This window comes from Aotus nancymaae, unplaced genomic scaffold, assembly GCF_030222135.1.
Source record: "Aotus nancymaae isolate 86718 unplaced genomic scaffold, 86718_ANA_hifiasm-v0.15.2.pri h1tg000030l, whole genome shotgun sequence".
NCBI lineage: Eukaryota > Metazoa > Chordata > Mammalia > Primates > Aotidae > Aotus > Aotus nancymaae.
Window position 1 is genome coordinate 36,242,352 of NW_026988443.1, and position 245,564 is coordinate 36,487,915.

General features: G+C 45.5%; 2 protein-coding genes across 3 annotated transcripts; one reads left to right on the plus strand and one right to left on the minus strand.

Annotated features, from left to right (window-relative positions):
- The first annotated feature begins 2,763 nt into the window (after window positions 1–2,763).
- PLCG2 (phospholipase C gamma 2) lies at window positions 2,764–174,435 on the plus strand. The gene is made up of 32 exons (XM_021671046.2): window positions 2,764–3,113; window positions 70,210–70,353; window positions 74,630–74,723; window positions 75,476–75,523; window positions 84,527–84,611; window positions 86,164–86,247; window positions 95,044–95,087; window positions 97,392–97,464; window positions 104,693–104,794; window positions 107,056–107,174; window positions 109,965–110,050; window positions 111,949–112,069; window positions 117,074–117,242; window positions 121,729–121,833; window positions 124,042–124,131; window positions 124,756–124,931; window positions 126,840–127,040; window positions 128,555–128,674; window positions 135,341–135,521; window positions 137,060–137,131; window positions 139,418–139,527; window positions 143,457–143,553; window positions 144,924–144,990; window positions 147,811–147,968; window positions 151,387–151,489; window positions 153,239–153,448; window positions 154,834–154,979; window positions 155,894–156,008; window positions 156,986–157,153; window positions 163,152–163,240; window positions 172,843–173,027; window positions 174,093–174,435. The coding sequence occupies exons 1-32, from the start codon at window positions 2,921–2,923 to the stop codon at window positions 174,133–174,135; spliced, it is 3,798 nt and encodes a 1,265-aa protein (XP_021526721.1). The 5' UTR covers window positions 2,764–2,920; the 3' UTR covers window positions 174,136–174,435.
- Window positions 174,436–208,960: 34,525 nt separating this feature from the next.
- Window positions 208,961–222,678, minus strand: SDR42E1 (short chain dehydrogenase/reductase family 42E, member 1). Of its 2 annotated transcripts, XM_021671050.2 has the most exons (4): window positions 222,643–222,670; window positions 221,537–221,673; window positions 212,059–212,152; window positions 208,961–211,491 (listed from the first exon to the last, which is right to left on the minus strand). In XM_021671050.2, the coding sequence occupies exons 3-4, from the start codon at window positions 212,124–212,126 to the stop codon at window positions 210,381–210,383; spliced, it is 1,179 nt and encodes a 392-aa protein (XP_021526725.2). In that variant the 5' UTR covers window positions 212,127–212,152; window positions 221,537–221,673; window positions 222,643–222,670; the 3' UTR covers window positions 208,961–210,380. The 2 variants fall into 2 exon arrangements, with proteins under 2 accessions (XP_021526725.2, XP_021526723.2); XM_021671048.2 differs by lacking the exon at window positions 221,537–221,673 and having other exon boundaries at window positions 222,643–222,678.
- Window positions 222,679–245,564: the final 22,886 nt, after the last annotated feature.

Sequence of the window (245,564 nt, forward strand, 5' to 3'; positions counted from 1 at the left end):
TAAAAAAAAAACCAAAAAAAAAAAAAAGCAGTTGGTGAGAGGCAATGTGGAAGAGCTGGTGTTTATGGCTGAACTGCTCTGTTGGGCTTCCAAATTGGAAGTAACTGGAACCCTGGGGAAGGTTAAGTCCAAGGCCCTCCCAGAGCCAGGGCTGGAAAGAACTGAGGAGCCTGGTGCCTTGTCCTGGTTTCTGTTCAATTGAAGGTATTATAATAGGGCTTGTGTTTCCTGCTGATGCTCCAGTGGACAGTGGCCTAGAGAGTTGGGAGTGGGGAACTCCAGGATGCGTGCCTGGGGACTGTCAACATAGTGAAGAGCTTCATGGTTGGCACCTGGGTCAAATCCAGTTTTAGCTACTTTCTATCTGTATGATCTTGGATAAGACCCTTAACTTCTTTTGAGAGGGGCTTGTACTGCCAACTTAGTTAATATCTGGTCAAATTCTGCCACAGGATTCTGGACTGAGGGCTCAGGACTCAGGTGATGGTTCTGATCTTTTTGCTGCCACTGTTTTACATAACTTTGATCGGGTAATGTGACCTCTGGGGATTTCAGTTTTCCCCTGCAGTATTTTTCGTTGAGATAAATGTGATGAACCAGACATGACAGGTGCTTGGCACCAGGGCCCAGTAAACGGCTGCTTTACAAGGACGAAATGGGCCATGGGGGCACCTTGTTCATCCCTTTGACCTGGGTAATGATCAGGAGGTTATTTTAGGTTTCTCCTGATAGGTAAGGATGGACATTAACTCTCAGCAGAGTTTTTAGCATACTCTGTCTGCCTCCCAGCATTTGCTTAAACCTAAAGCCAGTTCCTCCAGCTTCGTCTTTTTTGAAAGATTCAATTTCAGATGCCTGCTTTTTTCCCCTGAAAGCTTTTCCTGAGCCAGTTAACTGCCTAGGCCCATTCCAGAATAAATCTAGGACCCCTTCTTGCTGCTCTCTGCCTCTCCCCTCAACCCATGCATGCTTCTGCTGCTGCAGTTATAACTACATTAGAATTCTCAGTTAATTGGTCTGTTTCCAAATGGACAGAGGGCAGGTGTAATTATCTCCTGCTGCCGGCATGGGCGAGGAGGTGTCTTTTGTATGGGTGTGCAGCAGAGGGAGGTGGGGGCAAAGGGCAAATCCTGGGCCCTCCCCATGCCCCTCATTTGCATCCCAGTCCTCAGCTCAGTGCGAGGCATAGAGTTGACACTTGATTAATGCCTTCCCCAGTGGCTGATCAGTGTTAACAGAGACCTTGCTAAATGCTGTGGGCTGTGCGTAGTGTAGCTTTTCCTCCCAGCTGCCCCTGGTTGGCATTTAACCTCCGTTTTGCAGGTGAGGGAACCGAGGCACTGATTTAGAGCAGCTTGGCAGGAGGCTGAGCCAGGCTGGCAGCCCAGACAGCCCTGGGTGAACAACAGCCTCTCCTTCCTTTGTGGATCCTGCAAAGGTCTCTCTAGTGCTACTCTGTAAACTTGAAAGCTACAAAGTAACAACTCCAGGCAGGACTGGGAGGGAAAGGAGGAAATAAGAAACTGAACAAACAATGGTAATTGTAACAATAGCTTAATCTAAGGATTGTTGACTTTGTATCATTGTTTTAAGGGCCTGAGATACATTGTCTTGTTTAACCCTTACAAAAACATGTAGAAGGTGGTTACTGTTACTTTCTTTTATGGGACTGGAAATGAGCCCAGAGGATCTATGTGATTTCTTGCAGTGGCTGCAGCCTAGTGACAAGTGGGTCCCTCGTAGTTCAGCTCCAGGGCCTGGGGAGCCCCTTCACTCTAAGTCCTATTTTGGGGGCCGACAATGCGTTTCTGGGGATTTGGGAGGCAGAATAAGGGGATGGTACAGAGTGAAGGCTCAGGGAGCTACTATGGGATTTTGAGCAAAGGAGTGACATGATTTGCTTCATGTTCTAAAAGGATCCTTCTGGCTATGGGTGTGAGAATTGACCCTAGCAGGACAGGGAAGAAGTGGGGAGACTAGGATTAGAATAGTTTAAGTATGAGATCCTAAGAGGAGCCGGTGAAAGGATGAGATGGGTTGGAAGTGGTCATGAGAGAGTCCACGCAATGATTCCGCCAAGACTTTGGGTCCAAACACTCTCTGATACTAACCACCCACGAGCATAAACAGCAATCAAGGACACCTGCCAGGTGCTGGGCATCACCCCAGGTGCTTTGCTGGGGGATTCCTTTTCAGGTTTCCTGAGGGTCTGAACACTCCCATTTTAAAAAGGCTTAAACTAAGGCACAGAGAGGTCAAGTAGTCTGCCCACAGCCATGCAGCCAGTAGGAACCTACTCTAGGGTTTGAACTTGAAGCTGCCAAGACCTGACATTTCCTGCCTTTTATCCTCATTTCTATGCAGAGGAATCATTTGCCAAGGTCTCCATGAATGATTCTGAAGGTTTGCTTTGTTTTTTTGTTTATTTCATTTTATCTTTTTCAGTTCTTAATTTTGTTTAGGAAGTAAAGAGATGGTTAGAAAACTCTAGACAGGAAAGAGAAGGATGTTGGAGGTCGGGAGTGAGAGGTGGGAGCCTGGCCAGGCTGCTTTGGCTATTCAAATATTCTGTAGGGTGAGAGTGGGTGGGGAGAGAGGGGGTCACTGCCAGACCAGGGTGATTTGGTTATTCAAAGCCCAGGTAACAGCTGGGTCCTTGAGGTCAGGGGCCCTTCTCACACTTCAGTTTCCATTTAAACATTTGTGTCCTGCCTGAGCTCTCTGAGTGGCCGGTGATGCCTTGCCACTAGAACGTTCTCCTAAAACTCATCCTGATTGGCCTGAGACAGGATTTTGTTTCCTGAAGTTCACGCCCTGTTAACTAAACCTCCTTTGGTACTAAAACCAGGTCACTCTTTAATTCTGCCCTTTCAGCCTCCTGATTTCTCCCAATTCCCTTCTTCTCCCTGGAGTGGCCACAATGTCCACCATGGCCAGTGTGGACTCCCTTGCGGAATATGAGAAGAGCCAGATCAAGAGAGCCCTGGAGCTGGGGACGGTGATGACTGTGTTCAGCTTCCGCAAGTCTACTCCTGAGCGAAGGACCGTCCAGGTGATCATGGAGACAAGGCAGGTGGCCTGGAGCAAGACCGCCGACAAGATCGAGGGCTTCTGTGAGTACTCACTGGGTGGGGCAATGTGGCCCGTCCTCTGGGGCCCTGGCCTGAGTGCCTGTCCACCTTCCTGTCTTATCGTTACCGTGATTGTTGTTGGTTTGATGGGTTCTTTTATTCTTCTAAAAATGAAAGTGTTGCCACTTTGTGTGGATCTCTGATGAGGTTTACAGCAGGTGGAGAAAGTTCAGCCAGGAAAGCTCTGGTGAAATAACAGAAGCTGTAGTCAGCCCACTGGGAAAGGGCATGTGGGCAGCTTGCCTTGGCTGGTGCATTTGTTCCCTATCTGACAGCATCAGGGATCATCTGGTTCCCACAGCTGGTCCAGTCGTCTGACCTCTTAAGGGCTAACTAGCCTAAGCTTGAGGAAACTCATAGCTTGGTTGCCAAATGTTACCGTGTTTTACTGCACACCACAGCAGTGAGGGGCCTTTGCTTTAGTCTCCAAGCAGGGAGAGTGAGTTGCTGAAAGTTTTGTAGCTTTCAAATGTAGGTCTGGTCCTGGTAGAGCCATCCCTCCTCCCTGATTTCCTTTAGATTGGGCAGTTGGTTCAGATCCTAAAGTTTCTAAAACTGTAACAAATAAAGGCGCTTAAGCAATTTTCATTTGCAAACATTTGCTGTAATTTGTGTTTCTAAATGAACTAGTTTTTAATTGAAATGTATATTCCTGGGGGGTAAGGAGTTTCTCCTTACCAGACGTTTCTCTTCCCCAGCCCCTAACCCATGCTGCAGAGGCAAGCTCATTACCAATTACTTTATCTTCCAGAAATAGTCTATGCTTGCCTCATGTGTAGGTTTAAAAAAACACACAAATGGAAACTCCCCTGTACAATTCTGCACCTTGACTTCTTTTTGTTAATTAATAATGACGTTGGGGCTGGTTTCTTATCAGCACACATCGATCTGCTCATTCTTTCTTGGACACATGACATATGGCACAGGCCTCAGTGTAACAGTTTAACTCCACGGAAGCGCATTTTGTGCTATTTCCAGACTTTTGTTATTAGTCAAAGTGACTATCATTGTACTCTTTTTAAAAAATAATTTTTTTTGAGATAGGGTCTTTTACTGTTACCCTGGCTGGAGTGCAGTGGCATGATCATGGCTCATTGCAGTCTCAGCCCTCTGGGCTCAGGTGATCTTCCTGCCTCAGTCTCCCAAGTAGCTGGGACCATCATGGGAATGCACCACCATGTCTGGATAATTTAGATTTTTTTTTTTTTTTTTTTTTTTTTTTTTTGGAGAAATGGGGGTTTCACTATGTCCAGGCTGGTCTCATACTCCTGTGCTCCAGTGATCCTCCCTCCTTGGCCTCCCAAAGCATTGGGATTACAGGCATGAGCCACCTCACCCAGGCTTGTATTCTCTCTCTCTCTTTTTTAAATAATAGTTTTATTGAGATATAATTCACATACTGTACATAGAATTCACCCATTGTATGCAGCATGGATAGTGTGATGGTTTTAGTATATTTATATATACGTGCAAGCGCCACTGCAATAGAATTGAGAACGTTTTCATCACCTCCAGATGTAATACGATGCCTTTCACCGCCACCCCGTCTCCTCTGCCAGACCTAAGCAACCATTACATTGACTTCTATATCTACACCTCCCTGCTGTGGACATTTCGTAGAAATGGATCATTTTTATGTGGGCATTTGTGACTGGCTTCTTTGACTCGGTGTAATGTTTGCAAGGTTCATCCGCTTGGTCGCATGGATCAGAAATTTCCCTTTTTATGGCGGCATCACCATACATTGCATGGGTATTCCACAATTCATGTATTCGTTCATCTGTTGATGGACACTTGTGATGGTCCCGTCTTTTGGCTACTATAAATAGTGCTGCTAAGAACGTGTCTCTACAAGTTTTTATGTGGATGTCTGTTTTTGTTTCTTTTGGGTACGTACCTAGGAATTGCTGGGTCATATGCTAACTCAGTTTCCTCATTGTAGGAACTGTCAGACCATTTTCCTAAGCGGCTGCACCATTTATATTCCCTCCAGTGTTAGAGGAGGGTGATCCTTGGATTGTTCTTCCATGAGTGTGTATGGGGATATCCGAAGGACAGCTTCCTGGAGGTTTATTTCTGAGCTGAAGGGTATGGCATATTTTAACTTTAAAGGGAAGTTAGGCAGCACCCTGAGAAGAGGTTGCCCCACTGTGTGTTTCAGCCACAAGGTGGGAAAGTACCTGTTGCCAGCACCCTCATCCGTGCTGCGTGGCTGCTGAAAATAGACATGCACAGGTAGGCTCTGGTAGCTTGGTGTCATCCTCAATTTGATGTGTCCTATCATGAGTGTGATCGAACTGCCTTCTGAAAGGCTTCTTCTGGTTTCGAAGCCAAGTGGGTCTCAAGTCTCACAGAACCAGAGCCCTGCTTTGAAAATGCAGTGTGGAGGTGGCCATCTTCCCTCCAGACTGTTTGCATTGGCTGACTGCACCCCCAGGTGGCCCAGAAACCTGTTGCAGCTGGGGTGCCCCCACTTCCCCTGTAGAGGGTGGGAGGGCTGGGACTGACGGTAAATACAGGTGCGCCACATTGACAGTAGACTGCTGTTGTTCCTTTCTTTTCTCAATCTGCCCATCCCAAGCCTAGCTGCCCGTCAGAGACACCCAGGGGGGATTTTGAAAGTACAGGGTATTATCATGGCACATGTATACCCATGTAGCAAACCTGCGTGTTCTGCACATGTATCCTGGAACTTAAAAAAATATATATGTGTACATATACATACACACACAAGTACATATATATTTCATACACACACACATATATATATATGAACGAAAGTACAGGATATTGAAACCTTTTCCTGAAGCTCATTCTGATGGGCATAAGACAGGATTTTGGCTTGAAATCTTCGCCCTGTCATTCTGCCTTTCTGTGAAGTAATAGCATTTCACTCACTTGTGTACTCTCACGAGCTTGTTCTCACGCTTTCTCTCTCTCTCTCTCTCTCAGAGACAGGGTCTTGCTCTGTTTCCCAAGCTAGAGTGGAGTGGCCTGAACATGGTTCACTACAGCCATGAACTCTTGGGCTCAAGTGATCCTCCTGCCCAGCCTCCCAAGTAGCTGAGACTACAGGTGTGCACCATCATGCCCAGCTGATCTTTTAACTTTTGTGTAGATAGGGTCTTGCTGTGTTGCCCAGGCTGGTCTCAAACTCCTGGCCTCAAGCAATCCTCCCACCTTGGTCTCCCGAAGTACTGGTATTATAGGCATGAACTACCATGCCTGGCCTTAATTCATTCTTTTATTCACCTGTTCAGCCTCTTTGTTTCCTTCTTCCTTCTCCCTGGAGTGACTGAGAGCGACAATATTTCACCACTTTCGCTGGAGCATAGTATTATAATAAGTCCCCCAGGTGGTCTGGTAACTAGGCAGGTTTCATATACGTCACTGGAGAGACATTGTCCTTCTTTCCCTTCCCCCTCCTTTCCCTGTCCCTCCTCTTCTCCCTCCCACTTTCCCTTTCTTTCTTCTTCCCTTCTCAGTTTTGCCCCTCTCCTTTGCCTCCCCTCTGCCATTTGAATGCCTACTCTGCCAGGCACTGCTCTGGGCACTAGAGATACAGCAGTTATTCAATTGGATTCAAATCTTCATGGAGCCTATGTTGCTTTATTAGGTATGAGCAGTGTGGGGCTTGACTTCCAGTGCTGTTTGATGAGCTTTGCTGTGTGATCTCCGGCAAGTTACCTCCGCTTTCTGAACTTTAATTCCCTTGTCTGTGAAACGGAAATAACACTCATGTTTACCCCACAGGGTCATAGTTCGGAAGAAGCAATTGAGAAGATGTGTCAGAGAGGCTTGGCTGGATTCATAGCATGTGACAGGCACTAAATTGATGGGAACCACCACTGTCATGATTTTTGCTGTTGTTGCTAACTAGTGAAGTCCAGCCTATGTAGGGACTTAAAGTCTTGCTTAGGGGTTTGGACTTTTTCTGGAGGGGAGAAGGGACCATTCTCAGGTTTTCAGAAGAGGGACGATGTGATTGGATTTGCATCTTTGAGCATGCAGTGGAGGTCCTGTTAGAGATGATGGTGTTGGTAGTGGCAGGAAAAGCCAATTATGTGTGAAGAGCTTAGAAATGATACTTTCCCGCCACACCTTGAGAGAGCAGGCTCAGTCTCCTGCTGAGATGGGTGATGTTTTATCTCAAGAAGAACTCCCAGCTCTGGCAATTCTCTCATGGGGTTCTGGTTAGCAGGAACTTTCTGGTTACTCTGGGGTCTGCAGGGGCAGGTGCACACATGAGGTGAGCAGTGGCACGTGGTTTTGGAATAGTTGGCAAGTGGTGTGTGACTTTGGACAGGTGTTACAATCCCTGTGCAGCCCTGGGTAAGACACCTGGGTCCTACTGTGTAAAGCGATTCTCAACCAGGGTGATTTTTGCTTTCCCCCTTCCTACCCCAGGGTAGGGAGAATTTGGCAATGTTGGAAGACGTGTTTGATTTTCTCACCTGGGATACAGGCTGCTACTGGCATCCAATGTGTAGATGCCAGAGATGCTGCTAAACATTCTACAGTGCACAGGACAGTCCCAACCACAGAGAGTGATCCAGCAAAAATGACAGTGGTGCAGGGGCTGAGAAACTGCTCTAAAGTTGTGTGTTTGCTTTGCTTACAGCAGTAAAATGTCACTGGGTAAAATAGGGTTTTACTCTGAACCCTGTTTTGATGGAACTTTCTCATTTGTTCAGCACATGTTTGCCATCATATTGAGTGCTAAAGTCTGCAGAGAGAGGGAGGAGGAAGAATGGAGTCCCAGCCTGCAAGAGGAGGAGACAGATTCAGAAACCTGCCCTTGCAAGGTTACATGCTTAGTACCATAGCGGGAGTTTTCTCTGGGTATGCTGTGAGGAGGGAAGGCTCTTGTCCATTTGGGTGTGAGGGAGGTGGTGAGGAACAGGGAGGGCTGATAGTGGAGGAGGTCCTTGGGTTGAGTTGAGAGAGATTTGCCAGATGGTTAGCAGGGACGGCTGCTCTGATCCTGTGGGATTAATGGGTGCCATGTAATATAAATGAGTAGATTTGTGGGTCATAGATGTGGGCAGGGCTCAGCTGGGCGATTCTTCTACTCTTTGTAGCCTGGACTGAGGTCATTTGGTGTCACCTGGCCTGGAAGTTTCCAGAATCTTCACTCGCACATCTGGTACCTTAGTGATGATGGCTGGAAGACTGGGCTTAGCTGGGATTATTTTTTGTTTGTTTGTTTTTGAGATGGAGTCTCACTCTGTCATCCAGGCTGGAGTGCAGTGGTGCAGACTTGGCTCAGTGCAGCCTCCGCCTCCTGGGTTCAAGTTATCCTCCCACCTCACCCCCTGAGTTGCTGGGATTACAGGTGCATACCACCACATCCAGCTAATTTTTGTGTTTTTAGTAGAGACGGGGTTTCACCATACTGGCCAGAAACTCCTGACCTCAGGTAATGTGCCCGCCCCAGCTTCTCAAAATGCTGGGATTACAGGCATGAGCCACCGCACCAGCCTCAGCTGGGGCTATTGACCAAAGACCTACCATGTGGTGATCTCAGGCAGAGGAGTCCCAGGCAAAAACTACAAGACTTCTTATGACAGCCTCAGGAATTCTAGGACATAACTTATAGCAACTCAGATCAGTAAGCTCAGCTCGGCTTCAAGGAAAGGAAATTTCTCTCATAGAGAAGGAATGGCATGCACATCCACAGCAGGTAGGAACTGATGGTGGTCACCAGCAGCCTGGCTCCCACATGAGCATGTCAACTCCAAATCCAGATTTGGGATGCAAATTCCTGCTCTGCCATTGTATTAGTCCATTCTTATGCTGCTAATAAAGATACTCCAGGCTGGGTGCAGTGGCTCACACCTGTAATCCCAGCCTGGCCAACATGGCAAAACCCTGTCTCTACTAAAAATATGCAAATTAGCCAGGTTTAGTGGCACACACCTGTAGTCCCAGCTACTTGGGAGGCTGAGGCAGAAGAATCACTTGAACCTGGGAGGTGGAAGTTACGGTGAGCCAAGATTGCACCACTGCACTGTAACTCTGTCTCAAAAAAAAAAAAAAAAAAAAAGACATGCCCAAGACTGGGTGATTTATAAAGGAAAGAAGTTTCATTGACTCACAATTCAGTGTGGCTGGGGAGGCCTCAGGACATTTACAATCATGATGGAAGGAGAAGCCTTCTTCACATGGTGGCAGCAAGGAGGAGAGCCAGGTGAAGGGGGAAGCCCCTTTTAAAATCATCTCATGAGAACTCACTATCATGAGGAGAGCATGGAGATAATTGGCCCCATGATTCAGTTACCTCCAACTGGGCCCCTCCCACTGGGCCCCTCCCATGGCACATGAGGATTATCTGAGCTACAATTTAAGATGAGATTTGGGTAGGGACACAGCTGAACCATATCAGCCGCTTACTAGAAGTGTGACTGGAAGCAAGTTTTTTGTATAGTTCTGTGCCTCAGTTTCCATATCTGTCAAGTGAGATAATAGTAGTTTCCATCTTATTGGGTGAGAATTAAATGGATTTTATTGCATGTACTTTTTAAGATGTTGGAAATAGTGCATAATTGAAACTTAATTCAATAAGAGAAGAAAGGAAAAAGCCCCCTGGTGAGGACCCCCAAGGCCTGGCCTCTGATAGAGAAGACTGAGTCTGGATCACATCACCTCACCTCCTGGCCTCCAATAAGATAGTGCTGGGACACCTTCCATCCTGGCTGTCTGCGTGGAGAGTTAAGGAACCGGTTGTCTCTGAATGTGGGGAGGGAGCTTGTGGCACTGTTGCATACGTTGGTTTTTCTTCCCTTCTGAGGGACACAGTTGAGGAGTCTCCAGGTGGAAAGGGGTCTGCTCTGGGGCCTGAGTGGAGCCTTAGAGTCCTCTTTCATCTTGTCCATTCTAGAGGCTCGGACTGTGTCTCAGGAGCCGACATGGTGCCACCTGTTTGCGGGTCTGGATTTTTAGGGTTTGCTCTGGTGATGGGCCCCTTTGAGGGCCTGGACCATGCCTATCTCAACTGAATAGGCTTTTTCTCCTGACATTTTCGCTTTTGCTCAGGCATTTTTTTCTCTGTCTGCTTATTTTTGGCAAGTTGTGGCTACCCATGAATGAAGGATTCTCAAAGGTAGGAGCTGTCTGCTTCCTTGGTGTTAGGTTCTTGGGGCCCCCACTTGATAATAGTGATACTGTTGATGAGAGCCTCTTCTAATGAGATTTGGGTAGGGACACAGCTGAACCATATCAGCTGCTTACTAGAAGTGTGACTGGAAGCAAGTTTTTTGTATAGTTCTGTGCCTCAGTTTCCATATCTGTCAAGTGAGATAATAGTAGTTTCCATCTTATTGGGTGAGAATTAAATGGATTTTATTGCATATACTTTTTAAGATGTTGGAAATATTGCATAATTGAAACTTAATACAATAAGAGAAGAAAGGAAAAAGCCCCCTGGTGAGGACCCCCAAGGCCTGGCCTCTGATAGAGAAGACTGTGTCTTAGTCTCTGTGAAAGCACATCGAAGATAACAACTCCTTACTCCCCACAGTGGTCCAGTGAAGGGGGAGCTATCCCTGCTTTATTTACAAGGAGATTGAGTCCTGGGGAGATGGCGTGACATGCCCAAGTTGAGGAAAGGGCAGAGCTGCAATTTGAACTTGTTCTTCCTACTGTCAGTTTCTTATCTCCTCCTTGCTCTCTGTTGCTTTCTTCTCCTAGATGATCTCAAAGATGTATCAGTTTGTGTGTCATAAACACCCCGCCTGAGACCAAAGAACCGCAGCTTCATTTAGACTTTCTTTGTGACAGTTGGAGGGAAACATGTGAATTCCTTATGTGTGCAGAGGACTTGCTCTGCCAGGGGCTGGAGGTACCAAGAGAAAGAAGACTTGGTGCTCATCCTAGAGGTGCCAGATTAGCGGGGAGATGGGGCATGCTAGGAAAAGACCACACGCACAGCGTGGAGAAGTGCTGACGGGGCCGAGGGTGGCAAGGTAAGAGTTTACTGTATTTGGGCTCATTCTGAAATCCACTCTTGGACTTCTTTTCATGGAAAAAGTGAATATTTTTGAAAGTCGTTATTTTGTCAAAATGTTTTTGAAAGAAATGTGAAATTACTATTATTAATAATAATAATGAATGAGTAATAATGTTTTCTCATTGGCATCTCCTAAGAAGAAAACGGTTTTCTGAGGGTGGTCCCCAAGCTCCTGCAATCGAGCATCTCATCGGAAATAAGACTCAACCAACCAATGCCTGCAATGTCCACAAACTCACTTGCCTTTCGGTTATTGGTGTGCAGTGATGGTATAAAGAAGGGCTGTCAAATCCTGGCCCTGCCACTTGTTACGGGTGTGACCTTGGGCCTCTCATCTCGCCTCTTTGGGCCTCCGTATCCTCATCTATAAAATGAGAATAATTGAAGAACACATCCCGTAAGACTCTTGTGGAACACAAATGGCGTGATATATGTAAAATGCTCCAACAGTGTCTGGCTCGGAGGATGTGCTTAAGTATTTTGTGCTGTTGTTATTGTTGTTATCATCGTCATCATCGTCCAGCATAAAGGGAGATGGCACTGTAGCGAGGACGGCATAAACACTACATCTTCCATTTACATGAGGATTTTCCTTCTTGCACCCAGTGGGTTGTCCTGCTCCCTCTGGGGTATGTGTCCTCCACACTGGAGCCTGCCAGTGTGAAAAGCAGCGTTGACTTTTTTATTCTTGATGGTGATGTAGCCCTACTTTTATGTTGGATGGTTGAGGAATTGCTTGTCTTGTTATTCAAGAGTTGTTTTCTGCCCTGGATGACAACCTTAGAATCTTCTTAGAATTTGTTCGTTTGTTGATTTAGCAAACACTCAAAGAAGACCTGATGTGTATTGGGCAATATGCTTCTCACTGGGGATAAAGTAGTGATCAGGACCCTGAAGATCCCTAGAGAATCTTACAGTCTTGTAGGAAAAGCGGAAAAAGCCATAGTAACACATTGAATCATGTTGGATCATGATGGACATTAGGAAGAAAAGGAATGGGGTGCTGAATAAAGGGTCACCAGCCGGGAGCACTGGCTTAGCTAGGGAAAGCCTCAGGGTGGCCTCTCTGTTGAGGTGACATCTGAGCTGAGACTTGAAGGATGAGAAGGAGGGAGCCATGGGAAGCTCTGTGGGGAGAGCATTCTGGCATAGGGCATAACAACAAAGCTTTCCTATCAGTCAAGGTAGCTTAACTGCAGTAACAAGTTATTTCTTCCTATAAGTTTATCTCTCACTCACTCAAGTCACGATCCAGTGGGATTGGAGAGCGGGACTCTGTGCTATCATCTCCAAAGGTGTTGGAGGCTACCACAGGATCCTTTGTCCGACCAGTGCATAGAGGAAGAGGAAGAGTAGAGGATGGCTCAGGAGGTTGGAAGTTTCTATGGACCACACCCAAAGTGGATGTACCTCTTTCCTCCCACCTGCTTTTTGTCCCCCCAAGAGGCGGGGTCTTGCCTATTGCCTAGACTGAAGTGCAGTGGTGCGATCACAGCTCACTGCAGCCTTGAACTCCTGGGATCAAGTGATGCTGGGATCATAGGCATGAGCCACTGTGCCCCACCCCCTCCCACCTTCTGTTGATCAGAATTTGAAATGTGACCAAGTGCAAAGGATGCTGGGAAGCTTGTCCTAGCCACGTGCTAAAGAACAGGACCTAAGTTGGGGTCATCCTTCCAGGCTTTTTTGCAACCTCTAATTTTGGCAGATACAGAGGCAGCTGTAAGTGCCCCAGTGAAGGCTGATAAGCAGGATGATTGTAAGGGTTTGGGGGTTTTGTAGGAATCCAGGAAAATGAACAGTCTCACCGCTGGGTTACACGGGAAGGGAAGTATGAGCCATTGGCACTGAGGACTCTCCTGCTGTCTGTAACAAGAGCTGCTGATGGTGATGGCTCTTGACAGCCTCATCTGCCCTCTTGGGTTTCTCTCACTGCTTGGCCCTCCCTTCCCCTGCACAGCGTGTCTCTAAACCTTGGATTTCTGTTGCTGCCCATCAGTGACAGCTTTGGTTTTTCAGCCTCTTAAGGCTGGACTCCTGAGAGAGAAGTCTCCTATGGGCCATGCCTTTTGAAGCCGGCATATGTGAACAGGCTGCTTTGGAGACCAGTGTCCTCTGGTGTGGCCAGCTTTGCCTGGGCATGGGGATGGGTTAGATGTGGTCTCCTGTAAGAGGACATCATCTGGCTCTTTCTGGGCTGTGGGCAGTGGTGGGTTCCTGTTACAGATTGAATTGTCCTTACCAGTTTCATATGTCAAGGTCCTAATCCCTGATCTTATTTGGAAAGGGGAGCTTTGCAGATGTAATTAGTTGAGATGAAGTCATAATGAAATAGAGTGGACCCTAATACAGAATGACATGTCCTTGTGAGAAGAAAGGAGAGAGACACAGGGAGAGAAGGCCGTGTGAAGACAGATGCAGAGAGCTGAGTAATACACCTGCAGGCTGAGGAAGGAGGCCCAGGGTTCTCCTCGAAAGGATCTAGCATCACCAACACTTTGATTCTGGGCTTCTTGTTTCCAGAACTGTGAGAGTTCTGTGGTGCAAGCCACCCAGTTTTTGGTATTTCGTTAGTGGCAGGCCTAACACACAAATGCGCTCTCATGTAACAGGGGCCTGAGGGCAATGGGTGAGCACCGGGATTGACCTACCCATTCAGCCACTGATACTATGGATGAGTTGCGGTTGTCATAGTGGAATTTAAGAGCCTTTGCCTTCTTCCATGCATTATGTTATTTTCTAGCTGTGATGGTTCTGGCCTCGGCCCTCAGAGTGTATGAGGTAATACAGGATAGTGGGTAAATGTGGGAGGCAGCATTTGTCCCTCGAAATAGTGCCAAACTCTGGGAATGCAGGTATATTTGGAATTCCTGACAAGTCAGTGCAGGTCCCATCCCTTATGGATTGTGCTAACTGGGGAGTAGGGGGAGGAGTCTATTCAAAGATGTCCCTTGGTGAATTGTTTTGGGAAAAAAAAATTATCTCCACCACCTGCCCCTCAGTCTGTCTTAGATATAAATGTGGGTTTTTGCATACCAGGTTAACAAAATGATGTGTCTTGATTTGTCTTGGAAGAGACTTAGGTGTTGTGCAGTTTGGGGTTGAAATCAGAAATCCTAGGGGTTGACTTTTCCTGCTTTCATGCAAGGCCTGATCTTGGGGTCAGGCCTTTGGCAGTCCCGACCCACAGACTGTGAGTGCTGGGAGGCCAGAGACCCGGTCTGTTCTGCTCTTCAGGGGACTTCCCAGCACCTGGCTCATATCTGGCCCATGGCTGGTGCTCTTCAGATACCTGGTTAACAAATGAATCAGGAAAAGGACCTGGCTGCTCCTTTCAGCCTCAGACTTCCTGTTTCTCCCTAACCATGGCAGTACCTGGGGTTGAGACAGGGCACTGCTGTGACAACTTCTTCTTTTACCACACACCGTGGTTCTACTCTTGATCCTGGCACTTAGTGACTATGTGACCTTAGGTAATCTACTCAGCTTCTTTGAGTCTCAGTTTTCTTTCTCTTTCTCTCTCTGTCTCTCTCTTTCTCACACTCTCTTTTCCTTCCTTTCTTTCCTTCTTCCTTTCCCCTTCTCTCTTTCTCTCTCTTTCTTTCTCCCTTCCTTTCTTTCTTTTTACTCTTTCTTTTGCTGGAGTCTCACTCCGTCACCCAGGCTGGAGAGCTGTGGCACAAACTCAGCTCACTACAAACTCTGCCTCCTGGATTCAAGTGGTTCTCCTGCCTTAGCCTCCTGAGTAGCTGGGATTACAGGCACCTGCCACCTTGCCTGGCTAATTTTGTATTTTTGATGGAGATGAGGTTCCACCTTGTTGGCCTGGCTGGTCTTGAACTTCTGACCTCAGGTGATCCACCTGCATTGGTCTCCCAAAATGTTGGGATTAAAGGTGTGAGTCACCAAGTCTGGCCTGAGTCTCAGTTTTCTTAGGCCAGGCATGCTGGCTTACGCCTGTAAACCCAGCACTTTGGGTGGCTGAGGCGGATGGATTACCTGAGGTTGGGAGTTTGAGACCAGCCTGACCAACATGGAGAAACCCTGTCTCTACTAAAAATGCAAAATTAGCCAAGTATGGTGGCGCATGCCTGTAACCCCAGCTACTCGGGAGGCTGAGACAGGAGAATCACTTGAAGCTGGAAGGTGGAGGTTGCAGAGAGCCAAGATCACGCCATTGCACTCCAGCCTGGGCGACAAGAGTGAAACGCCATCTCAAAAAACAAACAAACAAAAAGAGAGGTAATAGTGGAACTCACCCCATGAGATCACTGGGAGGATTAAATGTGTAAGTGCTTGTCACATGGCCGATATGTACTTAACACAGGGTGCCTGCCAGCCATGCTGCCGTATGTCTCGTCAGGCAGCAGGTACCTGCGTCTGTGTTTGCATGGGGACATGGGACAGGCTGAGGGATAGCTCACTTGTGTGGGGGGTGTTCTCCTCCTGCTCTTCTGTAGCACACAGTTAGGGGTTCTCTGGGGTTAAGGCCCCTTGGAAATGAACCTGGATGTAAAAGCAGCCCAGCTCCTTCTGGGAGTTTGGGGAAGCCTGGGCTTGGAGAAGGAGCGTCGACAGGGCAATAATGAAGTTCTGGAAATAGAATTAGTGATGATGCCACTTCACAGCGCGGGGGCCTCTCCACTGTCACAGCGCCGTTGGGAAGAAGCTGTAAGGTGCTGCTTTCATCTCCGCAAGTTGTGCTGGGGGCCAAGGGTAGGCGTGAGTTTTGGGGGGTGAAGTATCTGTGTGTCTGAAGAAGGATTCTGTTCTGAGAAAGAAAGAAATGGGAACTTACTAATTTGTAGAATGGAAACTAGCAAAATTAGGCAAAGCATGGTGAGAGCATGTGCAGCAGGAAGAGGAGACCCCGCAGAGCTCAGAAGAGGTGAAGGAGGGGCCGCCCCCGACCGCCCCCCAGCCTCAGGACTCTGGGGATGCCAGTGCGTCTCCGCTGCTCCTGCTTGGACTGGATTTCACTGTCCAGGTGTCTCCCAGCCTCTCCAGGCTGTCCCTGGCCTGCCACCAGCCTCCACTAGTGGGAACAGCCCCCACACCAGCCAGTGGCATGACTGGAGGAGGGCCTGTGTCCCTGGGGAGTCAAGGAGGGCCCAAGCCCAGGGTGGTGAGAGTGAACGTTATGCCAGTTTCCTGTTTAGACAGCTCTGAACTGCTTCCCTCTGGCCTTGCATGTTTCTCCTAATTAAAACAACTGCTTTTCCGCTTCATTATAGAGCTAATACGCATTCATTAGTAGACACATTTTAACCTACTGGGTGAGGAAAACAACCCCTTAGCCCCCCCCACCGCCCCCGCTTAACACACAGAGAGATGTGTGTTAACACCTGGTGATCTGGTGTGTTAACCCCCTTCCAGGTCTTTTTACCCCACAAAACACACTCACAAGACATTTTCACAACGTGTAGCCCTTTCGTAATGTACTTTAGTAATCTACCCTTTTTCATTTTGCGCTACATTGTGACCAGTATTATAATTAACTTTTTGTTAATGGATTAATTTTTTGAGGCAGGGTCTTGCTGTGTCACCCAGGCTGGAGTGCAGTGGTGTGACCATAGGTCACTGTAGCCTTGAATTCCTGGGCTCAAGAGATCTTCCCACCTTGGCCTCCCAAGGTGCTGGGGTTACAGGTGCGAGGCACTGAGCCCAGCCTGTTACTAACTATTTTAAATGTTGATGTTGGTTTAGAAAATAATGTGACAAACCCCACATACTCAAGAGCAAGGGACCTAGGGTCTGACTGCCTGGGTTCAAATCTTGGCTATGCCGCTTACCAGCTTTGTGGGCGTGGACAAGTTATTTAGCTTTTCATTGCACTCATCTGTAAAATAGGATAATAGTGGTACCTATTACACTGGACTCTCATGACGATTAGGGGAGTTAATTATGTGTCATACTTTGGGATAATACACGGCAAATATCCCAAGCATCCAATAAGAACTACTATTGCTATTATTATTATTTGTGAAATTTTCTTTTTTTGTAAGTTCTGGGATACGTGTGCAGAATGTGCAGGATACGTAGGTAAACATGTGCCATGGTGGTTGGCTGCACCTATCAACCTGTCACCTGGGTGTTAAGCCCCACATGCATTAGCTATTTATCGTCATGCTCCTTCTGCTCCCCCTAGCCCCCTACCGGCCCTGGTGTGTGCTGTTCCCCTCCCTGTGTCCATACGTTCTCTTTGTTCAGCTCTCATGTATGAATGAGAATGTGCAGGGTCTGGTTGGTTGTTTCTGTGTTACTTTGCTGAGGATTATGGCTTCCAGCTTCATCTGTGTCCCTGTATGATGTCATTCCTTTTTATGGCTGCATAGTATTCCACCTATCACTGATGGGCATTTGGGATGATTCTGTGTCTGCTATTGTGATACTACTGCTATGATTATTAATATTTCCAACCCTCTATGATAGGCAGAATAAAGGGTCCCTACCGCCAAGATGACATTGTCTTAATCTCTGGAGACTGTGCATACATTACTGTATATGGCAAAATTCTTGCAGACTGAACAGAAGATTTTGAGATGGGAAGATGATCTTGGATTATCTGGGTGGATTTGATGAGATCACAAAGGTCCTTGCAGGAGGAAGGCTGGTGGGTCAGAGTCAGAGTGAGATTGGAAGATGGTACCAGCTGGCTCTGAAGATGGAAGAAGGGATGATGAATCAGGAATGCAGGTGGCTTATGCAAGCTGGAAAAGTCAAAGGAACTCATTCTCCCCTAGAGGGTCCAGAGAGGGTTTGCCCGAACAACTCCTCAATTTTAGCCCCATGAGACTCATGACTTTTTAATTCCTGACCTCCAGAGCAGCAAGATAAGCAATTTGAGTGAAGCCACTATGCGTGTGGGAATTTGAATATAGATATAGTTAAGTTCTCTTAAGTACCCCTCCCTCCCTAGAGAAATCAGTATCATGATTTATTTATTTATTTATTTATTTTTGAGATGGAGTCTCGCTGTGTCACCCAGGCTGGAGTGCGGTGGTGCGATCTTGGCTAACTGCAGCCTCTGCCTCCAGGTTCAAGTGATACTCCTGCCTCAGTCTCCCAAGTAGCTGGGATTACAGGTGTTCCACTACTACACCCAGCTAATTTTTTGTGATTTTAGTAAAGACAGAGTTTTATCATGTTGGCCAGGCTGGTCTTGAACTCCTGACCTTGTGATTCACCCACCTCAGCCTCCCAGAGTGCTGGGATTACAGGCATGGGCCACCGTGCCTGGCCTATGATTTAATAATTATAACTCCCATTTCAAAAATTTGTATCTGTAATTAACATATAATATGTTTTGCAGGTCTACATAAAAGATGCTATGTGGTATGTATCCCTCAAGCAACTTGCATTTTTTTTGCTTGACATTGTGATGATTCTCCATGTTGATATAGCTTTATTTTAACATCCGGGAGCAATTTCACTTAACAGAACACCACAATAGGTTGATCTGTTCCGTCAATGCTGGACATTTAGGTTGCTTCCAATTAAGATAATCCCCATTCTAACAAACATGTCTTCCCTATTGTTTGAAATTACTACCTTATTTTTTTTAATGCCAGTCTCCTGTTTTTTGAATATTATGTAGTTTCTTTCTTTTTTTTTTTTTTTGAGATGAATCTTTCTTTGTCGCCCAGGCTGGAGTGCAGTGGCACGATCTTGGCTCACTGCAACATCTACCTCCCAGGTTCAAGCAATTCTCCTGCCTCAGCTTCCCAAGTAGCTGGAATTACAGGTGTGCGCCATCACACTTGGCTAATTTTTGTATTTTTAGTAGAAATGGAGTTTTAGCATGTTGGTTAGGCTGGTCTCGAACTCCTGACCTCAAGTGATTCACCCGCCTCAGCCTCTCAAAGTTCTGGGATCGCAAGTGTCAGCCATCACGCCCGGCTGACATTTCATTTTGAAATGGCTTTTAAAAATCTATGACTGTGCAGAGTTGCCCACCACTGTTCTGTTTGGAATGAAAAGACTAGAAGCTAGCTCCTTAAGATGGGCACAGTCTTATTCATGTTTGTACTTCCAGCTTCTGCTACCAAGTGTTCCCAGTAGATGCTTACTAGATATGTGATGCTGAATGTATAAATACTACCTTGAGCTACCACCTTCTCTTGATGAGGAACCCATATTTGTTTTCATTTTTTTTTCTTGCCATTTCCTCCATGTTGTTTTCATGGTATCGTTTTTAAAAATAATACTTTATTGAGATATAAACATCCCACGCCGTGTAATGCTCTCCTTAATGTATACTGTTTAGTGGTTTTTAGTATATTCAGAGTTGTACAAACATGATCACAGTCAGTTTTAGAAGGTTTTTATCATTTCCCCCAAATCTTGTATATTAGCATTCACGTCTGCTTCCCCCCATCCCTGGCAATGGCACATCTCCTTTTGGCCTTTACAGATTTGCCTATTCTGGACATTTTATATAAATGAAATCTCGCAATATGTGGCTTTTTACATCTCACTTCCTTTGCCTAACATAAGATTTGTTCACATTGTAGCAGGTATCAACGCTTCGTTCCTTTTTATGGCTGGTAATGTTCCATTGCATGAATAGACCACATTTTGTTTATCCATTCATCACTGGATGGATGTTTAGGTAGTTCTCTCTTTTTGGTTATTTTTTATTTATTTATTTTTTGAGACAGTCTCACTGTGTCACTGAGGCTGAAATGCAGTGGTGCGATTTTGGCTCACTGCATCCTCTGCCTCCTGGGTTCAAGTGATTCTCGTGCCTCAGCCTCGCGAATGGCTGGGATTACAGGCATGTACTGCTACACCTGGCTAAGTTTTGTATTTTTAATAGAGGCAGAGTTTCACCATGTTGACCAAGCTGGTCTTGAACTCCTGACCTCTAGTGATCCACCTGCCTCAGCCTCCCAAAGTGTTGGGATTACAGGCATGAGCCACTGTGCCTGGACTCTTTTTGGTTATTGTGAACAATGCTGCTATGGACATTCATGTTTAAGTTTTTGTGTGAATACATGTTTTCATTTCTCTTGGCTCTATGCCTGGGAATGGAATTTTAGGTTATCTGTAACTGTTTAATCATTTAAGGAATTGGCAGGACTGTTTGCCAAAGCAGTTGCACCGTTTACTTTCCCACCAGCAACGTATGAGGGTTCCAACTTCCCCATGTTCTCGCCAACACATGTATTATCTGCCTTTTGGTTATCACCGTCCTAGTGGAGGTGAAGTGGTGTCTCACTGTGGTTCTGATTTGCGTTTCCCTGATGGCTCGTTGCTCTATCTTAAATAGCATCCATTGTATGATATTTAGTTGAGGAAATGCAGTAATTTCCTTCTAAACATTTGCTTTCTGTGGACAGTGTCCTGTTTTCAGGTTTCCTGGGCCCCAGCATTGCCATGTGGCATGGGCTTGGTGCCGACTATGATGTAAATGAGTGAGGATACTCTGGACATGTTAGCATGAAGCACATGGGCATGGACACTGATTGGCAAGGATATGCTTCTTGGCTTGAGTCAAGAATCATACATTTTAACCATCACTTCTGTTTTTTTCTTTTTCTGGCACAAAAGGACCATTTTGTGAAGTTGGTAACCTGCCTGAGTTTCCTCGGTAGATGTTTGTCTAAATGTTGCAGTGAAGTATAGCACAGACTTTTTATAATTTCAAGGTTTAATGCCTCAGCCAAGGGAGTCTATGTTTGGTGATCTTTTTTACAGAGCCCTGGAAGTGACTCTTCACTTCCTAACTGCCCACTTTGAGCTCCTCTGTGTCCTGTTTGGCCATCAGTTGCCTCCTACGAGGAGCTGGGAAATATTATTGGGAAGTGCTGCTGCCACCAGGATGAGAGAGTGTTCTTGAAAGTCTGGGATCATGTGTATGGATATTCATGTGTAGTGTCTAGTCATTACAATCTGTCTGTGAGTTTTGCCCATTTTACTCCTAAAAATTTACTCCTAAAAGGGACAAAACTCACAGATTGTAATGACTAGACTCTATATGTGAATGGATATACACATGATCACATGGATCATATGAGAGCTTCAGTGACTTGCCCAATGTTACCAAGGTTTTTAGAGGAACTGGAGCCACAGTGAGCTTCATCGACTTGCCTAAGTTTACCAAAGTTTTTAGAGGAACATCAGACACTTTTCCCCAATCACCACGTGTCAAAAAACCTTTAGGTTAAGAGGTTGATGAGACAAGCCACAGATGGGGGAAAAATATTTATGAAACAAGGGCTGATAAAGGACTTGTATCAAAAATAGACAAAGAGCTCTTAAAACTCAACAATAAGAAAACAACCCAATTAAAAAGTGGACAAAAGATAGTAACAGATGCCTTACACCCCTTCCCCCAACCCACTCACAATGCTTTACCATATCCTTCAGTAGCCAAAGCCGTGGTCATAGGATAACCAGTGCTGTGCAATGGAAATACGATGTGAGCCACCAATGCCACATGGTAGTGTGTTTTTTTTTTTTTGTTATTGTTATTGTTATTTTGGTTTTTAAATAGAGATGGTGTTTTGTTCTGTCTCCCAGGCTGGAGTGAAGTGGCTCAAACTCCTGGGCTCAAGTGATCCTCCCAGCTCAGCCTCCTGAGTAGCTGGGATTATAGGTATGAGCCATTGCACACAGTTGTGTGTGTAGTTTAAAATTTTTTATTTGCCACATTCATGAAAGTAAAAAGAAAAAGGCGAAACTAGCTTTATTAACATATTTGATTTAACTCAGTATGTCCAGAGCATTATTATTTCAACACGTACATGATACAACTATTAACAAGATATTTTATTCTTGTTTTTGGTCTGCGTCTTCAAAATCCAGTGTGTATTTTATACCTATAACACATCTCGATTCAGACAAGTTCAGTTCTGAGAGCCTAAAAGCCACATGTGGCTAGCGGCTGCCATATTGGACAGCGCAGATCTCGATTGCAGCTCTTTTCTCCTTTTGCATTACCTGCTTCCATGCTCTCCAGGCAGCAAAGGCATTCTCCACGTGGCAGGTGCTGTGATCATGGTCGTGCTCCCTGTGTGTGAGATCAGATAGCCTTAATTTCCCACAGAGACTGAAAATGCGGAATTGTGTCTGTCTGCCAGCTTTGCCATCTGCCCTAGATTTAGGTGTGACAGCTGATTGCTGGGCCTGAGCATCCAGTGCCAGCTGTACTTTTGCAGATTATTGGGTAATCACAGTAGAACCTTTCCTGGGGGTTGCTTGAGTCCCAGACATCACTGCTCCGCTTGCAGGAAGGGAGCTTCATGCCCACTGAGAGTAGGAGTCTGCACCATTACGTGGTGATAGGATAGCATGCATACAGACATGTGATTTGTGACTGATAAGTTGTAACTGAGTGAATTTTTATATATGGAAAGAAATAGAATTCCGGAAGTGGGGTCATGAGGGTCCGGGGGTGTGGTTGGGTGCATGGAAGGCCTCATTGAGAAGCTGGCATTTGAGCAAAGGCCTGGAAAAGTTGAAGGAGTGGGCTGTGTGGTTGTGTGGGTAAGTGTGTTGAGGGCTTGAGGAACACTTAGGACAAAGCCGTTTAGGGTGGGGCATGTTCTGGGGATAGCCAGGAGGCTGAGCAGGGAGATGAGGGCAGAATTATGGGGAGGAAGCAGGGGTCACATGGCCAAGGGCTGTGGAGGCCTCCATAACGCTTAAGCTTTTCTCCAGGGAGCCGGGAGCCACGGGAGAGTTTGCAGTGGGTGATGGATGACGGACACGGCCCCTCTGGCTGGCTGCTCTGGTTGGCCTTCTCCTGAGTTGTCCATTCTGCTTTCCTGCCACAGCTTCCCAGCTCATGTTTCAAGCCTGTTCAACACATTTCCTTCTCCACATGGTCAGTGGGGACCTTATAGTCAAGATCTATCTTGTTGAACATGGTGATTCATGTGATTTCACAGGAACAGCTGCTCATGTCTTGTTCCAGGCTTGTTCTCCTCCTGCATCAGGAGAGGGAGAGCAGGTCTGGAGACCAAGAAAGGGCAAGATGTCCTGGTAACCCTTCTGCAGGCTTGAGGGATGGGGGTAGTGTGCATCTCTGGGAGGAGGGCACTGAGGAGGATGGGGTGCTCAGAGCCTGAGGTCTGCCTTCTGCATCTGAGGTCCAAGTTGCAAAGGAAGAGCCAATTTTAGGCAGAAGCAGCATTTTCCGCTTCATACAAGGCAGAAAGCCCATCAGGCCCCCACTTCATCATCCTTGGCATCACTGTCATGAACACCACCATCAGAGTTGACATTTATGTAGTGTACGTTTATGTAACCTGGTACAGCTCTAAGAGCTTTCCCTGTGTTATTGCTTACTTGATTCCACAACTCTGTATGTTTGATACCTATTACTTCCATTTTATGAATGAGAACACTGACGCACAGCCCGGGGTCACTGTATTAGTCTGTTCTCACTGCTATAAAGAGCTGCCCGAGACTGGGTAGTTTATAAAGGAAAGAGGTTTAATTGACTCAGTTCAACATGGCTGGGGAGGCTTCAGGAAACTTACAATAATGGTGGACGGTGAAGGAGGCGCTGGCATGTTACACGGTGAAAGCAGGAACAAGAGAGAGGGAGGGAGGAGGTGTCACATACTTTTCAACAGCCAGATCTCTCAAGAACTCACCCAGTCTTGCAAGGACAGCACCAAGGGATGGTGCAAAACTGTTGATGAGAAATTTGCCACCATGATCTAATCACCTTTCACCAGACCCCAGCTCCGACACTGAGGATTACAGTTCAGCATGAGACTGGTGCAGGGACAGACAGACCAGCCATAGCAGGTTGTTTCTACCTTTTGGCTATTGTGAGTAGTGCTGCTCTGAACATTCACGTGCAGGTTTTTGTGTAGATGTGTTTTCCTTTCTCTTGGATGTACACCTAGGAGTGTAATTACTAGGCCATACGGTAACCATTCATTTAAGCGTTTGTGACTGCTTTTAACCTTTTGAGGCACTACCAGCCTGTTTTCCAAAGGGGCTGCACCGTTTTGCATTTGCCAAGGCCTGCTGGCTTTTTTGGAGGTGACCCCTTCCCTTAACTTCCAAAGAAGTGAATCCCCAGTGTCCCGAGGTCAGAATGCTTAGGTGACCCTTTTAGGGAGAGAGGGAGGAGGGTCCTGGGAGACTGTGCTGGAGTGGCTGTGTGGCCCCAGGCCCGACACAGAGTTTGAATCTCAGCTGTGTCACCTACCACTGTGCAACGTTGAGCAAACTCTGTAGCCTCTGTGGGCCTGGCATCTGTTTCCCCCTCTGCAAAATGGGGCTCATCACAGCATGCTGGGGAGGCTTCCATCAGGCCTGGGGGGACATGAGCTTGGTGTCGTTCATGGCCTATTGGACCTGCCTGATGAAGGTTGTGCCTGTGAGGTGAGTGATGTCTACCAGGCATTTTCCTCTAAAATATAATCCTCCTATTCTAGGGGTGAGGAAGGAGTGTGGGGTGTGCGAAGCAGCTCACAGGGGAGGAAACCTGTGCTGAGCCAGGTGACTGGGACTGGTTGATTTTGTGGTAGGAACTGAAACTTGCAGACACTCTTGGTGCCTGACCTTATCCCCTCAGCACACACCTCTGCACACCACAATCCATTTGCTGGAAACACCTGTGACTATGCCTGAGGACTTCCGTGAGCCTGTGGCGCAGGATATGCTGGAAGTGCTGGAGCGTTAGTGCCTCCAGGGGTGGCATGGCTGCACAGGGAATTGGCAGATCAATACCCCGGCTCCCTCGCCCTCAGGACATTCCTGGCTAGTTCTGCGCTGGTTCCTAGGCTTCCCCAATGGCTCTATTCACTCACAGGAATAATGGAATAATCAGCTTGATGACACACCCTTTATTTGCTGTGCCTCCTTCCCTGTCTACTACCCCATTCCCCTTCCAGTGATTCCTGGGATGCCTCCCAAATAAAAGACTTGGATGTCCATCCTTGCCTCAGAGTCTGTTTCTGGGAGAACTCAGATGAAGACAGAGACCCACTTAGACCATGTGGCAGGAAACACATGGACCAGACTTGGGCCGCCCTGGGACTTGCTGTTTTCTCTGTTTCCTGTGGTGTGTGAGCCGGTGTGTGTGCCGACGCATGTGTCTTTCTCCTCTTGCCCCCGATTGGCCACCTTGTCACTTCCATCCTGATTCTACAGAGAGTGTCTGATAGCCCAGTTATCATTGTCCTCAGCAGAGTCAGGAGTTTTTAGCTGGTGGGGTCAGAAACCAGCTCAAGCAAAAAAAGAGAATTTATTAGAACATGTGGCTGAGACGGATACTGTGCAGCTCATAGCATCCAAGGAGCAACTCCTTTCCCATGCTCTGTTCATTGTTCTGCCAATCGTTGCCCTTCACCATGGTTCTCTGCGTTTTTTTTTTTTTTGAGATGGAATCTTGCTCTGTCACCAGGCTGGAGTGTGGTGGTGCGATCTCGGCTCACTGAAATCTCCGCCTGCCAGGTTCAAGTGATTCGCCTGCCTCAGCCTCCCCAGTACCTGGGTCTACAACTGTGCGTCATCATGCCAAGCTAATTTTTGTATTTTAAGTAGAAATGGGGTTTCACCATATTGGCCAGGATGATCTTAATCTCCTGACCTCGTGATCCACCCGCCTCAGCCTCCCAAAGTGCTGAGATTACAGGCATGAGCCACCATATCCAGTGCATGGTGTTCTCTTATCCCAGATGACTCTAGTTTACCAAACAGGCAATGTGGCCATGAGCAGCCTCATAAGACATTGTTTTGCTCTCAGCGTCTATGCTTGGCGCTAATTATTTGCAGCATCAGTATTTGTGAATTTGCCTTTCTGCTCTAACTTATTTGCAACCCCCAAACCAGTACTTCTGGCCCTTCTGTGGTCATTCATGGTGATACAGACTGGTGAAAAATTTGAGTCACCCATTCCCACATGCCCTGCTGAGGTCAAACAAGATGACACTCTGTCTTCCTGTTTTAGCTTTCTTACTGTAAACAGGTGCTTTTTTGCAGCCCTCTTAGTGCCTTATTTTCTGCATTTGTGTGTGTGTGTGTATGTTTGTGTGTGTGTATGTTTGTGTGTGCGTATGTTTGCTGGTGATGTTGCTCTTTAAAACGGCCCTGAGCAAAGTGCATTGATTTCTCATTCATTCATTTTTCCCAGTATTTTTATTCAATAATCATTTATTGATCATTTGCTAAGGGCAAAGCACTATATTGAGATCAGACTGAAAGAGACATCGTCTTGAATTTCATGGACCTTATTGTTTAGGGGGAGAGGCAACGAAACATTGATCAAATAATTTTGTACATGACTATATTTATAATGAAAATGAAGGTAGCTTTTGCTTCTCTCTAAGAGGGACCAAGGGAGGTTTTGCACCAGACAGGAGCCCAGGGAACAGGAGCAAAACTGATCTAACAGTGGCCTTTCTGGTACCAGTGGCTGTGCTTGTGGTCCAAGACCACATCTACCCTGAGTCCCAGAGAGACATGAGTGTGCACTTCATTGTGCTGGGGGAGGTCAGGTGGCATCACATATGACAGCACTGTTGGGGTTGAACAAGCCTGGGCTTGCCTCCCGAGTCTGCCATTCTGTCTGTGTGACTTCCTCCTTGGGCCTCAGTGTCTGCATCTGTCAAATGGGCACACTGCTGGTACGTACCTCATGGGTGAGTGTAAAGACTAGAGATCAGGGCCAGGCACGGTGGCTCACACCTGTAATCCCAGCACTTTGGGAGGCCAAGGCAGGCGGATCACGAGGTCAGAAGATCGAGACTATCCTGGCCAACATGGTGAAACCGCATCTCCACTAAAAAAAAAAAAAATACAAAAATCAGCAGGGCATGGTGGTGCCCACCTGTAGTCCCAGCTATTCGGAGGCTGAGGCAGGAGAATTGCTTAAACCCAGGAGGTGGAAGTTACGGTGAGCCATCATGCCACTGCACTCCAGCCATGCGACAGAGTGAGACTCTGTCTCAAAAAAAAAAAAAAAAAAGACTTGGGTATGTGAAACTTTTAGCTTCGTGCTCAATTACAAGCAGTTTCGTTGGCAGTATCATCAGTAGGGGACAGTTTTGCATATCGGGGTTGAGGACTCAGGAGGGAAGGCCATTCCCAGTGTCAGTTGCCTGAGAAGATGAAGTGCTCCCTAGGCACGGAAACTGGTTTTGGGACGATGGTTCTGTTTTCTATAACTATATAAAACACAGGAGCTTAAAACAACAATTCTGTGGGTCAGGAATTCGGGCAGAGTTCAGTGAGTGGGTTGGTTGTTCTGTCTCACTTGGTGTGGCCTGAGTCCCTCACCTGGATATATTCAGCTGATGGTCAGGCCAGTGGTTCCCAGGCAGCGTTCTGGGCCCAGGGTGCTCCATTGTGCAGTGTCTCTCCCTGTTCCATGGCGAGTTTGGGCTTCCTCACCGCATGGTGGGTCTGTCTCTACCATTGTGCGGTGTCTCTCCCTGTTCCATGGCGAGTTTGGGCTTCCTCACCGCATGGTGGGTCTGTCTCTACCATTGTGCGGTGTCTCTCCCTGTTCCATGGCGAGTTTGGGCTTCCTCACCGCATGGTGGGTCTGTCTCTACCATTGTGCGGTGTCTCTCCCTGTTCCATGGCGAGTTTGGGCTTCCTCACCGCATGGTGGGTCTGTCTCTACCATTGTGCGGTGTCTCTCCCTGTTCCATGGCGAGTTTGGGCTTCCTCACCGCATGGTGGGTCTGTCTCTACCATTGTGCGGTGTCTCTCCCTGTTCCATGGCGAGTTTGGGCTTCCTCACCGCATGGTGGGTCTGTCTCTACCATTGTGCGGTGTCTCTCCCTGTTCCATGGCGAGTTTGGGCTTCCTCACCGCATGGTGGTGTCACAATAACTGGTCTCCTCTGTGATGGCTTCCAAGGGAGGGAAAGCAGAAGCTGTGGGTCATCTTACAGTTTAGGCCTGAAACTTTTGCTGTGTTCAAAGCAAGTCACAAGTCCAGCCCTGACTCAAGGGAAGGGAAATAGGTTCTACGTGTTGATGGGAAGGAGTTTGTGGCTATCTTTAATCCAGAGATGGAGCCCATGGTATCCAGGGGCATCTCTCTGGGCCTTGACCTTGGATGTGCTGAGAGATCTAGAAGGCTGGTCTGGCATTTGGATATTAAGAGGTTGCCTTCCATAGGAGAGAGGATGAGGAGCTGGGAACCCAGGCTGGGGTCTGTGTGCTTGTGCCAGTCTTTGGGGCCAGGATACAAATGTCTTAAGATACAGTGGGGGGAATGGGACCAGGTCCAAGGGATAGGCTGTCTTTTTGCTCGTTTTCTGTTTGTTCATTTTACTGTTCTCCTTAATGGACAATAAGGTCTTCTGAGGGGACCTGCCTATTGTAGCAGCACTTCAGGAGCTGAGACAGGGGCAGAGATACAGTCTGGGATCAGAGTGTTCAGGAGTGGAGGACCTGCAAGGTGGGCTGTAGCTGGGATTGGGTTGAAAGACACCCAGGGGGACTGGGTGTGGTAGCTCAGACCTGTAATCCCAGCACTTTGGGAGGCCAAGGTGGGTGGATCACTTGAGGTCAGGAGTTCGAGGCCAGCCTGGCCAACATGGTGAAAACTCATTTCTACTGAAACAATACAAAAATTAGCTAGATGTGGTAGTGAGCACCTGTAATCTCAGCTACTTGGAAGGCTGAGGCAGGAGAATCTCTTGAATCCGGGAGGCGGAGGTTGTAGTGCACCCAGATTGCGCCACTGCACTCCAGCCTGGGCAACAGAATGAGACTCTGTCCCAAAAGAAAAGGAAAAAAGAAAGAAAAAAAAAGACACCCAGAGGGACGTGAAGCACAGGGAGAATGGAGAGCGAAGACCCAGGTTTTTGTCCTGTCTCACTGTTCCCCTGCTGGGTGACCACAGGGAGATGACTTCACCTCTCTGAACCTCAGTTTCTTTGTCTCCACAGTGGGGATTATGATGACCCTCTCCCCATAGGGTTGGGGTAAAGATTAAATGAGCTAATACACATTAGGTTTCTAGTACAGGGTTTGGTCTAGAGTAAGTGCTGATTAAATGTCAGCTGCTGGAGATGATGGCAATAAGAAGTTACTTTTATTATTATCAGGACTGCTTGTTCCAGTGGCTATTTCAGGCTGACAAATCTTCCAAGGCAAAACCAGAGTTGCTGAGGTTAATTTCTAAACATTTCCTTTTTTTCCCGGTTATGGAAAGGATGATAATTGGGGAATTCAGGCTTAAAATGAAGCACCTGTGATATGATGCTCTGGACCGCCTGTTAATGCAGGGGCTGGTCCTGTGAAGGGAGGAGGTTTTATTGCAAATGAAGCCATACTGGGCAGTGAAGGGAGGGGGTCCTCAGCTCTCCCTGGTAGGCCCAGGCTAGGGCGTGGGTCTCCCAGTCCTCACCAAGGGGTCTCAGCCTCAGCAGGTTGGCAGCCACACAACACAGCGAGATCCTTCTGCTTAGCTGAGCCTCTGATTCCCAGAGGTGAAGATACAGTCCCAGGGTGTATCCCAGGGACCCTGTCTTTCTCGGGGGGGGGGGGAACTGCAGGGGCTGAGAGACCACCCTCTGAAGGCTTCCTAATTTGCATCTTTAACACTGCCATGGGTGGGGGCTCTTTTCTTCTTCTGCCTGCCCTGCCTGGGCTCTGTTGACTACTTACTCTGTTGTTCTGAAGTTCTCCTGGCCCTTTCAGAGGACAAGGGGGCTCAGAAGCCACTCAGAACACAAGTCCCTCTCCGGCTGTTGGGAGTCTGAGCATGGGAGAATCCAGCCTGATGTTTTCCCAGTCCCCATGCAGGTGGCTCCTTCGATTCTCATGGTCTTCTTGGTGGAAACCTTTGTAGGTCTTCCATGCACTATTATTAGAACTGTTAAAATTATCCTTCACGGCCAGACGCAGTGGCTCAAACCAGTAATCCCAGCACTTTGGGAGGCTGAGGCAGGCGAATCACTTGAGGTAAGGAGTTCAAGACCAGCCTGGCCAACATGGTGAAGCCCCATTTCTACCAAAAACATAAAAATTAGCTGGGCATGGCAGCATATGCCTGTAATCCCAGCTACTCAGGAGGCAGAGGTGGGAGAATCACTTGAACCAGGGAGGTCGAGGTCGCAGTGAGTCAAAATCGTGCCACTGAACTCCAGCCTGGGCAAAAGAGTGAGGCCCTGTCTCAAAAAACAAACAAAACAAATTAGCCTTCAGATTCTGTATTATCTAGCATAGCCTATTTTGGGGCTGTGAAAATGGTGCCCTGGCAAATCTGAGAAGGAGAACTTGTCCCTCATTATAATTATTTTTTTGAGACAGGGTCTCACTCTGTTGTCCAAGTTGCAGTGTCATGGTACAATCACAGCTAACTATGGCCTTGACCTCCTGGGATCAAATGATCCTCCTCTCTCAGCCTCACAAGTAGCTGGGACTACAGGCATGCACCACTATGCCCAGCTAATTAAATTTTTTTTTTTTTTTTTTTAGCAGAGGTGGGATCTCATTATGTTGTCCAGGTTGGCCTTGAACTCCTCGGCTAAAGCAATCCTCCCACTTCAGCCTCCCAAAGTGCTGGGAATACAGGCGTGAGCCACTGTGCCCAGCCAGAAATTGTGAGTTACTCCCAAGATACTTGTGTCCAGAAGCAAGAACTGAAAGTGAGGTTGCGCTGATAAATTAGTGGAAAAACACTCAGGTACCTGGGGCCACATCCTGGTTCTACCTCCTTCTAGCTGGGCTAGGATCTTCTCTGAGCTGGGCTTTTTATCCTGTGCCTGCTGCACAGCTACCCATTTATTGCCCAGAAGGCGACAGGCACTGGATGCACTAGATGCTGGGGAAATAGAGGCACAGCCATCACGGTGTGCTTCTCCTGAGTTTTGAGGGCTGGTGGGAAGACACAGCAGTAAATGGGGAGGTGAAGACAAAGCCCAGTCATGATAAGTGACCTCAGCACAAGGGACAGGAAGCACCCACGTGGAGGGTGGTCAGGAGAGGCCTCTCGGAGGAGCTGATATTTAGGCCAAGATCTGATGGGAAGAGCCCTCCAGGTGGAGGAGAAGTGTGTGTCTCTCTCCCATGTATGAAATGGGAATAATATTAGTACCTGTGCCACGAGGCAGTTATGAAGGTAAAATGAATTAGTGCGTGTGAAACCAATCCCCACTAAAAACAAAAAGCTGTTTTAGATATTGGTATTATTATCATCACTATTAATTTGAGATGGAGTTTTGTTTTTGTTGCCCAGGCTGGAGTGGAAAGGCGCTATCTTGGCGTACTGAAACCTCCGCCTCCTGAGTTCAAGCAATTCTCCTTTCTTGGCCTCCCAAGTAGCTGGGATTATAGGGTATCACGCCCAGCTAATTTTTTCTATTTTTAGTAGAGACAAAGTTTCACCATTTTGGTCAGGCTAGTCTTGAACTCCTGACCTCAGGTGATCCACCGGCCTCGGCTTCCCAAAGTGCTGGGATTACAGGTGTGAGCCGCCCCACCTGGGCGATATTTGTATTATTATTATAGCTGGAGAGAAGGTTCTTTTTTTTCCCCTTGGGAAACCTGAAAGAGTATGCGTGTGCATGTGTCTGTGCGCACACACACTGTTCTCTGACTGTTTTTTGTTTCCTTCTTTTGTTTATTTCGGTGCCTTCTGGAGGTTTTTATAGAGGGCAGGGTGCCCTCCGTGCTGTCTCAGTCTGTTCTGGCTGCTGTAACAAAATACCATAAATGGAGTGGCTTACAAACAACAGGAGTGTATTTACAGTTATGAAGCCTGGAAAGTCCGAGATCGAAGCACCAGCAGATTTGGGTTCTGGTGAGGGCCCACTTCCTGGCTCGTAGACGACTGTCTTCTCGTTGTGTCTTTGCGTGATGGAAGGGGCAAAGGAGCTCTCTGGAGGACGCTCATCCCATTCATGAGGACACACTGCTATGCCCTAATCACCTCCTGAAATCCTCACCTCCTAATCCCATCACATCTGAGATTAGGTTTCAACATACAGATTTTAAGAAGCCACCAACAGTCAGACCTAGCACTGTCTTAAGAGAGGTTCTGGGGATGGGGCACAGGCAGCGCTGGACTGGGAAGGAGGAGGTTTAAGGGCTGTGGCTGGAGCTCCTTTTCTCCCTGTTGTCCTCCTAAGCCCCTCCTGGAAGAGGTTCAAGGGGACAGCCAGCCTCCTCCAAGATGATGGTGCGGAGAGACTGTCGAACTGCAGCCCAGCATCCCCCAGACAGGAGGGCTGCCTTGGCGGAGGGCAGCTGAGGGCAGCTGGAGGCAGGGGAGTGGGGCCGGGGGTCAGGAGGGGAGATACTGCTGTCGTGTTGATTTAGGCCTGTGCCGTCTGAGAAGGAATATCCTCAGCCCTGCTGTGGGCAGTTTCCAGCTCTTCTTTCTGAGTGCACCCAGGGCTGGACCATGTGCTCTGTCAAGCGGAGGCGTCTCTATTTCCCTGGTCTTATTTTGTCCACCACCCCTGCCCCCCACACCGCATGTATGTGCATATATGCACACACACACACACATGGGCACACGCAGGCATACATGAACACATGGGCACACATAAGCACCTCCCCTCCATGAACACACCGTGAGCACCATATCAATTAAAGTAGCACAATTGTTCTCATCCGTATATGAGACCACACAGTGTCTTCATGAGGTCCTTATCCAAATTTCCACTTCAGCAATTCTGTTCTTTGATGTTGCAGGAGCAGGAGGGGTGTTCTGGCCCTGTCTTACTAAGTTCGAGGGTGGACTGTGCTGTACGGTGGTAGATAGGATGCCCTTCTGTGTATTTGACGAATGAGAAGTGCATGGTGTTGACAGGACAGCAAGCAGTCATGTGGCTGCATCATGAACGTATCAGTTGCGGACACTCAAATAATTTTGTTACTCTAGACAGAGGCAGGGTAGGGTAGTGTAGGGTAGTGGTTAAGAACCGGCACACTGGAGCCACGCTGTCTGAGTTCAAATCCTAGCACACACTCTTTCTAGCTCTGTGACTTTGGATAAGTTACTGCACCTTTTTGAGATTTTGTTTCCCATCCACAAAACGAAGATAATTGCAACAACTACACCACAGATCGGGAACTGAGTTAACTCATGTAAAGCACTTTGCTCAGTTTCTAGCATACAGAAAGTACTGTATCAATACGAGCTATTATTGTTACATATAGAGGATTAAAATGAATGAGCCAGACAAGCTGAGTTCACATGTTCCTTGGTGGGTGACCTTGGGTAAGTCATTTAACCTCCGGACACCTTAGTTTCCCCCTTAAATTAGGGGAAAATATCTACTTTATGAAATTGCTGTGTGGATTCAGTGAGTTAACACATGAGTGATTAGAACAGTGCCTCACACATAGCTTCTGCTAAATGAATTGTGGTGGTTGTTAGTAATAATAATGGTTTTAGTTAATTTCTCACTGTGTAACAAACCACCCCAGAACTTTGTGGTGTAAAACAGCAGTGAGCTCTTTTGCATGATTTGAAGGTAGTTGTTCTACTGGGTGAGCTGAGTTGGCTCATGTCACTGCTCTCAGCTGGGCTAGAAGGTCCAAAGTGGCCTCACTCATGTGGCTGGCTGTTGTTGGTGGCTGCTGGCTGGGGGCCTCTGTTCTCCATGTGGCCTCTCGTCCTCCAGGGAGCTGGCCTGGCTTCCTAGTGTGGCTGTTTCAGAGAAACATTCCAGGAGGGAGAAGGCAGATACCTCCAACTGCTTGGGATCTGGTCCCTGGAACTTGACAGTATCACACTATCTCAGCCTCTTATTGATCAAAGTAGGCCTCAAGGCCAGCCTACATCAAGGAGGGGGAAATAGACCTCCTGTGTTGGTGGGAGGAGCTGTAAGATGTGAGACCCAGCTTCTCAGTGCCCTTTATCCACCATCGCCTTGAGGAGCACTGCGCAAGGCACAAGAGTGGTTCGGAATGCCTTTTGTCAGCTGTGTTTAGTGTTGATACGGCTTCAGTAAACAGCTGAGAAGAGGAGCTGAATCGACAAAGATGTATGTAGATTATCCGAGGATACCTTGTGATTATTGTATTTTATCTATTTGTTTTTAAAATTTTAAGTAGAGATGGAGTCTTGCTATGTTGCTCAGGCTGGTCTCAAACTCCTGGACTGAAGTGATCCTCATGCCCTTGGCCTCCCATAGTACTGGGATTACAGGCAAGAGCCACTGTACCGAGTCATGATTCTTTCACTTAACACATTTACTGATAATTTATTACATGTCAGGCTTAGGCCAGGGTAGGCAAAAACGAGACAAGCTCCCTGCGTTTATGAACATAAAGTCTCAAGTTCCTTATTCTTTGGGGGAGAAGGGGATTGAGTGAACACTTGAGGCTGAGGGCAAAAACTCAGAGGAGAAGTCAGATTCTGGGAGGGCAGGGGCAAGATTAGAGAGACCAGGTTATCATCTACTCCGTGTTCCTTCCTATCACGTGACCTGGGCCCAGTCACTTCCTCTCTGTGGGCCGGTGTCCCCTGATCTGTGAAGTGAGAACTACAATGCCTACTTCATAGGGCTCTCGTGAGGATGCAGCGAGCTAGCGTGTGAAGCTCTTACTCCTGTTAGGGTTGCTTCTACCCTCTGTGCCTCAATTTCCTCATTGGTGGGGTCCTTTCTGCCTGAGCAAGTCTGCGGCTCAGTTCCTCACTTCCTGCCCCTTTGGAGGACACCCTACTAGTCTCTCATTCCATCATGCTCTTCTCTTTGGGAGCATTGTTATATGGCGGCTATTTATATTTACGTGGGCATTTAATGTCTCTCTTTCTCGGACTGTCAGCTCTTTGAAAAGGGGGCTGTGTTTGTTCAATTCATTGTTCCTTTGTCTTGCATGATGACTGCTAGCACATACCAGGTACACCATAGACGCTGTCTCCGTGGGTGAATGCCATTCTTCCTCTGCTTGGGTCTTGGGGGTGCTCATCAGCTGCCTGGAAATGGGGCTCTGGAGGCCTGAGCTTCAGGAATTATCTGTCTGATGGGGGCTGTGTTTCTGGAGGCTCCAGTGACCTGAGGAACAGCCAGGACAGAGCCAGCCAGCTGGGCACACCTGTCTGCTGCGGCAGGCCTCATTTGGACTGTGGGCAGCAGGAAGTGGCTGAAATAACTTCCATGATGATGCCCTTCATCACGAGTTTCCATGGAAACAGGGCTACTGAACCTGTCACTCTGGCATAAGGAAGGAATGTGGAGGGCAGCCTTATGGGGTTTGGGAGTTGGTATTTAGATAGAACATGAATAGGAGAGATTTGCTTCCTCTTCCATAAGCTAGTAGGGGCTCATGGATTTTTTTTTTTTTTAAGTGGGGTAGGGCTCTTTGAATCACAAAAATAAATACAGCTTTTTAGTGAGAACTTAGGGTATTTCCAAAACTGTCGTTTCATTTCATCCTTCCAGGCCCCCCACGAGGCAGGCGTAACTCCTTCTATTTGCAGAGGAAGCTGAGGCTCAGAGAGGTCCAGTGACTTACTCAAGTCTACACAGTGGGGCATGGCAGAATTCAGATCCACATTCTGGTCTGCCTGATTCTGGAGGTTGGTGGGGTTGGCGGGGCTTGGGCATGGAAGACAAAGATCCTGTTGGGTGCAGCGCTGCTTCTGGAGAAGCGTGCAGTGGGTGGAGGGTGGTCTGTGTCCTTTCTAGAGTCAGATGTCTGGGCAGAGGTGGGACATCCTGGGGGTGCTAGATTCCCAGGTGTGGAGTAACAACACTGCCTTGTATCCATTTTCAGAGCCCATTTCTGAGGTTTCGTCTGGTACCAACCCCTATGAGGCAAAGGAGCTCCTGCGAGTCCCCTCGTGCAGCGAGACTCGGAGAAGTCAAGGATTTGGCTTGGGGGACTCAGAAAGTCTGAGGCTGAGTCGGGCGCCTCCTGACTCCTCGCCCGGTGCTTTTCACCCTGCCCTGGGGCATGAGATCTTCCTGGCCACCTCTGGAAGGCTGGACTCTATTCCAGCTCAGTGTTTTGCATTTTTGTTGTTGTTGTTGTTTTGTTTTGTTTGAGATGGAGTTTTGCTCTTTTGCCCAGGCTGGAGTGCAGTGGTGCCATCTTAGCTCGCTGCAGCCTCCGCCTTCCAGTTTCAAGTGATTCTCCTGCCTCAGCCTCTCAAGTAGCTGAGTGATTTTTGTATTTTCAGTAGAGGTGGTTTCACCTTGTTGGCCAGGCTGGTCTTAAACTCCTGACCTGTGTTCTGCCCGCCTCAGTGCTGGAATTACGAGCATGAGCCACCACACTTGGTCCCAGCTCAGTTTTAAAAATTGCTTTTAGTATGTTCTTATTTGCCATCATCAGAGAAATGCAGATTCATCCTAGGACCTTTGGGAACAATACACAAACCTAAAAGAAAAATATCTCCCATTACCTACCCTCCAACACTCCAGGGAGCACCGGACCCAAACTAGCGTCTGGTTGCTTTTCTATGAAGATGTTATATTTCATCTTTAAGGGTTATGATCTTCTAGGTGATGGAAGATGTGCTTCGTACTTTAAGAACCTTTAAAAATGAACTTGATTTCATATTTAATTTATATACAATAAAAGGCACTCATTTTGAGTACATAGTTTGATGCATTTTGACACACGTGTAGATGTGTAACCACCATGGTAATTGAGATGAACACTTCCATCACCACAGAGAGTTCCCTCACGCCCTCCTGCCGTCAGCAACCCCCCATCCTCCCCAGCACACACACACTGCCCCAGGCCATCCCAGCCTACTTCCGGTCACTCCAGGCTTGTTCTTCGGTTTTAGAATTTCATATACATGGAATGATACAGTATACTCCGTTTTGCATTCGACTTCTTCTGTGTAACTCTCTTGAGGTTAACTCATGTTGTTGCATGCGTTGGTAGTTTTTTCTTTTCTGTTGCTGGGTAGCTTTCCAATGGCTGAATATATCACCATCTACTCCCCCGTCCTCCTGTTGGGAGATCTTGGGCACATCAGTTTTCCCTTCTATATAATGGGGGAAATGTTACCCACTTTATCGGATGGTTGTGAGGATTAAATGAGGTAACAGGTGAGTGATTAGAATAGTGCCTGAAACATAGCAGGTGCTAAACTTCATAGTACTAATAATGGATTGTTGTCTCTTGCTGTGTAACAAACCACCCCAAGGCATAGTAGTGAATACTGAAGGTGTTTCCAGTTTAGGGCTTTTGAATAATATAAATGAATGAATGAATGCATGAATGAATGAATGAAATAATACAAATGCACACGTGTAGTTGGGCAGCCTCCGTGGCTGTTAGCTTCCTCAAGGGCTCGAATACTGTGTGTCTTGGTGATCAGCTCACAGGCAGCCATTGCCTGTTCTAAGATGGGTGGTTTTCCTTTTGAGGTGGGTGCTGGGGGTTCCTAGCTGCTCAGTGCTGGCCCTGCTTTTTGCCTTATGTCCTGCTTTGAGCCAGGCTTGGGTCTTGCTGGGCTGACCAACCCGTTTAAGCCTCAGGAAGTGGCCTCTGTAGAAAAAAAATGTATGAGCAGCGGGTGGTGAACAGATCACTGGAGCGCAAAGCCCCAAAATAGATCTTCCTCTGTTAAGTCGCCAAGCAAGTGGGGGCAGTGGCAAATGCTTTGCATAATTTCCTACCCAAAAGACAAGCTTTTACTGCAAACATCTTTTTGGGACCCCTTCCCTCTCAAAGAAAAAAACCTCAAAAAGATCCAAGACGTTTTTTCAGAGCAGCACAAAGAGAGAGAGACAGACAGGCCTGGGTTTCTATCCCAGGTCTACCCTTTGCAGGCTGTGTGATTTTGGGCAAATTCCTTGACTTCTCTGAGCCTTGTCTTTTCTTGGGTTAATGCACAGATGAGGCTAGACTCTCCAGTGTGTATGCAAAGCACCTGATGTTGCAGAGATGCTGCAAACATGGAGTGTCTGTTTTCCTTCCTTGTTCATTTCCCTCCTCTTTGCTTGTCCTAGACCTTGTTTTCAGTCTCTCTTAGCTTCATCAAGTGTGGTAGAGTGGTGCTGGGGTGTGGGGGGGTGACGATTTGACTTTGCTGGGGAGATGTTCTGAAACTGAGTTTGACATATTACACTGCTCCTCTGCAGATCAGTGGACAGGGTGTTGAAGGGTAGGCCTGAATAATGGCCCCCAGAAATGTCCCTGTCCTGCACCCCAGAACCGGTGGATATGTCATGTTACTTGACAAAGAGGACATTGCAGATGCAATGAAGGGAAGAAGGTTGAGATGGGAGAGTATCTGGGTTACCCAGGCGGATCCAGGGTGATCACAGGGTCCTTTGAAGAAAAAGGCCGGGTCAGGCGTGGCGGCTCACACCTGTAATCCCAGCACCTTGGGAGCCTGAGGCAGGTGGATCACCTGAGGTCAGCAGTTTGAGAACAGCCTGGCCAACATGGCAAAACCTGGTCTCTACTAAAAATACAAAATTAGCCGAGTGTGGTGGCTCATGCTTGTAATCCCAGCTATGCAGGAAAATCGTTTTAACCTGGGAGATGGAGGTTGCAGTGAGCTGAGATTGGACCAATGCACTCCAGCCTGGGTGACAAGAGCGAGACTCCATTTCAAAGAAGAAAAAGGCGGGAGGGTGATCAGAGTGAGTGGAAGACAATAACCTGATGGTGGCAACAGGTTGGAGTGACGAGCTTTGAAGGCAGAGGAGGAGGCCACGTGCCCACCACCGCAGACGGCCACTACCAGGTGAAAATGGTCAGGAAGCAGGTTTTCCCTTGGAGCTTCCAGAAGGAACCAGTGCTGCCAACACCTTGGTTTCAGCCCAGTGAAACTGGTTTTGACCTGTAGCTGAAAGAGGATTGCTTTAAGCCACTGAGTTTGCAGTATTTGGTACAGCAGCTGAAGGGTGCTTACATAGCAGGCGAGGCTTATGTTGCTAGGGTTTCACTGGAAGGTGGCCTCTCAGATGATGGTACCTGATGGTCATTTTTATGTTTCTTCTCTTCTGACTTGGATGGACTGTTTTCAGTCCAGCCTAGGGGAGGTCTGGCTTCCCCAGGGATTTACCTGGAGACTGGGTCTCTGTGGTCAGGCACCTGGTGAGCCCCTGTGGCCGTGGGAGCTGCTGCAGAGAGGCTTCCTCTCTCAACAGAAACACAGAAGTGAGCTGCTTCCTAGCAGAGGCCAGGCTTCCTGTCTGGCCAGTCCCCGAAATGCTGCTCCCCACCCCTCACCCCATGGGAGTCCAGGTGAAGATTGGGTGGGGGCAGGGGCGGCACTGTCTGATCTCTGAAGTGAGCCCCTCCCTGTCTAGCTTGAGTTTGTGTTTAAGGCTTTGAGATGACTGTTTTCTTATTTACTTTTTAGAGACAGTATCTGGCTCTGTTGCCCAGGCTGGAGTGCAGTGGTGTGATCATAGCTCACTGTACCCTCAAACTCCTGAGCTCAAGTGATCTTCCTGCCTCAGTCTCTCAAGTGGCTGGGACTACAGGTGTGCACTACCATGCCCAGCTAATTTTTGTTTTTGTTTTTTTCTGTAGAGACAGGGTCTTTCTATGTTACCCAGGCTGGCCTTGAACTCCTGGCCTCAAGCAATCCTCCTACCTCAGTGTCCCAAAGTGCTGGGATTACAGGCATGAGCCACTGCACCCAGCCAACCACCCTCCCCACCCCTCCCCTCCCCTCCCCTCCCCTCCCCTCCCCTCCCCTCTCTTCTTGGAGTCCTTGCCTGGGGAGTGGGAGTAACAGTGGCCCACCCTGGCTCCACACCCCTCCTGTGAGTCTCAACACCCTGATTTCTCACTTGGGCAGACCCCACTCTTCCACTCAAGGGATGAGTGGTACCCCAGCCTGGCCAATCAGCACGTCCACACCCAGCTCTACCACTGTGATTGGCCCCATCTGTCCCCTCCCCTCCCATCCCATTCCCTCCCCTCTTTTTATTTGAGATGGAGTCTTGCTGTGTCATCCCAGGCTGGGGTGCAATGACATGATCTTGGCTCACTGAAACCTCCACCTCCCTCTTCAAGGGATTCTCCTGACTCAGCCTCCCAAGTAGCTGGGACTACAGGTGTGCACCACCACGCCCAGCTAATTTTTGTATTTTTGCTAGAGACAGGGTTTCACCATGTTGGCCAGGCTGGTCTCCAGCTCCCGACCTCAAGTGATCCACCTGCCTCAGCCTCCCAAAGTGCTGGGATTACAGATGTGAGCCACTGCACCTGGCCCCAGCCAACTATTTTCTTGTGATTTGTCAGCAAACAGCCCATGGGGCTGGACTGTTGGAAAGTGCCTCCAGCTTTTGTGGAGCCAGGTCTGGCTGGGACTTTGGGACTTTTTGTTGGGATCATGTCTGGCTCACTCTCAGGCCTTCTCACCATGTTCCTCATGTGCCACTTGGTGAGATAAGGGGTCGTGGGAGGGACTGGGCATTCAGATTTAGAGATTTTAATTAAAGAGCAACACTGAGGCCAGGATGGCTAAGTCCTCTCACAGCTGTCACCGTGTGACCTCTGGCCTTTTTGTTCTTTCTCATGGACATCACCTTTCATTGGATGGTGACTCCCTGCATAGACCCCCAAAGGTGTTCACATCCTAATGCTTTGAACCTGTAGATATGTTATGTTACGTGGCAGAAGGGATTTTGCATGTGTGATTAAGAGAAAGATCTTGAGATGGGGGGGTTCTCCTGCATGACAGGTAGGCCCAGTGTAACTACAAGGGTCTTTAGAAGAGGGAGGTAGGAGGTCAGAGTCAGGGAGAGATTGCAAGATTCTGGCTTTGAAGGTAGAGGGAGGAAGGGGCCAGAAGCCAAGAAATGCAGGTGGCCTCTAGAGCTGGTAAAGGCAATGGGTGGATTTCCCCTTTGAAGCCTCCAGAAGAAACGTAGCCCTGCTGACTCCTTGGTTTTGGTCTTAGCCCAGTGAGACCCATTTTAGAAATGAGACCTGTGTAACTGCAAGATGGTAAATTTGTGTTTTAAGCCACTAGGCTTGTGGGGCCATCCTGGTCTCAGTGACGCTTATTCAGGATTGTGTTTGTCTCCTTTGTTTTTGAGATGGAGTTTCACTCTTGTTGCCCTGGCTGGAGTGCAGTGGCACCATCTCAGCTCACCGCAACCTCCTCCTCCCTTCAACCTCACTCCCAGGTTCAAGTGATTTTCCTGCCTCAGCCTCCCCAGTAGTTGGGATTACAGGCATGCACCACCACACCTGGCTAATTTTGTTTTTTTTTTTAGGAGAGACAGGGTTTCTCCATGTTGGTCAGGCTGGTCTTGAACTCCTGACCTCAAGTGATCCGCCCACCTCGGCTTCCTAAAGTGCTGGGATTATAGACGTGAGCCACCATGCCCGGCTGTTTGTTTCCTATTACTGCTCTAATTTTGTAGACTAGATCTGAGGCAATGCTCTAATCTTTTAGAGCAGTAATATTAGGTGGGTGCAAATATAATTGCAGTTTAATTGTATTTTGCCTTTAATGGCAAAAATTGCGATAACTTTTGCACTAACCTAATAGGAAACAGACATACTCCTGCATAAGCATCTCCTCAGATCCCTTTCCTTGACCCATTAGGTAAATATTTATTGAGCCCCTACCATGCCGGACTCTCTACTTGTCACCAGATTGACCAAGGCAAGGTCTTGCTGTTCAGCGGTTCAAGTCTAAGGGAGACAGACAAGATGACAAGGCTGAGATTGTCGCACAGGGTGTTGGGGGGATCGTAGAGAAAGATGACGTAGAAAGTTTCTCAGACGTCATGGGAAGGAGCTTTGAATTTGGAGTAGGAGCTCTGGGAGTGTTGTCTAGTCACCACTGGGCATCTAGTAAATATTTCAAACTCTGTCTGTCCATCATGGGACTTGTCACCAAAACAACTAAGATCTCTACCTTTTTTATTCCTCCAGTTTTTCCCATCTTGGTAAGGGCTACCACCGCCCAGCCAGGTGCCTTTGCCAGAAAGCTGGAGTCCTCCTGGGCCCCTTTCCCACCTTCATTTCTGGCATCATGTCCACCTCCTGGTTCTGTGGGGTTCATGCCTGTCTGGAGATGTGCTTCCCTCTGCCATGGCAGGGCTCCAGGATCCCAGGCTCAGAGATGAGGGAACTGAGGAAAGCGCCAAGTACAATCTGTGTCCTCACACTGGTGCAGCAGGAGGCAGGGCAGTGTAGGGGTGAACGGATGAGCGCCCAGGGCTCCAGTTCCAGCTCTGCCCTTGCCAGTGAGACCTTGAGGTCAAAGTGCTTGACCTTGTGTGCCTCAGTCTCCTCACTGATAGTAGGGCCTGTCTCCCAGCGGTGTTTCAGAATTCAATGTGTTAGTATATAACAAACACTTAGAGTAACACGTGGTCAGTCAATGATAGCCGTGCTTGTTGGAGGAAGCTTTTCTACAGTACTCAGTACTTAAAATCATGATAGCAGCAGCCACTCATTAACCACGTTCTCTGAGTGATCTTAGTAACCTCTCTGTCCTTGGTGCTTTAACAATCCTCCTCAGGCTGGGTGCAGTAGCTCACACCTGTAATGCCAGCACTTTGGGAGGCTGAGGTGGGTGGATCACGAGGTCAAGAGATCGAGACCATCCTGGCCAACATGGTGAAACCCCTTCTCTACTAAAAATATAAGAATTAGCTGGGTGTGGTGGTGAGCGCCTGTAGTTCCAAGTACTCGGGAGGCTGAGGCAGAATTGCTTGAACCCAGGAGGCAGAGGTTGCAGTGAGCCAAGATCATGCTGCTGTTCTCCAGCCTGGCAACAGAGCAAGACTCAGTCTTAAAAAAAAAAAAAAAAAAAAAAAAAAAAAAAAAAAAAATCCTCCTCATGCTTTTTGATGTGTCTACCCATTTTATAGATGGGAAAACTGAGTTTCAAACAGTAGCAAGAACCTTCCCAAAGCCGCTTAGCTGGAATAGCTCTACCATGATTTTCTAGTATGACTCTAAAGACCGCCAGAGACAATTTTGAGTAACTTGTGGGTTTTTAAATAGTTCTTCTTCCTGTATCCATTTGAGGTCTTGGTTTCTCACTGCTAGAGATCCACAGAACCAGCCTCCTGCCTCCTGTGGATTTGATGAGATGACTGAAGACAGGACACGTGGTCCTGGACTTATCTCTACTTTCAGCTTCCCTGTTCCCCTAGGGAATTTGCTCATATTCTGCGGATTCCCAAGCCCCATGCTCGTGCTGTGGCTCAGGGCTGCATCTCCCTGTTGACCTTGAGCTGAAGAAGACTCAGGGGACCCCCTCCCACAATGCGACGTTTGGCAAGGTGCATGGTTAATTAATGTCTTGTACATTATAGAGGATTGCTGGGGTTTTTGTTTGTTTTTGTTTTGAGACAGGGTCTCACTCTGCCACTAAGGCTGGAGTGCAGTGGCACAACTATGGCTCACTGCAGCCTCCGCTTCCCAGAATCAAGTGATCTTCTCATCTCAGTCTCCCAAGTAGCTAGGATCACAGGTACATGCTCCCATGCCCAGCTATGTTTCACATTTTTTTTTTTTTTTTGGTAGAGCTGGGGCTTTGCCATGTTGCCCAGACTGATCTTGAACTCCTGGGCTCAAGCAGTTCACATGTCTTGGCTTCCCAAAGTGCTGGGGTAACAGGTAGGAGCCATGCTTGGCTGTTGTTTGGAAGCTCTGATTCCTTTTTTGCAGGTGCAATTGAGTTTTCAGACACAAGTGTGAGACTTTGCATTTATTTCTTTTTCTTTTTTGAGACAGATCTTCTTCTGTTGCCTAGGCCGGAAGTGCAGTGGCGTGATGTTGGCTTACTGCAGCCTTTCCTCCTGGGTTCAAGTGATTCTCGTGCCTCAGCCTCCTAAGTAGCTGGGATTACAGGCGTACGCCACCATACCTGCTAATTTTTGTTTTTTTTTTGATAGAGACAGGGTTTCACCATGTCGCCCAGGTTCATCTCGAGCCCCGGACCTCCCAAAGTGCTGGGATTACAGGCATGAGTCACTGTGCCCGACATGCATTTATGTCTTTAAAATCCTACCTCCTCTGTTTCAGAAACACAAATACCTGCAGGAAGCCGGACAGGTGACCTCAGTAAGGGAAGCGGGTTGCATCAAGGGGACAAATGACGATAAACACAGACTGCAGAGGGAGAAAGACAGAAGGGTGTTGGGAACCGTGGTTAATGGGGAGCTGGTGTATGCATACCTGGTATAAAGTGGACAGACCCTACCTCACGCTGCAGACTCAGGGTCCACAGATCTGCAGCAGGAAATATGGGTTGTTACTATGAAATCTCCTCATTTAAAAAAAGCATTGACTCATTGAAACGCACAAATAAGCAACATGATCTTGACCTAACGAAACAGCCTGCACGCTGATGCAGTTCACAGGCTGACTTGTGACATCTGTTTCAGACTGTTGAGAACCTTCATTTTTTATTCTGTGCTGTGGCATGGTGTCTCTTCCTTTGCTTTTATGAGCTGCAGTTTTGGTCAGCGAGTCCTTGGGGGTCAGCAGAGGGTCCTGAGAAAACCTGTTCGTATGACCTTAAGCAAGCTGTGAAAGTCGTCTGAGACTCAGTTTCCTCACAGAGCAGCCAGTGTTTACAGTCTCGGCCCTCCGAAGCTGCTGTGAGTATTGAATGATGCAGCATTTTCCTGCGTGTCTGGTGAAGTCTGGTACTTAGAAGGTTTCCGTAAATGTGAAGTTCCTTCCCCTTAACTTGCATTCCTTTTCCTTTTCTGAGTTTTGGGACTTAAAAAAATAAAAAGGGAACTAAGAAAGGCCAGAGCCCTGGGACTCACCACTAGAGACGTCTTCCGTGGGTGACGTTGCATGTGTCCTGCTGTTTGGCCCACTGGTTTGGTTTCTTAGGCCTGGATTCACCCAGGCAGCGTGGTGTAGAGGGATGAACGAATGCCTGCGGAGTTTGGGTTTTGAGTCCTGGCTCGTACCAAGGCCCTGTGGCCACAGAGTGTGTGCTGTAGGTTTGTCTAAAACTGAAGGGCCAGGAGAAAGAGCCGCTGGGAATGAGGTCAGTGAGCTGTGGACACGTGATCATCTGAGAGCCTGTGCTGCATTCACCTTTTCTTGTGCTTTTAAGCCTTTAAATTTTTTTGAAGCAACACACATTCAGAATAACGAATAATTTTAAGATGAACCACTGTAAAACTATCATTCAGATCCAGACCTAGAATGTTGCCAGCTCTGATAAACGCCAGCTCTGATAAAGAGGCAGCTCTCCACTGGCTCTCGGCATTTCTTTCTTGTTTTACCAACCACGTGCTCTGCACTCACCTTTGTCATTCAACAGTGGCTCAGGAGATTTCTCCAATTCAGCTGATACAGAGATTCTGATCTGTCTTTTTTGCTGGTTGCGTGATAGCCTGTGGTGTGGTTGAAACATCTTGTTTTTTGTTTTTTGAGACGGAGTTTCGCTCTTGTTACCCAGGCTGGAGTGCAATGGCGCGATCTCGGCTCACCGCAACCTCCGCCTCCTGGGTTCAGCCAATTCTCCTGCCTCAGCCTCCTGAGTAGCTGGGATTACAGGCACGCGCCACCATGCCCAGCTAATTTTTCTGTATTTTTAGTAGAGACTGGGTTTCGCCATGTTGACCTCGTGATCCACCCGCCTCGGCCTCCCAAAATGCTGGGATTACAGGCGTGAGCCACCGCGCCCGGCCCTGAACCATCGTTTATTCGGCTACTCTTCCACGCACACGGCTATTTCTGTGTTTTCAGGTGTTCTTTTCTTTTTCTTTCTTTCTTTTTGAGATGAAATTTTGCTCTTGTTGCCCAGGCTAGGGTGCAATGGCACAATCTTGGCTCACTGCAACCTCTGCCTCTCGGGTTTAAGCGGTTCTCCAGCCTCAGCCTCCCAAGTAGCTCGGATTACAGGTATGTGCCACCACACCTGGCTAATTTTTTGTATCTAGTAAAGACAGGGTTTCACCATGTTGGTCAGGCTGGTCTCAAACTCCTGACCTCAAGTGATCCACCTGCCTTGGCCTCCCGAAGTGCTGGGATTACAAGTGTGAGTCACCATGCCTGGCCGGGTTTTCGTTCCTTTATTTAGCCACTGCAGACACTGAGACAAGGGGCTTTATTCTTTTTATTTTTTTCTTCTTTTTTTTCAATTGTACTTTGGGCTCTGGGGTACATGTGCACATCCTGCATCTTGCAGGATTGCTGCATAGGTACATACGTGCCATGGTGGTTTGCTGTCTCCATCCCACCCCACCTCCCTGCTGTAGCCTACATCAGGAGTTATCCCTCCCCATCCTCCCCGACCCCTGCTGTCCCTCCCCTCCCCTCTCCTCTCCTCCCCTCCCCCGCACCTAGCCCAGTGAGTGTTGTTCCCTTCCCCGTGCCCAGGTGTTCTCATTGTTCATCACCCGCCTATAAGTGAAAACGTGCTGTGTTTGGTTTTCTGTTTTTGTGTCAGTTTGCTGAGAATGATGGTTTCTAGATTCATCCGTGTCTCTACAAAGGACACAAACTCGTTGCCTTATTCTTGATCTATTATTTTGAAAATATCTGCTTATTATAATAAACTCAAACAATATGAGTAAGTATTTAAAAAGAAAATTATTTCCTTTCGCAAATCCTGGAGGTAAACAATATTAAGTGTTTAGTGTGTGTGTTTACGTCTTTCCTAGGTGTATACATACATACATGCTTATGTGCAGCTTTTTAAACAAAAATAGGAACCTATGGTGCATACTGCTCAGCAGCCTGGCTTTCCTTTTGTGATTTTCTGGCATCTTTCTCTTTAGTACACATGGATCATTCCACTCTTTTTTTTTTTTCTCCTAGTGACAGGGTCTCACTCTGTTGTCCAGCCTGAATAGCAGTGGCACAATCATGGTTCACTGCAGCCTCAACTTCCTGGGTTCAAACGATCTTTCCACCTTAGCCTCACAACTAGCTGGGACCATAGGTATGCACCTCCACGCCTGGCTAATTTTTTAAATTTTATGTTAAGATGAAGTCTCACTATGTTGCCCAGGCTGGTCTCGAACTCCTGGGCTCATGTATGTGTTCCTCCCGACTTGGCCTCCCAAAGTGCTGCTGAGATTATAGTTGTGAGCTGCCCTCCCCACCTCCGGCCTTGTTTTATTTTTATTTTATTTTATTTTTAACGGCTGCCCAATGTTTCAGAGTGTGGCTGTGTTTATTTCACTAGTCCCTTATTGGTGAACAAGAGGTCATTTCCGGTCATCCAGAATGGAAATCTCCTTGAATTTGCTTTTTTTAAATTTTTTTTTATTTTTAAAGACAGGGTCTTGCTGTCATGCAAGTGATCTGCCCACCTTGGCCTCCCAAAGTGCCCAGGCTGGTGTGTAGTGATGCATTCATAGCTCACTGCAGCCATGAACTTCGGAGCTCAGGCGATCCTCCCACTCCAGCCTCCAGAGTAGCTGTGATTCTAGGTATATGCCACATGCCCAGCTAAGTTTGTGTTTTTTGTAGACACGGGTGTTACTGTGTTGCCCAGGCTGGTCTTCTTGAACTCCTGGGCTCCAGCAATCCTCCTGCCTCAGCCTCCCAAAGTGTTGGGATTACAGATACGAGCCATGATGCCCAGCTCATATTTGCATCTTGGTGTGTGTATACTGTTATATCTGTAAGAAGGGGTTCCTAGAAGTGGAATTCCTAGGTAGGCACATTTAACGTTTTAATAGGTTGTGTCCTATTATCCCCTAAAGAGGCTGTATCTTACCGACTGTATTGTGATTTTACAGGGAGAAGATCATGGATGAATTCCCTGAGTGGGAGTTCCTCTCAAACATTGCTAGTCTCAGGAATAGCCAGAAAGCCACAGGACCTGGCTTTTTATGGTGACGAGAACTGCCCCCCTCCGCCCTGTCTTCTTTGTATCTGTGATTTTTCATTCATTAATGGGGTAGTTAGTAGTTTAATTAATATCTGTTTGAGTTTTGAAATTACAAAACATTTCAAACATAGATAGCAAAGCATAGAAAATAATATAAAGGATACTCATGTGCCCACCGCCCAGTTTTGCCAGTTGTTAACTTTTTTTTAATCACATTTGCTTGCTCTTTCGTCTTCTTGTCTAAATGTTGCAGACACAGGTATAATGCCCTCTGCCATTTCTCCCAGAAATGACCATTTCCTGAAGTTGCTATGTAACCTTCTGTTTTATGTTTTCATACTTTTAATGCACAGATACCCATGATAATTGGTTTGTATCTTTTAAAAAGGTCATTAACATTTGTATACATTTTTACTTTTTACAACTTTATTTTGTCATAGGCAGCATTTTTCTTAAACATTTAATTTTTGAATACTTTTGAACTTAGAGAAGAATTGCTAGTCCTCTATATGAGGAGCAGAGGGTTTTTGTATACCCTTCTCCTGTTTACGCATTTTTTTTTTCTTTGAGAGGGTCTTGCTTTGCCGCCCATACTGGAGTGCGGTGGTGTGACCTTGGCTAACTGCAAGCTCTGGGTTCAAGCGATTCTCATACCTCAGCCCTCCAAGTGGCTGGGACTATAGGCACGCACCACCATGCCTGGCTGATTTTTGTGTTTTTAGTAGAGACAGGGTTTCGCCATGTTAACCAGCGTGGTCTCGAACACCTGACCTCAAGTGATCTGCCCACCTTGGCCTCCCAAGGTGCTGGGATTACAGGTGTGAGCCACCATGCCCAGCCTGTTTCTGTTTTATATTGCCATGATGCCTTTGCCAAAACGGAGAAATTAACATTACCACATCACTATCTAAGTTCCAGAATTTATTTGGACTTTAGCAGTTTCTCCTCATATGTTCTCCTGTTCCAGGATTCATCCAGGACACCGCATTGCATATAGTTTTGATTTATTTCTATCGATATGTAGAGATGTTTCTTTCCTGTGAATTGCTATAGAGCAATCCATTGGTGACGAGCCGATTTATCTACTCTCTCATGTTGGGCATTTGAGCTGAGTTCCTTTCTCCTGTGAAGTTGCAGAGGGTGCTGCCGTAGCTGTGGGCGGGGAAGGGAACCTCCGAGTCGGTGGGCGGAGCCTGCATTTCCAGCCTCAGCAGTGAGTGGTGAATCGCTCTCTAAGCGGTTTGTACTACTTCTTGGAGGAGTCCCCACCAGGTGCCAGGCACTTTGCTGCTGTGGATCCAGAAATGAGCAGTGCTATTCTTGCTTCAAGGAGCAGGGAGGTTAAATATATAATAGTGGCTGGGTGCAGTGGCTCATGCCTATAATCCCAGCACTTTGGGAGGCAGAGGCAGGGGGATCACTTGAGCCAAGGAGTTTGAGAATAGCCTGGGCAACATGATGAAACCCTGTCTACAAAACGTACAAAAATTAGCAAGGCATGGTGGCACATCTGTAGTCCCAGCTACTTAGGAGTGTGAGCTGGGGAGATCACCTAAGGCCAGGAGGTTGAGGCTACAGTGAGCTGTGATCATGCTACTGACCCCAGCAATGTCGTGTCATGTTGTGTAGTGTCTTCTCTTGTCTTGTCTTCTCTCTCTCTCCCTTTTTTTTTTTTTTTGTGCAATAGAGTTTCGCTCTGTCGCCCAGGCTGGAGTGCAGTGGTGCCACTTTCGACTCACTACAACCTCCACCTCTTGGGTTCGAGCGATTCTTGTGCCTCAGCCTCCCAAGTAGCTGGGATTATAGGCTTGTGCTACCACTGCTGGCTAATTTTTCTGTTTTTAGTAAAGATGGGATTTATCATGTTGGCCAGGCTGGTCTTGAACTGACCTCGAGTGATCCACCCACCTCGGCCTCCTAAAGTGTTGGGACTACAGGCATGAGCCACCATGCCTGGAAAGACTCTATCTTAAAAAACAACAAAATAAATGTGTGTGAGTTTGTGAGAGAGTGTGTGTGTGTGTATATGTATGTATGTGTGTGTATATATACACATGTGATGCATGGTAAATGTACATATGTATGTGTATATATATGAATCTATGTATATATGTAGGTGTATGTGTGTGTATGTATGTATGTGTATATATACACACATACATGTGATGCATGGTAAATGTACATATGTATGTGTATATATATGAGTCTATGTATATAGGGGTGTGTGTGTGTGTGTGTGTGTGTGTGTGTATGTATACGTATATATGTATGAAGGAAATGGCAAAACCACCTGCCAGGGGCTGCAGCTGACTCCAGAGAACCCCAGAGGAGGCTGATGGACATAGTGTGTGATAGTGGAGCAGGATGGGAAGGGTGAGGGCATCAGGCTACTGGAGGACTGAGTGTGGATGCAGGTGCAGAGACGGTGTGACTAGGATGTCCAGGCAGGAGAGGGGGGATGGACAGGCACTGGGGGTCATGAGCGTTTCATAGCGCATATGCAGTGTGTCCCAGCTGGTGACAACCTCACTCTTCCTGGAACATACCGTACACATTTCCATCTTGGGGCCTTTGCATTTACTATTTGCTCTGCCTGGAATAGTCGCTCTCAGACATCAGTCTAGATGTCACCACCTCTGGGAGGGCCTCCCTGAGAACACCTTCTGTGAGAACCCCTCCCTCCTGGTCACCCACCATGCTTTGCTCTGCTTTGGTTTAGTTTTTGTAGCACTTACCATTGCCAAACGTAATATATATTGATTTGTTTATCTTTCTCCCCATTAGAATGTAATTCTTTGAGACCAGGAATTTAGTCTATTTTATTCATAGCTGTATCCCAGCTCCCACAGCAGTGCCCGGCCTTTTGGCTTTCAGCTATTGTTTGTTGACTGAATGGCTAAATGAATGGATGTGACCATCATCATGAGAATCTATAGATAATAGCGGCAAACATTTAAACACGTTCAGTGTACCAGGCACGTCACTAAGCACTTGGCCATGAACTTGGTCTCCTCAAATCCTCATGTCAATGCCACGAAACTGGCCCCATTTATTTGTCTCAGTTTTACAGCTGGGGATGTGGTGGGGTTGGTATTTGAACCTCATTCAACCCCACACTCCAGCTGGGACCGCTGGCTGGATCTCCGGCCAGTTCTGGGAAAGACAGAGGCAGGTAGATTTCATCCCCAAGCTGTGGAGTCCGACGAGCATTTGTACCCCATGTGTGGGACTCAGATCCTTGTGCAAGGGGGAACTTAGGCTGGAAGTGCCCGGGCTACAGGGTTATGGGGACCCTAGTAGGCTCACCCCTCTTGACCCAATCCTGACTTCTCTGAAACGGAAGGAAGGCTCTTACCTTCTAGCTGTCTGCAACAGGAACTGCCGGGAGGCCACGCTAGCCATCCCCCAACTTTGGTTTGCAAAACTCTGAGTGTGGTGGGGAAATGAAGGGCTGGCTTGCTAACCACAATTGAAGACTCATTTGCACAGGCAAAGCGGGGGCAGGGGTGACTCCTCTTGCCATAGCAGAAGGGACTGACTGCTGCAGGCTGCTGTCTTGCTGGAACCAGTCACGCCCCACCGTTGAGCCTGGGTGATTGGACACAGTTATCAGCTGCGGGCTTTGTCACCCTCTGGCCTCAGTCTTCCTCTGATAAATGGGGAGAATATAATAGTGTGGTGATTCTGTGAAGCTTTAATGAGGAAATGCATCTAAAGCCTTTGCTCAGTGCCTGACTTGTGGTGAATACTTGGGGGATGTTTGCTGTCATTGTTACAGTGGTAGTGGTCAGTGGTGGCAGGCGCCATCAGAGCCTCTGTCCTGGCTTCCAGGCCACGTGGCAGCCGTTTTTAGGAATAATCCTCAGGTTAAGCAAAAGAGGATAAGAGGATATTCCCTAATGCATGCTCTTCTTTTTCTTTTTGAGCGGAATCTGCCCCCACCTGCCTTTTGTTGAGACACGGTTTCACTCCATCACCCAGGTGGGAGTGCGGTGGCACAATCACAGCTCACTGCAGCCTCTGTCTCCTGGGTTCAAGCTGTCCTCCCACCTTAGCCTCCCAGGTAGCTGGGACTACTGGTGTGTACCACCATGCCTGGCTAGTGTGTGTGTGTATGTGTTTGTGTTTGTTGTTGAGATGGGATTTTGCCACATTGCCCAGGCTGGTCTCAAACGTCTGAGCTCAAGCCATTTTTCCTGCGTGGCCTCCCAAAATGCTGGGATTATAGGCATGAGCCATCGTGCCCAGCCAGAATCTACCATTTTAGTTACTCTTCTGTGAGTGGTCTGATATCCAGTAGATGGCATGAAGATCAGACCCTGTTCCTGCAAAGCTGAAGAATGAGGCAGAGGCCTGCTGTCCTTGGAGCTGGTGGTGGATCCCGTGGGTGACCCACTGGCCATAAGGGAGCAGGGTAAGTGCCCAGATAGGAAGGTGTAAGTGTGCAAGGGCCAGACACCAGTGGTCAGTCACTATGTGACGGCATCCTGTTTGCCCATCCTGGTGCCAGTGGTAACTCAGGGAAACGAGTCACTCTCGTGAGATGTGATGAGGACTGGGAAAGGGGAAGTCCAGAAGCGGAAGGCGCCTCGCAGAGTGGGGCGTCGCGTGGGGACTCATAGCCAAGGTGAGGGTGCTTTCCTGCTGGGACCTGTCTTGCAGAACCCATTCTTTCCCTGACCCTGGCCTGTGAGAGGAGCCCACAGCATGAGGATAGGGTGTTTGGGGTTCAGTGACTCCAGAAGGAAAATCACCTTTTTAAAGAAGGAGGGCTTTACCTATCGGAGGCCAGCTTTCCAGGCCAAGAGGACTGCGTGGGCCACAGCCTGGTTGTGCAGTAGAGTCACTGGGTTCTGGAGAAGCTTCTGGAGGATCAGGACCTTCTCTTGCAATCTGTCCACACCCCTTGGGTCCCTTTTCTTTTTGACTGTGGCTCTGGTCGGTACAAGGGTCCTGAGCCAGCCTTCTGACTCAGGTGGCTCTTCCTTGTGGATGAGGCGGAAGGTGCCTGGCCTCTTCTGTTAATCACTGACAGGGTGAAAAGATACTCCTGCTTGTTTTTTTAAATTTTTATTTTAAATATTAAATTATTATTATTATTATTATTATTATTTTGCCGGGCATGGTGGCTCATGCCTGTAATCCCAGCACTTTGGGAGGCCAAGGTGGGTGAATCACTTGTGGTCAGGAGTTCGAGACCATCCTGGCCAACGTGGTGAAACCCCATCTCTGCTAAAAACATGAAAATAGTCAGACATGGTGGTGGGCGCCTGTAATCCCAGCTACTGGGGAGGCTGAGGCAGGAGAATCACTTGAACCCAGGAGGTGGAGGTTGCAGTGAGCTGAGATCATGTCATTGCACTCCAGCCTGGGCAGCAAGGATCTCACTGAGTTGCCCAGGCTGCAATGCAGTGGTGTGATCACAGCTCACAGCACCTTTCACCTCCTAGGCTCAAGCAGTTCTGCCATCTCATCCTCCTGAGGAGCTGAGACCACAGGCATGCACCACCACTCCTGGCTAATTTTTATGTTTTTTTTTTTGTGTGTGGAGATGGGGACTTATAGCCAAGGTGAGGATGTTTCCCAGGCTGGTCTCAGTACTCCTGGGCTTGAGCGATCCTCCCAAAATGCTGGGACTGTAAGCGTGAGCCACGGTGCCCGGCCTCCTGCGTGTCTTGCCTAACGATTGCCTTTGACAGGGAGTGCTAAATGCTTCTGGCATCTCTCTCTCTCTGCCTGCAGAGACTTACCTGACTTCAAAGGAAGGATTCATCTTTAGCCAGAAGCTAGTTGGTTCACCCCAAGGTTTTCTGAGAGGTCATTCAGGGAGCAGCTACTAGAACGTGGGAGGGGGGACGGGAGGGAACTGGGCTTATCTTATCTCCGGGCCTCCCACCGTGGGCCCCCCTCACTGACTACCTTGGTGTCTTTGGCATCAAAACCCAGCCAGGTGGCCCTGAATAAGTGACTTCATCTTCCTGGGCTGTCTCTGGAAAATGGAGTTTTCTTCCCAAGATTGGCAGGAGGATTAAAGAGATTCTGAGGTCAGCTCTGACAGCTGTTAAATGTTTAGTAAGGGGGACCTGGTTTGTTTCTGTCCCAGTAGGTGTTTCTGCCCTGGACTTGACCTCGGCAGGGCTCAGTTTTCTGCAGGCTGCTGGCAGAATTGCGAGGGCTGTCTGTGTGAGTGTCTCAGCCCTGGAGCCAGAACGGGTGGTGTGGGAGAACTCTGGCTCTGGAGCCAGAACGGGTGGTGTGGGAGAACTCTGGCTCTGGAGCTAGACTGGCAGGACTCAGACTGCAGGTCACCCAACCTGCCTGAGCCTCAGTTTTCTCTTCTGCCAAATGGAGGTGATGATAATGGTGGTTACTTATGGCTGTGGGAGGGACCGCTGAGATGATGGACAGAGAGCACTTGTCACAGGTTGATAGACCCTGGATCCTCAGAGCTGCTGCTGCTGCTGCTCTTAGGGGTTTTGGAGCTGGGGCTCCTTGAGGGATGTTCCTGAGAGGAAGACTCTGGAAGGACCCACCTGGGCCAGCGTGAGATCTGAGCAGGGCAGGGAGGAGAACCTATGGGGACCAAGGCATGGCTCCCTTTCCAAGGGCTCTCTTGACGGGGACAATCTCCTTTATCGAACCTCCTGCCTGTCCCTGGAGCTTCTTGGCTGTGAGCTGAGGAGTTGTTGTTTGTTCCTTTGGTCTTTATTTTTTTAGACAGAGTCTTGCTTTGTCGCCGGGAGCCAGGCTGGAGTGCAGTGGCATGATCTCGGCTCACTGCAACCTACTCCTCCCGCGTTCAAGCAATTCTTCTGCCTCAGCCTCCTGAGTAACTGGGACTACAGGCGTGCGCCACCACGCCCAGCTAATTTTTTTGTACTTTTAGTAGAGACGGGGTTTCACTATGTTGGCCAGGATGGTTTCGATCTCTTGACCTTGTGATCCGCCCGTCTCAGCCTCCCAAAGTGCTGGGTGTATTTTTTAGTAGAGATGGGGTTTCACCGCGTTGGCCAGGATGGTCTCGGTCTCTTCACCTTATGATCTGCCCACCTTGGCCTCCCAAAGTGCTGGAATTATAGGTGTGAACCACCGCGCTTGGCCTGTTCCTTTGATCTTTCATGGCTAACTCTGGATCCCTCTTGGGTGAATGGCAGGCAGCCTTGGTCCGTTGCAGAACTGGGTACTACTATAAAAGTGGCAAGTCCTTGCTGTAATCTGCCCTCTGGAGGACAGGCCCCATGAGGCAGGGGAGAGGCCATTGCCCACCTCCTGGTGTCATGGGTGCTGTTTTTCTCAGTGGGAGGAGGCAGAGGCACCCAGAGAGGAGGAAGCTGGGCCTTCCGGGGGCCACTTACTTAGTGTGGTGTCAGCTGTTATTGATTCACTGTGGGACCTTGCACAAGCTCCTTGTCTGCTTTGAGCCTTCGTATTTTACCTCTGCAAAATGTTTATAATAATGACTTCTGTGTCATAGGGTGGCTGAGAGTATGAAATGGGATAATTTAAGTGAAGCAGTTAATATAGTACCTTACACACAGCGAACTCTCAGTAAGTAGCTGTTATAATAATAATGACGACAGCTGGGCACGGTGGCTCACACCTGTAATCCCAGCACTTTGGGAGGCTGAGGCGGGCAGATTACCTGAGGTCAGGAGTTTGAGACCAGCCTGGCCAACATGGTGAAACTCTGTCTCTACGAAAAATACAAAAATTAGCTGGGTGTGATGATGATACTCGGGAGGCAGAGGTATGAGAATTGCTTGAACCTGGGAGGCAGAGGTTGCAGTGAGCCCAGATCATGCTACTGCACTCTAGCCTGGGCGACAGAGAGACACTCTTTCTCAGTAATAATAATAATAATACTTGAAGATACTAAGAAAACCGTGTTATTACCTATATTAGTATCCTGTGGCTGCCGTAACACAAGCGCTGCAGACTGAGGTGACTTAAAACAGAAAGGTACTCCCTGCACTTCTGGAGGCTGGAAGTCCAAAATCAAGGTGTTGGTAGGGCCGTGTTCCCGCTGTGGGCTCTAGGGGAGGATCCTTCCTTGCCTCTTCCTGGCCTCTGGTGGCTGCTGGTGACCCTGGGTGTCCCTTGGCTGGTGGATGTGGTATTCCCATCTCTGCCTCTGTATGTGTCTGTCCAAATTTCCCTCTGTTTGTAAGGACACTAGTCTCGGGTTAGGACCCACCGTAATCCAGCATGAGCTCAGCTTGACTACATCTGCAAAGACTCTATTTCCAAAGAAGGTCACATTCACAGATACCAGGGACTGGACTTCTATATATCTTTTTGGGGATGACTTTCAACCCTCACCATTAGCCACTTATACTTTCTTTCCAGGGCCACCAAGGACAAGACCAGAGCCATTTTCATCCTGAATTGATGTCAACCAGTGTTTTCACACCCTAGGGGCTTTCCAAATGCCACAGCTGACCCAGTCTCTGCATTTCTCAGATGGGGAAACTGAGGCCCAGGGAGGTAAAATGACTCTCCGAAGGTCACATAGGAAGGTAGTGGCAGAGGTGGGACTGGATCGTGGATCTCCTGGTGCCCTGTGTTGGCCCACGTGTCAGCCATGAGGCTTATATTCCCACCTCTGGAGCGAAGACGTACTTGCCGTCTGCAGGGGAGAGCACCCTGGGTCTCGGCTTCTCATTTCATCCATCCCTGGGTAGTGGTCAAGAGTGCAAGCTTTGGAGCCCGGCCGCTCAGGTTCAAGTTCTGGCTCAACCAGTGTGACCTTGGGTGAGTCAGTGATTCTCTCTGCTTCAGCCTCCCCACCTGTGGAAGGAAGACAGTCATCTCAGCTGCACACGAGTGCACAGGTGTCAGGACCCCTGCCGTGTACACTGACTTGTACTAAGTGTTTCTGTAAATGTGGTTTCCCTTCCCTTTTCTTTTCTTTGGTTTTCTCTGAAGCCAAAGGTCCTTCGTAGGAAGCCGAGGACCAGCGTTCTCCATGGAGAGACTCAACATCAGTTGGCACTCTAGAATTTACTCCAGGCAGCGGAAGTTAAGGTAGTTGTCTATATTCTCAGAACTTTTCTTTTGCTGTAAAAAGCCAACAGAAAAAAGACAAACTAGCGAACTCAAAGAACGAGAATACGTCTACGTGAGGTGCTGCTTCAGATGGAAGTCAGAAAAGCGTGTGACGAAGTGAAAGGCTGTTGTAAAAGGGAACTCCGCTTTTACCCTTCTGCCAGTGTTCAGGCCACTTCAACTCCTTGCCGACGTTCCTAGGAACTGTGTTCCCAGCTGACTTCTATAACTGTGAGACCTTCGCCTTTTCCAAAAGAGCAGGCGCCCTGCAGGCCACTTCCTCTGGGTTTCAGTGCCCAGCTTATCAGGAGGCTGCATGAATGTCTATTTCTAGCCAGGCGGGAAATAGAATGTGTTCTGGCAAAGGGTGGAGCCCAGAGGTGACCGGTAGCATCCACTGGGAGGGGTAAAGGGTGTTCTCTCTAAGGGACCCCTGTGCCGTGGGTGCCATGGCAAAGCATGAACAGCAGGCGGTGCCCAGGGAGCCTGAACCAAGGTTGGCAGCGTGGTCGTCTTCTCAGTTCCCTTTCAGTCTTCCTGATTACGACAAGAACATCTGTTCAGTACCAACATGTCTTTTTTATTTTCTGTCTCCTTGATACTGTGCATTTTTTTATTGGAATTTTTGCTGATATTATTGAAGATTCATGTAAAGTTATAAGAAATAATACAGAGAGATCTCATGTGGACGTCACCCAGTTATCCCCAGTGGTAATGTCTTCCAAAACTACAGTACAATATCACAACCAGATATAAATATAGACAACATTGATAGAATCCACCACTGATCTTATTCAGATTTCCCATTTTCCTTGAATTTGTGTGTATTTAGTTATGTACGACTTTATCACATGCATAGCGTCCCGTATCTACCATCATAGTCAAGAGACTGGAGCAGCGTGGTGATTTCTTAGTCACCCCTTAATGGTTACACCAACTCCATTTCCAAAATGTTGACATGTCTCTCTTTGAAAGATAGGAAATTTCTTTCTTTTTTTTCTGAGACAGCGTTTCACTCTTTCTCCCAGGCTGGGGTGAAGTGGCGCCATCGTGGCTCACTGCAACCTCCACCCCCGGGTTCAAGCGATTCTCCTGCCTCAGCCTTCTGAGTAGCTGGGATTCCAGGTGCATGCCACCATGTCCTGACTTTTTGTATTTATTGTAGAGATAAGGTTTTACCATGTTGGCCAGGCTGGTCTTGAACTCTTGACCTCAGGTGATCCACCTGCCTTGGCCTCCCAAAGTGCTGGGATTACAGGCGTGAGCCACTGTTCCTGGCCTGAAAGATATGAAATGTCTTTATTAAAATATAACTTGCAGCCATAAAAAAGAATGAGTTTAGGTCCTTTGCAGGGACATGGATGAAGCTGGAAACCATCATTGTCAGCAAACTAACACAGGAACAGAAAACCAAACACCACATGTTCTCATTTATAAGTGGGAGTTGAACAATGAGAACACATGGACACAGGGAGGGGAACATCACACACCAGGGCCTATCGGCGGGTGGGAAGTTAGGGGAGGGAGAGCATTAGGACAAATACCTAATGCATGTGGGGCTTAAAACCTAGATAATGGGTTGATTGGTGCAGCAAACCACCAAAACCACCATGGCACATATATACCTATGTAACAAACCTGCACATTCTGCACATGTATCCCAGAACGTAAAGCAAAAAAAAAAATTAAAAAAAAATATATATATATAACATAGACGTGGTAAAATGGGTACACCTCTGTGCCATTCCTAAGGTCCTGGTGACCCAGTCCTCTCCTTAGGTGACCCCACTCTGTCTGTCTCCATCAGTGAGTCTTGCATGGCTAATTGGCTTTGGCCTCTCTTAAAGGCATCTTATCTCCCTTTATGACTCAGAGAACCAAGTGAGGGCTTTGCTTCCAGTGGACAACTGTTTCTAGGTAGCATTTAACAATATTGTCCCTTTCCACTGATTTTATTATTTTGCAGTTCCTATTGTATATGGTGAGTGTTACTGGTTTTCTTTTTGCCAAAAACATAAAATCACTCTTAACATATATCAGTTCAGTGAAAAAGTTGAGTTGATTTAAAAAAAAAAAACTATCAGATAAATAGTATCAGCGGTAGGCAGATATAGTGAACCTTATAGGATCGATAAACAAATGTTTGCAATTTGAGTAACAATGCATATGGCTCCTTCCCCTACCACCAAAAACTGGTCAATCCCTGTGTGTGGGGGGAAAACGTCTCTATCTAGTCTTTATATAATCAGAGTTTTCTGTGTAATTTTGATATACAGTACTGGTTTAAAGTGAAATTAGCCTATTAAAATATTAATAGGTTGTATAAAGTAAGGAGCCCTTTATTGCCTTAATAATTTTTGTTACATTTGTATACCACCTGTACTGTTTTATATCCAATACTTATTTAAAGATTGATCACTATTTTAAAACTTTATTTTATATAGGAAAGAAACCATTTCACAGTTTAGAGGTGGCAGATATGTATTTTTTCAATATATATTAAACCACAGTTAAGACATGACAAAGGGTGGACACTATTTAAATTTAGTTTCCAGCAGGAGGGTGAAAACATCAAGTTTAAGTGACACTGAAATAATGAACATTTAGGCTGGGCGTCGTGGCTCATGCCTGTAGTCCCAATACTTTGGGGAACTCAAACGGGAGGATCACTTGAGGCCAGGGATTTGAGACCAGCCCAGGCAACATAGTGAGACCAGCCCTGGCAACAAAACTTCGCCAGGTGGGGTGGTGCGTGCCTGTAGCCCGAGTCACCCACCTTTGGGAAGCTGAGGCAGGAGGGTCCCTTGAGCCTTGGAATTCAAGGATGCGGTACGCTGTGATTGTGCCACTGCACTCCAGCCTGGGTGACAGAGCGAGACCTTTTCTCCAAAAAACATAAAGAATTATCTGATGGCCATGTTGGAGGTGTTAGTGGCAGTGGTGTAAAATTCCTCCTTTTCTCATTGTCCCCTGAGTTTGGAAATGATTGAGAAATGAAACATCGGTAACCCGTGGAGGGCGATGAGATGGCTGCCTGCAGAGCGTGGCTTAGAACTGAGCCCTGACGCCTGCCCCTGACCTGCCCACGCTGTCACTGGCCTAGGTGGATGCCCATAGGTGTCTCAGAGCAGCAGTCCCCAACCATTTTGGTACCAGGGGCTGGTTTTGTGGAAGACAACTTTTCCACGGGCCAGGCTGGCATGGGAGCATAGTTTCAGGATGATTCAGGTGTGTTACATTTATTGTGCACTTTATTTGTATTATGATTACATTGTAATATATAATGAAAGAATTATACAGCTCACCATAGTGTAGAGTCAGTGGGAGTCCTGAGCCTGTTTTCCTGCGACTAGACAGTTCCATCTGGGGCAATGGGAGACAGTGACAGATCATCAGGCATTAGATTCTTATAAGGAGCACGCAACCTAGATCCCTCGCATGCGCAGTTCACAGTAGGGTTTGTGCCCCTCTGGGAATCTAATGCCGCTGCTGATCTGACAGGAGGCGGAGCTCAGGTGGTAATGCTCGCTAGACCCTGCTCACTTCCTGCTGTGCAGCCCTGTTCCTAATAGGCCACAGACAGGTACCAGTTTATGGCCTGGGGGTTGAGGACCCCTGCCTTAGAGGCACTCCCCCTCTGAGGGGCAGGGAACAGGGCAGGGCATGTGGTCTCTTAGGGGTGGATCCAACCAGAATAAGATGAGGAGGCTGGGCTGAGTATCCTCAGTGCCTTCTTCCAGAGAGTGATCCCTTCCTCCCTTGGGGAGGGGGAGTCGCAGAGGGGAGAGAAGCTTCCGTTTCCCCAGCATCACTTCAAACTGTTATCCATCAGATAAGACACCCAGGCTAAATGTTCATTATTTCCCTGCATGAAAATGAAGCATTAGAATCACAGAGCTAATAATTTGGGTATAATGATCTGGAAAGTATCTCTTCACATGGAAGGAGACTGGTTCTCCCCGCTGCTCTCAGCACAGTCTCAACAACTGTGTTGTTTATTATCTCTTTATCAAAGAAGATAAGGGCAGGTACACCCTAGATCTGCAAGCCTAAAAGTAAACTTTATTGACTGATTGATTGAGATGGAGTCTCACTCTGTTGTCTAGGCTGGAGTGCAGTGGCATGATCTTGGCTCACTGCAATCTCTATCTCCTGGATTCAAGCCATCTCCTGCCTCAGCCTCCCTAGTAGCCGGGATTACAGGCACCCACCACCATGCCCAGCTAATTTCTGTATTTTTAGTAGAGACAGGGTTTCACCATGTTGGCCACGCTGGTTTCGAACTCCTGACCTCAAGTGATCTGCCAGCCTTGGCCTTCCAGGGTGCTGGGATTACAGGTGTGAACCACTGCACCTGCCCATAAACAGTTTTGCAGTTTTTTCAGATATATCTCTATGGGGTATATGTTCTTTTTCCATTTTATAGATGAGAATATAGACAGCCAAAATTGAGGCTTATTCATGCAGCCAGGAGAGGAAGAACTGGATTTAACTAATGGCTGCTAGATTATTCCAGAGCTGGGCTCCTTCTGCTTGTCTGTGTTGGGCCTCGGAAGCCCCTTTTGTCATTATGTGTTCTGCTTTTCATCTCGCCTATTCCCCTAGCTGCCATGTCAGATGCTGCTACATGTGTGAAAGAACCTAACACCTTTGGTTTTTCTTAAAGCTGGGTCCTTGGCCAAGGTCAGTAAACAACCCTGGGGCTTCTTACTTAAAGTGAAACCATCAGCAGCTGGGAAGGTGGTGTTGCAAGGTAGTACAGAAAAACATTCATCCTAGTAGCTAAACTCACCTTGGCTGAGCCCTCCTGGGGCCACGTGGTTTTTATATCATGTTATTTCATTGGGTTTGCATGACAACTCAATGATAGGCATCACTGCTTGTACAGAGGAGGAAAGAGCAAAGAGAAGGGAGGGAACTTGGCCGGGTTCCTGTGCATCCCTGGGGAGCACAGCCAGGATTTGAACCAAGGCCTTTGTACTCCAGAACTCCCTAAAAAGGGAGGCTTTCTCCTCTTCTTCCCAGGTGAGCTCCAGTCTGCAGAACTCAGCCGGGATGCACGCGCTCAGAGGAGCCTTTCTTCCCCTTGCTGGGGAGGCGCCTCAGCGTGGACACTTTTGTGCTCCTGTTGCAGATGTGGATGGAGATGTGGATTTGCACGTGTCATATGCTGGTCTGAGCAGGGCCTGTCCTCCCTCCCAGACTCGGAGCTGTCTGAGGGCAGGACTGTGTCTGCTGCAGTGTGGCACCCCTAGTGCTCAGTGTGGGGGTCGGTGACTGCCTGGTGACTAAATGACTGAAAGAAAAGAGGGTGGAGTATGTGTGGGAAGACGCCCAAGCCTTCTGTCTGTCTGTGTGCTCGCTTGAATATGTCTGGAGCTTCCAGAGAGAAATTCTTGTTAAGCTTATTGGCAGGTGGTGCCATGAGGTCATGTATGGGAATTGGGGAAAAGGCCTTGTTCCTGGCGTCAGGGGTGGGAGGAGTATGAGACAGACAATCGGTAGTGGGAGGAGGAAGGAAATGGGAGCTTAACGAACAGGGTCCTGGCCGGGCCAGCAAAGGGGTCGGTGGTGCAAAGCGGGGACTGACAGGAAGTTATGAGTTGTCTGGAGGGGGCCCAAAACCCCCAAGGGTGCTCCAGAAGGTGATGGGTGGGCAGGGAGGGCTAAGGGAGGGTGGCTGGAGTGGGGTACCAGCCTTTGAGGCTGACTCCAGGAGACTCGGTGTGTAGGGGGCGGGAGTGGAGGGAAGGGTGGTGGGGGTGGGGTGGACCTGGGAAGACCAGAGGTGATGCTGGGAAGGGGATGGGGTTGTGAAAAATGAAGCCTCATTTCTGTGGCTGGGTTATCTCACTTTCTTCAAGCAGGAAACTCGGCCACTGAACCCCACCTTGCAAGAGGTGGGGTCTGAGCTCTGCTGACCACAGCCTCCTTTGAGAATAAACTGTTGTTTTAGTCACTGTGTGCTCTTGGCAAAAATTGTAACCAGTGCAGATAAAGCCCTCCTCAGCCATCATTTACCCATCTCCTCACTAGTGGTGCCTGCTGTCAAGAACTTGGTGGAAATTTTTTGGTACCCTTTCTCACACCTTTACACACACAGGTGCACACCTACAAATAGGCACGTTCCTTCTTAGCTGAATCCAGTACATTCCTGAAAACACACTGGAGAGGAATGTTTTTGGATTGCAGTATATTACTTCATATCACACAAAGACAAATGCTGACGCATTACCAACTGATTGAAACGCCCCAACCAATTTCCTCAATATCACTCAACACCCTTAAGTACCTGAAATCAGCCCACCAGTATTTTTTGCACGAACACAAAGTGTTCATGCAGCAACAAACACCCAATTTTTGTGTGCTTTGATGAGCTGATTACCAGGCATGTTTGCAAAAAGTACATAGGATACTATACAGTGATGGTTCTGAATTGTGATATTCTTCTATCCTCCAAGTACCTTGTACTATAATGGAGAAAACGATGACATGATCTGTTAAAAATACTAAAGAGTCATTTAAATTGAACCCCGGTTGGTAGTTAGCTTGTTAGAAGCAAATGCTGGGATGAAAGAATAACTCAAGGGAATCAGCAGCATGTAAGATTTGGTGTGCCTTTCATTGTGCATCAGACCTCTTTGATTGCAGACAGAAACACCCCTTCCCTTTTTTCTTCTTCTTCTTCTTTTTTTTTTTTTTTTTTTTTGAGACAGTTTTCCTCTGTTGTCCAGGCTGGAGTGCAGTGGCATGATCTCGGCTCACTGCAACCTCCACCTCCTGGGCTCAACTGATTCTCCTACCTCAGCCTCCCTAGTAGCTGGTATTACAGGTGCACACCATGCACAGCTAATTTTTCTATTTTTGGTAGAGTCGGGGTTTCACCATATTAGCCAGTCTGATCTCAAACTCCTGATCTCAAGTGATCCACCCACCTGGGACTCCCAAAGTGCTGGGATGCAGGTGTGAACCTCCACACCTGGCCCACACTTTCACTGTTTCCATTGGCACCTGCTCGTGAACCCCATACAGCAGGTCTAAGATCTGGATGGCACATTTCAAGTAAAAAAAAAAAAAAAAGCGTTAATAAGTTATAGTAGACATTCAGCTAGTGAGAATTTGCATGGTGACAGACATCTGTGTATAATCTGTAGATGTACACATGGGCATGTACGTGTGGACACACTTGGACGTATACATCTGGTCTCGTGTTTACATAGGTCATCAAGGAGTTTTTGTCATGTCGGTACATAAGGATCTGCCTCCTTAATGTTAACAGCAAATAAATTGAGACACTGTGTTCTTTCTTTGCCTTTTTGTTAGAGACAGGGTCTTGCTCTCTCGCCAGGTTGGTGTGCAGTGTTGTGATTACGGCTCCCTGCAGCCTCAAACTCCTGGGTTCAAGCAATCCTCCTGCCTCAACCTCTTGAGTAGCTGAGACTAACAGTGTGCACCAGCACACTTGGCTAACTGGGTTTATTTTTTGTAGAGGTGGTATATTGCTTTGTTGCCCACGTTGGTCTTGAACTCTCTGGTCTCAAGTGATCCTCCTGCCTCAACCTCCCCAAGTGCAGGGATTACGGGCGTGAGCCACAGCTTCCTGTCCCGTGTTATTTCCTACGCCTCATATGTGTCCAGCTTGATTCAGTTGGGTTACTAGTTTAAAAAAATAGCTAACAAGTACAGAGAAGTTTCTACATCTTTGTCTTCTTTCCCCGCTACATCTTTGTTTTGTCAGGTGCTATTTATTGATTTTTTGTTTTTATTTTTTGAGACAGAGCCTCGCTGTGTCACCAGGCTGGAGTGCAGTGGCGCAATCTCGGCTCACTGTAACCTCTGCCTCCCGGGTTCAAGAGATTGCCCTGCCTCAGCCTCCTGAGTAGCTGAGACTACAGGCCCGTGCCACCACACTGGGCTAAGGTTTTGTATTTTAGTTGAGACGGGGTTTCACCATGTTAGCCAGGATGGTCTCAATCTCCTGACCTTGTGATCCACCCATCTTGGCCTCCCAAAGTGCTGGGATTACAGGTGTGAGCCACCATACCCAGCCTATTGTCAGGTACTATTTTAATTTACAAACACACGTGTATAGACACACACTCATTTAAACTCCTCAAGAGCACTGCGTGGTAAATATCACTGTCACTCCTGTTGACATGAAGAAACAGAGGCACAGAGAAGTGCAGTTACTTTCCAAAGCCATCTGCTATAAGCTGGGGAGCTGGGACTCCAGGTGCAGGTGAGCAGGTTCCAGAGTCTGTCCACCTCATCACTAGTCGCACTGCTCCTCATGACTTGAGTTTGCAGCCCCTGGGAACATGAGTTTGCAGCCCTGCACCAGAATCTTGTTCCCAGCCTCGTGTCAGAAAGGTGGCTTGGATGCATTGTGTTGAGTGCACTGTGTTGAGTGAACGGTCGTTCTCCTTGCAGCTCTGTTCCCCTGTGAGTAGTGGGATCCTCATTCACCAAGATGCCCCTGCCTGATGCAAGATCAAGTGATGGGCACGTCTACAAAAACGCCCACCGACCCCCTCAGACCTTGCTGATTACCAGATAGAAAACCACCACAGATATCAAAGAATTTCCCCCTGCATCTTGCGCCTTGGGCATGTGATGGGCATGTGATGGGCAGTCCTCTGGTGCCTCTGGGCCTTGCCCACTGCCCATGCAGAGGCCTGGAAAATGGCAGTAATAGCTGCAAAGTGCTTGGTGATGGCTCCACCGCTGCCTTCTCATCATAGGAGGCCCCAGCCGTGGGACTCATTGCCTGGGGGTGACTTCCTAACTGTGGGCACCATTCCTGGCTTGGGCTGATGCTGGACAGCTCCATGGCATGAAGCAGGCACCACACATCGCACCTGCAGCTCCTGCTGCCTGTATCCCTGAGGGTGTGGTCGAGAAAGAGACAGAACTGTTTTTCACTCCTAGGGTGATATACCCAAGAGAATTGAAAACAGGCATTCAAACACAAACATGTATGTAAATGTATACAGAAGCATTGCTCACAACAGCCAGGCGGTAAAAACAACCTAAATTCCCATCAACGAGCGACGTATGGATACATAAAATGGGATCTATATGTGCAACGCACGTTATTCGCCGTGGAAAGGAATGAAGTACAGCACGGATGAACCTTGAAAACATTATGCTGGGTGAAAGAAGCCAGACGTAAAAGACAGCATGTCATAATTTCATTTATAAGAAATATCCAGAATTAGGCAAATCTATAGCGATTTAAAGTAGGTTAGCCGTTGTCTAGGAAGTGTGGGGATGAGAGGAGAGTAGAGCTGAAGGGTCCGGGGTTTCCCTTTGTGGTGGTGAAAATTGACTGCGCTGATAGTTACACCATCTGTGAACGTACTAAAAACTATTGAATCGTATGCTTTACGTGGATGGATTTGTGAATTCAGAAAATCTGAGACAGGTCTCAGTTAATTTAGAAAGTTTATTTTGCTAAGATGTGCCCAGGACATAGCCTCAGGAGGTCCTGACAACATGTGCCCAAGGTGTTAGGGGCACAGCTTGGTTTCATGTGTTTTAGGGAGACATGAGACATCAGTGTATGTAACAAGTACATTGATCCTGTCTGGAAAGGCAGGACGACTTGAAGCAAAGGTGGGGCGACTCAAAGCGGGAAGGGGGCTTCCAGGTCACAGATAAAATGCTTGCATTATTTTGTCTCTGATTAGCCTTTCTGAAGGAGGCAATCACATATGCATTTATCTCAGTGAGCAGAGAGAGAACTTGATTAGAACGGGAGGCAGGTTTGCCAAAAGCAGTTTCCAGCTTGAGTTTTCCTTTTAGCCTGTGATTTTGGGGGTCTAAGATTTTTTCCTTTCACAGATTGTATGGTGTGTGTACTATAGCTTAATAAAACTAAGGAGGGCTGGGTACGGGGGCTCATGCCTGTAATCCCAGCGCTATGGGAAGCCAAGGTGGGAGGATTGCTTGTGTTCAGGAGTTCAAGACCAGTCTGGGCAATATAGTGAGACCTCATTTCTACTAAAAATAAAAAAAAAAATAGCCAGGCATGGTGGCATGCACCTGTAGTTCGAACTACTCAGGAGGCTGAAACAGGAGGATTACTTGAGCTCAGGAGATCGAGGCTGCAGTGAGCCATGATCATACCACTGCACTTCAGCCTGGGTGCCAGAGTAAGACCCTGTCTCAAAAACAAACAAACGAATAAACATCCAGCAACTGAGAGAGAGAACACTGATATCTGTAGTTCCAGAACTTGATCGTAGTGGGACAAGAGCCCTGTTCTCCCAGGACTTAGAGGGGGACAGAACACACACACACAGGTAAACAAATAACACATATTTACTAGTAGTAATTAGTGCTGGTGAGAAACTTTGTAGGACAGATGTGAAAATAGTAGGTAGGGATATCTAGAACCACACATGCACTCACACGCTGTTTATTTAGTCTTTTCACATGGCCTTTTGTTTTTGTTGTTGTTGTTGTTGAGATGAAGTCTTGCTGTGTCGCTCAGGCTGCAGTGCAGTGGCACAATCTCAGCTCACTGCAACTTCCACCTCCTGGGTTCAATAGATTCTCCTGCCTCATACTCCTGAATAGCTGGAATTACAGGCATGAGCCACCATGCCTAGCTAATTTTTGTATTCTTAGTAGAGATGGAGTTTTGCCATGTTGGCCAGGCTGGTCTCGAACTCCTGACCTCAGGTGATCCACCTGCCTCAGCCTCCCGAAGTGCTGGGAGTATAGGCGTGAGCCACTGCGCCCGGCTTGTTTTCACATGGCTCTCGCCTTCTGAGCTGCTTTTAATTGAGCTAGACTCATGGTAAGAACTCAGAAAGCTTTTGGTGTATCCCATTCCTTCTCCTCTAACTTAATTCTCTGCTCTCCTTCCCCAGCTCCCATTGTTGCCTGTGAATGGCCATGGACCTTTCCTGTCATTTCACTCTGACTCTAAGATGCCTTTGCTCACCTCTATGGACTTTGTTCTGTTCTCTTCCTTAATTCCAGGCCAGAGCCACCTCTTCTTGCTGCAAAGCTGAGATCTCGTTTCTCACTCTCATCTCCAGGAGGGCTGGAGTTCAAAGGTACATCAGGGTCTGACAGCCCTTTCTACTGTGGTAGACAAGCTGCTCCCTGCTGCTCCCAGGTTCCTGTTTTATCAGCCTGGGAGCAGCAGTGGAGGGGAGGTTTTACCAGTAGTCCTGGCCAAATAAGTCCCCGGAGGATGCTGATGGGGCAGCTTGGGCCATGTGTCTGTTCCTGAACCAGTCACTGAGCCAGGGCACTTGGGTCGTTCCTAGGCTCCTGCTGTCTCCTTCAGCTCATGGTTGAAGGTGGTGAGGGGTGAATCATCACCTCTATCTAAAGTGCATGGAGTAAGTGCATCCCATGAAAAGGTTTTTTTTTTTTTTTTTTTTTTTAAGAAAGGGAAAGAAGAGACTGGTTGAGCTTGTTGAGCTTGTCTCTCTGTGCTAGTCTAGAGTTCAGTGGCCATCTTGTGGGGGGAAGGGAGTCACCTTTGAGTCAGGTGGCCATCCTGGCCCAGTAGGTTTTGACCAGTGGGTGGAGGCAGCAAGGGCTGCAGAGAGGAAGGATGTCTTATTCGTTTCTGTCATCTACTCTACAACAAACTGTCCCAGTATTTAGTGGCTTAAGACCACAAACATTTTATTTATTGCACATATTTCTACAATCTGGGCATGGGTGGGAACTGGGAGAGCTTGTCTCTGCCCCACGTGTTGTCAGCTGGGGTAGCTCACTGGGGCCAGAGGATCCACTTCTAAGATGGCGCAGTGCCCTGTCACTGTTGGCTAGGGGCTCAGCTGGGCTTTTGGCTGAGGGCATTGATTCTTCTCCCATGGCCTCTCCACAGGCCTAGTTTGGGCTTCTCACAGCATGGTGGGCTCAGGTAGTCTGACTTTTTACACAGAGGCTGGCTTCCTCCAGAGCACAAAATGGAAGGTACCAGGCCTTCTTTAAGGATTAGGCCCCAGGCTGAGCCCGCTGCCTCACGCCTGTAAACCTAGCACTTTGGGAGGCTGAGGCGGGCAGATCAGTTGAGGTGAGGAGTTCCACACCAGCCTGGCCAACATGATGAAACCCCATCTCTACTAAAAATACAGAAATTAACTGGGCATTGTGGCACATGCCTGCAATCCCAGCTACTTGGGAGGCTGAGGCAGGAGAATGGCTTGAACCTGGGAGGTGGAGGTTGTAGTGAGTCAAGATTGCGCCAGTGCAATCCAGCCTGGGTGACAGAGTAAGACCCCACCTCAAACAAAACAAAACAGAGAATGGGCCCTGAACTGGCATAGTATCATTTATACCAGCATGCCAGTGCTCCCAGCCTTTTTGGCACCCACGACCAGTTTCGTGGAAGACACATTTTCCGTAGATGGGTGGATTGCACATGGAATGGGTGCATCTTCAGGATGAAACTCTTCCACTTCAGATCATCAAGCATCAGATTCCAATAAGGAGCACACAACCCGAATCCCTTGCACGTGCAGTTCACCAGAGGATTCACGCTCCTGTGAGAATCTAATGACACCGCTGATCTGATGGGAGGCAGAGCTCAGGTGGTAGTGCTCTCTTGCCAGTCACTCGGCTTCTGCTGCACACCCCTGTTCCTAACAGGCCACAGATGGTACTGTTCTGTGGCCTGGGGTTTGGGGACCCCTGATTTGTGCTACATTTCATTAGTTAAAACAGGTCACAGAGACAACCTGGATTCAAGGGCAGCTGTCTCTGTGAGGCATAAATACCAGACACTGTGGCCCATTAGTAACAGCCCATTACTCTGGACTGTTACGAGAGTAATCGTCTACCACTCTGTTCGCACGGGCGTTGTGCTATCCAGAACCCCTGTGACCATCCCAACCCTGGGGTTTGTCTCTTATTCTTATTTTTAATTTGAAGCAGTTACTCAGAGCCTTCATTTTCTTTTTCCCCTTCGATTGAGCCACAGACCACTTGTAGCTTTTGGGACTCAAGGGAAAAGATCTTCAAGGTCAAGGGTAATAGGACAGGTGGACCTTTTAGACTGCCTGGAGTGATCTCTAGTGAGCATCAGTTTGGTCTGTTGTTTGTTTTGGTGGAATAGTCTGTGCTTATTTCCTCACATCTCAGTTGCATTATAAAAATTAATCGTCCTAGTTTAACACGTTTCTGTCTCAGGAACGGGGTGAGTGAAAACCCCAAACTCCTCATACTCCAGGGGTTTGTGGGGTGACAGCAAATGCCCAGGTAGGCTCTTGACCCTCTGTCCATTTCCAGAAGGAGTAGGCCCTGAGCCCAGATGCAGGGATAGCTTTGTGAGTTCTGGGCTGCAGGTACGTGGCTGCATCCTCAGTGGAGTGAACTCCAGCTTCTGATTGGCTCATGTTAATTTCATTTCAGTGGATATCATGGAAATAAAAGAAATCCGCCCAGGGAAGAACTCCAAAGATTTCGAGCGTGCAAAAGCAGTTCGCCAGAAAGAAGACTGCTGCTTCACCATCCTATATGGCAATCAGTTCGTCCTCAGCACACTCAGCTTGGCAGGTGGGTGCGTGTGCTCGTGTCTGTGCTTTTTCTCCCTCCCTGTGGCCAAGTCTCTTCCTGAAGAAGTTCTCTAGTAGCAGAATGCTCGCCCCTGCCTGCTTATCGATGTGCATTTGGGGTCATGGTTTCAAATCCCTGCCCTGCCCCTTTCTAGCTGTGTGTCTTTAGGTGAGTGACTTAACCTCTCTGACCTGCTTTTCTCAGCTGTGAAATGGGGAGAATAATAATGCCTATCTCATGGGGATATTGTGAGGAGTAGGTTAAGTGTCCCTCTGGCTCGTGCTGAGAGCTGAAGAAATGCTGATTTCTTAACACCAAAGGCCAGGCTCTGTTGGATGAAAAATGTAGGCTGGGTGTGGTGACTCATCCCTGAAATCCCAGCATTTTGGGAGGTTGAGGCAGGCGGGTCACTTGAAATCAGGAGTTTGAGACCAGCATGGCCAACATGGTGAAACCCCATCTGTACTAAAACTCTAAAAACTAGCTGAGTGGGATGGTGCGCAACTATAGCCCCAGCTATTTGGGAGGCTGAGGCATGAGAATTGCTTGAACCAGGAGGTGGAGGTTGCAGTGAGCCAAGATGATGCCACTGCACTCCTGCCTGGGAAACAGAGTGAGACTCCAAACAAAGAAAAAGAAAAGGTAAAATGTAACCTGCTTTCCTCCAGCAGATGTGGCTCAGCAAATCTGATTGATCTGAAAGAGCTGTCCTGAAATCTTGTATTGTAGACACAGGCACTTCCCTCACTTTACGCAGGGGCAGAAGCTTGTAGCTACTTTCAAGTTCAGTCCTAGAATTTATTGACTCAAAAGTATAAACACAGGCTGGGCGCGGTGGCTCACGCCTGTAATCCCAGCACTTTGGGAGGCCGAGGCGGGCGGATCACGAGGTCAAGAGATCGAGACCATCCTGGTCAACATGGTGAAACCCTGTCTCTACTAAAAATACAAAAAATTAGCTGGGCATGGTGGCGCGTGCCTGTAATCCCAGCTACTCAGGATTGCCTGAACCCAGGAGGTGGAGGTTGCGGTGAGCCGAGATCGCATCATGGCACTCCAGCCTGGGTAACAAGAGCGAAACTCCGTCTCAAAAAAAAAAAAAAAGTATAAATACATTCATGAGTGAGAGGGAAAATAAATACAATTAAAATAGACCAAAGTGGGGGCACCTCTGAAAGTTGAGCAATGTAGGGACATTTACTTCAGGGACAAATAACTTACTAATTTCTCGTTCATTCTTTTATGACACATCTTCTGAGCCTATACTTGGTGTTAGGTTGTGTACACATCAGTGGGTTAGGAAGATGAATGGGACCTGGTGATGCCTTTAAGAAGCTCTCAGTCAGGCTGGGCGTTGTGGCTCACGCCTGTAATCCCAGCACTTTGGGAGACTGAGGTGGGCAGATCACCTGAGGTCAGGAGTTCAAGACTAGCCTGGCCAACGTGGCGAAATCCTGTCTCTACTAAAAATACAAAAATTAGCTGGGCATGTTGGTGGGCGCCTATAATCCCAGCTACTCAGGAAGCTGAGGTAGGAGAATCGCTTGAATCCAGGAGGCGGAGGTTGCAGTGAACCGAGATTGTGCCATTGCACTCCAGCCTAGGTAACAAGAGCGAAACTCTGTCTCAAAAAAAAAAAAAACAAAAAATCCAAAAAACAAAGAATCAAAAGAAGCTCTCCATCTACTTGGGGAGACAGATGTGTGGACCAGAAACTACCATGCACTGGGATGACCTAATGCAAGCATGATACCGTGTGCTGTGAATGTTTAATTCCAGGGAAGACTTGGCAGAGAAGGTGACTTGTACACTGGGTTTTGAGGCTTCAGTAGGAGTTTGGAGGAAAGAGAGGGAGGGCGCTCCAGGCAATGGTTGTGGCCTGCACCAGGGCTTAGAAGAGGGAAGAAGCACATTGGATGTGGGAAATGAGGAGCAAATGTCTGATTGATGATACAGAGGAGGTTGGTAGAGATGAGGCAGGAGCGCACGGTCCGTGGCCATGAAGCTTCACACCTCTGTCTCCGTAGCCCCACTGGCAGGCTGAGCCCTGACCCCCTGTTCTTAAGTTGGTCAGGAGACCAGAAGAGCCTGGGGCTTGGAGGCCAGGATGTGAATTCTGAGACATGTCCTACTCTGGGTCCCTCTTCTGGAACCCTATATTCAAGGTCAGCACAGTGATGGTCAAGATTTTGATTCGCATGCCTTCTTCTCACTTACTGGCTCTGAGATGAACTCTTAGCCCTTTGGAGCTTCACTTCCTCCGCATCTATGTGGGAAGATGAGAGAAGCAGTCTCTGCCTGGGGGTGTACGAACTAAGAAAGTACCTGGTGCTTAGGAGAGGCTTCATAGCTCCATGGGGTGTTCGCGCGGTTAGCTTCATTTTACAGATGAGATGAGGCAGAGTAGGGTTAAGTAACCTGCTGAATCTCTCACAGCCCTGAAGTGGTGCAGTGGGACTTGAGCTCTGATCTTCCTTTGCCAGATGCCAAGCTCTTAACCACTCCTCAGTGCTGCTTATCAGCAAGGGTAATAGCAACCATGAGTATTAGCAAGCCATATTCTTTGCCCTGTGCCATCTGGATTAGAAGCAGGGGAAATGCTGACAGCTGCTTAGGGTTGTGGTGTGGATTATCCCAGGTCCTGCATCTTATTAATTAGAATAGGGTTAAAAGCTAACATTCCTTAATACAACAAAAAGCTAAATCCCTAAGCCAGAGGTACTCATCCAAGGGAAGCTGAATGTTGCCCTCCCACGATGTCCATGTCCTAATTCTGGGAACGTGTGAATGTACTGACCTCTATGAAGAAGGAGACTTTGTGGGTGTGGTTAAGTTGAAGGTCTTGAGGTGGGAAATATCCTGGACTATCTGGGTGTGCAGTGGAATCATAAGGGTTCTTATAAGAGGGACATGGGAAGGTAAGCCTCAGAGAAGGAGTTGTGAGGATGGAAGCAAAGGTCAGAAGGTGAGAGGCCATGAGCTAAGGAACACAGGCAGCCTCCAGAAGCTGGGAAAGGTAAGAAAATTCATTCTTCCCAAGAGCTTTCAGAAGGAGTCCAGAAGGATTGCCCACAACCCGTCTGTTTTAGACTTCTAGCCTCTCTAACGGTATGAAAATAAATTTGTATTACTTTAAGCCACTAAGTTTGTGGTCATTTGTTATAGCAGCAGAGGAAACTGATAGCTCACTCTCTGATACACTTCGGCACTGCGTGGGTGTTTCCACCTGTTGTCTCCCTCATCCCTCTTTTCTGGTTTAATTGCTTTAGGGTGGGACCTAAGTATTGGGGTTTTGAAAAGCACTCAAGCGATTCTCCTGAGCAGCTGGGGCTGAGAAACTCTGCTCTGGAGTTGGACACCTGGGTTTGAATTCCTCAGTTTTTTCATTCCTGGAGTCAATGTGCTGCCAGAGTAAGATAATGGATTCTTGTTTAAAATTCTGTGTCTTGCACCATCTCAGTGTGCTCTGCTCCTATAACAAAATGGCATAGACGAGGGGTCTTAAACAACATGCATTTATTTTCTCACAGTTCTAGGGGCTGGGAAGTCCAAAATCAAGATGCTGCATGGTTGAGTTCTGGTGAGGGTTCCCTTCCTAACTTGCAGACAACTGCCTTCTTGCTGTGTGCTCACATGGCTTTTCCTCAGTGTGGGCTAGACAGAGAGGAAGCTCTGGTGTCTCTTTCTCTCCTCTAGAAGGGCACTAATTCCTTCATGGAGGCCCCACCCTTATTAATTCATCTAAACTGAAGTACCTCACAAAGGCCCTACCTCAGGGGTTAGGGATTCAGTATATGAATTCTGAAGGAATGCAAACACTCAGTGTCTGATGGCTGCTAGGAGCGGTGAGCCCTTGGACACATCCCTGAACCTGTCTTAGGTTTAGTGGTTTCTCCATGTGTTAGATGGGAATATAGTAGTACTTCCCTTGTGGGATCAATATAGGAAAACTACTTAGAACAGTATCGAGCATATGTATAGCTAGTGCTCAAATGATGTTAATGATATGATAGTGATATTTCCCACCACTCCCTCCATTCTTAGCTGATTCCATTTGGCACAGGAAATAACCCACTTGTCACCCCTGTGGTATGAAGCTCATCCTGAATGTGTGGCTCCATCTCAGACAAAAGGCAGGTCCTAGAGCCATGAAAGTGTGAAGGGGATGCTTTCATTGCCTCCTGCAAAACTAGAAACTGGCATAGGGGCCGGGCTTTCTAAGCAGATGTCTTCCCAGGAATTAACACAGCATTTCTGTTTCCTTTCTCCACTCCAGCTGACTCTAAAGAGGATGCAGTTAACTGGCTCTCTGGCTTGAAAATCTTACACCAAGAAGCGATGAATGCGTCCACACCCACCATTATCGAGAGGTAGTTGGCTTTTGCCTTTATTTTCATAGTCACTGATTCCTGTATTCTGCTGCCTTTAGCCAACATGGACTATAGGAAAAAAAATAAAGGGACATTGCTTTTTTAAGACTCATTGAGTGTCTTGTATGCAATGGGTGCCCAGTAGCGGTGTGAGAGCTCTACGGTGTTTGAAATAAGAGCGTTTCCCTGTGCTAGTTTTTAACCTTGGCTATTGGGGTGAGTGGTGCATTGGGCTTGAGGTAGAAATATTCCCGGGGTATGTGCTGGGGGAAAACAGGGCTTCCTTCTTAAAAGATTTAATGAGAGATTAAGCGGACCAATCAGAGGACAGACACAAGGTCTGGAATTTTCCACCTATCACTCCCTCCTGGGTTGACGAAGACCTCAAGACTGTCTCTTCAGTGTCATGGGAGTCTGGATGGGCATTGGGGTGTGAGTTATTTTCCTTCGAGTAAACCAAAGTCCTCTACTTGGCACAGTTTTTCTCTCCAGCTTTATTGGGAATTAATGACTGTCATCAGAAGGAATGTCAATGTAAAGAAGTCTGGCCTTTTGGAGTTGAAATCTTGGCTTAGACAGGCCTTTCTACTGCTGGGAGAAAACTGTTTACCAGGCTGCCCTTGTTAGAAAGTTGGAAAACTCCTCCTTTCCATTCCAGATTCTTTCGTGTGCATCCCATAGGACTCACTTAGACTTGCACTAGTTTCTAATTTTCTCTTTCTCTCTTTCTTTCATCTCAAATTTCTTTCCAGTTGGCTGAGAAAGCAGATATATTCTGTGGATCAAACCAGAAGAAACAGGTAAGAGTCATTCACAGTTTTCTTCCGATCACTTTGGATTTCGATTTTCATTCTTTCTTTAAACCTCCCAAGCGGGTGGGAACGTGACTTGTGGTGGGCAAGGTCTTCACCGCGTCCAGTGTGATCTGCAGATGTCATGTTGGGTCCTGAGGTTGATGATGACAAAATCCTCCTCCTTGTGGGAGCCTCTATTCCAGTGGAAAATTCGAGTCCAGCCTCAGAGATGATCTCTGCCATGGGGCATTCGGACCTCGGCATAAATATTTGAGCACCTTTAATATCCTGGGAATACAGCAGTAAACATAATCCTGATGGCACCAGCCCATACTTTGTGGCAGGAGAGAGATTGACCATAAAGAAGTAAACCAGGTGGTTCTCAGGGCTGGTAGAGATGTGTCGGGTGATGTGATAACATGTATTCAGTTCACTTGATTTTTTCACTTCAAAGTACCTCTTGGAGAAGCTCCCTATCAGTCTGGCACAAAACTCTATGCCAGACTATTATTATTATTACTTAGAGACAGGGTCTGTCTCTGTTGCCCAGACTTGAGCACAGTGGTACAGTCATAGCTTGCTAAAGCCACAAGCTCCTGGGCTCAGACTATCCTTCCACCTCAGCCTCCTGAGTAGCTGGGAACTACAGGTGTGTGTCACCATGCCTGGCTTGTTTATTATTATTGTTTTGCAGAAGTGAGGTCTTACCCAGACATTTTTTTTTTTAAAGCAAACGTGGTTTTGTTTTTTCCTTAGATTAATGCGTTGTCAGAAATCATTTCCTTGTTGTTGGACAGAGAGTTTCTCCCAATCCTTTATTATTTTTATGAATAATACTGTTATGGAAACCTTTGGATCTATTGTTCAGTAAACTCATGTGAGGTGGCTGTGGGTAGGATAAATTCTCAGAAGTGAATACCAGCAGCACAGTGTTTGCTGGTCTAATAGTTTGATAGCTAGAGGTAGCAATTTATGTAATGTTTCCCCCAGTGGTGCAAGAGGCCGCCCATGTCCTCATGGTTCGTTATCCCATTATACTTTGATCTTTGTTCATCTGCAACTGAGGCAACCAAATGCTTTTGCTTAAATTTGCATTTCTTTATGGGTGAGGTTGAGCATTTTAAATTCATTGTTTTTTTGAGGTATGATTCAGTTCTTATTAACAATGATAAAAGCTCCCATTTATTGAACACCCATGTATTTGGCAAGCCAGGCATTGCACCGAGCACTTCAGAGTCACTGTTTCATGTTAGCCTCACGAGACCTTATTTTTGTTTGTTTGTTTGTTTGTTTGTGTGAGACAGAGTCTTGCTCTGTCACTCAGGCTGGAGTGCAGTGGCGTGATCTCAGCTCACTGCCACATCTGCCTCCTGGGTTCAAGTGATTCTCCTGCCTTAGCCTCCTGAGTGGCTGGGATTACAGGTGTGCGGTACCATGCCCAGCTAATTTTTCAGTACAGGCAGGGTTTCACCATGTCAGTCAGGCTGGTCTCCAACTCCTGACCTCGTGATCCACCTGCCTTGGCTTCTGAAAGTGCTGGGATTACAAGTGTGAGCCACCATGCCTGGCCAAGAGACCTTATTTTTTGGTAAAATACGCCTCTCATTCATTCTTGGTTTAGGTATGTCATTATCCTATGTGGATATATCATTATCCTATCTAGATAAGTCATTACCTTAGTTAATATCCAATAACTAAGCTCTACCAGCTCTCCATTTTGTTCCTGAAAATCTTTCTATCTTGAAGGTGACTTTGTGTCTGGTCAATGTCCTGTGTTACTTGTCGACTTCAGGGTTTGGGTGTGCTTCCCCGGTCTCTTCGCATGCACAGTGGGAGGATTTGGAACTCTTAACCAGGAAGTGCTTAAAAGTCTGGTAATGTCAGGTCAACCAGTAGCTCACTCCATGTTTTTCTGTCCACCTGCCTTTCTCTCCCTCTTCTTCCTCTCATCCATCATGCCCTGCCTGCTCCCTGCCACACTGGGCCACCCTCTAGTGTTACTGAGGTGGATCAAATGAGGTCCTTACGTTGGAAGATTTGGTACACACTGGTCTCTTTCAGCCTCGGAGGTGATGTCCTCTCTGAGTTTTCTTTCTCCGTGGCTTATGGTGATTCATAGTTGAGATTGGCACAGGGATGAGAGAGGGATCCACCCCCAGTGCCTCTCTCCACGCAGTGCTGGTATGGGGAGGTCAGTCTGCTCCTGAAGTCTGCTCTTCTCTTCATCTGTGAGGTCAAGAAATGGATACCCTCTCTTGCTCAGGAGGAATCTGGCAGGTCTTGCGTAGAGCTCCATTTTCCCATCAGCTGGTCCAGGACCCTCTGCAGAGAGAACCTTTCCTGTTTCTGGACTGAGTTCATCCCTGCATGCTCACAGGCTTCCTCTCCTCCACCTCCCTCCCAGTGGGCAGAGCCCTGCTGTCTGTCATCATGTGGAAAATCCCACCTTTCCCGTGGTTCTGGGAAGCCTGGAGGGAGCTTTGCAAAATGAACTTTGACCAAGGTGCCAATGAAAGAGCAACCAGCTTCTGGTCTGCCAATTTCCCTCCCTTTCCTGTCACCCACGAGACTAATCATGTTTCCTGAAGGAAAACAAAGGAGCCACAGAAGCAGAGGAAAGGCTGAAGGCGAGAGGGGGCAGGCTCTGAGCTGGCCCAGCCCGGGCAGTGGACGAGCCTCGGGTGTTTTGCTTGGCCCAAGCACCCTCTTTCATTTGTCGACTTTTCTAGAGGCAAGGGGTAGCAACTGGCATTTGTTTACAGCTCGCTTTGAAGCCGTGGCTGTAATAAGCACTTTACATCCTTAGGATGTGCTCTTGGCTGATGGGTAAGTTAGGTGTTCTTGGACCCATTTTCTTTTTCGTTTTTTTGAGACAATCTTGCTCTGTCTCCCAGGCTGGAGTGCAATGGGGTGAACTGGGCTCACCACAACCTCTGCCTCCTGGATTCCGGCAATTTTCCTTCCTCAGCCTCCTGAGTAGCTGAGATTGCAGGTGTGCGCCACTATGCCTGGCTAATTTTTTTGTATTTTTAGTAGGGATGGGGTTTCACCATGTTGGTCAGGCTGGTCTTGAACTCCTGACCTCGTGAGTTGCCTGCCTCACCCTCCCAATGTGCTGGGATTACAGGCATGAACCACTGCACCCGGCCTCACACCATTTCTATGAGGCCCAGAGAGGTTAAGTGACTTGACTAAAGCAGCCCAGTTGTCAGGGGTGGCCCCAGGGTTTGTAGACTCACTATCCCCACTGTTTTTGCTTTTCCTTTTTTTAAAAAAATGTGCTATTGGCTGAGCATGGTGGCTGACACCTGTAATCCCAGCACTTTGGGAGGCCAAGGCGGGCAGATTGCGTGGGCTTAGGAGTTGGAGACCAGCCTGGGCGACATGGCAAAACCCATCTGTACAAAAAGTACAGAAAAGTTAGCTGGGTGTAGTGGTGCACAGTGGTGGTCCTGCTACTTGAAAGCCTGAGGTGGGAGGATCATCTGAACCCAGGGAGGTCGAGGCTGTAGTGAGCCATGATTGTGCCCCTGAGCTCCAGATTGGGCAACAGAGTGAGGCCCCATCTCAAAAAAACAAAAACAACAAAATGAAAAAAAGAAATTGTGCGTTGACAGCTGGGGAAAATGTAGAAATCTTCCCTCCCCCACTCTGACCAATCACCTTATGATGACAAAAAATTAAAAACAAATGTTAAAATTTGTTTTGTGGTAACAACACTAAAACACAGAACAACACTGGTTTTTTTTTTTTTTTTAAGGCGGAGTTTTGCTCTTTTCGCCCAGGCTGAAATGCGGTGGAGTGATCTTGGCTCACTGCAACCTCCACCTCCCGGATTCAAGTGATTCTCCTGCCTCAGCCTCCCAAGTAGTTGGGATTACAGGCATGCGCCCCAAGTCTGGCTATTTTTAAAAATATTTTTAGTAGAGATGGGGTTTCACCATGTTGGTCAGGCTGGTCTTGAACTCCTGGTCTCAGGTGATCTGCCTGTTTCAGCCTCCCAAAGTACTGGGATTACAGGCGTAAGCCATTGCGCCTGGCCGCAACATTGATCGTCTTAGCCATTCTTAGGTACGTAGTTCTGTGGAATGAAGTATATCACATGGGCCTGGCACCGTCACCACCATCCATCTCTAGAACATTTTCATCATCTCAAACTGAGACTCTGCAGCCATTAAGCAGGAACTCCCCATTGCTTCTGCCTTCAGCCTCTGGAACCACCATTCTGCTCTCTGTCTCTCTGAATTTGATTGCTCCAGGTACTTTAAGCAGAATAATACAATATTCATCCTTTTGTATCTGGCTTATTTCACTTAGTGTAATGTCTCTAAGGTTCATCTGTGTCGTAGCATGTGTTAGCGTCTTCTTCCTTTTTAAGACTGAGTAATAGTCCATTGTACCGATAGACCATACTTTGTTTATCCATTTGTCCATCGATGGACACTTGAGTTGCTTCCGCCTTTTGGCAGTTGTGAATAGCGCTGCTGTGAACGTGGGTATACAGATCTGCCTGAGTCTCTGCTTTACAGTCCTTTGTGTATATATCCAGAAGCTGAACTGCTGGATCGAATGGTAATTCTCTTTATTTTGCGGAACTGCTATGCTGTTTTCTCCAGCAGTTACACCTTCTCACAGCAATGCATGGGTTTCTATTTTCTTCATCTCCTCAGCAACACATACTTCCTTTCCCTCCTCTGCCCTTGCCCTCTTGGCGTATAACATTCAATTTGGATAAGCAGAAGGTGCACTTCCCCTTCTCCTTTAGCCCTGAGGCAGGGACAGAGGAAATACTCTACGCGGACGTGGCAAAGGGTGAGGGGGTTGCAGGTGGAAGGCAGGTGGGTGGGTCCATTTATGTCCTTCAACATGAATGCAAATAGGCTTCTAATTTGTGGATCCAGAATATTAGAGTCACCCGGGGAGCTTTAGCAGAGCCGCACCAGTAGGGATTCTGATTTTGCTGTCCTGGGCATGGCCTCTGGCATTGGAAATTTTTTAGTAAGATTCTACTATGAAGCTGGGGTTGAAGATTAGGGCCATCTCTAGAGAGCGATTTTAAAACTTGAGCATGCATGGGAATCGCCTGGAGGACGTGTGAAAGTGGAGGCTGCTGGGCTTTACCTCAGTTGCTGATTGTTGGTGGTGGGTAGGGCTCAAGAATTTGCATTTCAACGAATCCCCAGGTGATATAGATGCCGCTGGTCTGGGAGACCTCTGGGGCCGCGCTGTCCAGCAGGGGTACCCCGCACCACAGATGGCCATTTCAACGAAATAAAATAAAATAAAATAAAAAACGTAGCTCCTCAGTGGAACTCGCTGCATCTGAGGAGCTCAGCAACGCCGTGTGGCTAGCGGCTAGTGCCTTGGACAGCACAGACGTGTCCATCATTGTCGAAAGTTGTGTCGGACAGTGCCGAGGCTTGAATCTCATCCCTCACACTGACCGGTTCTGTGAATTGGGGCAAATGATTTAGTTTCTCTGGGCCTCAGTTTCCTCATGTGTAAAAGATAAATTAATAGTCCCCACCTCCTAGGGCAGATCTGAGGGCTCAGGAGTTAATATGTGAAGTGTGTGTGGACTGTGCCTGGCTCATGGCAAGCACTTGACAAACGTTTCTTATTGCCATTGTTCCTGCAAAAGAGCTGGGGGCAGTGGAGGTGCCGGCCCAGCCTCAGCGTGGCTGGTAAGTGTCACGGGGCTGCTGTCGCTAATCGTTTGGTGATGGCTGCCTGGGTGCAGAGTTGAAGGACCCTGGGAACTTCTCCGGCTGAGCGGGGAGGATGCCGTGATTGTTCAGTGCTGTCGGTGGGGCTGTTGGTGACCCATTCAGGGAATACTTGCCTTCCTTCCCCAGAGGGATTGCCTTGGTTCCTAACCTGCAGCCCCCAGGAAACATGAGCTGAGATGTAGGTTTGTGTGCAGGAGGCTTACTGGGGAGCACATGGGGGGTCATCACCCGGGGGGAGGGAGGGCAGCTGGAACAGGCAGTGGGAGAGTCACGGCCTCTGGAGCTGTCCTAAATTGAGACCAGAGGGCCAGGCCTTCGTTCCCATGTGCGGACCAGGTGTCAGGCCGGCTGCCTTGGAAGGGGCTTTGACCTGGGTGAGGCACTCTCTCTAGGGGATGGCAGGTCGCAGAGAGGGGTGAAGCTGAGCTCTTGGCTTCCTCCCCTCCAGCGCTGGGGGCTCAGCCTCCTGGTGCTGGTTTGGGTGGGGCCCTGCAGCACGACACCCACACACCCAGAGGTGGGAGTGAGGGAAGGGCTCGCTTAGCGGGGAATTGGGTGAGGTGGTCCTGGCAGTAAGAGCCCAGATAAGCTCTCAGGCTTCAAACCTGAGTGTGCATGGAAATCCCCTGGAGAACGTGTGAAAGTGGAGGCTGCTGTTTACAGTGTTTGCACTGTAAGGGGAAGCCTTTGGACCAGGTGGGCTCCCAGGTCCCAGTGCTTGGATGCTCGTGCCCCTGGTTCCTGGGTTTGGTCCACTGGTTCCTGAGCTCATGCCCCTGGTTCCTGGGTTTGGTCCACTGGTTCCTGAGCTTATGCCCCTGGTTCCTGGGTTTGGTCCACTGGTTCCTGAGCTCGTGCCCCTGGTTCCTGGGTTTGGTCCACTGGTTCCTGAGCTCGTGCCCCTGGTTCCTGGGTTTGGTCCACTGGTTCCTGAGCTCGTGCCCCTGGTTCCTGGGTTTGGTCCACTGGTTCCTGAGCTCGTGCCCCTGGTTCCTGGGTTTGGTCAACTGGTTCCTGAGCTCGTGCCCCTGGTTCCTGGGTTTGGTCCACTGGTTCCTGAGCTCATGCCCCTGGTTCCTGGGTTTGGTGCTCTGTCTCCCCAGGCCCCTCAGTCTCTCTGTTCCTGGACATGGGATGGTTTCTTTGACCTGCTGCTGCCTGGGCTCCTGGGGGACTCTGACCTGTCCCTTGCTCCCAGGATGAGCTCCACAGGGCCACCGGGGTGGTCTGGCTCCTCTCTCCACGACCCCTCTCACTGCTGCTCTGGCAGCGCCTGTCCCCACTGCTCCGCCACCTTCATCCTGCCCTGGCCAAGATCTTCCTGGAACCATCCCCAGGGCTGAGGCAGAAAGCTTCTTGCAAGCCCCTGGGGCAACTTCCCTAGCTTGCTGGCTGCTCTGCTCAGCCAGCCCTGGCTGGCCTAGCAGGGGCTTTTTCCTGCCCTCAGGGTCTGTCTGTGAAAGCCATGGGTGCTGGCCCTGCGGTAGGGGTGCGTGGGTGGGGAGCATCTTGTTAGTTGAAGTCTCTGCTGTTAGAAAGACCATTAGAACTAGAGGAAGAAAGCTGGAGGTGGGGACACAGGATGGCCAGAGTCACACTGGACCTTCTCCAGGGCAGCGGCTGGGCAGTGACGTGCTCCTTCCTTCCGAATGCCACAGCAGAGGCTGGGAGGATGGTGCAAGGAGAATGGGCTGTTTTCTGCCATGACCTGGGGCAAGCTTCCGTTCTTGACCACCCTGTCTTACCACTGCTGAACACTTGGCTCCAGCCAGAAGGGTCTGGAGCTTATGTTCTTGACTCACCCACCCCACTAACTTCACCTCTCCTTGTCATGTGAGCCACTGGCTGGGAGGCAGTCAGGTGTGATTATTGTGGGCAGACTGGGTTGGAGTTGGAGACCAGCCCAGATAAGGCACCAAAGTGATAGGAGCCTCAGTTTCCTCACTTGGAAGATAGAGATGATCGTGGTACCTGCCCTGTAAGATTGTTCAAGCATCAAACAGGCGAATATGCACACGAGGCACCACCTAGAACAGCACCTGTCACCTGATACGCACTGTTGAGGTTTCAGCTTTTGCTACCATTGTTATCACTGCTGCTACTCCTTTTGCCTGGACGCGTTTCCCCTCGCTTTCCTCTTAAGCTGAACCTCACCATGTGGCTTCAGAGAAGCACTCAAGCAGAATCCTGCGGCCGAGCACTGGAATTTGATTCAGATCCAGGCTCTGCTGCCTGCCGTCTAGTTCCAAGCCCTGTGTTGTGTACCCCCCCACCCCCTTGACACCCTGCCCTTGCCTGTTCTGAGCCTCAGTGGGTGGTGATGGGATCAGTCATGTACTTTGCAAAAGGTAGATCTGGTGAGCAATTAGGCAACCTTAACAACTGGATGACTTCAGGGCAGCATGGCACACAGTAGGTGTTCATGTAGGGCTTGTTCCTTCCCGCTTTCCCTCTCCAGCCCTTGGTGACCTTGCCTTGCTCTGAACCCCAGTGGCATTAAGAGAAAGCTTTATTTTTCACTTATTTTTGGGGTTGCAGGGGGTCCCTACTTACTCTGTATCCCTCTGTCTCTTCACAGTGCCAGACTAGAATCAAGCTCAGCTGGGTCTTTCCTGGCGGATTCTGCCAAGCCTGTTCTGTGGCTGTGGTTTCTCTGGGTGGCAGGTAGAGTCAGTAGGAGTCTCGTTCATCCATTCATGTGTGTCACTAATTAGGTGACAAAGTGTTTGGCTCCCTGAAGAGTGTCATAGTTATTCCTGCTGTTTACCCAAGCTTCATTGGGTTTCTTCACTTGGACATTCAGAGCCCTGGGCAGAAATCACATCATGTCAACACCTACATTGGGCCTTTGGGATTTCTGTGGCATTTTGTGTTGAGATTATCTGGTCATCTGACACCATTTTCTGCTCACGCTGAATGTCCTGCGGGACCTTCCTCCATGGCCATTCTTGAAGGGTAGAGACCAGCCCTCCTCACTGGGGCATCACCCTGTACTGGGAATCTCCAGTGCAGGTGCCACCTCACTGGGGCATCACTCTACACTGTAAATTTCTATGTGATCCTTGTCCATGGACATCCCTGAAGGGTGGAGACCAGCCCTGCTCATTAGCATGTCTCTCTCACCTTGACCCAGAGTCTTGTTCCTAGTTAGTACTCCATAAACAACTGTTGACCAGGCTCTTTCATAGAGGGCTGCCTGAGGTGGGAGCTGATGGGAGCAGCTAAATCTTTGCCATTGAAAACTCTCAAGGTGATGGAGCTGGGTCTCCCTCTTTTGCAGCATCAGCCTCCGAGAGTTGAAGACCATCTTGCCCCTGGTCAACTTCAAAGTGAGCAGTGCCAAGTTCCTTAAAGATAAGTTTGTGGTAAGTTTCATGGCTCAGCCTGCGAATTTTATGAATGCAGAGTGACTTAGCCTCTCTCATGAAGCCATGAGTTGCTTTTGAGTTCCTTGGAATAGTGCCTAAGAAAGTCCTTTGCCTCCAGAGTACATTATAATCCAGACAGAGGGATCACAGACATATCTTAGGACCATATTCTCGATCCTAGCAGAGGATGTAATCAATAAAGACCGTGTTTCCTGAGCTGCTGGACTTGCAACATCTGCCCCCAGACCTGTTTTCCATTAGTCCAGCTTTCCCTATTTCCCTGACCATACTGCAGCCCATTTATTTTTCCTACTGAAATGAATGCATGTATGTCTTTTGGAAAATATTATGAAACATTCCTTGTGTGGGGTACCAGGACCATGGCATTTTGTATGGAAGTCCTGGTAGTGTAGCTGTCAGAATTGACTCTTTTTTCTTCTTCTGTTTCTCCAACCATCCATCCTTCTCTACATCATTTAATTTATATTGTATAATCAAGTTGTTGGTGGGGCTGGGGAATAAAGCCACTCCATGAGCGAAGGGCTACAGTAGAGCAGGTGAAGCAGGGATGGAGACAATGGCTACCATGTTTTGCCTACAGGGAAATACTGATTCTTCTTAGGAAATGAGCAACCCTCCACCCCAGTAGCCCCAGGAGGAGGACCCCAGTGCCCATTATCAATATCAGCTCCATCACAAGGTTCCCCAGCTGAAAAAACTCATTTCATTTTTGTACTAATGAGCTCCTGGAAGAATTGTCCCATTTTATTGCTTATCAAGCATCCTTTGACCTGCCCTGGGAATTCCAGATTAATCTAAGAACAGAAAGAGAAGAGTAGGTCAGAAGAGGAGAGAGATGTGAGAAACATTTACCATTGATAGCTATGCAGTCAGTATTTAATTCTTCATCAAGTATTTACTGAAGCAGGTGTTTTGCAGAGATATCTTTTTCACTTTCAGGGAAGCTCTAAGAGCATAGTGGTGGGTCTCCTATTTTACAGACAGAGAAAACTGAGGGTCTAAAAGGGTCAAGGAAATTGCCCACAGCCATAAAGCAATTGATTGGAGCTGAGCTCTGTCTGACTCCAAATGCTTTACAAAATGACCTATACGTACATACTCCACAAATATGTCTGAAGTTGGAAGTCCAAAGAGAGTGTTTTCTGCCCAAAAAAGGAGGAGTTATGTATTATGTCTCTTGAAAACCTAACTGAGACTCTTCCCTTTTGGGGCTCAAAGGAGGGTCTTACTCGGTAGGGGTCCCTGTGCGTATGTTTTCACAGGTAGGGGAATTCGGAAACACGTGGAGGGTTTTGATTTAGAGGAATGCGAGTTTGAGTTTTGCCAGTGTTCTAGGAAAGCCGTGTTGAATAGCATGGCTTTTTCCTTCCAAAAGCTGTGACCCTGAAACACTGTGGTCATAGCTCTCTCTTCAGCATACCCGTAAAATAACATGCAATTTGTGAGAAACCATTATTCTGTAAATCGCATGGAACCATTCTTACGGTGGACATCAAAAATCATGTGGTCACTTTTTTCATATTTACAGGAAGTAGGAGCACACAAAGATGAGCTCAGCTTTGAACAGTTCCATCTCTTCTATAAAAAACTTATGTTTGAACAGCAAAAATCGGTAAGATGATTCTTGAGCAAGTGATCAAATGATGTTTCTGTTTTCCACGTATTTCCAAGTCTGGCATGTTCCTAAGAAACCCACAAGAAGTGTTTAATCTCCCTTTTAGTCAAGGAAATATAAAGGAGAATGATAAAAGCATACCATTTTCATCTATTATATTGACAGAAATCTTCAACTGTGACAGAGCTGCGGGGAAAATGTGGAGAAATGGTGTTTCTATATCTTCCTGGTGGAAATATGAATGGCTCTCAGTTTGACTGGAATTTGTTCTGAGTCTGTTAAAAAAGTGCAACTCACTTTACTGCATTACTTCATTCTGAGAAGAAATTTAGCAAATGGCTATTATTATTAAAAGCCGTCTCCACATTGAGGAGTTCTGTATATGTTTCTTCTTTTTACACTATTTTTTTTTTTTTTTGAGACAGAGTCTCACTCTATTGCCCAGGCTGGAGTGCAGTGGCGTGATCTCAGTTCACTGCAAACTTTGCCTCCTGGGTTCAAGCGATTCTCATGCCTTAGCCTCCCAAGTAGCTGGGATTACAGATGTACACCACCAAGCCCGGCTAATTTTGTAGTTTTAGTAGAGATGGGGTTTTGCCACGTTGGCCAGACTGGTCTTGAACTTCTAACCTCAAGTGATCTGCCCACCTCTGTCTCCCATAGTGCTGGGATTACAGGCATGAGTGACTGTGCCCATTCCTTTTATACTTTTATTCGTATTTTTTTATGAGGACATATTTTTTGGTTAAAGTAATAGACTATTTAAAAATTAAGATGTGTGTTCACTTTGACCTGATAGTGGCATCTTGGGGACTCTGTTTTATGAAAAGGAAAACATTGGGGCCTTAGAATATATCATTGGATTATTTATTGCGGCATTACTTATGCTGGCAAAATACCTGGGCATCATCTGAATGTCTCTCAGTGGAAGAAGTGCTGGGTAAATTATGGTCTGTCCATACTATGTGACATTATGCAGCAGATTAAGAAGCATGCGTCAGTTCTCTTTCTGTGAATCTGAGACGGTATTTGTGACATTTTATGAGGAACGCCAGCAGCAGATTTACGTGAGGAGTCAGGTCTGCTATTTTGTTAAAAAATGTAGAATACAGGCCAGGTGCGGTGGCTCACGCCTGTAATCCCAGCACTCTGGGAGGCTGAGGTGGGTGGATCATTTGAGGTCAGGAGTTTGAGACCAGCCTGGCCAACATGGCAAAACCCGGTCTCTACTAAAAGTACAAAAATTAGCCAGGCATAGTGGTGTGCACCTGTAATCCCAGCTATTCAGAGGCTAAGGCAAGAGAATCACTTGAACCTGGGAGGCTGAGGTTGCAGTGAGCTGAGATCGCGCCACTGTGCTCCAGCCTGGGCAACAAAGTGAGACTCTGTCTCAAACCTAAAACAAAAACAAGGAATGCAATAATCCTCCTTTTGCACATGTGTTTATGAGCAGGGAGGAAGGTATGGCAGAAAACACACCTCACATTTAATGTTGATTTTGTGTATGTGCTGAAGGGGTTGGGAAGAGGGGCAGAAAGGATAATTACATTTTCTCTACACAGCGCATTTTCTCTAATATGTTCCAAGTAACATGTTACCTTTGCAATAAAAAAGCTCCATAGAGCATAAAGTTTTAACATTGAGGCCATTCCGTGCAGTGCATCAAGTCCAGTACGTGGTAGGGGCACATACTCAGCAAATAGGGGCCGCTGCTGTTACTGTGAGGGGAGGGCTTTGCAGGCTGCAAAAGAGTTCCCAGGGAAAGCCGTGAGGGCACAGGGAGTAGTGGGACTTGGAGCCAGGTGGCTGCGTGCCTCCGTTTAGCTGCATGATCTTGGACAAGCCACTGACTGCTGCTAGCTTCAGTGTTCTCCTCTGTGCAATGAGAGATTGGGAGTTGTGAATCCAGGCATTTTTGAGTGATGAATATGAGTGTTTCTAGAAGACAGTCATTAATTGCTTTCTGCATGCAGGGCTTGGGGCTGGCTACACAATGAGGCCACTTTCTGGGTGACCACTGGCCGCGGGACTTTGGATGTGTCTGAGGTAGAGAAATGGGAGGACCATTTCCTATCTGCCTAGATTGGGGAAAAACACATTTCATAGAGTGGAACATTGAATTGCAATGTGTTCATTTTTTCACATATCTAATAAGGAGTTCTTGGTTTGCCAAATGAAGTAGAAAGATTGTAGGCTTGGGAGTGGGGAGATCTGGAATCTAGACCCAACTTGACCTCTAACTGACCAAGTGATGTTGGGAGGAGCCATCTCTGTCCTCTCACTTAGCCTTTTTTATAAAATGAAGGCATTAAAGCAGATCGATGGTTATAAAACTTTTTAAACTGCGTAATCCCCTGTTATTCTTTATTTATTTATGTTTTGAGGCGGTGTTTTGCTCGTTACCCAGGCTGGAGTGCAATGGTGCAATCTCGGCTCACTGCAACCTCCACCTCCTGGGTTCAAGCAATTCTCCTTCCTCAGCCTCCCCAGTAGCTGGGATTACAGGCATGTGCCACTATGCCGTGCTAATTTTGTATTTTTAGTAGAGATAGGGTTTCTCTGTGTTGGTCAGGCTGGTCTCAAACTCCCGTCCTCAGGTGATCCACCCGCCTCGGCCTCCCAAAGTGCTGGGATTACAGGCGTGAGCCACCGTGCACAGCCAATTCCCTCTCCCTTAAACATGAAACTGTCACAACCACCACCACCACAACAAAAACCACGCTTCATAAAAGCTTACTAGAATACTTTAACTTTAAAAATAGTCCTTGATAACAATGAGAACGTTTGATGACAGTGTGCGTTTGAAACTTGGAATGATGACGATTGTCATCTTATGCAGATGACCAGGATTGAGAAAAACTTGATTTACTCAAGATAGGAAGTTGCAAATAACATTTTTAAAAAATAATAGCTTACGTTGAAATTTCAAGATGCTGTGTTATCACACAGATGCCAGGCAAAGTTTGAGAATAAGATTTGCGCGTGGCTGAAAGCTGTAGCTCACGCTAATCCCACCACTTTGGGAGGCCAAGGCAGGAGGATCCTTTGAGCTCAGGAGTTTGAGACCAGCCTGGGCAACATAGTGAGACCCTGTCTGTATTATTAAGTAATATTAAAATTAAAAAAAGATTTGTACAAAAGCTATTTCACCTGCCAGCAGAGGAACACATTCATGGTTGGTTTCCACTGTGATAAAGTTCTACCTAAGATTTATTTCAATCTGTGCTTTTAATGATGGGTCTTATTAAAGCTAGTCTGTGTGTTTGTGTTTATGAGGGAGAAAAAGAGATTTGAGTCAGAGTTTTACAGAATCTTGGAATCCTCTGGGGTACCCTAGTTTGCCCCATATGGAACTTTGTATGGGAAAGATTCTGCCGATACCAAAGCTTGACCCCTGGTGGCCAGAATGCCACATTGACCCTGCAGCTGGTTGTACTTGACCTAATGGTTTAAATATTTTTAAAATTAATCGCCTACATTTAAAACTTGGGAGATTGTATTACATATTAAAATCTAGATTTTTTTTTTTTTTTTTTTTTTTTGCTTCTCTTGGGGAAAAAAATCGAGATCTGGCTATAAATAGGGTGACATCTCCCCATGGGCCGGTCCACGTCCTCTGTACTGACCCAGCCCTGTGCAGGTCCAGCTACTTATTTACGTTGCGTACCTGATCCCGAGGAAGTTTTGCGTTGCCAGCCCTCATCTCCACTGGTTGAGGCTATAACTCTCCAGTTTGGTCACTGCATTTTTTATATTTAATGACTTAGATTTGAATAGCGAAGTCCCTAGCTATTTAGACGGTTTCTCGCCAGCTTGAAGAACTTGACTGCTGTTGTGTAGGTAAATGTCTACCCCAAACCTGTTAGGAGATTGTTTACTTCCTGAGATCCTGGCTGGAAGCACAGGGCAGAGAAAAGTATCCGTCCTGTGCTTTGGGAGGACGGAGGGCCTAGCTGGATTTCTCAGGCTCCTGCAGAAGACAGAGCTATTTATGGTGACTCAGAATCCCCAGATCTAAATCCAGGGAGTGGATTTTTGCTTATCAATAGCCAAATGGTTTCCAACGTCGGCTTGCCAGTTCCTCTTTGTGTCTAACCACCTGCCTTTGTTACAGCTCTCAAGCCTCAAAGTATCCAAAAGCTTAGCAGCAGGAGGAGGATACGAAATGTAATCTCATGTTTGTGTCCCTGTGGTGAGGGGAGATACCTCTAACTAGGCTGTAATAACAATATTATTAACGAAGATAATAGCTAACATTTTTTCAGGTGGACTGTATGCTAGGCACTGTCCTCTGTGTGTGTGTGTGCGTGCGTGCGTGTGTGTGTGTGTTTCCAAGACAGACTCTTGCTCTGTCACCGAGGCTGCAGTGCAATGGCACGATCTTGATTCACTGCAACCTCTGCCTCCTGGGTTCAAGCAGTTCTCCTGAGTCACCCTCCTGAGTATCTGGGATTACAGGCATCTGCCACCGCACCTCGCTAATTTTTGTATTTTTATTTTATTTTAAGACAGAGTCTCCCTCTGTTTCCCAGACTGGACTACAGTGGTACAATCTCAGCTTGCTGCAACCTCCACCTCCCAGGTTCAAGTAATTTTCCTGCCTCAGCCTCCCGAGTAGCTGGGACTGCAGTCATGCACCACCACACTCAGCTAATTTTTTGTATTTGTAGTAGAGATGCAGTTTCACCATGTTGGCCAGGCTGGTCTTGAACTCCTGACCTCAGGTAATCCACCCACCTCGGCCTGTCAAAGAGCTGGGATTTCAGGTGTGAGCCACCATGCCCGACCTACTGTCTTGTGTGTTTTGTATACATTTAATTCTCACCCAGAGCCCTGTGGAAGAGCTACTGTTGCTATTGCCATTTTAGGAATTAAAAAACTGAGGTCCAAAAAAAAAAAAGAAAAGAAAAAGAAACTGGGGTCCAGAGAGGTTACTTGCTGGAGGTCAGGCCACTGACTAGTAAGCTGCAGAGCTAGGATTTGATTTCCTGCCCAAATTTGATGCACAGCCATGGAATACTTCTTAATTTTTGAAACCTTTGTATTAAAGAAAATTTAAAGCATATACAGATAGAGAGAATAGCACAACAGACCCTCATGTATCATCAGCCAACTTCTGCCGTTACCACCTTGTTGACGCCCTCACCCAAGTCTTTTTTCTCACATTTCCCAGCAGACCTCACACAGCATGTCGCGTCATCTGCCAATATTGTAATTTAATACCCGGCTTCGTGACTGCTACCCTGCTACCTCCTGATCAAACCTGTGAAGTCCCCCGTGGTTACAGCATTTCTTATGTAAAAACAGGAAGCACTTGCAAATAATAGAAAAGAAAATTGAGAAGCCTGCCAGCCTACCTGTGGCTGTCCCTATGATCCTACATTCAGTAACACATCGGAGGGTTATGCTGCCGGATTGCACACGAGTGTGGGCGCGGGGGAAGTGAGTGATTGGCATTCTGTGGTGATGTTTGTGGAGAAGCTCAGGGATGGTGCAGATTCTTCTCACAGTCAGCGGCTGGAGAGGAGAGTCCACGGTGTAGATTAGCACATAAAATCTCTGATTAGCTTTTCCTTCCTTCCTTCCTTCCTTCCTTCCTTCCTTCCTTCCTTCCTTCCTTCTTTCTTTCTTTCCTTTCTGAGACAGGGTCTCACTTTGTCACCTAGGCTGGAGTGCAATGGCACAGTCATGGCTCTCTGGAGCCTCAGACACCCTGGCTCACGTGATCCTCCCACCTCAGCCCCCCCGAGTACCTGGGACCACAGGTGTGCGCCACCATGCAGGCTAATTTTGGTACTTTTTGTACAGATAGTTTTGCCATGTTTCCTGGGCTGATCTTGAACTCCTGGGCTCAAGTGATCTGCCTACCTTGGCCTCCCAAAGTGCTGGGATTACGGACTTGAGTCACCGTGCCTGGGCTAGCTTTTCTATGAATGAGACTTTATTCTTGGCCTTCCAGAACCAAATGGTTCCTATAACCTAATACCACTGAGTGTGTAAGACCAGCTTCAGTTCTGAAAGGGCGTGTGCCTCCAGCCACGTGGGAAAACCCCAATCCTCTCCCTCCCTCCCTCCCTTAGTGCCCTGGGCCCCTGCTTCTACAACCCCTCCCTCTGGCGTGGCCCCTTCTCTTGTCCAGCTGGTAACTTCTTCTCCTGGGGCCCAACTCAAAGGTGACATTTCCCTGTGGCCTTTTAGCTACCGCAGGAAATTAGTTTATCCATTACTTTAGTCACTCATCCAGTACCGTGTGCGTGACCCAAGAGGGCACAGTGGCTAAAAATACAGATGTTTCTCCTGAGCTCACTGGCCCTTTGCTGGGGTGGGAAGGTTCCGGGATGTTGCCCAGAGTGACACAGGCCCAGTGCAACCCCTGTGCCTTGGTTAGGTAGAATCTGACCACATAACCCTCCATGGTGATGCTAAATATAAATTAACGGCTGCCTCCACTGTGCACCCGTAGCATCTAGAATATTCTCTGATTGCTGGGATCTCATTTATTGTACGTCCATTTGCAAGTATCGTGTGGGATGCTGGAGATTTACCAAGGTGGGCCAGGGTTGAAGTTCTGGCCCCTGGACTTGTTGGGAGAAAAGTCGTTGCCTCCCTGGATCTGTTGCTTGTTTCTGAAATGGGCTTATTTTACTACCTGATGGGATTGGTGGGAGGAGTGACTGAGACTGTGACCATCTTGCCCCAGCTCATGCAGTCCGTGTTCCAAACACAGAGTCTCCTGGGGCCGTCGCAGCAAGTACTGCAAGTGTTGGCTTAAAACAACAGAAATTTATTTCCTCTCCGTCCTGGAGGTTCAGAGTCGAAAGTCAAGGTGTTGGCAGGGCCACACCACCTCGGGAGGCTCCAGGGAAGGTGGTATTCCAGGCCTCTCTCACGGCTTCTGGTGGCTGCCAGCAGGCCTTCAAGCATTCCTCCGTGTGTGGACGCCTCCCGGGTGCTGGTGGCTGCCAGCAATCCTACAAGCATTCCTTGGTGTGTAGACACCATCGCTCCTCGGCTTGTAGATGTCATTGTTCCAGTCTCTGCCTCCATCACCTCATGGCCTCCTTTTCTCTGTGTGTTTCTGTCTCCAAATCTCCCTCTTTTAAGAAGCCAGTCACTGGATTTGCACCCACCCTAACCCAGCAATGCCTCATCTTAACTTGATTGCATCTTGCAAAGACCCTAGTTCCAAAGAAGGCCATGCTCACGAGCACTGGGTGTTAGGACTTGGACATGTATTCCCGTACCTATGACACTAGCCATAACTTCTAGAACGTCTTCCTTGACCACCTCTGCCCCAAAGCCCCAGCGGCAGCCCCCTTTCTCTGCCCCCTTTAAAGTGACCTATTCCTTTGAGATGTTGATCATGTCTTCAAAAGAAACACACACCTGCACAAACTGTTGTGGACTCTCTGATGCTTCCCAGAGGCCTGCGATTCCTTTTGTAGAACAAAACGAAGGAGTTCAGCAAGAGGACCCTGGGTCCGCCGGTGCAGGAGGTGTTTCATGTCAGTAGCACTGATCATGCGCTAGTGGGCACATTTCTGTTTCTGCGGGAATTATTCAAGTGCTTATCCTGTTGCAGTATCTTTGAAGATGGTTGAAGCAATGCCACCTGGGCAGAAATGGACAAGATGTGGGTGTGCAGGGTTCCTGAGTACAATGCACAGAAAATGAGCTGGTACAGGTCGAAGCTGGAGGGAGGTGTGCTCCATGGCGCCCCCTTCTTGGTGGAGGAGACCCTTCATCATACAGCAGTTGGGCCTCAGTGGGCTATGAAGAGCTGAAGCAGTCCAATATTTCTTCCATCCTCTTGCCTTCGAAGATTAGAAATGCATCTTTGAAATATTAAACGTTCGAAATGTTGCCTATAATCCCAGCTACTCAGGGGGCTCAGGAGGGAGGATCTCTTGAGTCCAGGAGTTCAAGACCAGCCTGGGCAACATAGTAAGAAACCTATCTCTACACAAAGAAAAAAAATTAGCCGGGCTTGGTGGCACATGCCTGTAGTCCTAGCTACTCAGGAGGCTGATGCAGGAAGGTCACGTGAGCCCAGGAGAGTGAGGTTGCAGTGAACTATGATCATGCCACTGCACTCAGCCTGGGTAACAGTGAGTTGCCAGCTCTAAAGAAACCTGTCACTAAGAGTGTGGAAAAAGGTATGTGTACCCCAGTGGAGGCGCCCATCTCAACTGTTTTGAGAGCAAATTGGCAGAATTGATCAAAGCCAGTGTGCTTACAGTGTGCTGTGTCTAGGTTCTTTTCCTTCTAGGAGTCTGCTCTATAGAAAAACTGGCACAAGTGGGCAAAGATACAGAAATGTACACGCAGGGACACTTAAAAAATAGTACTAGATGTAACGAAAATCGAGTGACATGCAAATTGTGGAATATAATGTGATTTTTTGAAGTAGGAAAGCAGGGTTATTTGAGGTTGCAGAATAATATGTAAAGCTTGAAACACAGAAAAAAATTGTGAGATGTACTTAAATGACATGATATGATACAGTTAAGTGGATATCCATAAAACAAATTCTAGAAGGAAACTTATGAAATTCTTAAGGGTGATTGCTTCTTGGGAATGAGACTGTGGAGGGGACAAGGAGGGCTTCTACCTTTTGCTTCTTAAGTTTCTGCTGTGTTTGAATATTTAAAACTGACACCCATTAAAATGCTATTTTTAATGATCTTGTTGCATCTAACAAATGATACATTTTTAACAACCACAGAAATCTTTGTTTTTGCATTAAGTGACTTGTCTAAGTTTCTTCTTGTGTATGTGTGTTTTCCATTTCAGATTCTCGATGAATTCAAAAAGGATTCGTCTGTGTTCATCCTGGGGTGAGGCAGCTCTTGTGTATTGTTCGGGGCGGTGGTTCGGTGTCGTGGTTCGGTGCCTGGTGCGCAGCCGGCCTCCGGAGGGGTGCCTGTGTGTGCAGGCGCTGACTTCTGCAGGGACAGGTCGCCCCTGCTGGGGAATTGGCCATCCCACACCTGTGGCGTGGATAGAGATGAGCAGTAGCAGCAGTGGGGCATGGAGCATTGGGAGGATGTTTTAGAAGGTTCTGTAGAAAAGCCTGTGCACCTCGGGGCCTCCTTTCCCCAAATGTGCCTCATGATATGTGACAGGTTAATAGTTTTTGGATTTTTGTTTTTTTGTTTTCCAAAAACTAATGTTCATGATGAAGTAAGTGAAAGATTTCTTGTTAAACAGGCTTAACTGAATTAAAATGAGTTCAAGTGTATAAATTGCTTCACGTGGTGCTTGGCACCCATGAAGGGCTCGTAAGTAGTGATACTGTTATGAAAAAGTCAGTGCTGCAGGACTGACCGGGACATTTACTGTGCTCCGTGATTCCCAAGGTGGGGAATTCCTGAGACGTGTGTTTCCCCAGCCTATCTGCCTGGGAGACATGTTGGTCCTGGAGTTAATGGGCTGGGCACACTGATCCAGTCCTCTTTGGTGAGCAACTTTTCCTCTGTCACTTTTCAAATCAGAAACAAGACTCCATAGTATAAATAAAATGAATCTAATTTTTGTATAGCACACACACACATATATATTATTATTATTATTTTTTTAGATGGAGTCTTCCTCTGTCGCCCAGGCTGGAGTGCAGTGGCACAATCTTGACTCACTGCAACCTTCACCTCCCAGGTCCAACCGATTGTCCTGCCTTAGCCTCGGAGTAGCTGGGACTACAGGCACACGCCACCACACCCAGCTATCTTTTTTTTTTTTTTTTTTTTTTTTTTGTATTTTCTGTAGAGACAGGGTATCACCATGTTGGCCAGTCTGGTCTTGACCTCTGGACCTCGGGTGATCCACCCACCTCGGCCTCCCGAAGTGCTTAGATTACAGACGTGAACCTCCTTGTCCAGCCGTAATTTCTACGTAGTATTTTAATGAAAAGCTTAGTGTTAGACCGTGAGGCTGATGAGGAAAGGGTAGAAATGTACTCGTAATAAGACAGCAGACTCCAGGACCCTGAGTGTTGAGTAAAGGGAGAAAGCTCAGGGTGTGTTTCATCGCTCTTACTATTTGAAATAGACCTCTTTTTCCCACGCTCTGCAAGTACTCAGGGAAATATCCCCATTTCCCTGGAAAGCTCCCTGCAGCAGAGTGTACTCCCCATCCAACCTAGGCGTGGCTCGTGCTGGCCCAGTGAGGTTTTCTGGTGGCTGTGAATGCCTCTCCGGGAAGTCACGTGCCAGTGACCTGCTGGCCAAGGCAGGGGTCCTGCCGTTATTCAGAGAGTAGTGTTCCCTCCCTGATACCCGACCTCGCTCAGTCCACAGCGGTGTCTTGCACACTCCAGTTAATTTCTCCCTGATAGCCTGGAGTCTGGGGGGCTCATCTGGCCCCCACTCCAGAGCCCTCGATGACACAGTGAACTCTGGATCGTGGCTTCTGAGGAGGCCCTTGGGTCTGGCTCCTTTCCTTTCTTCAACACCAGCTCCTCTATACAGGCAGGTGGCTTGTCCAGCCCTGCCTGGGCATTGGGTAGGCGCACTCATGTGCCTGCGTTTCCTCCACATTTCGCTCTGTAGTCCCCCTCTGGCCTGCGTTCCCTCTTTCCTACCTCTCTTTCCCTCCTCCCTGCCGTTCTGTCTCTTCCTCAGTGCCTTTGCATCTGTGGTCTCCTTTGCTTGGCACTCTCTGCAGCTCCTTCTGGCTCACCCCACCTCATTCTCTGGAACTCACATGGGTGTTCTTTCCTCAGGAAAGCCCCTCTGGCCCTCCAGATTTGGGTTTGGGACCCTCTCGGCCGTTCCCACTCTGCCCCTCTCTTCCCACCCTCATCTCTTGCTGCCCTGTACCCCGAATGCCTGGTGTACCTGTCTTCCCCATGGCCACACTCCATGAGATACCCCTCCACCTGGGAGTGCACCAGAACTATTTGGGAGCAGCTAAATGTAGATACCAGAGCCTGCCCCTTGAGATTCTGATGTCAGGGCCCCTCTGAATCCTTGTAGGTGAGGGACATTGTATCACTTGCCTGTGTCTTCCACCCTGGTACCTAACACAGCACCAGACTCAGTGGGGTACTCTGGGTGGCAGGTTGCCCCGTTGGCTGGTATCTCCTCTCACCTCCTCTGTTGAATGTGCCTGTCTCTAACCACCCCTGCTTTTCCCGAGGACAGGAACACGGACAGGCCGGATGCCTCTGCTGTTTACCTTCATGACTTTCAGAGGTTTCTCATACATGAACAGCAGGTGAGAGAGCACAAGGTTTGTGGGTGGCGGGGGGAGCTGGCGGGCTGCTGCTGTGGACTGGTTTCACCCTTCTGCCACCTGTGGTCACCTGATCACCTGGTCACCTGTGCTCACCTGACCACGTGTGTTGACCTGGTCACCTGTGTTCACCTGATCCCCTGTGTTCACCTGGTCACCTGTGCTCACCTGACCATCTGTGCTCACCTGACCACCTGTGCTCACCTGGTCACCTGTGCTCACCTGACCATCTGTGCTCACCCGGTCACCTGTGCTCACCCAGTCACCTGTGTTCACCTGACCACCTGTGCTCACCTGACCACCTGTGCTCACCCGGTCACCTGTGTTCACCTGGTCACCTGTGTTCACCTGACCACCTGTGTTCACCTGGTCACCTGTGCTCACCTGGTCACCTGTGCTCACCTGACCACCTGTGTTTACCTGGTCACCTGTGTTCACCTGGTCACCTGTGCTCACCTGGTCACCTGTGCTCACCTGGTCATCTGTGTTCACCTGACCACCTGTGCTCACCTGACCACCTGTGTTTACTTGGTCATCTGTGTTCACCTGGTCACCTGTGCTCACCTGGTCACCTGTGTTCATTTGGTCACCTGTGCTCACCTGGTCATCTGTGTTCACCTGACCACCTGTGCTCACCTGACCACCTGTGTTTACCTGGTCACCTGTGTTCACCTGGTCACCTGTGCTCACCTGGTCACCTGTGCTCACCTGGTCATCTGTGCTCACCTGGTCACCTGTGCTCACCTGGTCACCTGTGCTCACCTGACCACCTGTGCTCACCTGACCACCTGTGTTTACTTGGTCACCTGTGCTCACCTAGTCATCTGTGTTCACCTGACCACCTGTGCTCACCTGACCACCTGTGTTTACTTGGTCACCTGTGTTCACCTGGTCATCCGTGTTCACTTGGTCACCTGTGCTCACCTGGTCACCTGTGCTCACCTGACCATCTGTGTTCACCTGGTCATCTGTGTTCACCTGGTCATTGGCATTCACTTGGTCATCTGTGCTTACCTGACCACCTGTACTCACCTGACCACCTGTGTTCACCTGATCACCTGTGTTCACCTGGTCACCTGTGCTTACCTGGTCACCTGTGTTCACCTGGTCACCTGTGCTCACCTGGTCACCTGTGTTCACCTGGTCACCTGTACTCACCTGGTCACCTGTGCTCACCTGGTCACCTGTGCTCACCTGACCACTTGTGTTTGCCTGGTCACCTGTGCTCACCTGGTCACCTGTGCTCACCTGGTCATCTGTGCTCACCTGACCATCTGTGTTCACCTGGTCATCTGTGTTCACCTGGTCACCTGTCTTCATGGAACGATTGCAGTCTTCCAGGTGCCAGATACTTCAGCTTGTTGTCTGATGTTACTGAAACTCTGGATGAGAACAGCCTCATGTTGGGCCTCTTTTTAAGGAACACATTGAGGATGGGAAGAATGAGAAAATTCTAGGGGAGGGCAGGAGGGATGAGGGCCTGAGGATGGGGCTGCCGTCACCTGGCTGGCTTCAGCTTTTCTGGCATCACCTCAGGGGTCACTGCCTGGGAAGCCTTCCTTGACTTACGGGAGGATGTGACCAGATTCATCAAGTCTGCCAGGTCCCCTGGGAGATAAAATAGAACAGCTATCTTTAAACAGATGATGCATGGGCCAGTCTCCATGGACAGGGTTTGCCTGTGGGCCCTGAGCTGTAGACTCAAGGGGAATTTGTGTTGTGTTACGAATTAATTTTCCACCGCTGTGATGATGCCCCCAGAGGACACTGGACAGTGTCTGGAGACATGAGTGGGTGTAACAGCTGGAGGCTGCTGCCAGCATCTAGTAGGTCAAGGCCACGGATACTGCTAAATATCCTACATTGCACAGGGCAGTCCCCGCCACAAAGAAGTATTCAGGGCCAAGTGGGGTGGCTCACGCCTATAATCCCAGCACTTTGGGAGGCTGAGGTGGGTAGATCACTGGAGACCAGGAGTTCGAGACCAACCTGGCCAACGTGGTGAAACCCCATCTCTACTAAAAATATAAAAATTAGCTGTGCATTGTGGTGGGCACCTGTAATCCCAGCTACTTGAGAGGTTGAGGCAGTAGAATTGCTTTAACCCGGGAGGCAGAGGTTGCAGTGAGCTGAGATTGTGCCCCTACACTCTACCTTAGGCAACAGAGCAAGACTCCATCTCAAACAAACAAAACCTGCCCCCCCACCAAAAAAAAAAACCAAAGAAATATTCAGCCCCAAGTGCCTGTAGTGCTGAGGACGAGAAACTCTATGAGAGTGAAATCAACCTGAAATCCTCTTACCCGCTGCACAGCCTGGAACAGGTGGTTTACCCTTTCTGTGCCCAGTTTCCTCCTCTTTAAGTGGGACTGAGAGCATCTACCTCTGAGAGTTGTGCGGATCAGAGACGACTGTATGGCTGCGTGTGTGTGTGTGTGTGTGTGTGTGTGTGAATATGAATATATGTATGCATGCCTGTTCACATCTAAATCTAAAATTTTTATTTGTATCATTGGAGTTCCATTTATATTTTTTTTCATTTATTTGTTTTTTTTTAAAAATAGACCTTATATTTTAGAGCAGTTTTAGGGTTGCAGCAAAATTAAGTTCATTTACTTGAAAAACCTCTTGTCTTGCAGAACATTTCAAACATACACAGAAGCAGACAGATGGTTTAATGAGCCACCATGTATTATCACTCAGGTTAAAAATTATGAGCATTTTGCCCAATTTGTTTGTTTGCTTGTTTGAGACAAGGTCTCACTCACCCTGTCACCCAGGCTGGAGTGCAGTGGCACAGTAACGGCTCACTGCAGCCTTGACCTCCTGGGCTCAAACCATCCTCCCCCTTCAGCCTCCCAAATAGCTGGGACTACAGGTGTGTGCCACCATGCCCGACAATTTTTTTTTTGAAACCAAGTCTTGATTTGTTGTCCAGGCTGGCATGCAGTAGCGTGATCTCAGCTCACTGCAACCTCCGCCTCATGAGTCCAAGCAATTCTCCTGCCTCAGCCTCCCAAGTAGCTGGGACTACAGATGCCCCACCAGCACACCTGGTTAATTTTTTTGTATTTTTATAGCAACGAAGTTTCATCGTATTAGCCAGAGTGGTCTCGATCTCCCAACCTCATGATCCACCTGCCTCGGCCTCCCAGAGTGCTGGGATTACAGGCCCTCCTTCTTTTTTTTTTTAGACAGAATCTTGCTCTGTCACCCAGGCTGGAGTGCAGTGGCTTGATCTCGGCCCACTGCAACCTCCACCTGCAGGGTTCAAGTGATTCTCCTGCCTCAGCCTCCTGTGTAGCTGGGATTACAGGTGTCCACCACAATGCTCAGCTAATTTTTGTATTTTTATTAGAGTTGGGGTTTCACAATGTTGGCCAGCCCGGTCTTGAACTCCTGACATCAAGTGATCTGCCCACCTTGGCTCCGAAAGTGCTGGGATTATAGGTGTGAGCCACCACACCCGGCCCGGACTAATGTTTGTATATTTATTAGAAACAGGGCTTCACCACGTTGCCCAGGCTGATCTCCAACTCCTGGACTCAAGTGATTCACCTGCCTCAGCCTCCCAAAGTGCTGGGATTACAGACGTAAGCCACTGTGACTGGCCCGCTTTGCCTTTTTTATTTCATCCACTTCTAACTCCACACACGTGTGTCCCTACCCTTCTCCTTCATTTCTTTGCTGAAAGAATTCTAAAGCAAACCCCAGACTTTGCGTCATTTTGTTTATAAATACTTCCATATGTTTCTCTCACAGATGAAACTTTTTTGTTTTTAAAAAAATGTAGCCATTAACACTCCTATTACAGCTTGTGTGATTAACAGTATTTTTTAAATGCCATCTGATACCTAGCCTGTGTTTGGATTTTATTGATTGAAGAGAAACTTACAAACACAGAAGACATGTTTTGTACAAAGCCAGCCACACTGAGGGCTCAGGGAAGGGTGGTAGCTACACAATGATAGTGATCAAAAGAAGGCTTATTTACCCAACCTGAGATTAAGTCTGAGGAAGGAGGTAAAATGAAGATAATATGTTAATTTTACTGGGCAGAATCACATGTGAGGCCCGTGCTGGTGGTAGAGCGAGGTAGAGAGAAATTCATCCACTTTTTTCCTGTTATGATATTCCTTCCACTAAATTATTCAGTTTAGTAGGGAACAATTAAAATTAAATTGGCTAAATTCTTGGGGACAAGTGGCCTTGCATCCTAGAAGTCACCACCTGTTAGGGAGACTTGGGGGTATAGATTTAGCCCCACCTAGTGGTGGTTTACTTTATTACATACTTTCCCCAAATTTAGCCATTTGCTTGGCGCCTCTTAGAGATCAGGGACTGGGGCCAGGAGAAAGTGCAGGAGCTCTCTCTGCATCTGGGGAGTTAGGGCCCAAGCAGCCGTGAGCATCCATGCGATTTTGTTTGGTCACACAGATGCTCATTTGAAATGATCACTGCAGCACTCTGTGTGCAAATTAGTATGACTTTTCTAGAAGACACTTTGGCTGCATGCAATTAAAATAAAACTTTAAAACTAGATTATATACCTTGAGTAAATAGTTGCCCTCCTGGGTATGTATCCTAAGGAAATAATGCAGCATTTTTAATAGGAATGAAAACTTGGAACTCATCTAAATTTTCCTTAGAGGATTTGGCTAAGCACAGTAAAGCTCTGGGATGGATGGGTGATGGGAAGCAGGTATGTTTATAGAACCAGTGTTGCTGGGTTTAGCCTGAGACTCATGACTGGGACCACTTACTTAAATGGAGAGACTAGAAGTCTCTCCTCTGTTTCCCCATTTGTATAACATGGAGAATAACCTGTACCTCCTGGGGTGGTGGTAAGTTCAAGGTGAGCCGCTGTGTGTGGGGCCTGGCATAGAGTCAGTGCCCAGTGTTGACCACCATCACCATTTATTTTTATTTTCACCATTATTCTCTGCTGTTTTCACTATTACAGCTGTCTAGTGCAATACCCAACAGCAAGTAGATGCATTTTATAACCTCTAGAATATTGGCATTTCAATCTCCTTTAGGCAGAAGATTTTTTTGTTTACAGCCAGTCCAGTGCCAGGATATATTAACTAAGTACCCATGCCTTTTGATAATTGTAAAAACTTTGTAGGGAGAAGGAAGGAGGAAGCCTCCGGCCTCTTTGGGACACCTTGGCCAAGCAAGGTATTTTAACCAAGTATCCCACAATTTGGGTTTCATGTTGTGGTATTCAAAGATTCCGACATCCCTGTATGCAAATTAGCCTGCAGTTTCCCAGCTGCGTCCTGGCTGTTTTGGCTGCTGACCCAGGCAGATTTGCAAGAGTCAACAGCAGTTCCTTGTTGTCATGCAGCCATGAATGTCACAAGTCTCCTGGTCACCACCTCATTTGCGTCTGTTCTTCGTTTTTCATTCTTTTGGACATCCTCATCCAGCCCTTCCCATCCAACCACACACACATGTGGTAGCATATTTGCTCCCATTAGTCATAAAGATAGAGGTTTTAGAATATTTGAAATGAAGAAAGCATTGGTCAAAGTTGAATTTACATGGTCGTATTTATTTCATCCCTTTTCCTGTAAACATTTGGGATTTCAGGGCATGGAGAGGAAAGCCATAGTTACTTAACATTATGCATTCTTTTTTATTTTTTTTGAGACGGAGTTTCACTTTTGTTGCCCAGGCTGGAGTGCAATGGCACAATCTCAGCTTGGCGCAATCTTGGCTCATCACAACCTCTGCCACCTGGGTTCAAGTGATTCTCTTGCCTCAGCCTGATGAGTAGCTGGGATTAGAGGCATGTGTCACCACATCCAGCTAATTTTGTATTTTTGGTAGAGATGGGGTTTTGGTTGACCAGGCTGGTCTCGAACTCCTGACCTCAGGTGATCGACCCAGTCAGCCTCCCAAAATGCTGGGATTACAGGTGTGAGCCACCAAGCTCAGCTTATGTATTCTTTTTCTAAACGGTTTCTAAAATGTCTAGGACTGTGCGCAGCTGCTTTGGAACTGGTCATGGGTATTTCCGTTATTATCAGTGCGTCAGCAGCCCTGTTTGCCTGTTCTCTTGAAAAGAGAGCATATGATTAGACTCTATGTCAGTTTAGTTATTTGAAACCCAGACTCTGCAACTTACAAGCTGTTTGAGCTTAGGATCATTAGGTGATGTTCATGGCCCTCTGTTTCCTTGTCTGTAAGATGACAATGACAATATATGACTTGAGGAGTTGTGCGGACTAAGTGAGGTGACCGTAGGAGGAAGATAGATGCTTGTTTGCACAAGCGGCCATGCTATGAGCACTTTTTTTTTTTTTTTTTTTTCCAGACAGAATCTTGCTCTGTTGCCCAGGCTGGAGTGCAGTGGCATGATCTTGTCTCACTGCAACCTCCACCTCCTGGGTTCAAGCCATTCTCATGCTTCAGCCTCCTGAGTAGCTGGGATTACAGGCGCCTGCTACCATACCTGGCTTTTTTTTTTTGTTGTTGTTGTTAATATTTTAGTAGGGATGGGGTTTCCTCATGTTGGCCAGGCTGGTCTGGAACTCCTGAGCTCGGGCAATCCACGTGCCTCATCCTCCCAATGTGGGTCTGAGCACTTTCTATGTACCAGGTGCTGTGTTAGGCACATAACCTGATAAGGTTCAGACAGCGCATCATGCAGTGTACATTTCATGGATGGGGAGGCACAGAGACAGCATGTAACTTGCCCAGGGTCACCTAGGTGGAATGAGAGGCCAACCCAGGTAAGCGTCCTGCAAGGCTGATGTAACCACCAAGCTCCCAGGCTCTTCATACTAACAAATGTAAAGAGCTAGCAAAGGGCAGGAGTTGGCAGACCATGCCCTACGGGCCAAACACAGCTAACCACTTGTTTTATAAACAAAATTTTGTTGGAATACAGTCATGCCCATTTGCCTGTGGATTATCTGTGGCTGCTTTTACGCCACGACACCAGAGTTGAGTGGTTGCGACAGACCCCATATGGCTCACAGAGCCCGAAATATTTACTCTCTGGCTCTTTACAGAGAACATTTGCTGACCCCTGGCAGAGGGCCATGTGCAGAATGGAGCCTCAACATGCGGTGCTCGATGGCAAGTGAATTCAGAATCGGTTGACGTTTCAGTCTTCTATCGCGACTGGAAGGACCCTGGGAAATGAAGAACTTTGTCAGTTCTCGTTTTGGTGATCACTCATTCTCTTTGTCATTTTCAGGAGCACTGGGCACAGGATCTGAACAAAGTCCGTGAGCGGATGACAAAGTTCATCGATGACACTATGCGTGAAACCGCTGAGCCTTTCTTGTTTGTGGATGAGGCGAGTAGGCTGGGCTTGTTGCGTGGGGGTGACTTTTTGATTGATGTCTGTGATTCCTGAGGTTTATTTTCTGTTTCTCTTTCCTTGGAGAGCTTTGCTATTTGATGTCCCCATGACTGACTGGTTAGTTGAGAGTGTTCCCCCCGCCCCAGGTTCCAGATTACTGTAACTGCCTAATGGGCTCATTTTGCTTGCTGTCTAGACAGAACTGATTGATCAAGATGGAGGATTGGAACAGAGAAAGAGTTTAATTCACATAGAGATGGCTGCATGGAAGACAAGAGTTTTATTATTGCTCAAATAATCCTCACTTTCAGCGGCTAGGGTTTTGTTTGTGTGTGTGTGTGTGTGTGTGTGTGTGTGTGTTTGTTTTGTTTTGATAAGATAGATACTTGTTTTCACAAGCTGTCATGATATGAGCACTTTTTTTTTTTGAGACAGAGTCTCGCTTTGTTGCCCAGGCTGGAGTGCAGTGGCATGATCTCAGCTCACTGTAACCTCTCCTTCCCGGGTTCAAGTGATTCTCGTGCTTCAGCCTCATGAGTAGCTGGGATTATAAGCACCCGCCACCACACCTAGCTATTTTTTTTTTTCGTATTTTTAGTAGAGACAAGGTTTCACTAATGTTGGCCAGGTTGGTCTTGAACTCCTGACCTTGTGATTCACACCCCCCCCCACCACCTCCCGCACCCCCCCACCCCCTGCCCCAACCTCAGCCTCCCAAAGTGTTGGGATTACAGGGGTGAGCCACCACACCCGGGGGCGAGGCTAGGATTTTTTAAAGATCTTTGGCCGGCTGGGGAAGGGTTGCCTGATTGGTTGGGGATGCAATCATATGGGTGTGGAAAATAGTGTGCTTCTGGCTGGGGCCACAGGATCAGTGGGTGGCCTAGGTGGAGCCATGCGAATACCCGAAAGAATGTCTCAGAAGGCCAGCCTTAAGCTCAACAAGAGTTACCTGTAGGAGTAACTGGGGAAGTTGCGAATCTTATAACCTCCAGAAAAATGACTGGTAACCAGTTAGTTTCCATCTTAGCAGAATTCAGGCTCCTCTCCTCCTCCTGATCTGGTCTTCCGTTAGCTTTAGAAAGGCAGTTTAGCTTTGGGGAAGCGCTGCCATTTAAACTGTAAACTAAATGTTTTCCAAAGTTAGCTTGGCCCAAGCCCAGGAATAATTAAGGGCAGTTTGGAGGTTAAAGGCAAGAGACAGGTGGGTTAGATCAGATCTCTTTCATTGTCCTAAGTTTCTTGCTGTGCTGATTTTTGCAAAGGCAGTTAGTTTTACAGCCTTTTCTTACTATTGTCTATTGACCATGCTGCCTGGGTGGGATTATAGATTTTGCCACTAGAGGGCATCTGCCACCAGAGAGAGAGGAACCATTGCAAGCACAAAAACAAAATGTGAAGGTGCCTGGGTGGTTGCAGGTCCTAGGGAAGGAGGGGAGGTGGAACTGGGGAGTGCCTGCCCCCTATGAGGTCATTCTCAGGCAGCTGAAAGTAGGCCCAGGTCGCTAAAGCATCTCTCTCTCTCTCTTTCTTTCTTTCTTTCTTTTTTTAAAAAGGGGCTAGGAATTGTAACTTGAGATTTCCTGCCCTTTCAACATTCTGATATGGGTAACACTCTGTTTCTTAAGTTGGGTAGCAGATTTACAAATGTTCATGCTACTTTTATGCTTTAAAACGTTTATATGAGGCCAGGGGTGGTGGCTCACACTTGTAATCACAGCACTTTGGGAGGCCAAGGCGGGCGGACCACTTGAGGTTAGGGGTTTGAGAGCAGCTGACCAACATGGTAAAATTCTGTCTCTACTAAAAATACAAAAATTAGTCAGGCGTGGTGGTGGTGCACGCCTGTTATCCCAGCTACTTGGGAGGCTGAGGCGGGAGAATCGCTTTAGCCCAGGAGGCGGAGGTTGCAGTGAGCTGCGATTGGGCCACTGCACTCCAGCCTGTCTCAAAAAACAAACAAAAAACAGCAACAACATATATATGGTAAGGATAAGCCCTTGCAGTAGCAAATATTTTAGGATAAACATTAAAAAAGAAAGTATTGTCCAGGTCCATGGAACAAACATGTCACTGCAGCCTGTTGCAGCCTGAGCCTTCTGTATTGAAAACGTGGGTAACTGAGGTCTGGAGATTGTCTGTTGATTTCATATCTCAGCAGCGTCTCTTCCCCTGGGTGAGCACAGACCAGAAACAAGCAGACACCATCCCTCCTGTCAGCGTCATGATCTGGTCTTCGCGTTTGACTCTTTTAGTTCCTCACATACCTGTTTTCACGAGAAAACAGCATCTGGGATGAGAAATATGACGCGGTGGACATGCAGGACATGAACAACCCCCTGTCTCATTACTGGATCTCCTCGTCACATAACACGTGAGTTTCAGACGTGCCTGTGATGGGCTGGGCAAGACAGAGCGCATGAGGGTTAAGGCAGGTGTCCCATGTGCTGCTCTGGTGAGCCATGTTGTGAAGCAGGTGGAGGATATAGTGCTATATTCCTCGGATGAGAATACACAGAAGCTTCTGGAAGGAGAGGGGAATGCACCTCCCTTTTCCAGTTGGCATCGAAATACTAATCTGTTTTCTGTGGCCCTAAAAAGCTAGTAAAAACGAAAGTAACTTGGCCAGGCATGGTGGCTCAAGCCTGTAATCTCAGCACTGTGGGAGGCTTAAGTGGGAGGATCACCTGAGGTTGAGAGTTCAAGACCAGCCTGACTAACATGGAGAAACCCTGTCTCTACTAAAAATACAAAATTAGCCACCCATGGTGGCAGATGCCTGTAATCCCAGCACTGTGGGAGTCCAAGGTGGGTGGCTCATCTGAGGTCAGGAATTCAAGACCAGCTTGACCAACGTGGAGAAATCCTATCTATACTAAAAATACAAAATTAACTACGCATGGTGACACATGCCTGTAATCCCAGCTACTCGGGAGGTTGAGGCAGGAGAATCACTTGAACCTGGGAGGTGGAGGTTGTGGTGAGCCAAGATCGGGCCATTGCACTCCAGCCTGGGCAACAAGAGTGCAATTCTGTCTCGCAAAACAAAACAAAGCAAAACAAAAAACAAAAATGAAAGTAACTTAAAGTAACTTAGTAATTAAAGTATCTTAGAAAACTTAGTTTTTCAAGACTTGGGCATCTCACAGTGGCCACAGCAAGGCAATTCAGTGACTCATTGAATTGATTCATAAGGGGTGTGTACCCTGTGCCTGCTTAAAGCTGGGGATTTGGCTGTGAACAGGCAGGAGCAGCCTCGTCCTCGTGTGCTGGGAGGAAGCCCTCCGTTGAAAGTTAACCACAGAGTAGGACTTGCAGAGGCGGGGAGCAGGTGGCAAGGTGAGGAGAAGTATTTCAGACAGAGGAGCAGCATGTGCCAAGGCCTTGGGGCAGGAGCAAGTGAGAGGAGTCTGCTAAGGCTGCACTGCAGAATCCGGGAGAGTGGTGTCAGGAGGGCGGCAGACAGGGCCAGCTGGAGCAGGATCTTGTAGGTCACCGTGAGAGCTGTCAGGGAGACCCTTACGACTTCTAACCGGAGAGCAAGATGCTCACAGGGGCCTCTTGGGATGGTTACTCTGACTGCAAAAGAGGGAGGATAAAGCATGTTGCACTGAAGTACTGGTATTTAGTCTGTCTTACAGGGTGAGGGGTGAGGGGTGAGGTCCTTGGGTCATGGCCCCCAGAGCTGTAGGTGGGGACTTTCCTAAGTGCCATTGCAGGGGGTCATCTGCAACCTCTGCCTCCCTAGTTCAAGCAATTCTCCTGCCTCAGCCTCCCAAGTAGCTGGATTACAGGTGCACACCATCACACCCAGCTAATTTTTGTATTTTTAGTAGAGACGGGGTTTCACCATGTTGCCCAGAATGGTCTCGATCTCTTGACCTCGTGATCTGCCTGCCTCGGCCTCCCAAAGTGCTGGGATTATAGGCGTGAGCCACCGTGCCTGGCCGGGAAAAGGCTTTTAACGGTCTTATGCTCCAGGCATTGGGAAGGTAAAATCTCTTTCAGGGGCAAATTGATTTCATGGTTGTCTCTTCCCCACTATGCCCATCATTTTACGAGTTTGTGTTGGTGTTGAGTTTGTGTTCAGCGTGGTGCATTCTAGAAAACCTAGAAGACAGTTAAGAAATACAAACTTAAAAAAAAAGACACTTTCATTTTCGGTTCGAAGGTTCATGTGCAGGTTTGTTACATAGGTCAACTTGGTGTCATGGGGGTTTGTTGAGCAGATTATTTCATTACCCAGGTATTAAGCCTACTACCCGCTAGTTGTTTTTCCTGATCGTCTCCCTTCTCCCACTCTCTGACAGGCCCCAGTGTGAGGAACACAAACTTTTTTTTTTTTTGAGACAGAGTTTCACTCTTGTTGCCCAGGCTTGAGTGCAATGGTGCAATCTCAGCTCACCACACCCTCTGCCTCCCAGGTTCAAGCGATTTTCCTGCCTCAGCCTCCTGAATAGCTGGGATTATAGGCGCCCACCACCACGCCTGGCTAATTTTTGTATTTTTAGTAGAGACAGGATTTCACCATGTTAGTCAGGCTGGTCTTGAACTCCTGACTTCAGGTGATCCACCCACCATGGCTTCCCAAAGTGCTGGGATTACAGGCATGAGCCACCGTGCCTGGCCTTGCAACACAAACTTTAAAAAAGTGGGGGGTGAATCATGGTGAAGAAGAAAGTGCATAAAAAGAGTCATTTTTTACGGCAGTTTTTGTGGATCTGGTTCCTAAAATAGCTGATTTCTCCAACAATTGCTGAACGCCTGTTCTGTGCCTGGCCTCGAGCCCTGATATCAAAAGAAGCGCCCATCTCTGTTGAGACTGAGCACCCGAGGGTGGTCATGGGGCCCTGTTAATTCACCTTCTGTAGTTTTTTGCTTCTGATGTGTTTTGATCAGCTTCTCCTCAAAAGAGCATGTCCTCTCTACTCCACGCTTGCATTGCCCAGGGGTCAGCAGCCACCTCCTGCGACTGTGCCCCGAGTTCAAAGCTCATGCCCAGTGTGGCTGTAGGACTGTGTATTTCTGTCCCAGGCCTTAGCTTTGAGTCTTTCTGGATGAAAGAACTCAGAGCTTTGGGGGTTCAGGCTGAGAAGGTCCCCCAGGACACCCCAAGCCCCCATGGTTGCCACCCCCACACGGCCATCTGCCTTATCTCCTGCAGGTACCTCACAGGTGACCAGCTGCGGAGTGAGTCGTCCACAGAGGCCTACATCCGCTGTCTGCGCATGGGCTGTCGCTGCATCGAACGTGAGTAGCTCCTTCTTTTTTTTTTTTTTTGAGACGGAGTTTTGTTCTTGTTACCCAGGCTGGAGTGCAATGGCGAGATTTCAGCTCACCGCAACCTCCGCCTCCTGGGTTCAGGCAATTCTCCTGCCTCAGCCTCCTGAGTAGCTGGGATTACAGGCACGTGCCACCATGCCCAGCTAATTTTTTGTATTTTTAGTAGAGACGGGGTTTCACCATGTTGACTAGGATGGTCTCGATCTCTTGACCTCGTGAGAGTAGCTCCTTCTTGGTGGAAGTCACGCTCACGGCAAATTGAAGATAACCGCGTGGTCAGTCTGTGCTTTCTTTCAAATTTTAAAGACGTTTTAGTGGACACATAATAATAGCTGTGCATCTTTATGGGGTTAGAGTGTGATGTTTCTTTTTCTTATTTTGTTTTTGAGACAGAGTCCCTGTCCTCTGTATCTTCTCAGCGTCCTCCTGGGCTGGTATTAGAGGGAGGCAAACAGACACCTGCTGGGTCCTAGGTGTGCTCCGGAACACCGTATCACCTGGATTGGGGATCTATGAGCAACTGTGAAAAAGAACCATCAGGGCTGGATACGGTGGCTCATGCCTGTAATCCCAGCACTTTGGGAAGCTAAGGTGGGAGGATTGCATGAGGCCAGCAGTTTGAGACCAGCCTGGGTGACATGGCGAGATCCTGTCATTATGAAAAATAAAAAAATTAGCCATGTGTGATGGTGTGCACCTGTGGTCCCAGCTACTTGGGAGGCTGAGGTGGGAGGATTGCTTGAGCCCAGGAGGTAGAGGCTGTCGTGAGCTGTGATTGTGCCACTTCACTATAGCCTGGGCAACAGAGTGAGACTCTGTGTCTCAACAGAAAAGAAAAGAAGAGTTAGGTGGCATGCGTGGCTGGGCAGGTGTCAGAGGCCTTATTTCCCTTCTTCCTTCTCTTAGCTTATCTGGCTCCTTTCCAGGGAGGCTGGAAGTCTCTTTCCTTCCAGCCTCCTTCTCACCAAGGGCTCATGGCTGCATTTGGTGGAGAAAAGGCACCAACTGGCTGGGTGTGGTGTTTCACGCCTGGAATCCCGGCGCTGTGAGAGGTCGAGGCGGGTGGATCACTTGAGGTCAGGAGTTTGAGACCATCTGGCCAACATGGTGAAACCCCGTCTCTAAATACAAAAATTAGTTGGGTGTGGTAGTGCACATCTGTAATCCCAGCTACCTGGGAGGCGGAGGCATAAGAATTGCTTGAGTCCAGGAGGCAGAGGTTGCAGTGAGCTGAGATCGCACCACTGCCTTCCAGCTTGGGCAACAGGAGACTCTGTCTCAAAAAAAAAAAAAAGAAACGAAAAGAAAAAGGCAACAACCACTGAGTCACGCGCCAGTGCTACCAAAAACACTCATCACGGAAACAGTGTTTTGTAGCAGTTATTCCATAGACCTTTTTTCTGTTTATGATTTTCACCTCCCTCAGGAAAAAGCAAATATTTAAAAGTAAAGCTCGAAGCAGTCAGCTCCTGTGCCCTCCAGGAGTCGAAAAGATGGGGGCTGTTCACCTTCCACATGACCCATTTCTGTTTGAAAAATTTACTGTGAACCTTTACTCATAAATTTTCATTGCTCTGTATTATTTCCATGGGCAGAAGAGGCAGTCAGGGTTTTCGACAGGTGAAGTCAGAAAATAAAACACATGATAAAACCTTCTTTAAAAAGAAGCACTGAAACTAGCTTGTCTTGGACAGCTCACTGCATTATGTAAGACCACAGGGAGACCCATGTCCTCGTGTTGGCCGCGGAGTGGAGGGAGCCTGGGCGTCTGTGTCTAGTAACTGAATTGACATGTGGGCCGAGGGCTGACCTTGGGGCTGTGGGTGATCACACGTGGTGTTGAGGCTGCCTGTTTCTCCCTGTAGTGGACTGCTGGGACGGGCCCGATGGGAGGCCGGTCATCTACCACGGCTGGACGCGGACCACTAAGATCAAGTTTGATGACGTCGTGCAGGCCATCAAGGACCATGCCTTTGTGACCTCGAGGTCAGTTGGCTGATTTCTGGGTGGTTTGACTTAAAGGGGAAGGCAGGTGGGGTTGGATGGACAGATGGAAAGACCGGCAAACACGTTTAGACGCCTCCCTTCAAACACATGAAGGACTGGGCTCCATCTTGACAGAAGCCATTGCCATCAAGTCCTCACCCATGTGTTGGCGCCCCCTGCGGGCCAAGAGTTCGAGTTGCTCCCTGGCTCTAGAGCCCGGAGGAGGCTCTGGCTAGGGAACCCTGTGGCTGCTCAGCGCCCCTGCCCACCTCCTCATTCTGTCTGGTCCCCACTTTCAGAACCCTCAAGAGAAGGAAAGGCCGGGCACACTGGCTCATGCCTGTAATCCCAGCAGTTTGGGAGGCTGAGGTGTGGTCACTTGAGGTCAGGAGTCTGAGAAGAGCCTGGGCAACATGGTGAAACCATGTCTCTACCAAAAATACAAAAGATAAAAAATAAAAAAAATTAGCCTGGCTCAGTGTCATGTGCTTGTAGTCCCAGCTACTTGGGAGGCAGAGGCCGGAGGACTGCCTGAACCTGGGAGGCAGAGGTTGTGGTGAGCTGAGATTGCACCACTGTATTCCAGCCTGGGCAACAGAATGAGACAGTCTCCAAAAAAATAAATAAATACTAATAAAAAAAAAAAAAGAGAGAGAGAAAGAGACAAGGAAAGACAAGGAAAGTTAAAATTCCCCTTCTGTTCTAATTCCGTCTTTTCTGCCCGGTTCTACAGGCGGAATCCAAGCAACCAGTAGTGGTGGTGGTGTCGGGGGTGTTCGTATTTCTTGAATACCCCCTTGGGCCAGACTCTGTGCTAGGCGCTTTGTACATGTGATCATTTTGATTCTTTGCCAGAAAGTGGGCCTGGTTATCCCCATTTAATAGACAAGTCATCTAAGGCGAGTGGAGGTTAAGTGGGTGAAAACATTTAGGTTCATTTCAAGGGTTTCTGACCCCGGTCTAATTCTTTTCTGTCCCACCAGAAGACCTTTGTCTGGGCTGGAGGTCAACGAAATTGTTCTGCAAAGGGCCTGATAGAAATATTTCGGGCTTTCTGGGCCCTGTGGTCTCTGTCGCAGCAGTTCAGCCCTGTTGCTGAAGTGCAAAAGCGGCAGTGGCCAACAGGTAAATAGATGGGCCCGGCTGTGTTCCAGTTAAAACTGGAATTACAAATTACAAAAATAGATGGCAGGCCAGATTTGGGGTGGAGGCCGTCATATGCCGACTCCTGGTCTAGGTTCCTTATTATTTCTGAGAGCTGGCAAGAGGCCTTCTATAGCCACAGTGGAATGATAGTTGTCTTTTTATCCCTTCTGGGATAGAACAGCACTTACAAGTATGGGTTCTGAGTCCTTCTTGATGAATTTGAATTCAGCTGTTAAGTAAAGCAATTTCAATTCTGTGCTTCAATTCCCATGTTAAAAGGTAGAGGTGTGAGCAGTGGCTCACACCTATAGTCATAGCACTTTGGGAGGCCAAGGTGGGAGGATCATGAGGTCAGGAGATCGAGACCAGCCTGACCAACATGGAGAAACCTTGTTTCTACTAAAAATACAAAAAATAAGCTGGGCATAGTGGTGGGTACCTGTAGTCTCAGCTACTTGGGAAGCTGAGGCAGGAGAATCGCTTGAACCTGCGAGGCAGAGATTGTGGTGAGCTGAGATGGTGCCACTGCACTCCAGCCTGGGCAACAAGAGCAAGACTCAGTGTCAAAAAAAAAAAAAAAAAAAAAATAGAGGTGATAATTGTGTGTACCTCACAGGGTAGTTGTGAAGATTAAATGAGATGCCATATAGAAAGTGCTTAATCCTGCACCTGGAATAGAGTAAGTGTTCAGTCAATATGATTTGTTTTTTCTTTCTTTCTTTCTCTTTCTTTTCTTTCTTTTCCTTTCTTTTCTTTTCTTTTCTTTTCCTTCCTTCCTTCCTTCCTTCCTTCCTTCCTTCTTTCTTTCTTTCCTTTCTTTCTTTTGAAATGGAGTCTTATTCTGGCAGAGTCTCGGCTTCACCTTCCAAGTTAAAGCAATTCCCCTGCCTCAGCCTCCCAAATAGCTGGGATTACAGGCACCTGCCATCGTGCCTCGCTAATTTTTGTATTTTTATAGAGACAGGGTTTCACTATGTTGGCCAGCCTCGTCTTGAACTCCTGACCTCAGGTGATCCTCCTGCCTTGGCCTCCTAAAGTGCTGGGATTACAGGTGTGAGCCACTGCGCTCAGGCTGATTGGTTGTTTTTATTGCACTGACTACAGAAATCCCTCGAGCTGCGGGGAGGTGTTGCTCTGAACCATGCAATTATGAATTATGGATGTCTTTTCCCACTTGGCGAAAACCTTTAAATGAAGGCTTATGATTTCTCCATCGCAGCATTCTCCCTCTTAGGGAAGGCCCTAGCCCTTTTTAGTGCCGACCTCCACCAGGCAGTTGGAAGGAACCCGTATTAACAGAGGCCATCGGGTGGCTTCTTAGACTGCTTTGAGAGTTTGCTTTCATTTTCAGGACATAAGTGCTTATGATTGTGAGTTGATAGTTTTCGTGAAACATTATTTCATTTGTGGCTAGAGGAAGTTTTTTTCTGGCTAAAATAGGCCTGGAATCATGTAACCCCTGTAGGGCTAGAACTCTTTAATCAAACATTAATGCATTAATGTTTTTGCAGCAAAATGCATCCTTATCGGTATTAAGAGGAATTTAAAGAAATGATTGCAAGCAGCGTTCATTCAAATAGTTCAGATTTTGCTGCCAATTGAGTTTTGATACCAACTTACTAGGTACCCTTTGTTCTAAAAACTTTTGAGCTGTTGTGTGCTACTGAGGGTGTGTGGACTAGGTTGGAGGACTGAGCTGGATCATGCTTCCCAGGAGTGATGAGGCCATGATTTACTTGAGCTGAAACATGATTATGGACTTTATTTTTAACACCATCTGTTTATTTTCGACTTTCCCTTCTTTTCTATCGAGTGATGTGGTTTCCTGTTGATGGAAGTGACATAGCTGCCTTTAGAATACTTTTGTTTCATGATAATGCGATGCACAAGCCTCAGATGAATTCTCAGTGGGGAAAAACCCAACTATACACTATATTTCTTGGATAATTAGAGAAGTCTGAATACGGACTATATGTCTAATGATCATTAATTAGAGATAATTTCCTGAGGTGATATGGTGTGGTTATGTCAGTGGATGTTCTTGTTCTTAAGAGATACCTGTGGAGGATGTCTGCACTTCATTTCAGATGGTTCAAGAGGAAACGTAAATACATGTGCAAATGAAATATAAAAATAGGCTGGGTGCGGTGACTCATGCCTGTAATCCCAGCACTTTGGGAGGCTAAGGCGGGTGGATAACCTGAGGTGAGGATTTCGAGACCAGCCTGACCAACATGGTGAAACCCCGTCTCTACTAAAAATACGAAAAATTAGCTGGGCATGCTGGTGGGAACCTATAACCCCAGCTGCTCAGGAGGCTGAGTCAGGAGAATCACTTGAATCCAGGAGGCAGAGGTTGCAATGAGCCGAGGTTGCACCACTGTACTCTAGCCTGGGCAACAAGCGAAACTTCGTCTCAAAAAAGAAAAAAAAATATATGATTTTTCTCTTCCCTCAGGAGGAGTATGTGTGTATATGTATGTATTTATAGGCATATATATGTATACACACATACTATTGATATGTGAATGTATACATACACACACGTTCACATATATAGAAGGATACAGGTGATCTTTATTGATGAATTCTGTAATTGTGAATTTGCCTACTTGCTAAAATTTACTTGTAACCCCAAATCAAATCGCAAAGCACTCTGAGGTCATTTTCAGACACACACAAAGTGTGGAAAATGAGACTCAGGCCATGCACATGTGTTCGGCTGGGACCGAGCAAAGCAGCGCTCCCCTTCCTTGTCTACAGCATGAAAGCTTCAACAAGTGTCCTTCTCAACATCTGTTGAGTGCCACATTTTTCCTGTTTTTGAGTCTTATCTTAGTGATTTTGCTGTTCAAATGGCCTGAAGCACAATGCTGAAGAGCTGTCTGGTGTTCCTGAGCCCGAGAAGGCTGTAATGTGCCTTACGGAGAAAACACCTGTGTCAGATGTACCTCGTTCAGGCGTGAATTACAGTGATTCTGGCTGTGAGCCCAATGTCAGTCAACAGCATGTACCAGATCATATGTCTGTAAACAGAAACACACATAAAACAAAGTGAGATATTGATCAGTTGAGGAAAATACTGTGACCGCAGACTCAAAAGGCCCTGACCCTGTTTTTCCCCTTAGGAGCAATGGCTCAGGTTTTTACCAGTCAGTGTTGGTGGTGACTTTGTGGACCATAACCCTCAAAGATAACAAAAATCAACTATAGATACACACACACAAATGATCTATAAATATACAGACACCTTATATACATATATACAATAATGTATGCCTACATATATATACAAAAATTACCTGTGTGTGCATATGAATAAGAATATATAAAACCAATACCCTTTATAAATACAGAAAATAATAAATATGCCAAAGTAGGTAGATGCGCTCATGGAACAGTGTCAGTGTTGGTGACCCTAGGTGAAGCATACATGGGTGCTCATTGCACTTTGTTTTCATCTTATCTGTAGGTTTGAAATAAAAAATGATTAGAGACTTCTTTCTGTAAGTTTAAAGACAGGAGTGGATGGAAAAAAATAAAAAGTACATTGTAGGGTGTAGGAAGCAGTGCATTGTGGGGTGTGGGGAAGCAGTGCATTCTGGGATGAGGGGAAGCAGTGCATTCTGGGGTGTGAGGAAGTGCCCGAATCAGATCACAGCTGTTCTGACTCCCAGGGCTCCAGCCCCCACATCCAAGATGAGGTCCTCTCCTTGTGGGAGGGCAGGTGTGGGGGGCATGCCCCCAGCAACACCCAGTTTCTGTTGCCCCGGGGCCGAGCTGCCCTGGTCCCTCTGTGGGGCAGATCCAGAGATATGCGCTCCCCCTTCCGAGCCGCCCACCCTCTTCCATCCGCAGCTTCCCAGTGATCCTGTCCATTGAGGAGCATTGCAGCGTAGAGCAGCAGCGCCACATGGCCAAGGTCTTCAAAGATGTATTTGGCGACCTTCTTCTGATGAAGCCCACGGAGGCCAGCGCTGACCAGCTGCCCTCACCCAGCCAGCTGCGGGAGAAGATCATCATCAAGGTAGGCACTCTGGATGCTGCTGTCAGCTGTCCAGGGAGCCCAGTGGCTTGGTTCCCGGCTCCAGGTCCCATTCACCAAATTCTGTGTCCTACTGACCCTGCTCCAGGTCCCACTGCAGAGGCTCAAACCTGCTTACCTTACTAACACTGTGACCCCAGGCAAAGTCATTAACCTTTCAGGGTCTCTGTTCTCACCAGTCTCTGGGGGAGATAACACTGGAATCCACCTGGCTAGCTTGCTGGGAGCATGACATGAGGAAAGGCGTGCAGAATATATGGAAGTACGCCTGTCCTGTAACTGGTGCTACGTTACATGCTAACTTGTTATGGTTCATTCGTTCATTGGTGAACCTTCCCCACGCCCCTCTCAGCCCTATGTGAGGTGCTGGAGGTGTCCAGTGACCTGGGGGCTGTTTCTGTGATTGGAGCTTCCAGCTGAGTGTGGGAGGAGAGCAGTTGCTAGAAAAGGCTGAGTGCAGCAATAGAGCTGACATTCCCAGTGCTGCAGGGGAGATGTGTGATGATATCTGCCTAGGGATGCCATAGTAACATTTGGATTTTTGAGTTATTGGGATAAAGAACCAGATATGCAGTGGCTTAAAGCATATAAGAGTTTATTTCTTCCCCATGGGAGGGAGAACATTCTGGGAGTTTTGAGCTCTAGCCCACAAGGTGACTGAGGGTCCCAGGCCCCCACATTCTGCTCTACCATCTCTCAGGGCAGCAGTTTTCAACTGGGGTTTCACAGACCCCCAAAGAATCCACGGTTAGAATCAGAGGGGCACGTGAACTTCAGCAGAAAATAAATTATATCTTTATTTTAATTAACCTGTACATAAAATTTAATACTTCCCTCAATTATGAACGTTGGCAACAAGCCACTTGGGGGCTCTGTCACCAGTGGAAGTCGTGACTATTTTCATATCACGTTTACAGTTACTGCAAATATTTCAAAATAATGTTATGCTCGTCACCACTTTGGAATTATGGAGGTTATTAGATCTGCCTCTAGATCTTATTTAAGATGTGAATAAAGAAACACATCTATTAGTGTATTGCAAATATTTGTTTAATATCTTAATCATATTTCAATGTAATCGAGTTTCCTTTGTAATTTTACATATTATTAATATTCTGAGAAAGGGATCTGTAGCCTTCCCCAGAATATGAAGGAGCTCATGACACAATAATGGTGAAGGGGCTTTGTCCTTGTTTGTGTGGGAGAGACTGGGTCTCAGGCACATCTGAGTTCCAGCTCAGAGCACGGGAAGTCCAAGCGTGTCCAGAGCAAATGGTTTCTGGTAAGCAAGCACATGTCAGATGTCCCGTCCTTTTCTCTTCTGTTCTGTTCATGAGAACTTGGTCATGTTACCTGCAAGGGCAGTGGAACCTGAAGTCCTTGGCGGGGCAGCCTTTCATTGAAGGAGCGAGTGTGAATTTTGTTGACTTTCCACAAGCTCATGGGGAAGGATGAGCAGCTGTTTCCTAGGTATCTCAGTCCATTCAGGCAGCTATCACAAAATACCATGAGCTGGGTGACTTATAAACAACAGGAACTGATTTCTCACTGTTCTGGAGGCCGGAAGTTGAAGGTCAGGGTGTTGGTATGAGAGTCTTCTTCCAGGTTTTAGGAGGCTGACTTCTATTTGTGTCTTCATGTGGTGGAAGGGGTGAGGCAGCTCTCTGGGGTCTCTGTTATTTTAAAATTTTTATTAATAAACAACCATCTGGGACATGAAGATATCTGGAGCTTCTTTTATAAGGGCACCATTCTCCTTCATGAGGACTCTACCCTCATGCCTAATCACCTTCTGTATCATCTATTCTCACACTGCTAATAAAGACTTACCTGAGACTGGGTAATTTATAAAGGAAAGAGGCTTAATGGACTCACAGTTCCACATGGGGTGGCCTCACAGTCATGGCAGAAGACAAAGGAGGAGCAAAGTCACATCTTACATGGTGGCAGGAAAGAGAGCTTGTGCAGGGAAACTCCCATTTATAAAACCAGATCTCATTAGACTTGTTCACTATTACAAGAACAGCATGTGAAAGACCCGCCCCCATGATTCAGTTACCTCCCACCAGGTTCCTCCCATGACACGTGGGAATTATTGGAGCTCCAGTTCAAGATGAGATTTGGGTGGGGACACAGCCTAACCCTATCACCTTCCAAAGCCACCATCTCCAAATGCCATTACACTGGGGATTAGGTTTCAACATTATAAATATTTGGAGGACACTGACATTCAGACCATAGCAATAGGCAGAGAAGGCGGATATCCTCTGGGGTAATAACACACACAAGGGTGTGGTGGTGTCAACATGTGGCATGTACCCTAAATTGTCACTGGGCCACCAAGATGCATTGGGCACAATCCTTACGTTCCAGGAGGTCATGGTTTGGTAGGGAGACAAACCCATCCACAGAGAAACACCAAACAGTGCAAGGAGCTTTGGCCAAGCCCAACCAGAGGAGGGGATTTTGGTGCTCCTATGGGTAAGAGCACCAGTGCATGGGGAGTGTTTGACTAAGACCATGACCCTCAAGGTACAAATGTTTTCCGAAGTGGGAGATCAGCTGTCATCGTCTTAGTCTTGCAGATGGGAAGTGTGAGGCCTGGAGAAGTGCAGCCGCCTGTCTGGGGTCACAAGTTAACAAAATATCTGCAGCGCTGTTTGCACCCAGGCAGTTGTTTCAGGGATGCCAAGGGATGATTCCAGCATGGTGAAGGCAGGATAAAGGGTGGAGGGAGCTCAGCCATGGAGGGTCCATGGCTTCTCTGTCACCTGGTGGGTGAGTCTTCAGGGCAACCTGGTTGCATTTGCTCTTCCCTGCTCCCAGCTCGTTCCTTCTGTTTCCATTAGATGGTTTGCTCTATGTTCCCAGGGATTTTCAGCTCTTGTTCTGGGATGTGAAATACTGAAGGCCCCTTTTAGAGCACCCCGTTCCCCACTCCTGATACACTGTGGCTCACTTCTTTCTATTTCAAGAAATGGGGTGGAAATACTATTGGCCACACAGTCACTGTGTACCATGCACCAGGCTAGACACGGTCATGCATATCTTCTTATTCAGTCTTGTCACGACACTGCAGGATGAATAACCTCAGCCCTAACCCACTTTGCAGATGGGGACATTGAGGTTCAAAGGTTCAATAGCTCAGCCAGGGTCACACATTTAGTGTTTGCTGAGGAAATTATTCAAGGCCAAGGTGGTCTGCCCTCAAAGCCTGTTTTCCCACGCCTTTATCGTGCTGCCATTCACAAGAGGACACTGAGGTCCTGCCTCACTGTTGACACTTACCTTTCATGTTCTTTGACTTATGGGATCCCACAGGGTCTGTCACATTCCCATTTTACGAGACAGATGACTGAGACTCTGATGATGACTCAGCCAAGGTCACATGACCAGTAAGGTAATAGGCCCTGAATTCAAATCTGGATCTGACTCTCATCCTGAGCTTCTTCACCAGGTTACATGACCCTCAACTTACAGACTCTTGGCTGAGTGGGAGACCAGTTATCGTTGCTGTCTTAATCTTGCAGATAAGAAGTCTGAGGATCAGAGAAGTGCAGCCACTTGCCCGGGGTCACCCAGCTGGTAGAATAGCTGCAGTGCTGTTTGCACCCAGGCCACCTTAGTCTAATTTCCAGTGGGTCCCGCTTGTTCCCTCTGGACTGCAGCCTGCCTTTCCCCCGTGTGCTGGGGAAGGCTGGGCACATGGGGTGTCATTTATTCACTGGGTGTCTACCGAGCACTTACTGTCTGCTAAGTGCTCTTCTAGCACAGGAGACTCAACTGCAAGCAAAACAGCATCCCTTCCCTCATGGGGCTTATATTCTAGCAGGGAAGACAGAAGACAAACACGTGGTGTGTGTAGGGCTAGGAATGGGATGCATAAAGCAGGCCTGGGGCTAGAGAGTGGCAGGGCAGGAAGGGGAGTGTGGGCTATTTTTATTTATTTTGTTTTATTTTTATGTATTTTACTTTATTTTATTGGGACAGAGTCATGCTCTGTCACCCAGGCTGGAGTGCAGTGGTGCGGTCTCAGCTCTCTGCAACCTCCACCTCCCAGGTTCAAGCGATCTTCCTGTTTCAGCCTCCCAAGTAGCTGGGATTACAGGCATGTGCTAGCATGCTCAGCTAATTTTTGTAGTTTTGTAGGGACGGGGTTTTGCCATGTTGGCCAGGCTGGTCTCAAACTCCTGAGCTCAAGTAATCTGTCTGCTTCAGCCTCTCAAAGTGCTGGGATTATAGGTGTGAGCCACTTGGACCCAGCCAGTATGGGCTATTTTTAGATCAAGCTGTAAGGAAAGCTCTTTTTTCTTGTTCAAGGTAACCTGGAGGGCAGAGCTGAACAGACTGAGTGGGAGGCCAGGCAGTGCAAAGGCCCTGGGTGGGAAGAGGCTGATGAAAGCTGTTGACTCCAAGATCTAAACTTGGGTCTCTGTGGAGACAGCCTGTGTGTATGTTTTCCCCTTAGCATAAGAAGCTGGGCCCCCGAGGTGACGTGGATGTCAACGTGGAGGACAAGAAGGATGAGCACAAGCAACAGGGAGAGCTGTACATGTGGGATTCCATCGACCAGGTGGGCCTCGGTCCCTTCTCGCAGCCACTGTGGCCACCCCACTTGCAGCTGCTTCTTGGAGCCCTGCTGGGAGCTCTGAGAATATGCCTGCCTTACTCGCATTTTCAGTCAAGTAAGTTTTTGCCATGCAAATTTACTTTCCTACTTAAATTTTATTTATTTGTTTTGTGGGACAGGGTCTCACTCTGTCGCCCAGGCTGGAGGGCAGTGGTGTGATCACGGCTCACTGCAGCCTTGACCTCCTAGGCTCAAGCGATCCTCCCGCCTCAGCCTCCCTGAGTCACTGGGACAGCAGGTGCACACCACCGGTGGCCCAGGCTAGTGTTTTGTATTTTTGCAGAGATAAGATTTAGTCACGTTGCCTAGGCTGATTTCAAACTCCTGGGCTCAAGCGATCCCCCCACCTTGGCCTCCCAAAGTGCTGAGATTATAGGCGTGAGCCGGTAAGCCTGGCCGACATTATTTTCCTTTTCCATTTTTTTTTTGGAGCCGGAGTCTCACTCTGCTGCCCAGGCTAAAGTGCAGTGGCCCAATCTCAGTTCACTGCACCCTCCACTTTCCAGGTTCATGCGATTCTCCTGCCTCAGCCTCCCGAGTAGCTGGGACTACAGGTGTCCACCACCACGCCAGGCTAATTTTTTATTTTTAGTAGAGACAGGCTTTCACCGTGTTAGCCAGGATGGTCTTGATCTCTTGACCTCGTGATCTCCCTGCCTTGGCCTCCCACAGCGTTGGGATTACAGGCATGAGCCACCATGCCTGGCCTTCCTTTTGCATTTTTAATGTTTTATTTTGAAATAATTTTAGGTTCAATGTAATATGTTTATGTACACACACAAATAGTACGGGATACTCCCATCTACCCTTACCCAGCTTCTCCAAATATTATTATTAACATCCTACATAACCATAGCATAATCAGTACAGTCAGGAAACTGACATTGGTAGAATACTAATAACTAGTTTATAGACTTTAGTGTCCACTTGGGCTTGTTTTCTGGTCTGGGATCCAGTACCTGGTGCTTCTGTACGTTTAGTTTGTCCTGACTACCTTGTGTCCCCCATTCCAGGGTTGTTCCACCAGAAACCTTATTTTTCAGGCTATAATGCTGCTTCTACCCCTTTACCTATTGTGTATATCCATTTTCAGTGTATTTTTACTTGTCTGTTCTTATATCCTAGATACCATTATATCAACGGCAATATTTATTATTTATTTATTTATTTTAGATAGTCTTGCTCCATTGCTTCGGTTACAGTGCAGTGGTAAAATCTCAGCTCACTGCAAACTCCACCTACCAGGTTCAAGTGATTCTTGTGCCTCAGCTTCCTGAGTAGCCAGGACCACAGGTGTGCACCACCACACCCTGCTCATTTTTATAGTCTTAGTAGAGATGGTGTCTCACCATGTTGGCCAGACTGGTCTCGAACTCCTGATCTCAAGTGATCTGCCCACCTTGGCCTCCCAAAATGTTGGAATTACCGGTGTGGGCCACCATGCCTGGCCAAAAAAAAAAACCAAAAATCCAAAGAATTAAGTTGGGCCAGGCGTGGTAGCTCATGCCTGTAATCCTAGCACTTTGGGAGGCTAAGGCGGGCAGATCACAAGGTCAGGAGATCGAGACCATCCTGGCCAACATGGTGAAACTCTGTCTCTAATAAAAATACAAAAATTAGCTGGGCATGATGGTGCACACCTGTAATCCCAGCTACTTGGGAGGTTGAGGCAGGAGAATTGCTTGAACCCGGGAGGCAGAGGTTTCAGTGAGCCAAGATATCACACCACTGCACTCCAGCCTCGTGACAGAGTGAAACTCCATCTCAAAAAAAAATAATAATAAAATAAAAAGGAATTAAGTCACAAGTAAATGTTGAAGGTAAGGTTTCTAGCAAACTGGCCAGAAAATTCTGAAAGTCTCAAAAGGTAGATGGAATAGAAAAGAAAGTGATGAGGAGTTGTACCTACCTTAGACACGTGGATTTTAAAAGTCCAAAAAAAATACTGAAAGGAGTTCAAAACAAACACATCAGTGTTTTAAAGAAATGCCTTGAAGGGAATTGAATTCAGTGAAGTCACCACAAATGTCTATGGAACCGTGAAAAGCACATCCACAGTAGATGCTGGGGTGATGCCCTGCAGGGCTCCTGGGCTCCAGAGTTGATGAGGTAGAGACTTTGGGGGGCACTAATACCAGTTTTGCTTTCTAGAAATGGACTCGGCACTACTGCGCCATCGCCGACGCCAAGCTGTCCTTCAGTGATGACATTGAACAGACTGTGGAGGAGGAAGTGCCCCAGGTAGGGCGAGACCCTAGCCACATAGGGAGGAGGTCCCCAGGGGCCCCCAAGGACCAGCCAGCCCCTGGGACCTCCTTCCCATGTGGCTTCTCTGGCCAGCTGCAAGAAGATTCTCACCTGAAGATGCTGCTGCTACTCTGGGTACCATGGCCTGGCTAGCTTGTTTCTGATTGGCTGGCTTCACTAGGTACTTTAACCAATGATGTTCAAGATGCTTTCCTACTCTCTGAAGTGCCTGATTGGCCTTAGATGGAGGCTGGTGTTCTGGGTTGGTCCCAGATTTCCTGTTCCCCTCTTCTCCAGCTGTGGTCATCTTTCCCACTGTTTCTTTCTGTAGCCCCCAGGGCATCATGGCTGTCAGACTTCCAAAGACAGAATGGAGGGCAGTGCTGGAAACCCCTCACTCCATGTCTCAGAATGCCAGGAGGCCACCATAAATGAGGGCTCTCAGGAGTGGGGAGGCAAATGGAGGAGGATAGTGGGTGCTGTTTTCCCGGACTCCTTTGAGTGAGGACTGGCTGAGCTGGCCTCTCTATGTTATCGGGTGCCCTGGGTCAGGGTGAGGCAGAGCTGCTGGGGTTTGGTCCAAGGCTTTCAGAAACCCCTCCTTTCTTTGTGGCCCAGGATATACCCCCAACAGAGCTGCATTTTGGGGAGAAATGGTTCCACAAGAAGGTGGAGAAGAGGACGAGTGCTGAGAAGTTGCTGCAGGAATACTGCATGGAGACAGGGGGCAAGGATGGCACCTTCCTGGTTCGGGAGAGCGAGACCTTCCCCAATGACTACACTCTGTCCTTCTGGTAACGTCCCTGACCCAGGGAACACCTGCCTTCTCCTCTGCACTGGCCAGATGAGGTGGGGTGGTGAGTGGTTCTAGCTCAGGCAGGAATCGTAGGCTGAAACCCAAAACCCAGCCTTCATTTGTTGGGCTCTTCTAGGCCGGGAGAAGGATGAGCTGGGTGTGACTCATCTGAGCACAGTAATCCAGATTAATGAGATTTCAGAGCAATACTTTTAAAAATCAAAAGGAATGCAAAAAGTCTCTAGTGAGCAAAATATCAACATTTTAAACAAAGACAACACTTGACCCTACTCTTAGATGATGAGGCCTCACTCGCCTCCCCGATCCTGGCCCTGGAGTGGGTCTGGTGGTTCTAGATGATTCAGCCAAACTCCTAGCATCTCTGTCTCCTCTGTAAAAGGGGAACTCGAGGGCTGTTTTTACGAAGCTGTCATAGGCTGTGATGAGCTTGTGCGTTCATTCGTCCACTCACTCATCTATGTCTCTGTGCGTTAAAAGACACTTCTTGAAGGCGTACTCTGTGCTAGGCGCGGTACTTACGACTGACAGACAATGTTTTTGTCCTCCTGGACATTAGAATCTCTTTTGAGGGAGATGGGCAATGAGAAAGTAGTCAAACAAATGATATGCAAGTATAGTTGTGATGTATATGTTGCAGTGAAACAAGGCAACATAAAGGGACATCCCTCCCTTTAGTTTAATGTGAGTTGGGGGGATTTGTGAAAGTCTGTGAGAGAAGGCTGTGGTGCCATGATGTGAGGAATGGTCAGAAAAACCTTCCTGAAATAAGACAAGACCTGAAGGAGGGAAATTATAATATTGTCACTTAAAAAAATTGTGATAGGGTCTTGCTCTGTTGCCTAGGTGTAGTACAGTGGTGTGATCTCAGCTCACTGAAGCCTCAAACTCCTGGGCTCAAGCAGTCCTCCTACCTCAGCCTCCTAAGTAGCTGGGACTACAGGCACATGCCACTACACCTGGATAATTTTTAAATTTTTTTGTAGAGCTGGAGTCTCACTGTGTTGCCCAGGCTGGTTTCGAACTCAGCTCAAGCAATCCTCTGGTCTCGGCCTTCTAAAGTGCTAGGATTACAGCTGTAAGCCGGTGCACTTGGCTGAAAATTAGAATACTAATGACATGCAAATACTAGTGGTAGTGGACACCGAAATGATGCTTACTGTGTGCAGGGCAGCATTCTGGACAGTGTGTATATGTGGTCTCGTTTACTCTTCAGGATGCCTCTTTGGGGTGGACACTGTTACTGTCCCTGTCAGACCTGTAGGGTAATAATAACACCACGGCTCAGACAGGATGGGTGACCTGCTCCAGGACACTTAGCTCATACGTGGCAGAGCTGGGATTTGAATCCAGGCGTCCTGGCTCTAGAAAAGTAGTAGATTAAAGGGGGTGTAGGGGATGGGGGAAGTAGGTAGAATGTTCTGGAATCCAGGCTCAGGGTGTAGGCCCTGTGTCTTATTATTATTATTATTATTTTTGAGATGGAGTTTTGCTGTGTTTCCCAGGCTGGAGTGCAGTGATGATATCTTGGGTCATTGCAACCTCCACCTCCCAGGTATAAGCGATTCTCCTGCCTCAGCCTCCCTAGTAGCTGGGATTACAGGCAAGTGCCACCATGCTCGGCTGATTTTTGTATTTTTAGTAGAGATGAGATGTCACTGTGTTGGCCAGCTGGTCTTGAACTCCTGACCTCAGGTAATCCACCCATCTTGGCCTCCCAAGGTGCTGGGATTACAGGCGTGAGCCACTGTGCTGGGGCTCCTGTGTCTGCTCTGGGAGCAGAGGGAAGGTTGTGTGGTTGCATGTGATGTCTCCGCCTCCGAGGCCCTGGCTGCGGCAGTGGCCTTGGCTGTGCTCTCCCAGCACTGACGGCACCCTCTCTCTGCAGGCGGTCAGGCCGGGTCCAGCACTGCCGGATACGCTCCACCATGGAGAATGGGACCCTGAAGTACTACCTGACTGACAACCTCACCTTCAGCAGCATCTACGCCCTCATCCAGCACTACCGCGAGACGCACCTGCGCTGCACCGAATTCGAGCTGCGGCTCACGGACCCAGTGCCCAACCCCAACCCCCACGAGTCCAAGCCGTACGTGTCTGAGGGTGGAGCGGGAGGCAGGTGGTGGTCGGGTTATTTCTGCCAGGTGGAGAAGCTGGCCTGGTGATTCTGTCCTGAAGAAGCTGTCCTAGCCAGACCCCCAGGACACTCTTGCTCCAGCCCACCAGGGTCTCAAAATCACCAAGGTGGCCAGTTTCCAAATTCCTGGCACCGTGACCCGTGTCCTTTTCTCTTTTCTTTCTTTCTTTCCCTCTCCTCTCTCCTTTCCCTTTCTTCTGCTTTATCTTCATAGCCCTGAAGCTTTGGGCTTTGATTTCCAGAGGGTCATTCTGACCAGGGATATGCTCCTACCTTTCAGAGCTCTTTTCTGTTTGTTCTGCAAGTGAACAAGGGAACAGTAATTGTAAAGGTCTCCCTTTGATTTTTTAATCTAGTGAAATGAGTATCAGGGTAGGCTTTGCAAAGGGTCAACACATTCTGGGAATTAAAAAAACAAACTTAAGCAGAAAGCTGCTAGAATGTACATTTCTGTGGAGGCCGTACTACTTACAACAACTTTTTTTCACTTTTTCTGTCCAATTTTCCTATGGATTGCCTTTTAAAACAACCCAAAACCCTCTGAAACTCCTGCTGTGCTCTCTGCCTCCGATTTCCTGAGACACATGGCAATAACTGTGCTTCCCTGGGAGCCTGGCGTTTCAGTTTTGGGCTGCTTGGGTGGATGAAGATAAATCAATTTTCTGAGACTCGGCGGTGCTGTGTTGCCCAGGCTGGAGTGCAGTGGAACAGGCAAGGATCACTGCAGCCTCGAACTCCTGGGCTCAAGCGATCTTCCTACCTTAGCCTCCTGAGTTTCTGAGACTACAGGTGTGTGCCACCATACCCAGCTAATTATTTAATTTTATTGTTTATTTATTTTGAGACCGAGTCTTGTTCCGTCTCCAAGGCTGGAGTGCAGTGGCACAATCTCGGTCACTGCAACCTTTACCTCCCAGGTTCAAGTGATTCTTGCGCCTCAGCCTCCCAGGTAGCTGGGATTACAGGCGCATGACACCAGGCCTGGCTAATTTTTGTATTTTTAGTAGAGACGGGGTTTTACCATGTTGGTCAGACTGCTCTCGAACTCCTGACTTCAAGCAACCTGTCTGCCTTGGCCTCCCAAAGTGCTGGGATTATAGGCGTGATCCACTGCGCCTGGCCTGTTTTATCTTTTATAGAGATGGTGTCTCATTGTGCTGGCCAGGCTGGTCCCATACTCCTGACCCCAAGTGATCCTCCGGCCTCAGCCTCCCAAAGTGCTAATATTTCAGATGTGAACCACTGTGCTTGGCCCAGTGTATTATTTTGGTCTTGAAACAGACCCACTGTGTCTCCCACTGTTCTCTTCACAAATTGCTCTTTTCTGAGGTGTCTTTGGCTGGGGAAGCCCACTATGTGATTTCCATGGTAGTTGTCACTGGCGCCATTATGTTGTCCTCCGCGGGTGGCCCACTGACTGCCCAGAGACCGCTCACCTGGCCGTTTTCCCTGGCCCTGTGCTGCAGGTGGTACTATGACAGCCTGAGTCGCGGGGAGGCAGAGGACATGCTGATGAGGATCCCCCGGGATGGAGCCTTCCTGATCCGGAAGCGAGAGGGCAGCGACTCCTACGCCATCACCTTCAGGTGGGTGCAGGGGTGGAGGCACACGCCCTCCAGAGGGGCTTGGCAAGGATAGGTGCGGAGAGCCAAGGGGGAGCTTCGGGTGGAGGCTCACCTGTAATGTCTCCGCCCCTGAGCATCAGCGACAGTGACAACCACCACCACAGCAAAAGCCACTGTGAGAATGTGCGCTCCAGCGTGCCAGGCACAGTCTGCGTTCTCCAGGGCAGCGTGTTCTATAGTAACTCACTTTGGCTTGCAGTAACTCTGTGGGGTTGACGTGACCATGACCCGTATTTCTCAGAGGAGGAAACTGAGGCACACCAAGATTAAATAACTTGCTGAAGCATGTAGCCAGTGATTGCTGGCGCTGGGATCTGAGCCTGTACAGCCCAGGCCTGTGATGACACAGATCTGGTTTCCTGCTATCTGCAGCTGCTGCCCAACCTCCTCAAGGCCTGTGATTCTCTAATTTTACCCCAAAACACCAGATTTCCCCACTTCCATGAATGACAAGGAGCAGGGTAGTGACTCAGACTCCGTATATCCTACTGTCCCTCCATCTCCCCAACCCCAGGATTTCCCTTGTGTATTCTTATGGTGGTAACAGTCTGCCATATATTGAGTTCCTCGCTGTGTTCTAGACACTGGGCTGCCTTCAAGGCCTCATCTGATGGAATCCTTTGCTACAACCTGTGAGAGGTAGGTCTAGTTATTACAAGTGAGGAAATAGGCCTAGAGAAGTTAAGTGACCTGGCTGGAGTCACACAGCCTCATGGTCAACTGAGTCTGAGGTTCAGACTCCAAAGCCTAAGCTCTTCACTCCAGAGTCTCCAGCCAGAGGCCTGGGGGCCGAATCAGGCCTGCGGACGTCTTTTGTATGCTGATGTGAAAAATGGAGCAATTTCACTGAAAAACAAGATTGCTTCTTGTGAAAAACAGGAGGCAGTGGATGCTCTGGGCCTGTGTTTCGTGGTGGCGCCAGCCGCATGGCAGCTGCTGTGGGGTGTGTGGTGTGCCCCTCCCCACTCCTCTCTCCGTTCTCTCTGCCCTAGCCCCATCCCCTGGTGACCCTGCCAGGCAGCACCTGGACGTCTGGATTTTCCTTCCTCCTTGCCTGGACCACTATGCCTGAGTCACCTCCCTGGGGACCGTGGTGATGGTCATTATCACTGCAGTTTACTGAAGACCTACTGTGTGCTAGCTCCAGCCAGAGAGCAGCCTCCCACCCGCATGGCTCTTCTTTACTCTGTGTTCCCAAGAGGGTGACCTGCGCTTCTCAGAATTGGTGCCTCTGCCCTTTGCTCTTTTCCTTTGCCTCATCAGCCTGGTTGGGGATCAGGTGTGTTCAGTCCACTGCGCACGGATTAAAGGCCTGCTGTATACCCCAGGCTGGGTGTTGGCACTCCCACTGTGCTGTCATTCTGTGCAGTGATAGCAACTAAACTCAACTGGCTCAAACAAAAATGGTGGGGACTTGTTGGCTGCAAAGTGAGATGCCCAAGAGCTGAGGCAGCTCTGACACCCCCAGATTTGGGCCTCACCTGATGGGGGTCAGGGTGGTACCTATGGCATTATTCTCCATCAGCTTCCTTCTCAGGTGGCTATACCTTGGGCCGCCAGGACAGTGTCCGGCAGAAAGGATGGCCCCCTCCCTGAGCCAGGTGCCGTGACTCTGACTAGCCATCTGGGGATGTGGTTGGGGTCACTTCAATGGGATCAGGTGAATAAAAAGGTAGGGTGGGTCCTCAGGGTGATTGCCTGACTTATGTACACACCCCATTCACTTTGTGAGCCTATCTTCCTCATGAGATTAGAGGTGTCTTGAGAATGGAAGTTTTTATTTTGTAGGAATTAATAGATGTTTGGTGAGCACCTACTGTGTGATGGGCCCTATACTGGGCTCCAGAAATGCAGGAGTGATAAAAACAGTCCAATCCTTGCTCTCTCAGACTAATGATCTGGCAGGAATGAGAGACATCACCTTACGCCAAGTGTGTCTTGCTTTGGACCTGTTCCTGCTTATGTAACATTGGCTGGGATGTAGTTGGTGGTTGGTGAACTCTGACTTAATGAATCAATCAGCAAGGATGGCATCTCCCCTCACCCCACTGTCAGGGAAGCTCAGCCCTCACAGTGTTTCTCTAAGAGGAGGGCATGAGGACTTTCCTGTTTTGGGATGTTGAGCTTCCCTGGTCTCTATCCACTTCATGTCTATGTCATTGTAACAATAAAAAATACCATCCCCGTCCCTGCCCCAGGAAACACACTTTTTCAAACGCTCTCTGTTCAGGATGTGGGTTGAGGCATCACTGTCTTTTATTGAGAAGCACTGAGGAGATTTGCGCATATGAGGAAATCAGTGTAATATTTCGTGGTAAGTGCTACAAACGGAAGCTCAGGCAGGGTGGCAGAGAGTGAGTAGGAGGTCTCCAGGGGAACAAATGGGGAATTTGTACCAGGCAGTGGGGGAACATAAGTCTGGAGGAACTTCTCCTCCTTGACCCCTGTATATTTGTAGAGCACCTTTCCTGTGCCAGGCACTGATCTGGGCTCTGGGGATGTATACTGAATTTCTGGATAGATTTTCCCAGTAGAAGAGAAACACCTGCTTTCAATTCCTCAAATGAAGTGTTGAAGTGGTTGCCCGGTTGTGATTGGTGGAAAGCATCTCTTGGGCAGGATGAGGGGCTTCTCAGCTCAGACCTGAGGCCCTGGCACCATGGCATCCACGCTCCAGGAGGTTGGAAGATGCAACTCCTATTCCAGCCCTGTTCCCATCTCCCCTTTTGATTCTCTCTTCTCCCAGGGAAGTTAGTTGTGGCTTGATTTTAGTTATGTTTTCCAAATCATTCACTTACTGAGTCCTGCCTGAGTGCCAGACACAAAGCTGAAGGCTTACCCCGAATCACTGAATGGATGATGGTCCTAATGTTCCCCATGCAACAGGGGTTGTGGATCCCCGATGCTGTGGATTGGGAAACTGAGGCTTAGGGGTTCTCTGAGGAAGGAGCTGGAACCTGACCCCAGCTCTCTACCTCGGCACCGAGCTCTCGCCCTGAGGAGCTTTTATAAAAAGTTTAAAAATTAATTTTCAATTACATGAATATCGTAGGAAGATACTCTATAAAAAATTAAGACACTACAGTCAAGGCTGAAGCCCCCTGTGGTCCTTCTAATCTTAATAGAGATGTCCCGGTAGAAAGCACAGTTTTCAAATTGGTGTCTCCATCTGGACATTTAAAAAATACATACATATTTATACACGTCTGTACTTATGGAAAATAGATAGTGCCATTTTGTGTGTGGGTATTTTTGTTCTATTTTTTAAAAAATACAAATGGGAGCATTCGCAGGTTTTCTACTCAGCAGTGTTTCTTTTCTTTCCTCTGTTTTGTTTTTAGAAGGAATAAATATTTAATAAAATACTGCTGCAAATAAACCACTGAAGGAAAAGTCTTCTAGCATTTTGTTTTTACAGGACTTTTTGAAGAAATGGCTTAAAAGAATATATTTTTTTCAAAAGATTGGAAATCCTTTTAAAAAAGAAAAAATCTTTAAACAATAAAAGAGTCTCTACAGTGCAAAAAATTTCTTTTATTTTTTCTCCTGCCATGCAAAATTGTAAAGAGTAGTATGCCCATAGAAACTATGCCTTTAGGTGTTTTTCCTAATTTATTTATTTGACAAATAAAAGTTGTATATATGTATTATGTCTATGTATACATATTTTAAAGTATGTATACATGTTGAAATGGCTAAATTGAGATAATAACGTATGCACTACCTCACATATTTAACCATTTTTTTTTGCGTGTGGTGAGACTTAAAGTCTACCCTCAGCAATTTTCAAGAATACAGGACATTGTTTTTTTTTTTGAGACAGAGTCTTGCTCTGTCACCCAGCCTGGAGTGTACTGGTGTGATCTCAGATCTCGGCTCACTGTAACCTCCACCTCTGGGTTCAAGCGATTCTCCTGCCTCAGCCTCTTGAGTATCTGGGATTACAGGCACATGCCACCATGCCTGGATAATTTTTGTATTTTTAGTAAAGATGGGGTTTCACGATGTTGGCTGGGCTATTATAGAACTCCTGACCTCAGATGATCCACCTGACTCGGCCTCTGATAGTGCTGGGATTACAGGCATGAGCCACCGAGCCTGGCTAGGACCTTGTTATTGACTATAGCTCCTACGCTATAGCACAGATCTCTTGAACTTACTCCTCTTGTCTAACTGAAATTTTGTGCCCTTTGACCAACATATCCCCAACACTCCCTCCCTCCCCCTGCCCCGGACCCTGGTAACCACCCTTCTACTCTCTACTTCTGTGAGGTTAAATCTTTTTAGATTTCACATATGAGATCATGTAGTCTTTGTTTTTCGGTGCCTGGCTTATTTCACTCAGCACAGTGTCCTCCAGTTTCATCCACGTTGTTGCAAATGACAGGCTTTCCTTCTTTTCTAAAGGTGAATGGTATTCCATTATGTAAATGCACCACATTTTCTTTATCCATTTATCTGTTGGTGGGCAGGTTGATTCTACATCTTGGCTATGGTGAATGGTGCTGTGAACATGGGGTGCCGCTCTCTCTTTGACATATTGATTTCATTTTCTTTGGATGGATGCCCAGAAGTGGGATGGCTGGATCACATGGCGTTCTGTTTATAATTTTTTGAGGAAACTCTACTGTTTTCCTTAATGGCTATGCTAATCTACAGCCCCACCAACCAGGTGCAGGGGTCCCCTCGTCTCCACATCCTCACCAGCACTTCTCTTTTAGCTAATAGCCATTTTACCAGGTGTGAGGTGACATCTCATGGTGGTTTTAATTTGCATTTCTCTGATGATTAGTGATGTTGAACATTCTTTATATATCTGTTGGCTATTTACATATCTTCTTTTGAGAAATGTGTATTCATATCCTTTGTCCATTTTTTTTTTTTTTTTTGAAATAGGGTCTTAGTTTGTCACTCAGGCTGGAGTACAGTGGCATGATCTTGGCTCACTGCAACCTCTGCCTCTGGGGTTCAAGTGCTCCTCATCCCTCAGCCTCCCCAGTAGCTGAGATTACAGACACCTGCCACCATGCCCAGCTAATTTTTTATTTTTAGTAGAGACAGTGTTTCACCATGTTGGCCAGGCTGGTCTCAAACTCCTGACCTCAAGTAATCTGCCTGCTTCGGCCTGCCAAAGTGCTGGGATTACAGGTGTGAGCCACCGCGCCCGGCCTTTGTCCATTTTTAAATTGGTTAATTTCTTTTATTACTTTTGAGTTGTTAGAGTTCCTTACATATTTTAGATGTTGACCTCTTGTCAAATGTTCAGTTTGCAGATATTTTTCCCTTTCTGTAGGTTGTTCCTTTACTCTGTTGATTCTTTCCTTGGCTATGCAGAAGCCTTTTAGTCTGATAGAATCCCACTTATCCACTTTTATTTTTATTGCCTGTGTTTTTGGGGTCATATCTGGAAAATCATTGTCCAGACCCATGTTACACAGTTTTTACTCTCAGTTTTCTTCTAGTAGTTTTACAGTTTCAGGTCTTATGTTTAGTCTTTAATCCATTTTGAGCTGCTTTTTTTGTTTATGGTGTGAGATAAGGGTCCAGTTTTCTTCTTTTGAAACTTATTATTTCTATATAGGAATTTCTTTTGAAATTCCTTTACATTTTTAAAATCTAGGTTTCCCAACCCTATTTATTTAACAGCCTGTCATTTCCCCCTGGTTTGTTCCAGACATCTTTATTGAGAATCTGTTGACGGTAAATGCGTGGATTTATTTCTGGGGTCTCTATTCTGTTCTACTGGTCTTTGTGTCTCTTTTTAGCCACTGTCATACTATTTTAATTACTATAGCTTTGTAGTATATTCTGAAGTAAGGTAGTATGCTATCTCCATCTTTGTTATTTTTTGCTCAGAATTTCTTTGACTATTTGGGGTAGACTTTTTTTTTAAAAAAAGACCCGCTTAGCTGTAAAGTTAGGGTCAAAATATATTTTTCCAGATGTTTTTGTCTTGCTGAAAAAAGCTAATAAAACTAAGGAGGCTCTTCTGTTTTGGATTTTTTCTGCTTCATGTTTTAAACAGATGAAGGAATGAAAGACTTGTCTCTTTTTTGAAAAAAAAAAGTTGTCATTTTGCTGGTTGAGTCATTGAAGGCAAGATTTAAGAATTTGTCGGGGAAGATTGGCAAACATTTTCTGTAAAGGACAAAAGAGTGAATATTTTAGGTTTTACTGGCCATATGGTCTCTGTTGCAGCTATGCAACTCTGCTGTTACAGTATGAAAACAGCCCCAGACAATGTATATACAAATGAACTGTAGTTGTGTTTCAATAAAGCTTTATTTATTAAAGGTGGTGGGCCAGATTTGGGCTACTCCTGATCTAGTTCCCTAAGATGGTCCTAAAGTCAAGTCCTGTAGTTGGGGAGGAGGGGAAGGGTAAGAGGAGCTGTTGAGTCACTCAGCAATATTTCTTCTGAGATACAGATTCTTCTAGATCTGTTTTGAAAATACCCACATCATTGTTTTTAATTGCCATGTATTCCATAGGAGGACTACACCCTGTTTCTGTACCCACTTCTCTAAGGCTGGATAACTATGTTGTATCTAATCAGTGGGGTTTGTATAAAAATTGTTTGGCCACCAGGATCTTGACATGTCAACCCCTGTGTTCTTCCTGATCCAGGGCTAGGGGCAAGGTGAAGCACTGTCGCATCAACCGGGACGGCCGGCACTTTGTGCTGGGAACCTCTGCCTATTTTGAGAGCCTGGTGGAGCTCGTCAGTTACTATGAGAAGCATTCACTCTACCGGAAGATGAGACTGCGCTACCCCGTGACCCCCGAGCTCCTGGAGCGCTACAATATGGTAGGTGGTTGACTCCCTTGTGATTTGGTGGGATTTCTTGTCTGAGGTTGTAGCTCATCCGTTCCTGAATTCAGCAAACCTCTGAGTATTCACCATGTGTCTAATACTGCTGAGGTCCTGGGGATACAAACCGAACACAACACATAAAGACCCTGCCCTTGTGCTGCTTATAGTGTAGTGCTGGGGAGATGCAACAAATGAGGTTTAAAATATGCATAGCCTGTGTCAAGATGGTGATGAGTGCTAAGGAGAAAAACACTGGGCAGGTGGATAAGGGGATACAGAGTGATGGGGAAGGGATTGCAGTTTTCAGAGGGTGGTCTAGGAAGATGTCACTGAGAAGGAGTGAGCCATGTGGGTAACTTCAGGAGGAAGAGAGGATAGCATGTGCAAAGGTCCTGAGGTAGGAGCCTGCCTGGAGGCACCAAGAAGCAGGGAGCATGGCCGGAATTGAGCAAGCCTGGGTGGGGGTAGAGCTAAATGAAAATGGGGGTTCACAGGGGACTGGATCATGCAGGGCTCAGAGGCCATTATAAGGCCCTGGCTTTTTCTCTGAGTCATTGGACAGTTCTGGGTGCAGAAGAGACCTAACATGATTACTGTGTCTCCATTCCTACCACACAGATCATGAATTTATTGAAAAGAGGTTTATGTCATCCTGACCATGTGCCAAGAACTGTTCTAGATACTGGGAGTACTGTGGAATAAAATCTGCCTTTGGGAAATATAGGTTCTGGAGAGGAGAGACAGATAGTATACATAATGAAGATGTTTTCAGGTAGCATGAAGTATAATAAAGCAAAGAAAACAGGATGGTGTGAAAAGGGGTGGGTACTGCCTTAGACTGTGCGGGTGGTGATCGGAGAAGGCCACCTTAAAAGGGGAGAAATGTGAGCTGAAACATGGAAGACAGTGGTGAATGGACTTGGGGGAGAAGTGAAGGAAGGGGTGGCTCTAGGTAGAGGAGTGGCCACACCACAAGCCCTAAGGTGACGTGAGGAACAAAAAGAAGAGTTAGAGAGGAACAGAGAGGTGCTGGGGGTGGATCTTGGCCGTGGTGTGCTAGTAAATGTTTAAACAACTCTGAGGGGGAAAGCAGTGGTTTGTAGCATTTGCCAATTTCCATGGTGTAAATACTTACATGGTGGTCAGTTTCAATTTGCTGATGTGCTGCCATCAAACCTTAAATGTGGAGTCAGGAAGCGATGTATGCAGTGGGCTTTTGCGAGCTGGGAGCTCACTCCAGCACACCACTGGATCTTAGGATTTGTGTTTTTACAAGGGAACATGGTGCCTGGCACACAGCAGGCCAGGCCAGGCCAGGGCCTCTCTGATTTTGGGTTAGTTTCCAAGTCTGAAGACCTTCTGTATAGCTTTTTCCTGTGTCTACTCATGGGCCACAAGAAAATTCTATGACATTTCAACTCTTCTATCAAAGGATGGGTAACCATAAGGAAACCTAGAACCCGTGTAATATGTAAGGGCTATTCCAGGAGCGTGGATTATTACATTTCTTTCTTTCTTTTTTTTTTTTCCAGGAAAGAGATATAAACTCCCTTTATGACGTCAGCAGAATGTATGTGGATCCCAGTGAAATCAATCCGTCCATGGTACAGTGCTGAACCTCCAGCTCACATGATTTCTGAGTCACTAGGCTGACGTGGATTCCATCTTGTTCTCCTGGCAGTTATAACAGGGCAAGGGAAGATTCTGGAAAACCTGGCCAAAATAATTTTTTTTTTTTTTTTAGAAGAAACGATGATTGACAGTATGAAGTCTAGTTTCAGGGAAAAGGTTAATAGAATTCCATCCAAATGCAACAGTGTTTTGCTAAAATTCTGAGGTTTGATGAACCACCTCTGGGCCAAAATGGCTTCTAATTAAAAGTCTTTCAAATGCTCACTGATGGAGCCCGTGGTGTTTATAAATTCCATTTGGTTCGCTGACCTCCTTGCAGTGCAAATAGTGCAAAGGCTATCTCATATTCCCACCCCAACTCTGTCATGTGATTTCATGCAGGTAGGGATGGATTTTACTTTGAGCCCTCGGCTCCTCCTTGCCACGGTTTCATCTCAGATTTAGTTTGAACCGGGAGAGGAAGAACGGTGGCGAATTTTCTGTTTGGGGGTCACGTGGCACACGATTAGTGTACAGCGCTCGCTTAGGAAGGGGCCCTGCTTGTGGGCTCTGTTGAAATCCAGAGATGACTTTGTTTTTTAAAAATTTATAATCCTTGGCCAATGTAGATCTCTTTCAGAAAGAAATGAAATCTTGAAAAATTGTAGGCAAATTCAGCTGTATATGAAATGCATTAAGAGACCTTAGCAGCAAAAATTTTGTTAGAAGTGAAGGATGTTCTGGTGATGAGAACAGTCACCCCTCTAACTGATGAGTGTTCGATTCTGTGGCCTTGGAGCCTGGCTCTGGCCCTTACATCCACCCTTGAAGCAGGATACGCAGGTAGAGGCTGCTCTGTCTGCAGGAGGGAGAGAGAAAGGAAGGGCTCTGCTTAGCCTCCAGCCTCCAGCTGCAGATCCCTGTGGCAGAGCTTCTAGAACCCACATTGCTTCTTATGAAACATCCTGAACTATGGCAATAACTCACATTGATAGATGTAGTTCTGGGCTCAGCTACTTAAAACAGCTGAGATGTGGGGCAAGTTACTTTCCTTCTCTGCATCTCAGTTTTTTCATCATCTGTAAAATGGGGATAATCATGTAACTACCTACCTGTTATGGTGGTTGTAGGGATTAAACGAGACACCCTGAGGCTCGGAACGATGCTTTGACCTATACTATAGTTAGCACTTAAGAATCGCAAGCTCCTGTCAGTTATATCGTTATACACACGATCTCATGTGATAGTTTAACAATCCTGTGAAATATATAAAAATTTACTTCCCATTTCACAGATTGGGGAGCTGAGGATCAGAGTCTCAACCTTATGTAACCATTCAAGGGCAGAGCAATGGTTTGAACCTACATGTCTGACTTTGTAGCCTGTGTTCTGAGGAACAGTTTTACTGGATTCCCTGTGAAATTCCTGTTCCCATTTCCTTTGGGTGGCAGAAGAAGGAAGCCGCTGATCTAAACAGGTTTGACAGCGTCAGAGGTTTTCCCACTAATATTTGCTTGCCATCTGGGTGTTCATTTACGCCTGCCAGGCAGAAGGCATGAAAGCAAATTCATTGAATAAAATTTCTATACCGAGGAAGTTCTTACTTAGTTATGACAGCAGAGACCACCTTTTGATGAATTTCATAGAGGAGAGCCTGAGTTATTCTTGCAAAATGTCAGCGGCCTGCAAGAGTATAGATAGGGGACCGCTGACCTACATAAAAAGAGCAGTGAGGCCCTCAGGACAGGCAGGAAGAATGGGGTTGCCCTTGAACTTCTGGGAGGCTTGATGAGCACAGGCACTGTGATGAAGGTCTTGGCTTAATCTAAAAGGCATTTCCTTTCTTTGTTGAAGAAATTGAGGAATATTGGGTCACTGAAATACAGGGGCACTCCCACCCTAAGCCTAACCTTAAACCCTAACCCCTAACCCCATCCCCATCCCTAAACTATATTCCTAACCCTAGCCCTAAACCCTGACTCCTAACCCCTGTGCCAAAACCCTAAACCCTAACCCATAACCCTTAGCCCCTAACCCTAGCCCTAACCCTAACCCAGATACCCTTAGCTCTGACCAGGCCAGACTTTCTTCACTCCCTGGTGACTTTCTGGGGCCTTGGATCCTTTGCAATACCAGTCCCTCTCCAGCAGATGACTTTGTAATCTTGGCCTGAAGCCTCCTGCTCCCCAGTGAGAAGAACCGAATGATGCCCAGAATGCAGCCGCCTCCCTCTCCTCCTGTCCCTGGCCTGACGTTTTCCTTCTTGTTTTCCCTGAAAGCCTCAGAGAACTGTGAAAGCTCTGTATGACTACAAAGCCAAGCGAAGCGATGAGCTGAGCTTCTGCCGTGGCGCCCTCATCCACAACGTCTCCAAGGAGCCTGGGGGCTGGTAAGGCTGAGTAGAGGCTGGGCTGCTTGGTGGGCGGGCTTGACTTGTCCCTTCTTGGTGATGAGACTTAGGTGCTGGCCGAGTCTGACCCCCCTGCCCCGCCTTTGTCTGCCATTCTGGGCTGGCTTTGACCTCTTGTGTTAAGTCCCTTTTTAGGAAGGTGGCTTCGTGCTTGCTCTATTTGAGAAAATGGATAAACAACAATATTAACAGTTATCAATATGTCATATCATATATTGTATATTATTACAATTACAACAGCAGCTACCATTATTGAAGTCTTACTAGGTGGCAAGCTGTCTGCTAATTGCTATCAACCAAATCTTCATTACTCTCTGTGGTTAGGACTATGATTATTCCCACTTTAACGATGTGGCGAATGAGACTTTCCAAGTCACACAGCTACTAAATAGTGCAGGGCGTTTTCAGTACACAAGACAGTGTGTTATTTCCAGTTCTAATTCTTATGCTATTGCATAGTCACGTGCTGTATACAATGGCCGCATCCTGAATTGAAGACAATACGTTTTTAGGGCAAAGGTACCTGGATGTGCTAGGGTTTAGTTACCACTTCCCTTTCTTACCTTGGAAGAAAAATTCACTGCCTACTGACAGGTTTCTGGGCAAGTGGTTTCGTGAGGTGACTTCTGTCTGAGAACAGTAAGAACTTGCTCGTAATAGTGAGCACTAGTTTAAGCACCTCGTAGATGGGCATTTCTGCCTTTCACAAGATAACTAGACCTGACTTGGAAATCTGAATGGCAGCTTACACGGAGTGCTTCTATGTGTCAAGCTCTGTTTTAAGCACTTCATTTGAAATAACTCTCTGAATCCACATGACGACTGTAAAAGGTTGGTTCTGTTGTTACCTGCATTTTACAGATGAGGAAACTGAAGCCCTGAGAAGTGCAGCCACTCGTCCAGGGCCACACAGGCTGAGATTTGAACCCCCAGGCCTTCTGGCTCCAAAGCCTACACTCGTAACCTCATTCACCTGCTAAGTCCTTCCCTGTCCTCTTGCAAGATGCCTTAATCCAGGGATTGTCAAAGTTTTTCTAAAAATCTGGAGAACCTCATTGCAAACCAGTTCATACGTAGATTCCCCAGAATTAAAGATGCAGCCAAGTTATCTTTTGAGCTGGAGTGGGGGCTGGAGCTGCCCTGTTTGGCCTCCCGGCTGGCCTCGCTATCCCTACTGCAGCCCTGATGCTTCCCCTTGCAGGCTCCCAGACCCAGTTCGGCAACCATGGTGTCCATCAGCGTCTCCCAGTTCAGCTGCTTGGCTTTGCCGAGGTCCCTCCACTCGAAGTGGCACAGTCAGAGTTGAGGTCTTCCAGGGACACTGGCACTCCCTCATGGTGCTCCTGTCCCTGCCTTGGCCAATGTCCTGGTGCTCACTGGGTGGGTGACTAACATTTTTGGAGTTGTGGATGGAGCCCAGGTGACTGCTCCAAATCACAGTTTTCCATTCTGTGGAGACAGCCTCATGCCTTTCCATGCCTCTGATAGGCAGTTCTCCAAATTTCGAAGGCTGTAATCTTGAGGTGAGTTAAGAGGAGTTCTTTGGCAAGGGACTGTGGGCAAACTGTCCTGTGGCCATGGTCATTTCTTTCTCTCTCTGATGGCAGAAGTGCTATTGAGGGGGCTGCCTGTGTGAAACGGCCGTTTTTTTTTCCTTTGAGATGAAGTCTCCCTCTGTCGCCCAGGCTGGAGTGCAGTGGTGCATTCTCAGCTCACTGCAAACTCCGCCTCCCAGGTTCAAGCAATTCTCCTGTCTTATCCTTCTGAGTAGCTAGGATTACAGGCATGTAATTTGTAGCCTGTGTTCTGAGGAACAGTTTTACTGGATTCCCTGTGAAATTCCTGTTCCCATTTCCTTTGGGTGGCAGAAGAAGGAAGCCGCTGATCTAAACAGGTTTGACAGCATCAGAGGTTTTCCCACTAATATTTGCTTGCCATCTGGGTGTTCATTTACGCCCAGCTAATTTTTGTATTTTTTAGCAGAGATGGGGTTTCACCATGTTGGCCAGGCTGGTCTCAAACTCCTGACCTCATGATCCACCCACCTCGGCCTCCCTAAGTGCTGGGATTACAGGCTTGACCCACCATGCCCAGCCTGAAATGGCTTTTTTTTTTGCATATTCCCAAACTGGTTCCCCTGTAGCTAGGGGACCACACAACTTTTGTCTGAACCGGGATGCTACTGAGTGTCAAAGGAATGTAAACTGCTCAGTCCTGGATGAATGGTACATATGATCACCCTAAATATAGCCAGCTTTTGCCAGAAGTGGGTCTAGAGTAATGGTGTGGAGGGCATGAAAAGGGCTTACAACCTGCAGTCCTGTGTCTCCGCTACGTGAACTGGTGGCATCAGTCCTCATTCTGCTTATTCAGACCAAAAATATTAAAGTTCTTCTTACCACCATGAAGCACAGACTTGATCAAGATCCAGAAAGGTCACCCAGGTGTGGTGGCTCCCACCTGTAACCCCAGCACTTTGGGAGGCCAAGGCAGGAGGATCACTTGAGGTCAGGAGTTTGAGACCAACCTGGCCAACATGGTGAAACCCTGTCTCTACTAAAAATACAAATGTTAGGCAGACGTGGTGGTGCATGCCTGTAATCCCAGCTACTTGGGAGGCTGAGGCAGGAGAATTGCTTGAACCCAGGAGGCGGAGGTTGCAGTGAGCTGAGATCATGCCATGCACTCCAGCCTGGGGGATAGAATGAGACTCAGTTTAAAAAGAAAAATAAAAATCCAGAAAGATCTCATATAGTGGGGAAGACAGATGTATAATTACACATTAAGTATAAGGTGTAGCTGCTCAGATGACTGTCGGGATAGGAGGCCAGGGGACCACAGAGGAAGAGTGCTCAGCCTAGGTGGCAGTCAGGGAAGACTTCCTGGAAGAGGAAATGCCCAAACTGAGTCTTAAATTAGTGGAGGGAAGCTGGGTACCAAGGGCGTGGACTAAGACGTGGAAGCTAGGTAACGTGGCAGGGGCATGATGGGGACAACGGGTCATCTGGAATCAATGTCATGGAGAGTTAGGAGGTGAGGTCTGGGAGTCCTGGGGTCAGACTGTGCTGGGCTGTGGTTGCTATGCTGAAGAGTCTGGGCTGGATTCTAGAGGCCCTGGGGAGCCATCACGTGGTGTGGTAAGAGGTGCATTTTGGAGAGTCTGTGGCTGCAGAAAGTGGCTCGTGAGATGCGCAGGTCGAAGGAGGAGGTTCGCGTGTCTGGGCGTGGACTTGCGGTGCTCACCACAATCTTAGAGGTGTTCACCGTCTGGTAGGGTCCAGGAACATTCACAGATGGATTATGTCACATGTCGTTAGTGCTGTTACAAAGATAGGGAACAGTGTTTTAGCTGAATAATAGTAAGAGCTAACACTAGTGAGTACTTACTGTGTGCTAGGTAGGTGCTGTCCCAAGCACTCAGCTTATGTTAATTTAGAGAGACCTAATAAAACTTTCCGAGGGAAGCGCTCGTGTTTCACCATTTTGTGGATGGAGAGTCGGAGGCACAGAAAGCCTCCACAGTCCGTGATAGGGCTGGAATTTAATTTCAGGCTATCTGGCTCTAGAACCACCTTTTCTCAAAATTATTCCCTGAGATGGGGTTGAGCTTTTGTCTTGTGTGGTCTCTGACTTCCACTTAAAGCACTGAAACTTTTGACTCGTGGTATCTTTGGTCAAACATTAAGATCATGTGATGAGGGGGAAAATCGGCCCCTGGTAACTCATTGGTAATTAAAAAAAAGAAGCTGCCTGTGAGTTGCTGTGTTGTCACAGATAGTGACACTGGTCACTCGGCCACTTGCTACCTGTCCCCATCAGAATCGAGCCAGCAGCCAGGTGCTAATGAGCAGTAGTGGGTAATTCATGCCACCTGGTGACAGCCCCCCATGTGCCCTCTTCTTATCCAGGTGGAAAGGCGACTATGGAACCAGGATCCAGCAGTACTTCCCATCCAACTATGTGGAGGACATCTCAACTGCAGATGTCGAGGAGCTGGAAAAGCAGGTGCGCCCCCTCTTCGATCATCTTACAGGAAGAAGGGATCTGCAGGTCCAGTTGTTCAGGGACCTGTGCCATCTCAGTGGGTGAATTTTTCCACGCGCTGCTAGTGGTCTCCGTGGAGCTCTGGATCAGGGAAGACAGCATGATAGGGAAATTGAGATCGTCTCCGAGTTGTTGCGGGGGAGTCTCTGTGACAAGCCAGTCATGTTTTAATCAAGTTGTGCTGGGCTTGGAAGGCTTTGAATATGCAGGAGAATTCCCACTGGAGTGAATGTGGCCAAATGGGGAATTTGTCCTCTGCTTAAGCAATTTGCAAATGAAACACATTTATGTTGGACAGCCAGACGCTGAGTACATGCTTGGGGTGAGTAAGCAAGTGGGCCTAACCAGAAGGTGAGATGAGGCCTTCCTGGTGACTTTGCAAACCTGGTGGTTGTTCCCTCACTGCCTCTTGTTAGGGACCAGTGACTTTGAGTGTGCCGGCACTGCACCAAGGATGACATCTTTGTAATGAGGACTTTAAGATCCCATTAGAGGCCCAGGGATTTATTTTGTAAGGGAGGTAGGGCAATCTGGGAAGGCTTCCTGGAAGAAGGAGTATTTGAGCCTTAAAAGTCAAGTTATAGAGTTCAACAGCAAGAGACTGGCAGAAGGGAGTTCCAGGTGAGAAGTACAGTCTGAGCAAAGGTGTGGCGATGGGAATGGGGTTGTGTTCTGCGTGCTTGGGCTGAGGCAGAGACGTGAAGCCCTTGCTGCGTCTGTAGTGCGTTGCCCTTACCTGTACATCAGCATTTGCCTGGTGCAGGGGTTGGGGGTCGGAGTAGTGCAGGCAATGAGTGGATGCCCGGTCTGCCATCTCTCCTGAGACCAGGATACTCATCATCTCGGCCAGACCCTGGGATGGTGTGAGTGTGCAATGGGGGGCAGAGTTGGCAAGGGCGATGGGGGCTCAGAAAGCCTTAAAAGCCAGATCATGGAGCATGGGTGTTGCCTCCACAGGACATGGGGAGTCACAGAAGGTTCTTGAGCTGGGCTTTAGTAGCCTAAATAGTCTCATTTTGTAATAAGGTCTAGGGTGTGTTTGGAAGCCAGATCTGAGGAAACATTGTGAAACCTGTTCTAGAATTCACAGGGCATGTTTTTACCGATTGGAAAATGAAACTCGGAACCTCCCGGCACCCACTCCCCGTCAGGTCCCTATCAGCTCCATGCTTCATTATTTAGCTTTCTCCCCGTGGACGTATCTGGTAATGAAAATGCATTTTAAACAGTTCCACAGGCGGTGTCTCTGCTAAACGGTGTGCTTTGGAAATGGGTTGTCTTTTTATTATTCCCGTTACAACTAACGTGAGTTATGTCTTGTTTCTTCATAGATTATTGAAGACAATCCCTTAGGGTCTCTTTGCAGAGGCATATTGGACCTCAATACCTATAACGTCGGTACGTGCACATATCATCTTAGCCTGGTTTCCCACCCCAATCCCCCATGGCCTGACCGCAGCCCCGCCCCACACAGGGAGGCGGCTGACACGGGGTCCTGTCTTGCCTGTGACTTGAATGCCAGTTCCTTCCCTGGCTGAAGCTGAGTATTTAGGTCAGGCTGGTCAGTGAGTATGATGTGATGTCTGCTGTTCATATCTGCTAAAAATAGAAGTGCTTAAACAGGGTCTGGTACATACATGCTAGATGGTGGTTAGCTGATATTATTACCAACATCGCTCTTGTTATTTCAGGATCTGCCTGTGTTTCATGTATTTCGAAGGAAAGCTGAGCTGTCAGCCTGGCTGAAATGCAGCATGGAGTTGGGAGTTCTGGGTTCTAAGCCCAGCTCTGCCTCTCCGCTGCTCTTTGAACCTCTGCTTCCTGGCTGCTCAGCTGGGGCCCAGGAAACGCAGCCTGCCCATGTTGACTGTGCTGCAAGTGGATGTGGAGGCGTGGCCCTGGGGCCAGGCCTGTCCTATGGTGGCCAGGGTCTGATGTGTGCTGGGCTTCCTGGGCCTTGAGCATGCCTGCTTTTAAGTGGGCATGGTGCAGCTCCCATGTGAAGGGGCTCTGTAGCAAGCCTCCTTGTTCTGGGAAGCCCATGACTCTTCCCTGGGAAGGCATGGGCATGGTCCCCTAGGACTCAGGTGACAGCAGTCCCAGGAAATTCCTGCTTCTATTGCCAGTGCTCTGCTTTACACATTAATTTTATTTATTATTATTTTTTTGAGACTGTCTTGCTCTGTCTCCCAGGTTGGAGTGCGGTGGCATGATCTTGGCTCACTGCAGCTGCTACCTCCTGGATTCAAGTGATTCTCCTGCCTTAGTCCTCCGGAGTAGCTGGGATTACAGGCATGCGCCATCACGCTTGGAAAATTTTTGTATTTTTAGTAGAGACAGGGTTTCGCCATGTTGGCCAGGCTGGTCTCGAACTCCTGACCTCGAACTCCTGACCTCAAGTGATCTGCCTGCCTCAGCCTCCCCAAGTGCTGGGATTACAGGTGTGAGCCACCACATACAGCCTACTTTCCACATTTATTACCTGCTTCTTTTCCTTTACCACAATCCAGCAGGATAGGTAGGAGAGGGATTCTTTGCTCCCATCACCAGAAGAGAAAAATCAAGGTCCTAAGAGACCACCTCACGTGCTAAGGTCCTGTGGGTGGGGGGATGCGGGATCCCTGTCTCCACTTCTGTTGCTCTTTGTATCTTCTCCCTGCTTCCCTGTATTTGCAGAGCCGAGGCACATGGCTCAGTGGTTCTGAGTCAGGTTTGGACTGAGTCTCAGTTTTATTGTTACTAGCTGTGTGACCCTCCACATGTTACTTTCTCTTAATGAGCCTCAGTTTTCCCTCCTGTAAAATGGGGCCTAGCCATAGCAGTGGGCCTGTAGTCCATCTACGCAGGAGGCTGAGGTGGGAGGATCACTTGAGCACCAAGAGTGTGAGACCAGCCTGGGTAATGTAGCAAGACCCCAAAATCTTAAAAAAAAAAAAAAAAAGATGCAGGAGAGGTAATCTGCTTAGAATATTGCCTGGTATTTAAGAACTCAGAAATCTTAGCTACTAATATTGTTAGGTAAGTTTCCCTCTCATAACCTTTTCTTCTCTTAAGATACTTGCTCTGTGTCTAGAGAACCCACACCACATTTCTCTCCTAGCTTCTGGTGACTGCTGGAAATCCTTGGTGTTTTTGGCTTGTGGCTGCATTCCTAAGTCTCCACGTTTGCCTGCACATGGCTTTCTCCCTTGTGTCAGCATTCGCTTTCAAAGCCATTTACCCTGGTGTGGTGGCTCATGCCTGTAATCCCAGCACTTTGGGAGGCCAAGGCGAGTGGATCGCTTGAGTTCAGGCGTTCGAGACCAGCCTTGGGAAACCTGGTGAAACCCCATCTCTACAAAAAATACAAAGATTAGCCAGGCTTGGTGGTGTGCACCTGTGGTCCTAGCTACTTGGGAGGCTAAGGTGGGAGGATCGCATGAGCTTGGAAGGCGGAGGCTGCAGTGAGCCAAGATAGCACCACTGTGCTTCAGCCTGGGTGACAGAATATGACCCTGTAGCAAAAAAAAGAAAAGCCATTTAAAGTATTTATTTTTTGTATATAAAAGATTATATGTAACAATAGAAAATTATGTACAATATGCTAACTGAAACAATCAGTTCATCAAATTTTATGTATTGTATGAAAACATTTTGTAAAAATGCCAAGTTGCTTAGCTATATTTTAAAATCTTTCTAAAATGAATGTGTATTGTTTTAGTAATTTGTAGAAAATATGGTAAGGGCAAAAAGCATTTTCTAATTGGTCAATCAAAAAGATATATAATGTTTGTCTTAAGATGAACACGTATCTATGAAGTGGACAAGATGGTATTTTATTCAGGTTCTCTCATGCATTTTACTTTATTTTCCTGCATCTTAAACATCCTTCTCCTTTCTCTCATAAGGATACTCATCCTTGTTAGGATGTTGGATTGCCCTAAATCCAGGATGATCTCATTTGAGATCCTTATAGTAACCTATAAGGTCTCATTCACAGGTCCTGGTGACCTGACACAGCTTTGTGGAGGACACTAGTGAACCCACTGCGTCCCTGAGCAGTCATGTGTGTGACACGTACTTGCCGATGGAAAGTAGATGGCCCCATTGATCCTAACCGTGATCATAGCAGTGGCGGTCTGGTTTGGTCCATGAGAGAAACGGCTCAGGCAGGGTGCGGTGTGGTCTTTGTGGCCCTCTCACAGGCTGATCGGGACATTTCTTATTCTCTGCCCTAAGTGAAAGCCCCACAGGGGAAGAACCAGAAGCCCTTTGTCTTTATCCTGGAGCCCAAGAAGCAGGGTGATCCTCCAGTGGAGTTTGCCACAGACAGGGTGGAGGAGCTCTTCGAGTGGTTTCAGAGCATCCGAGAGATCACCTGGAAGATTGACACCAAGGTAGGCACCTGCTCACGCGTGGGCGGGTGCAGGTCGGCCTGGCATTCTCAGGGCTCTGGTGCTCACGGAGGCTGTGGGTGGGTCCAGGCAGCAGGATGAGCAGGCCCAGGTGCTACTCAGAATTGGGGAAGGAGACCAGGTGGGTTCAGACAATAGGAGCACCCCTTGTTAGGGAGAGGCGGGGATAGTGGAGGTGCCCTGGGAAGGCGGGTCTGGTTGTCTGGTTGGCGCCTTCAGGAGGCTGAGTGCATGCAGTGATGCTCAGTGATGATGTCTATACAGCCCTATGTATCTTACTAAGGAAGTTACTGCCTTCCTCATTTTGAGTATTTTGTTTCTAAGTATCATACAAAGCAGTCTGGATCCTCCCCATGGAAAAAGTTCACTGAGCTCACTGCCTGGACCCGGAATGGGCCCTGGGAACACAGCAAATCAGTGAGACCTGGTTCTTTCCGGTGGAGGAACTTTCCCTCTAGATGACCTTTTCAGGGCTGTCCTACTGAAGTACTAGTCTCTGGCTAGAAGTGTTTTGGGAAGGTGAGAGCTTCTGGATAAGAACAGGAGGTCTGGAATTGGGCAGATTGGAGTTTGCACCCCAGCAGGGCTGGATCTCTGGGCCTCAGTTTCCTTGTCTGCAAAATGAGGACCCAAATTCCTAACTCAAAAGTACTTGATCACTGCCCTGTCATTATGCCAGTGACATGGGAAAGTGCCACCCTGTCTTGGATGATGGAGCATGTGCTGTCTGCTGCTGTGGCTGCAGAACTGGAAAGAAATCGTAGGGTTTCCCAAGGACCCATTTGCTTCTAAGGTAGAACTTGACCCAAAGGGCTGATTAAGGCCTTCCTGGGCTCTCCTGCGGCCTCTGACCTCTGGCTAGAGTCAGTGAGTTTCTTCTCCAAGATACTTAGTCACGCACCGGTGGCCAGGTCATTTTTTTCCCCTTGGGAGGGCCTCACATCTTGGCTAGTCTCTGGTCCTTGACTCACTTGACTATTCCGCAGGGAAGTGTCCTGTTGAGGAGACTTTGCAGAGGGGGCCAATCGCTGGGCCCTTCCCTAGGGCTCCTAATTCTTCCCACGGCTTTTCACACCACCAGCCATGGGGGATGAACCACAAGCTTGTAGCCAGCTGCGGTCTGTCCAGCTTTCCCAACGAAGCCATCTCTTCTGCCCTGAGTGCCTCTGATGCAGTACAGCTCTGAGGCACACCCCTTGCCACACCCCTGAGGTTTATTTGAAAAATCTCCAAATAGTGCATTCCCACTTCCGCCACTTCACTTAATGGAGAGACTTTCCCTATTCCCTATTTCCCTAGAAGGCTCTGTGTCTCCCCTCCCTCGCACCTCCTCTGCTGCTACATGAAGGTTTCTGAAATGAAGCTGAGCTGTTCAAGGCTGCCGTTGGTGGCCTTCGGTCTACAGTCCTCCCTCACTGGTTTTTATATTTGCTAAGATTTCATGAGAATGATTTTTAAAGTCCCATTATTACATCTGAGGGTTAAAAAAAAACAAAACAAAACAGGTCAGCAGAGTTGATGGAGTTCCTGTACTGGGCAGAGCCACCACTCCCGTTTAGGGAGCTGGTGTTGGGGGGCAAAGGAAGAATTTTCCCATCCCACTCTCGGGGAACCAGTGGCGGGTAAACTCTCTGCTCACTGCCAGGGCCTCTGCCTCTCCCTAAGTGCCCATATTGTTATATATCTATAGCCACTTCCAGTTGATGGCAGAGAACAGTCACAAAATCCTTCTAGTTGGTGGGTTTCCAGAGACTCTGAGATGGCCTGAGGGGTGACTGCTGCAGGCCGGGAGAGTAATTATCATGTATTTTTTTTTTGTTTTTTTTGAGGCAGAGTCTCACTCTGTTGCCCAGGCTGGAGTGCAGTGGTGGGATCTCAGTTCACTGCAGCCTCCACCTCTTGGGTTCAAGTGATTCTCCTGCCTAAGCCGACCAGGTAGCTGGGATTGCAGGTGCCCACCACCATGCTCGGCTAATTTTTGTATTTTTAGTAGATACGGAGTTTCACCATGTTGCCCAGGCTGGTCTTGAACTCCTGACCTCAAGTGATCCACCTGCCTCAGCCTCCCAAAATGCTAGGATTACAGGCATGAGCCACTGCGCCCAGCCTTGTCTTGCAATTCTGAAGCAGCAGCTGGTGTTTCTTCTTGAACCAATATTGTCTTCTGCTGAGATCGGGGGAAGAAACATGAAGCCCCGTACCTTGTCATAGCTCTGTGTTTTGTGTGAGGCCAATATTCCAGAAGTCGACAGACGCATGCCCCACTTCCTCATTTTAAGCAATTCTGTTGTCATTAGAGGTGAGCTGTGTTGTTTTTGGGGTTTTCTGTCCCCAGACAACCCCATGGTGAAAACTGTGCACTAAGAGTACAAAGTCAAGTTAGTACAAGGACCAGGAGAAAACACCCGAGGTTTGGAAGGAAACATGGCTTTGGTTTCTGCAACAGCACTTTGCCATTGACTGTTTGTTTGGCTGACACCTTCTTTACCTCTTGGTTCATGCTCTGCCTGCCCACCTGTGAACAGGGCTTTGGAAGCATCTGGTCTTGACGTTGGTTGGCTGGGCAGCCTGAGATAAGCTACTCAACTTCTCTGTTAAATGGAGATAATCCTACCTGTCAGGAGATGTGTGGATTGACTTAGGTAATATCTATCAAATGCTTAGCCTGCGACGCTTAGAGCTAAGCACCCCCCAAATAGTGACCACTCTTATCTAAATATTCTCTCAAGGTTCCCCTTGGCCAATAAAAGTCTGATAGAATTTGGGGAGGCCCAACAGGGTTGCCTGATTTGGGGTGAAGTGAGAAGCTCATCCTTACATGCAAGGAATTAGATTTGACAGTGGGTTCTCTGGAGAGAGTTGCCTCTCGAGTTTATAGCACGTGGCCTGGGCCCTGGGTAGTAGTCCCCTTGGGCAGAGCACTGATGGGCAGTCACATGTGGGGAGCAGGTCTGCAGGTTTTGAGGGTGCAGGGGATAGAGAATTATGACAAGCATGCTGAGGTCCACAGAGCCCATCAGGACTTGAAGAACTAGAATTTGAGATACTCTAACCAGAGTGTGGTTTTAGGGGAAAGGAATGGAGGCAGAGAGTTAAGGACAGAGGGATAGCGACAGTGAAGAGTCCCCTTCCCCTGCCATCCTGACCCCATCTATATTTGAGGACTGTGGCCAGGCGTGAGCTGGATGCCAAATCCTCGTGGAAACAGCTTTGTCAAGAATTTTGAAAGAGGAAAAAACGAGAGGGGCACGGTTGTCTTTAGGAAGGGAAAACATCCAACCATATTAAAGATCCGAGCGTGCAAGAAGGCAAAGTGGGGATGGAGGAGGAAGAGCACAGGGTGAGCTGGGAAGGTGGGCTTTCTCAGGGGCGGGCACTAAAGATGGTGAACTCCAAACAGGAGAACAACATGAAGTATTGGGAGAAGAACCAGTCCATCGCCATTGAGCTCTCTGACCTGGTTGTCTACTGCAAACCAACCAGCAAAACCAAGGACAACTTAGGTAACATCTTTACCAGGAGTCTGCCATATAACTGCAATGAAAACTGTTACTTCCTTTTGAGTCTGGTATTTTCAGAGAGGGGACAGTGAGTGCATTCTCCTGTTCTTAAATGCTTCAGGTAGATGACCTCACCTTGGGTTTGTCCTCTGGGTGAGGGAGCTGGTAGAAAAAGCCCTTTTGGTGTCTCTGTAGGAAAATCCACTGTATTAGTCTGTTTTCACACTGCTGATAAAGACATACCTGAGATGGGGTAATTTATAAGGAAAAAGAGGTTTAATGGACTCATAGTTCCACGTGGCTGGGGAGGCCTCACAATTACGGTGGAAGGTGAAAGGCACATTTTATGTGGCAGCAGATGAGAGAGAATGAGAACCAAGTGAAAGGGGAAACCTCTTACAAAACCATCAGATCTCGTGAGACTTGTTCACTACCACATGAAGAGTACGAGGGAAGCCACCCCCATGATTCAATTACCTCCTACCCGGCTTCTCCCATAACATTGGGAATTATGGGAGCTACAGTTCAAGCTGAGATTTGGGTGGGGGCACAGCCAAACCATATCACCCACTTAGTGGGTGGGTTAGTTCTTATTGCCATTACCGGAAACTCGGTGGCTGAAAACAAAATAAATTTATTCTTGCGTGTCCTGGAGGCCAGAATCTGAAATCAGTATCATGGGGTCAACATCAAGGTGTCAGCTGGGCTGTGCTCCCTCCAGAGGGGAAAGCCATTCCTTGCTTCTCCCAGTTTCTGGGGGCTGCTGGCATTCCTTGGCTTGTGATCACATGGCCTTCTCCTCTTGTGCTTTGCTGTTATAAGGACCCTTGTGATGCTTTAGGTCCACCTGGATGTTCCAGGACAAGATTCCCGTTTCAAGCTCCCCTGCAAAATCTGGTCTGCCATATAAAGTAACACATGCCCAGGCTCCAGAGATTAGGGCCTGGACATCTTCAGGGGTCATTACTCAGCCCACCACAGATATGGTTTAAAAAAAGGATTTTCTGCCAAACGCTCCAGGTAGCAAGCTTTTTGATGATGCTGTGCATATTTTACTTTTCTCTTTGGGTGTCTGAGCTGCTTCTGTATCTTTCATCAGAAAGACCAGCAAGACTATATTAGACCCCTGAGTTAACTTACGGGGAGGCTGGTCCGCAGGAACCTCTACATTAAGGGACAGATGGCAAAGCTCAGGACTCAGCAGGCTCAGCATGTTGACTGCCTGGCTGTCCCACCACAGCTGGACGGGAGGCAGCCAAGATGGGGCCTGTCCCCTTCCCTCTCCTCCCATTCTCTCTACCTTCCCTGCGCAGGAACCCACCCATGTCGCAACCCTACCTGGGGGCAGTGGCAGGTGATTCTCAGTCTGTTCATGTTGTGTCTTTGGTATGTTTGATGAGGAATCCAGGTCTCTTTGCATCTTCCACTCCAAAGATCTTCTCTTACCTAAAACCATTCCCATTCTTCCTCTTCTATAACTGTACCACTTTTGTGTTTTCTTGTTCAAGGATGTTGATAAAGTAAATTACAATACTTCTAGATTAAAAGGTAGTGGGAAAACTAGGCCCCCTTTTAATACTTGGAACTCCCAGAGGGCAAGAGTCCATAGCGATACCCTTTAGGACAATGTCATCAGAATACCCTGAATGTCTTGTTAATGAGAGGGCTTCCTGGTTTCCTTTTATAATCTGAGCATCCAGCCACTGCAGGATGAGACACAGAGTAAGTGATGACCTTTTTCTCTGTGCGCAGAAAATCCTGACTTTAGAGAAATCCGCTCCTTTGTGGAGACAAAGGCTGACAGCATCATCAGACAGAAGCCCGTCGACCTCCTCAAGTACAATCAAAAGGGTCTGACCCGCATCTACCCAAAGGGACAAAGAGTTGACTCTTCCAACTATGACCCCTTCCGCCTCTGGCTGTGCGGTTCTCAGATGGTGGCACTCAATTTCCAGACAGCAGGTAAAGATGGACTGAAGGTAGTCCCATCCCTGCAAGGTGGCAGTGGCAGTCACTCCAGGCCAAGTCAGCTTGGGTCAGCAGTGCAAGGTGGCGTCTAGGAATGAGTGATTTGTCTAAGGGACTGCACAGTTCAGCAGAGTGCTGGTTACTATGAGGTCCAGCAGCTGAATGGAGGGATGAGAGGACTGACAGGTGCTTGGCTCAGGCAGGCTTCGTGACTGCAAGTGACAGAGGCTGAGGTAGTCTAGCTTAGGAGAAAAAGAAAATGCACGAGCTCATGTAGCTAAAGCATCTCTGGAGCTCTCTTCTCCGGGCCGGTCGCTCTGTGAGGGCTTTGGGCTCCGACTTTCTTCCAGAGACATTCACATGCCGGCGTCTCCAGCATACACAAACTTCTGGACACAAAGTGGTCCCATAAATCACAGGGCTTTGTGCTTTTGTTATTGTTATTTAAAACCTCTTTTGGGGGATCTATTCATCAGTAGCCTCCTTTACATTCTTTTTATAGCCGCATCGGATTCCATTGCATGGAACCATCATTTATTTAACCAGTCCCTGTGGAGGCACATGTAGGTATTCCCCATTATTCGCTGTCGCAGAGAGCACTGCTTTCTGTACCGCTACGTGAGTGCCATTCAACAGATGCAGGAGTACGTCTGTAGGACAGATTCTCCGAAGGGCAGGGGGAATCAGACAGCACTTGCATTTTGATAAGCTTTGCCCTGAAGAAAACCACTGAAGACCTGCCTGCAGGTGTTCCCCAGCTAAGCCACGTTGCCAAACTGCCCTCCACAGAGATTGTAGGCGAGAATGTAAATGGTTGGGGGTTAGGGTACACTCTTTTGGTATAACTTCATAGAGTTTTAACTTTTCGCCGTTTGCACAACTGAGTGCTGAAAACTGATAAATCGTAGTCCATTAGAGCTGCTTCTCGTAAGTGACATCAACCAGTTTTCTCCTTATTTAGGGAGCAGTTGCATTTTCTTTTCTGCAAACTATTTGTCCTTCTTACTCGATGTATCTAATGCAGTTGGTATTCATAGCATAGGTGTATCAGAGCTAAGAGGTTAAAAATTTATGCTCATGTATTTGTCATTTGAATTAAAATAAACTCCTGATTTATTTCTATATAGACACTTTTAGCTTTTAGTAAGTTTGAACCTTTTATGATTGGGATTTTCTGACACACTTAGAAAGGTGTTGCCCAGTCTGACATTTTGTTGTCTAGAAACCCTGGATGTTCTTTGAGTGAGATACCTATTTGAACAGCTGCCTCAAATTGATTTTGGGAAAAGGTGTAATTCATTCCCCACCTAGCAACTCCTGGCCCAGGAGGCCAGCGTTCTGGTGCCTGACTTACAGCAGGAGTTCACTTTCCTTCTCAGATAAGTACATGCAGATGAATCACGCGTTGTTTTCTCTCAATGGGCGCACGGGCTACGTTCTGCAGCCTGAGAGCATGAGGACAGAGAAATACGACCCGATGCCACCCGAGTCCCAGAGGAAGATCCTGATGACACTGACTGTCAAGGTAAAGCCAGCCCTTCTTCCTGCTAGGGGAGCCAGCTGCCCTCCCTGGGGGCTGAGCCAACACTGCCTTGAGAGCAGGGAACCCGCGGCTAGGGATGCTTTGCTTCTCATCTTGTTTACACTATTAACATTCAGGCCATGTTTGAGGATCTTTCTTTCTTACACTCCAGGGTCCTTTTGGGAGAAGAGGGAGGGGAACCTCCTCAAACCCATCTTGGTCACTTCCCCTTGTCAGCTGTGGGGGTGACGTATCAACCCATCTTTCTGGGGTCCCAGCGAGGTGAGCCTCTGGCCAGAAAGAGAAAGAAAACATGGGAAACGGCCATTTGGTCTTATGGAGAAGTTTTTTTTTTTTTTCCTACTTTGTCCAATTCCAGGGTTTTAAAAAATTCATCTGACTTTCAGAGAAAGTGTTACTTTGTAAGAATTTTTAGAAAGTAGAGAAATGAACTGCATTTCTCATGAGATTAAGGGCAGGACCAGGGGCAAGAAGCATACATAACCAAAGGCCTTTAAAGAGCAGTTACAAAAAGAATGCCACGCTGTCCCCCAGCCTTTCCTAGGGGCGGGGAAGTCCAGTGACGAAGCTGTGCCTTGATCAAAGGCACCTACTTGGGCATGCATGTGTGTGCATTCATGAATGCAGGTGAGTTTTACCTGTTAAGTCAGGTGGCATGGGGGCCAAGACCCAGGCTGATGCCGAGGAGCTGTGGACCGACCACAGCCCACCCCCGTGCATTGCAGAAGGTTGCTATGGCTTCTCCAGTGAATTTGGGAAAATCAGGGCTGGCACTGAACGCACAGTGTCACTCTAGAACCCAGTCACAGCTCCATGCGAGGCTGCCTGTTCAGGACGTGGCCAGCTCTTGCCAGCAGGTACCCAGGGGGTTCCAACGCTTACCTTCGGTGTCCCAGGTTCTCGGTGCTCGCCATCTCCCCAAACCTGGACGAAGTATTGCCTGTCCCTTTGTAGAGGTGGAAGTCTGCGGAGCTGAGTATGACAACAGCAAGTTCAAAACGACGGTTGTGAGTAAGTTGACTTGGCCCCTCTGCTTTTACGTGTCCAGCCAGTGAATCCTTTGTGGGGATGCTCTTCGTGAGGGATTTTGCAATGCACTTCTGCTGTCCCAGGATATTGTTTCCTATTGCCCACGTGGCTCAGCTTGAGGAGGGGATACAAACGGCCACTTTGTTAAATCCTTAGACGTTCCCCAGTGCTGCTTGCCTGCCTGTCACTCAAGTCTGGAATCCTAGGTGAGGCCCTCACCCACTGCGCCCTGACACTAGATAGGTCCTCTCTGTGAAATAGCCCAGTCTGATTTATCTTCTGAGTCAAAGGCCAAGAGGCAGAGACACAGAGAGAGAGGGTGAATCTGCATGGCTGACCTGAGCCAGAACATCAGCCTAACCTGGGGCATCTTAGCCCCTAGAAGGCAGGAGGGAAAAGAGGAAGGCTTGCTCTTCCAGGAAAAGCGGGGAAGGAACCGTGAATGGTGGGCCTTCTAAGGCACAGGATCCTTGCCCCTGGTCAGAAGTAGCCCAGGGAATAACTCAGATGCTGACCAAGTAAACTGGCATGTATAAAGAGTGGCAGGATTGCTTCTTGGCTGCTCTGTGAGGCTGGGCTCTCCCCTGCCAGCTGTAGGACCCCCTGCTGGTAGATGTGGCTCTCGGGCTCTCTTCTCCCCTTTTATCTTTTCCAAAATCCACCTTCCGGGCTCTGCAAACACCTCCCCCTTCCCTTCATCCCCGATCCTGGGGAGGGGAGATGGGAGGTGAGCTCCTTCCTCTGCTCACCGAGAGACCAGTCTGCAACAGCAGCTTCCAGGATTGCACCAGGTGGGGTGGGGCAGTGAAGATAATTATTCAGATTTTCTTAGATCATGGCATGGATGCATATTTATTCACATGGTTGCCAAGGGGATTCATGGCTGAAGGACGCAGAGATTGTCTTACTAGGAAAGGGCAGCTCAATGTGGCCTCTAATGAGCTTTCACCTCCTTCCAGATGATAATGGCCTCAGCCCTATCTGGGCTCCAACACAGGAGAAGGTGACATTTGAAATTTATGACCCAAACCTGGCATTTCTGCGCTTCGTTGTTTACGAAGAAGATATGTTCAGTGATCCCAACTTTCTTGCTCATGCCACTTACCCCATTAAAGCAATCAAATCAGGTAAGAGGCCTTTTAAGGATGTTCAGTTTGAGCTGGTATTGTACTTGGGTTTGGCTGCTGTCTTCAAAAAGAATGAAAAGTCATTTTTCCTGGTTTGGATGGAATCACTGCAAAACCAATTGGGTGGCTTGGAGAGCTGGTGCATGTACAGCCTGTTGCTTCGCACACAGGTGGGGGGAGGCTATGCCCTCGACGTGCGATGTCTCCGTGCAAAATTGGATTGTTAGTGGATTGCCAACCTGGCACTGTAGTTTGATTTCATTTTGAAATGTCACACGCGGTTTGCTTCTTCCTAGCCAGGGCTAGGTCTGGTTTGATCTCCCTCTCGCTCTCTGGCTGGCAGTGTGAGAGGGTGGCAAGGGAGAGGCCTTTGGCATCTGCAGGGAGTAGCAATCTTGAGAGACCAACTCCCCAAACCCTCCAGAATTCACCTTCCTCTTCTATAAAATTGAGAGGGTTAATTTACTTTGAATTGTCAGAGTTTTCTTCCATGCTGAACAAAACACAAAACCCCTTCATGGTATGAGAAAGGGTCATTTTGTATTTTTCGGCAAACAAGCCAAGTTGGGTCATAGGACCAGCTCTTAAGAATCCCGTTCGATCCCAGATGACTGAGCCCCTCGTGCACAGCTGAGATAGACAAATAGACACCTCCAGGTGACATGATTTGGGACCCTGCTGCTCCTAGAGCCAGTCATTTACCAAAACAAACAAACTGGCTCTCCTTAGCTTGTACACAGTTTCTCTAGTTTACTTTCCCACTGGATTTTAGGTGTAGTGTTTGTCAAACAGGCCCTTGCTGGATGTTCAATTTCCCTTCTTCTCCTTCTTTCAGTATTTCTGATGCACGGTGCATGAGATCATAGATTCATTCTTCTGGATTCCTCAGGAGGTCACTGTTCCCTTGTTTTCTAAGGGAGAAAGATGACTGTCATTTTACTTACATGAAAATACAGTCTTTTGATATTGTTTGGAAACCTGGGGCTCAATGCAGAACTGAACTGGATCTTACTCATTTTTCTAACTTGGAATATGTCAGACATTTCCTCAACTTCCACCTTTCTTAGTATGATATCATAAACCTGTCTATTTCTGCTACTGGGCAGGAGCCCAATTTCTGAGCAGCAGGCATGCTAGAAAATGCAGGTGCCGGCCGGGCACCACAGCTCAGGCCCGTAATTCCAGCTACTTGGGAGGTTGTGCCACTGCACTCCAGCCTGGGTGACAGAGTGAGACTCTCAACAAAAGAAAATGCAGGTTCCTGGACCCACCAAGGGGAGCTGAGTCAGCCCAGGGTAGTGCCCAGGAATCTGCATATTTAGCCAGCTCCTCAGATGGCCCTGGGATGGCACTTTCAGAAAACCAAGCACTGTCAAGACTGCCTGTCTTACCATTGAGGAAATGAATTCCTCAGAAAGTAATCGAAACAAGAATTTGAGAAAATGTTTAAAGCTTCTGATTTTTTTTTTTTGCACTCTAGAAATGTTCATTTTCATGAACATTGCTACTCTAGCAATAATAGTGAGTATTCATTTGTAAGAGGCCTAATACTTGGCAACACTTCTTGGTTAACTCACCCACATTGTAAACTACCTCTTTTTGGGACAGAGTCTCGCTCTGTTACCCACGCTGGAGTGCAGTGGTGTGTTCTTGGTTCACTGCAACCTGTGCCTCCCTGGCTCAAGCAATTCTCCTGCCTCAGTCTCTGGAGGAGCTGGGACTACAGGTGCACACTACTACTTCTAATTTTTGTATTTTTAGTAGAGATGGAGTTTCGTCATGTTGATCAGGCTGGTCTGGAACTCCTGGCCTCAAGTGATCCACTTGCCTCGGCCTCCCAAAATGCTGGGATTACAGGCATGAGCCACTGTGCCTGGCCTATAAACTACTGCAAACCCAGCAATGAGGCTGTGATTAGTTTGCTTCTTTTATAAGGCTTAGGAATGACACTGTTTCTTCTGGTGCAGGAAGGGTAGCTTTTGGTAAATCTTTATGTTCCTGGCCTTGATGCTGTATCATTTCTTTTTGTGGGAACTACTTGCCAGTTGCTCTGCTGGATGAGTCCAGCAGAGAAGGGCAAGTGTGCTGAAACCCCCTGGTTACCTTGATGTCCTCTTGAAGGATGAGGGCTGTGAGCCTCATAACCCCTCCCAATGCCTTGCAGAGATGTCAGCGTTGATAAAACCTCCTTACCTTAGTGGATATCAAAGCGTGTCAATTCTTCTGCAGAATGCAGTGACTTAGCTTGGAGATTTAGAAAAAACAAAGGTGAGAACCTCAAGGGAGATTAAAAATGTGACCCCATCCTCCCCTGACTGTGAGATACTCTTCGTAGGGACCTTTCCTCACTCCTTTCTACCTCCTAGCAGTGCCTGGCACATCCATATTCATGGGAGGAATGAAACAAAATGAACAGGAGGCATTGAGGGTCTTCCAGACTCAAAAATAAACTTCACCCATTGTCATTAGGGATGCACTTAAGCTTTTAAACCAGCTGGAGTGCAGGAGGAAAAAAGCAGCCTGTATTGTGTTAGGTACCTTAAACTCTTCCTCTTTTAATCCTCACAGTAATCCTGTGAAAGGGGTTTTATCTCTGCTTTTAAAAATCGGAGCACTTCGAGGCCTAGAGACTGAATTAACTTGCTCAAGGTCATATACCTGTAGGAACGGAGCTGGGACTCAAACCCAGGAATGTCTGATTTCGAACCCCTTGTTCCTCCTCTGCAGGCTGCCCTCGCGCTGGTTGCTGGAAGCCTGAAGCATTGATCTTATTTTAAGAGGTGTCTTTATTTCCCTTTCCCCTGTGAAATGACCAGAAACCACAAGAAGAAAAACAATTCTGTTGTGGGTGAAATGGGAAATACGTTTCAGCACAGACTCCAGTATACATAGAGGGCTGCCCAGTGCATAAAAATGGAACTTGTGCAGTGAGATGAGGTAGAAGGAGCTGCAGAGAGCTGGCCATGGGGGCAGAGCTCATGTCTTGTAATTAAGAGGCACATGCCTAGTGTCAGATAGCACTGTCTTGCCTGGAACCATGCTATCAGAGTGTACAGGCTACCTGATAGCCTCCTGGAACACCATGGAGCCAGCAGACATAACCAGTTCTAACAGTTAATCAGCACCTAGACTATATCAGTCCGTTCTCACACTGCTATAAAGACATACCTGAGACTGGGTAATTTATAAAGAAAAGAGGTTTGATTGGCTCACGGTTCTGTAGGCCATGCAGGCTTTTGTTTATGGGGAGGCCTCAGGAAATTTACAATCATGGCAGAAGGGGAAACAAGCACTTATTTCCATGGCCAGCAGGAGGAAGAGAGGGTGAGTGAAGGGGGAGGTACTGCACACTTTTAAACAACTGGATCTTGTGAGAACTCACTATCATGAGAACAGCAAGTGGGAAGTTCACCCCTGTGATCCAGTCACCTCCCACCAGGTCTCACCTCCAACACGAGATTTGGGTGGGGAAGCCAAACCATATCATAGACTTACTTCTTCCCCACTGTCCACAGATCCGCTCATTAGAAGTGCAGAATCTTGGGCCTTGCCCCAGACTTCCCAAGTCAGAATCTGCATTTTAACAAGATTGACGTTAGTGTTGGCACATCACTGGGCTAGACTGCAAGAATTCTGTAAGTCTCTGTCAAGGCAAAAAACTAGCAACAAAAATCATGATAGTGGTAGGGAAAAATAGGTCAGAAAACCTATAGCAGTATATTCAGTGAGAGCAATGTCCCCAAAACCCTGCTGGGAAAACATTCAGGTTTTATACCCATTGAAACTGTCACTCAACTATAAAATCAAAGGATGGATGTGCTGAAACATGCACAGCTCAGGAATTCTGTTTCCCATGGGCTTATTTTGAAGGGAACAAAAGAGGACAAATTTGGCCAGAGAAGACATCCAGACAGAAGTTCAGTAAGAAGCTATGAGCATCCAGCCATTAAAAAATATAAATCTGTACATTTCACTATGTACAAAACTTTATATCAGAAGAGGAACACTGTAATACTGAGCTCTGGCTGGTGAGATACATGCTTGGGAAAGTATAGTGATGTCTTTGTCTTCCTTACTTTGAATTACATAAATAAGATGGATTGATGAATGGATAAATATGTGACAAAACAAGTACAGGTGGCCCTCTGGATCTGTGGACCCAACCAACCAAGCTTGGGTTGAAAATATTTTTGAAAAAATTATGTATCAAACATATACAGACTTTTTTCTTATCCTTTGACAGTATAACACTTATTTATACAGTATATTGTCTTGGGTATTAAAGCAATCTAGAGATAAAGTATATGGGGGGATGTGAATAGGTATATGCAAATACTACACCATTTAATTATTTAGAGACAGGTTCTCATCTGTCCCCAAGGCTGAAATTCAGTGGTATGATCATAGCTCATGGCAGCCTTAGACTCCTGGGCTCAAGCAATCCTCCTGTCTCAGTCTCCCGAGTAGCTGGGACTACAGGTGTGCATCCATGTGCCTGGCTAAATATTTTATTTTATTTTTTGTAGAGATGAGGTTTTGCTGTGATGCCTAGGCTAGTCTTGAACTCCTGACTTCAAGTGATCCTCCTGCCTCGCCCTCCCCAAGTGCTAGGAATACAGGCATGAGCCACCTTGGTATCTGGGGAAGTCCTGAACGAGTCCCCCACAGGTATCAAGGGACAACTACAGAGTAAAAGTTTCATGCTAGAATTTAGGTGGTGGGCATACAAGTGTTCCTTGTAGTATTTTTTTGGCATTGCTGTGTGTTTAAGAATTTTATACCAAAATGCCAGAAAAACATAAGCCTCCCTTTGTGGGAGAATGATAGTTACAAAATGGAATACAAATATTATACACTATGTCCATGCAAAAATGAAAACACGCCTTAGGGGTGTAAAAGGAGAAAAGGCACAGGTTTGTGTGAGTATTCAACTTTCCTCTTCATAAGCAGTGAGAAGTGAGAAATTCAATGGATAGTGTTTGAAGGTGATAAATCAACTGAGAGTATAAAATGTTCCAAGAGAAATAAGCCCAAAATCTGAATGGTGGAAGGCACAGAGGAAACAGTGGGAGTGTCCTATTTTGGGCATTGCTTGTCTTGGAGAATCAGTAGATACGAGAGAAATGCTTTCAAGACACACTAGGACCACAGAAGGGATCTCTAAGATACAACGCTAACTGGTAAGGCACTATCATTTGTGATTTAAAAGCAACTCAAATGTATGCATAAGCAACCTTGGGAACGATACTGTTAGCAACGGTTTATTTTAGGACAGAGAGGAGGATTGGGCGGGATTGACAGCTAGCTGTTTTAGCCCTGTAGTCTTTTATACTACTTAATTAAAACAAGCCAGCAAACCAAGCTTTGAGATGTGTTGCTTTAAAGACTGAATGGGGGTGGAAAGATTCAGCTCCAACTCACCCCTGCTTCAGCCCCAAATGAAAAGAAACATTTAAATGACTGTCAGACACGGGTCCTAATTGTAAACAGGGAATGGCTTTCAGAGGAAGATGATCAATTCTGCTATGAACTGCTAAGGGACAGAAAGATTTCCTCGCATTGGAAATCTTTAAAGATAAAACACAGTCTCTGGTCCTGTGTTTTGTAAGGGTCTAAGTGGAGGAAATGGATGAGGATTCACTACTCTTGAGTCTTTTGGTCTCAGGAGTGTTTAAGGAATTGAACCACAGCTGCAATCACTGCACTCAATGTGGAATGTTCTGTGGGTTTTAATTTCTTCTGAGTGAATCATTTTTATTTCTAGATGGTAGATATTTTTAACCTTGCTTCCCTGTATAGACCCATCAGTCATGGCTGCCAGCCTCTGTCCCTAACCATCAGGACGGGACCTCTGGCTTCCAAAAAGTCAGCCCCCCACATGGGGCACTGACTTCTCTACTCTTTGAACGAGGCCTATGATCCCTGGGTTTCCTCCAAAAAAATACAAGGTCTGACATTAATTACTTGCCTTTGCGTTTTCCTCCCTGTTCTGCTTCAGGATTCAGGTCTGTTCCGCTGAAGAATGGGTACAGTGAGGACATCGAGCTGGCTTCCCTCCTGGTTTTCTGTGAAATGCGGCCAGTCCTGGTGAGTGGAGAAATGACAGTGAGGGTTCCCTGAGCTTTGTGCCTGCTGGTGATGGTAGAAATGGCCTATGAATACCATTGACTGATATACTTAAGCCCATTGAGAATTATCTAGGCCAAGCATGAGACATCATACAAGAATTCCTTGCTGCTAATTCCCCAGAGTTTCCTGGGTTTTCCCTCCCAGCATCCTCCTTTCTTGGAGAGTGCTGTGTGATTCTGTGCAGGCAGTGTAGCTGGAAAGGGCACTGGTGCTCCTAAGTGCCTCATGCTTTCACTTCAGCAAGAGCCAGGCCAGATGATGCCTTCCTAGATAAGACTCAGCCTTTATGAATGCTTTTTTGGTGCCAGTGGGTCTTTGGGAATCCTCTCAAAGAGTCTGAGAGCCTCCAAGGAAGGCATGTCCTGGCCTCTCCTGGGGGAGAAAAATGCATAAACCGCAACTTTTCTCTAGAGAAGACTGGAGGAGACTTCCTTCCTGGTTTTTGTTATTTTTCCAGGCTTGAGTCTCTTCTTTGATTAACCAGTTTGGATAGGCTTGGTGGAAAGGGTTTGGTCTTGAGCTGTATTTAAAAATGTGGCAAGGTTGCTCAGGACCAAGGGTTAAGATTGGAGCTCCATGTTGTGTGGAGTCAGGGCTTGGGTTTGGGTAGATGACTGGGTAGTTACTGTGATTCTGGGGCTTCAGTCTCCCCATGATGGCCCCTCTTACAGGCTCAGACCCCCACATCAGGCCTGTGTTTTTGCAGTGCCTGACCCGTAGCCAATACAATCTCCCAAGATCTTTTCATTCCCTCTACTGCAGAACCGCAAAGCTCAACATGGGCTGAATGCATTCTGTGGTCATTTAGATTCTCTTTGGCTAACCTAAAAACTGCTTCTGAACCCCAGCGGGTTGATGTGGGCTGGGTCAGTGCCCCAGATAGCCATCTTGTTTCCTCATTTTGGTTGTTTTCCAGATAGAGAAATCAAGGTCTGTAATTTGGCTATAAGAATAGTGATATCTGGACCTTTGAACAGCCATAACAATAGTCCATGCAATAAAAATTCATGAACTTGACTCAGAGGAGGGAATATTAGGCTTTTCTGCATAGCTGTTTCCTTACTTTCAGCTTTTGCAACTTTGGTAGTTTTCCACTCCAGAGCGTTTTTAGGAGCATTGGGATGAAAGAATATGCAAAAACAAGAGAAACCCAGGCACGGTGGCTTATGTCTGTAATCCCAGCACTTTGGGAGGCTGAGGTGGGAGGATTGCTCTAGCCTGGGTGGCGGAGGCTGCAGTGAGCTGAGATTGTGCCACTGCACTCCAGCCTGGGTGACAGAGTGAGAGTCTGTCTCAAGGAAAAAAAAAATAATAAGGGAAGAAAGAGCAGTAAAAACAGGGAAAAGAGACTTAAAAAGCACAGTTGGGGACCAAAGAACCTGAGACAGTATCACTTTTTGATGGCATAAAACAAACTTCACCAGCAGTTAAATGATTGTGGGAGTCTTCCATCAAGTAGACCGACCATAAATTAATCACTCCCCAAGCTGAGCATAAGGTGATCACCCACAGCTTCAGGTGAGTACCCTTTTACTCCTTTATGCCAGAATTCTTTCCTTAGGATCAATACTCAGATATAGAATTAGTGGGATCAGTTAATTTAGCTGAACGGTAAAACTGTAAAACCTGGAGTTTAGCAGAAGCCTTAAACCAGTGAGCTTGAAGACCCTTTGCTCAGTGAAGCTTACCCTTCCCCAGCCCACTGAAGGATCTGGGATTTGTCCATCTGCTGCCCTGGGCAAGGGAACGAGTGCAGCTTCTCTCTATACATAAAAAGCCCTCTGCAGACATTTCACAGAAAGGTCAAGTGATAAAAATGGTTTTAGGTGGTGGTAGGGCAGCATTTGCCTAGGCACTGCTCTGCAAGGCTGTTGTAAACAACTGGAAACATAAATAATTTAAGTGATTAGTATCCCTAGCAGCAGAGAAAATTAGTATATTTAAAAGAAAATTGTGTTGATGCAGATTTGACTTTCTTGATGAGGGAAGCTTCATGCCTGGGCTGCTGTTGGGGCTGCCACTGTAGGGAGCCAGGAGCGTTGTGTGGGTTCTAAATGGAAAGCTGACACTCACAAATCTGCTTTCTGAAAGCTTTAGGGGAAGAGTTGCGTATATGCAAACTTCAGTTCAGCTGCTGGCTCTCGAGATTTCATTGAGTTCCACATCTGTCACCTGGTTCTGTGACACTCACAGGTGCAGCTTGGCATTTGTGTCCACGTAGCGATGAGGAGTCGCTCTTGGAAGCTGAGCTGAATTGCATTCAGTAGACCTGGGCTTTCTCCTTAATGCCTATGGTCACACCTTGTTTTATTTACCACCATATCCTCTGGAAGCCAGGGAGAAACTCTGGTCAACAGCCTCAAGACAGACTTTTCTGACCAGATGATTGATCCAGTAAGGGCTGAGATGAAGTTTACTCATAAAACATTTGCTGAGATTGAGTTTACAGCCCCAGAAAACTGTCAATAAGCACTTTAAACCCCTTCTGAAGAAGCCATTTACATGTCACAATTACCTTATCAAGTCGCAGTCCTTTACTTTGGAAGCAGTATGTTTAGTTTCTAAAGAGTATTTTTAGCACCATTTTATTACCTGGTGTATTTTATTTAAGATGTAAGGAAAGAAAGCTGGGGGAGTTGAAAAGAATCCTCACAAACAGCCTGTATCTAACCATTGTTAGCATCTTGGTAGGTTGCCTTTGCCTTATGGTTTTTTGTAGATGATATTTCTCTAGTTGGATTCATACAGGTGCCCTTTTCTTCTTCAGATGACTTTACATGATTTTAAAGCCATTGATGCCTGTTTCATCAGGTGTGGGTCCTAATTCACTGAGTCATTCTCCTACTAATGGAGAGTTAAGTCGTTGGCAATTTTTTACTTTATAAATAATATAGGTCTTCATGTAACATTTTCTGATTAAAAAATATTTCCCAAGGCTAGATATTTAGCAATGGAATAATAAATCAAAGAAAAAAGGACCATGTACTTTTACATGCATGTCAAATTGTTCTCTGAAAGTAAATAGTTTCTCTTACATTGATGTATTATATCCAGTCTTGCCATTAACTGGAATGAGCCTCCACTGGAATGATTTAACATGGTGAGATCCAGAAGAATGGGACTGGGGAAATTATTAGGGAAGCTTAAATATTCATCATCTTCCATGGGCAAACTGGCAATTTCTGAGGGCACATTTGAGAAAACTGGCTGCTCTAGGACCTGTTGAGTGCTGACCCTGGGTGGACTGGGTTCTGTTTTGTGCTGGGTAGGAGCTAATGTGCAAGGGATAGAGAGGCCCCTCTTTAGAGTGGAAAAAAAAAAAAAAAACAACCAACCAACAAACTCAGGATGCTGTCAACTAGATGAAGGCTTATCCCAGAGCGGACGCGTGAATCCCTTTGTAGAAGAGCACACACTTTAAAACCCTGGAGATCTAGGACTGGGAGCTGCACTCTGGCACTGACCTGGTCCTGGTTTTTGGGGTTAGGAAAGATTTCCTTACACTTGGGGAGACCTGGAGGGACATAAAGGCTCGCCTTATGCCTCATCAGCTAAAGTTGGTCAGTTTGCCCAATGCTGGCTCTAAAGAGCAGAAACTGCTGTGTTTGTTTATCAACCATCACCCAACAGTTTGACATGACTACTGAACAGACACAACCATGAGCATGCAATGCGAAAAGAGGAAGACACTCCGAGGTACACACCTGCTACAGGTGGCTAGTCAAAACTGAGCCATTGGAAGCCTCAGATGAGAACCATAACACATAACTCATAGGACCTTTCAAAGACATCCAAGTAGAGCACTGGAAAACACTTTCTGGAATTGAAACAAAAGACCTGATTGTTGAATTTAAAAATTTGGCATATAAAGAGACCTGCATTAGTGACCCCAAAGATGATATGAAGGAAATGTCTCACAATCTAGAGCAACCTCACATTGAGATGGAAAGAAAGGAAAAGCTGGGCTGGGAGGACAGATGCCAAGAACCTAACATGAAAGCAGGTCCCAAAGGACCAAGTGGAACAGACAATGGAGAGCTATTAGAGAAACAGCTAATAGAGGAAGTGTTTCTCTGATCTGCTGCTTGTGAGGTCCCACTTAGTCGCAGGTGGGATGAACAGAAAACACATCTATACCCTCAGTTATATTTTAGTAAAAATTTTAAATTCCAAGGGTAAATTTGAAAACCTGGACTTCCAACACAAGTTGTGTATAAAGGGAACTGAGTAAGTCTAACATCAGAGTTGTCCTCTTTGGTGCTGAAAACCAGAAGACTCCCAAAACAGGTAGAATGTGGACTAGGAAGAAAGAACTCAGTGTCTAGCCCCTGACATGTCAAGGAGTTTCAGGACATGCAAGATTTTAGATATATCATATGTCCTACTCAGTGGAAATCTTGAGGCAGTCCCTGAATCAATGACATTTTAGTCAAAGACAAACTTTTAGATAGGGAGATGAAGAGAGGAAAACTAGTGAATAATTAATTTTGTAGTACAATTACATCTTACAGGATGATGGTGTGATTACAATTTTGTCATGGTAAACATCAAATTAGGATTCTTGAATTGGAAGAAATATACCATAATAAAAAATGCCAATCAAAAGCTAAAAAATAATCAAGTATCAACAAAGCATAGGCACGGAAAGGTAAAATAAAGGTATCCTAAAGGATATTTCAACTTTGATGATTGGGGAATCAGTCAGCAAAGAAAGTATACTGCAGAGGGAGAGTTAATGCTAACATTTTGATGTTAAAGGAATCTGTAATTTTAATTAGGATTGTTAAACTGAGGGTAACCACTGTAAGAATGGAAAAGCAGAGAAGAAATAAGGAGGACAAAAGGAGATCAACATAAACTCGACCAAGAGAGTAAAAAGTGGGGGTTTCTGGGAAGATGGCTGAATAGGAACAGCTCCAGTGCACAGCTCCCAGTGAGACTGACACAGAAGGCGGGTGACCTCTGCATTTCCGACTGAGGCACCTGGTTCATCTCATTGGGGCTGGTTGGACAGTGGGTGCAGCCCAAGGAGGGTGAGATGAAGCAGGGTGGGGGATTGCCTCACCCAGGATATGCAAGGGGCTGGGGAACTCTCTCTCCTAGCCAAGGAAAGCCATCAGGGACCATCCCCTGCACTCCAGCCCAGATACTGTGTTTTTCTCACAGTCTTCACAACCTGAAGAGACCAGGAGATTCCCTCTCATGCCTACAACATCAGGGCCCTGGGTTTCTAGCACAAAACTGGGTGGCCATTTGGGAAAACACCGAGCTAGCTGCAGCAATTTTTTTCTCTATACCCCGGTGGTACCTGGAACACCAGTAAGACGACAGAACCGTTTACTCCCCTGGAAAGGGGGCTGAAGCCAGGGAGCCAAGTGATGTGGCTTGGCAGGTCCCACCCCCATGAAGACCAGCAAGCTAAGATCCACTGGATTAAAATTCTCACAGCCAGCACAGCAGTCTGAGCTTGACCTGGGATGTTTGAGCTCGGTGTCGGGAGGAGCATCCACCATAGCTGAGACTCGAGTAGGTAGTTTTAATCTTACGGTGTAAACAAAGCCCCAGGGAAGTTCAAACTGGGTGGAGCTGACAGCAGCTCAGCAAGGCCTCTGCAGTCAGACTGCGTCACTAGACTTCCTCCTCATGGGGCAGGGGGCTTATCTGAAAAAAGGCAGCAGTCCATCAGGGACTTATAAATAAAGCCCTATCTTCCTGGGACAGAGGACCTGGGAAAAGAGGCAGTTATGGGTACGGCTTCAGCACACTTCAATGTCCCTGCCTGACAGCTCTGAAGAAAGCAGCGGATCTGCCGGCACAGTGTTTGAGCTCTGATAAGGGACAGACTGCCACCTAAAGTGGCTCCATGACCCCCATGTATGCTCACTGGGAGAAACCTCCCAGTAGGGGCCGACAGACACCTCATAAAAGAGAGCTCTGGCTGGCATCTGACAGGTACCCTTTGAAGACGAACCTACCAGAGGAAGGCACAGGCAGCAATCTTTGCTGTTCTGCAGCCCCTGCTGGTGATTCCCAGGCAAGCAGGGTATGGAGTGGACCTCCAGCAAACTCCAGCAGACCTGTAGCAGAAGAGCCTTTAGAAGGAAAACTAACAGAAAGAAATACTTTCAACATCAACAGAAAGGATATCCACTCAGAGACCCCATCCAAAGGTCACCAACTTCAAAGATCAAAGGTAGATAAATCCATGAAGGTGGGAAGAAACCAGTGCAAAAAGGCTGAAAATTCCAAAAACTAGAATGCCTCTTCTTCTCCTCCAAGGGATCACAACTCCTTGCCAGCAGGGAAACAAAACTGGATGGAGAATGAGTTTGGTGAATTGACAGAAGCAGGCTTCAAAAGGTGGGTAATAACAAACTTGTTTGAGCTAAAGGAGCATGCTCTAACCCAATGCAAGGAAGCTAAGAACCTTGAAAAAAGATTAGATGAAATGCCAACTAGAATAACCAGCTTAGAGAAGAACATGAAGAGCTGATGGAGCTGAAAAACACAGCCAGCACAAGAACTTCGTGAGGCAGACACAAGTTTCAACAGCCACACTGATCAAGCAGAAGAAAAGATACCAGACATAGAAGATCAATGCAATGAAATAAGTGAGAATACAAGATTAGAGGAAAAAGAGTGAAAAGAAATGAGCAAAACCTCCAAGAAATATGGGATTACATGAAAAGACCAAATCTATGTTTGATTGGTGTACCTGAAAGTGAGGGGGAGAATGAAACCAAGTTGGAAAATGCTCTTGGGGATAATATCCGGGAGAACTTCAGCAACCTAGCAAGGCAGGCCAACATTTAAATTCAGGAAATACAGAGGACACCACAAAGATACTCTGTGAGAAGAGCCACCCCAAGACACATGATAGTCAGATTTACCAGGGTTGAAATGAAGGAAAAAATGCCAGCCAGAGAGAAAGGTCAGGTTACCCAAAAAGGGAATCCCATCACACTTAGTGGATCTCTCTGCAGAAATACTACAAGCCAGAAGAGAGTGGGGGCCAATATTCAACATTCTTAAAGAAAATAATTTTCAACCCAGAATTTCATATCCAGCCAAACTAAGCTTCATAAGCGAAGGAGAAATAAACTCCTTTACGGACAAGCAACTGCTGAGATTTTGTCACCACCAGGCCTACCTTACAAGAGATCCTGAAGGAAGCAGCAAACATGGAAAGGAACAACCGGTACCAGCCACTGCAAAAAACATGCCAAATTGTAAACACCATCGACACTATGAAGAAACTGCATCAATTAACGGGCAAAACCTCCAGCTAGGATCATAATGGCAGGATCAAATTCACACATAACAATAGTAACCTTAAATGTAAATAGGCTAAATGCCCCAATTAAAAGACATAGACTGGCAAATTGGATAGAGTCAAGACCCATCAATGTGCTGTATTCAGGAGACACATCTCATGTGCAAAGACACACATAGGCTCAAAATAACGGGATGGAGGAATATTTACCAAGCTAATGGAAAGCAAAAAAAAAGCAAAGGTTGCAATCCTAGTCTCTGATAAAACGGACTTTTAAACCAACGAACATCAAAAGAGACAAGAGCATTCCATAATGGTAAAGGGATCAATGCCTACAACATCAAGGTCCCGGGTTTCTAGCACGAAACTGGGTGGAGATTTGGGAAGACACTGAACTAGCTGCAGCAATTGTTTTTTCTATATCCCAGTGGTACCTGGGTATAGAAACAGGAAGAAGAGCTAACTATCCTAAATCTATATGCACCCAATACAGGAGCACTCAGATTTATAAAGCAGGTTCTTAGAGACCTACAAAGAGACTTAGATTCCCACACAATAACAGGAGGAGACTTTAACGCCCCACTGCCAATATTAGACAGATCAATAACACAGGAAATTAACAAGGATATTCAGGACTTCAACTCAGCTCTGGACCAAGTAGACCTAATAGACATCTATAGAAATCTCCACCCCAAATCAACAGAATATACATTCTTTTCAGCACCATATCACACTTATTCTAAAATTGACCACATAATTGGAAGTAAAACTTTCCTCAAAAAATGTAAAAGAATGGAAATCATAACAGTCTCTCAGACCACAGCGCAATCAAATTAGAACTCAGGATTAAGAGACTCACTCAAAACCACACAACTACATGGAAACTGAACAACCTGCTCCTGAATGACTACTGGATAAATAATGAAATGAGGGTAGAAATAGAGATGTTCTTTGAAACCAATGAGAATGAAGACACAACATACCAGAATATCTGAGACACATTTAAAGCAGTGTGTAGAGGGAAATTTATAGCACTAAATGCCCACAAGGGAAAGAAGGAAAGATCTGAAATTGACACCCTAATGTCACAATTAAAAGAACTAGAGGAGCAAGAACAAAGCCAATTCAAAAGCGAGCAAAAGACAACAAATAACTAAGATCAGAGCAGAACTGAAGGAGATAGAAACTGAAAAGTTTAGGAGTAGGTCTTGTTTCAGCCATGGCTGAACCTCTCTGCTCACTCAGTGGCTGTTTTCCTCTTTTTTGGCACATTCCCAACTTTGACACAATAGCAAAGTGGCCATGACAGGACCACACTCACACTCTTCCAGCTGATCCCAAGAAAAGAAACTATACCAAGAACACCAGTGAAAGTCCCATGGATGTGTCTAGTGGGCCTTGCTTGGGTCATGTGCCTGGAGGTGGTACTGATGGGGAAGTAGAAATCATTCCTGGCTACAGGTGAGGTACATGCCCGTCTCTGGAAGGTGTAATTTATGGTACCTTGGCTTTTTTTGGGTAATAGCTTTGAGATATAATTCATATACTCATCACTCATTTAAAGTGTACACGTCAATGGTTTATAGCCTATTCCCTGTTGCACAGCCATGGTCACAGTCAATTTTAGAACATTTCCAGCACTCAAAAAGAAATCTCATGCTCATTAGCTGCTGCCACTCACTCCATCCCCCAGACCCCGGTGACCTTTAATCTACTTTGTCTGTTTGATTTTGCCAGTTCTGGACACTTCATATAAATGGCATCGTGCGATATGTGATCTTTCAGAGTTGGGCTTTTTCACTTAGCCTAATGTTTTCAAGGTTCATCCATGTTGCAGCTTGTTACCTTGCCTTTTAACGCCCTTAAAAGATCTTAAATGATCTGCCTCCTGCTTGTCTCTCTGTTCTCATGTCATGCTATTTTTTCTTCTCTGCTGGGTTCCACTGTAAGCATGCAGCTGCTTAGACACTTTTTCACTTAGATAAAGGCCAGAAGGTGACATGAAGACCAAGAGAAAACCGGATTAGATTAAGAAATAGGATCTACAGTGTAGTCATTATTTTAATGTTTTGCAATAAAGCAACAGTGTAAAGACCCAACACTTTATAACCTGCTTGGTTCCCCTACAATAAATGTGTTTTATCTTGGGTTAAAATAGGCACTGGCTCTGCTGGGCTAATCCATGTTGCAAAACTTCTGCCCCATGCTCCCTTGAGGCATGCTCGTTCACATTTTGGTTTGGAAGGTGTAGTCACCACATGGTTTTTCCCTCCCCTGCATCCTCCAGGAGAGCGAAGAGGAACTTTACTCCTCCTGCCGCCAGCTGAGGAGGCGGCAAGAAGAACTGAACAACCAGCTCTTTCTGTATGACACACACCAGAACCTGCGCAATGCCAACCGGGATGCCCTGGTTAAAGAGTTCAACGTTAACGAGAACCAGCTCCAGTTGTACCAGGAGAAATGCAACAAGAGGTAGGTCAGCCCCTCCACCTGCAAATCCTTGGGGGTTCTCTAGGCACAGTGATGTTAGACACTGGGGCCAGGCTTCTGGAAAGCCCTCTAGTTGCTTCTTTAGAAATCCTTGGCTGGGCACAGTGGCTCATGGGCCAGGCATGGTGGCTCATGCCTGTAATCCCAGGACTTTGGAAGGCTGAGGCAGGTTGATCCCCTGAGGTCAGGAGTTCAAGACCAGCTTGACCAATATGGAGAAACCCTGTCTCTAATAAAAATACAAAAATTAGTTGGGCGTGGTGGCAGGCGTCTGTAATCCCAGCTGTTTGGGAGGCTGAGGCAGGAGAATCGCTTGAACCCGGGAGGCAGAGGTTGCAGTGAGCCAAGATTATGCCATTGCACTCCTCTCCAGAGGGAGACTCCTCTGTTGCCCCCCACAAAAAAAAATCCTTTGGCACTCTTGACTCTAGTTCTCTTTGCTCTAGAAATTAACTTACAGTAATACCTTAAGCACTTGCCAATTCCCTAAGTAGAACTGTTTCCTCTAGAAGGACACTTCAATTTAATAGTGAAAACAAATGATAACCATGATAACCGCTAACTTTTAAGGAGTCCTTATTGTGTTCCCAAGAATGGGCTAGACCAGTGGTTCTAGACTGGGGCAAAATCCCCCAGCAGAGATGCTTCTGGTTGTGCTACAGGCACGTAATGGGGTGCGGGGCGGCCAGGGTTGCCAAGTGTTTCACAATGTGTCTAAATGTCCCGAGAAACAATGATCCAGACAAAAATGCTCATAGTAGCCACCAGTGAGACACACTGTGTTGCCTGCCTTACCCACATTATTCTCCTTTAATCTTCATGTCAGCCTGCAGAGTAGCTCTCACTCTATGTCACTACTGGTGAGATTTAACCTCTCTGAGTCTCAATATCTTACCAGGAACTTGGAGCCTGCCTCTCTGACATTCAGCCCTATACCATCCAGCTATGAATCACTGGCAAATGTGCGGATAGAGGAATGTTCCAGAGTTCAGCACACAGCCCTTTTCTCATGCCCTAGTGCTGATGGTGAAATCTGTTTTATTTTAGGTTAAGAGAGAAGAGAGTCAGCAACAGCAAGTTTTACTCGTAGAAGCTGGGGCGTGTGTGACAGGGCATTGCGTGTGTGTGCATGTGTGTTTGCATGTCGGAGAATGTGCCCTATTCACACTCTGGGAAGATGCTAATCTGTGACATCTTTTCTTCAAGTCTGCCATCAAGGTGCCATTTCTGAAGACCCAACTGGCATGAGTGGGGGTAATTTCCTGTTATTATTTTCATCTTGGACAACTTTCTTAACTTATATTCTTTATAGAGGATTCCCCAAAACATGCTCCTTATTTTTGGCCTCCCATGTTCCAAGACTCATTGAATAAAAGCAATGAAAACCTTGGTCAGTTAAGCCTTCTGTTGCACGATCTATACAGTGAACAGGATTTCCTTTCTGGCCAAGAAGATTCTACCACTCACGATTCAGGTAATTGACTTCCATGGAAAATGAACTAGAAATATAAGAAACTATTCATTAGATTCTGAAAAGGATTTTAACTAAAAGGCAAATGATTCTGTAAGGGCCCAAAGAGAAGCCCTTACCCACAGGCAGCCTGCTCAGTTCAATGCACTTTAACTACTACCGGTTGCCTGCTGCAGGCCACAAGAAAATGGCTGAGTGATGGACTCTATTCATTAAGATAATTTCTAATTAATGGTCACAGCTTGTTTTGTGACTAGAGTTAGTGGGATGGAGGTGGGAGTCTTGGGGCCTCTTTGTTTTAAAAAGCCCATCAGAGAGATCAGAGCCCTGCTGCAGGGGCAGGCTCTCACTTGCTCCTGGCTCCTGGCTCTGCCAGCTGCTGGGAGGCTCCTGCCCCACTTATCCCCCATGGCCCTCCAGCTGGGAGGCTGCTGGAATGGCCTTCAGTCCACAGCTCTCCACAGGCAAGAGGCCAGTTGCTGCTTGAAAGGAGTAGACAAAAGTTAGGTTTATGGCAAAATGTCTCTGGGTTTCCCAGTTTCCTGGAGCAGCAAGCTGAGCTTTAATGAGCTAAGCATTAGGGCGTTACAGAAAATTTCAAATGCAGCCATCTCCCTTTGGGCAAACCTTCCTAGTTCGTGATAATACATGCGGGTGGCGAGGGCTTTACACCTCTGCATCTTAAGGTATGAATACACACCAATGATATAATACGGCTTTTTCAAGGAGAGGAGAGTGCTGGATTGGGAAGGGAGATGGTTGGTAGAGTCACAGCTTCTCAATGAGTGAACTAACAACTGATGGAAAACCAGGTGTAATTGTGAAAAGCTATGGCTGTAGTGGCAAAGAACAAGCCATCAGTAAACCTGATGCTGGCTGTGGATGCAACTGGCCTCTAGAAACCCATCTGGCCTTCCTCTTGTTATCCAAAATGCTGGGCTTAGCATACATATATTGCTGAAGAGCAGGGCAGAACAAATCAGGCTCTGACCAGAACACCCATCTGGTGCCTTCATTCTACAGAAACTTACTGATCACCTGCACATGCCAAGTACAGTGCCAAGATCTGGGGGTACAATGTTAAAAAAAAAAAAGAAAAAAGCTATGGGTCTCATCAATCATCTCCATCTGCGAGCTCCTCAAAGAAAGGCATCTACCTTCCCTGAAGCCAGGAATACAGGGAACCGCGGTCTGGCCAAGGAAGTGCTGTTATCTGCTGCTATCCCTCCAGTTACTCCGCCAGCTGGGAGTTGCTATTGTATTTGGCAGTCAGCAATTGAAGAAAGAACACTCCTCTTAGTGGCAAAGGTTCAAAGCAATGTTCAAGATAGGTTGGGTGAGAAAGGCACTGGGATGAGTGCCACAGGCACTCTGTAGCCAGGGCCCCATTAGCTGGTGGCCAGGTAGCCACCAGAACCTATTGATTGCACATGGCATCTCCCCCAACCCCTTTCAGCTCTGTCATTACCTCCTTTCAGCTCCCCACTTCACTCTGCTTCAAGCCACAATGCTAAGACCTGCATCCCCTTTCTGCCCAAAATGGATTTTTGGCTACCACATCAAAGAAACTGTCATATGGTAGCATGGGAAGCAGACGCCAAGCCTCTCTCCAGCTGCTGCTGTGTAAAATCCATGCGCCGCCAAAGAGCAGTCAGGGGATTATGACATAAAGGGTGCTGGGAAGAACCCTCTGCCTGAAACCGTCTGCTTCTCCTGGTGCTACAACTGGAATCCACCATTAGAGGGTACTTGCTTTGGTTCCCTCCCCCTGTCCTTGATAGGGTAACATGTTAATTTGGTTCTTGGTGGTGGTAGGGACCAACTGTCTCAGAAAAGGCACAGAAGGTATCATGGCTCTTCCCAGAGTCTGTTTGATGCCACGTAACTTCAGTATCTAGCTGAGATGTGCTTCCTACATAACTGTTAAAGCACTGGCAATCCAGGCCAAGGAGACTAGTAACAGGCACGTTCTGAAAGATGGAAGCGGCACGGATAGATCTGAACCACCACTGCATGTGTGTTACACTGTTTTTGTTCACCATTTTCCTAGGTGTGTTATTTAGAATATTAGGTACTACATGGAAAAATAAAGTGGGGAGGCTGGTTAGGCCTTGTGAGTTTTGGAAACTTAGGTTGTATAAAGCTAAATAGTTTTTCTACTGTGAGACTAGAATAGAAAGGGAAAGGTGTAGAGGGTCACGTTTTCCAAATGTGATCTCAGGATCCTTTTGCCAGAAGCGTCTCATTGGACTTATCTATAGTGGAACACATTTGCAGACCTGCTGCTCTATTACGAAGGCAGCCGGGCAGCATGGTCTAATACTTTGTATGCTTTGGACCTAGTTAAAATCTAAAGTGAAGCCGCCAAGGCCAGTGGTCTTCAGATTGGGCTAGCCTTACCCTTGGAAGTGTACCAGAGCTTTCCAAGGAATATACAGGCTTCCATACTCTCAAGGGAGCGGTGTTCAGAGCCTCCCCTTCCTATTGTATTCTTCCCTAAGACTCATCTGCCTGAGAAAATGCGCTTTTCTCACCTTAAGGCTTTCTCCACCTCTAGTCTTGTTGTAGAGCATGACCCAAGGTGGAAAACTCAAAATGTGGATATTTGGAAAGCCAAAGACTTAACAACAGCGCACAGATCCTTGTGCAAATGGATTTTCCAAATTTTTCTGGTGGTTCCAAATTCTTTGCTTTCAACAAAGTGGAAGGAACAACAGATTTCTGAGTCTCTTGGCATGTAACTACGAAGGGGTTGGAAGGATTCAGTGATCATGCTATCATAAAACTTCCGTTCCCATTGATGTATCTGTGTGAACAAGGATCAGCACCTCCATACATGACATTGAAAAGGGAAAACAGAATCGATGATGAACTTTGGCTCATTCTCAAGATGATACCAATCTGCAGCGATGAAATCATTGTGGAGAACAGCCCTCTTCATCTCTTAAGTGATACATTTCCAAAGAAGTGCTACTATGTCTAATAATTTAGTAAAATTTGTGCTATGTGTTTATTGATTCAGCTCAATCCAGAAGAAAATTTTTAAAGGCTTATAGAGCCTTAGCATTGTAGGATACTATATAATACTTTTGGCACAGAGACAGAATTAAACAATACAAAAATCAAAAATTTATGAGGCTAAAATTCTGAGGGAGAAATGGTATGAAAATAAAAATTGAAGGAGTAAAAGGAGAAGTGGGGCATTCTCTGCTATTAAAAATTACCTTGTTCCGGGTAAGACTGATCATAAAAACAGGGTCCTGTTCATATAATTTTTAAAAAGATAATAGTATCTATCAAATAACTTATATTTAGAACCTCCTGGGCCAAATTTAAAAAGGAATACAACAGTTTTTTTTAAAATAAGTAGCGTTTATGGTATGCCAGCACTTTGCGACTATTTATGATGAGAAATTTTAGATGTCAATATAGAAATGTGCAAGAAGGTACAGAGCTTTTCCAAATTCACTTAAGAGGCATCTGAGCACAAAATTCTGAGATTGCTGACCTAGGGCCACTAAGTGATGAACCATATTTGGAAGCAAAAAGGATAGCTAAAAAGGGCCTCAACCCTTTTAACTTTACAAGGAGTACAACTTAACCTTCAACCTGTGTGACATTTAACTTTTTGAACCCAACCCTAAAAGCTGTCTTGTAACCAACAAAAAGTTAATAGTTAGATTTGGAAATATATAGAATTACAAAATTGACATTTAAAAATACACAACAATTTGTCACTGGTTTTTAATTTTCAAAATATTTTCTTTTTGAAGAGCCAGATTCCACAGTGATCCTGCCTCTCAGAAATTTCCACATTTCTTATTTTTCATTAGGCCTTAAGAAGCTGCATTTGTAAACTTGTGTTTCATTATTAAAGCCTAATTTATTTTTTATGTAAATAGTGTGTGCTTTGTGTACATAGAAAATTAAGTGAATGAGTCACACAGATGTTGGCTATTGTTAATGTGAAAATTAAACACCTGTATCACAGTTTGAAAAATAAAAGTTATATCTGAATGAATGTAACAATCTGCCTAGAACTTTTTTAAAAAACTGCTATTCAGCTTTTAAATTACCAAATAAAACACACACACAAAATCATTTAGTCATGAGAGAGGTAGAGTTACAGTTATTTTTTTGAAATGTGTTTTACTATCCTATTTCTCCCACGTTTCTGTAGGTTACAGGTTTATCTTACCTTCAGCAAAAACTCACTCTGTCAAAACTCAAGTTTATAAGATTAATACTTGAGTGCTCTTCAATTTACCAGTTTTTGAAAGAATGTTTATTGTTGGAAGGAGCAATGACCTTATTATAAGCCCCTGTATTTCTCAGCTAAGTGACAAGATCCCTACAACTATCAATCACTACGTTTCTTGCCAACACTCCCTAGTCCACAGGAAGCCATGTTGTATCTCATACCTCTGACCCCCAACTCCAAGCCCCCAGTGATTAGATTAGTTGCCCTGGTCCAAAGATTTAAGAATAGCCTAGGATGAACCTCTGCATTAGAAGACGAGCAAGGGATAGTAAAAAGCAAAGATGAAATTAGAACTGCCAAATGACCACTTTTAAAAATGGATACAACCGTAACTCTCATAAAAATATAAAATGAACATATGTCAGAAATTTTATTAATTAACAAGGGAACCACTAAGATGCTCCAGCTTGTTCAAAGGAGAATTCAAAGAACAATATATATATACAGAATAGGTTATCAGCTGTCTGGATTATCTGATTTTATATGGTTTCTTCATATTTTATTGTCTGAATAATGCATGTCGATAGAAATGCAAATTGTATCCTGTGGAGATTAGTTGATCACTGCCTTGTGGATACTGACCACTGATTTTACCAGTTTTATATCTATTAAATTTATTTCAGCATCGCTGATGGATGAGAAATCTGACTCCTATCTTACTCCACACAAAAAAATTAAGTCAGTTATAGATCAAAATGTGAAAGATAAAACATTATTTCTAGAAGGTCATCACAACATTGGAGCAGGGAAAGGTTACCTAAACAAAACTGCAAAAGCAGTATCCCTAAAGGAAGACTGCTAAATTTGACTCTCCTAAAATTCAAAACTGGTCTTCATCGAAAGATACCATGAGAAGAGAGAAAGCCTAGCCACAGAGTAGAGGGAGATATTTGCAATAATGTATCTGACAAAAGACCTCAGCCAAAAAATAACTCCATCCTTCCAAGTCAGTGAGAACAAGACAATCCATTTGAGAAAAGGGGCGTATTTCATGAATAAGCACCTCACGAGTCTATCCAAAGGGCTGATATGTGTATGAAGAAGTTCACTCATTATTCATATGGGAAAAATGAATATTAGAACCTTGAGATACCTCTACACCCTTACTAGAGTGGCAAAAATTAAAAGCCTAACATGTTGGCAAGAACGTAGACCACCTGACACACTTGGGTAAATTAGTACAAACTACACTGTAAAAATGTATGACACTCTACTGAAATTAAACCTATACACACCCTACGACCCAGAGATTCCAACCCTAAGTATATACCTAATACTAAAGCATATATATGCACACCAGAAGACATATACAAGTGTTCATAGTAATGTCACTCACAATAGACAAACACTGAAAAGAGCCTTAAATGTCCATCTACTAAAGAGTTGCTACACACATACGAACGCACATTTGGACAATGGAGCACCATACAGCAATGACAAATGACTGAACTGCAACTACAGGAACTGCGCGGATGGATTATATAAATACAAGCTGAGTGAAAGGAGACACACACACACACACACAGACACACACACAGAGACAGCAAGAAAAGTGAAACAATGTAAATGAGTAGAGAGGCATATAGATAAAATGTGGGGTATCTGTAAGATGGAAATAGTGTAAGGAGGTAACGTGGAGAGGAACACAGCCCATATATGTAACATGGGCACATTCACACAATACTGTGTGAGAAAAGGGATGCCATTTACACACATTTAAAAACTGCACATAAAACAGTATATACTGATTACACCATACACACAGCTAAGGAGGTAATACAGGGATAAAAATGGACTGAAAGGAACATCTTAAAGTCAAGAAGGATTGAGTCAGATAGTGGGAAAGGCAAAAGCAATGTGACCGAGAAAGGAGAAGTAGTTTTAGCTTCTTTTTTAAGGATTGGGAAGTGTTGCTCTGCTTGACACAATGTTAAATGCAGCCTGCTCTACCAAAAAAGGGATACAGGCATACTCAATTCTTTCTGGTCCATAGATGAATAGCTAGACAGAATAATAAAAAAATAATGAAAATGAGGCTGGGTATGGTGGCTCAAGTCTGTAATCCCAGCGCTTTGGGAGGCTGAGGTGGGTGAATCACTTGAGGTCAGGAGTTCGAGACCAGCCTGGCCCACATGGTGAAACCCCGTTTCTACTACAAATACAAAAATGAGCTAGGCATATGGTGTCACACACCTGTTGTCCCAGCTACTCCGGAGGCTGAGGTAGAGAATCGCTTGAACCTAGGAGGTGGATGTTGCAGAGAGCCAAGACTGTACCACTGCACCAAAAAAAAAAAAAAAAAAAAAAAAAGAGAGACGAGTAGGGAAATTAGAGTGTAGGGGAAAGCGGGGGAGAGGGGAAAGGGGTGGCAGAGGGGAGAGAGCTGGCGGTGGGGAAGACAGGAACGGAGGAGGATGGCGGGTAGGCAGGGAACGGGGAAGATGGCGGGGGCGAGGGCAAATGGCGGGGGTGAGGGTGTGGGAAGAAAGACTAAAACAGCACAAAATGATAGCAAATTATTTTGGGTAGTGAAAAGTGGCTGTTAAATTATTCTTTCCTTTTTTCATTATTATTTTCAAAAAAAGGAAGGAAAAATAAAGGAATATAAAAAACATAAGGCAAATTCTGATAAAAGTAAAGCTGGTGCACCACTGCTAATATCAGACAAGTTACAAAATCAAGGTAGATATTGCTAAGAAGGGCAGTGTTTTACAATTACAACAATAATACTATACCAGCCAATTGTGAAGGACTCAAGCTTTAGTATGTCTCACAACATAGCTTTCAGAAGCATTGAGCAGATTGGGAGAACAAAAATCAACAAGTTCACAGTTATAGATGGAGATGAAGTCTTTTCTCAGAACCGCACAGATTAAGAATGCACAAAACAAGGACGTGAAGAATCTGAAAAACACAAGTCACCATCCTGATCAAAAGCACATTAGGCTTCTGCAAACACAGAGTAAACTCTGGATCCAGAAATCACAACCTTTCTTCAAGCACAGCACATTGACAAATATTGACTGTACAACAAGCCACAGGGGGAAACAATTTTAATTGCTCTAATACAACATTGAATTCAGTGCCACATGAAAATCACAAACAGAAAGATGCCCCCCAAAAGTCCTTATGGTCACAAAGTTTAAAAGCTATTTCTGAAATATTTTTAGGAAATATCTTAGGGAAGGGACAAAAGTATTTCAGGAAAGGGACAAAACTGACCAGAAAAAAAGGCTAGAATTTTAAATGGATTTATTGTAAAATGAGAAAAAGCAAAAATAAATAACCTGAGCTTTAACTTAGAAGCTTGGGAAAAAACTCTAAAAACTTAAAAACAAAAGCAACAAACAAACAAACAAAACAAAAGCAAAACAGAACAGAACAGAACAAAAAATCACACAGACACACACGGAAAAAAACCAAAAAACAAAACTAAAATAGTTTAAATGATTCTTTTAAAAGTCAAGGGGAAAAAAACCAGCACAGATCAATACTACCAGGAGCAAAAATCATTTTATAGTAAGACTTTTGGAAGCCTAGACAAAATGGGTAATATTATCTTAAAATAACTAAGTGTCTAAGAATCACTAGAAATACAACTAATCCAATTATATTCCAAGAAATAGAAACAGTGCACAGAGACATGCGCCTCCCACCTCATGGCATCAATTTCAGTTGATTTTATGAGTAACTTCTAAACATTCAAGTGTTTTTTTTTTGTTGTTACTATGGCCAAAAAAACCCCAAAAACCCAAAACAAAACATGACATGAGATTTACCCTCTTTTTTAAGTGTACAGTACAGTGTAAGCTACAGGCACAAAGTTGTACAGGTCTCTAGAACTTTCTCATCTTGCATGGGTTAAGCATTATATCTACCGAACAGCAACTTTCCATTTCCCCCAGCTCCTGGCAACTACCATTCTACTTTCTGCTTTGTGAGTTTGAATGCTTCAGATGCTTTACATAAGTAGAATCAAGTAGCATTTGTCCTTCTATGGCTGGTGTATTTCACTTAGTATAATGTCCTTCAAGATGCAAGTTGTAGCATCTGACAGGATTTCCTTCTGTTTTATGATTGAAAATATTCCCTTGTATGCATCTACCCCATGTTCTGTATCCATTTATCTGTCCACCTATATTTAAAGTTATTTCTATCTCTTGACTATTGTGAATGATGCTAGAATGAACTGGAGAGTACAAATCTCTCTTCTAGATCCTGATTTTGATTCTTTTAGCTAAATATGCAGAAGTGGGATTGCTAGAACATATAGTAGCCTTGTTTTAAATTTTGAGGAAACTCCACAGTGCTTTCCACAATGGCTGTATCATTTTACATTTCCACCATGAACAGTGCAGAAGGGTTCCAACTTCTCCACATCTTTGTCAACACTTGTTATATATATTTTTTCTAATCATGTTCATTCTAAAAGGGTGTGAGGTGGTATTTTACTGTGGTTTTGATTTGCATTTTCTTTTTTAAAAAAATTAAATTTTATTTTATGGAGACAGGCTCACTCTGTTGCTCAAGCTGAAGTGCAGGGGTGCAATCTTGGCTCACTGCAACCCCTGCTTCCTAGTTTCAAGAGATTCTCCTGCCTCAGCCTCCCAAGCAGCTGGAATCGCAGGTGTGCATCACCATGCCAGGATAATTTTTTTGTGTTTGTAGTAGAGATGGAGTTTCACTATGTCAGCCAGGCTGGTCTCAAACTCTTCATCTGAAGTGATCTGCCTGCCTGCCTTGGCCTCCCAAAATGCTGGGATTAACAGGCATAAGCCACCACACCTGGTCGATTTGCATTTTCTTAATGATTGGTGATGTTGAACATCTTTTCATATACCTGTTGACCATTTGAATGTATTCTTTGGAAAAATATCTATTTAAGTCATTTGCCCATTTAAAAAATTATGGGTTTGTTTGCTATAGAGTTACAGAAATTCTTTACGTGTTTTTGATACTAACTCCTTATCAGATATAGTTTCAACATATTTTCTCTCAATCCAGAGGCTGCCTTTTTACTCACTTATTTCCTTTGCTGTGTGCAGAAGCTTTTTAGTTTGATATAGTTCTACTTACCTATTTTTATTTTGTTGCACAAGTTTTGAGGTCATATCCAAGAAATCACTGCTAAGACCTAGGTCATGAAGCCTTTCTTCCATTTTCTTCAAGCAGTTTTATGGCTTTAAGTCTTACTCTTAAATCTTTAATCCATTCTAAATTGATTTTCACATATGGTATAGGTCAACAGTCCAATTTCATTCTTTTGCATGTGGACATTCATTTTCCCAGAACCATTTGTTGAAGAGAGTATTCTTTCCCCATTGTATATTCTTGGCACCTCTGTCAAAGATTGGTTGATCTTAGGTGCATGGGTTTATTTCTGGGCTATTTTGTTTCATTGATCTATATGTCTGTCTTTATGCCAGTACCATAATGTTTAATTATGTAGTTTTGTAGTGTGTTTTGAAATTAGGAAGTATGAGACCTCAAGCTTCTTTTTCAAGATTGCTTTGGCTATTTGGGATCCTTTGTGGTTCCATATGAATTTTAGGACTGTGCTTTCTATTTCTATAAAAACATGCCATTAGGATTTTGGTAGGAATGGCATTGAACCTGTAGATCACTTTGGTAATGTGGACATTTTAACAATATTAAGTTTGCCAATTCATGAACATGGAATGTCTTTCCATTATTTGTGTTTTAAATTCAGCGATGTCTTATAGTTTTCAGTGTACAAGTATTTCATCTCCTTGGTTAGTTTATTGCTAAGTGTTTTATTCTTTTTGATGCTGTTGTAAATGGGATTGCTTTAATCTCCTTTTCAGATTGCTTGTTGTTGGTGTACAGAAACATAACTGATTTTTGTATGTTGACTTTGAATCCTGCAACTTTACTGAATTTATTAGTTCTAACAGTTTTTTTCCCCTTTGGTGGAATCTTTAAGATTTTTTACACTTAAGATCATGTTATCTGTGAACGGAGATAATTTTTCTTCTTCCTTTCTAATTTACATGCCTTTTCTTTTTCTTGTCTACTTGCTCTGGCTAGAACTTTCACTGATATTATGCTGAATAGAAGTGGTGACTGTGAGCATCCTTGCCTCTTTCCTGATCTTAGAAGAAAAATGTTTTTTACCTTTGAATATGTTAGCTGTGGTGTTTTCCTATATGGCTTTTATTATGTTGACATAATTTCCTTGTATTCCTAGTGATATGATTTGAATATTCGTCCCTTCCAGATCTCATGTTGAAATGTGATCTCCAATGTTGGAGATAGGGCCTAATGGGACATGTTTGGGTCATGGGGGCAGATCCTTCATGAATGGCTTGGTGTTCTCCCTACAGTAATAAATGAGCTCTCACTCTCAGTTCATCTAAGAGCTGATTGTTTAGAAGGGCCTGTCATTTCTCTTGTTCCCTCCCTTGCCATATGACACACTGGCTCCCCTGGTCTTCCACCATGACTGAAAGCTTCCTGAGGCCTTACCAGAAGCAGATGCTGGCACCATGCTTCACAGTCTACAGAACTGTGAGCCAAAATAAATAAATTATCCCATATCAAATATTTATTTATAGTAATGCAAAATGGACTAATATACCTAGTTTGCTAAATTTTTTTAATCACAAAAGGGTGTTGAATTTTGTCAAATGCAATTTGTTTCAATTGATATGATCATGTGATTTTTATCCTCTGTTCTGTTAATGTGGTATATCACATTTTTGATTTGCATATTTGTAATCATTTTTATATCCCAAGGATACTCTTTAGTCACTTAGTATACTAAGTGACTAAATCCCACTTAGTCATCATGGTGTATGATCCTTTTAATGTGCTATTTAATTTGGTTTGCTTGTATTTTGTTAAGAATTTTGCATATATATTTATCTGGGATATTGGTCTGCAGTTTTTTTTTTTTTTCTTGTAATGTCTGTTTTTGGCTTCAACACTGAGGTAATGCTGGCCTCATAAAATGACTTTGGAAGTATTTCCTCCTCTTCTATTTTTTAAAAGTTGAGATGCATTGGTTTTAATAGTTCTTTAAATGCTTAATGGAATTCATCAGCAAAACCTTCTGGTCCCGGGCTTTTCTTTGTTGAGATGTTTTTGATTACTGATTGAATCTCCTTGCTAGCTGTAAGTCTGTTCAGATGTTCTATTTATGATTCAGTCTTAATGATTCTTTATGATTCAGTCTTAATGTTCTTTATGATTCAGTCTTAATTTCTGTTCTCTACTTTGATAACTTCTACTTTAATCTTTATTATTTCATTTCTTCTGCCAACTTTGGGCTTAGTCTATTTTTGTTTTGTTTTTTTTTTTTTCTCATTCCTTGAGGTATAGAACTTAGGTTATTTGAGCTCTTCTTTTTGGATGTAGGAATTTATCATCATAAATTTCCTTCTTTCTACTGCTTTTTTCTCCATACTATGAGTTATGTTTTTGTTTTGTCTAAAGGTATTTTATAATTTACCTTTTGATACCGTCTTTGACCCACTGGTTGTTCCAGAATAGGGGCTACACATATTTATGAGTTTTCTCATTTTCATTCTCCTATTGAATTCAGTTTCGTTTCATTGTAGTTGGAAAAGAAATTTGAGACCTCGATCTTCTTAAAGTTGTTAAGACTTGTTTTGTGACCTACCCTGAAGAATATATCTGCGTGCATTTGAGAAAAATGTGTATTCTGCTAATGTTGGGTGGAATGTTCTGTATATGTCTTTTAAGTGCATTTGACTTATAGTATTGTTCAAGCCCTCTGTTTCGTTATTGATCTTGTGTCCAGAGGTTCTATCCATTACTGAAAATGAGGTATTGAAATCTATTATTATTGTGGTGCTGTTTATCCCTTCAGTTCTGCTAATGTTTGCTTCATATATTTAAGTGCTCTGATGTTTGGTACAAACATATTTATAATTGTCTTATCTTCTTAGTGAACTGACCCATTAATCATTATTGGTCCTTGTCTGTTATAGCAGTTTTTAACCTAAAGTCTATTTTGTTTAAGTATGGTCACCCCTCTTTTAGTTGCTTAGCTTATCTTTCTCCATCCTATCACTTTCAGTGTATGTGTGTCATTAAACTTAAAATGAGTCTCTTATATGCAGCATCTAGTTGAATCTTGTTATCCTTCAGCTACTTTATGTCTTTGGACTGAGCAGTTTAATCCATTTACATTTAGTTACTAATAGGAAAGGACTATTTCCATTTTGCTAATTATTTCCTGTCTGTCTTGTAGCTCTCCTGTCCCTCTTCTTCTTTCACTGTCTTCCTTTGTTGATTTTTGTGTAATTTTTATAGCTTTTTATTTTTGTAATTTTTACACACTTTTACTCTTTTCCCCAAACATTGTCATTGATGTCATAAATTACATCGTTTTACATTGTGTATCCATTATATATTTTCATAGTTTTAAAATACTTTTGGCTTCTAACATCTATACCAGAATTAAAAGTGATGTGTACACCAATATCATAGTATTCTGTGTTTGTCTATATACTTAACTTTGCCAGCAAACTCTGTACTTTCACATGCTTTTGTATGGCTGCTTAGAGTCTGTTTAAACTTCAAGGCCTTTAGTATTTGTTGTTCTTCGGGTCTAGTGGTGATAAACTTCTTCAAATTTTATCTGAAAAAGTATTTCTCCTTCGCTTTTAAAGGACAGTTTGCCAGATACAATATTCTTGATGGGCCTTTTCCCCGTCCTTTCAGCACTCTGAATACACTGTCCCATTCTTTTCTGGCCTGCAAGGTTTCTGCTGAGAAACTCACTGATTCTTATGGGGCTCCCTTGTATGTAGTTAGTCTCTTTTGCTGATCTCAAAATTCTAACTTCTGACAATTTATGTCTCAGTACGGACTTGTGAGTTTATTCCCTTCGGGTCTATTTTCTGTCAAGTTTTTGGCCATTCATAAAGAGGCTTCTGCCTCCTTATCTCTTCTACTTTTGGAACTAACACAAGGAGTATTTTGGTCTGCTTATGTTGTCCTGTAAGTCTGTTAGGCTTTTTTCTCTTCCTTCTTCCCTTTGCCTGTTCTTCCTCCTCCTCCTTTCGTCCTTCTTGCCTCCTCTTTCTCTCTTTCCTCCTCCTATTATCTCTCCCTTCTTCCCCCTTCCCACTTCTCTTATTTCTTCTTCTTCTTCTTCCTCCTCCTATGGTTGGATAATTTCAATGACCTGTGTCTGGGCTTTCTATTCCCAAAAGAACATTCTCGTACACGTGCACATACACACACACACACACTCTCACACACACACTCTTGAATGCTTTATTGAGTCAGGCTCTTGCTCGTGTCACTCTGGCTGCGGTGCACTGGTAGGGTCACAACTCACTATAACTTTGAACTCCTAGGCTCAAATGATCCTCCCACCCTAGCCATCTAAATACTTGAGACTAAAGGCATGCACCCACATGCCTGGATAATTTATTTATTTTTTGTAGAGATGGGGTATTGCTATGTTGTCCAGGCTGCTTTCAAACTTGGCCTCAAGCTATCCTCCTGCCTTGGCCTCCCAAAGTGCTGGGATTACAGGCATGAGCCGCTGTTACTGACCACAGATTATATTTTTATTGAAAAATATATATCAGGTAACAGATGTAAAAAAAGGGACCTCTTAAACTCATTTTAGGAGGGTAGAGGAAAATAAAGAAAGAGTGGGAAAAATCAAGAAGAGTGAAAGAAACAGAGAGAAAGGGAGGAAGGAAGAAGCCAATCTCACTATTAAACAGAGTAGAAATCCTGAAAAACATTAGCAAACTGAGATTCACTTTGTTAATAACGTAGGGTTAATCTCAGGAATCCAGTAATGGTTTAATATTAGAAAACCTATCAATGCAATTTTCTATATTAATAGATTATGCTTTTCCATAAGAAAATTAATAAAATGAAACACATATGCCACATAAAAACTTTTAGTGAATGAGTGAGTTGGTTTTTTTTTTCCCCAAGTGGTGGATTAGAGGCTTTCAGCATGCCTCAGTCACTTGGAAACAGCAAGGTAGTACATAAACTCTCTGAGCTTTAATTCAAGAAGGAAAACTGGAATCCACTATAATTGTAAAGAAAACCTCAGATCCTGGGTAAAAGAACAGAGGCAAACAGCCCCTGTGATGATGTCCAGCTCATAAAAAGATTGTAGTGTCCCAGAGCCTTCTCTGCTTGACATCCAGACAGATCTCCACTCACCTGGGTAAGAAGCCTGAGTTGACCCACTCTTCCTTTGAAGAAATTGTGGTAAAGCAGGGCCCTCTCCACTCCTTGCCCAGGCAGATTTCCAGGCATTCAGAGCACCTGCTTGCCTGAATGAGCAGTCTGAGCCAGCCTACCCTTTCTATGTAGAGACTAAGGTAAGTGAGGATCTCTCTGTTACATGTCCAGGCATATTTCTAGGCAGCTGAATCACGAACTCTCCTTAATTAGGACTTTAGGCTGCTCTCAATCTGTGCAGACAACTTGGGGCTGAGGAGGTTTTCCAGCTCCATGCCTAGGAACACCTCTGAGTATCTGGTGGCTGCCCACTGGATTCTCCCTCAGCACTGGTGCTTGTGCCTGCCACTGGGGAACCTGTAGGTAGGCCTACCTTGTCTGGTGCTGACCATCTTGCCCCCGTCTTCCTGGGGCTAAGCAGGGAGTTCAGATGACTGTGCACTTCGTGCATCAGCCCATTTCCTGAGCCAAAAGAGAGCTTCTAGTACTAAACAAAGAGCAAGTATATACCCAGCATGTTGGCTGCAGCTGGCTCTTACCCATAAGCACCCTCTACTGGTTTGTAAACTGAATCACACAGCCCAATATAAAACCTGCCAAAAGTAGTACATAGGGTTATAGAAGCAAAGCCAAAAGACCCTACCCAACATTCTCTAAGGTCACAGCTCCTGTGGTTGGTGGGGGCGGGGGGGGGGGGTAGGGAAAGGGAAAGAAGAAAAACCCAATAATATTATAAAAAGAAAAAGATCCTACCCACATGAAAATAATTACAAGAATTAGAAGAGTCAGCATCTCCAGAGAAGAAGGAACTCTAGCACAAGAATTCCGGCACCATGAAAAATCTGAATGTAGTGACGTCACACTAGCTCTCCAGCAGTGGTCACTAACCAAAATGGAAATGCAGAAATGACAGATAAAGAATTTAATGCATGAATTACAAGGAAGATCAACAAGATCCATGGCAAGACTGAAAATCAACATAAAGAAACTTCTGAATCAAACCAGAAAATGAAAGAAGAGATAAACATCTTAAATCAATCAGAACTTCTGGAATTGAAAATCTCATTTAAGGAATTTCAAAATACAATTGAAAACTTTATCAATAAACTGGACCATATGGATAAAAGAATTTCAGAGCTTAAAGACTAGTCTTTCAAACTAATCCAGTTAGACAAAAATAAAGAAAAAACAATTTTGGCTGAGTGTGGAGGCTCACACCTGTAATCCTAGCACCTTGGGAGACTGAGGCAGGGGGATCATGAGGTCTGGAGATCAAGACCATCCTGGTCAACATGGTGAAACCCCATCTCTACTAAAAATACAAAAATTATCTGGGCATGTGGCACATGTCTGCAATCCCGGCTACTTGGGAGGCTGAGGCAAGAGAATAGCTTGAACCAGGGAGTTGGAGGTTGCAGTAAGCCAAGATTGCACCACTGCACTCCAATCTGGTGACAGAAAAAAAAGAAACAATTTTTAACAAATGAACAAAGTCTTTGAGAAATATGGAATTATGTAAAACGACCAAATCTATGAGTTACTGGTATTCCTAAGAGAAAAGGAGAAAAAGTAAGTAACTCGAAAAATATATTTAAGGGAATAATTCACATAAATTTCCCTAAACTTGCTAAAAATGTAGACATCCAGATTTTAAAAATCCAGAGAATACCTGTGAGATATTGTATAAGACAAACATCACCAAGCCATACAGTCACCAGATTGTTCAATGTTAATACTAGAGAAAAAAAAAAATCTTAAAGGTAGCTAGAAAAAAAAAGTCAGATCACATACCAAGGAAACCCCATCAGGCTAACAGCAGACTTCTCAGCAGAAACCTTACCAGCCAGGAGAGATTGGGGGCCCATTTTCAGCATTCTTAAAGAAATTCCAACCAAGATTTTCATACTGCACCAATCTAAGCTTCATAAGTAAAGGAGAAGTAAAATCTTTCCCAGACAAGCAAGCACTAAGGGAATTTGTTACCACTAGATGAGCCTTAGAACAGATCCTTAAGGAAGTTTTAAACAGAAACAAAAATAAAGATACCTGCTACCAGAAAAACACACATAGCCCACATACCCTATAAAGCAAGCACATAGTAAAAACTGCAAAGCAACCAGCTAAAAACCTCATGATAGAATCAAAACCTTACATTTCAGTATTAATCTTGAATGTAAATGGTCTAAATGCCCCACTTGAAAGGCACAGAGTTGCAAGTTGATTAAAAAACAAGACCCATACATCTATTGTCTTTAAGAGACCCATCTCACATATACGACACCCAGAGGCTCAAAGCAAAATGTTGATGAACGATCTGTCATGTAAATGGAAAACAAAAAAGAGCAGGGGGTCACTATTCTTAGATAAAACAGACATTAAGCCAACAACAACAAAAGGACAAAAGGACATTAAATGATAAAGGGTTCAATGTAACAAGAAGACTTATCTGCCCTAAATATATATGCACCCAACAATGGAGCACCCAGATTTATTTAAAAAAAAAAAAAAAAGTACTTCTAGACCTGTGAAAAGACTTAGCCACATGATAATACTGGGAGGCTTCAATACTCCACTAACAGGGTTAGACATATCATCAAGGCAGAAAACAAATTCTAGACTTAAAATTGACACTTGACCAACTGGATCTCAGACATCTACAGAGCACTCCACCTGTTAAGCACAGAATATACATATTTTTCATCTGCACATGGAACATATTCCAAGATCAACCACATGCTCAGCCATAAAGGGAGCCTGAATAAATTCAGAAAAACTGAAATCATACCAACCATACTTTTGGAACACAGTGGAATAAAATTATTAATCAATACCAAGAAGATCTTTTCAAACTACACATCTACATGGAAACTATTTGCTCCCAACTGACTTTTGAATAAACAACAAAATTAAGGCAGAAATCAAAAAATTATTTGAAATAAAAACAGAGACATGACATAAAATTTTTGAGATGTAGCAAAAGCAGTGTCAAGAGAAAAGTCTATAGATCTAAATTCCTACCTCAGAAAGTTAGAAAAATCTCAAAGAGATTTTTAATCTAATATCACATCTCCAGGAACCAGAAAAACCAGAACAAATGAACTCCAGAGATAGCACAAGAAAAGAAATCTAAAATCAGAGCAGAACAGAATGAGACCCAAAAATTCCTATCAAGAATCAATAAAACCAAAAACCGAAAGTAGTTTTTTTTATTTTTTTATTTTTTGAGATGGAGTCTCACTCTGTCACCCAGGCTATAGTGCAACGGCGTGGTCTTGGCTCACTGCAACCTCTGCCTCCAAGGTTCAAGCGATTCTCCCACCTCAGCCTCCCGAGTAGCTGGGACTACAGGTATGTGCCACCATGCCTGGTTAATTTTTGTATTTTTAGTAGACATGGGGTTTCACCATGTTGACCAGGCTGGTCTCAAACTCCTGATCTCGTGATCCGCCAACCTCGGTCTCCTGAAGTACTGGGGGATTACAGTGGTATGAGCCACTGTACCCAACCTCAAAACTGGGTTCTTTAAAGCATAAACATGACTGATAGACTGCTAGCTAGACTAACAAAAAATGAGAGAAGATCAACATAAGCACAAGCAGAAATGACAAAGGTGACATTACAACCAATCCCACAGAAACATAAAAGGTAATCAGACTATTACGAACACCCCTATGCACAAACCAGAAAATCTAGAGGAAATGGATAAATTCCTGGAAATACATAAACTCCCAAGATAGAATCAGAAAGACATTGAAACTCTGAACAGACAAACACTGATTTCTGAAATTGAATCAGCAATAAAAAACCTATCAACAAGAAAGAGCCCTGGACTAAATGGATGTCTACCAGACATATAAAGAAGAACTGGTATAATTCTACTGAAATTATTCCAAAAAATTGAGGAGGAGGGATTCCTTCCTAACTCATTCTGTGAAGCCAGTTAGCACCCCAATACTGAAACCTGGCAAAGACACAATGAAAAAACCTACAGGACAACATCCCTAATAAACACAGATGCAAAAATCCTCAATGGAATACTAACAAACTGAATCCAGCAGCACATCAAAAGTTAATCCACCACAAGCAAGTAGTAGGCTTCATTCCTGGGCTGCAAGATTAGTTTGACACATGCAAATCAATAAATGTGAGTCACCCCACAAACAGAACAAAAAACAAAAACCATACGATCATCTCAATAGATGTAGAAACAGCCTTTGATAAAATCCAACATCCTTTCATGTTAAAACTCTCAAGAAACTAGAAAGAACATACCTGAAAATAGTAAGAGCCATTGATGGCACACCCATAGCTAACATCATACTGAATGGGTAAAAGCTGGAAGCATTCCCCTTGAGAACTAGAACAAGATAAGGAGGCTCACTTTCACCACTCCCATTCAACACAGTATCGGAAGTCTGTCAGCGCAGTCAGGCAAGAGAAAACAATAAAAGGCATCCCAATAGGAAAAGAATAAGTCAAACTATCTCTCTTTCTGAATGATATGATTCTATACCTAGAAAACCCTAAAGACTCCACCAAAAGGCTCCTGGAATGGGTAAAAACTTCAGCGAAGTTTCAGGATACAAAATCAATGTACAGCAATCAGAAGCATTTATATACACCAATAACGTTCAAGCTGAGAGCCAAATCAAGAATGCAATTCCATTTACAATAGCCATAAACAAAAAATAAAATACTTAGGAATACATCTAACCAGCAAGTTGAAAAATCTCTACAAAGAGTTCTACAAAACACTGCTGAAAGAAATCATAGATGACACCAATAAATGGACAAACATTCCATGCTCAAAGGTTGAAAGAATCAGCATCATTACAATTGCCACACTTCCCAAAGCAGTCTGCAGCTTAATTAGTATTCCTAGGTGAATATATCACTTTTCACAGAATTAGAAAAAAAACTATTCTAAAATTAATATGGAACCCAAAGAGAGCCTGAATAGCCAAAGCAATCTTAAGCAAAAAGAACAAAGTGAGAGGCACCCTGTTACTCAACTTCAAACTGTAAGACTATAGTAGCCAAAAGAGCATGATACTGGTACAAAAAAAAGCACATAGACCAACTGAACTGAATAGAGAACCCAGAAATAAAACTGCGTGCCTACAGCCATCTGATCTTCAACAATGTTGACAAAAACAATAAGGAAAGATGCAATAAATGGTGCTTGGAAACCTGGATAGTCACATGCTGAGGAATGGTACTGGACTCTCCTACTTTTCACCATATAAAAAAATTCAAGATGGATTAAAGATTTAAATATAAGACTTCAAGCTGCAAGAATCTTGGAAGGAAACCTAGGAAACACCATTCTGGACATCGGCATTGGGAAAGAGTTATGTCTAAGCCCTGAAATGCAGTTACAAACCAATCTACAGAGTGGGAGAAAATATTCACAAACTATGCATCCAACAAAGGTCTAATATCTATAAGAAACAAACAGTTCAACAAGAAAAACACAACCCCATTAAAAAATGGGCAAAGGACGTGAACAAACGTGTCTCAAAAGAAAACACGAGTGGCGAACATGAAAAAATGTTGAATATCACTAATCAGAGAAATGCAAACCAAAACCATAATGCGATACCATCTCACATCAGTCAGAATGTGTATTATTAAAAAGTCCCAAAACAACAGATGCTGATGAGGCTGTGGAGGAAAGAGGATGCTTATATATTGTTGGTGGGAATGTAAATTAGTTCAGCCATTGTGGAAAGCAGTTTGGAGATTTCTCAAATAACTTAAAACAGTACAACTTGACTGAAATCCCATTATCATATGTACCCAAGGAATATATGTACCCAAAGGAATATAGGTACCCAAAGGAATGTAAGTCATTCTGCCATAAAGACACATGCACTCATATGTTCATTGCAGCACTATTCACAATAGCAAAGACATGGAATCAACCCAACCTGATGCCCATCGACTGTGGAATGGATTAAAAAAATGTGGTACATACACAACATGGACTATTACACAGCTATAAAAAGAACAGTCATATCCTTTGAAGAAACATGGATTCAGCCTAGGCCACAATCCTAAGCAAATTAGTGCAGGAACAGAAAACCAAATACCACACATTCTCTTACAGGTGGGAATTACATGTGAATACCCATGGATATAAAGATGGCAACAATAGACACTGGGGACTAACAGAGGTGGGGAGGGTAGGAGGAGGGCAAGGGTTGGAAAATTAACTGTAGAGTTACTGTGCTATCTGTTTTTTTTTTTTTTTTGAGTCGAGTCTCACTCTGTCACCCAGCCTGGAGTGCAGTGGCACGATCTTGGCTCACCGCAACCAACCTTTGCTTCCTCGGCTCAAGTGATTCTCCTGCCTCAGCCTCCCGAGTAGCTGGGATTATAGGTGTGTGCCAACATACTTGGCTATTTTCTGTGTTTTTAGTACAGACGGGGTTTTGCCATGTTGGCTAGCCTGGTCTCAAACTCCTGGCCTCAAGTCATCCACCCACTTCAGCCTCCCAAAGTGCTGGGATTACAGGCGTGAGTCACTGCACCTGGCCTGTGCTCAGTATCTGGATGAAGGGATTATTCATATTCCAAACCTCAGCATCATTCAATACACTCATGTAAGAAATCTGTACATGCACCTCCGAATCAAAAATAAAAGCTGAAATTATTTTTTCAAAAACCCCAAACAATATTTTTTTTAGCAACCTAAGTACAGAAGAATACTGCTTTAACTTGATGAAGTGTACCTACCAGAAACCTACCTACACAGAACTTCACAATTGATAACTATGGAAGCAATCTCATCACTTAGAATAAACAAAGGCTGTTCTGCTATGTAGTAATATTACACAGGATATCCTGGCCAAAGTAATAAACAAGGAAAGAAATAAGATAAAAATGGGAAAGGAGACAAAATTATCATTATTTATGAACGGCTATAACCATCGACCTAGAAACCTCAAGAAAAATCACCTAACTTGCAGAACTAGTAACAATATAGCATGGCAAGTTAGATAGAAAACTCGATGTATAAAATTCAAATATGCTTCCATTTACCATCAGTAACTCATTAGACTAATTCTAATAACAAGATATTCACAGGAGTAGAAATAATAACCTTAAATTACCTAGAATAAACTTAGCAAAAGATATCCAAGAACTTAATATAGAAAACTATGAATCTTGGCTGGGCATGGTGGCTCACACCTGTAATCCCAGCACTTTGGGAGGCCGAGGTGGGCACATCACTTGAGGTCAAGAGTTCAAAACCACCCTGGCCAACATGTTGAAATCCCATCTTTACTAAAAATACAAAAATTAGCTGGATATGGTGGTGTACACCTGTAATCCCAGCTATTCAGAAGGCTGAGGCAGGAGAATCACTTGAACCTGGGAGGCAGAGGTTGCAGTGAGCTGAGATCATGCCACTGCACTCCAGCCTATGTGACAGAGTGATACTCTGATACTCTGTCTTGAAAAAAAAAAAGAAAATGAACCTTTGCAGAAGATTCATAAACTGAGATTCATAAATGGACACAAAACTAAATGGAGAGATATACCATGTTTATGAAGGCAACACCTCGAAACTGCACGTGTCAATTCTCTCCAAATTTACCTGTAATATTAAAGGAAACCCAGTGGAAAAAACACCCTCAAGATTTTCTTAGAATTGTAAAACCTGATTCTAAAAGTCACATGGAAAATGTACATAAATAGCCAGCAATTATGATGCCTTAGAAAACATAAAAGGCCTTATAAATCCTTAACAACTGAAGTTGCGTTATCTTCACAGCAAAAGATAAACTTGAGGAGAAGGAGAAGGAATAGGGAGAATTTGAATTTAGTAGAAAGATAATTTTTAATAAATTATGTTGAGACAAATGACTGTTCACTTAGAAAATGCCAGGTTGGATCTTTACCTCATGCACAAGACAGAATACCAGATAAAGGTAAACAGGTAAAAAATAAAACTTTATTAAAAGAAAAAATGCAGCATCTTTTTCTTCAGAATGGGAAAGACCTTCATAAAAAAATATAACCCCCATGATTAATTTAGCAACACGATTAAAACTACTATGTAATTTAAAAGACAACTAAAAGTAAGTTAAAAGGCAACTGTTTGAGAGAGAAACCATTCATAATTTATATGATAAAAGATGTTACATCTTTTACATCCTACAAATCCATGCAAAGAAGATGAGCAACCCAATAGAGAAGCAGAAGAAAATATGACTATGAAATTCACGTAAGAGGAAACTCAAAAGTCTAGCAAATACCTGGCAAGATACTCTCTTGAGCAGTAATTACGAAGGGTAGATTTTAAAAAATGAGATAGTTTTAACGCATCCGGTTGGCAAACATGGACATGTAAGGAAGTTCTGGAAATGGTATGGAAGAACTAGCAACTCTGGTGAGAGGGTAACTTTGTACAGCCACTTTGGAAGCAGAGCAATAGTGTAGCTGACCCAAGCCCCACCTATAATCCCATCTTTCTCCTGACTTTCCAGTAGAAGAAATCAGAATGGGATTTCAGAAAAGCTTTTTAAAAGAAATAGACCCAGCTAGCATTTCCCTTTGGCCTTGTTTATCTTCCCATTTCTTGTAGCCTGTCATAATGCCTGAGGGTGCAGCCACATTCTCAGAACCATGAGGTGAGAATCATTAGAATGAAGATGTAACAGAGCACAAAGATGGGGCCAGTCCCTGATGTCACCACTGAGCTGCATCATCCCACACATGCTGACTTCGGAACCCCTTGTTACATGAACCCAACAAACCACACTTTAAGGCACTGTTAGATTATTGTTTTTTTGAGACAGTGTCGCTCTGTCGCCAGGCTGGAATGCAATGGCACGATCTCCGCTCACTGTGACCTCCGCCTCCCGGATTCTAGTGATTCTCCTGTCTCAGCCTCCTGAGTAGCTGGGAAGACAGGTGCCTGCCACCACACGTGACTAATTTTTGTATTTTTAGTAGAGATGGGGTTTCACCATGTTGGCCAGTATGGTCTTGATCTCTCGACCTTGTGATCCGCCTGCCTCGGTCTCCCAAAGTGCTGGGATTATAGGCATGAGTCACTGCACCAGGCCGATAATTTTGAAATGAGCTGTTGAATGCATGTCTGATACAGTAGTCCCTATTAAAATTCTAATTCCACTTCTGGATGTCTATCATAGCAGCTCATTTCCATGTGGATGTAGGGAGATGTATATAAGAGCATCCATGGCTGTGCTGTTAGATAAAGTGGCAAGCTAGAGAGCAATGGAATAAACACCAATAAGGAAATGGCTTAATCTGCCAAGGTATGTTTACACTATGGAATGCTGTTCAGCTGTTAAGAAGAACTAGGCGCATCTACCTTATTTGACGGCCATAAATAAGACATATTCTGTGACTTCGTTGAATCAAAAAGTAGCAATCATCATCTAGTGTTCTTACAAAGGCAAGCTCTAGGCCAGGCACCACCCAGCTCACATACTGAGCACCCTTCCTTGGCGCCAGGTTATGCCCAGAATATGTGCCCAGGGTGGGAAATGGAAAGGCAGTCCGGGCGTCAGACCTACCAACTCAGACTTCACCTTTGCTCGTAGATGAGTCATGCCTATGACTGGGAGATTGGCAGGGAGGTGGGGAGGTACCTGAAGCATCATCAGAGGCAGGTGAACAACACTAGTTAGGAAAGTTCTGATGTGGCACAGAGGACTCTCCCAACAGTTGGGAACCAGAGGTTTCTTGGGCAGCCTGGGGTAGAGGTTGGAGCCGGCAGCGCCACCTGTCCCTAACCTCTGTTCCTAACAGGGCTGATCCAGGCAAAGCCATGTTATTTGTTTCCCAGGTTCGAGGCAGTCAAATTACTGGAGTAAAAACCACGACATTGTGAAGCACAAATGAAGGACATTGTTTGAGGCTGTAATTGACTCTATCACTAATGCAATAATGGCCAATTATAAAGAGAATTACCTGTACTCAGGCATTGAAGATGGCTTTCTAGGTTTGGAGAAAATGAAAAATAAACATTTATGATACATTTTTACAAATGCTTTTGGACTGATATTGTTGTATTTACTGGAAAATCAAGTTCCATTTGAATTTACCAAAATGTTTTCCTTTTTGCTTCTGGAATACTGTAGTATTCTGTGATATAATTTTACTGCCTTCACAAGGTTGATACTGGAATTCTTTCTAGTGTATTAGGCTGCATAACTTGTACCAATATTGACTAAATATTTATTCTTTTACATGTTCAATGGCTACTTGCAGAGGAATTTATTCGAATTTATTGCAGTTTGCTACTGATACTAGCTTTATTTTGCATGTACTGTAGAGGAATTCCTTCAGATATGTTTTACTTCGTATCTTTCCTAGTTACCAGTGTTCAGTGAACTACAGCGCCAGTGTTTGATTTTATATGGCTGCATGTCAGATCATCTCCTCTTCCACCAGCAAATCTATTTTGCTGAGGGATACATAAAAGAAGCACTGAAAAACAACCATACATAAGACTTTTTAAGGTAATTTTGTATTAATATTTCAATGCTGGTAGAATACTGCTGTATACCCAAAATTTAGGATTTTCTACTATATTCCATGCTAGTACAAAATGAGATTTTCCCCCCCTCAAAATCAGTTCACAATAACTTCTAATACATGTGTTATGAAGAAATGCTTAGTTCTTCATAGAACTGTCTATCTTATACATAGGGTAACCGTACAATTTATTATACAAAATGGGACATATCTGAGAGTGAAAGGAAGCACTATTAAAAATTAAGGTGGGACTTCAGGCATAAAACCAGAACTGTCTTAGGGAAACTAAGACATATGGTTATCATCTCTACATACCCGCTGACCTCTTATGTCAGCAAATAAGGAATACATAATGATATCAATAGATCACCATGCTGGCCTATTGAGTGAGAAACAGTAGTAGCAGAAGGAACTGTGAGGCGGGAGATAGAAGTATGGGGAAAGACATGAACACCACCGCCCTGTTTTCTATATAATATAGATGTGAAATTTGAGGGACATTAATAAAAGGAGTCTTTGGCCTTATCTGTAATATTTTAACATTATACAAGGAAAATATATCCATGCATTATTTGTATAGTTACTTTTAAATCTATGTTAAGTTAGAAAGAAGTACTCTAAATGTGTAGAAATAAGACCTTGATCATTTTAGGTTAGCTTTCTAGCCCCACATGATTTAAAACCAAGACACACCGCTGTGGGTGTTTACAGACATAAACATTTAGAGCAGAGAGGCATAGATGCCTACTTGTTTGCTAGCAGGATGTAATTTACTCTGCCATCTCAAAAAAAGAAAAACTCTCATTTTCAGTTTAACATCATTGAATTGAAGAAATTCAATTATGCAGCCATCAAAAACGATGAGTTCATGTACTCTGTAGGGACATGGAAGAACCTGGAAACCATCATTCTCAGCAAACTGACACAGGAACAGAAAATCAAACACCGCATGTTCTCACTCATAGGTGGGTGTTGAACAATGACAACACATGGACACAGGGAGGGGAGCATCACACACTGGGGTCTGTCAGGGGGAAATAGAGGAGGGACAGCGGGGGGTGGGGAGATGGGGAGAGATAGCATGGGGAGAAATGCCAGATGTAAGTGATGGGGAGGAAGGCAGCAAATCACACTGCCATGTGTGTACCTATGCAACAATCTTGCATGTTCTTCACATGTACCCCAAAACCTAAACTGCAATAAACAAACAAACAAAATCTCAAAACACAATTGAATTGAAGAATTTAAAACCATGGTATCACACCTGTAATCCCAGCACATTGGGAGGCTGAGATGGGTGGATTACCTGAGGTCACGGGTTTCAGACCAGCCTAGCCAACATAGTGAAATACCGTCTTTACTAAAAATACAAAAATTAGCTGGGTGTGGTGTTGAGCACCTGTGATCCCAGCTACTCAGGAGGCTGAGGCAGGAGAATCACTTGAACCCAGGAGGAGGTTGTAGTGAGCCAAGATTGCACGATTGCACTCCAGCCTGGGTGACAAGAGCAAAACTCCGTCTCAAAAAAAAAAATACAAAAACAGAAAATAACACACACACACACACACACACACACACACACAAAACCATGGTAAGCTGGGCACAGTGGCTCATTCCCGTAATTCTACCATGTTGGGAGACTGAGGAAGGAGGATCACTTGAGCCCAGGAGCTTGAGACCAGCCTGGGCAGCATGGCAAGACCCTGTCTCTACAAAAAATATAGAAAAATTAGCTAGGTGTGGTGGTGCACCTGTGGTTTTAGCTACTCAGAAGGATCACCTGAGCCCAGGAGGTCAAGACTGCAGTGAGCTGTCTCCACAATGCTGCACTTCAGCTTGGGCAACAGAGTGAGACCATGTCTCAAAAGAAAGAAAAAAGTCATGGTCAATAAGCTAGCACCTGTTATGTGGCAGGAAATCAATGCAACACTTTCACTGAACCATCTCTATCTGCATAAGCAGTTTTTCTTCTCAAACTACAGCCTTATGTTAAATACTGACTGAACAATCCACTTGAATGTCTCAAACTTCCACTAGCATGCCTTGCATTTCTTCCTGTGTACATCAGCTTCCCCTCTACATCCTACCATCTTTCCCAGTAGAAACACTATTAATTAAGGATCCACGTGCATAGTTCTTGTGCAAGTGACAAAAGACCTCTGTGCCATTAAATCCATAAAAGTTGCCCCAAGAGATAAGCGGGGAATGTTTTATCTACACTTTACAGATGAGAGAAATTTGCCGAAACTCATATTGCAAATAAGAGATGGATCCAGGGCAGGCCTAAGGAAGCATCAGTCCCTTCAGCACTGAAGGGTATCATCACCCACTACCAAACATGTCTTTTCCACTTGGGCCCAAACGCAAGGTATTTGCTGTGCTCAGAGAAACTTCCACTGTGAGGTGCTTTGAAAAATGTTCACCCTTCTTTGGGAGTATTTAAACACCTAAGGGCATCTCTACAAGCTGGACTTTGCAATTCATTACTTTGAAAGATTTTCATGAGGTCTGTGCTCCATGCCCAGAATAGTGTCAGACTGCAGGGGAGTTAAAGAGCTATCAGCAGTGAATGATATTGGGCCCTGCTCTCAAGATACTGATTTAGAGGGGAGAACAGGACATGTGCAATGTGACCAATATCACTATATGATTAGGTGTAAAAACAAGTTAAGTCTTTCTGGAGGGTGTCCTCTGGGCTATTAAGCACGGCTCTAACATGCCATGCTCCTAACAAAATACATGGGATTCCAGCAGATTAACAGCACCTGCCCCCTCCACACACACACCCCAGCTCTACATAACACATACTCACATGGTAAAATAATGGTTTGCTTGTTTCTGTAACTTAGGAGTTTGTGTAGCAGAAGTCACTATTTACAGTTACTCTTTTTTTTTTTGCAACAAATAAAATAGTTTATTTTAATTGCAAATGCAGTTTGAGTAATACTTGGCCTTGAATAATGTCATGCTAACATGATAAAACCACCTCAAACAAGTGAAGAGTTTGGGCCAGGCACGGTGGCTCACACCTCTAATTCCAGCACTTTGGGAGGCTGAGGCAAGTGAATCACTTGAGGCAAGGAATTCAAGACCAGATCGGGTAACACAGTGAAACACTGTCTCTACAAAAAAGCAAAGCTGGGTGTGGTGGCATGCACCTGTAGTCCCAGTTACTTGGGAGGCTGAGTCAGGACAGTCATTTGAGCCCAGGAGTTTGAAGCAGTAGTGGGCCATGACTGTGACACTGTACCCTATACTGGTTGACAGAGGAGACCCTATCTTAAAAAAAAAAAAAAAGTTTGGTCTTGGATTCAAGTATACCTGGCTCAAATTTAAGTTCTGCCACTTCCTAGCTGGGTGACTCTGGGTACCCTTGGGCAAGGTACTTCATCTCCCTAAGTCTCAGTTTCCTCCCACATAAACTAGAGATAACCAATAGATCTGTTTCCTAAAGACACTGAGAAAGCTAAATAAGCCTAAGAAATAGAGAAAGCCTCACCCAGAGTAAACTCTCAACAAAGAGTAGCAATTAACTATTAAGAATGTTCATCTTTGAGTAATTTAGTTAACTAGGGTGACAGGTTAATATTGATCATTAGCTTCATGTTGAACATTCCCAGAAGCTAAATCCCCTATGAAAGGCACAGGACTATAAATCAGTGGAGCGGGAGTGTTCTAATTGCCCAGCAATGTGCAAATAATTCCCCTTAAAACCTGGGCAACATTTCAGACTTATTATTAGCTATTCAGGACGCTAACTCCTAGTGACAGCTAGGAGCAAAAGGCAACTTATTCTGGTAACAAAATCTTAAAAATACATATGGGTAAGATGGTATTTTACACTTAGATCCGTAATATGGCTCCACTGGGAGGCTAGAGAAAAACAAATGTAGAATATTTGCCAGGATTAAAATCTTACATATTAGTAATGAAGAATTTTTTAATTACTTGCATGCTTAAACCAGCTGTTAAAAATAAACACTGCGAAATACTGCAGATACATCCCCTGTTGGTTGAAAGACACTTGCCTGGATCACTTTGCTACATGCAATTTTTTTGTAGTGAACTAGATTTGGACTCGGTCATAATTACTTGAGTTCAACGAAAAGGATCCTTTCCCTGGTGTGCCCAGGTTCTAAAACACAGAAGGGTAACATGGTATGAATTTGCACAGCTTAGAGATACCATGGACTGGCTGACTCTATTTCTGGTTTGATTTTCAATAGCAAAAGGCTGTTTTGTGCTAAAAGATCAGGTAACCAGGCCCATCAAGATGCGATGCAAAAGAATCCCTTTGGCTCCAGAAAAAGGGGCTCCAAGTTGGCTGGAAAAGTCAGCACTGGGATGTGGCAGTGCTTGTCAGTGTCAACAAAGAACAACTGAGGCCTGCATAAAGGAGCAGGTCGGGGGGGGGTCACTAAAATCTAAGGCCCTTTGGCGAGCCCCATCTCTTGCTTCATTCATTCAGCAAAGAGATACTGAGCACCTGCTGTAGCAAAGCCCCGCAAAGAGAAGAGTGAAGCAGAAATCAGGAGCCTCTCAGCATCCTGCAAGGGAGCCTTTAGAATCTGGCAGCAGTGTTCACCTCCTTGTTGAAAATAAGAAACACCTGGAGTGCAGATTACCAACCAACACAGACCTTCTCAATTAGAAGCACCGGAAGAGTCTGGAGTCCGTATATGTATACTGAAGTAAAACAGATGTAAGGAGTTCCTGAAATCATTGGTTCTGATCATTCCCTGGCCTCCCGTTTTTCTGGTTGTTACAGTGAAAGGACAAATTCTAGAGCTTCTTCTCTGCCATTTTACATGATGTCACTCTTCTGGAGTCTGTATTTTTAATTTAGGCCTCTAATGTTCTTACTGGGGCAGGCAGGGAGTGTCAGGTGTAAAGGAAGCAATAATTGGGGAATCAGCTGTAACCTCAGATAAAAGATCACCTGATTAATAAGTGCATTCACCCAGTCAGCAAGCATTTATTGTGCAAATGAAGGGTACAGAAGTAGAAAAAACAGACATGGTTCCTGCTCTCATGGGTGTTTACGTTCTGGGGAGCAAATCACTTCAAACAATTTTCACATAAACCAAGAGTTTGAACTACACTGCTTAAAGATATGTTGGGTCCAATTATACATGATTTGAACAAACATAATTCAAATAAACATGATTCTAGAAAAGGAAATCAGTCTGATTCTCTAAGAAAAACTCCAGCAAGTGTTAAATTACCCAATGACCAAAAGATTACCCCCCCACCCCCACCCCTTGTAAGAAAGAGGACACAGAGGTGGAGAGGGTTGCCTTTGGAAACCACGGGGTAGGATCACCTGTGCCCAGGAGCAGACTATGGACATGGCACACCAGGACATACCGCAATTCCTGGAGAAAAATCGAACTTAAAGGACAGTAAGCAGAAAATAAAGTAAACTGAGACTCACATGAGAGGATGATCCGGAACGATGAGCCTCCGGCAGGCAGCGTTACATAACCCCAGTGTAGTCACCCAGACCGCCGCCCTCTCCATTTTTCGGGCTCTTGACTTAACACGCCGCTGGACCCAGCAGCTCAAACATCGTCAGTGTTTTGTTCTCTTCTTCAGGCAGGAGGACCCTGAAGAGGAGCAGCACCAGGCACCTGAACTCCCCAGTGAAGCAGTCCTAGCGGAAATGGTTTCTGTAAACCTGCCCTGGGAGAAAGGTTGAAAGGAGGATGCTGACTGGCCCATCCTGGCCCAATGACTGCGGTCGGAAGGATGGAAGTCTTGTGAGTGGTCAAGCCTGCACGTGGAGGTCAGCCCTATGAAAGGGTTGGGAGGGGCTTTTTATCATCAAAAAGAGGCACGGTGGCTGGGCGTGGTGGCTCGTGCCTGTAATCCCAGCACTTTGGGAAGCTGAGGCGGGCGAATCACGAGGTCAAGAGATTGAGACCATCCTGGCCAATATGGTGAAACCCTGTCTCTACTAAAAATATGGCAATTAGCCGGATGCAGTGGTGGATGCCTGTAATTCCAGCTACTCGGGAGGTTGAGGCAGGAGAATTGCTTGAACCCAGGAGGCAGAGGTTGCAGTAAGCTGATCGGGTGCCACTGCACTTCAGCCTGGTGATAGAGGGAGACTCTGTCTCAAAACAAACAAACAAACAAACAAACACGGAGCATGGGGTATCATTCTGTAAAGCGAGAGATGCTGGTGAACAGTGAAAATTTTAATGACGTTGCTGGTGCTGGCTTCCAAGGCCAGCCAGCAGGGGCACCAGTGGCTCTATAATGATATATAATTGAGTCAGAGCTGGGGAGCGACATTCTCCAGGCGACTTCTACCCTGTCTTTGTAATGCTAAGTGAACCGGAGATTTGGAAAGGCATACAAGGTGGAAGCAGCCCCAACAATCTATGACAAAGTAATGCTTGCCTCTTTTATACACCATGTTAGGTGGTTGAGGAAAGTAAGACATTTTCTTGAACCACTAGGCCTATTCCCTAGGCTTGAGAAATACCATAGCATAGGTAATTTGGTCTCAGAATGAGCTATCTGACCCTCCAGTAACTGTTACCGACTCATAATATGGCACTTTCTGCCTCTGTCACCAGAAACAGCACTAAGGACTCCAACAAGTATTTCCAACAGGCCTTCCAGACCCCTCTTCCTTCTTGCAGTTAGGAGCAGTTTGGCCATGATCTTTGGGTTCCAATACAGGGCCCCTTGCTGCTTACATATGCTTCCTCCATTGTGACCCTCCATCAAGCATATGAATAACCTCCCACAGTCCTCAGAAGCCCTGGATGAGGTAGCAGTGCTGGGTGGCTTCTGCCAGGACCTCTGGGAGCATCCCCAAATACACAAGTGTGAGCATAATTTTATTGCATTAGGCAGGGTTGAGTGATTCAATCTAAGGTTGAGGCAAGGCGAGGGCAGCTGGGAACCCTAGAACTAATGGAATTTCTTAACTGCCACGTTTCCTGACTATAGGAGGGAAGGGGAGCTCCTTTACAGGGAACAGACTGAATCCTTTAAAGTGGTGAGTTTTCAGCTGACATGTGGAGGGAGCACAAATCACTGGGCCCACATTCCTTCCCTGTTCCCTGACCATCTTATGGCATTAATACTCCACCAGATCATATAGGCAATAACTTCACTTACTTACTAGACCTCATCTAGCATTGACTTAGTTAACACAATTCTAGTGTAGGCTGGCTATCTTCCCGTCTCCAAAAGGTTAGAAACAGTGAATTATCTGTGTGCTAGAAGAGAGTGTTCATCCGCAGCAGAAGGGAAAATAGCATTCATTGGACAAATACTCATTGAACTCCTGCACTGTGCTAGGCATTAGGAGTATAGCAGTAAGAAAGACAAAGTTCTCACCCCCGTGGAGCTAACAGGCATTAAACAAATAATTGTACCAGTGTTTACGGTTATAAGCAATGCTATGAAAGAAAGACAGGAAGCTATGAGAGCTTGTGGCAGGAGGACCAATCCTAAATTGCTGGGATCAGGAAAGGCTTCTAGAAGACTTAAAAAGAGGCATGAAATAAACATTATTCAGGCCAAAAGGAAGAGCAGGGAGCCTGAGAAGCTTGGAGCCTAGGAACCTACAAAAGTCAGTGTAATTGGGGCAGAGAAGGCAGAATATTGTGAGATTATAGTAGAGACAGGGGTAAGGGGCCGGTGCAGACAAGGCCTCTTGGTCATGTTAAAGATTCTCAACCTAAGGAAAGTTTTCAGCAGAGAAGTGACAAAAGATATGCACCTTTATAGACTTCCTCTGCTAGGCATGTGGAGAATGGACTGAAGGAAGGTGGGTGTGGATATGGGTGGAAGAGCAAATGGGCTACTATTGGAATCTCCGGGAGAGAAGATACACCTATACCTTGAGCAGTTTTAAGGCGTGATTACAAGTAAAAATCAACTGGCTTAAACATGAGTTAGGAGTGTCAAGTTTAGGAGAGGCAGGGGTCAAGGATGATCCCAGATCTCTGGGATGGGAAATTCAGTGGGTAGTGAAAATATTTACTAAGGAAAGGAGCCCTGTAAAAATTTGGGATGGGAGAGGATGATGAATTCCCCTTTGGCTACACTGGCTGACAGGTGCATGGAAGACATCCATGTGGAGTCGCAGAAGTACTTACATATGAGTCTGGAGCCCAAGAGTGGTCTGGAACTGTAAATCTAGTAGTATCTATTCAAGGGAGAAAGTATGGTATTAGAACTGGGCCGATGACTGAGCACTGAGAAAATCTGCCATTTCAAGATGGAATGGGAGAGAGTTACAGAACTGGGTAGATATGGAAGCAGGAATGTGGTAGCCAGGTTCCATGTTGGCCTCCAGTGACACCACCTCCTGGTATCCATGTCCTTGTGTAGTCTCCTTCCAAACTGAATGAGGCTAACCTGCATAAAAACATGAGACTGTGGAAATGACAGTGCAAGCCTGAGGCTGTGAGTATAAAATCTTTTTAAGATCTCAGAAAGGCCTGATGTGGCACCCCAGAGAGCTCTTCAGATAATAAGGCTTCTAAGAAGCACAGGGTATTGTCCCTTGGGAGTCTGAGCAGAGGCTCAAGGTGGACTCACTGAACTCCTGCACTGTGCTAGGCATTAGGAGTATAGCAGTAAGAAGGACTCCAACAAGTATTTCCAACAGGCCTTCCAGACCCCTCTTCCTTCTTGCAGTTAGGAGCAGTTTGGCCATGATCTTTGGGTTCCAATACAGGGCCCCTTGCTGCTCACACATGCTTCCTCCATTGCGACCCTCCATCAAGCACATGAATAACCTCCCACAGTCCTCAGAAGCCATGGATGAGGTAGCAGTGCTGGGTGGCTTCTGCCAGGACCTCTGGGAGATTTGTGGGTGTGGCTTTAGTGCAAACTCATCTCAGAGATTTGTGGGTGTGGTTTTAGTGCGTGAACTTCAGTAACACTCAGATGACACATTCAAAATAAGGTTCACGGTAACTGTTGCTTGAATGGAAAGGGATATAGTGCAAAATGTTAACAAAGCTGTTGGACCCCTAAAATCCTTCTGGCAGGAAGCAGGCAGAGAAAGCTATGTGGCTGGAAATGTGGGCTACCTTTCATGGAAAGGGAAGGATAACTCACGTGGGGCCAAGAGCTCAGCCTCCAAAATTGCCTATGACCATCTCCATCTTCTGGTAGTCACACCTTTGTGTATTTCTGCCCCTCCCCCGCCCCAGCCCAGTGAATAGGATTGACCTGCATAACCAATACGCTGTGGAAGGACACTGTGACATTTGAGGCCAAGTCATAAAGGACAATGCAGCTTCCACCCTGCTGTCTTGGATGACCTGCTCTGGGAGAATCACTTGCCATATGAAGAGGATATCCAAGCAGATCTAGAGCGATACGCTGCAGGTGCTCATATGCGTTAACCTCAGGCTAATGCAAAAGCTTCTTTATGATAGAAGACTCCAAACACATTTTCCTAAAAATAATCACTACTATCAACTCATATCGATGTTGCAATTTATATTAAAAGTACTTTCACTACATCTCGCTTTATGCTCCCAGTGAACCCTATGAGGTGGGTGGGTTTATAGAAAGGGCAAATCCAGTCAGTCCCAGCTCCCAAATGAGGAGGCTAAGTTCTAAGGGGCTTCTGTTCCTTGGTAAGGCCACACACGATATTCATGGTGTTGGTCTCCTGACATCAAGTTCAGAGCTTTTCTGAAAACATCCAGGCAGCATTCAACAGGGATTGCGCGTTCTATTTGTATTTTACAGATACTCTCAGAGTAACTCTAGCAGAACTTTCCATGGCAATGTGTCCCCCTTGTAATGCTTCCATACTATCTTTCCTGTAGCTGAAGCCCTGGATGGAGATGGACTCTGTCTTCTTTCCACTTGGGTTCCTATGCAACAGTGTAACTGGAATGTCTATAACAGTTCGTGGGTGGCCAGACAGTGCTGCCACTGTTCAATACATTCCTCACCGGAAGCTGTCTTCAGTGAGCCAAACTTCTTCCCAGTAAGAAAACCCGTCTTAAGAGTTATGCTTCATTTTTAAATTTAAAATGGCATCAGCTTAATTGCCTCCTTTAATCATCAGATTTTCAGCTGCTTCCTTTTGGCCTTCTCAGAGGCCAAAACTTTACAGAGTATATCCAAAAATACTTGTTGCAGGCTCTGAGGGCACACCTAAAGACATTCCAGAAAGTCCACCAGCAACAGCCCTCTAAAGAGAACAATGAGGAATGTACCATCACAATTCTGATAAAAAGAATGGCTTTGTGTGTTGAGGAGCATTTTGTAGGCTTTGTCTAATTAATCCTCAAAAGAATCCCACGAGGTAGGATAAAGGCCCAAACACAAAACATCACCATGTGTTCACAAAGGCATAATGTCCTGATACCACAAAGGGCAAATGTTAACACCTAAAACTTACACTGTGAACAGCTGATGCCTCCCCACCAACAGCCACCATCCCCTTGGAGGATTGCTCTGCTAGGGATCTGGGCCAATTTGGTGTTTATCACACACTTTGAAGCAGTGTTTTGCCATTCCCACATCACTCAGAGGTTTCAGGTAGATGCAGACTGCATAAAATAGAAATAAGTACATCTTGGTTTCTGAGAAATTCAAGACAGACTCTTCTAACCCAACTTCTATGGCTCCCAACTGACTTCTCTTGTACCCACCTAAAACAGAAGGACGTAAGAAAGTAAATTTCAAACTAATCTTTCCTTCTTTTTTTCATTCCCATCTGGATTAGTGTAAGGCAGTAAGCAATAAAGATTCAATCTAAGAACCTGTTCTTAAGTGGCAATTCGAAGAGCCAATGTTTGGCACCAGATATCACTATACACATTTTAAAACCCATGTTTCTTGAGAACCACCTCAACCAATTGTTATCAGCTTATTTCTGACCCTTCCTTCAAAGCAACAGAATCACAGAAAGCAGCCAAGTGAGAATTGCTATAATTAGGAGGAAGACCAATAGCCCATCCCAAACAAAACAGTCTGAGTCACGACTTCCAGAACTTCTGCCATGACCATGGGCTTTAAACCACTCCACTACTTCCTGGAGGTCAAATGGCTGAGCCTTATAACCTAGCTCTTTCTTGGCTTTCTCTAAGCTAAAATAATGTGTCACACCAGTTTTGTAAACTTCAGTGCGAGTGAGGAAGGGCTGGAAGTTGTAGAGTCGACCCAAAATGAAGTGAACCATCTCTGTTAGAAAAGCAAAGCAGTAGACCAACGTCAATGGCAAGCGGGTAGATGGGAACGTGTAGCCCAGGCCCTCAACCAGAGGCCGGAAGAACTCAAAGTTGTTCACGGGTCTGCCATCTGAGATGAAGTAGGGCTGTCCAGAGGCAATATGGCCCTTGTCAGCTTTCAGGGCTTCTGAGGCCAGAATGTGAGCCTGCACCAAGTTATCCACGTGGACAAACTCAACCAGGCTCCCAGGGTCCCCATAGACAAACTTGAACAGACCCTTCTCGATGTAGCTGACTATTCTGGGAAGGTGTCTTTGTTCTCCAGGCCCATAGATGCCAGCTGGCCTCAGAGCACAGGTTCTTAAGACACCATCACCTCCGTTCAGGGGTGTACCATTCGCCTCCAGCACCTTCTTCTCTGCAATAGATTTGGTCCGAGAGTAGTGATCAGGGTGGAGGTGAAGAGGCAGGTAGGGCAGAGATTCATCCCCATTTCTGATAACTTGACCTCCAAAGATGACATTGAAAGTGCTGGTGTAAACTAACCTGGGTACCATTCTCCTTTGGCAAGCCTGGAGGATGTTATCTGTGCCCCTGATGTTGACTTCTTCGATTGGGTTTCGACTGAGTTGCTCCCGCCCTGACATACCATAAGAGGCAATATGGAACACACAAGTGACGTCTGCATCCTGGAAGGCTTTCTCTACGTCAGACACATGGCGGATGTCTCCTTGTATAAACTTGATTCCTTCTGGAATGGTTTCAGCAGGGCTGTTGATGTCAAACAGAATCACATGGATTCCCTTCTGGTTCAGAGCACAGCCCAGGCTGGAATGAGAAAGAGTGAACGTTGAAACAAGTCACTCTTAAGCTGTGCCTGGGAGAAGTGTATGAAGCAATTTACCAATCAAGGTGGGGCTGATCCAAGTCTTCTTGGCTCATCCTGAGTTCCTCACTGTGTGTGTTCCTTGGTGCAAGGCTCACTTCTTCAAATTTTCAAAAATGAAAATCCTCTCATCTACTTAAATTACAAAGAGAGAGAGGCTTTATCTTCAAAGAACGGTGACATTTTTTTCCCCCTCGGTTCTAGGGCCCACTATCTATTCTCTGGAATATTTGTGAATAACATAACTGTGAAAGACTAGCTATGATTTAAAATTGGTTTTGGTGATGTGAATAGTCACCCCTCCCAATTTAATGGCTTCATAAAGAATTTTTCTTAAAGTGAAATATACCTCTAGTTCTCAACTGCAGTGTCTGAGCAGTGGGCAACTCAGTTCATTTCTGGTTTGCCATCATACAAATAAGAAAAAGTCTACTCTGGTGACAAAATTGAAAGCTTCTGGAAACTACCAGTAAAATAATTCCATGAGTATATTTTACAGACACACTTACCGAAAACCAAAATAGCCACCTCCTCCTGTAATGAGGACAGTTTCCTTTGGAGATCTTTTGGGGTCCATATGTGGCAGTCAACAGATAACCGGACCTATAAGAAAGAAAGACGTGTGCCTCACTGTTACTGATCCAAATGCAAATGTGATTCTCCCTAATTTTGAGCTAACAAAAACAAAAAGTCAATGTACTGTAGAAGAATGAAAAGGTAAGGCCTGGGTCAAGTCACAGCTGTGTCATGTTAGCTGCCTTCCCTTCAGTTCCTGGGCTTCAGATTTCTCCCTGTGTAACATGGGGACAGGAATATCTGCTCTGCCCACCTGAAAAGGTTAACGGGAAGGTTAAATAAGAGAACGTACTTGGCAGTGCTTTGAGAACCACAAGATAAGATTCAAATGTAAGGCATTATTGTTAATTTTTGAAAATGATTAGAGCCTTTTTGAAAATAATTGATTCAAATTTGGTAAGAAGAGGCATTTCCCCCTATGCATCAGAAAATTAGAACTCTAAAGGAAGCTCCCAGCATCTTTTCTTTAAAACAGCACACTGCAGCATGGTTTAATACTGTTTTATTAATCCTATACTTAAAAAAATATATGGGAAAAAACTCCATTATGTAGCAAACCATGCCCCACCTCCCCCACTACAAATCTTGCAAGTACTTAAAGTACAAGTGCTCAGTGCCTTTGGGGGTCCCACTTTGCTCTCTCTCTTCTTCTGTGGCCCTCCCTGCATTCCTTTCAAGACTCCAAGACCCCCTTGTCTCAAAAACAAAACAAAATAAGCAATAGGTAAGCCACTCAACTCCCTCCATGTAAAAGGGAAAGAAATGGAACAGGAGGCACACAGATCCTCAAAGGCATTGGACACACACACACACACACACACACACGCACGCAAGTCAACGGAGATGCTCAGAGCTGTGGTTAGGCATGAAGACTGCAAGTAACCAAGAGCCCTACCATTTCTCTCTCCCAGCCAGGTACCCATGACTGCAGCCACCGCACCATGTAAGGGGACTTCAACATGGAACAGCATGGAGACGGGTGGGGAGTGGGAGCAGCAGAGGTTGGGCTATGCAGGATGACGAGCTTGTATGGCAGAGAGGCTGTGAGTGTGAAGTCAGTGTACACACACAAGGAAAGAAAAAACACGGGGGACAGGAATACACAGCGAAGATGTTTTGCCTCCACCCTTAAATGGTTATGTGATCTTGGCCAAGACACTTTTCTAGATTTCACTTTTCCATCTGGTTGTGTTGTGTCATGTTACAGGAATGCTAAGGTTTCTAAAAAGGCAGCCTGGTACAACGGAAATAATAACGACAAATACATACCTAGTGCTTACTACTAGGGCCAGGCAGTGTGCTAAGTGCTTTATGTATATGTTAGCCATTTAATCCTTTTAATAATCTTACCAGGAAAGTACTATTGGTATCCTGTTTTTCACCTGAGAAAAATAAACCACAGAGACAGTAAGTAACTTGCCCAAGCTTACCTGGATTCACACCCAATGGCAGTTTGGCCCCAGGAGTCTGCACTCTTTAACAATAAAACACAGTTTTAAATGGAAAGAGAATGGACTTTGGAGTCCACTCGCCAGTTGTGTGATTTTGGACTGTGTGTTTACCACATGTGTTTAACTCTCTGAACCTGTTGCTTCAGCTAAAAAGCGGAGCTGATAATAAGCTTGCATAAAACGTCCAACAAAACACCTGACGCCATATGGGCACTCCACAGATATCATTCCTCAGGTTGCCTTTTTTCACACTCTAAAGTTTAGGGATTCAACTATTTTATCACATTTCCACATATCATAATTAGATCTCTCAAAAGCACAAGGTTACAAAGAGCTTCGTAAGGTCTGGATACCTGTGTGAGTATATCAGACTGCCAATGAAGCGAATCAGATCACTCATGCAGAATCAGCCAATGTGACAAGTGAAGACAAGGTTCAGCAAGTGACTGTCTCAGTGGCTTGAGGGTATGGAGAAGAGTGAGAAATATCAGGGAAACTGAGCAAAAATGGTGCAGAGGACAGCTGATGAGTTCCCAAGTTGGCCGTAAGCAACTGCCACGGTTGTGCTTTCAAGAAAATTCAGGAAGAATGAACATACCAGCGCTCCCTCAATGTACCTAACTGTGACCTTGTGATTCTATTGTTTTCTAAGTGCAGAACACTCCCATTTGGATTCAGAGTACTCATAACGTCAAATGCAATCAATTCTATTATTTAGTGTAATCACAATAACTCATGATGAACCCTGTTTCCCAACACAGTAGATATCAGATACTGGTATTTCATTACAGACTTCCCGCGTTCACCTCCATGACCTGGTCACAGCCTCCCACTCTTCTGCTACTGGAACTCTATGCTCCAATCAGACAGACTTTCCTTTCTTTCCTTGAAGATATGGAGCTCATTAGTGCCTCCTGTTCTCACTTCAGTGTGATGCATGATGCTATGAGGTCCTTTTTTGACTGCATGTTTCTCAGTACTTAGATCTGCTCACATGTCCTCAGAGAGGCTTCTCTGATCACCCCAGATAAAAGAGCTGCCTGTCCCCTAAATGCTGCTTTGTTTTCTTCATGGTACATTTCACCATCTATCTAAAACTATTTTTTTTTTTTTATTGACCTCCTTCCCATAGAATGTTAAGTTCTACGAGAACTGAGGTCTTCTGCCTTCTGGGGTGTCCCTACTACAATCCAGAACATAGTAGATGCTCAATAAATATCTGTTGAATCTATGGATTATTCTGAGCACCCTAAAATATATCCGATTAAGCAAAATTCTGATGGGCAGAAATTACCCAGGGCCCTGCAATGTCTAAGAGTCACTGTTCTGCATGATATTATGCTGCCATTTTAACAATAACAGATCTCCTAAAAAGCGCTGGGTTATGGAATGGAAGATGCAAACCCAAATGAGATAGAGGCCCTGCGTTCCAGAGCTTACAAATGAGAAAGAGGCTTCTACAGATACAAAAGGAAAAGGCAAAAAGGTTGAAAATACGATTACTGTTAAAATGTTGGTATAAAGAAAGTGCTGTGGGAACACCAAGGTGAGGGGGCAGAGGCTGGTTCTGATGGCAGATCAGGAAGAGTTCAAGGCAGAGTGAGCTTTAGAGCTACAGGGACCATGGGAAGATCTAGGTAGGCCGAGAGAAGGGTTATTGCAGGTGAGGGTGCACCTCGAATAAATGGACCAGAGGCAGGAAAGGCTGTGCTGGGCAGCTAACATGGTGAGTCCTCCATTGCTGGTGTGCAAACTCAAGTGTGGAGCTGGTGCTTGAGGGTGAAATGATAGCCTGGGGTTAGCCTGGAGACAGGCTTCTGTTCCCTTCCAAGGAGTTTGAATCCCATTCTTTTATTTATTTATTTATTTCTGAGACAAGGTCTCACTCTGTTGCCCAGGCTGGAGTGCAGAGGTGTGACCATGGCTCATTGCAGCCTCGATTTCCCGGCGTCAAGAGATCCTCCTACCTCAGCATTCTGAGTAGCTGGGACTACAGGCATGCGCCATCATGCATGGCTAATTGATTTCCACTCCACAGACAACAACAGCCTTTGTAGGATTAGAGCAAGGAACTGTTGGGGCCACGTTGGTACTTGTGAAAGAGGAGGCTTCCCCTGGAGGAGGAAATGGGCCAGGGTCTAGGGAAGAGAGATAAGGCTCTAGACTAGAGGGTTACCAGTGAGGACAAAAGGCCAGTGTGCTCAGGTGAAATCAGGGTGAGGGCAGGTGAACAACTGCAGGAGGACGCAGTGCGTGGCACCCAGATGAAGTTCTGAGGAAGGCGATGTCATTAACTGAAACACTAGGCTTTGGAAATGTTCTTGTCTGGTTGAAAGTTTTGATAAACAGGATGCCAGATAACAATTTAAGATATTCTTATTATTTCTGCAAGAATTCCGCCATAAGGAATCCTGGAAATGTACAGGCCTTCAAAAGCCCAATTAAAAAATTCCAACGGAAATACCTCCTATCTCTAATTAGTGTTTGGTTTTAAAATTACGCATTCCAGTCCAGTCACAAGACCACAGGTCAATCATGGTTCAAGTCCACATTAATCAAATGAGGAACATATAACTTGGGATTATTAATGCTTTGGAAATCTGCCAGGCCTATTGATGCTACCCCAGTACCTTCCAACTAGCTTGAGAATGATCTGAGGCAAAAACCTGTATAACTGACCTGATCAGGGGGCTCAGAAGAGAAAGGTAAGGACAACTTAATAATTTAACATGATAAACAGCAAGGAAAAATCTTATCCACCAGGCCAGTAAAACCTTCACAGGATGGCAGCCATCTGCTGCACTGCTGGGGAGCCGCCTCCTCCCTTCCTGATCCCCAACATTGATAAGCACAGAAAAAATCTCAGCAAACACATTTTGCAGAAACCACCCCCCTACCACCCAAAATTCTCATGAATGCTAAGCCAGAAGGGAGAAAAGAAAATATACAATTGTTCTTCAACCAGCTGCCCGATTTTCATCTACTCTGTGGCTTCTGTTTTTTTTTTTTTTTTGAGGCGGAGTTTCGCTCGTTACCCAGGCTGGAGTGCAATGGCGCGATCACGGCTCACCGCAACCTCCGCCTCCTGGGTTCAGGCAATTCTCCTGCCTCAGCCTCCTGAGTAGCTGGGATTACAGGCACGCGCCACCATGCCCAGCTAATTTTTTGTATTAGTAGAGACGGGGTTTCACCATGTTGACCAGAACGGTCTCGATTTCTTGACCTCGTGATCCACCCGCCTCGGCCTCCCAAAGTGCTGGGATTACAGGCTTGAGCCACCGCGCCCGGCCGCTTCTGTTTAATTAATTAATTTCTATCTGATTCCTCCTAGGGCTGGGCACTCAGACCTGCTTTTACAAAGGCAACTGCTTGAAGGCTCTTCCAAAACGTGGCTTTGTTCAGTAATTGCTCTCCCCTGGTTGGGAGGGCTACATCTGACCTGAGCAGTCATTTTGGTGGATACAGGTTAAAGTTACGCACATGATCAAGAAAGAAAAAAAAAAAAAAAGCTTAATTACAAACAGAAAAAAAAATGTAAATTTAAAATCCACCTAACCTTTTGAGAATACTAAGGTAAAGCGAGGATAATAAAGTTGACATCTCAAGGGAAGTTATGAGAAGAAACTAATAAAAGATGACTGGGAGTGCTTTACATTTTAAAAGACCTAATTAAATGCTAAGGATCAGAAATAAGAACCTTAGATTATGCACACGGTTCCTTCTTCCGTATGAATTCAAGATGATTGTGTTACTAACCCTCTGGTATTATAATGCAATATAGAAATATGGGTGTCATTAGCATTTCGCCAATAGAAAGTATGGAACAGAGAGAATTTAAAACTGTCTCCATAAAAATAAAAAATTGTGATATTTACTTTAAGAGAAATAAAAATATCTCCAAGTAGTATAACCCTGTGATTAGGTGTTTTAAATCACTGTATAAGTGCTGACCAGAGGTAAAAGGTAACTGTATTCTAATTATACTGAGATCTGGCAAATATATTGATGCTAGAGGCTCTTGAAATGGTGCTGTTCTAATTCCATGCATGATCTGAAAATTATCTACTTGTGTTTAATATAAGGCAGTCAGAACAATAAAGATAAATATGTAGTTAGAGGTGATAAGGAGAAGAAGCCTGATACAGTCGAAAGAGATGTGGTGTATAAAATCCATAAGAGGGTGGGGGTAGGGGTGCAGTGGCTCACACCTGTAATTCCAGCACTTTGGAAGGCCAAGCTGGGCAGATCACTTGAGGTCGGGAGTTCGAGACCAGCCTGGCCAACATAGTGAAACCCTGTCTCTACTAAAAACACAAAAAATTAGCAGGATGTCATGGCACACACCTGTAATCTCAGCTACTAGGAAGGGTGAGGCAGGAGAATTGCTTGAACCTGGGAGGTGGAGGTTGCAGTGAGTGGAGATCGTTTCTACCTTTCAGACTGGATGACAGAGTTACATTCCTCTTTAAAAAAAACAAAAACAAAACAAAAAAAAACTCCAAAAGGCCAAACACACTTGGGAAGAAAACTACCTAAGGGCATAGAGTAAAAACCAGTATACTCATAATAGATACGGATATTTATACAGAGTTTTGAATATAACTAGGTATCAGGATAGTTGTCTGTAATTCAGCATCATCACCCGAGGTGTTTCAAATCTTGTTCGGCTACCTAAATTTCTACCTAGATGTTGGTTGCACAAGAGCCTTGCAATTCCTCACAATGCTCATAACAAAAGAAATGAAATAATTTTATAATTACTATTTACCATCTGTTTCCCAAGGTACTGTATAAATGTCATGTGAACACAGACCAGCAATAACTCTAGGGACAAGGAATATCTAGCAGATTGTAGACCCAGTAAATCTGAATGGGGTGAACATTTTGCAAGCTCTTCAAATGCCTCTTTCTGTCCTATCTGGAAGGAGTACTACACCTGCACTTTCTTCTTCACTAGGTCAGCAGTTTGCCGCTTCTACAAATTGAAGTAATATCAACTCCCACTTATTAAGCACTTACTCTGTGCCAGGCATTGTGTAATACTCTGTCCATGAATTATTTCACTTGATGCTCAGAGTAGCCCTCTGAGGTGAGTACTAATTTGTTGATTCAAGTTTACAGATGAGAAAACTGAGGCTCAGAGACACAAAGTGCCTAACTCCAAGTCCTATAGCTAGCAAATGGTAGAGCAGGGATCTGTACCAATAACCCAGATGCATCTGACTGTACAGCTCATATTAACTGCAGCAGCACTTGCGGCTGTGCAGAGTCCCTGGTCTGAAGCACTGGGTACTGACCTGAGTCCTGTGAGGGCTTTCACTATTAACACATTCTGCAACCTCACTGGGGCCCCTGCAGTTCCCAGTGAAAACAAATGGAGGTGTCCCATCTTCTCCCATGTGGCAGAGGTAGCAGTGATGAACGGTTAAGACTCCCAGGTTGGAAATGTGGACATTAGACTTGGCTCTTCCAATTCTCTGTGTGACCCTGGGCAATTCACTGAACCTCTCCTATCATGTTTCCTCCCCCTAAAATAAAAACAGCAACAACCCTGGCTACACTTATTATTTATTATGGTTTAGGCAGTGGTATGGTCTGGCTATGTCTCCACCCTAGTCTCCTTTTGAATTGTAGCTCCCATGAGTCCCACATGTCCTTGGAGGGACCTGGTGGGAGGTAACTGAATCATGGGGGTGGGTCTTTCCCATGCTGTTCACATGATAGTCTCACAAGATCTGATGGTTTTATAAAGGAATGTTCCCCTACACAAGCTCTGTTGCCTGCTGCCATGTAAGATGTGACTTCGCTCCTCCTTTGCCTTCTGCCATGATTATGAGGCCTTCCCAGTCATGTGGAACTACAAGTCCACTAAACCTCTCTCCTTTATAAATCATCCAGTCTTGGGTATGTCTTTATGAGCAGCATGACAATGGACTAATACAGTAAATTGGTACTGGGTAGTGGGGTGCTACTGTAAAGATACCCGAAAATGTGGAAGTGACTTTGGAACTGGGTAACAGGCAAAGGTTGGAACAGTTTGGAGGATTCAGAAAAAGAAAGGAAGATGTGGGAAAGTTTGGAACTTCCTAGAGACTTGTTGAATGGCTTTGACCAAAATGCTGATAGTGATATAGACAATTAAGCCCAGGCTGAGATGGTCTCAGATGGAGATGAGGAACTTGTTTGGAACTGGAGTAAAAGTGACTCTTGCTATGTTTTAGCAAAGAAACTGGTGGCATTTTGCCTTTGCCCTAGAGATCTGTGTAACTCAACTTCAGAGAGATGATTTAGGGTATCTGGCGTAAGAAATTTCTAAGCTGCTAAGTATTCAAGAGGAAGCAGAGCAAAAAAGTTTGGAAAATTTGCAGCCTAATGATGAAACAGAAAAGAAAAACCCATTTTCTGGGGAAAAACTTATGCTGGCTGCAGAAATTTGTGTAGGTAACGAGGAGCCAAATGCTAATTACCAAGACAACGGGGAAAACATCTCCAGGACATGTCAGAGACCTTCATGGCAGCTCCTTCCATCACACACCCAGACGCTTAGGAGGCAAAAATGGCTTCCTGGGCTGGGTCCAGAGCCCCCTTGCTCTGTGCAGCCTAGGGACTTGGTGCTCTGTGTCCTGGCTGCTTCAGCTGTGGCTACAATAGACCAAGCTACAGCTCAGGCCATGGCTTCAGAGGATGCAAGCCCCAAGCCTTGGCAACTTCCATGTGGTGCTGAGCCTGTGGGTGCACTGAAGTCAAGAACTGAGGTTTGGGAACCTCTACCTAGATTTGAAGGATGTAAGGAAACTCCTGGATGTCTAAGCAGAAGTTTGCTGCAAGGGTGGGGCCTTCATGGAGAACCATTGCCAGGGCAGTGTGGAAGGCAAATGTGGGGTTAGAGCCGCTCCACAGAGTCCCCACTGGGACACTGCCTAGTGGAGCTGTGAGAGGAGAACTACCACCCTCCAGAACCAGAATGGGAGATCCAACAATTTGCACCGTGCACCTAGAAAACATCAGACACTCAACACCAGCCTGTGAAAGCTGCCAGAAGTGGGGCTGTACCCTGCAAAATCACAGGAATGGGACTGCCCAAGACTATGGGAACCTACCTCTTGCATCAGCGTGACCTGAATGTGAGACATGGAGTCAAAGGAGATCATTGTGGAGCTTCAAGATTTGAAGCTGCCCCGCTGGATTTTAGACTTGCATGGGGCCTGTAGCCCCTTTGTTGTGGACAATTTCTCCCATTTGGAATGGGTGTATTTACCCACTACCTGTACCCTCATTCTATCTAGGAAGTAACTAATTTGCTTTTGATTTTATAGGCTCATAGGTGGAAGGGACTTGCCTCGTCTCAGATGAGACTTTGGACTTTGGACTTTTGAGTTAATGCTGAAATGAGTTAAGACTTTGGGAGACTGTTGGGAAGGTATGATTGGTTTTGAAATAGGAGGACATGAGATTTGAGAGGGGCCAGGGGCGGAATGATACGGTTTGGCTGTGTCTCCACCCAAATCTCACCTTGAATTGTAGCTCCCATTAAGTCCCACGTGTCCTGGGAGGGGCCCGGTTGGACGTAACTGAATCATGGGGGTGCATTTTTTTCCCACGCTGTTCTCATGACAGTGAATAAGTCTCACAAGATCTGATGGTTTTAAAAAGGGGAGTTCCCCTACACAAGCTCTCGTCTGCCACCACATAAGATGTAAGATGTCACTTTGCTCCTCCTTTGCCTTCCGCCATAATTATGAGGCTTCCCCAGCCATATGGAACTGTAAGTCCATTAAACCTCTTTAGTTTATAAATTACCCAGTCTCGGGTATGTCTTTATTAGCAGCATGAGAATGGATTAATACAGGCAGTTTAAAGGTTTAGCATTTAAGCCTCAGGACAATCTTCTGAGGTAGTTACTACTGTTATCATCAGCTTTCAGAAATGAGGAAAATAAATCAAAGGTTAAGAACTTTACCCATAAATTATGCAGCTCATAGTGACTCAGCAGGATCCAGGGCTTGAATCCGGGTCTGTATGACTCTTAACCACCATATGTAATGCTGCACACTAAGGTTGGGACAATGCAGGTTCACTTACATCATTCTCTTACCACTGTGAAAGGAAAATAAATCTTGGGGCCCCAACATCTAAAGCGAAAAGTCAAGCTGAGAATTGCTTAGGGCAAACCTGCCTACCAGTCTTTTCAACCCTGCCTGCCATTCTATTTATATATCTCTGCTCAATGAAATAAATGCATATCTGATTGCTTCCTTTGGAGAGGCTAATCAAACTCGAAAGAATGCAACCATTTGTCTCTTATCCATCTATGACCTGGAAGCTCCCTCCCCACTTCGGGTTGTTCCGCCTTTCCAGACTGAAAAAAATGTTCACCTTCTGTCAGCTGATGTCTCACGTCTCCCTAAAATGTATAAAACCAAATTGTGCTCTGACCACCTTGGGCACATGTCAGTAGGACCACGTGAGGCTGTGTCACGGGAACATGTCCTCAACCCTGGCAAGGTAAACTTTCTAAATAAACCTGTCTCAGATTTTCAGAGTTCACTCCACCTTCATAATTTCTGTCGCATCTGGTTCATCTGGTACTATGACTAGTCTATTAGGTTTTGTTTAAACGTGCTTACCTTTTCCCAACAACTATATGCAATTTAAATGGGAACCTCTCATTGCCACTTTAAGTGGGAAACCAGAACCACGTCATAAAGAGGAGGTAGTCGTTCCCACAAAGTGTGCAGAAAACAAAAAATAGGAATCAAGTATAGACAGACACCTGCAGAAAGCTCTGAGCTTGGGGCCTGATGTACCCCCCCATCCAAAAAAAAGAGAAGAGCCAGTGTTTGACGCCTTGGCGACATTCTAGAAAGCCAACCTGCGCCCGGCCCGCTTGGATCAGGAAGAGACCTGAAAGAGGATGCTCCTTCCCGCCACCCTGCTCAGTCATCACCACCGCCCCCCACCCCTGAGATCGCCACCAGTCGCGTTCCAGGGTGAGACCTGCGGCCCAGGGACCTCGCGGAAGGGCAGCGACACCCCCAACCCCAGGCCCAGTCGAGGCCCACTCACAGCGGTAGGAAGAAGGGCAGGACAAGCCGACTACCGGAAACGGGGCGGCCCAGGCCTCCCCAGCTGCCCACCGCCCCCGCTCGGGCGCCGGAGCCGTCGGACCAGCCTCTTGGAGCCACTTCCGGGCCTCTCTAGGAATCCTGGAGGTTTCCGCGTCTCTATGATGCGCAGGTGTCTCCGTTACCTTCACCTGCGCTGGGGCAGCAGGAGATTGGCTCCATGAATTCCCCCACGTCCCCTGTGTATGTGTTCCGCCATGGTGGGACCTCTTTTAGGGCCACGTCAACTGCTCTTCCCTCCTCCAATGTCTGCTTTTAGACTTTCACTTCCATCTTTATCCTCAAGGCCAAGCACAATGCCTGATACACAGGCGCTCAGCTCAGCATTGCTTGGGTGGATGGATGATGGATAAGGCTCTTTAAGGTGACAAAATATTCACTCTCCATGTATCTCTTTAAGTCTCTATTAACTCTGAGTTTCCACATCTATGTGTGCCTATATTTTTTCCTGTGTCCCTGATTTTCCTTATTTCCTTTTGTTCTGGTCACCTCGCAAGCAGTGATGCCAAGACTAATCTTTGTTGCTGAAGGAACCAAGGAACACAAAAAGGAAAGCTGGCATCCTCACTCAAAGGTCTCCCTTTGAGGTCCATCTTTTGTCTCATCATGAGTGTGGTTCTGTGGATAGTTGCAGACTGTACACGTGCATGGACATGTGTCTTAGAATGGAGCCCTGGCTGGGGAGGATTTCATTTTAAAGTCTTAGAGGATGGAGGTTTTGACTTCATATGCTGCTCTTGCTGATAGAACTGGTACCAAACGCAGACTCAGAGAGGCTCCTATCAATTGCATGATTTACTGCTCAGTTTTCACGAAGCACACACAGTCAGGAGGACAAACTCAAGTCCTAGGATATAAAAATTAATGAAGGCCAGTGAAGAAAGCAAGAAGACTGGCCTCTCTCATAGGACCCTCTGGCTTTCCTGCCTGTCTTGTTCTCAGCTGTAACCCAGACATAAGTTAGAGGAGAATTATTGTACTAAGCAGTCTTACGGAACAGCTTTGAAGTGACTGCTTAGGATACATAAAAATCAGAAGAGAAGAGAGGAAGAGTATTCAGGGGGCTGAAAGACCAGCTATATGCTCTTGAGACTAGCAGCCAAGGAAGAAAAGAACCACTGAGGATGCAGGAAAGAAGACAGAGTTCCTTAAAGGGATTACAGGATCCTTTGAGGGATACCTAGATTTATAGGGTGTTGATAAACATGAGAAATGGTGAATTTAAATGTTAATATTCTTGTGCCACCAAGGACTCTTTTAAAATATAAGCATGCATGTTTTAAAGGAAAATTACAAACTTTATTATTGCTTCCATTATTATTCAGTGAGTTGATTTTTAAAGGTCTGACCAAGAAATCTAAGACAGAAACGACTGGAGAAAGAAAGTGACTTCAATGTGAGTTTGCATGTCAGTGCTTGTTCAGCATTGTCCTCCCCCAATAATATATCTAGGCAGTGGGTGCATCTCAGAAAGATCAATTTGCTGTCACAGTTCCTTACAGGTGTACAGTATTTTATTTCTCACTCTGATAACAAACCAATTCATGCTGCAGGGAAGGGGAAGAGTGCTGTGCTCCACATAATCACTTAGGGACCCAGGCTTCCTCCATTTATTATGCCACAACGTTTAGTGCTTGGCTGCCAGGGCCACTACAGAAGGGAAAGTAAGAGCTTGGCTTTCCCCAACACTTTCACTTAAAGTCCCCTGCATCCTCTTGAAATTCTTCAATCTCTTCATGGCACTTAGCTCATCTGAAATTATCTTGCATATTACTATAACGAAATCTCCCTGAATGCAGAGACCTGCTTAATTGACTGGTGTATCTCCACTGCCTGTTATAGTGTCTGGCATAGAGACAGAATTTTTTTTTTTAATTGGTGAATAGATGAGCAAGTGAATATATGTCACATTTCTGGTTGTCCCTGTTCAAAGTCCCAGGCTTGCAGATGATACCTTCTTCTGGCCCAGCTTGGATCAGAAATCACCTCTACCATTGTCAGCTCTGGCAAAAGGGCACAAAAACTGCTATAAACTGTGGTTGTTTCTAAATAATGGAAATTATTGTGACCTTGGCAGGCATACTAGAACCTTTCTGTCCAAAAGTATGGATCAGTAGCATCAACATCACCTGGGAGCTTATTAGAAATGTTGGGTCTTGGGTCCCAATCTAGGCTTAATAAATACAAATCTGCATTTTAGCAAAATCCCTAGGTAATTCCTATGTATAGTAAAGGCTGATAAGCACTGCCCTAAAAGTGCTATGACTTAGTATTAGTACCACTACAGCTCTCTGAGATGGGTAAGAGAGTCCTTGTAATAGTTTCACACTGCTCCTGGAAAGCAGATGAGTTTAAGTTACTTGCTCAAGGTCACAGAACTAGTAAATGACAGAGCTGGGGTTAAAAGTCAAGGCTTCTGACTCCCAAATCCTCCATATTCCATCTCTTTCACTATGCAGCTCTATCTCCTAGGTAAATCTATTTTCTTTCACTAATTAAAAAAAAATAAAAAGGGGAATAAACAGAAAAAAAATTGAGCTATATTTAAATGGTGGTTAATGGTTTCAAGAATGGATTTGAGAAAAGAAAATAAGCATTTATCACATGCAGTACATTTCATAAAATGGTTTTCCCTGTTTCATATTAAGGAACTCTCCAAGTAACATAATGTTTATTTTTCATTTATTCAGCAATTAAGCAACTTAATATTCTTTTAGAAGCATTTATAGCACTTATTAAGAATTATCAAGCATACTATTTGGGTCAATGGTTTTTCTTTTTTTCCCATTAAAAACTTTTGAAATAACTCATTCTTATTACTCATGCCTCTGTAAGTACTGATTAAACTAAGTGTTTAAATGGTGCTGGTTAAAACTACATGTTATCGTGAGCGTCCTGGCCAAGGGCTCTGTGTTCAGTGCTCAAGCATTTGAGGCTCTCCTAGAAGGACACAAAGGACCCCTTGGGATAGTAAAGCTTATGTTTGCCACTGTGGTGTCTCTGTGTATTCAGGAATTGAGGATTCTGGATATCAACTATGTTCATCAGGTCTCTTTGGGTTGCAAATCATAGAAATCCATCCAAATACAGATAAATCAAAAGTAGGGATGCTTGGCTCCTGTAACTGGAAGCTCAAAAGGTGGATCTAGCTGTTGAGGCTCAGACATTATCAGAGTTCTCTCTCCTTATCTCTTGGCTGTGGATAGAGAAAGGTTATTACAGAACATGTCAGATGTGGTTTTCCCCAAAGAAGGGATTTTTGGCACACAGCAAAGAACATCACACTATGCCAATTAACAAAATCAGTTTGTGTTTTGAGGAAGATTGCCAGTTGTTGCTCAAAATGTCTTTCCCTTCTTCCTTAATAATAGTGTTTTACTTGCACATGACCGTTCAGAAAAAAGCTCCACTTACCAGCTTCTCCTACAGCCAGATGTGCCCATGAGGCTAAGTTTTTGCCAATATGATGTGAATGGTAGTGATGTGTGCAATTGATGCATCACATGCTTAATTTTTCCCCCTCCTACAGACTGACACTAAGCTTTGACTCAGCTTCAGCTCTGTAGGTGAAGCTAGTACCCCTAGGAGATATTGGAGCAACAAGATAGAAGGAACTTGGGTCTTTCAATGATCTTCTGGAGTAGAAAAATGGTTTTCCCATTACATATTAAAGAACTCTCCAGGTAACATAATGTTTATTTTTCATTTATTTGGCAATTAAGCAATTTAGTAGCCTTTTAGATGCATTTATTAAGAATTACCAAGCATACTATTTGGGTCAATGGTTTTTCTTTTTTTCCAGAAAAAAAGAAGGAAGCCGTTACCTATATTGTTATTTATGATACTATATATTTTTAATAAAAATTTTTATTGAGATCATTGTAGATTCATATGCCATTGTAAGAAATAATAGAGAGCTCCTGCATGCTCTTTGCTCAGCTCCCCCCAATATAACATTTTGCAAAACTATAGTATAATATGACAACCAAGATATTAACATTGATACAGTTGATAGATCTTATTGATTTCCTGTTTTACTTGAACTCACTTGTATGTGTGTTTAGTTCTTTACAATTTTATTACATGTGTTGGTTTCTGTATTAAGCCACTATGTTTTGAGGGTTTTTAAATAGCATTTTAGGCTTTATCCTAATACAAGATAGTAGAACGTGTGCCAGAAAAGAATGATGTATTCAAAGACAGAAGACTCAGAAAATGTATTCTTCTCAGTGGTCTACAAAGAATAACTTTATTAAATGATAGTCAGCATGTATTGGGCACCTGCTGTGTATCAAGCATCATGTTAAGTGCTGGAACAATGCAGTAAGAGTTAAGACAGTCCTAGCAATGACAACTGCAGTGGTTATGTGTATCACCCACTCTATTGCCTATACCCTATTGCTGTGCAGCAACCTGAATAAAAAAGATATTTATTCCATAATGACTGGAGCCTCCAAAGACATCTGCTCCCAACCTGCTTCTTTTGAACCCTCTCAGAAAACGATGCACAACCCCGTTAATACTTCCTTCATGTATGTGAGACCTCCCCTTAGGAGGGAGTGATGTGTCTCAGAATAGTCTCTGCAAAGAATTTTGGTGTGATTCAAGTGCTAGAGATAGCCACCATGTCTGAGTTTCAGTTTTCCCAGAAAGATACCTTGAGATGAGGATTCAAGTACAAGTAGTTTATTTTGGAGGTGATCCCAGAAATTACCAGTAGGGGAACGGAGATGTGGGATAGGGAAGAGAAGGAAGCCAGTTATCACTGAGAAGAACCGAGCTCAATCTGCTGGGGGCTTAATCCTTCCATAAACTTAATCCTTCTGGAGAAACTCTGAAATGCAGTAAATACCTTTCTCAGTGTTATTCTACCTGTTGGCTGAGGTGGTTCAGTATTTATTCACTAACACTCATTGGTAATTGGTTGAAAGTATGCGTGGGGTGGATTTCTTCCCCATTACCTCCAGTTTTTCCATAACAAGGTAACATAAAACCATGCAGGTTCTAACATTTGGAAGTCCAGCAGGCAGGTACAGATGAGGTAAGTGTAGGGGAAAGGCAGTGAGGCACCCGTGGAATCTGCTACCCACCAGAATCCTAAATTGCTGGGCCATGCCAGGGCATTCTGCACTGAGCTGCTATCCAGGGTTGTGATGGTTAACACTGAGTGTCAACTTGATTGGATTGAAGGATGCAAAGTATCAATCCTGGGTATGTCTGTGAGGGTGTTGCCAAAGAAGAATAACATTTAAGTCAGTGGGCTGGGAAAGGCAGAGCTATCCTTAATCTGGTGGGCACATTCTCATTAGCTGCCAGTGAATATAAGCAGGCAGAAAAATGTGAAAAGCTGAAACTGGCTTAGCCTCCCAGCCTACATCTTTCTCCTGTGCTGGATGTTTCCTGCCCTCAAACATTGGACTCCATGTTCTTCAGTTTTGAGACTCAAACTGGCTCTCCTTGATCCTCAAGCTGGCAGACAGCCTATGGTGGGACCTTGTGATCATGTAAGTTAATACTTAATAAACTCCCCTTTATATATGTATATATCTATGCTGTTAGTTCTGTCCTTCTAGGGAGCCCTGACTAATACAAGTGTCTCTCCTGTCCCTGTGGTTTCCCTGGACACAGCTCCTGACATGCCGATTGAGGAAGAGACATGTGACATGAATCCTAAATAATAAGCAGAAGTTTCTCCAAAGAGAAGAGAAACAAGGGAAACTTTCTGTATATGATTCCGAGTAATTAATCTGAAGGGAAAGGCCTTGCTCATGTGTGGGGATGCTCCACTGGACCTTCCTCCAGAGGAAGGAGGGGGCTTGAACCAGATCCCCATATTCCACCTTTCCCTGGCATACTCTCTGTCTTAGTTAAGGCTACAAGAACAAATTACCATAGACTGTAACACTAAACATAAATAAGGAATATTTACTTCTCACAGTTCTGGAGGATAGAGTTTGAGATCACGGTGCCAGCATGGTAATGTTCTGAGGAAGGCTCTCTGCCATCTTCTTTCTGTGTTCTCATATAGCAGAAAGAGAGCAAGCCAGCTTTCTGGCATTTTCTTCTGAAAACACTGTTATTAGTCCATTTTCACACTTCCAGAAAGAACTATCTGAGGCTGGGTAATTTATAAAAAAATGTTTTACTCACAATTCCACATGTTTGGAGAGGCTTCAGGAAACTTACAATCATGGCAGAAGGGAAAGCAGTCACATCTCACATGGCGGCAGGAGAGAGATAATGTGCAAGAGCAGGGAAAACTGCCTCATAAAACCCTCAGATCTCATGTGAATTCATTCACTATCACAAAAACAGTGTGGAGGAAACCACCCTTTTGATCAAATCACCTCTCAGCAGATGTCTCCCTCAACACCTGGGGATTATCATTCAAGATGAGATTCAGGTAGGAATACAAAGCTTAGCCATATCAGACACAAATCCCATTGAAATGGACTGGACCCTTCTGACTTAATCACCTCCCAAAGGCCCCACTTCCTAATACCATCACCTTGAGGGGAAGGATTTCAACATAGGAATTTGGGTTGACACAAACATTCAGGCCATAGCATCATCTTTTTCAGAATAAACCTCTTGACTGCCTGTAGAGCTCTTTTAAAGCATCAGCATCTGACAATACTGTCCTGACAGACAGTGAAGGGCCTCCTTTTACCCCTCAAATTAATTTCTCCAGGGAGCCATATACTCAGGGGAGGTGGTTTTCAAGCAGGATGGTTGTGACCAGCTAAGAGATGTCATAACTAATGTCTTACTTAAAGGATAGTAATTCACTTGAAAAAATGAATGACTCCCCTTTTCTAATCTTCAGATTTAGGAGGAAGCAAAGCAAGGAGACTAGAAACATGGACTTTAGAGGCAGATTGATGGAGATTTGGATCCTAGCTCTGCATGTTGGAGTCCTGAGCTGATGAAATGAGATGGTGCCTGTATTCCCCACAGACACTCACTGGGCAATGTTAGCTGCTCTTGTTAGAGATCACATTCAAGATTACGTGCACAAAACTTGTACAGGAATGTTCACAGCAACGTTATTCATAATAGTGGCCAAAGTGGAAACAACCCAAATATCCATCAACTGTTGAATGGATAAATAAAATGTGATATACCCATGCAACGGAATATGATTCAGTCAGATGAAATCCTGATGCATGCTACAACATAGATGAACCATGAAAAACATTCCACTCATGTTTTCCTTAGCCAGCTGCAGAAACAAGTCATGAAAGACCACATATTGTATGATTTTACTTGTAGGCAATGTCTAGAATAGGCAAACCCATAGAGACAGAAAACTGATTGGTAGTTTCTGAAAACTAGGGGGTTTGGGGTGAAATGGGGAGTGACTGCTAATGGTTTACTTTTTAAGGTGAAATGTAATGATGGTTGCACAAGTCTGAATACTAAAAACCGCCAATTTGTACAGTTTTTTTTTTTGAGATGGAGTTTTGCTCTGTCACCCAGGCTGGAGTGCAGTGGTTTGATCTCAGCTCACTGCATGCTCTGCCTCCCAGGCTCAAGCGATTCTCCTGCCTCAGCCTCCCAAGTAGCTGGGATTACAGGCACCTACCACCACGCCTGGCTATTTTTTGTATTTTTAGTAGAGCAAGGTTTCACCACATCGGCCAGGCTGGTCTTGACCTCCTGACCTCTTGATCTTGGTCTTGATCTGCCCAACTCTGCCTCCCAAAGTGCTGGGATTACAGGCGTGAGCCCTGGCACCTGGCCCAATTTGTATACTTTAAATTGGCAAATTGTGTGATATGTGAATTAGGTATTGAAAAGGCTATCATAAAAAAGATAACACCTACAATAATGTAAATCCCATTGTAATTTCAATGCTGTTTGAATGGGAGAGGACAGAACGGCCTATCCCCTTGGACATGTCCATGGATGTGTGTCATAGGTGGCAACATCAATGTGACTAAAAGTTGAGGAGCCACCGCCTTAGAAAAATAAGCGTCAGTCTCTTGATTCACTATCTCCATATGACAGCTTTGCCCCTGGGACCCTCCTCTTACCTTCTTTTCTCTCAGGGCAAGGCACAAAATGTACAAACCAGGAGGGAAAATGAGGTTTGAATAATAAGTGGTTTTCAATTAGCTGCAGTGAAAATTGAGAGTCAACTTGTATTAATTTTCACGATCAAATTACTTCATTTTCTCTCTCCCCTGACTGCTAGGGTAATTTTATGCCAGAATTATTTTAGTCATTCTAATTATGCATGCATCAATATTTAGTGGGTGTTTACCTAACCCACAGCACACCCAAATGTTTTTGCTCCCCCAGAGACCATAGCAGTGCAATAAAATATTAATAGGTGGTGCACAGTATGGAGATGAAGTTCCCTTTATTTCTTCGTCCTTGTTTGTGAGGAATGTTCAGGTGGTGTTTGTTGGAAAGCAACGTGTGTGCTATTCAGATGCATCTACAAAACTAAAAGCAGTACTGTGGATGCTATGGGTTCATTAAAGGATACTAAATGCAATTCTAGCACAGATGTTTCATTAGGGATTCAGTTACATAAGACAAATTAAAATATACCATTTGTTTAGAATTTTCTTTTTGCAAAAAGCCTTTCCTGTCTGTCTTGTGTTTGCATTTTCCTGTCACTGACAGTATTTCTTCTCCCCTTTTCCTGTAGACCCTTTCCTTTTTATTTATTTTATTTTTGAGATGGAGTCTCACTCTGTCCCCAAGGCTGGAGTGTAGAGGCATGATCTCAGCTCACTGCAGCCTCCACCCCTGAGGTTCAAGCAATTCTCCTTCCTCAGCGTCCCGAGTAGCTGGGACTACAGGTGTGTGCCACCACACCCGGCTAATTTTTTGTATTTTTATTAGAGACGGGCTTTCACCATGTTGGCCAGGCTGGTCTCAAACTCCTGACCTCAAGTGATCTGCCTGCCTTGGTCTCCCAAAGCGCTGGGATTCTTTCTTCTTTAACTAACACTCTCCTACTTACTCTCTGCCCGGCCCTCTCTTCCTCTCACTCCTACTTCATTCTCCCCTCACCCTCCTTCTCTATTTTCTCTCTCTTTTTTTGACCCCTTTGTATTTTCTTCCTAGCTACCAACTGGGTAAAACCCAAGATTCAGCCTTCAGCCTTTCTTTGAACATCTACATCATTTCCCTTCAATTCTCTTGGTTTCAACTCTGAATCTTGGGCTGATGATTCCCCAGTATATATGAACTTGACTCTGTAAAGTATTTAATGGGGATGACTCAATTTATCTTGACCTAATGTCCAAAAGTGAATTCTTTATCTCTGGGAATACTTGTCACTGGCGGTACCATTTCAACACGCCCTCTCTTTCCCTTCATTCTCAGGTGGGTTTAATTTCACTTTGCAAAATCTCCTGGACCTGCTCCTTCTTTTTGTTCCTTCTGCCCCTTCTGTTTTCCTGATGGCCTCCTAACTAGAGTGACACCCCAGAGGGTAAGCGTTTTAATATGGACAGTCTACGAGGTTTGAGAATCTCTCAGGGAATCATCCAGAGGCCAGGACTCAGTGGTGCCTTCTCACTCCCTCTATCCACTCCCAGGGTCCAGAGCCATCTCTTCCCTGCACCACTCTCCAAAGGCCTGTGGGATGAGATGATGCTAAGAGCAAGCCTGGGGTAAGAGAGCAGGACAAGAAATGGGGCAATGCAGGAGAGGGCATGGGGACCGAGCACAGCACAGACCACAGGGCCTTGGGAATGTGGAAGGAGAGAGAGAGAAAAATACCAGCAGAAAGGTTTCCTGCCTATCAGTGGGGTGACACTGTGGAACGGTTGATGATAATCAGGATGCCACAGCCAGGGAGAGACGGGGGAGGAATGAGCTGAGGAGGGGAGGGAAGTTATTTCAGAATGGCCTCTGTGGATGCTAAGGCTTGGTACATGACACCCGACACACCCGACATGGACTCATTACATATTCTTTCGATTCCATACAAATGTCGGTCAGTTTATTGTACAATTGGGATTATAGACTGTGCCTCCCCTGCCAAAATAAAGTAAAAGGGGTTGCATTGCTCTTACTCCTTGGCTGAGGGAGTGGTCACATAAACTACAGCAGATAAGTGAAGTTTATAGGCTGCAGCAGGCTATTTAGGGCAAGAATTTAAACCCTTTATGGCACACCAAGGACTCTAGACTCTGAAAGTGTGTGCCAACTAAAACAAATTGCTGTTGAAGTTAGATTTATTTATATTTTATATTATCAGAGATACATGAAACTTCTGATTAATGTGAGAAAACCTAAGGCGCCTCACTGAATGGACCTTAAGATCAACTCCACCCAAGGAACGTTATGGCTTAGTGGACACAAGTTAATGCATGGCTTGATACACGAGATTGTGAAAATGGGAATACTGGTTAATTAATTAATTCACCTGTTCCTGCATTCAACAAGCATTTATGGAGTGCCTTCTATATGCCAGGCAGTGTTCTATGCACTATAGGCAGAGATGGTGGTGAATAAAACATTCTCTGCCTTCAAAAAGTTCAGAGGCTAGGGTGGCTCAGTCAAGTAAGTGAGCAACGGCATGACAACAGAATTTCTCAAAGTATGTTAATCGTAACACTTGCAACAGATCACCTGGGGAGAGTCTTAAATGTGCAGCTTCCTGAGCTCCACTGGTCAAATGCTGGAACAGACTTTCCTGCAATGAGGCCAGGAATGAGCATTCCTAGCAGACACCCCAGGTGAGCTGCTTTCCCTGACATTTTTGGAGTTGCAGTCCCATAAGTTTAGTGTGCTGTGATGGAGAGAACCCAGGGGCCTGGGGGACCTAAAATGGGACCCCTACTCCAACCTGGGGACTGTGGAAGGATCATAGAAGGCTTGCTTTTGGAGGTGGTACCTGAGTTGAATGTTGGAAGACAAGGGACAGTAGCAGAAGACAGCAAAGGTAGAGGGAGCCGTGGGGCATGAAGCATGATGGGGCTGGGGTGTCAGAGACCCATGAGTGTTTCTATGAAGTTGGGACACAGAGGAGTGTGACTTGGAGCAACAGAGGAGATGGGGCAGGTAAATAGGGACCTAATCATGTATGGTGAAAGAAATTGGGAGACCCCAGCTGACGTGGCCATTATCAGTTAGTTGGTACATGGGGTAAGTCTGATGCTCCCTGTGATCTCCTGTAAGAGAACTTGAATGCTGAGCCAGGCTGCTGTTGGCCAGGATAACTCTAGCTGCTTACTTAGAAAAATATTGTGTTGAATTTTTCACTAACAAAGGGGATATCTTGCTGTAAGGTATTTGAAATCAGAGGTCTTCAGACATTTTTGCTTATTACCCCTGAAGGATTTTTTTAAAAAAATTATGCTCTTTCTGGCACACTTTAAAGCTGTTGTCTAAAATTTTTGTCTTATGTCTAAATGGCTGTAAATAATGGATACCTAACATATACTATATTGACATTTTAAGATAAACTATGATATCTTTGTTTTAAATATATCCAGAGCAATAAAAATACCTTGGCAGTTCAATACTTCCAACATCTTACAACATTTTCAAAACACACAAACGTGTTCTCTTGTTAGTAGTTGGAAATTTTACATGTTTTTTTCTTCTTGTATCTGCAGTTCTATTTTACTTCCTTTACAGAATTTTATTCACTATAATATAGTTTATACTTGAAAGTTTCTTATTGATTTATCTTCCTATTTCTCTATAATGAATGTACATTAATATATATAAATATGTTGAATAAATATATATGAATATATATGAGGATAATAAAGGCTAAACATATATATATATATATATATATATATACCTATTTTTACATATATATGGTAACATAGTTACTATAGACTTCAGTACCAAATATCTTCTGGATTGACTTAACATTTTAATTATTAGTCATAGATAAAAAATAAGATATTATTATAAAATTTGTCAATTATTAAATATAAAAATAAAGTATTAATTTTGTGGATGTGGCTTTTTCCAATTTTTTTCAGATATCTTAAGATGAATGCTACTTATTAATAGAAAAATACAGGTTTCAGCATGAATTATATTGCCATTTTAAAAAATTTTTATAGATGTATCACTGAGAATTTTCATTCACAGAAGTGAGTAGATGGGGATGGAACCAGACTTGAATAGCAAGTTTACTCAATTAAAAAAATTGATCAATATATTTGTCAATATTAACTTATTAAATAGGCTAAACCATATGATCATATCCATAGGTGAAGAGTAAACATTTGACAAAAGTCAACATCCTGTTATGATAAAATGCTCAGTGAGTTAGGAATAGATGGGACACTCAATTTTTAAAACTCCTTTTGAATTATATGCCCCAAATTAAATTTTACGATCAGCCAACAACTAGGTGAGGTTCTTCAGTTTTGCTGAAAGCTGAGACTTGGAAACAAAATTACTGGCAAAATAATTTATTATTTAATCTTCAGTTTCTAGAAATTAGACCAAAGTGGGTTTAAACCTGTATCAAATGAATATTAATTATACTTGTTACTCTTTTTCTCTGAGGCATTATGTTTATCTAAGTATACTCAGAGTTGGGTAAATCACAACAGCACTAATGTTAATTTCAATATAACACAATATTGTGAATGCAATATTTTTGACAAAATGCTTTTATCTTATATATCTTAAATATATTTTAGAACAACTTTATAATTGAAGATTTAACTCAGTCAAGTTCCGGAAAGTAGTCATCCTATGATTGGCAAAGCTATTTCACATTGTCAAGTCAATCAGTCAAATCAAAGCATTTAAATTACTTTTGAGTTTTATGGCCCAAATTATATTTAATGATCAGCTGTTAGAAAAAACAATTGACTTCATATTTCAGTTCAAATAAACATGTTAACAGTATACTTATGACAACCATTTTATTTTTGAAACATAGATAGACAGTGTCTTAGTCAGCTTGGGCTGCTATTCCAAAGTACTAGAGACTGAGTGGCTTATCAACAACATATTTTTTTTTCACAGTTCTAGAGGCGCGAAGTCTAAGATCAGGGTGTCAGCATGATTGGGTTCTGGTGAGGTTGCAGAACTGCTGGTTCTGCGGGCTGCTGGCTTCCTTTATCCTCCCTGGCAAAAGAGGGCAAGAGAGCTCTCCAGGTTATAAGGGCACTAATCCCATTCATGAGGGCTCTACTGCCATAGCCTAATTACCTCCCAAAGGCTCTGTCTCCAAATACCATCACATTGGGGGTTAGGGTTTCAACATAGGAATTTGGGAGTGGAGGTGACACAAACATCCAGTCCATTGTCAGCAGACAGAGCATGAAGTTTGTTGTTGTTGCCATGCTTTTATTATTTAAACCATTTTCATGGGAAAATTCAGAGCATGTTGAGGGGGCCAGTTGCCCTGAGACAGAAACATTTGAGAAAGGAATCACAGGAGTGGAGGGAATTAGGCAACTGGACAAGAACATTCTAGGCAGAGGAAACTGCTGGAGGAAGGAGGGTGTCCCATGTGTTTGATGAGCAGTATGTAGATCCTTGGGACTAGAATGGAGTGAATGAGGGACAGAAGTCAGATGTGGTCTAAGAACTATGGGGCCAGATTATCCCTGTAGCCATTTAAGGATTTTGGCTTTTACTCTAGGTGAGAAGGGAGCCTTTGCCAGGTTTTCAGTAGATGAGTGATAAGATTGGGCTAAAGTTATAAAAGGAATTATTTTCTTGTGCTGTGTTGAAAAATCGGAACTTTGGGAGACAAGGGTGGAAGCAGAGGTATCTACTGGAGGCTGTTGCAATGTTGGCAGGGGGTGATGATGGCTTGGACTAGGTTAGCCGCAGTGGAGGGAGTCAGAAGTGGTCAAGTAGTGGATAAATTCTGAAGGTGGAGTCAGCAAGATTTCTTGATAGATTGGATGTGGGTTGATCCCAAGAGCAGAGTCAAGGGGAGTCCAGCGCTTGCATGCTGTGCTGCTGAAAGAATGAAGTTGCCCTCACTGAGCCAGGAAAGGCTGTGAATAAAGTAAATTTGGCACATGTAATTTTGGGAGTAGGAGTTAGAGTGGGCTGTGAGATGACAAGTGAGATGACAACCATGTAGAATAGAGGGAGAAGTTGAGTCTGTGGAACAATATGTGTGGGAGGAAGAGGAGGAGGTCAAAGAAAGAGTGAGAGAATTAAGAGAAGCTCAAGAAAGTATCTAGAAGGTGAGTGAAACTCCTTGGTGGTGGTGAAAGGAGACAAAAGATCCTTTAGTAATTAGAGTTATCAACACGGTTGTATGTCCTTTGGTGATTGTGGTAGTTTCCTAGGGCTTCCATAACAGATGACCATGAACACAGTGGCTTAAGTAGCAGTTCACAACCTTTTGTGCTACCAGCGACTGGTTTCATGGAAGACAATTTTTCCCCAGGTCTTTGTGGGGTTGTGGGGAGAGGGGATGATTTGGGGATGATTCAAGTGTATGACATTTATTGTGCACTTCGTATTTCTATTATTGTTACATTGTAATATATAATGAAATATTTATACAACTCCCCATAATGTAGAGCCAGTGGGAACCCTGAGCTTGTTTTCCTGCAATGAGATGGTCCCATCTGGGGGTGGAGACAGTGACAGATCATCAGGTGTTAGATTCTCATAAGGAGCACGCAACCTAGATACCTCAAATGTGTAGTTCACAGTAGGGTTTGTGCTCCTATGAGAATCTAACACCACCACTGATCTTACAGGAGGCAGAGCTCAGGAGGTAATGTGAGCAATGGGGAGCAGCTGTAAATACAGATGAAGCTTCACTGGCTTGCTCACTGCTCACCTCCTGCTGTGCAGGCTGGTTCCTAACAGGCCACAGACTGGCAGCAGTCTCTGACCCAGAGGATGGAAACCCCTGACTTAAATTAAAAAAAAAAATCAAAATTGGTTTGCTCACAGTTCTGGAGGACAGAATTATAAAATTTACACGTTGGTAGAGCCATTGCCCCTCTAGAGGTTCTAAGGGAGGCTCCTTCCTGCCTCTTTCAGCTTCTGGAGGCTCCAGGTGTCCCCTGGCTGTGGCACTATAGCTGTAATCTCCGCCCTGTCTTCACATGGCCTTTGTCCTGTGTCTCTCTCTGTCATCTTCTCTTCTTTCTCTTATAAAGATATGTGTCACTGGATTTAGAGCCTATGTGAATCCAAGATGATCTCATCTCCATGTCCTTAACTTGTTACATCTGCAAAGGCCCTCTTTATCCAAGGATCATATTCACAGGTTCTTGCAGTTAGAATATGGACATATCTTTTGAGAGGCCACTACTCATGCCACTACAGGAATATGAATACTTCTTCTATGCCCTTCATCTTTCCTATCCAAACATCAGTGTCATGAAAAATAGCTTTGCTGCTATAAATTTTGTTTTGCAAGCAGATAAGCGAGGTTGAGTCTCACACTGAAGTTAGAATGGCATAGTGAGACAGTGGCTGACAAGAGGCAGAAGGACCTGTGAGAAGACAGGTCCCCAGGAAACTGAAGAAGTCTTGGCAAGGCTTCCCAAGACCATAGAACTGGGCACGTGAGCCAATCTTAACTGGATCCTAAAGTTTAGAAGCTGTGAGCTGATATCTGTGTTATAATGACATAAAATATGATCAAACTATACAGTCTATTTGTAACCTGCTCTGCTTGCTTAAAAAATATTGCAAACATTTTCTCAAGTTGTTAAATATTTTTCAACAACATGATTTTTAATGGCTCTATAGCAGTCCATCAAATGAAAGTACTGTAATTTATATAACAAATCCTTTATGGTAAGCTGTTCAGGATGTTTCTACACTTTACATATGATAAATAACACTGAAATGAACAACTGTCTTTATAAATCATTGTGCACATCTTTGATTATTTTCAAATGAGCCCATTTTAAATAACCATGAACCATGAATTGCTATTTTGTGATGGCAATTTCTGCTCATTGTTTTCTTTATGAACTAAAACTTTTCCTTCAGGCAAAAAAAAAAAAAAAAAAAAAAGAAAAGAAAAGAAAAAAGAAAAAAAGAGAAACGAAGTTCCTGGAACATCTGGCTTATGGTGTAATTTACTTTTGATATTCATCTGTGCTCTCAAATATTGAAATGTCTTCTTTCTAACAGTCTCACCCTAGGTTTAACGTTCCTTCTGGAGGCACAGATACAAGTATGTTTCCTTCTGTGAACCTTGGCCATGACTATTGGTGCAAAGTTGTATATTAGTTGCCTTCAGCTTCTATATCTTGAGTCGTAAGACCCAAGAAGAAAGGACAGAAACCAGAAAGAATTAGACTGCAGGAATTTTTGTTGGGACCAAAAAGTCTCTTGTGATAATGGCTTCCATGGAAAACTGTGACATGCCAGATCATTTATATAGACTGTCTTATAACCAATATAAGTTAGGTACTATTATCTGCAGTATTGGTGAGCAGGTAGTGGCTTTGAGCAGAGAGCAGGTCTCATTGTCAATTAAGTAGCAGACTTGGAATTCTAACCCAGGTTGGTATAACTCAAAGCCGACATGTTATACATCAGTAGGGCTCCCATATCTTTGAACTTTGAATGCTGGTTAAGATTTCTCACCAGGACTGTAGAAGTCATGTAGGCTTGCCAACTTTTAATTTTGCCAAGTGAGGGCATCAAACAGCAACAACCACTAAGTATGATCACCTACCACAGTGGCCTCATACACAAAAAGGTATTTTAATGCCTGAAAGAGGAGGAAGGCTATCAACTCTGAAGACAGGACCTTCAGTGAGGTGAATCACATCTTATGGAAATTCAATATGTTATCCTTCCTGGTGATCATTATCTCTCTATGGACGAGGGCAAGTGGACACTCTCTCCAGATGCCTTCTACGAGCCACTTCCGGAGATCATGCTATCATCACTACCCTGACAGACGGTTGCTCTGGGTTGAGAGTTTCACAGCAAGCACAGCTGAACCTGGGAAGGTCCAGCTCTGTGGCGGAGAGGTGTCCACCATTACTGAGACACTCCACCCCTAAAGAGGTAGTCCGCCATTGCTGAGGCAACCTGCCATTACAGAGAGAGTCCACCATTACAGAGGTGGGCCACCATTGCCAAGGCAGTTCTAACTACACCCGTATAAACAGGACTGCAGGGAAGTTCACACGGCAGCTGGGTGGAGCCCACAGCAGCTTAGCAAAGCCTCTGCAGGCAGACAGTGACTAGGCTGCCTCCTCACTGGGCAGAGCAGCCCTGAAAAAAAGGCAGCAGCACAACGGAAACTCATAAATAAAGCCCTAACTCCCTGAGACAGAGCACTGGGGAAAAAAAGGGGGTTTATGAGTTCTGCTGCAGCAGACTTAAACATACCTGCCCAGGAGCTCTAAATGAACAACGGAGCTCACAGCTCAGCACTTGAGCTCCTATAAAGGACAGACTGTCTTCTCAAGCAGCTCCCTGACCCCAGTATATCCAGAGTCACCTCATAAAGGAGAGCTCAGACTGACATTTGGCGGGTATCCTTCTGGGACAAAGACAGCAGAAGAAGAAACTGGCAGCAACCGTTACTGTTCTGCAGCCACTGCAGGTGATCCCCAGGCAAGCAAGGCCTGGAGTGGACATCAGTAGTCCTACAGCAGAGGGGCCAGACTGTTAGAAGGAAAACTAAGAAACAGAAAGAAATAACTTCATCATCAACAAACTGGATGTCCACTCAGAGACCCAATCTGAAAGTCAACAACTACAAAGATGACAGGTGGATAAATCCACAAAGATGGGAAGAAACCAGTGCAAAAGTGATGAAAACACCGAAAACCAGAATGCCTCTCCTTCTACATGGGATCACAACTCCTCACCAGCAAGGGAACAAGGCTGGATGGAGAATGAGCATGATGAATTGACAGAATCAGGCTTCAGAAAGTGGGTAATAAGAAATTTCTGTGAGCTAAAAGAACATGTTCTAACCCAATGCAAAGAAACTAAGAACCTTGAAAAAAGATTTGATGAAATGCTAACAAGAATAGACAACTTAGAGAGGAATATAAGTGAACTGATGGAGCTGAAAAACACAACACGAGAACTTCGTGAAGCATACATAAGTTTCAACAGCCGAATTGACCAAGCAGAAGAAAGGTTATCAGAGGTCAAAGATCAACTCAATGAAATAGAATGAGAAGGCAAGATTAGAGAAAAAAGGGTAAAAAGGAATGAACAAACTCTCCAAGAAATATGGGACTATGGGAAAAGACCTAATCTACGTTTGATAGGAGTATCTGAATGTGATGGAGAGAATGAAGCCAAGCTGGAAAACACTCTTCAGGATATTATCCAGGAAAACTTCCCCAACCTAGCAAGGCAGGCCAATATTCAAGTCCAGGAAATACAGAGAACACCACAAAGATAGTCCTCAAGAAGAGCAACCCCATGGCACATAATCGTCAGATTCACCAGCGTTAAAATGAAGGAGAAAATGCTAAGGGCAGCCAGAGAGAAAGGTCGGGTTACCCACAAAGGGAAACCCATCAGACTCACAGTGGATGTCTCAGCAGAAACCCTACAAGCCAGAAGAGATTGGGGGCCAATATTCAACATCCTTAAAGAAAAGAACTTGCAACCCAGAATTTCATATCCAACCAAACTAAGCTTCATAAGTGAAGGAAAAATAAAATCCTTTGTAAACAACCAAGTACTCAGAGATTTCATCACCACCAGGCCTGCTTTACAAGAGCTCCCGAAAGAGGCACTAAACGTAGAAAGGAACAACCAGTACCAGCCACTCCAAAAACATACCAAATGGTAAAGAGCATCAACACAATGAAGAAACTGCAGCAACTAATGGGCAAAACAGCCAGCAAGCATCAAAATGACAGGATCAAATTCACACATAACAATATTAACCCTAAATGTAAATGGACTAAATGCCCCAATCAAAAGACACAGACTGGCAAATTGGATAAAAAGCCAAAACTCATCGGTGTGCTGTATCCAGGAAACCCATCTCACATGCAAGGATACACAAAGGCTCAAACTAAAGGGATGGAGGAAGATTTACCAAGCAAATGGAGAACAAAAAAAAGCAGGAGTTGCAATTCTCATCTCAGATAAAATAGACTTTAAAGCAACAAAGATCAAAAGAGACAAAGAAGGACATTACATAATGGTAAAAGGATCAATGCAACAAGAAGAGCTAACAATCCTAAATATATACGCATCCAATACAGGAACACCCAGATACATAAAGAAAGTTCTTAATGACTTACAAGGAGACTTAGACTCCCACACAATAATAGTGGGAGACTTTAACACCCCATTGTCAATATTAGACAGATCAACGAGACAGAAAATTAACAAGGATATCCAGGACTTGAACTCAGACCTGGACCAAGCAAACCTAATAGACATTTACAGAACTCTCCACCCCAAATCCACAGAATATACATTCTTCTCAGCACCACATCACACCTACTCTAAAATTGACCACATAATTGGAAGTAAATCACTCTTCAGCAAATGCAAAAGAATGGAAATCATAACAAACAGTCTCTCAGACCACAATGCAATCAAGTTAGAACTCAGAACTGAGAAACTAACTCAGAACCACACAGCTTCATGGAAACTGAACAACTGGCTCTTGAATGTTGACTGGATAAACAATGAAATGAAGGCAGAAGTAAAGATGTTCTTTGAAACCAACGAGAATGAAGACACAACATACCAGAATCTCTGGGACACATTCAAAGCAGTGTCTAGAGGAAAATATATAGCAATAAATGCCCATGTGAGAAGCATGGAAAGATCTAAAATTGACACCCTATCATCAAAATTGAAAGAACTAGAGGAGCAAGACCAAAAAAACTCAAAAGCTAGCAGAAGACAAGAAATAACTAAGATCAGATCAGAACTGAAGGAGATAGAGACACAAAAACCCCTTCAAAAAATCAATAAGTCCAGGAGCTGGTTTTTTGAAAAGATCAACAAAATAGACCACTAGCCAGATTAATAAAAAAGAAAAGAGAGAATAATCAAATACACGCAATAAAAAATGATAAAGGGGATATCACCACAGATTCCACAGAAATACAAACCATCATCAGAGATTATTACAAACATCTCTATGCACATAAACTAGTAAATCTGAAAGAAATGGATAAATTCCTGGACACTTGCACCCTCCCAAGCCTAAACCAGGAAGAAGCCAAAACCTTGAATAGACTAATAACAAGGTCTGAAGTTGAGGCAGCAATTAATAGCCTACCACCCAAAAAAAGCCCAGGTCCAGACAGATTCACAGCCGAATTCTACCAGACATAGAAAGAGGAGCTGATATCATTCCTTATGAAACTATTCCAAACAATCCAAAAAGAGGGAATCCTTCCCAAATCATTTTGTGAGACCAACATCATCCTGATACCAAAACCTGGCAGAGACTCAGCAAGAAAAGAAAACTTCGGGCCAATATCCATGATGAACATAGATGCAAAAATCTTCAATAAAATACTGGCAAACTGACTGCAACAGCACATCAAAAAGCTTATCTACCATGATCAAGTAGACTTCATGCCCAGGATGCAAGGCTGGTTCAACATATGTAAGTCTATATATGTAATTCACCACATAAACAGAACCAAAGACAAAAAGCACATGATTATCTCAATTGATGCAGAGAAGGCCTTTGACAAAATTCAACAGCGCTTTATGTTAAAAACCCTCAATAAAGTAGGTATTGATGGAACATATCTCAAAATAATAAAAGCTATTTATGACAAACTAACAGCCAATATCATACTGAATGGGCAAAAACTGGAAGCATTCCCTTTGAAATCTGGCACTCAACAAGGATGCCCTCTCTCACCACTCCTATTTGATATAGTATTGGAATTTCTAGCCAGAGCAATCAGGCAAGAAAAAGAAATAAAGGGTATTCCGTTATGAAAGAAGGAAGTCAAATTGTCTCTTTTTGCAGATGACATGATTATATATCTTGAAGACCCCATCGTCTCAACCCAAAATCTCCTTAAACTGATAAGCAACTTCAGCAAAGTCTTGGGATACAAAATCAATGTGCAAAAATCACAAGCATTCCTATACACCAATAACAGACTTAAAGAGAGCCACATCAAGAATGAACTGTCATTTACAATTGCTACAAAGAGAATAAAATACCTGGGAATACAACTAACAAAGGATGTAAAGGACCTCTTCAAGGAGAACCACTGCTCAACGAAATAAGAGAGGACACAAACAGATGGAGAAACATTCCATGTTCATGGTTAGGAAGAATCATCAATATCGTGAAAATAGCCATACTACCCAAAGTAATTTACAGATTCAATGCAATCCCCTTCAAGCTACCAATGACCTTCTTCACAGAACTGGAAAAAACCACCTTAAACTTCATATGGAACCAAAAGAGAGCCCGCATAGCCAAGTTAATTCTAAACAAATAAAAACCAAAAACCAAAAAACAAAAGAACAAAGTGGGAGGCATCACACTACTGGACTTCAAACTATATTACAAGGCTACAGTAATCAAAACAGCATGATACTGGTACCAAAACAGAGATATAGACCAATGGAACAGAACGGAGGCCTCGGAGGCAACACCACACATCTACAACCATCCAATCTTTGACAAACCTGACAAAAACAAGCAATGGGGAAAGTAGTCCCTGTTTAATAAATGGTGTTGGGAAAACTGACTAGCCATGTGCATAAAGCAGAAACTCGACCCCTTCCTGATACCTTTCACTAAAATTAACTCCAGATGGATTAAAGACTTAAACATAAGACCTAACATCATAAAAACCCTAGAAGAAAACCTAGGCAAAACCATTCAGGACATAGCCATAGGCAAGGACTTCATGACTAAAACACCAAAAGCATTGGCAACAAAAGCCAAAATAGACAAATGGGACCTAATCAAACTCCACAGCTTCTGCACAGCAAAAGAAACAGTCATTAGAGTGAATCGGCAACCAACAGAATGGGAAAAAATTTTTGCAATTTACCCATCTGACAAAGGGCTGATATCCAAAATCTACAAAGCACTAGAACAGATTTACAAGAAAAAAACAAGCCCATTCAAAAGTGGGCAAAGGACATGAACAGACACTTTACAAAATAAGACATACATGAGGCCAACAAACATATGAAAAATTCTCATCATCACTGGTCATTAGAGAAATGCAAATCAAAACTACATTGAGATACCATCTCCACCAGTTAGAATGGTGATCATTAAAAAATCTGGAGACAACAGATGCTGGAGAGGATGTGGAGAAATAGGAACACTTTTACACTGTTGGTGGGAGTGTAAATTAGTTCAACCATTGTGGAAGACAGTGTGGCAATTCCTCAAGGACCTAGAAATAGAAATTCCATTTGACCCAGCAATCCCATTACTGGGTATATATCCAAAGGACTATAAATCGTTCCACTATAAGGACACATGCACACGAATGTTCATTGCAGCACTGTTTACAATAGCAAAGACCTAGAACCAACCCAAATGTCCATCGATGATAGACTGGACAGGGAAAATGTGGTATATATACACCATGGAATACTATGCAGCCATCAAAAATGATGAGTTTGTGTCCTTTGTAGGGACATGGATGAACCTGGAAACCATCATTCTCAGCAAACTGACACACGAACAGAAAATCAAACACCTCATGTTCTCACTCATAGGTGGGTGTTGAACAATGAGAACACGTGGACACAGGGAGGGGAGCATCACACACCGGGGTCTGTCAGGGGGAAATAGGGGAGGGACAGCAGGGGGTGGGGAGCTGGGGAGAGATTGCATGGGGAGAAATGCCAGATGTAGGTGATGGGGAGGAAGGCAGCACATCACACTGCCATGTGTGTACCTATGCAACAATCTTGCATGTTCTTCACATGTACCCCAAAACCTAAAATGCAATAAAAAAAAAGAAACTTAGGAGA

Coding starts and splice junctions, on each gene's coding strand:
- PLCG2 (XM_021671046.2), top strand. CDS start 2,921: ATGTCCACCATGGCCAGTGTGGACTCCCTTGCGGAATATGAGAAGAGC. Junction 3,114..70,209: donor CGACAAGATCGAGGGCTTCT/GTGAGTACTCAC, acceptor ATTTCATTTCAG/TGGATATCATGGAAATAAAA. Junction 173,028..174,092: donor CAGGAGAAATGCAACAAGAG/GTAGGTCAGCCC, acceptor GTTTTATTTTAG/GTTAAGAGAGAAGAGAGTCA.
- SDR42E1 (XM_021671048.2), bottom strand. CDS start 212,126: ATGGACCCCAAAAGATCTCCAAAGGAAACTGTCCTCATTACAGGAGGA. Junction 211,492..212,058: donor GGTGGCTATTTTGGTTTTCG/GTAAGTGTGTCT, acceptor TTCTCATTCCAG/CCTGGGCTGTGCTCTGAACC.